The following is a 240,863-nucleotide window of genomic DNA, read 5'->3' on the forward strand; positions in this document are numbered from 1 at the left end:
ATGGAGAAGGCTGAAACGCTTGTTAATGTATTCCAACACGTTGGTAGTTCGAACAATTGGACAGATTCCTTTAAATGGCATTGGGTAGATTTTATGGATTGCCACAGGGCAGTTTTTGAGACGTCTGCTCCCTATTTAGAGAGTGAGCTTGATGCTTTCTTCTCTCTTTGGGAGCTCCAGAGAGCTGTGAGTTCGGGGGTAAGGTGTGCTCCTGGGGAGGATGGGATTAGTTATGAGATTCTTCAGCATTTGCCTGTGGAATCCTTGGTGCTTTTGCTTTGTTTTTATAATTTAATCTGGGAAATGGGTATTGTCCCTAACTCCTGGAAGGATGCTGTTGTAATTCCTGTGGGTAAGCCGGGTAAGAACTTGTATGATCCGATGTCTTACCGTCCCATTGCTTTGCTTTCTTGTTTATGCAAGCTCATGGAACGTATGTTAAATGATCGTTTAGTGGCTTATCTTGAGAAATACCATTTGTTTATGGACTTTCAGAGTGGATTTCGGAGAGGTCGTGGTACACTGGACCAAGTGGTCAGATTGGAGACTGACATCTGGAAGACCTTCTGTTTAAAAGGGTTCTTGACGGTGGTATTTTTGGATTTGGAAAAGGCTTATGATATGGTGTGGAGGGAGGGTTTGTTATATAAATTACATTGCTGTGGTGTTTGGGGGAGACTTTTCAATGGCTGATATCCTTTTTCGCGGGAAGGCGAATTAAGGTTCGGGTCCAGGACTCTGTTTCCGAGCCTCGAGACATTCAGAATGGAATTCCTCAGGGCAGCGTTTTGAGTCCAACACTGTTTAATATAATGGTAAATGATCTGCCTTCGGTTTTGCCACTAGGCGTGGTCTGCAGCATGTATGCGGATGATTGTGCAATCTGGTGTAGGAGTAGGAATCTGGGTGGAGCTGTCAATAAGTAGAATAAGGCCCTTCTTGCCTTGGAAACCTGGGGGAATGAGTGGGGCTTTAAATTTTCATCTTTAAAGTTGAAGGGAATGATCTTTACGCAGCGGAAGGTTCCGGTGGCTCCTTGTTTGTTTTTGTATGGCTCCCAAATTGAGGTTGTTTCCGAATTTAAGTTTTTGGGGGTTATTTTTGACTCTAAGTTGTCTTGGGTTCCTCATATTCGCTATCTTGAGGATCGGTGTAGACCGCGTCTAAATTTGTTGAGGAGTATCTCTGGTAACCATTGGGGAGCAGACCGAAGGTCTCTTTTGTTGATTTATCGTGCCATGGTTCGATCAGTCTTGGATTATGGTTGTCAGGTTTTTTCTTCCGCTCCCAAGTCTGTTCTGCACAGGTTAGACGTGATCCAGTCTACAGCTATTCGAACTATTTGTGGGGCTTTTGTTACCACACCATGTAGTGTGCTTCGGGGCGTAACTGGTGAAATGCCAGGGAGCTTGCGTCGGAAATATTTAGATATCATGCTTTGGAACCGACTGCGTGATTTGTCATTTGGGAATTGGGGTAATGTGTATGACTTAAGTTGGGAATTTAGTGACCCTGGGAAATTCTCTAGAGACCGCTATCCTCATGTAGCTAGACTTTCTTTGTGGCCAGGATCTTAATTTATTGAGGGTTCGCGGCAGGTGAGAATCGTGCCTTTAATATACCCAGTCTGTCTTTATCATCCTCCTGAGGTTCTGCTTGATGGTTTGGAGAGTGGCCTTTTTAATAGGTCTAATGCTGAAATGAAGTCTCTGACTTTAGAAAGATTGTCTGTTGATTCGGATTTTTGTAGAATTTTTACGGATGGTTCTAAATCTGCTCAGGGTGATAGGGTATCTGCTGCTTTTGTTATACCCAGTCTGGGAATAGAAAAGGGTTATAGGTTGACCGGAGGCGTCAGCATTATGACTGCTGAATTAACTGCGGTGCTCCTGGCTCTGAAATGGGTTCAGGACATGCGCCCTGGGAGATTTGTGATCCTATCGGACTCTTTGTCGGGTTTGCAAGCCATCCAAGGGGACAGTTTTTTGAACAAGTCCGCTGTTGTTGCTGACATCTGGAATTTGAATAATCTTCTTCATGTAAGGGGTTTTTGCATTAGGTTCCGCTGGGTTCATTCTCACATTGGGATTTCTGGGAATGAGCTCGCGGATACAATTGCAAAACGATCTCTGGACTGTCTGGCAGTGGATTGTACAATTCCCTTTAATGTAAAGGAAGTCAGATCTTGGGTTGGGTCGGGGATGAGGAAGCTTTGGCAAAAGGCATGGGATGTTGATCCTGTGGGTTGGAGGGTTTATGCTTTTTGTCCGAAACTGAATGATTTTCGACGCTTCAGTATTTCGGGTAGGACCTGACAAGTCTCTTTGTTCAGGACATTAACGGGTCATTGTTCGACTAGAGACAAGTTGTTTCTTCTTGGAAAATCTGAGAATGATTTATGCTTGTTCTGTGGAGTGTCTGGGACCATAGATAACCTTTTGTGGGACTGCATTTGGTTTTGTGATGATCGTGAGCGTTTTCTCTTGTCTCTTCAGTCTGCTAATCTTTGCGGCAGGTCTCTTCAGGCGTTATTTTCGGACTGTCAAAATTGGAAGGTTGCTACCTCTCTTTTGTGGAGATTCCTCAAGTCAACTCATCTTTTTGAATATTTATAAAACCATCTCTTTTTTTGGACATTTGTGTTCTTTTTTGGACTTCCAGTAGGTGGCGTTTGTGGGACCTTATGGTCCTGGTACGCCATTACCTTCCAGAAGAGGAAGAAGAAGAAGAAGAAGAAGAACAACAACAACAACAACTTTTCCAACACGCACAACCTATCCACACAGTGAAAATTATGTGAACAGGGCATCCATTTGCAGAGAGTCACCCTGATGCTGAAATTTCCATGTGATACACATGGAGGGGAACCATGCACATATCTCTTCACAGGGGCGTAGCAAGACCCCTGGGGGCCCAGGGGCAAAATCTTTGTAGGGCCCCCCAAGTGCATGTGCCCCAAGCCACACCCCCTGCATCAGACGTCAGAGTAGGGCAACAAACACCTCCCCACTGCCCTTGCCCTGCTGTTGCTTCTTATCTTTGCCCCCGTGCAGTGGCAAGGGGTGCTGTGGCTGGGCCGGGCCTCTCCAACTGGCCTGTGTGCCTGCCTCTCTCTCTCTCTCGCGCGCGCGCACGCACACGCGCGCCATGACATCTGTATGGCATGCAACTTCCATAGTCGAACTGCGCAGGTGCACAGTTCAGCCACCTGGCTGGTGAGAATGCAAGAGGCATGCAGGCTGTTCGGAGAGGGCAAAGATAAGAAGTGGGAAGTTCTTATCTTTGCACGAGGGGGGGGCAAAGATAAGAAGTGGCAGCAAGGCAGCGGTTGCGGTGGGGTGGTCTGCTTGGGGGGCCCTTTGGGGCCCCCAGACCCTCTGAGCCCAGGTACATTTGTCCCTGCTCATCCAATGAACGCTACACCCATGTCTCTCCAGATTATAGAGGCTGAATAATCTAGTGGTATACCCTTTGATTGAACATATTGAGGGAAAGTACATGTATACAGTTTTATTTAAAAACAGTTCTTCTTTCCTTGCTACATTTCTCAAGGTCAGGTTATTGTGGAGTGAGACAGATAACAATTTCAGGGCCAGATCACTTCATGTAAGTCTTTCTTACTTAAAATACATGTTTTAACATCTTCCCTGAATGCGGCTTGGATGAAAAAGAGCTCTTAATCATGCCATCCTTTCTGTGCCCAGATACAAAATATGAATATGTATGAACACTCTGAATAATTAACAACTTGAATTGATACCTCTTAGACCTGATTCATATGCTAAATATAATTAAGCAATTAATTAAGCAAGATCACTGGTGCTCAGATGACCAGTGAATGGTTTAAGAAAAATTATACCAACTTTTAGAAAAAGAGCCATCAGTATCTGAACTGAAAACTTATTACTTGTAAAACTGGTCCCTGTGGTGGTCAATTCTGTTTGCAGTCTCAGTTAACCAAGCATTTACATGAAACCTGCTATATTGCAGCCAACTCTCAAGGGCCGCCAAATATGTTAATGCTATCTGGAGACACTAGGCTGCTTCAGACTATTGAAGAAATTGTGGTTTGTTCAGTCATGAATGCAACTTCCAACACTTCTGAGCCCACATGCTCCCTCCTCCTCTCTTTACCACCTCCACTTATGGACTGAGGTGATCATGATTAGTTAAACCATAGCTCATCCAAACCTAGACCTGTTGTTTACAGTTTAACTGTAACATACAAACCATGTTTAAACCAGAAGGTCAGAATGAGATTCAGCCCTACTGTTGTTGTTACTTCTATTACTACTACTTCTTCATCATCATCAACAATATTCAACAAAATTTCTCAAAGCAGCTTAAAGGAGAAATTGTGCTGTCGAGTTGGTGTCGACTCCTGGCAACCACAGAGCCATGTGGTTTTCTTTGGTAGAATACAGAAGGGGTTTACCATTGCCATCTCCCATGCAGTATGATTGATTAAGTGCCGTCAAGTTGGTGTCGACTTTTAGAGACCACATAGACAGATTCTCTCCAGGATGATCTGTCTTCAACTTGGCCTTTAAGGTCTCTCAGTGGTGCATTCATTGCTGTCGTGATCCAGTCCATCCACCTTGCTGCTGGTCGTCCTCTTCTTCTCTTGCCTTCAACTTTTCCCAGCATTATGGACTTCTCGAGCAAACTGGGTTTTTGCATAATGTGTCCGAAGTATGAGAGTTTGAGCCTGATCATTTGTGCCTCATGTGAAACTACTGGTTTGATTAATTCTATGATCCATTTGTTTGTTTTCCTGGCTGTCCATGGTATTTTCAAAAGTCTTCTCCAGCACCAAAGTTCAAAAGCGTCAATGCTTTTTCTAACTTGCTTTTTCAAAGTCCAGCTTTTGCATCCATAGAGTGTCACGGGAAAACCATTGTCCCAACTATTCTAATCTTGGTAGGTATAGACAAGTCATGACATCTAAATATCCTTTCCAAGGCCTTCATTGCAACCCTGCCAAGTTCTAGTCTGCGGCATATTTCTTGACTGCTGGATCCTTTAATGTTGATGGTCGATCTTAAAAGGCAGAAGCTAGCCACCTCAGTGTCTTCATTATCAATTCTGAGGCTGGTTGCTGTACCTGTTGTCATCAGTTTAGTCTTCTTTACATTTAGTTGTAGTCTCATCTTTTCACAGTGCCTGTTGATTTTCATTGCTAGAGCTTGAGGATCATCTGCATTCTCAGAGTGGTGTCACCAGCGTAGCGCAGGTTACTGATGTTTCTTCCTCCAATTTTAAAACCATGCCCATCTTCTTCCAATCCAGCTTCTCTCAGTATAGGTTCAGCATATAAGTTGATTAAAGAAGGAGAAAGTATACAGCCTTGTCTTACTCCTTTGCCGATCTGGAAGCAGTCTTTTCCACCATGTTCTGTATAGACTATGGCTTCCTGTCCTGTGTATAGGTTTCTCATGAGAACCCTTTTCCTAAGGGTATTCCACAACTTGACATAGTCGATGCAATCAAAAGCTTTTCTGTGGTCAATAAAGCACATATTGACTTATTTCTGGTATTCTTCGGCTTTCAATTATCCAGCGTGCATCAGCAATGATGTCTCTTTGTTACATAAGAACAGCCCTGCTGGATCAGGCCCAAGGCCCATCTAGTCCAGCATGCCCTGTCTCCTGCTGTTGCTCCCCTGCAACTGGTACTCAGAGGCATCCTGCCTTTGAGGCTGGAGGTGGCCTATAGCCCCCCTACTTGTAGCCGATGATAGACCTCTCCTCCATGAAGTCATCCAAACCCCTCTTAAAGCCATCCAGGTTGTTGGCTGTCACCACACCTTGTGGCAGAGAATTCCACAAGTGGATTATGCGTTGTGTAAAAAAGTACCTCCGTTTGCTGGTCCTAAATTTCCCGGCAGTCAATTTCATGGGATGACCCCTGGTTCTAGTGTTATGGGAGAAGTAGAAGAATTTCTCTCCATCCACTTTCTCCACACCATGCATGATCTTATAGAACTCTATCATGTCTCCCCGCAGTCGTCTTTTTTCTAAACTAAATAGTCCCAGATGTTGTAGCCTTGCCTCATAAGAAAGGTGCTCTAGGCCCCTGATCATCTTGGTTGCCCTCTTCTGCACCTTTTCCAGTTCTACAATGTCCTTTTTTAGATGTAGTGACCAGAATTGTACGCAGTACTCCAGGTGTAGCCGCACCATAGTTTTGTATAAGGGCATTATAATATTAGCCGTTTTATTTTCAGTCCCCTTCCTAATTATCCTTAGCATGGAATTGGCCTTTTTCACAGCTGCCTCACATTGAGTCGACACTTTCAATGAGCAGTCCACCACGACCCCAAGGTCCCTCTCCTGGTCAGTAACCGACAGCTCAGATCCCATCAATGTATACTTGAAGTTGGGTTTTTTTGTCACAATGTGCATCACTTTTTACTTGCCAACATTGAACCGCATTTGCCATTTTGTTGCCTACTCACCCAGTTTGGAGAGATCCTTTTGGATGCAAATTTGGCTACCTTGCTGCTTATGCCTACTTCTAGGTCATTTATGAATAAATTAAAAAGCACCGGTCCTAGTACAGATCCCTAAGGGACCCCACTTCTTACTTCCCTCCATTGTGAAAACTCTCCATTTATTCCTACCCTCTGTTTCCTGTCCTTCAACCAGTTAGCAATCCACACATGTACTTGTCCCCTTATCCCATGACTACTAAGTTTTTTCAGGAGTCTTTCATGAGGAACTTTGTCAAAAGCTTTTTGGAAGTTCAGGTAGACTATGTCAACTGGACCACCTTGATCCGCACACTTGTTGACACTCTCAAAGAACTCCAAAAGTTTTGTGAGGCAAGATTTACCTTTGTTCTCGGCCTTTTCTGAAACCAGCTTGAACATCCAGCATTTCCCTTTCCACATAGGGCTCTAGTCTGCGTTGGATGATCCTGAGCATTATTTTGCTAGCATGTGAAATTAAGGATATTGTGCGATGGTTTGCGCAATCTGTTAAGTCTCCTTTCTTTGGTATGAGTATGTAGATTGACCTCTTCCATTCTGTTGGCCACTGTGTCGTTCTCCAAATTTGCTGGCATAATTTGGTTAGAGCCTTGACTGATTCTTCTTCTGTTGCCTGCCATATTTCTGTAGCTATTCCATCAATTCCTTTAGCCTTGGTAATGACTGGAGTGCTGATCTAACTTCATCTTTCCGTACTAGAGGTTCTTGCAAGTAGGGAATATCTTCTAGAGTAGCTTGGATGTTGATGTCCCTGCTGTACAGATTTTCAGTATACTCCTTTCATCTCTGTTCAATCTTCTCTAAATCAGTTACTATCTGTCCCTTGGCATCTCTTAACATACCAATTTGAGGTTGGAACCTCCCTCTGAGTTCAAAGATCTTTTGGAAAACTTGCCTTGTTTTTCCGTGTCTATTTCCATCCTCAAGGGCTTTACAGATATCATTATACTACTGTTCCTTGTCTCTTCTAACAGCTTTCTGAAATTCCCTATTAAGTTCCTTCATGAGATCTTTCTTGATTTTGGCTTCTCTCCTCTTCTTGGCAATTTCCACGGTCTGTTCTGACATCCATTTTTGCTTTCTTCTGTTTATTGGTCTTTAGCAGTCTCTTTTCACATTCGCCCTTAACTTATTTGATTTCATCTCACAGTTCCTCTGTTTCCCTATCAATGAGGCTCAGAACTTAGGAACATAGGAACATAGGAAGCTGCCATATACCGAGTCAGACTATTGGTCTATCTAGCTCAGTATTGTCTTCACAGACTGGCAGCGGCTTCTCCAAGGTTGCAGGCAGGAATCTCTCTCAGCCCTATCTTGGAGAAGCCAGGGAGGGAACTTGAAACCTTCTGCTCTTCCCAGAGCGGCTTCATCCCGAGGGGAATATCTTGCAGAGCTCACACATCAAGTTTCCCATTCAGATGCAACCAGGGTGGACCCTGCTTAGCTATGGGGACAAGTCATGCTTGCTACCAAAAGATCAGCTCTCCTCTCCAACTTCAAAGCAGTTCCTGATGTTCTCCTTGGAAATGGTGGGTACATTCTCAAGATCATATCGTGGAGGCTAGATAGCTTTGTTTTTCTGCTTTAGCTTGACTTGGAACTTGCAGAAGAGCAGTTTGTGATCTGTTCCACAAGCGCAGTATGAGATGACAGTAAATAAATAAAAATGGTTCCCTGTCCCAACTCTGATTTCATATCCTGGTTTAACTCTCATTTAGAAGCCATAGTTAATCAACACCTTTGTGTATGGGTATGCGGTAGAGCTGTGGTTTAACAAACCACTATATCCAGATTAGAGCTTAAGAGGTAAGGAAGAGAAAGCACATGGGTTCAGAAAGGTTAGAAGCTTGATTAACAGGCACCACCCCAGCGCTAGTCTGACTTAATTCTTCTTCCCTATGAGAGTGGGAGGAGCTTTTAAATCCTGCCTTAGAAAACAAAATGCAGAAAAAAGAGATGGGGAAGTATGGACAGGGGTGAAGGAGAAATTTACCGCTTTGGTCTGGAGGCAGAGTAGGGGACATGAATTAGCTAATAGCAGGAAACTAGCAACGTGTTTGTGTGTGAGACAAAGCTGCTGTAAGAAGGATAATTATAAAATGTTCTTCCAGTATTGATGGAGGGAAACTCTTTGGGGAAACATCCAAAGAAGTAAGGGGTTCTTTCATATCACCTTTATGCTCAGTATGTAGAGTTCAGATTAGATGCCCCAGCAGGCCAGAATGCTTCTTCAAGTGGCCTACAGTAATAAGTAGTTGTTAACCAGGGCTGGCAGGGGAGATCAGAACATATCATCTTTCCTCATGCCTTCTCTCTACTGAAACTAGTTTTTAAGGGCCAGACTGCATGTTACGTTAAGCACATATTTGGTCATGATGTGCTTGTTTTTATTCTTTGTCAGTAGTTTAGAGTGGGACTGTGGCATTTGTGGAGGGGAGGCGGGGATGGTTAGTCCTTTGCAGGGAGACCTATCTAGTGCGGGAACATAGCAGGGGCAATTTCTGTTTGCCCCAGAAGGGAAGCTCCCTGTGGTGCCAATAGGAGCTTTTCTCCCTATTTTCTCCTTAGCAGCCAAGGGGGCCTGATTTGATCCCATCTACACTGGGCACCTGTGGATGTGGTTTAGATTTTTTTTTAAAAAAAAGCACATTATGGCCAAGCATGTACTTAATGTAATGTATAGTTTGGTTCTCTGATATCTTTTAAACATTTTGCACAATGAGCTTTAGAGACAGAGCAGGATGGCTTGTCAGAATGTATGCAAACTCCCTCCACTTCTTTCCTTCTGCATTTAAACACCCCTACTATTGCCTTTTGTCAAAAAGGAATAACTGTTTCTTTCCACACATAATGCACACATCCTCTATTTCATAATTCAGTTTTGAGAGCTTGAACTCTGCCTTTGATGCCACTTGCCGCTCCCATTTCCCCCCTTTTTTTATTTAATTCTGAATTCTTGATCTGACTACTTCCTGTGCCAGTGGAATCTACTGGCTAAAATATGTTGAAAACACATTATTGGTTTTGACTGTGTAGGAGGATGAGTAATTGAGGCTCTACATTTAGTATGTTATGCAAGTTTCTCATGTCTCCTCCTATTTCATCCCTTAAGAAAGTAAGATCTTCTAGCATTCTACTCCAATTTTGTTTCTGAGATAGGACTACATTGAGCAGCACTTGTCACCCTCATAAAGCCAAATCTTAATATTATTTAATGTGCAGCATTATATTAAATAGCAGGATAATAAGCAACGAACTCATCTGCCTTGTTACATTGTAAATTACTTGCAAAGAGGGAAGGTTCTGCTGAAAAAAATAACTTCACTAAGCTGGTCTTTCATATTCAGGATGCAGAAATACTATACTAATACATAGCTGAGAGATTAGCAAACCAATAGAAAATTAATAATTCCAGCCATTTTTTTAGATTTAAAATGATAGGCAGCAGCACAATACAAATACGAATATTTATATACCGCTTTTCAACAGGAGTTCCCAAAGCGGTTTACATAGATATAGATTAATTAATTAAATTAAATGTCCTTTTAGCCTCCAATACAGTGTAGGTCTAGAACTGCCCTTCCCTGGGGTTGCAGCAAAACAATCTCAAGCACTTCCCAAAATATTAACACACACATCAGTTTGCATCATCTTGTAGCATGTCTGCAATATGGATAAAGAAAAGATTGTTCTCTGTAGGCAAGATGTGGAGGTTAGGTCAATATCTGCTGTGGTACAGGAGGGTCCCAGCTTGGGCCCTGGGTATTTAAGAGAATGTTGTCTTTGCTATGAATCATACCACCCATTGAGATCATCTGGAGAGGTTCATCTGCAGTTGCCACCGGCTCATTTGGTGGCTGCTCAGGGACGGGCCTTCTCCATTGCTGCCCCGAAGTTTGGAACACACTTCCTGCTGAAATAAGAGCCTCTCCATCTCTTACAACTTTTAAGAAGGCAATCAAGACCCAGGCTTTCTTCACCCAGGCTTTTAATTAGATATTGTTTTAATTGTGTGTTTAATTGTTTTAATGTTTTAAATTTTAACTGTTGTAATGTTTTAATCTTTTTATCTGTTTTTATTGTTTTGTTGTAAAATGCCCAGACTCTGGCGTTTTGGGTGGTATACAAATGTCTTAAACAAACAAACAACAATTTTTCATTACCTAATTCACATATCTCAGATGCATGTACCTGTAAAGGAACAGCCTACCATGCATATCCTGTATGTTCCTGGTAAATTCAGTTATTGCTCTGTTCCTATATTACTGACCTACTCCACAATATTTTCTCCAGCCTTCCTGCCTTGACCTGGGCTACCATTAGAGAGGGTAGAGTACAGTTAGAATATTTACTTTGTGCATTGCACACATGGAGAGCAACCATAGTGCTCTGGTGGAGCACATGCTGTACATGAAACAAGTCCCAGATTCAATCCTACAGCTTGCCTGTTAACAGAACTGCAGGTAGCAGGAAAGTATATGCTGAATTTGGCATGCCACTTCATCAAAGGTAGATGGTACTGGGCTAGATGGATCAATGGTCCAAATCAATAAATGGTAGTTTTATATATCCCTCAACCAGGGAGAATGTCATACTTTATTTACCTGAATCCATGACTAGTTTTCCCCCCCAAGATGTTTAATGTTTGAAATGGGGGCAGGGGGGTTATCTTAAATTCAAAGTTCACTTCCTTTCAGGTAAATACAGGTTGTATCTGTATTTAACCTGTATTTTTAAGAGGGTCATCTAAAATTTGGTGTTCTCTTCTATTTGGGTGAATATGGTCTTTTTAAAAGAATTTTTATGAGTTCAAACCATCTTCCATTTGTAATTATTTCATGATCAGGTAGAAAGAGAATTTCAGATCAAGGTGGGTAGCTATTCAGCTACTGCAAAAGAGTAAAGAGTAACACATGGAATAAGGAGCACAAAGTTTGGGGGGGGTATGTGCATTCCTTAAATAAAAATAAATTCAAAAGTAGGGTAAATGTGTATATCCAGAATCTCAAGGGAATATAGCCCTGTTACTGAAATGCTTGGTAGCTTACAAGAAACAATCATTCCTAGTGACAAAGGTCAATCAACCAACATCAGTTAATTAAGCCAACAAAAGCTATTAAGATTCTGAAGAAGCAGCTGGCAAATACTGCTATAATAATTCTATTCCCCAAGCCTCTCCATATGCTCTATGCTTTCTGGCCACCTCTTCCTCTAATCTGTGTCTCTCTCTTTTCCTTTCTTTTTACAAAACTGCAGCATAGCATAGGCAATAGAAAGCATTATGTAAAGGGAAATTTCCTAAAGCCAATAGGTAAAGAGGAGAGTATGCAAGGAAAAATTTGCTAAACCTGTCTGCAAGCAGAAGAGGTATTTGGTCAAAGAAGAGCATGTACATCCTGTATGCTGAATATTACAGTAATGACAAAATAGTTCCAGGATTTCCTGCATAGAAATTGTCATCTGCTGCTAATGAGACAAATTGCTTCCCCTTTCAAATAATATAAAAGTTTATTTAAAACTATTTTTGATCTAAGAGATTAATAGGACAGAACTGCAGTTTACATAAAGAACAACTAAAAGTAGGAAATGGGGTGGGTGGAGTGAGGAAATAAAGTCTGTTGTGTTATCCTTATAGCCTGAGAAATAGCAGGCAACAGGTTCCTATTAAAGTACAGCTACAGTCCAAAGACAGCATCAAATTGCACCACTCCCCAGTTAGAAGTAAACATTTTTTTTTACCAGCACAGAACTGTGGAAAAGAAATGTGCCTTACTCTGTGCTTGTGCAAAAGCAGTCTTCACATTTATTATTTTGTGAGAGGTTTACATGAAACAATAGAGTACCATTGAGGGTACTTGGAGTCTCAGTGTCTTACAGAATTATGTGCTAAATCATCTAACCAAATCCTGCCATGGCCTACACACAGGCAATTTCCAGAGAGGCCAGGCACGACAGGACTTTGCCTATTGTGCTTAAGACTTTCAAACAGCAAATTTAAGAGATCAACATGGTATGCAGCTATTGCTAATTATTAACAGTTTGAAAAAGTGTGTCCCATATAAGTCTGTACTGAGTATTTCCCAGTCCTTTCCTCAGCTGAGAATATAATCCGAACACTGTTTACATCATCACTGCTAGGCTGCTGAAAAGAGATGGTTTCATGATTTTTTAGTATAACAGGAGAAACTAAAGTATATCCTCAAACTGTCATGATTTCTGCCTCCCCCACCCTCAAATTTGGAATTATTTCTACAATCCCCTCTGCTATAACTAGAGCCAGAAAACCTGGCTCCTTTCACACACAAGAGGAGCCAATTCTAAATTAACACAGCCAGACCACAAGGTGTATTTTAAACCCCCAGTTACAGTTACGAGAGCAATACAATCTTATTTTATGCATTGTCTTCCCACGATAAAAGCTGTAAGAACGCTTAATAGTACAACACCTGAGAAAAACATTAATTCAATAAACCCCAATGTTAAAGAAATTCTATCATGAATTAGTGTTTCTCGTTGAAGATTAGCAGAATGCCCAACATTTCCAGAAATGCTAAGAAAGGATTTACCATTTGTGATGCCCAGGACTATGTTTCTTAGCTTTTTTGCCAAGAAATGCATTTTAATATAATTAGTATGATAAATATTTGAATTTTTCTTCTCAGGATATTTCGTTTTATATTTTAAAGAACATTAGTAGCTTATATAGTAATTCATAACACATGTAATCTAAATGCTTTCTAAAAGGTGCCTCTATTCAAGAGTGTATAAAAATTAGTAATGTGTCAAGGATAGTGTTAAAGAGCAGTATTCTACAACACAGTTTAAGATACTCTAGTATTGAGAGCTACATCTGTACATATTTATATGTCCTCAATCTCCTCAAGACTTATGGAAGATGAATTAACTAAAGTGTTTTTAAAGGACTGTATTTACTAACAGAAGCCCTACTGTTACAGGAACACTATTCAGTTAAAAAAAGATGTATCAGCTGGGGCTGAAGCATAAAAGTTAGGAGGAAAAAACCTGCGTCACAGCATATTATTGGGGTAGGTCATGTCATAGCAACTGAACTGTATTCTGGTTTTCTGATTTGTGTATCAAACATACAGCTGAAAGGGCCAATCTTGCATTGATAAGCAGAGCATCACTTCCCAGTGAATAATCGGACTGTGTTCAACTAAGGCTAATATACAAATATATTAGGGGGTTTAAAGACCTGTCTGATCACTGTACATTGTTCATCTGTTCTATACCTATTAATGAGATGAAATTGTTGAGGGTTGGAGGGACACAGTGGAAGAAGGAAAAGGTTAGCCCAATTAGCCACTTCCTTTCAAATGCTCTTTGATTAAATCCAAACGCTCTGGCATCTATAGTGAAAGACTCTTTGTTGGCTGGCCATATTCAGAGCAGAGGAGGGAGACAGGTATGAGTTTGGACCCAAGACTAAACTTAAACCCTGAACCATCACCCAGAGTGTGCAAAATTCATGAAACAATTATACTCAGTCTTCTAATTTCAATACAGAGCTGGCTCTAACATTCAGTTATTTTAGGGTCAATTCCAACACCACTGTTTTTAGGTTATATTTCAGTTCTGGTATGCCTGGATTGAACATGTCTGCAAGAGAAAGGTTGTGTGAATCTGTTATGTCACATGCCAGCATGTCAGTGATTATTTGTGCTGATTTTTTAAAGCAGCATGTCACAGGCCCATGGCAGTTTGCTATGAGTGGAAAGGCACACAATCTGCCATGGGTGCATTCAAATCCAGGCAGGCAAATATATCCAGCTGGATTGAAAAATAAACCCAGATGTTGTGTGAATGTGCCCTGAATTAGATTTAATTGTGGGCCCACTTCAGGTTAGCAGCTATTTTATATAAGCCATACCTTTGCAGGTAAATCCGAGTTGTCCTTGGTTTTTAACATGTAAAATCTTCTTTTGAACCCGTGAAACATTTTTCAGTTAGCCAGAGACCAATGGGAACTGATCAGCTGGCAATATAACAGTCCACCCAGCAAAGGATTTCAATTTAAGACTTGTTTGTTATCCTCTTGCTCTGGAAACAGGGTTATGATTAGCATGGGTGCATTGTGCTTATACTGGGAGATCCCCTCCCCTAGGTGCTCTGTAAGTGACCAAAAGAGTGATTGTGCTCACCAGACGTAATCTACTAATGTGTTTTGCAAGAGCATGGAAGGCTGAGTAATTATTCTGAAACCATTTTAAATGTGAAATTTGAAGGGCTACCTCCCAATTAGGGGTAATCTTTGCCAAAAAAGAAAAAAAGGTGTGCTCCTTACTGAAATCTGGCACATTCCGTAACTAAAGAGGTACAGAAATCTGTGACAACTTATAAAATCTAGGGCAGGCAATTGGTAGAATTAGGATCAAGCCACTAATTCAGATGGCTAAATACTGTCACTGCATTCCTCTGTGGGGTGTCAAGTGTACTGGGGGGAAAAGAACCTGTCAGAAAAATACCCCAGTATAAATGCTAGAAAATCAGTATTGTTTGTTTTAGGTATGTTTTAACTAACTCGGCATTTCATACTGTGGTTTCTATGGTCTCAATCACTTCTAGTTCACACTGTGAGGGTGATAGGAGGGGACACTCGTCTGGTTCCCAACTACTGTCTGGACTATAATCTTCTTCTGAACTTAGCTCTGCCCCTTCCTCTGTGTCCTCATCACATGACTCCATATAATGAGCCCCAACAGCATTGATCCCAGAGTCCTCAGAGCTGGAGGGGGAAGAGCAATGATCTATTTTTGGTGTATTATTCTCTCTCAAAATTAAGGCATTGCGTGTGGGGACCTCCTGAGGCTTCATTTTATGGGGGAGAGCAGGAGGTTGCCTCTGCACATAACACATCTTTCCATTGATGCATTTCACACGGTAATTGTCAATAAAGAGGTCCGAGATTGTGCAGAACCGTGGGGAGTCTGGGGGTAATGGTGGTTGAAAGACAGGTGCAAACTTCAAAAAGTGTTCTGTGAGCGAAACAGATATCTGAATGGTGTTTGTGGTTCCACGTGGCCGAACAGGTATTTCGGTGCTTGGAAGCTGTTCTACCGGAGTCATAGGCTGATAAACATATTTACCTGTGGAGAATATGAGAAGAAGAGTCAGAAGCCACATTCCACTGCATAGAAACTAATCTGTCACTAATTCCCCCTCTATCAATTAAAAGCAAACATTCCAGAAGTGCTGTTTTCTAGGAGAGCCTCTTTGAGAAAAGCAGTCAGAAGATGTTTCCACAGATATGAAAACATTTAGCTTCTTTCACCTGCTACCCAACCAAATCTTTGGAGAGGATGTTGCATTTTTCCGTTTATTAGTACTGGAGTTGGACACCTTTGTGGTTGCAGCTGCTAACAGAGGAAATTTTTAAAGCAGGAAATGAAAGGACTGCAAAGCTGTGAATGCCACTGGCACTCAGCGTAAATAGGATTACGCTGGCTGTAAAATGGACTCTTATGCCATACTGAACAGGAAGCTGAAAGCACTGCGAAAGGAAAGCATATGGAAGAGGGAAAAAGCAGAAAATCAGAACTTTGTTGCAAAGAATGAGAAATCTGAGGCCAATTCAAAAATCCAAAAGAACAGCATTTAGTGTAGATAAAAAAGCTTTCTAAAATGTGTCTTAGCAGCAGTCCATGAGCAGCTCTGTGAAAGACATGTTATAAATATGGAAGACTTAATTCTTGTGTTCTAATGCCACTATGGTAAACAGAGAACCCTCTATTGTCCTTGCCCACAACTAATGGGATCTATTTCATGAGGACACTTTTCATTCACTGACCTCTCCAAATTATCCACAGTATAGTAATTAATTGGAGAAGAAGTGAAGTTCTTGGGTAGACAGGCAAAGCCTCTGTTCCTTTTTTCGCATATTTCTCTCTCCCCCCCGCCCAACTTGCTGCCAGCATCTTGCATCTTTTCCATCATCCTTCCAAAGACTCTTAATGTCTAGCCAGAGGCATATGACCTTATAGAAACTAATGTAACGATGCATTAATTCATCCCTCTGATTTCAAGCCTGATCTTTCAGTTTGCATCAATACACAATTACTGACAAGTATTTATTTTCAGTGCTAACCAGTATCATTTAAATTAGACATTACAAACAGCAGACAGAATAATGGTGCTCCAATTGTGGAGGAAAATACAGGGGACCCTTTATGAAATCTACAACCCCTATCTCCTCACATTTCAGCCAAACCGTGACCCCCTGTGCCTGTTGAAAAACGGTAGCTAAGGGGGCCATCACAAATTATTATTATTATTAATTCAATTTCTATACCGCCCTTCCAAAAATGGCTCAGGGCAGTTTACAAAGAGAAATAAAACAAATAAGATGGCTCCCTGTCCCCAAAGGGCTCACATTCGAAAAAGAAACATAGGACACACACCAGCAACAGTCACTGGAAGTACTGTGCTGGGGTTGGATAGGGCCAGTTACTCTCCCCCTGCTAAATAAAGAGAATCACCACGGTAAAAGGTGCCTCTGCCCAGGGCAAAATGAAATGAGTCCCTCCCCCCCTGTAATTTTAGGTCTGCAGCATAAAATCAGGGCTGTCATTCATATGTTACTCCTCTTCCGTTCTTAATCATAGAGATTACCAGAGCTTCAGACTCAAGAGAAAAGGGCTGGAGGGAGGACCCTACAGTGTAGTAGGAGCTATTTTACCATCACAGACATTTTCCCAAAGGAATTCTGTAATTTCTGTCCTCTACTTTTGATAGTTTCTACTGGGCATGTCTTAAAAAGTATTTTGGCACAGGCATTATTTGTTCCCATGGAATCTGAGCAGAGATACTGGAATCGAATGAGATTAAATAATAAATAATGCTTTTTTAAAAAAGCATTCCCAAAGTGGTTTATATAGAAAAGAGGAAAAAATGGTTCTCTGTCCCCAAACGGCTCACAATCTAAAAAGAAACACAAGGTAGATACCAGTTAATAGCCACTGGAGGGATTCTGCGTTGGGGTTGGATAGGGACAGTGGCTCTCCTCTTGCTAAATATAAGAGAGTCACGGTTTTAAAATTAGCTAAGCTGAAGAAATTAAGCCATTAGCTAAGCTGAAGAAACTGGCAAGCTATGCAAAAAACCAGATTATTGACTAAATCTGGGGGTTCACTTCAGTTTAGAGTCTTGACAATTGGGAGCCCAGGTCCCTTCCAATATTAATCTGTATCGGGTTTTTGGACAGTGCCTAAAGTCATCTAAATCCTGATGCAAGGAAACTCTCATCACGTATCAAGTCATGCTGTGGCCCTTCATCACAGATGGGCCCTCCTCACTACCATGCAGTTTCTTTTATATACCAAGGATACCAAGAGCAATATCTACAGGCACATAATACCATACATGCACAATTTACCCAGGGAAGTTGGGAACCACAGAAAAGAACCGGTTCAGATTAGGCCTTTAGGCCCTGCTTCAGGTCAATGACATCATTGCATACTGGGACCTGGGGGCCTCAGACTGTGATGCAACCTTCTCATGGCAAATTGAGCCCTTCAAACCATCCCAACTGCCTCTGGAAACTAACGCAAAGTGATGTGGATAGAGAAGGACTTGTTCATGATATGAAGGCCACAGCAGTCAGGCCTCCCACATAGGCAGACCTAGGGCTCCAGTCGGAAGTTTGGATTAAATTCTGCATGCCCAGTGAACATTCAGGCGATTAATCTGTTTTCTTCAGATTACATCTGGATCAGTCTCAGGAATGGAATTTGCCCATCCTTATCAAAGTATCTGTATCAGAAGAACCACTGCCATTTCAGGAAAGAAGGAAGCTGCCTTTTACTGATTGTATAAGTATAATGGACCAGGCCATTGGTCCACTTAGCTCAGTATTGTCTACATGGACTGGTGGTGTCTCTCCAAGCTTTCAGGCAGGAGTCTTTCCCAGTCTATCTGGGGAGTGAACCTGGGACATTCTGTGTGCAAAGCAGGTGCTCTACCACTGAGCCACTGCCCCATCCCCAAAGGATGCCACATAACTTTTCCAGATAATGTTTAACAAAGGAAAATTAGAGGTAAGTAAGCGAGTATCTACTGGAATACCTGTGACAGGGCAGAATCAAAATCCCGGTATTTCAATTCAGAACACAGCAGAAGTGCTACAAAGCAAAGGCATCTATGAAAAGGGAACTACTCAAAGGTGCTTTCAAAGCAAAGATTTCAAACACACCTGATCTCTGGACAGCATCAGAAATGTGTCTGTGGACAGAGCCAGGGGTAGTTTTTGACTGGTCAAGGGGTAGAGCCTGTTGGAATAGGGTATGAGAGAAAATCCCCAACTCCCGTACCCAACTAAAAATATCTGGTTTATTCACAAAATATCTAATATCAAACTGAAGGGGAGGGGACTGAATGGGCAAGTAAAAACTAAACTGGTGATAACTTTATTCATACCTAGGGGCTTGCAATATGAATTAAAACATGCCTGAATTATTCAGGGTCCCAGGGCCATGGTCTGAAGGCACATGATACAGCCACTTTGCTGAGACTGGCCCTGGTCTGCTCAGTGCTTCTGGGGGACCCCAAACATGACACCTTGAGTTTCATGTTAGAAGAAAGACAGGAAATAAATGTTCAAGCAACTACTCTGCTGCACCACAGAGCACAGCAGAAAGACACTGGCTGACATCCTAACTGAATTACTCAGTGGAAATTCCATTGAAATCAATAGGACAAGTTAACCATGACTAACGTGTATTGTTACTGAATAGGACTTCCTTGAGTAATTTAATAAGGGTGTCAGCCACTATAAACTATTTCATGATACTTGTGGACCTTTCCAAGTTCAAGTGCACTTCCCTGGAAGTAAATTTCACTAAAAACAGTGAGTCATATTTCCAAATAAATAGGTTTAGAATTGAGGTAAAGGACAGGATTAATGCAGAATCCTCTAAAATAATGGCCAGCTCCTGCCACCCTGTAATGTTCAGCACTGTGGACCAACATGCTTTTATTAGAAACTGCAGACGGAAGATACAGGCTACATTCCTGACTGTTTCTGGTTCATGTTCACTACTCAAAGAAACCAACCCATCTATGCCCCTAGCACACCATCTGCAGAAGGCAGATAGTACCCATCCTCCTGTGAAGCACAAAGGAAGACTCAGTATAGAAAGGCTGTCTCTCCAAAGCCTGCTGTCTTTATGCAGGCAATGTGGTAGAAATGATACTGCACTAAGCTTTACTACAATCATATACAAAAAGTGATATATTTATTTGTTAGATACTGGACCTTACTGTGAGTGTATTTTACCCAATGTCCTTCTCTACTCATTATATCAATTACAGATAACTATATTAATTACAAGAAATGAGATTAATCAGGGTTTGAGTCACAGCTGTCATATGGCAGTTAAAAATCAAATCAAAACTATTGACTGACTTCTTGTTAGGCTAGAGTCTGCTAACATACAGTACAGAGGAACTGGGGATAACGTGTCTGGCATTCCAGATTCTGAGCTGGGCAAAATGACTGATTGTGGGCAAAATACATAGAGGGGATCAGGCTGTTTAAAAATCTTATCACCCATGTCAGACAAAATGCACAAGAAATGCTATTTAGCAAAGTTGCCTGAATTATTTGAGGAGCTCAGTAACATTCTGACGAACAAACAGTTCCAAGAAATTCCATCATTTAGATTTGTAGAAACATGGCTGGGAAACCATGTACATTAAAAAGTAGCACCCCTTTTGATAAAACAAGGTGCCTAAAAGGAAGTGATGTTAATAACGTCAGACACTCTCAGCACTGCTATCAAAATAGCAAAAATTCCCAGTTTTGTCTGGGAATGTATTAAATCCAACAAGCTGCTAAATGTGTGGGTAGCTTTACACAATGCTTGATTTCAAGGGTTAACATTCTCCCTGACAGGATTTTGTTTACTTATCATGCTCTTCCTGCAAGGAGCTCAGAATGGCTTACATATGGTCCCCAGGTGGTCATCCATCCAGGCAGCTTACAGGGTCAGACCTGCTAAGCGTTCAAACACAATCAGAGACATGGCACACAGGGCCCTTAAAACTCTTGAAGGTTACACAAAAACAACATTGGTTTGTCAACAGCCCCTTTTGCTATATTAAGGTTATTCAAATGGGAACTCTGTTCAACCAATATAAGCACAGAAAATCAAAGGGCTTCAGGAGAGATTAGGAACTTTGTTACTTGTATTACCTGCTGCTCTGGATCTACTGTATATCGTGTTAGCACCAAATTCAACGAAGGAAGCAGTCAATGCTCCGTTTCTAAAATGAGAGATATTGGGGCTCACTTTTACCTAGAAGTCACATCCAGAGCTTTAACCTAGAGACACTGTCTGCTAATTGCAGGTGTGTTGAGGCTGACTGGGGTCACTAAATAGCAAGGGAAATGCATTGTCCTTTATCATAGCCATGGCATTCAAAATATGTTCCAGGGCTGATCATGCACTCAAGTTAGCCCTGGAAACAATTCCTATACTGTCAACAGAAGATTACTCACAGAATGATTTTTCCCTTTACAGTAAATGAAGGTATCCCACACCACACGTGATCCAAAGAAAAGGCTTAACTAGGACAATGTAGAAAAGAATCCTTTAGTTCAAAAATGTTTGAAAGAACATTTCCCATTTGCACCATTTTCCTCCCATTTGCACCAATGTCCTCAGTAAGAAAAAAATGAGGGGGTTATTATATTAGCTGAACTGTTGCTAGGGTCAGCAATTCTCCAATGCTGCTTTGTATCAATGCTCTTTTTAAGATGCCAGGGCTTTAGACTTCTACATGATTGAACTTGACTGAGTAGAAGCAGAAACTCAATAGATGAGAGCTTTATAGATCAGCTCATTTTTCTTATTCATAATTGTCAGCATTATTTCTGAATCTGGCACTTTGCTGGATCTTAAGCCTCTTTTTCAAGAGGTTTTTTTTAAAAATAGCTGCAATAGTTTCATTCTTTAGGAATAGTTCACTCTTCTATTTTCTCAGTTGTTAAACAAATGTCGATCAAGGCATATGGGACTTCTTCATTTTTTGTAGTACATAATGGACTTCTATAAAAGTCCAAATTTCCTTTGGACCTAGTAGAATTCAGTGTGTGCACTGAATTCATGCCCTTGGTAAGGGTTAAATTACATGTCATGAGGTAAACACGTGTGCCCATACCAGTATTTGTCAAGATGATATGGGGCAGGATACTTGCCCACATGGCTGATCTGGGCAAATGTCCTTCCAATTCTTCCCTGAGAATCCCCACCCCACCCCCATAGCTGTTCTTAGCCTGCCCCCGCCCCCACCCAGCCAACTTCCAGTCATTCATACACCTGCCATCTTAAAACTAAGACTCCATCCAGACAGCAGTTTCGTGTTGAAAACAATACTAAACCTGATATGGGAAGAGGGCTACTGTAGGTAGATTACAAGCTAGTGCAAGAGTTTGGCACCACACTCACTTATATGGACTAGGTCACCTACACTGATCCTGCTAGTTTGTCTAACAGTGATCAGCATGGTCCCCAGTGGGGCCTGTGGGTGTCAGGTGCACCAGTTCAATGTGGCTGACTTGCTAAATCCTTCATCTGAAAGAGCTTAAGCAATGCTTGATCTCCAAAAAGAGAAAGGTGCTATCTCTCAAGCTTGCCTGGGATCCATGCCATTGACTCCAAAAGCTCTGCTTTTTAGTCCTAAATATATGAGACAATCAGTGGTTACTTAGCAGTGAGGGGCACCTGATCAGAAGGGTGTTTCTTCATTAACACTTCTTCACATAGATTAGCATTCCCATTGGGTACTGAAAACTGAAGAGAAAGCGGAGTACAAATTAAGCCAGTTCATCATCTTAAGCAACCTCTCATATGTATTGACCATTCATGTCATCCTTCCCTTTGATTTGACTACTAATCCAACGATCTGGTCAAACCACATGTTTTGTTTTATTTGTGGTGGGAATGTGTAGGAAGTCACTCTGATGGAGGGGTTTCTTTATATGAACTGGATCAGAATCTATTTGGGCAGGTTTTGCAATAAGATGCAAGGTGACATTTTGAGCACCCAATTTTGAGCGACTCTGTGTCTCCTGCAGGAGCCTGTGAGGCTGTGGAGGTGCCCACCTTTATAAACACAGAAAGCCATCAACACCACTAACTGCAAACACACGACTAGCAGTTAATTACTAGTCCTTGGTTATAACAAACAACATAAAATATGATTAAAGTTTTTCAGAATAATTTGTGAGTGAATGTGATCTGGAAAACCAACCCCTTCTACACACACAGTAGAAACTGTGAAGTTTGCTTACATTGGACATAAAAAATAATTTGTAATTAAAAATAGGATAGTAATTTACAAACACACACTCACCTGACCAGGTGAAAACTCTGACATTGTTTTATTCTTAAAAGGAATTGAAGCATTAATGATTACTAGCTTAACCTGCACAGAGCATCTGTGCGCTAGTACTTGATTGCTCCCTTCACCCCCTGCCACAGCCCCCCTCACCTCAGAAATCTCTCCACCCTCACCTGAGCCACAGTCGTCGTCCTCCTCCTCCTCCTCCATTCTGTTGCTGCTATCCCGCTCACCCCTCTTGGTCACTCCTCCATCCCTTTACTCCATCCTGTCACACCTCTTGGTTGCGGCTGCAGCACTGCTGGCACCTACTGGCCACATTGCAGCCCCCTATCTCCAGAGACCTCCCCACCCTCACCCGAGCCCCGCTCCAGCTCCTCACCACAGAAGCAGCAGCAGTGGTTGACCGAGCCCTTCCTCGCTGCTGCTGCTGCTGCTGCTGCTGCCGCCACCACCACCACGGCCGCTCATCCCCCTCAGGCCACTGACAGGCCCAGGCCCATCTCTTACTTGCATGCCTGCCTCCCGCTGCCAATGGCCTCAGTAGCCCCAAACTGCAGCAGTGGTTGACTGGGCCCTTCCTTGCTGCCAGCACTCACCACCATGGCTGCTCGTTCCCCTCAGGCCGCTGACAGGCTCAGGCCCATTCCTTGCCCTTCCTCCTTTCTTTCTTCCCCTCCCTGCTTTTTCTCTTTCTCTCTCCTCCATTCGCTCTTCCCCTCTGTGTTTCTTCCCCTCCCCTCTTCCCCTTCCTGAGTTAACAAATCTTGTTTATCTTATTTCCTCATCTAATTCATATAACAGCAGCCTCCTTCTCCTGTAGGGGCTCTTTCCTCCCTCACAACCCCTCTCTTCGCAGACCCCTGCCCACTATATACATTCTTCCGACCAGTAACAGTTGCATTCCAACTGTCCTTAACCATCACAGGCTCCTCTTCCCTATCTGCATATGGAATCCCCACTGCCCAATCACTGCCCAATCACCATGGTGCTTCTGCTCTCACAGGCTCCTCTTCCATCTACATATGGAATCCCCACTGCCCAATCACCGTGGTGCTTCTGCTCTCACAGGCTCCTCTCCCATCTGCATATGGAATCCCCACTGCCCAATCACCATGGTGCTTCTGCTCTCACAGGCTCTTCCCCCATCTGCATATGGAAGCTCCACTGCCCAATCACCCCGGTGCTTCTGCTCACGAACTCTCGCGAGAGGATTCTGCTCATGAACTCTCGCGAGAGGTTTAGCCACGGGTATGCCTTAGTATCTATATATAATATTCTCTAAGAGCACATATTTATTTCTAAAGTAAGTAATAAAGTGCTTCTTTCCAACACAAACACTACTTTCTTTCAGTGAAATGGATTTGCTCTATTTCCATTAGAAGCTGGCAATCCAATATTGCCACTGTGGACCATGCACAATTAAAAACATTATATGAGAACTTGCACTATATTGCCAGGTAAAATGGTACCATTTGTGGTGACTGAAAGAATGCAACACTACACTGCAAACAGCCATTTTAATTTCCAACACTACAGCACCATATGCTGGTACTTTTTAATAAGACTATCAATACGTTTATACAGCTTCCGTATGATCCCTTTTTATTTCTAACTCAGCTGTTTTTGAAAACCCAAATAAAATTAAAAATAATAATCTGGAGAGGACTTTGTCATTGTGTACCTACTGTAAAAATACTATGACAGACAGTATAAAAACTCATAGAGGAAAGTAAGGAGAGGACAGTAAGTTGGGAACCTTTTTACTATCTATTGTGGCACATAATACTGAAGAAACAATAGAAGTCTGGCATTGTAGTTTTTCTCCTTCAAGGTGGTCATATGCAAACACCACCCCAAAAGGTAGAACACATTGAAATACCCGCAGGGAAATGATGCAGACTAGGCCATAGGAAACTGCCTTCTACTGAGCCAGAACCATTGGTCCATCTAGCTCAGCATTGTCTACATCAACGGGCAGTGGCTCTCCAAGGTTCAGGTAGGAGTCTTTCCCAGCCCTGTGTGGAGATGCCAGAGTCTGATCCCGGGGCTTTCTGCATGCAAAGCAGATGCTCTGCCACCTAATTATGGCCCCATCTCAAAAAACGGTAGGGGAAATGGTAGATTCTCCTCTTCTCTCCCATGAGAACAACAGTGGAACCTTCATTGTTTGACCTCATTTTGAATGTTTCCTCAAATTCTAATGTAAGAATCAGAACAAAGTTTCATTTAATCCAGCACTCTTATTTCCAGCAGTGATCAGCAAGATGTCCCTGGGTAGCTCACAAGCAAGCTTTCAGGAGGCAGCCATCTCATGTTGTTAATTTGCCTCCACAAAACTGATCATCAGAGAGACACTGATTCTGAAGTCCTTAACAAAAAACATAGATAGCAGTGTGTGCCTGCAGAAGAGGAAAACCGCCCCCCCTCTGTCATACACAGGAGGAAATGCCTCTTCTAAGATGGTGCCTGCTGTCATGTCTGTACATCTTTTCTTCAGAACTATTTTATTCACATGCAGATTTAATAAATTAAGACGGATACAATTACAATTTATTTAAGTGGGTGCTAGCTAATAAGTATATGCAGATAGATACTTATATATCAGTAATTTGTTTTGATTTTATCCAAGTAATCTAAACAAGGATACTTTCCAATCACCCTGTTATTTTTAAGGAAAAATCTGTATTTTTAGATGTTAAAGTCATACCTACCACAAGTTATTATTATATGTTTAAAAAATACCCATCAAAATATATTTAAAACTAGTCAATAGATCAACTCTCTATGAGTTATTTGCTAATTGAGTAGTCTGTACGCATCCCTGCCTCACAGCATCAAATTCTGTTGCTAATTTGAAGGTATCTAACCATGAAATAAGAAGAGGATTTGTTTAAACATTCTTTTTTTCTGCTTGTTTTGGTCTCAGCATTCCAGTTTACCTTTGAACCTCTTTAATATGGCTCACATATGAAAAGCTCTTTCTTAGTTTCTGGGTTTCTCTACATTAACACCCTATTAACTCTGAGGTTCATGCATTCCAAAAAAGGATATTAACAATAAAGACAGCTACAAAGCAATGCAAGTTACATAACAATTTAGAAAATGTTTACTGAGAAGACTCAACTGAGGAGCTAACAAAATAACATGGGCAAAAATTAAAGACAGGCTCACATGCATTTGGTCATATAAACTCTTATGACAAAAAATAGTAGAAGTGCAGGCAAATCAAGAAAGGTTGTGAGTCCAAAGGAGATTTGGTTTTTCACAGATACATCCAGCTGCATTCACAGCAGCCTAGGGTTGGCCTAAAGAACTGTCATGGACACCCCCACTTGCAGCAGTGACTTTGAGTTGGACTCTGATGAGATGGGACCAGTGCTTGCACCAATCCTGGATTTCTGGATTAGAATCTAAAATGGTAGGACCAGCACTGGCCCCAATTCTGGAATGACACCAGACTGGATTCTGAGATAGCCTTGAGGCTGGGCTCCCCTGAGCCCTGCTCTCCCCCCGCCCCATCATGCACCCTGATAGCTGTACACCAGTGCCAACAACAAACTTGGTAGAAACAGGTAGAACAAAGGAGGAGTGCCAGACTCCAGAGGGCTGCATCGTTAAGGCTCGCTCTCTCAACAGTCTAAGCAGGGAGGCAGAGACAGGGAGGGGTAATCTGTGCTCAAGCGTACTAAAGGGTTCAATCTGCTGTCAAGCAGTATTGAGCCAACTTGTTTCCTTGGAGCTCTCCAAGATCCTGTGGACTTGCCTCTGCCTTGCAGGCAATCAGGACAGGACAAAAACTGAATGTTCCAAGTTGAGTAACTAACTACTGGTTAAAAGTGAATTTAAAAAGTGCAACCAATACTCTCATGCAAGCTGTGACTTGCTGACTGGGTAAGTAGATATTGTCAAGGGAAAGCCTCTTCCCTTCAGTGGCAGCCATTGTGAACTCACACCCAAAATATGTGAACAGAGCAGACCTGAAAGTGAGAGAGGCAATGAGTGCAGGAGCCAAGCAGATGGCTGCCATGGTTGGGCAAGGTGACTGAGAAGGTGGTGGCCTCCCAGCTCCAGGCGGTCTTGAAGGAAACTGATCATCTAGACCCATTTCAAACTGGTTTTCGGGTGGGCTATTGTGTGGAGACTGCCTTGGTCGACCTGATGGATTATCTCCAATTGGGAATTGACAGAGGAAGTGTGACTCTGTTGGTCCTTTTGGATCTCTCGGCGGCTTTCGATACTATTGACCATAGTATCCTTCTGGAACATCTGAGGGGATTGGGGGTGGGAGGCACTGCTTTGTAGTGGTTCCGCTCCTACCTCACGGGCAGATTCCAGATGGTGTCTCTTGGAGACTGTTGTTCTTCAAAATCTGAACTTTCCTATAGTGTCCCTCAGGGCTCCGTATTGTTTCCGATGTTGATTAACATCTACATGAAACCGCTGGGAGAGATCATCAGGGAATTTGGTGCAGGGTGTTATCAATGTGCTGATGACACCCAAATCTATTGCTCCATGTCAACATCATCAGAAGGAATAACCTCCCTAAATGCCTGCCTAGAGGCAGTAATGGGCTGGATGAGGGATAACAAACTGAGGCTGAATCCAGATAAGATGGAGGTACTTATTGTGCAGGGTTGAAACTCGGGAGACGAGTTTGATCTGCCAGTTCTGGATGGGGTCAGGCTCCCCCGGAAGGAACAGGTACGCAGTCTGGGGGTGCTTTTGGATCCAAGCCTCTCCATGATGTCCCAGGTTCCGGTGGTGGCCAGAGGTGCTTTTTATCTGCTTCAGCTGATACGCCAGCTGCATCCGTTTCTTGAGATGAACAACCTCAAAATGGTGGTACATCTGTTGGTAACCTCTAGGCTGGATTACTGCAATGCACTCTATGTGGGGCTGCCTTTGTACGTAGTCCAGAAACTGCAGTTGGTTCAGAACGCAGCAGCCAGGTTGGTCTCTGGGTCATCTAGGAGAGACCTTATTACTCCTGTGTTGAAGGAATTGCACTGGCTGCAGATGTATTTCTGGGCAAAATACAAGGTGCTGGTCATTACCTATAAAGCCCTAAACAGCTTAGGCCCTGGGTATTTATGAGAATGTCTTCTTCGCCATGAGCCCCACTGCCTGCCAAGATCATCTGGAGAGGTTGGCCTGCGGCTGCTGCCAACTCATCTAGCGGCTACTCGGGAACAGGCCTTCTCCGTTGCAGCCCCTGGACTTTGGAATGCACTCCCTGTTGAAATAAGAGCCTCCCCATCTCTGGCAACTTTTAAAAAGGCACTGAAGACACATTTATTCACCTAGGCTTTTAATTAGATTTATTGTTTTAAATAATTTTAATGCTGGGTTTTAAATGTTTTAATCTTTTAAATGATTTTAATTGTTAGTGATTTGATGTTTTAAATGATTTTAATTGTTAGTGATTTGATGTTTTAAATGATTTTAATTGTGAACCACCCAGAAACGCAAGTTTTGGGCGGTATAGAAATATTTCAAAAGAAAATAAAAACAAACAAACAAATAAATAAATTTCTGTTCTTCTCTCTCTCTCTCTCTCTCAGAGGATACATTTGAAAAGCCCAGCTATCATGCATATGCATGTCCCCCTCCTGGCACATGTCCTTCCTCCTTCTAATCACATGGGGGTTCACTTGAAACATGCCCTCAAACACAATCTAAATACCACATTAATGGGATATTTGGACATATCACCCTCCCACATGTGATAGGAGAAAGGGTGCAGGGTCGGGGACATGTCCATACACGTTCCTAACCGCATGATAGATGAGCGGCTCAGACTTATCTGAATCAGCCCTATGATCATATATGCTTGTCATGGGATGTACTATACAGATGGCACTTAAACAAGTCAAAAGGACTACAAAAAGTTACAGGGATGTTGTAAGCATCTAATTTGACAAATCATCCACTTATGTTAACAAAAGATATATAAAGTCTGAAACTGGAAAGCAACAGTGGAATATTTGCTTTTTTAAACTTGCTGTAGTCTTCCACTGAATCATTCAGTAAAAGTCATAAATACAAAATGTCTATTTACTTGCATAGTGTCATATAAACCCAGTTTATAGATGGCAACTCGTCTGAAGTGTGAATATAAAAACTGGTGATCTGGGAAGAGTAATTTGATTCTCTGTGTTTTATTTCATAGCTAAAAAATGTATATTGGTCAAGTACCAATTGATCAAATCTGAGAACTCCATTCAAACTGTACATTATAGCCAAATAAGATAAAGAAGTCCTCCATGAAGCTGTTTAATCCTTTGTTGAAGCCCACGATGCCAGTGGCCAACACAACGCCCTGTGGTAATTATTATTTTTTATAATTGTGATGAAGTCCACAAGTTAATTTTGAACTATATGCACAATTACTTCCTTTTGTCTGTGCTGAGCCTATCTTCAGGTTAATTATTAATTATCATCATCATCTTCTTCTTCTTCTTTTTTCTGGACCCATAGAGACCTCCAGCTCTGATCATGTACATGCTAAAGCATTTCTAAATGGTGGCATAACACTTACTACTTACTTTCTGATCAGTTGGAGTTTCCCCCTCTAGGTTTATGACTTGCCAACAACAAATAGGAATGTGACTCATCCACCTATGTTAGTAGTTCTTGGATCCAAGTTATCAAGGCTTACTAATGTAAACATTCATGCTTCATTATGCCCACTAGTTACAGCTAGACTAAGCAGCCATTAAATCATCCTAAAACATTGAGTTCATAAGGTTTTCTTGTCAGAACTCAACCCATGTCCCATTCCAGGATAAAGCATATGTGATGAACTTATTTTTGGAAAATCCTCAAGGAAAATGATTTTGCAGTCGCACTAAAAACCTGTTCCACCATTCAAGCTCTTCTATAGATAAAATATCTTTGTAATATTTAATGTCAGCCTATCAGGGGTGTAGCAAGGTTGGAGTGGGCCCAGAGACAAGATTTTAAAATGCTCCCCCCCTCACTGCAGCTCAGCTCATGAAGTAAAGAAATCTTAAATGAGGCTGAATAGTGGTAACAAAAAGCATAGTAAAATTTATAAAACCTATGTACCACAATAGAACATCATCCTAAATTATTTTTAAAAGGTTTTATAAATTGTGGACGATGCAAGTCATTTAATGGTACTAGAGAAAGACATGCAGTTCTGGTAGCTCAAGGTCTTAACACTCACATCAATTTTGGAGGATGAATACAACTGAAGGAAGCCTAGGCGGGTGCATGGCTGGGGGAGTCAGTCATGTGACTTGCCTCTGGGGGGCTCCCAAGGCAGTGGGCCGCCAGACAACCATCTTCCCTTGCCCTATTATAGTTACGCCCCTGCAGCCTATCATGATGGAATTTAAACTCCCTGCTTCCTTTCTGACCTCAGTAACATCCTTCTTTTTGGCATATTTATTTATTTATCACACCCCTCCTTCAAGGAACTCAGTGTCCTGTGTTCATCTCCTATGGGGGCCCACCGGGTTAGGCAGGGGTAGATTAAGTTTTTTGCTGCCTGTAGGCAAAGAAGATTTGCTGCCCTGGCTCAAGTGATTGGGGGGCAAGTTAAAAAAAAAATTAACCTTGAAAAATTGCCACTGTGTGGCAGAGATGGTGGCAGAGACAGGGGGCGGCCAGCAGCGCTGGCGGCAGTGAGGGGAGACCGAGGCAAGGGAGGCAGAGGCAGTGGCAAGAGCTCCTTCTGTGGGCCCACCTGCTGCCTAAATGGCAGGTCGGGCCGTTTTTGACCCATTTGGGGGCTCTCTGCACACGCAATGGTGGTGGAGAAGAAGGCAGCAAGAGCTCCTTCCCTGGGCCCGCCTGCCACTCAAATGACCGGTCAGGTCATTTTAAAACATTTTAAAAATATTTAAGTTGCCCTTTGCCCTTAATCTCCCGGAAATTTGCTGCCTCTCAAAATTTGCTGCTGTAGGCGAGTGCCTATCTTGCCTATGCATTAATCCGCCAGTGAGGCTAGGCCAGTCTGCAGGGCCTGTTGTAGAGAGCAGATCCTTAAAGGGACAGCTCCCAGGCCTGGAATCAAGCACTTCACCATCTCTTTGTCACCTCTTGCCTGATATGTTCCTTCCGGGTCTCACCTCTTGGTACGTCCAGGTCTAATCTCTTGAGTGAGTCTGGCTTAGGAGAGGACCCTTTCTGAGCCTCTGAGTTCCCAGGGCTCCACATTGCCTTGTTTCTTGCTACTGGAGCCTGGGTCCTGCATCTTGGTAGATGGTGTTGGTGATGGGAGTTTGCCTGGCTCTTTCCCCTTGGTATCTAAGTCCTGGCTGTCACTGAGGGCCTATTCGAATAACAAATGAAACTGCGGGTAAGCTTACCTGAGGTTAACCTCAGAAGCCAAGAATCATACTGCAGATGATCCAGCAGCTGTGGTTCCATTTCCTCTACCTGCAATCCCCCTCCCTCTTTCGCCAAGTGAGTTACTTGCCCAGCATCTATTGGCTCTGATATGAGAGGGATGTACATGCAAAAGGAGCTTCTGTGCAAACCCCAGGTTACTGCATTCTAACAACACAGTGGGGTCAGCAGAGCTCCAGTTCCAGCAACGTATCGAACTGCAAACTGAGGGTTCAACCTGCAGTTTGAAGGTGGCAACGCAACTGCGGTTGCAGCATTTTCCTGCATTTGGACTATGATAAGCACTGCCCTCAGGTAAGTGTAACTGAGGATTGGTGAGGATTTGAACCCAAGTCTCCCTGGTCCAAGTCCAACCCACTTAACTAATATACTACTATAGGCCTCTTCAGTAGAGATGTGAAGGCCTGGAAGAAACACAGGTTTTTTCTTTTTCAAAAAAACCCCTCCCCCCCCCCCGAAAAAGAAAGTGGGGGGGGGACTGCTCTGTGTGTGTGTGTGTGTGTGTGTGTGTGTGTGTGTGTGTGTGTTTTGAGGCCTTCACATCTCTACTCTTCAGACATGATTTTAAAGGACAGTGTACACTGTCCCAAGCAGGAACAGAGCCCCACCCCGCCAATCATTTTCCTCATCCACTGCTGCACTGCTCACACTTAGAGCTCATCTGAAGAGACGACTGCTGTAAGCATGATGGCAGGCGCTTCCATTATTGGGAGGCTCAGGTGCCCAAGCCTCTTGATCACAAAAGCACCCAAAAGCATGATAGCTTTCAGCATTAGCTTCTTCAGATGAATGCTGTAAGCATAAGCAGGTGTGTGTGTGTGTGTGTGTGTGTGTGTGTGTGTGTGTGTGTGTAGAAAATGAAATCCAGCGGAGTAGGACTTCCATTCCCAATTTGGTGGTTCTTTCAGAAAGATGCAGCAGAAAAACCAAAGCATCTTTGAGTGCACCCCTATTCACTTTGGAAAAAGGCATATAAACCAAGTATTCCTGCAAGCTAGGCACCAAGGACCCTTTTAATTTGGTGACTCTTTTATATTTACCAGGAGGAGAATAACTCCTGATATACCAGTATATTAGGGATGTGCATAAACCACAGTTTGAGTACAGTTCGGGAGCAGGGCTCAGGAGCTTTAAGAAGATCAGGTCCTTACCTGCTCTCTGCTGCCCAATGCAGCTTTCTGCTGGGGTGGTGTGCATCCCAAGAATCCCTGTGAGGTGCCAGCACGCATATGGTGTCCATGCATGTGTGGACACCATTTGCATGATCAGCATGATGTCGCTGACCATGAAAATGGCACCCCACACATGCTTGGACGCTGTGTGCGTGCTGGCACTGCGCAAGGATTCTTGGGATGCGAACCACCCCAGTAGGAAGCTGCATGGTGTGGCAGAGAGCAGGTAAGGACCTGCTCTCCATTTTCATAAAGCTCCTGGATCCTACTCTCAAACTGTGCTCAAACCGTGGTTCGTACACATCCCTACAGTATACCTATCCAGCCCCAGCACAGCATATCTCCAGTGACTGTTGCTGCTGGCTACCCTGTGTTTCTTTTAGAACGTGAGCCCCTGTGGAACAGGGAACCATCTTATTCCTTTTTGAGAGGTAGAACACTGAGGGGTTTGGGGGGGGGGTTGCTGAAAAGCAATATATAATTATTCTTAATAATAACAACAATTCTATACTATAATTTTGAACAGTGATGTATGAACCTGTCGAAGTATAATCTATGTCTTTCTGTTAATTCATATTTTCCCACTGGTTTATATTTACAATAAAGTTATCAGCTTCCATTTCACGAGTGATTCTACTAACAGCTTAAACAGGGTAGAATATGACCTCAATCTGTTTAGTTTAATCACAAGAGAAAAAGCAACTTGATTACAAAACTTTAAGTACCTATCCCGGGAGATGTTATCTGATTGTAGAGTGCTCAGTTAACATATCAAACAGAAAATCTAAATACATTCAAGGGGTTGAATGAGAAAGATTCAAGATGGAAATAAAATGTCACATTTTGACATTGAGGGTAATTAACTAGTTGAAGAGATTGAGGAGATATGCAGGTGGCACATTTTATTGTAGATTGAGTGAAGCATCACTGTAATTCATCTGCAAGTGATCGGGCTGGCACTTTTAAAAAGTAATAGTGATAAATTTCTTAATGTGCATAAATTACTAGCTCATGCTCTCCAAGCTGGTCTGTGTGGTCAGAGTCATCCCTGCTGACCTTAAAATGTATGCTCTTCAGACAGCTCAGTAAATTCTACAGAACATTGCCATCCTACAGAACATTGACTGGGATTACAACTATTCAATCATCAATCTTCAAAACACCCTTACCAGATAAGATGGTACCTCTATGTCACTCTTAGAAAATCACAAATACCATGAAAGACCCATGAAATGTCAAAGTATATTCTAGTTAGTCATGTTTTGAGAAAAATGGTACATAGCCATAAAGACTTTATTCTGCTTTGATATTTTATTTTCTTCATACAAATAAATAGATGCACTTCTAATATGAAAGGACTGCTCCCAACTTGGATAAATCCAGGCATAGTTTCAGAACCAGAAGTTTGCTGATTTTCCCAAGGTCATTCAGTAGTGGTAGGTCAATATCAGATAATATTTCAAAAAGCTATTTCAGGAGATGTATCATGTGTGTGATGTTTCATCCTGCTGCTTTGCATTTACAAAAAAGACCCTTAATTGAAAAAAACTAATACAGAGCTCTGAAGCAAAAATCAATGCACTGTACAAAATTAATCCTTTTGGATGGAAGCATGAAGTGAAGGTTTGATTTTAATCCTTGATATTGTTCCACATCTGTTCATACTTGCCACTTGAACAAGCCAGGCCTTGCTTTTCTCATCACGAACATAAAAGAAACAGGTGTCAGCTGTGAAACAGATTTCTCAGGGCCAATTCACACAACCAGCTGAAATTACAGTTAGCACTTGATAGTTATCTTGTCTAGTTTATTTCCCACTGACAATTTCTGGGTTCATGCTAATACCCTGCCCATAATAACTTAGCTGTAACAGCTTGGTGGTTTGAAATGACCATTACATAAACCTTTCAGTTATCACACGAAAAGCCTGGCTGTGAGAACTGATAGATATCAATTCTTGATAAATATCATTATCAAGAATATTTAGCTTTACAGAACACACCATTCTGTTTATGACTCTATGCAAATAATTATACTTTTAAGTTTAGTTTAAGAGATACTCCAACCTCTTAAACTAAAATGCACAACTTCTGCCCTAAATATTTGCCCAAACAGAGACATCTTACACTGTTCTATCTAGACAGCAATTTATTCCAACATGAAGATAAATCTATCTATCCAACATGAACACAAATTTTGTTGGGAGATTTTAGGAGCATCTACACAACATTTCAACACGTGGCATAATTTATTAGTGCCATCTGCTGACCATCTGTGACTTAAGGAATTTGTGTCCGTGTTGGAATAAATTGCTGTCTAGATAGAATTGCTGCCTACATAGGCCCATTGCCTGAGGAAGATGCTCAGACTTGGGCTTTGGAGACCTTCAAGAGGAAGAGACTTGTAGAGCTGGGGTAACAATAATTGAGATGCCTCTCTATGTGCCCTTGTTGTTCACTGAGAGAGATATTTGAGCAGTGAGAGACAAAAAAATGTCCAAAGAGGCAGAGGGGCATTCGGTATGCTTCATAATCATAGAGTCAATCAGACCTGAAGTCTGTCTAATTGAGCTACCTGCACCAAAGGGAAAAATTACAATATGCAAATGTTTCTAGTAGATTAGTCAGTGTGCCACAAGCAGAGAGGAGGGATCTTAGGAAACACAATGGACCATAGCACAGGACACAAATATATGGGGCATATAGAACTCAAGCTGTTTAGGATTTTGTAAGCAGCAGTTCCCACTTTGAACTTGCATCCAAAAGACTGCAAGAAGCCAACTAAAAATGCTTAAGTGCTGTGTCAGAGCAAGCCCTGAAATGAATGTTATTTTAATCATATGGAATGCTATGAAAGCTTTTCACAAGTATATGTTGCACTAAGAAAATTCAGAAAATCTGATATGCTCATCATAACAGTGCAGAGAGAATGTGTTATAGTCCTTCCATTAGATTAAAAAAAAACACATTGTTTCCAGGACTAAACAAATCGCAAACATCTGAGTCTAAGAGATTTGCTTCCTTGTATTCTGGGGACAAAAAGTTGACATAAAGGGGAAGAAGAGCATTCAAGAGCAAACCAGAGAGCCAATCTGGACTTGAAAGCTGTCTAGTTGAGCTACCTGCACTACAGACAGGATCTCCCTATACAGAGTCCTTACCTATTGTCAGTATTCTGCAGGAAGAATTAAGATGCAATAGGACTACAAATATTTTTCAGGTGACTTGACATCTTCATAGAGGAAACTGTCATGCACAAAGTGGATGAGCCCTCACAAACCCTCACTAAATTAACTTTAAGGTTTCAAGAAAGCAACCAACACTGATATGAGAAGAATGTAAAATCACAGTCACTCATTCCAAGGGGGAAAATCCCTACTGACCCTAACAAGACATTCTGTTAATTTATGTCAACTCACACCTTTGTCCACTACACACTCAAGATACAAGTTTTAAGCACTAAAATTATAGGAAACATTGCAAAGTGGCCACAGTAGTCATTTCCTAATCTCAAGTAGATAAATACAAATAAAAATTGAGAGGCCTTGCAATAATATGTTATTAAATTGCTTCAAGGCAGCAGTCATTAGGTAATCAAGAAGGATAGATGTAATGGGCTATATACATCACCTCACTCAGGCAGGACTAGGGGTGGGCTTTTGCTCAGGTCGCAATCAAGTCAAGATGGAACTGATGTACTACTTGCCACAAAATAAAATAAAGGGTGAAATTTCTTGAGCACTAAAATTGAGGTCTGTGAAAGCTGCAAAAATTGTTAGTTCTAGCTTTGTCAAAAATAATGGCTGCCCACATTGTATGTTGAAAATTGCTCTTATTTTTCACAATACTGTCCTACATCAATAACATGAATCTGAGACTGTAAGACTGTCAATTGCTTTTGCTCCAGTATACTAGATTCCATAATAGTGCACATCTATACTGATTACCTGCTTCTCACATCTGGAAGTTGCAAGTCATTTGTTAGCTAAAAATATCTTTAATTATGCCATATTCCTGAGGTGGAACAAAGATAGGATCTATGTTTACATACCAAATTAATGACGCATTCTAGAATGGTTGTATGTGATTTCTTAGTGGGGGGGAACATTCTGAAATCTAGAGCAGACCAGCTTCTTCATAAAAGTGCAGAAAGCAACAAAGAATAAGTGGCACCTTTCACTAAGCACTGTAATCAGGATCTGCCATTGCTAACTTAGGAACTAATTCACTGGGCAAGCAAAGCCAGAAAGGGCTGAGCACACACCAGTCCACAGGGCACCACATTCAAGCTCCTTCTTGCTGCTTTTGCTTCATGCTTGCTGCCATGCCACAGCCTTGCTTCTTCACAGACTGACGCATCTCATTCTAGGTATCTAAAGGTGAGGATGAAGGGATGGATTGTCCTTACTTACGCATTTAAGTGCCTAAACATTCTAGCTAACCTTTGTGCTGTTATTTATACCAATGATATTTATATCTTCAACCCTATCCCATTTTATCTTCTTAATGTCTTTGCTTCCCACTTCACCAACAGCTCTCTGTTTCTCCATTGGCAACATTCTCTAGCGACTCACAGCATGTCAACATAAAAGTGTCGTAAGTCATTGATTTAGCAACAACACTGAACTAAAAGAGGATTTTTTAAAAGATATACATGCACATACTGGCTTTCTTTCATCACAGAACTGAAGGTAGTGTACATAAAGCTCCCATGCAGCCTCTCATCCAGGCACTGACCAGACCCAGATATGCTAAGATCCAGCAGGTTGTTGTATCATGTGCCTTAGAGCCTTACCCCATTTTTGTGGGATTTTGCTAGGTGTGGCTTCTGTGGCCTGTACCAACTCCATCATTCCACATGTCTACTAGCAGGAGCAGATTGTGCAGTTGCCATGTGAATTGTAGGAACAAAACCCTCAACTAGCAGACATGCTTCCAGAGTGCAGTGCTGTATTTCCAAAGGCAAAAATCCAAATCCAGTTATGATATAAATTCTGCTGCATCCGCCACCCCCCAATACCCTATGAAACATGTATGTCAAAAAGCAAGCCCATGCATTATTTCCAATGGTATACACACATTTCCTTTGGAAGTTAACTGAATAGGAGCTGCAAGCTTGGTTACATATAGGAGCATTTTTACTGAAGACTTTTAACAAAATCTTAGTCCTACAGGATAGCAATCTGTATTTCAGAGAGAGGCATCTAATCATGCTGTGAGCATGATGGTGTCGAGGTGGGAGAATCAACTCAACCACTTGATTAGGAGCACTGATTCAAATAGGCTTAACAGTGTGTTTTATGGACAGGAAACAAAAAAAACCATTATAAGAGAGCACTTAGTGAACACAGATGACCATGACATCACTAGGGCTTTAGTGGAACACTGTTCTACTCAGCAGCAGCCTGACTTTGTAGATGGAAATGGCAAAAAATTAAAGTTGAGAGTCAATAATTTATCCTTGGACCTACAGCACTGGGGCAGAGGAAGGAAGAGAGTTGTGATACGAGTAAAATCTGATTATCCTAACCATGCCTAGAATCCCAGGAGAGTATGAGTTGTATTGCCATCTGCTAGAATGTTGATGCATCACCAAGTACCCAAGATAAAGGAAAAAACAATAAGATATATATGGACAGGAAGTACAGACAATTAGCCAAAAGCCTAACCATTTATTTTTGATCAGGCAGATTTCAAAAGGAGACATGTGGACCTTTTAGTTTTCAGTATGAGATACTGTTTAAAATAAGAAAATGAGAAATACAGTGAATCAATTCGTAGTAAATGCATTTCATCAAGTCACAAGAACTGAGACTTGAACCTAGAGCACATGATGCCTTGTGAGTGGGGAGAAAACCCATGGAGATTTGGATGGCAATAACAGTCCATGGAACCGGGAAACTGAGATGCCATTTCTGTGCTATAACAACTCATTGCATCTGTCTTGCAGTTTTCTGGATCTAGATAATGAAATGGCAACCACAAATTTCAGGTTTGTGAAATCCTTCAACAGCTTGGAAACTAGACTGAGCCAGAAATAACTTGCTTTATTAATAATGAATTTCCTCTATGAGAATTAATAACAAAGACTACTGATTTTTAAAATCACAGTGGATCAGCTAGCCCATCCTGCAGTACACAAGCTACAGATGGTATTTCTTGTGGCCATTTCTGCATATAATCCAACATCTTGCTTTAATTCTCATCAGTATTTATATTGGTATAAGACCTCATTCAAACCATGATAGCCATTATCGGTGTAAACAATCAAGTGAGAAAAATGTAGACATTCCTCTGCTTTATAAACCTGAATGATGGGTCCATTTCCTGTCTGAACATCTGTACTTATACAAGGAATCTACAACTCCAGCTGTTATAGTAGACTGAAACAGGAGAGGGAGCTCCTTCTTGTAGCAGAGGAGGAGGATGGAATTATATGGGAGGTTTACTGCCTCTCCCACCCCACCAAAGGAGGGCCTGGGGGGGGTAGGGGGTAGGTGGGTTCTGCCACCGTTTTAGCAAAGGAGGGAGTGCACCATTCTGCTTTCCTTCCACAGTGTACCCACTTCTTCAACTGGGTATCACACTGTATAGAGCCAGCCCAGCCCCTTCTTGGCTTGTCCTTGTCAGAAACAGGCAGCAGCAGGCGATCTCTCTTTCCCCGGAGGCTGCGAGATAGATAAATCTATCTAGCGTTCCGGGTGCCATGCGATCAGTCACAATCGACCTCGCCGTCAAATCCTGCCTCTGGGGACCACAGAGCCATCGAGGCGAGGGGAAGGAAGGAAGGGTGGGAAGAGCACGTCCTCTGGCGAAAGAGGCTTTTCGATAGAGGAAGGGCCAGGATCTGAATCCCCAAGGAGGCAAACAGGGTGTAACCCCGTCTGGGATGCTTGCTGGCTCAGCCCCGTTGCTAGCAAACCACCAGAAAACCGCACACACCACTCCCCGCCTGCTCGCTACCTGGCTTGACAGGAATCTGCAGCGCCCAGTCAGGGGACTCCCTACGCTTGGAGCGGGCGCGGAAACCCTCTCGCAGCCTAGCAGCTTGCAAAGGGGCCAAGCTGTCCCATGAGGCTGCCTGCTTCCGTCCTGCCCCGTTCCGTCCCATCCCATCCCATCCCATCCCATCCATCTTGTCCCCAATACTCACAGTGGCACCAACCCAGGTGGCAGCACCAGTGCAGGCGGAAGCAGCGGCCGTGGCTGTGCGTGGTACACAGCGACAGCCCGTCGCAAGGCTGGAAGTCGGGTCTCCCGGCGCAGCTGCGGGCCAACGCCTGAGCTTCGTCCAGTTTCTCGCTCTTCCCAGCCAGGAGAGACGCGGCAGCAGCACTGGCCGCCGCCCCAACCCCGCTCATGGCGCTGCTGCTGCTGTCTCTTCTACCGCCGCCGCCGCCTTCTCCGCCACCTGCAACCCGCTCGAAGCCCGCACCTCCGCCGAGTCACTCCCGCTTGCGCGCACACAAGGCGCAGCGGGGCGGAGAGCAGCGCTTCTCGCCAGGAGGGACAGCGCCACGGGCTAGCCCAGCCCCGCCTGGAGCCACACTGGCCTGCAGCCCAGCTCCGCCCCGGCCACAGCCCGCCCTCTCCAGCAAGTGAGTGGGCGCGCGTGGGGCGGGGGAGATGAATGAGGGAAGAGGGAAGTCTGCTGTGGGGACTCCGCCGCCAGACGCCTCGCGAGTGGGAGGAGGAGGTGGGGGGGTGGAGGAGAGGAGGTGTGATCGCTGCGCAGTCCACTCCCGCCTCCCCTCCTCGCAAGGGGCGATTAGGGGCCAGACACAGCCACCTTGGGCGAAGCGAGGGAAGGTGGGCGCCCAGCCCGCGCAGCGAGCAGGCAAGGCCAGGACTCCCTAATTCAGAGAGGCGGGTTACCAAGGAATCGCACCTCCTCGGGGGGACAAGAGCCCCCCACCAGGTTCCGGCAGACGCCTGCTGGAAGCCATGTCGAATACATTGCCGGCCGCTTCCAGAGACTGGATCCTCGCTGGGCGGTGTTGTGTTTTTTTGTTTTGTTGTTGTTTAGCTGGAGGCCACCATTTCTCTCTTGGCAACACCCAGCCTCCATCTGGTACTACGGAGCAGCAGTCCCACTTTCTTCTCCAACCTTCCCCTCCTGCTCAGATCTCCTCACCTCTCTAAATAGACCTTGCAGCTACAAATCCGCAACGTGGCGGAGTTGGTGGGAAAGGGCCGTGTAATGGCATTAAAGCAAGCTGTGTCCTGCTCTCTTTCTACTCCTCATTACTGGTTCATTGGCAGTTTGTTCTCTGATCTTAGGGCATCTCTGGTAGAATGATGCCCAGCTTTACCCCCCCAGAGTATTTACAGAGCAAAACCATCTCCAGTCTACACATCTCATTCAAACTTCTCTATGCCTCTTTTCATAGCTAAGCAAATCCCATTTGCCATTACCCCACATTACATCACAGGAATAAACAGTTTCCCTCGGGAACCCTCCATTCCGGTGCCTCTTTGCAGAGATTTACAGATCTCAGGTAAACCCAGGTACACACCCACAGCCTGCTACATAGCTAACTGCTCTCCCCATACCCCCACACTATTAAAACAGCTTTCTGCTCACACATTCAAGTAAACAACACTTGTACAGTACATGGTCTTGAGCATCCTCCTCCTTGGTGAAGCAGAAGAGCTTTATAAATAAATATCTGCCTTTCTTACCAACCAGTATATATATTGTCTGCTGATACCCATCAAGATGCAACAAAATCAGCAAGGCATTAAAACAGAATTTTTAAAATGCCATTAGAGTAAAACAGCAACTGCATGAGGAGAGAATAGAAGATTTTTATTCTTTCTCGGAGCCAGTGTGTAGTATTAAAATGATCTGTATAGCATTCCTTAGTGTATGACTGCTGAAAAGATGGTGCACGATGCTGGAATGTGGAAGACAAAACAAACAGCATAGCTTAGTGATATGTCTTGCAGACTCCTGTAAGACATGTTGCTGCTTGTACTTGTGTGCTCATCCTTGGTGATACCTATATTTCTTTCAGGCCAGGGAACTGCCATGTCACTGTATCACTTACCTGCCACTATCCTAAATCTTGAGACCTGATGTTCCTCAGTAGTACAGGAGCAGCTGGAAGTCCAAATTGTTTCTGGCCGTTTAGAGAAACAAACCTTGTACTCATAGTGTGCTGAACTCGATAGTGAATTTGTAGACAGAATATACTAAACCGTAGCATACGAACGATTGGGGGTATATAGTATACAATTGTAATTACCTGAATCGAAGACTAGCCCCCCCCCCCCAGTTCTTTGGTGAAGAAATGGGGGTCATCTTAAATTCAGAGTCCTTTTCCTTTTGGGCAATATAAATAATTTTTTAAAAGCACGGACTTAAATTCAGAGTTGTTTTTTATTTGGGTCAATATGGATAACTCTTGGGTAATGGATCCTCCTTGTGCTATCCTTATTTATTTATATTTATTTTTATACCCCCCTCTTCTGCCAAGGAGCCCAGAATTGTGTACACATGGTTATGTTTATCCCCTTAACAACTGTGAGGTAAGTTAGGCTGAGAGATAAGTGACCCCTGCTTAACTGAGCAGGGAGGCACCTGGTAATTCTCTTTATTGAGCAGGGGAAGAGCAATTGGCCCTATCTAGCACAGCATTCCTCCCAGGGGCGTAGCTAGGGGAGAGGGGCCCCGTGTTCATCCCTCTCTCTGGCGGTCCCCCAGAGTGAGGGAGACAATGAAGAAAATAGGGAGGGATGGACCTGGAGGGCCCTCAGGAGCTGGGGGCCTGTGTTCTTTGAACCCTTTCGCTCAATTATAGCTATGCCCGTGATTCCTCCATTGGCTGTTTCTGGTGTCTGTATTATGTTTCTTTTTAGATTGTGAGCCCTTTGGGGATAGGGATCCATCTTTATTTTTATTTATGTAAACCGCTTTGGGAACTTTTGTTGAAAAGCAGGATATAAATATCTGTTGTTGCTGACTGTCCCAAAGTCAACCAGTGCGTTCTATGGCTGATCAGGGATTTGGTTCCAGGTCCTGGTCCAAACGTTTAGTTCTAGGTCCTATTTCAACACTCTAACCACATCTCATATGCATCTTTTAGAAAATCAGAGCAGACCTGGAAAAACACTAAGGTTGCTAATCCTAAACACGAATCTTGAACACCCTTACTAGAGAGTAAGTCAAATTTATTTCAATGGGACTGATGTCCGAGTAACTGTGCACAAAATTGGCCTGCAAGGTTGCAACCCTATGCATGTTTATTTGGCAGTAAGCCCCACAGAATTGCATAGGATCAAGCTAACTGGCTATGAACCTATTACACAGCTACTTAGAAGTGAGTTCCATTTAACTCAGTGGAATTTACTTCTGAGTAAACAGGCATAGGATTTGGTTGCATGTTGGTGTGTTGCCGCATTTATGAGAAAGGTATTTATGAGAAAAGCAAATTCAGTTTTAGGACTTATTGGGGAAATGACATGATACAATACAGCAAGATGTGTCCACATGTAGAATATTACATGTAATTCTGGTCACCTCACTTCAAAAATATTATTATAAATATTTATATGCCACTTCTCAACAACAAAAAATTAACTGGATGATTTACATAGCAAAAGGAATAACATGATGGCTTTCTGTTCTAAAGAGGCTTATAGCAAAAAAGAAACACAAGAGAGACTCTAGCAACAGCCCCTGGAAGGGACAGTGTGTTGGGATGAATAGGGAAGTTGCCATCTAAATGGAACTGAAGAAGCTGAAGAAAGGGGAAACTGAGAGTTTGGTTCTGATAGTATTATACAAAGAACTGCTCACGTGACATGAGTGATGTGGAGAGAGCAGAAAGGTGGTTATACTTTTTTTCAAAGTCAAGAAGAGGGTAAAAGAGGAAGCCTAATTGTGAGTGAGTAGCAGCCAGTCACAAAGGCCTTGATTCTGGAACAAAGCTGTCTTCCTTCTGTAGGAGGTGAGCTGGGACTAGAAAAGCAAACGTAGATTATTTTCTTAGTTTCTTATATACCAGAAGCCCTTTGATAGCTCTACTGATAATAGCGAAGGGCCTGCTACTGTGTATTGTATATGACTTTCAAGAACAATCAGTTGTGCATGGCTGTTTGTCTTTAGTTTGTGTGCTGTGGAGCCCAGAGCACACTGCTTTGGTGCAATTTACTGTCTAATCCTATGCAGATACAGGCACATGCCTAATTCAGTCTAGAGAAGACTGAGTTGTAACTGATTGGCTGCAGCAGAAACTAGGGGTGTGCATGAACCATTCAAGCTGAACCAGTTTGCCTCAAACTGGGATGGTTTGGTGGCTCAAACATGAACCAAACCAGGGGCAGTTTGGTCTGTGATCGAACTGAACCAAGCCTGGTCTGAGCGGACCAGTTTGGCGTCAAACAGGTGGTGGGGTGGGTGGGTCACGGTATGCACTGGGGCTGTGGGCAGCACTGGGGGCGGGGTTGAGTGCCAGTACCGGCTGGGTAAGACCCTTTAAATACCTCTCTCGCTGCCTCCCTCAGACACCCCTTACCCCTTTCTCACTGGATTCCCCTTTACAAGTATTAGCTGCTTGACAGTTCAGTCAAACATACTGGATTGGCCAATCGGTACAACTAAACTGGTTCAGTAACACACGGTTCAAATTAGATTTGAATTTGAACCAAATCACAATTTTTGGTTTGTGCACATCCCTAGCAGATAGAGAATTTGGCTTTAGTGCTTGGAGTTTGTGTTGTGTCTTCCCATAAATGTACTTGAGAGCCTGATTCCCAAGTGACAGAATTGCCAGTATGCTAATGAATATTTTAATAAGTTGCATTGTATTTACACAGAAGTTTTGTTTGTGTCTTTCGTTATGTTATTGGCTTGCCTTCCTTAACTTTTAATGTTTATTTTACCTGTATTAAATTCTTAGTGGATGTATTATCAGAGACTGGTATGTAGCTCTTAAGGTAGGTATGTTCAATGCCTTTGCTCAGCAAGGGTGGCTCCAGAATGGTGGCAGTGAGGCAAGCGCCCCCCATACAAGTAGTTTGTCCTCCCACCAGCCCCACATTTCTGTTTCAGTAATCTAATACATGTGACACAATTCGTCCACCCATAAATGCACTTTGCCCCTTCTGTGCCCCACCTCAGTTTTTTTTTTTTTCTGGTGCCACTGCTCAGCAAATATTATTACTGTATTTACCTGAATTGAAGATTACTCTCTAATTGTGTTTGTAAGGGTTTAAATTTATGTTTTGAATTATTATTATAGCAAGGGTAAATTTTATACCTGATGTTTCACGAAGAGAGATGCGTGGGAAGTCCACTTCTGTTTATTATGAATGAATATTATTACTGTTAAAATCAATAAAAATTCAATTTGGGGAAAAAGAAAAAAAGAAAAAGAATTGAAGATTACTCTGAATTTAAGATGATGCCTTGAAAAACAGAGATTAAATATAGATTATACCTGTTTTTACCTAAATGGAAGAGGACTCTGAATTTAAGATGACCCTCCCCCACCACCAAATTTCTAACTCAAAGAACTTGGTCAAAACCTCATCTTGGATTCAGGTAAATATGGTATAAGTTAGGCTGGAACTTTTTCTTTTAAAAGCCACGATTTCAGCCATTTCTAGGGTAACTTTAGAAATCCATGTCTTGCAGTATATTTCAATAGCTGAAGGGATTAATAGAATTCTTAGATGCTTTAACAAAGAAGTCACAAGAGTCCCTAAATGATTTTATTACAAATGTTTCTCAGTTTGTTTTACACATTTAAAAATTGTATTGAAAAACTGAGGAGAGTGCATAGAAGAGCTGAAAAACCTATCTGAAGGCTGGAAAACAACTTAAACAAACTTATAGTGAGTGAGGCTATTCTAATAGTGAGGTACCTCTTGAGGTTACTGTGAGGGTGGTTATGGTACAGTTTGTGAAATACTTTAGCTCTTTTAATGTGCACATAGGTGATAATAAATATTAATGAGCAACACATGGCAATCCATAAAGGGAAACATTCACCATTAGCATGGTGCGGCTCAATCCATCCTAGAATGTAATATTTGGATGACCAATTTAGCAGGGATATTCAATATAGAGAATAGGGATGTGCATGTACCAGTTTGGTGGTCCTTTTATGGAACACTGAACCAGTTTGGAGGTCTGGCATTCGGACCAGTTTGGTGGTGGTGGGGGGGTTACCTTTAAGGAGTATTTACACCTTTAGTTTATTTGCCAGAAATCCCTGTTATATGTACATTGGTGCCCTGTTAAATTTTGCCACCTCATACATAGCAATTATGATGCCTGTTGGCTTTGTCACAAACCTAATGCCAGTCTGGGTCACATTTTTTAGAATGTATGCTTTGGGCAGGATGCCCACATTAGTTTTGCTAGGATCAACACTGTTTTGATTTCTTCACTGAATCTTAATTTTAATATTTTAATCCAAAATACATACCTATTATTTGAGTTTTTCCTATTAAATGTATTTATTTAATTATTGGGGGTGGGGTACGCTACCCCAAACTTCCATCTCTGGTGGTTTACAAAAACATAAAACAAATTAAAAGACATAAAAACCTTAAAATGATTTAAAACCACAAGTCTAATTAAAAAGCCTGGGTGAAAAAAATGTGTCTTTAAAAACTTCTTTAAAATTGTCAGAGATGGGGAGGCTCTTATTTCAGCAGGGAGTGCATGCCAGAGTCTCTTGGGGCAGCAGCAGAGAAGGCCCGTCCCTAACTGCAGAGGAACCTCTCCAAATGATCTCAATAGGTGATGGGGCTCATGGTGAAGAAGATGTACTCTTAAATACCCAGGGCCTAAGCTGGATATATCAGGCGCTTTGGTGATTAAAAAAAAAATCATCTTGCAGTATTGGAAGTCCCATATTTCCACTTCTTTGGTCCTCTGGATTAGCAATATGTTGGATCTCCTGAATCTACACATTTATATGGCAAGATTATTTCTATCTCTTTGGGCATAACATCCACTTTCCTCTGTTGTTGCACTGCTTTACCTCTTTTCATCATTTAAAAAAACCTTTTCATCTTTCTTGTCTCTTCCTATAGCTGGTTCTCTGTTCTGCTAACTTACTGTATTTTTAATTTGTTTATATCCTCCTCCTCCTTCTATTCTATTAGGTAGGCTAAGGAGAGGGAGGTGAGTGCTTTATTTGGACTTCTCTATTGTTATTTGATTGTTTCTATTATTATTTGATTCTATTATTATCAACCCCTGCTAACTTGGGAAAGAGGCACCTTTTAATGTGGTAATTCTTTTTATTTAGCAGGGGGAGAGTAACTGGCCCTTTCCACCCCCAGCACAGCACCTCCAGTGACTGTTGCTGGTGTCTATCTTACGTTTCTTTTTAGATTGTGAGCCCCTCGGGGACAGGGTTCTATCTTATTTATTTATTATTTCTCCGTGTAAACTGCCCTGAGCCATTTTTGGAAGGGCGGTATAGAAATCAAATAAATAAATAAATAAATAAATAAATAATAAGACTGATGCATATCTTAATAATTTTTCAATATTGCAAAAGAAAATCAGCATACAGTTCAAGCAGATTATATTTCTATTGCATCTGCTTTCCCCTCCAAGAAAAAATATTCTTTTTTTAAAAATTTAATTTTTATTAATTTTTAACAATAATCATCACATCCATAATAAACACAATTGGACTTCCCGCGCACCTCTTTTCATGAAATAAAAACTATAAGGTTTACCTTATAATATTAATTTAAAAACCACAAATCTAAAGCTTAAAGAAAAAGAACCTGCATTTCAAACTTCAGATCCAGCTGTAAGATCCATATTAGGAAAATAATTCTTTAAGTACAACAAAAAAGGTTTCCAATCTTCCCTGAAACGTTCTAAGCTTTGATCTTTTATCAGTGTTGTAAGTTTTGCCATCTCTGCATATTCCAAAGTTTTTATCAGCCAATCTTCTTTTGAAGGCAATTCATTAGTCAAGAAAAAATATTCAATATATCATAAAGGTTGCTTACAAAATGCATGAAATTGTACATTTAATAAAGGCTTTTGGAGAGTTTCTGTTCCTTGGAGTTCATATTTTTGTGAAAGGCATCTTTTGTAATGTTAGGATAATAAAAGTAATTACATTTCGATTTGGAGGTTTGTTTGGATTTTTTATTTTTGTTCGTTCCAAGATACACTGGGGAATAGGAAAATGTGATCTCAGCACTTTTTATCAGCTTTGGCTGATACATCAGCTACGTCCATTTCTGAAGGCAAATGACCTTAAAACAGTGGTGCATATGCTAGTAATCTCCAGGCTTGACTACTGTAATGCACTCTACATGGGGCTGCTTTTGTAAGTAGTCTAGAAACTACAACTGGTAAAGAAAGCAGCAGCCAGACTAGGCTCTGGGACAACCTGAAGGGACCTTATAATGCCAATTTTTAAAGAACTGCACTGGCTGCCAATGTTTCCGAACAGAATACAAAGTGCTGGTTATTACCTATAAAGACCTTAATGGCTTGGGTCCAGGGTACTTAAGAGAGTGCCTCCTTTGTCATGACCCTGCCACCTATTAAGATCATCTGGGGAGGATCTGAGCCTTCTCTGTGACTGCCCCAAGGCTTTGGAATATGCTCTCTGTCTAAATAAGAGCTCCCTCTCCAATTGCTTTTAAAAAGACTTTTAAGACACACCTGTTTTATCAGGCTTTTAATTAAAATTAGTTTTAAACTGTAATTGTTTTATACTGTGAAATTGTTTTTATTGTTTTTATTCTGTTTTATATTTGTTTCACTTTGGTTTTGTACACCAACTAGAGCGACATATATCAGGCGATATCAGAGGCACTATAACCTCCAGACCTTGGGGCCCTGGTGCGTGGCCTCCAAGGTCTGGGGGGCTTCCAAATGGCTGGTGGGGGGGGTGGCTCCTGCAGCCACCCCGTGCCCGCCCCACCGCGCCAAACCTCCATTGTTGCTTTTTATTTCAGCCACCACGCAGCCGAGGGATGGCTGCCAAGGGGTCAGTGTTTAATTTTTTTCATCTGTGCAGAATGAATTTTGTGCTGGGTGGCAGAATCAAGGAAGTGTGTGTGCATGTGCATTCAGAAAGGGGCCTTCCTGATTCAACCTGAGTAGGATCTAAAATTAACTGAGCAGACATCAAGAAACATGTGAGTGCGCGCACATGCGCATGCTTTAGAGGGAACACTGTGAGGGGTGGCTGCCGGCGGAGTTACTGTTGTAGTCCTCCCCCCACCCCCCGCCGCACTTGCGGCTGGAGTGATGCTGGGCCTGTCTGTTCGGACCAGTGTCTCTTGTTAACTATGAGGCATGCTGTCATGCCCTTGAGCTCCGACAGCGAGGAGGAAGGGGAGGCTGGCAGCTTTCTGGCCGAGTCAGGAGTGTCTGAGGGGCAGAGCCCGGCTGTCAGCGTTCCTGAGACAGCTGTGATAGATCCAGCTGATGGTTTAGAACAGGCACAGCAGCCTGAATCAGCAGAAAGTGTGAGAGACCAATCAGAAGAAGAACTAGGCATTGAAACACCGTTGACATCACAACAATGCAGGCGTTCTAAACGCAGGACGCAATTAGAAGCTGTTAGGAGGAGCAAACGCCTATCGCTGAGGGCTGACAAGCCGTAAATTCCTACTAGCTGGGAGCTCTCGGCTTGCTCCATAAATTACAGCACCAGACTCCTACTCATTGCTGAGATTCAACGCACGTCTTTCAGTCAGCAGCATCCAGCCAAGCCGTGAACTTCCCTGGCCGTGGGCCAGACCTTGACACACGCCTGCGCAGTTGAGAGAGATCATTACAAGCCTGTGATGTCATGGGCTTGCAACGATCTCTCTCAACTGCTCAGGCACGCCTCGCAGTTAGCAAGGGACGCTGGGCGGAATGGACAGGCCCAGTGTTGCTCTGGCCGCCACCGCCACTTGCGGGGGAAGGAATGCTCGGCTGACCCCTCGGCGGCCGCGTGGCAGCTGAAGAAGAAAACAACAGAAGAGGTTTGGAGGCCCCCCCCCCAAGTAGGTTTTGGGGGGCTCACACTGGGGGGGGGGCTCGTGGCGGGGGCAGTCCGGGTGCCAAAATGACCTAGTTGTGGCCCTTGGTGATATATAAATATGATAAATGAATAAAAAGAGAGAGAGAAACAGCACCATGGATAAGACTCACTGGTAGAAATCCCCAAACATTTACAATCTGCTAACTCCATGCCACTAATGAAAATAGTAAAGGAAACAGCAAGCATATATGAGATTCATGTATGAAGATGCAGTTGGTCAAATAAAATATTTTACCTTCTTTGGTGAAGAATACATAGGAACATAGAAAGCTGCCATATACTGAGTCAGACCATTGGTCCATCTAGCTCAGTATTGTCTTCACAGACTGGCAGCGGCTTTTCCAAGGTTGCAGGCAGGAATCTCTCTCAGCACTATCTTGGAGATGCCAGAGAGGGAACTTGAAACCTTCTGCTCTTCCCAGAGCGGCTCCATCCCCTGAGGGGAATATTTCCCAGTGCTCAGACTTCTAGTCTCCCTTTCATTTGCAACCAGGGCAGACCCTGCTTAGCTAAGGGGACAAGTCATGCTTGCTACCACAAGACCAGCTCTCCTCTCCACATAGGCCAAGCACTTTTAAAATAGACTAGAAAAAGAAGCAGGATTCAAACTGTGATGGTAGATTCTTCAAGAGCAGAGTGCTAAGAAAGATTCAAGGTTTCAGAGTGAGCTCATCATGTCCTGATAATCTCTGCATTATGGTGTAGATAGTATGCTGGACTTCCTTCCCTGGGAGTAGCTAGAAGAGGCATATGTCTGTGAACCGATTCAATATGTGAGCTCAGGTTTTTGCCTGATCAAGCTAATCGTAAATCACAGCATGAACATAAACAATCTTCAGTCATTCCCAAGCATATGGCATTCTAAGGCAGTTGTTTTCAAGGGCAAATTTCATGGGGGGATATAGAGATAATTAATTAGCTAGACCCAGTCACAGCTGGGGCAAAGATGTCAAAATATGAGCAATTCATTTTATGTTCCATCATTAAATATTTTGCAGTACAGGCATGATTTTAACCTTCCCTTTCAAGGCCAAAGAAAATAGCATGCCGTTTGCAATATGGTCAGAGTTAGATATGCAGCACAATCCTGCTGCGTGCAGAGGAAAGAGGTTCATGGAAACTGCTGTCTTCACTTGCTCCTTTGCAAGCACTGCTGTGGGGCTGCCAGGCTCTTTTCAGAGTTTAGAAATAAATAAATGCAGTAGATAAACATAGCATTATAGAAATTTATTAAAAACTCTTCTGACAGAACTTGAATGGCCGTGTCCAGTTCTCTCAAGTAGTGCAAGAGTATAAACTGCTCTGTGCGCCATTAAGCATGTAGCTTAGGTTCCCTCTGGAGGTTTGCTACTGCTGGGGACAGCAATAACAGTCAAGGCTTTTCTCTCTCCTGGCACACAGAATTTTTTTCCTTTTGCTCTTTGGAAAGATGCCTGCCGGCAAGACCATTAATGGAAGAAGAGTGCACTCTTGACTCTTTCTAAAAATTCCACAACAGCTTGCATAAATATTGGGCATCTGTGCGGAGAGAATCTAGGAGCTTCACTGCCAACAGCAAAAGTTCCCACTACTTGGAGAAATATGTCATTAAACAAATTATGGTATTAACAAATAAATGCCTCTGAGGTAACTTGGTGGAACCCAAGTGCCTTCCTGAAAACATCATGAAGATGTGCACTAGGTCCACAAAGATTTGCATCATTTTAACTTGCTGTAATGCAATTACTTTCAAACTGGATTTAGTGGGGTGGTTATTACAAGTAAAATATAAAAGCTAAAAATTGCATTTCATAATGTAATCTTCAATTTTTATTTTAAGATAGAAGCAGTGCTTTTAAATTGTAGGATTTGCACAGAGCTTCCCTTGAAAGTGGTTTGGAAGCTTTAGCTAGTGCAAAATGCTGCAGTTAACAACTGGCCCAATCAGGAGGTAGGGTAAAAAACCCTTATGTGTATATGTGACTAATTCCCCCATCCTTTGCCACTGCTTTCATCTGTACTGTTGCCTTCTTGCTCTTCATAGGCTGAGTAGGGAAGAGTCTATGGAGCCAGTATCTTCGAGAGGCTGGCACCATTTCAGTAGGCAGGATCATCCTGCACAAAATGGTGTCATCATTAAAAAAACACCTTATCACCCTCTTTAGAAGATTGGTACCATATGCTCTTCCACAGTTGGGCAGGCAGCAGCAGTTTGCTCACTCACACTCTTAAACTTTAAACTTAAAGCCTCTCCCCTCCTTGATCTTCCTGCTTGTTCTTCTCCTGCCTGACAAGCCTAGATAGCCTGTAGAGCAAAACACAGGGGAAAAAGCTGAAATGATATCTAGTTGTGTAGAGTGCATGTAGGAGTGCATGTAGCAAGCGTATAAGGATGGGAGAAACTTTCCATTGTTGACTAGAGGGTGCAGGAGGGTGGGAGAGAGAGAGAACAAGAACAAACAGAGTTTGGGCAGTGATAGGCACTGGCTGAAAGCCAGGATGGCTTTTTAAAAACAGGACCAATTGGGCACTGCAAGGAAAAGCAGGGACTTGAGGAAAGAATGGTGGTATGGATGGGGCTGCAGACAAAATGTGCAGGGCAAAGGAACAGGAATGGCTATGCGCTGTTGGGAGGGATGGAAGGAGCAAGGGTGGTCAGACAAGGATGGGCCAGAGGAAAGGCGACATGGTATACTAGGATAATTCTGTAATTTTGACAGATACATATTCTATGTCTTCTGTACCAGTGATACCAGCAATGACTGTCTTTAGGCTCTTTGTGTTTATGGTTTTAAAAATGTATGAGTGCAGCATAAAGCATGGACACGACAGCAAAACACACATGTGGTTAATCCAAATGATTTTATTAAGAAAATGACTGTTGGATCTCAGTGATCTTTTGATTTTCAACAAAGTAGAAGTATGAGAAAGTAGAAGTATAAGAATTCTGGATCTCCGCCCCCAACCAACAAAAAACTGGTCTGATGACCTGACCATCACAATTCCCAGTCAGAGACTGGGACAGCACCTCTCATTTTCTGCGTCAAATGTCAGGCAGATTAAAATAGTTCTTTCATTTCCTTATGGGAGCCTGTTTGTTAGCAACATGTCTATGGAATACCGGAGATGCATGTCCTAAAACCAGTATGCTTCCCAAGGCACTTCTATACTTTTCAGTTGAGCAACTGCATACCATGAAAAAGAAAAACACAGAAGCTGATGAGGAGATTTTACAGTTTTGGAAAGGCCATGAGACACTGATTTAGAAAAGGGAGGGAGCAGGAAGTGAGGCACTAGCTTCTGCTACAGACATTTTAGTAATTATTTGGTATAATTCACAAAGCATGAAAGATAGAGAAAACTGAATTCTCCAAAGCAAGAAATTATCTTCCTCAGCCAAATTTCTCTTCAGGGGTTCTGAGGTTTGATTAACTTCACCACATTTTATTTCTGAAGTAGTTTATGGCTCTCAAACATTGCCTTCACATCTTCCCCCTCAGCTTTGTCACCTATTCTGAGCTGCTTGGCCAGGGCCCAGGAAATTGCCAGTCTGTGTAGACAATACTGAGCTAGATGGACGAATGGTCTGACTCAGTATAAGGCAGCTTCCTATGTTCCTATGAAGAGATCAACCACAGGCTGGGTAGCTTCATCAGAAAGGAAAGTGTGTGTTTTCAAGCAAGACCCTCAGGCAGCATTTCAAGGAACAGACTCGGTATGATAAAAAGGCACATTTGGAGCAACAATCTATCATTCACAGAGACAGGGTACATGTCTGTGTACATTGTACTGAAATCAGAAGAGACAGTGACATTGTTCTGTAATGTGCTATGTTTCAGTTTGGATTGGAACAGTCGAAATATTTAAACTGGAAACACAGGCTGCAGTGCAATTACAACTTATTTTGCCGAGATCCCACAAGGGATGGCCATTCCTTCAGTGGTGGACTCTCCAAGGCCACAAGTTTCTGCAGAAAGGCACTGGGCTGTAGTCTGGGTACATCAGGATTAGCCTTAGCGTACTTCTGCAGCTTTGCTAGAACCTTAGGTAACCCGACCTCAGAAGCATAGAACATGGGACCACCCCTATGTCTGGGCCAGCCATAACCATTAATATAGATTGTATCAATGGCTTCTGGACAAGATGCTATTCCATCAGACAATATCCGGAAACCTTCGTTGGCAAGGGAATACAAACAACGCTCCAGGATCTCATCATGGGTTATGGTACGTGGTGCAATGTTATGAGCACTTCTATAGTCAGAGAGGAAATTATGAAGCCATGGATCTGACTTTGCTACCTTTCCCCCAGGTTTATCATATTGGTACCAACCCTTGCCAGTTTTCTGGCCATATCTCCCCTTCTCACACAGGATATCAGGGAGCGGGCTGTATCGATTGCCACCTCGTTGGCGAGCTGGAGTGCTAAGAGGTAGATTGGCTCCAGTCAGACCTTGTCCTTTCCTAGATCTCCAACCCACATCAAGCCCAGCAAGATCTGATACCCGAAAGGGACCCATTTTAAAACCAAATTCCTCTAGAACTTTGTCTACCTCCTCTGGAGTACTGCCCTCTTCTAATAAGAGATAAGTTTGTTCAGTATAAGAATTCAGCATCCTGTTTCCAACAAAACCAAAACAATTCCCTACTACAACTCCAGTTTTGCCCATAGCCCTAGCTAGGTTCATGGCTGTGGCAATGGCAGCGGGGGATGTATGCTGACCATAGACTATCTCTATCAGTTTCATCATATGAGCTGGTGAGAAGAAATGGGTGCCAATGACCCGGTGAGGGTGACTAGTGACAGAAGCAATCTCATCAATATCCAGACAAGAGGTGTTGGTGCACAGAAAAGTCTTAGGTTTGCAGACGGCTGACAACTTCTGGAAGATCTCTTTCTTCAGTGCCATATCCTCAAAGACAGCCTCAATAACCAGATCTACATCCCACAGTGTACCAAAATCCAGAGTGAACTGAAGCAGACCTGGTTTATATACATCAAATTTTTGACCATTCTTTTGCATTCTTAAAGCTTCACGTTCTAAATGGGCAATCACAGCTCCCCTTCCCAGCTCCAAGTGCGTCTTATCCTGCTCTAGAGCCACTACTGGAACCTTGGCCTTCACCAGAGAAGCCACGATGCCTCGGCCCATCGTCCCCAAACCTTGTGATAAAGAGGGAAGTAAAGAGAAGGAACTGTTAGAATCATTCTTCTAAAAATGTACAAAGGGCTTAGACATTTTTTTTAGCCTACAGCATGGGTGTCTTTTCCTATGTTCTTTGATACTGTTTTTCCATTCAAACACTCTTATTTATTCCTTTAAGCATAGAATGTTTGAATGGAAAAACAGTATCAAGGAACGTAAGAAAACACATTTGAAATAATTTTAGTGTTCCTAAAGATAAAGCAACTATTGCAAAGATTAAGATTGAAAGCAACCTTAGCATCTATACAAAGGACTCCTCAATAGCTTAAAAACCATTTGACATGTCTTGGATCTCACAGATATCGATTTAGCACATATACAGTGCTTTATAATATTCAGAGCACTTCACATGCATTGTCCTGTTGAAACTCTGACAGCAGCCATGAAAGGTGGGTCAGTGTTATTAACTCCATATACAGATGGGGTCTTAGAAAGAACAGCTTGCCTAAGGCTAGTCTAGTGAGTTCATGGCAGAGGGAAGGTTCAAGCCATAGATTTCCCTATTTGCTATTCAGTTTTTTAGCCAATATGCAGCTCTCACAGAGATGTTTACACATACACAGTACTCACTGTGGGATCAAAACACTGAATCTGTTTCCTAAAGTGGCTGAGCAAGCAAGAGAGAGGAAGAGACCTTTTGAGTCTCTTCCTCAAAGTTGTATTATTTCAACATTTGGGGAGGACTGGAGCTTCGTAGTGGCTCACGTTCTTTGTATGCAGAATATTTCAGGTTCAATCCCTGGCATTTCCAGATAGGGCTGGGAAAGACCCTAGCCTTAAAGCCTAGCCTTAGAGCTGCTACCAGCCAAAGATAGATTTAACACAAGGGCTAAATAAGGTGATGGCAGAATGAGGATTGAACACAATCTTCCATCTGGTGACATTTTGTTTGCTGATCCATCTCCATCTTGAGCAGAGTTAAATCTCCACGGTGTGGCACATGCTATCAATAATAATTGGCTTTCACTGATTCAAGAAAGATACCACCTAATTAACCTCCATAAGTCAATGTTGCCAAAGAACTTCCTGCTCTGGTTTTATAAGTGTTTAAGCCTACCTTTTCCGTCAGGCTTTTGCCCTTTAATTTTTTAAAAAAATATATATTGTTATTGTTCACCACTTAGAGTCTTTGGAGGAGGCAAATAAGTATACAATAAATAGTTAATTATTAAATAAAGTGTTCTGATACCACATGGTATGTCCTCAGTGAGAGAGCTATCAAAACTTACACTTCATTACACTGTACACTGAGTCTCTGATTCTTGATTCAGACTGAGTTTTTTTATCTATACCCTTGCTCCCTGACATGGATCAGTCTGTTAGAAACCAGATTTTGTTTGTACTGCAGAGGCAAAAGACCAGGATAAGCAAGGCTTTTCCTGCGATAAATAGTATTTAGGATCAGGGCCTAGTTAACACTGCCAGGGGTTTGCTAAAGGAGTTGGGAGTTATATGAGAGAAACATAAAAATATCCAAAGCACAGATGATCAGATTAATGAATGTGAGTTTTTCAGCAAGACAAATGAAATGCAAACCAAGTGGATTAAAGAATTAATGTAAAATCAGCCTTATGAAGAATAGCTGATATTACACCATCAGTAAAACAGGATCAGTTCCTATTATTGCAAGTCAAACAAAGTACCCAACCTCCCCCACAAGCAGTCTACATTAATTATTAGGCTCAGACCACATGTACAAGTACCTGCTATAATATTCCTTGAAGAGCAGCAAGTATGTGAAAATGTCAATGCATAGCTTAACAGCCATTTTGTTTTGGACTCATCTATTGCTGAACCTTGTTTTTTTACATCCAATTTGCTCAAGACAAAAAAATTGTTCAAAAGAATGCAATTCAGGATAAATTTACACAATCAAAAATACAATTATAAAAGCAGTTGGAGCTTCTTTAGTTATATTTCACATGGGAATTTTGATCATTTGTATAGAAACTCTTGTGGTTTAACTGCCTCCTACTACATGTTGGAGTGGTCCTTTCCCCTTCCAAGTCATCTCATATGGCTAATCTCTTTGGGCTTCCCTTCACAGTTACTTTCAGGTTGTGTATAATATGAGCAATCTGATCCCTCCAACCATAGACAGATGTAGTGGCATAACCATGGTTGAGAGGTGCAGTGCAACAGCACCAGGAGTGTGCGTCTCCAGGGGCCACCTGCCATCCCCGCCACTCACTCCTCATTGCTTGCTCCTAGCCTCAGTGCTCACCACGCTGGTGTGGGACTGTTCCATCCCAGCAAGAACAGGTAGCCCCTTTAAGGCAGGCCGGTTCTTGCGCTGGAATGGGGCAGGACAGTTGCGCCAGTGCTGATATGGAGTTGCTGTCCAGCAGAGGCAGACAGGCTGGCAGTGATGGGTAGGCAGTGAGCAGGGGCTGTGAAGGCAGGCAGTGGGAATGGGCCCCATCCTCGAATCTTGCTACAGCCCTGATGGTTACAGAAGCAGCTGCCTTACGATTCTCCTTCTGCAACTGATGTTTGTGGAACTGTCACCAGAGGCGCCACGATAGTTCTTTTTGCTCTCTCCATGTATGCAAGAAATAATTCTGTTGCCAAGAGTACTAAAGTGACAGTGTACGAGCATTACAGCAAAAGAAGGGAGGAAAATAGTACACACATGTTTTTATACCCATACAGGGCTGGTTCTCATGATTCCAGCTTACCAGAAAATCCCAGTCATCATGTTCTTCCATGGAGCCTGATGTGAGAATGCAGACATTATCATCAATCTCACATCTGTGCTGCAAACACCTAACATTTAACCAGGATCAACTAGCCAAGTTTTGATAGAAGATTGACAATCCCCACTGAACGTTGGTTGCAGTGCGGATCTGGGGGGAAAAACTGAATTCTCACGATACTGTCTACAGGAGTGTATGGGGCTCGGTGACTGAAAATTTCTAGTAAGCTGGGGGAGGGTTGATCATGGGAAGCCACCCACAGAAAGCATGTTTAAAAACAGCCATAGATTTTTGTTCCTAGACTCAGGTAACAATCATATATAATTCTGCTGTAGGCTCATTCTGAACACATTAATCTTGGAGGGTGTGTGTGTGATATATCCAGCAAACACAATTCTCATTGGATTCATTTAGATCTAGCTGTCTTTACAAATAAAAATCTGTTCTTTGCATTTCTGTGTACAGAAACAAAGGATGAACCAAATAAATTTGTTAGGTATCTGAATACCAGAAATGCTCAAGCAGCACTCAGTCATGCAAAATTCATTCTAGCAATGCCTCAAAAGCATTTCTGATTCAGTTAGCTTGAAGCAACTGAGCATGTTTGAAGCAATACATGGCAACCCATATATATATATATATATATATATATATATATATATATATATATATATAATTACAAAAGAATTGTTATAGAAAATTCAGGACACTTAATATACTAAAATATATTCTGACTGCAAATGTGCAATTAAAGTGCTAGCTTTTTTCAAACTTCTTTATAGCCTCTGAAGAATACGTAAATAAGGTTCCAATATGAGAAGGAACAGATGTTGGTAGATGCTAGTGCTTCTATTACATGTTCTCTAGGATTAGAATTAGCTTGGCGTAAGGCCCTCCTCTGGGTAAACTAGTCCTGCTCTTTTCCATTCCAATGATAATTCAGATTTCTAGCTTGACCTGCATTTACATTTCCATAACAGATAGTATTTTTGCATATTTGTCACTCATCTAGCAGCCAACCTGTCACTTATTTCCCATGAAACCTAAAATGGGAGACCCTTCACACCAAAGGCCTGTGCAGTAATGCAGATCAGGTCAACATGTATTTAGTCCGTATGCTGAACAACAAGCACATCCTTCCCACATGTGCTGAGCCTCACATTCCATGTTACTCTACATCAGGGCTGCTCAACTTTGGCCCTCCTGCAGATGTTGGCCTACAACTCCCATAAACCCTGGCTATTGGCCACTGTGGCTGGGGATTTTGGGAGCTGTAGTCCAAAAACAGCTGGGGGCCCAAAGTTGAGTAGGCCTGCTCTACATGAATGTCAGTTCTCTCCAGTGAAGGAGTTCATAGTAACTTAAGGGTTCAGACTTGTTGGCAGATTGAACGTACTACCCAAAGATTTATGTGCTAAAAGGGGTATGAATAATTCAGAGAACTATAATTAAGATTGCAAAGTGGAAGATGAAAAGGGCATTTTGAAGACACATTCCTCAAAGCTGCCTAGTGCTAAAGCGAGCTTGCAGAAGGCTCAGATTGCACTGCTGCAGCAAAGCATATCCTGTATCTAATAACCAAGGTGGGGTGGGGGGACAGTGGAGAAAAGAGATGTTTGGCACTCTCTTAAAATCAAAGGGGACATTGCTGAGGGCCGGACTACTTAGAGAACTGTCTCCCACTGTGTATGCCAATCAATATGCAGAACGGCAAAGGGCGACTGAGAAAACTGTGTAGTGCATCAGAGAGTTGCATTACAGCTGCTTTTATATAAAATTAATGAAGGTATTATCTTCTGGGGTGGGGAAAAAACAAGAGATTGCAAAATGGGAAGAAGGGATTCATAATGAGATGAAAGCTTCCTGAAGGCAGTTGGTAACAGAACATTTTAGCATTAATACATCCCTGAATGACTGGCTATGTTCCACATACAGCAAACAGCCTCTATAAATTAGAAGAGGAAGCAGCCTTTTAGACCTAAGCCTGACCACCTCTTGCTGAGTTTCTGCCTATGGTGTCCTGAGGCAAAGGTCCTGCTCCTGTAGCAGAGCTAAACTTATGGTAGCAATGATGAGTTGTCCCCTTTGCTAGGAAAGTTCCACCCTTGTTTGCATCTGAATGGGAGAGTACATATGAGCACTGTAAGATATTCTCCTTAGGAGAATATACATATTGCATGCAGAAGGTTCCAAATTCCCTCCCTGGCATCTCCAGATAGGGCTGGGAGAAACTTCTGCATGTTACCTTAGAGAAGCCGCTGCCAGTCCATGTAGACAATTCTGAGCTAGATGGACCAATGGTCTGACTCAGTATAAGGCAGCTTCCCATGTTCTCTTAACAGTTGTATGAGAGAGAATATTTCAGCAAAAATAACATTGGTGAAGGTTTCTTCTTGTTGGTGGGTCATCCACAGCAGGTTATCTCCACCCATTCACTCTCATGGCAGATAAAAACAAGGCTTTAAGAGCCTCGAGGGGACATACTGGCTAGAGGCACTGCAAAGAACAAGTCTTAGAAAGAAATCAACAAACATGCACAAATACATAACTATATAGCAATGACCTCATAAGCTGAGAAAAATATGCAAGCCCAAACAAGGAGAAGAACACCACCAAAAATACTCCTAGAATCTCACCTCAGAAAGGACACTTTATCTTGAATCACAAATGCCCTTCATTCTACTAACAAGAAAAATCTTCACAGTTGGTCAGTACCCATGTTTCTTTCTCTGTTGGTGGTGGAGGGCATCCATAGCAGCATATACTACAGCAGTCCAACCAAGGGTGGGACATGAAGATGTATTTGCTGAGATGGGAGGATATGCTGCAGAACTCTATGGCCAAAGGAGGCCTCTGCAGAAGCAAACATGTTGGCCTTGTAGTGGAGAGAGAAGGCAGAAGTTCATATGATCACCCGGCATAGCTCTTCTAGTTGATCTTCCGAATGAAGATGCACATCAAATGTCAGTGTAGAGGGTGTTGCAGACTAGGGATGTGCACGAACCAGCGTTCAGGCTGGTTCAGCACGGCGGGGGGGGGGGGGGGTTACCTTTAAGGGAGGGTTACTTTTAAGGAGCAGGGAGGATGCCCTCCCCCCGTGTTTCCCCCACCGCCATTGTGTGCCGGGGCAGCAGCATACTTCCTTGCCACCCAGGACAGCACCATACCGGAAGTGGCCGGTGCACGTGCGTGACGTGCACACGAGTACTGGCCACTTCTGCTATGATGCTGGCCAGGGCAGCAAGGAGGTACGCTGCCACACCGTGCCAGCAATTTTGGCAACAGCACTGGTGGGGGAAATGCGGTGGGGTGGTGGGTGGTAAGGGCACCATCCCTACTCCTTAAAGGTAATCCCCCTCACTGCCTAACCAGCCTGAACGCTGGACCCCCAAACCAGTTCGGCAGTCCGTAAAAGGACCGCCAAACTGGTTCATGCACATCCCTATTGCAGACATCCCACTTGTACCACCCCTTTCCTTTTGGGTGCATAAGATGCAGACAGAATGACAGAAGGACAAATTCCTGGGCTCAGTGGAATTAGGTATTCCCCCTTGGAATGCAGCAGTCTTACTGAAGCATGACAGTTTCTTTGGTGACAGCATAGAGGTGATTGCTGATAGAGAATGCATTGAATTCAGAGATCCACCTAGTGGACATGAGAGCAAACTAGAAAAACAACCCTCTGCGGGAGCAGAGACTCCAATAAAGTGTTTGAGAGTGCATCAGTAAAGTGCCTCAGACTTACTATCAATATGATCCTATAGAGAGTTTTCTCCAACATTGAAGACAATGGGGCCTAACAGGAGTACAGCTACAGGAACATTATTATATTATTATTATTTATTTACACAGTCAGACAGGTGTTATTGACTGGTTTGTTTTATCCAGACATCGAGTCCTTCCCAAGGACCTGGGATGGCTGAATTTTATTATCAATGTTGTTGCTGTTATTATAGATATCGTTGCAGAATATAGGCTGTTCCCAGTAAAGTGGCTTTTTGTAATTGGCTGATGGTGATTTCTGTGGCCCTTATGGTGTTGAGGTGCTCTTCAAGGTCTTTTGGAATTGCACCTAGGGCGCCAATTACCACTGGGATTATTTTGGTCTTACAGTGAAGAAGATGCACTTAAAATGGTCAATAACGAGAAACTATTCAACACCAATGAAACAAAGCAGGCCTACAAGAAAGAAAAAGTCAAGAACTGAGCAGAAAAATGGAAAAATAAGCCACTGCATGGTCAATATTTGCACAATATAACTGGAAAATCAGACATCACCAAGACCTGGCAATGGCTTAAAAATGGCAACTTGAAGAAAGAAACAGAGGGTCTAATATTGGCTGCACAAGAATAGGCACTAAGAACAAATGCAATAAGAGCAAAAGTAGAAAAATCAACAACAAACAGCAAGTGCCGCCTTTGTAAAGAAGCAGATGAAACCGTGGATCACTTAATCAGCTGTTGTAAAACGATCGCACAGACTGACTACAAACAAAGGCATGACTAGGTAGCAGGGATGATACACTGGAACATCTGCAAAAAATAAAAGCTACCTGTAGCCAAAAATTGGTGGGACCATAAAATTGAAAAAGTTGTAGAAAACGAAGATGCAAAAATATAATGGGACTTCCAACTACAAATTATTATTATTAATTTGTACACCGTCCCAAACTTTTGTCTCTGGGCGGTTAACAATAGCATAAAACAAGTTAAAAACATATACAAAAAACTTAAAACAATTTAACAATGTAAAAATAAACCAGAGATTAAAACCTAAAAAAATTTAGGAAGCTGAGAAAGCTTGGAAGAAAAGATGGGTTTTCAGGTGTTTTTTGAAAATTGCCAGAGATGGGGAGACTCATATCTCAGCAGGGAGCACATTCCACAATATCGGGGCAGCGACCGAGAAGGCCCGTCTCTGTGTAGCCACCAAACGAGTTGGCGGTAACTGCAGACAGACCTCCTCAGATGACCTCAATGGGCGGTGGAGCTCGTAGTGAAAAAGACGTTCTCTTAAATACCCAGGGCCTAAGCCATTTAACTAGCACTTTGTATTTTGTCCAGAAGCCTATTGGCAGCCAGTGTAGCTCCATCAGTAAAGGAGTAATATGGTCTCTCCGAAATGACCCAGAGACAAACCTGGTTGCCGCATTCTGAACCAACTGAAGTTTCTGGACTACGTACAAAGGCAGCCCCACATAGAGCACATTGTAGAAGTCAAGTCTGGAGGTTACCAACAGATGTACCACTGTTTTGAGGTCATTGATCTTGAGAAACGGGCGCAGCAGGCGTATCAGCCGGAGCTGATAGAAAGCACCCTGGCCACCGCCTTAACCTGAGAAACCAGGGAGAGGTGTGAATCCAGAAGTACTCCCAGACTGCGAACCTGTTCCTTTTGGGGAAGTGTGACCCCATCTAGAACAGGTAGATCAAAGCCATCTCTGGAGTTCTGACCCCGCACAATAAGTACCTCCGTCTTATCTGGATTCGGATTCAGTTTATTCTCCTTCATCCAGCCCATTACCACTTCCAGGCAGGCATTTAGGGAGGATATGCCAGCTCCTGAAGAAGCTGACATGGAGAAGTAGATCTGGGTGTCATCAGCATACTGGTAACACCCAACTGCAAATCCCCCGATGATCTCTCCCAGCGGTTTCATGTGATGTTAAAAAGCACTGGAGAAAGTATGGAGCCTTGAGGGACACTATTCTTAAACTCAGATTATGAAGAGCAACAATCTCCAATTGACATCATCTGGAATCTATCTGAGAGGTAGGAGCGGAACCACTGTAAAACAGTGCCTCCCACCCCAAACACCCTCAGACGTTCCAGAAGGATACTATAGTCGATAGTATCGAAAGCCGCCGAGAGATCCAAAAGGACCAACAGAGTCACACTTCCTCTGTCAATTCCCAATTGGAGATCATCCATCAGGCTGACCAAGGCAGTCTCTACCCCATAGCCCACCCGAAAGCCAGTTTGAAATGGGTCCAGATAATCAGTTTCCTCCAAGACCGACTGGAGCTGAGAGGCCACAATCCTCTCAGTTACAGTACCTTGCCCAGCCATGGGAGGTTGGAAACAGGCCTATAACTGCTCAGCTCTGAGGGATCTAATGCAGGCTTCTTTAGAAGATGTCTAATGATTGCCTCCTTAAGACAAGGAGGCATCCTTCCCTCCCTCAGAGAAGCATTTATGATTTCCACCAGGCCGTCTACAACAGCCTCCCTGCTAGATAGAACAAGCCATGTCGGACAAGAGTCAAGAGAACAAGTGGTAGGCCTCACCGCTCCAAGCAGCTTGTCCACATCCTCAGGAGTCACAAACTGAAATAGATCCAGTCGAATCACATAAGAGGAGTTGTTGGGTATCTCCAGTTCAGACATCAAATTAATTGTGGGGTCTCCATCTAGGTTGGCCCAAATCCGAGAGATTTTATCTGTGAAAAACTCTTTAAACACATCGCAGAGAGTAACTGATGACTCCAAATTCTGGTTCAAGGGAGGGGGAGCAGATACTAGTCCCCTCACAACCCTGAACAACTCACGATGGACATGAACTCGCAGAGGCAATATGGACAGAAAAGAACTGCCTTTTTACGGCACGTATTGCCTGAGCATAGATCTTTAGATATGCTCTATGTCGCAATCTGTCAGATTCGAGTCGAGTCTTTCTCCACTTGTGCTCCAGTCGCCTATCTTGCCGCTTCCGTATACCAAGGGGCCAGTTTTGAAGCGGGTCGGAGGGGACGCTTGGGAGCAATCATGTCTACTGCCCTGGTGAGCAAGTTGTTCCAATTCTTAACCAGGGCATCAACAGGATCACCGGCAAAGCCAACAATGACTCTCTCCAAGGCTTCTTGGAATCTTACCAGATCCAATAACCTCTTCAGACAGACCATTCTAATAGGCCCCTCACCCCTGAGGAAGTGGTAAGTGGTTGTAAGCCTAACCTTAACCAGATGGTGGTCCGTTCATGTCAATGGGGGAATCACAGGAGTCCCCACCCACGGAACACCACCCTGATCAGAGTAAAAGACCAAATCAAGCGTGTGACCTGCGATATGCATTGGTCTAGAGACCACTTGGGATAGGCCCATAGTTGTCATGGCTGCTATGAACTCCTGAGCTACCCCGGACAGATTGGTCCCAAAATGAACATTAAAGTCCCCCAGCACCAAGAGTCTGGGAGACTCCAACCAAGTCCATGAGCTGAGTAAGGGATTCAGCTGGGCAGCAGGCAATCGGTACAACAACAGAAATCCCAATCTATCCCTGTTCCCCGAACTCAAGTATACACATTCAATATGGTCCAATATCCTAACAGGGACCCCTGATAAGGGAGATGTTATCCTTATAGACCACAGCCACTCCACGTCCTCACCCACGTCCCCTCACCTGCTCCTCTACAGAATATCCTGGAGGAAGAAGATGGGACCAGACTGAACCACTAGCCTCCCCAACCAAGTCTCAGTGATACATACCAGGTCGGCCCCTTCATCCATGATCAAATCATGGATGAGTTCAGGTTTATTTTGGACCGACCTGGCATTACAGAGGAGCAGGGTAAGGTTATGTGGGTTGTTGGCAGTGCTCCCTGAGGTCAAAGAGCTGGCGGGACAGCCGGAAGGGGAGACAGCTATTAAATTTCTGACTACCCTTCCCCTGGAATGGCCTGTTGACCTGGTGAACATCCGCTAGGAGGACCCTGAACAGTTCCATAACCTTATCTGGTAGTAGTAGGAGCTTCATATTTAAATGTTATGGCTGCCTCAGGCATTCTGGGAGGGGAACGGTCTGCTGTGGAACTTTGGTCTTGGGGGAAAGTAGTGAACCCCTGAAGGAAGGCTGAGAGCCTTCCCTCAACAGAGATAACTGTCTGTGGGGCAGGGTGGCCAGAACCTCAGCGGTATACTCGTGAGTCAAATGGGCCATAACCCAAAATTTGGCTTTAAAAAAGCCAAATCTGGCAACAGAGAGGCTGAACCAGAGAACCGAGGCAGCTTTGTGAAACGAAGCACAAATTCATCTGAATGAAAAATGTCTGAGAGAGACGAAGTCAAGGAAAAGGTTTTCTTCATCTGACCATTTTCCTTTTTCGCTGGCAGAGGGAAGAAAACACAAATGCTCTAAAACCTGTGGACTCTGTGATAAATGGGAACTAGCAGCAGGCACATAGTGGGGATCTGGAGACTCCCAGCCAGACACTACTGATGAGTGGGAGAAGGACTATCATCCCTGATTCTTACGAGGAGATTGTATCTATGAAGCCCTGAACTCTTCCTTTTCCTCATGCGAAAGCAGCAAAGGTGGCGGCGGCAGAGGTAGATAATATAGAAAGTACATGCTTGCAGTGCTTAATTTTTTTTTTAACATACCATGCCCCATACCCTGATCAGCATGGAGATATTTAACAGTAATGGATTTGCTTGTCCCTAATCTGCCTCCAGGAGGTTGGGGAGGGGGTGGTGGCTGTTTCCTGTGGAGGCAATCCTGACTGTGCAGATCAGCAAATGTCAGAGAGCCATTAGGAATTCCTAACCCCCACCACAAGGAGGCAGTGCCTCAGTTCTGCAACTGCCCCAGGTAGGAAGGGGGTCATGGGGGCCCTTTAAAAGCCACCCAACCCTAGCACAGGGAAAGCTGGGTGGATGAGACACTGTTGCAGAGCATCTCCGCAGCATGTGGAGGAGCAAGAGAAGCAAGAAGTTAGAGTACAGCAGCATTTCTGGCCTTCCCATGGCTCTTGTGCTGAAGAAAAGACATTAGCAGTTAATGGGGCACACTGGCTGGGACTAAGCTGAGCATGGTGGAATTCCCTCAGGGCTCAAAGGCCACAAGTTTAATGCCACAGGCGTAGTGGTGTTTTCTTAGGGCCAAAAGCCATTTTCTTCTTTCCTTTGGATCATTTCTTATGGTCCTTAGGCAGCCAACTTGCCCCAGGGGAAGGAAGAAAGATGAAGTCTCCCCCCCGGCCCCCCCAAACAATAAGACAGATAAGAATAGAAGGTAAAGGGGAGAAAGAATAGTGTAGAAGAATCCACAAGAGTTCTCTCTCCCACTCACTCTAGCCTAGAGGCATTACTGTGTACACTAGTCTTCATTACTATGAAGACTAGTGAAAGGGAAGCCTGAAAAGTAATTGGTTCTAGAGCAGGCAGGACAATACGCCTGAGACCGTGGGGATCTCCCCCCACAAGGCTCTTAAAGCCTTGCTTATTTACATAATAATGTCTCTAGACTAGAGTGAGTGGGAGAGATCTTGTGGATGCCCACCAAGAGAATGCCAATTTTCTCACCTCTGCAAGACACACAACCAGTGTTCCCTTTAACAGGGATTCCCAGATGCTGTTGACTACAACGCCCATAATCCCCAAGCAAAAGCCGTTGCAGCTGGGGATTCTGGGAGTTGTAGTCAATAACATCTGGGAATCCCTGTTAGAGGGTACACTGCATACAACACCTGATAAAAATCCCTCTTCTACCTGAATATTTCTATTTTCATACAGTATATCACATTACAAACATTGCCATTTCATGCAGTGGACTGAAGGCTTTTGATGTGTTCAGTCAATAAGCCCCCTCTATAGGGGTTTATGTGGGCTCAGTGGGAAATCTACAAGGGTATGCCCTGGTTCTGGGAGAAGAGATGGCAACCTTAAGTGGAAGAGCAAGTAGATACATAGGAAGACAGGGTTCCAATATGTTTCATAGTTGGCTTTCTTTCTCAATAGCTGCATAAGAATGAATGGATGAGAACACTCCAAACAAGACCTTTTCTTTTGGAAAGAAAGAGATGGCCTTCCTTTCAGACTGTGGGTTCTCAGAAACACCCCAGAGATAAGAGACAGCAGAGGAATTGTGACTACAGAAAAATCTAGTTTTTTGGCTCTCCTCCATCCAAATTAAATAATGGTTAAGAATAAACAGGGTTCTTAAGAATCAATATAGGCACTTTAGACATTCTTGCATGTCTACTAAGAGTAGCAAAATCACCATAAGTAACTGAAGGGACTCGGGCTCCCATCATCTCACCTATCACAGCTGCTCTCTTGATCGGCTGAGGGGATGCATTTTTCCAGGATGCTCCATTGGGCAATGTCCACTTTCCCATAGCTCTTTGTGCAAAAAAGGCATATTGCAATGCTTTGGCCTGGCCTGAAGTCAGGAGGAAGAGAAAGAGCTCTCTCTCTTTGCGAATACCCTCTGCAAAGGGCAGGTACACGGAGGCTTGCACAGCTCTGAAGCATAGTTCTGGTGAGAGGCACCCTTGGGCCTGTTTCTTCACCTTCACAAATGCTTCATCAAGGATGGCTTCAGTGTTGGGTAGCCTTGGGGTTTGTTTCAGGCAGAGTCTGCGTGGCTCCAGTGGCTGATCTATTAGGGGGCAGAGTTATCAGTTAGTTATATTTTCATCTGGAAACTAAAAATCAGTTATCCCTTTTGTTTTCTGTACAGAGACAGCTAAAAGCTTTGCTACTCAATAGTACGATGCATGCTCACTTGGGATTAAATGTCATTGTACTCAGAAGAACTTACTTGTAAGAGTCTACCTAGACAGTAATTTATTCCAACACAATTTATTCCACACAATTTGAAGAGAGATATTACAGGAAGTATAAATGAGGTTTAAACATGTCATGTAATTTCTCAGCACTATCTGCTGGCAATTTGTGAAAAAGCCATACCTACTGCAAATCAGAATAAAAATACTGTTGGTAAGTAAGGCATAGCTTTTTCTCAGTAGTCAGTAGATGGTGCCCATAAGTTATACAACATGTTCAAATTTCATCTAGCATCTCCAATCAAAATTTTTGTTCAAGTTGGAATAAATTGCTATCTAGATAGTAACTAATTAAGACTCCACAGAACTGCAGTTATTCAGTTCAATCCTACACATGAATGTTTACTTGGAGATAAGTCTCACCGTATCTGTTTATAACAAGACTTACTCCTCGGTAGATATGTATAGGAGTGCAGTGTTACAGCCAAATCCTATACATGTTTATGTGGAAGCAGGTCACATGAGCAAGCAAGGTTTACATGGAAGCAAGTAATTCATGCACATTAACTTATTTCTACAGTTAAATTGGTAATCCAATTACACATCCATCCTTCTACAACCTATGCTTTGCTGCCAACAAAGTTTAGATAACTATTTATTTAGCCACAATCTTCCAAAGCTGCATTCCCAAAATCAGGTGTGTGTGAAATAGGTTTTTCTTGACAGAATCCAGAGAACTGTGCAGAGTGATCCTAAACATATTTAATTGTATGTCTACTTATGAAACACTGGGACTTATTCCTTAATAAGTGTGTTTAGGATTATCTAGCAGTGGCTTTTTTCCTCTTAATTAGAAAGGATATTTCTAATCCTCATGTTTGCCGAGAGGAATTTCACAACCTCATAGCAACAAACAGGGAAAGCAAATAACCACTCCTCCTAAATGTCTTGAAAACAATGAGGCAATGTAAGTGAAGCCCTATTTTATAAAGTATTACAACTGTCATTAAATCTAAGTCTAAGCTAATAGATACAAAGATTTTTTCCCCCACAGTTAAAATCCCACATAAGATTTATAGAAAGCTTTTGTGTTTTAGGCATCTTTAGAACAGGAGGCTGTGCAGCGTCTTTTATATGTTGCATTGGTTTTTTTGGTTGTGTTTAAGGGTTGGAGGAAAATCTGGGTCAGAAATTACCATTGATTTGCAAAATGAAAGCGGGGAGCTTTGTATAAAGTATTGTAACATCATATAATAATAATTATTATTAATAATAGTAATAATAATAATAATCAGCAGCAGCAATATCAATGCAGGCAAGCTAAGATCATATATAATGCACCAATAGGAGAGGTCCCATCACTTAATAGAATGAATGAATAAATAAATAAATAAATTGTTTATTTGATTTCTATACCGCCCTTCCAAAAAAGGCTCAGGGTGGTTTACATTAAAATAAAACTAAAATTAATTAACTTTTAAAATCAAAAACTGTAAAAACAACATAAAACCATTATTAAAACATTTAAAACACTTTTTAAAACCCTGGAAAACCAGGTGAAACCTTTACAGTTTAAAAACAGTTTAAAAACCCTAGAAGGCTAGGCCAAACAGATAGATATTAAGGGCTCTCCTGACAGCCAATAATGAATTCAGATTACGGATTTCTGCCAGGAGTGCATTCCACAGCCCAAGAGCAGCTACAGAGAAGGCCCACCTCTTAGTCGCCACTATACGTCTTGGTGACAACTGAAGACGGACCTCCTCAGACGACCTTAACGTGTGGTGGGGATTGTGCAGAAGAACTATCTATTTTGTATAGATTACACTGATAGATGAATTCAATAAATGTTATAGAATGTTTTCTTAATATGCTTACAAAAAGGAAGCAAAAGAACAGTTTGACATTTTTAGGATTTCAACTTCAAACATTATTCATTTAATTCAATAATTACCATATATGGTAAATTTGAATCTGAGAAAAATCTTCTGCTTCTCTTTGACATTATGTTGTTTTTGAATTACTGATCTGATTATTGAGTATTAAAAATCTGTTTAGAACAATAACAGTTAAAATATTATATTCAGAATTTCATCTTAAAAATAAAGATTATTTAAACCTTTCCCCAGCAAATTTGGGTGTAAAAAGTAGAACATTCAGCTAATTTAAGTGGCTGGATTGTTCAAGCAAAATTTGGTATCTTTACTAATTGGGTTGTATTATTATATTAAGAATTTCTTCTAAAAATACAAATTTTTAAAAAATGTTAACTGAGCATATTCTGGTGTAAGAAGTAGTGCATTCATCTAGTTTCAGTGGCAGGATTGTGTACGCAAAATTTGGTATCTGTAGGTCATCAGGAAGTATGACTTTATTTCACAAACAAGTTCTTCAAAATATATAATAGACTGCTTATAGGATATCACTTGCAAAACTCTTATTTAAAGGGGGAAAGGATATTTTAAAAATCTTTCCAGGAATTTCAGGGCTAGATAATCTTCCACATCATGGCGTAAGACCTCGGTCACATATACATCAAAAGGCTCAACCAGCAACATGTAGTCACCTAGATATATGGGATCCCCAATGAGGGCACTAATATACCCATGCAAACCATCCACGTTGGGAGGGCAGTCTAACCTAAAACTAAGGAACCACAGCACAGCCATCTTAATATGAAGTCTCATAATTCTCTTCCACACTGGAAACTAAGGGGTTAATTCCCCCAGCCCTCTCTGCATAGGGAAGTAGCCTTTGCCTCTTAAGGAGTAAATCTGCTGCAGCTGTTGGTATCTTACTCTTCCGCTGAGAGAAACATAGACAAGGGGCAAGGAATGGGGAAATAGAATAAGCTATAAATGGCGGATGTTGGGAAACTGATATGAGTTAAGGGATGGTCAGTTGTTTCAATCTGAGGTGGATCTGCGCTGATGATAGGCTTTGCATTCCTTCTAAGACTTTTGTTACACCATGATAGATGACTAAGCTACCTTCTATGTATAAATACTTACCTGTAACTGGGGTTCTTTGCTCTCGATTTGGGTGTGCCCCGAAAGCCTTACTTGCTAGCAGTAAAAATCCCATAAGCTTTTCCCTGTGTGTGTGTGTGTGTATTATTTGGCGTCGTGTACCACCCGGACAAGAACCGGCTTTCACGGTTATATCAGTATTAAAAAATATTGTGGAAAATGAGAACAAAATGTATCATTGGGAAAGGCCACATATTACCTGCTTGGGGCCTGTTCCTTTGGGGGAAAGTACATGTCTGGACTTGCCTAATTTGGTGCTGAGAGACTGTGGTTGCTAAGGTGATGGCAAAAAGGGAATTCAGTTAAATGTCTGTACTAGAGAGTTTCTGCTTCTGGTTTGACACTTTAGCATCAGACCAGAGATTCAGGAGAAGTCCCCTTCCAATGGAGGTGCATGACATGAGGGTGTACTATGTACCTTACATTATAAAGATATCACAACCCATGTGCTCATCTGCTATGTGGATGGACTATCATCACAGTATGGACTGTGGCAGTCAGATGTGTTGCACTGATACATCAAGTCCCACACAAACATGCCAACAATGTGGTTGTATTGGGTTGTGTGTTAATTTTTAATGGATAGACTGTGAACTGCCTTGAGCTAAATTAGTTATGAAAGGTGGAATACAAATTAAAAATACATACATAAAATAAATTACTGATCCTTCTCCAGAGAGAAGAGGAGATAGTTCTGTTATTCTGTTGGATGTCTGCCCATAGGGCTCAACATAAGCTTTAGATTCTTCCCATACTTAAAACACAGTTGGCAAATACTGGAAGAATGCCAGCAAGATCTGCTTTGTGTTTAAGCTTGCCTCAGACCCACAGATTACTGGCACAGCTGGGGACTATAAGACTTTGTCCTACAATGGCACTGTAGCTGCCACCATGAACACAGCCAGCCACAGAATGCTGATGAGCTGTCATCATTTGCTTCCATGCGCTGCCACTGTAAGCTAAAAGCAATATGCTTTTAGCAATATTTTTCAGGTGCTGGTGCCATCAGGTGGACACGCTGTGTAATTTTGTGATGTTTGTTAAAACAGCTAATGCAAAGATATTATGCACGTACTGTACAGAGTTTTGTTCCTTGCATATAAGGCAGTGTTCTTCATTGCAAGACCTGGGTGCTAGTAACAGCTGCCAACTCCGTGTGGCTCCTTTACTAATTGGGCCTGGATGAAGCTTCAGCCAAAGCTGAATATTGCACACAGTTTCCCTGGCAGCACATGGAGATGACTGTTCCCACTATGCAGTACTGCGTTTTCCCCAGCGGGTGGGCTACTTGAAGAGAAACAGAGCCCTTGTGGGCCCCAGCACCATCTTGAAAGGTGCACACAGAGTACTGGGAGGTGTAGTAGGAGGTGTAGTTCTTCCCAGTGCCTTTTTCTATGGGAAAGCACTGGTAAGGACTATACTTCTCAGCGCTCTATGAATGCCTTGCAAGATTGTGCTGGGGCTCACAGGGCTCTACTTCTTTTAAAGGTCCCACCCGCTGGGCACTAGGAACCGCCCAGAGACGTACGTTTGGGGCGGTATAAAAATATGTTAATATATATATATATTTTTAAGTGCATTGTGCGGAGGTCAGCAGTTCTCACAATGAAGGTTTTTGGCAAGAGTGGTCCCTGCTTGAAAAATAGCAAAGACCACTGTCATAAGGCATCTGGGATTAAAAGCATATTTGCTGATTGAAGTTAGATTGTTTCTTGCAAGTTAGAGATGAGAAAAAGAAAAAAACATTCAAGCAATTTATATGATTCTTCTAATATTGGGATGGATATATAACCAGCTCCAGAGTAAACCGTTGGGTTGAAGTTATGACTTTCTAAAGATGCTAAGAATTTTATGGAGATAGGAAAAAAACCTCAGAACAATGTGCTATGTATGGTAGGCTTTTTTTGTTTTAAAGTGAGCTGTCTTGTTAGGTGACTTTTCCTATTTTGTATTTTTCTAAATATCCCAATGTTTTAAAATAAACATTTTGTGGGGCTAGACGTTGCACAGTGCTTGAGGAATCTGTATAATCAAATCGAAAAATTGAATCAGTGGCTCAGTTGTCAGTGACAGATTGAAGCCATCTTACTTGAAGTATGGACCTTTGCGGCTAATAAATATATGTCACCAACTATTGTTTTCAAAGGAGAAATGAGTAGGGATGTGCACAAAGCATTTCATGCATCGCCGGGGTGGTGGAGAGCGGTAGCTTTAAAAAGAGGCACGCAGGTCCCTACCTGCTCCTTCGCCATGGTGCTGTCTGTTCCATTCATTCTAAAAGACCCCATGCCACACATCTGCTTCCTTGTTCCCAGCAGCGTGCACAGGGCATTGACATTCTTAATTATTTTTACATGATTAAATATTTAATTATTAGGTTTATTAATAGTTTATTGAATTCTTAATAGTTCAATTATTAATAGTTCATTGAAGCTTTTTCATATATAGCAAAATATACACATAATATGAGCAATGCATGCAAACAATAAATTATTTTCCCCTGCCCCACCATCAAGCCAATCCCCAAGAGGCACTGACAGAAGAGAAGAGTAGGAATGACACGAGCAGCAGGGAAGGAAGCGGGGGGGGAGGGGCCTCCAGATACAAATTGTGACCATTGTGCATCTCTCCAAGTGCAGTGGATAATTAAGCCAATTTTTTAAATCGCAAAGTGGCCCAGAAACTCTTTCCATATAATCTGAACTTTTTCCTCAAAACTTAATTTCAAAAATTCTTAGTTACTTGTTGGTCATTTAAAGCCTCACTTAAAAAAAAAAAAATCTTTATATATGTATACATTTTTATATCCCACTCTTCCTCCAAGGAGCCTAGAGTGGTATACATAATTATGTTTGTCAACAAAACAACCCTGTCAGGTGGGTTAGGCGGAGAGAGAAGTGACTGGTCCAGAGTCAGCCACTGAGTGTCTTGGCTGAACAGGGATTTGAACTCAGGTCTCCTCAATCCTAGTCCACTTTGCACTAATAGCAATTGCTCCACTCAGTTAAGAGTCTCTCTGCATCAAAATTCATAACCAGTTGTGTTTTTGTCATAACTGTGATAATGCTGCTTGGATGCCAAGTTATGTTCAGTCATTTGGTAAAGACTCCAGATATACTTTGCATGATGGAACTGCACCAAGAAACTCGCTGCTCTGTGATTCAGCCAGGCTTCCAGTGCTCCTGTGGGGTTTGACTAGCATTTGTTCTTCAAAGTCATTGCACAAATTGTCAACAGAGAAGAGTGAGCAAACAGGAAGATCTGGAAATGTATTTCGTTGCAGATGGTACAGAGAGAAAGCAGTTTTAGATAAAACAATAAGAAGGAAGTTCATAATTATAAGACTAGCTCAGCAATGTTAGTTTTTCTTGACAGGTTATAGAATCGCCTTTCTTGCAGGGTGTCAAGGAAACACTGGACAGGAATACTTGACTGCAGGCCTACACAACTGTGTGATCCTCCACACCATGGATTATGGCCTGCCAGATGCACAACAACCCCATGTTTTGCAAACTTGAATAGGCAGCAAAAGCTAAGAGGATTAAGCAGTTCCAGGTGGGCCACCATCCTTGAATAAGTGTGATGGATTTCTCTTAGTGAGCCACAAGCTATGTGAGTCTGATGGACAGAAGTTCATGTATGGAGCTGTGTTTAATATCAGCCAGTCTTGTCACAATATAAGATTGACCTATTGATCAATATAATGTTGAACTAAATAGGACTTTTGTTCAACATAATCTATAGCTGACTTCATGTCAATGAAAACCAGTTCCTTAATAGAAACCAAGGAACTTTGAATGTGTGAATTTAGCACTGAAGTCAGTGGGTTTGCATGTACTGTTGGACGGTTGCCCCAGGTGAAGAAGTATTATAATAAACTTTATGACCTATGGGACAAGAGACAGTTGTTACACGTTTTATGACCCATGAAACAAGCTGCTGTTTAACTTGAAGAACTGACTTGCATGTTTCTGCAATATCATGGGATATGACTGTATGAAATGGCTGATCTTTACTTCATTTCTGTTCTCCAAATTTAGCTCTCTAAATCAGTGTTTCTCAAACTTTTTGGAGTCAAGGACCGCTAAATTCTTCGTGCAGAGTTTCAAGGACCGCTACATTCTTCATGCGCAGTTTCCCGGACCAGCAGTTAGTAAAGGGGTTTCAAGTCTGTCTGTCTGTCTATCAGACTTCTATACTGCCCAAAACTTGCATCTCTGGGCAGTTTAGAATGAAAATAATATAAGCATTAAAATAATTAAATTTGGAATCTTTTGCAAACATGGAATATTAGGGGTTCTTAACCTTGGGTCCCTCAGTTAAACTCCCATAACCCCCAACAACAATGGCATTTGGCCATTATGGCTGGGGATTATGGGAGTAGAAGTCCACCAATGTCTGGGTACCCAAGGTTGAGAACCCCTGAATCTAAAAGCCTGGGTGAACAAATTTGTCTCCAGTATGTCTGGAGTGGAGGTGCTTGTGATTACTCAATGGAGAGGGGATGCTGGGCCATTGGAAAAATTCAAAAGCTACATGGGGCCAATGAAAACAACATACAAGCAAGCCCCACTGATGCAAGAGGGAAACAGCGTTCCCTCTCAAGGCGCCTCGACCACAACAGGCAGCTGGGTTTCAATCAACCAACCTTTGGCTGCAAACAATGAGCATGCAAGAACCAGCAGCCCTTCAAGTGGCGCCCACTGCCATACTTTTTCCTCCATGCCCCCGCATCGCATACAGTTTGAAGCTGTAAAGATAGGGAATAAGATAGCTGTAGGAAGATCTCAGCAGCACGTGGAGGCAAGGCACAAGAAGGGTCCCACACCTCCGTGATACTCTTCCTCTTCCGTGCCATGTGCAAAATTGAGTAAGTGAGTGCCTTGATTTCAGTTGTGGGGGGGGTTGACTCCCAGTCAGGGACCGGCACTCAACCCTTCGGGGACCGGCAGCGGTCCAGGGACCGGTGGTTGAGAAACACTGCTCTAAATAAAGTCAACTAAGCTTTTATTAATAACATCCAATGTTTTTGTCTCTCTGGGCTGGTACAGAGATCAGGTGGAACCAGGTAAGCTATGGTTCTGCACAATGTCCCCAAACCTTGGGCTCATCCCCCCACATTACACACCAGGGGAGGAAGGATCCTACTTCTAACCCTGTTTATAATGATGGGATTTGCCATGACATCTGAACTTTGCAAATCCTGGCTTGTTCTAGCCAGAAAAACAAGCCAGGATATGAATCTAATTCCACAATATCAGCTTGTTGTGTATTATAAACATTTTTACATTCTGTACCTGGTGTCCAATATGGGTAAGGATTCTTAAAGGTAAAAAAGGTAAAGTGTGCCGTTGAGTCCATTTCGACTCCTGGCGCCCACAGAGACCTGAGGTTTTCTTTGGTAGAATACAGGAGGTGTTTACCATTGCCTCCGCCTGCACAGTATGAGATGATGCCTTTCAGCATCTTCCTATATTTATTTATTTTATTTATTATTAAAACTTTTATACCGCACTTCCAAAAGGCTCAGGGCGGTTTACATTAAAACACCATTAAAATCAATTAATCATTAAAACAAAAATTATAAAACATAAAACAATAATTAACAATTAAAAACATCATAAAACAACAATTAAATATTGCTGCTGCCCGATATAGCAGTGGGGATTCGAACCAGCAACCTTCTACTTGTTAGTCAAGCATTTCCCCACTGCGCCACTTAAGGTGACTCAAGGATTCTTACCAGATACTTTTTCTGCAAAGCTCATTGCTGCTTCCACTGTATTTTCTTCCACGAGCTCATCTAGGATTCCCAGTTTTAATGCTTCTGCAGCTGGCACATGCTTTCCTGGCATAAAGAAGTAAGACCTTCTGAGTTCACTGTTCACTTAAATTCAACTTGCTTTTCAGCTGTTTTAAGGTGTTTCTTGTAGAATGCAGTAACCACTCCAGACAAAATTGATGTCAACCATTCCTCGACCGTGTTTTTGAGCAGCATAATAAGCAGATAAGAGAAGATTTGAGTAGATAAGTCAGACTAAAGGGAAGCCCCTAGTAACACAAGTGCAATGGGCTCAGCAGGGTGGAATACTAGCCTGTGGGACATCAAGGGTCTCAAAGCAGGAACTTTAGAAGCAGATCCCTTGCCTCTTCCTCTCCACACCACTGCAGCAGTTTGTCAGCAGATGGAACTGCTGACCCATGCTGTTGTGTTTACAATGTTACCACTAAGGATGGCCAGAAGTTGGTGTTGCAGTTGCTGACTCTGACCTGGCTCCTCAATCTGAACAAGTTGACTCTCAGGCACTAACCAAGCTGACTGATCTGGACTGTACATACCTGTTTGGCTACTTGGGTCAGTAGCCTGAAGGCCAGCGGATATGGGCAGTCAGCAAAGGAGATAAATAGCATAAGCAAACAGTGAATACTGAAAATTAGGCTTGTGCCCGAAACGTTCCAGAGGCCATTGTAAAGGCCTCCGAAACGTTTCGGCGCTGGGGCAGGATTCGGTGCTTCGGCACCGGTGGGGGTACTACTTTAAGGGCAGGGGAGGGTGTACTCACCACCATCCCCGCCGCGTTTCCCCCGCCGGCGCTCTACAAATTTCAAGCCCCTCGGGGCGGCAGCATTCCTCCCTGCCGTCCCATTCCCCCCATCGGCCGGAAGTGGCCGGAAGTCGTGCGTACACGACAGGCGCATGCACGACGGGTGCATGTGCGCTTGCCACTTCCAGCCACTTCCGGCCGACGGGGGGAATGGGGCGGCAGGGAGGAACGCTGCCGCCCCGAGGGGCTTGAAATTTGGAGAGCGCCGGTGGGGGAAACGCGGCCGGGGGGGTGAGTACACCCTCCCCTGCCCTTAAAGTAGTACCCCCGCTGGTGCCGAAGCCTATTCGGACACATCCCTACTGAAAATGCTCATTCCCCTCTTACATTTATATGGAGCAGTTTTATATTGGGTCAGAACAGTGGTTCATGTAACCAAGCTCAGCACAAGCCAAGCAAGTATTTCCTGTTCTGCTATCCAAGATTTTGTTACCTGGCTATACCAGGAATTGTACCTATAATTTTTTTAATATACAAATCATATGTTCATTGTGGCCGCTTTCTACTGCACTATTCGCAAAGATGTTCAATGCTTTGGAATATCTGTATCTACACACCCACGCACACATCGTCTGCTTTTCTGCATTCACATCTAAAAGGAGTTTACCTGTGGTGATGATGTCAAGTGCAGCAGGTACTCCAATCAGTCTGGGAAGTCGTTGAGTCCCACCAGCACCTGGAAGTAAACCTATGGAGACCTCAGGCAAACCTACCTTAGCCTGGAACAAAAAGAGACAAATTATTAAAGAGTTCTGCTCAAGCAACAAAGCAAGCTTGTTCAGCCACTTCTAGAACTAATCCATCAAACTTTGATCCCTGGACCTGTAAGTAAAACATAAATGTAAAGAATCCTAAGATTTTGGAAAGAGGAGCAGCCTTGCTTCTCTTTGGGCTTTTAAAAAAAGCTACTATGCTATTATGCTCAAGTGGAGCAAACCAAAACACTAGAATCCCTAATTTAAAAAGAACAGTTATTGTTTCTTGGCCTTTTAGCTAAGATCAAGTGTCAAAAAGAACAGTTCACAAAATGGCACAAAATGAGTTAAGGAATGGCCGGGGGCAGAGGGTAGCTAGCTGTACCATTCAAAGAAAAATACCTGAACTATCATCTTTTTCAAAAAGATGAAATTAGGGGGGAGAAAATTAATTCAGAGGGGGAAATCAATCAAATCAATAACAAAGGCAGTGCTATAACTTGCAGTGAAATAGAATCTCTAAGTGAACATATGCAATTTCTCAGATTTCTGCTTGTATATAGGGCAGGCTGGCCCAAGGGCACGAGCCTCTTGGCGCGAGCCAAAGGGCAGGAGCACAAAGGCTCTCGTCCTTGTGGCGAGCTGCCCGGGGCTCAGAAGACCTTTCTCCTTGCAGCCCAGAAGACCTTTCTTCCTGCAACCAAGAAGCCAGCAAGAGATTGCAAAAGTCTGGTTCTGGTTTTTATTAGGCCAAGAAGCTGTGGTGGGTTAGTCTGGGGAGATGTGTCTGGGAGAGCGAAAAAGTGGGTATGGAGTGGGGGCAGCAATATTACAGGTAGCGGGCAGAGGGAGGTATGGCGGTGGGAGTTGGGCAGGCCGTTACAGGGGAAAACGGTCCAGGCAATTGAGGCCTGTTCCTTTTTCCGGCCCTTCTCCCAATCCCCTGACCCCAGGGAGCTCTGAGAACACTCCCTCGAGGATTAGGGTGCTGCTGCTGAATGCCAGGTCAGTTAATGCAAAAACTTCTCTCATCCACGATTTGATTGTGGATGAGCGTGCTGACCTGGTATGTATGATGGAGACCTGGTTGGATGGGCTGGGCGGGGTTGGTCTCGCTCAGCTCTGTCCTCCAGGTTTCCAGATCGTGCAGCAGCCCCGCCTTGAGGCGTTGCAGTCATCTTTTGAGAGGCCCTCCCTTTTCCAGGTGTCTGGTCAGGCAATCTCAGAATTTTGAGTGTTTGTCCTTGAGGGTGGGCCTCCGAGATAGGCTGGGGATTCTGCTGGTGTACTGATCACCCCGCTGCACTTCAGTCTCCCTACCTGAGCTGGCAGGAGTGGTCTCGGAGGTGGCCTTGGGTTCCCCCAGGCTTATTGTTTTGGGGAATTTCAATGTCCATGCTGAGGCCCCCCTAGTGAGTGTGGCTCAGGATTTCATGGCCTCCATGGCAACCATGGGCCTGTCTCAATTGGTATCGGGCCCTACCCACGTGGCAGGACACACTCTGGATCTGGTTTTTGCCGACTGGGAAATAAATGATCTGGAGGTGGGGGAATTTGAGACGACTCCCTTGTCATGGACAGATCATCATCTGGTGGGGTTTAGTTTGACTGCTCCGTCTGCCCTCTGCAGGGGTGGTGGGCCAATTAGGATGGTCCGCCCCTGGAGGCTTATGGATCCGCTTGGATTCCAGACGGCCCTCGGGGAGTTTCCAGTGTCCAGAGCTGGTGACCTTGTCGAGGCCCTGGTTGATCTCTGGAATAGAGAGACGGCCCGGGCTGTTGACACGGTTGCTCCTAAACACCCTCTCCGGCTTGGTCAAGCCCATTCTGCTCCTTGGTTTTCCTCGGAGCTTAGGGCGATGAAGCAACTTGGACGACGGCTGGAACAATGCTGGAGGAAGAATCGTGACGAATCCGACCGAACATGAGCTAGAGCCCATTTTAGGGACTACTCCGTGGCGGTGGGGGCGGCGAAGAAATGCTTTTTCTCCGCCTCCATTGCGTCTGCTCAGTGCAGACAAACAGAGCTGTTTCGTGTGGTAAAAACCTTTCTCCACACATCCCCCCAGACAATGGGGGAGGAGTCATCTACAGCTCTTTGTGATCAGTTTGCCTGTCACTTGGCAGATAAAGTCGCTCGCATCCGTGCTGACCTGGACTCCAGAGTTTTGGCAGTTCCAGCAGACGTGCCTCTGGTCCCATCTGGTCCCGTTGTGTTGGATTCTTTTCAGTTGGTATGGCCTGAGGATGTGGACAAGATCCTGGGCAGTGTGTGGGTGACTTCGTGCGCTCTTGACCCTTGCCCTTCATGGCTAATAAAAGCTGCCAGGGAGGGGACAGGCAGATGGCTGGAGGTGATCATTAATGCAAGGAGGCGGTGGTAAGACCACTATTAAAAAAGCCCTCCCTTGATCCCTCCAACCTGGATAACTATAGACCTGTGTCTAACCTTCCCTTTTTGGGCAAGGTGATGGAGTGTGTGGTGGCGTCCCAGCTGCAGAGGGTCTTGGATGATACGGATTATCTGGACCCTTTTCAATCTGGCTTCTGCCCTGGGTATGGGACTGAGACTGCCTTGGTCACTCTAGTGGATGACCTACGCCAGGAACTAGACAGGGGGAGCGCGTCCCTGTTGGTTCTGCTGGACCTCTCGGCGGCGTTCGATACCATCGACCATGGTATCCTTCTGGGCCGCCTCTCGAGTATGGGAATCGGAGACGCTGCGTTGCAGTGGTTCCGGTACTTTCTTGGGGGGAGGGTCCAGAAGGTGATGGTGGGGAACTACTGCTCGGCCCCGTGGCCGTTGGCCTGTGGGGTCCCGCAGGGATCGGTCTTGTCCCCCATGCTGTTTCACATCTACATGAAGCCGCTGGGAGAGGTCATCCGGGGACTTGGACTGAGTTGTCAGCAATATGCGGATGACACTCAGCTCTATCTCTCCTTGTCATCTGATCCTAGGGAGGTGGTGGATGTCCTGAATCGGGGGCTGGAGGCCGTGATGGGTTGGATGTGGGCTAATAAACTGAAATTGAATCCGGATAAGACGGAGATACTTTTGGTCAGTAGGAGAGCCAATCAGGATGAGATTTTACCGGTTCTGGATGGGGTTGCACTCCCCTTGAAGGAGCAAGTACGCAGCTTGGGGGTACTACTGGACCCGGCTCTGCTTTTGGAAGCTCAGGTGGAGGTGGTGGCCAGGGGTGCCTTTGCATGGCTTCGGCTAGTGCGCCAGCTGCGTTCCTTTCTCGAGAAGGCAGATCTGGCCACGTACCCATGCTTTAGTCATGTCCGGCTAGATTACTGTAACACGCTCTAAGTGGGGCTGCCCTTGAAGAATATCCGGAAACTGCAGCTAGTGCAAAATGCAGCAGCTAGGGTTTTATCCGGAGCTGCCCATTGGGAGCACATCACCCCCATTCTGAAAGAGTTGCACTGGCTGCTGGTTCGTTTCCGGGTCCAATTCAAGGTGCTGGTTTTGATCTTTAAAGCCCTTAACGGTTTGGGCCCAGGGTATTTGAGGGACCGCCTGCTCCCAAGGGTTGCTGCCCGCTTGACGAGGACATCTGAGGGGGCCCTGCTCTGGGTGCCGACAATGAGAGAGGCCCGGCTGTTGTGCACTCGGGACAGGGCCTTCTCTGTTGCTGCCCCCAGACTTTGGAATGCTCTCCCAGTGGCCATTCGCTCCTCAGACTCCATCACGGCTTTTAGAAAGCTTGTTAAAACTTGGCTTTTTATCCAGGCTTTTACATAATCGTTTTTACTGCTGCTTCTGTGTGTTTTTACCTGTAGTATTGTTTTTATGCTTGTATTTTATAGATTTTGAATTTGGTTTGTTTTTATATTTTTTAGCTTAATATTTTTATTGTCTTTTTATTGTATGTTTTAACTTTTGTAAACCGCCTTGGGGTTGTCTTTTAACGAAAGGCGGTATATAAATGCAACAATAAATATATAAATAATTTCACAGGAGGGGAGTCGGGTGAGTTCATTTCTTCCAGTGCATGCTAACTTGGCAATAACTGACCACTGGCTATTACCTAAGTAGTTAAAGGTGCAAAGAATTCCGTACCTGCCATGCCTTGCCTTCAAGTTAAAATGACATGGGGATTCCATTGCACAGTGAGAAAAACCAAATGACATGAATCGACATACAGATATATAATCTAACCTGCTTTGTCTCATTTTATGGCACAGACACAATTACAATATCAATATTGTAATATGGTATAGCAGGAAAGAGGGGGAGAATGGCTTTGTGGATCAGTGAGAATTTTACTGTGTTAAAGCATGCCGCTATTTAATAAAAGTTGCTCTGAAAACTTGCCTCCTGCTACTGTTCAGGAGTTGAGTAAGGTGTGGCAAAACAAGCACTTCCTGCATTTCCAATCAGGTTAGTCCCACCTAACAGCACAGTGGGTAAGTAACTTGCCTAAGGAGCAAGAGGTTCCTGGTTGAATCTCTGCTGGTATGTTTCCTAGACTATGGGAAACACTTATATCAGGCAGTAGTGATATAGGAAGATGCTGAAAGGCATCATCTCATACTGCGCGGGAGATGGCCCTCCTGTATTCTACCAAAGAAAGCCACGTGGCTCCTGGTGCCAGGAGTCGACACCAACTCAACAGCACAACTTTACTTTATGTCCTATTATAGGGAATGCTCTTGGTACTTCATGCAGAGTTAGGTCTGTAAAAGGTCTACTGTTCTTGCACACCAATTCTTCTTCAGCTTCTTGGCTAGGCTACACTTCAGGTATCTTAGAATCAGCTTTTGCCTCACAGGTTTTGTGCATGTTTCACTGAAAGATAAGCAAGAAGTTCTGAATCATAAAAGAGGATCAGGTATTTTTGTCATCTTTTCTGCATCAAACCAAAAGTGACCTCCCTAAGGGATAACACTACAGTTGTCAATTTGATATATTATAATCTCACTTGCTCAAGATTGAATTTTAAGTAGTAATATTTTACTTGTGTTGTAACTAAAGTTAAGTTTGATTTTCTTTGCTATTTTCTTCATTATCTTGAACCATTGCTTTGCTTACCAATTGTTGATTTGTTGAGAGATCCTTTTGATTCAAACCTAGTTAATAACCTTCTGTTCGTCCATTTCTTTGTCTTTTGGGGTTAATATTCACTAATGAGAACTATATTTGTCATAACTTCATTTTCATTCTAATTAATATCCATAACATTTTAGTAAAGCATTTCATCATTCAAACTTCCCTGGTTTATGGCTCGGAAGGTTCAGGGTGGCTTGGGGTTGGAAGTAATACTTCAGATTCAAACGCATAGGAGGGGATTTACACTAAGACCTTTGGGGTATCTATAATAAAATACACATGCACACATTTTTACCTGCATGTGTGCAATCCTGTAATGACAGCCCAATGCCACCTCCAGGCCTCCTCCAAATGCCATGCCTTCAATAGCAGCCACCATTGGCTTTTCACTCTTCTCTATTAAAGAAATGATTGTCTCCAAACTGGGCATGTCTCCTCGGTCATTGTTGGAAAAGCCTTTGATATCAGCACCTGCGGAAATTGAATGAAGCTGGAGAATCTACTATTGCTAAAAATAACTAGCCAATTAAACCCTCATTGGCAGATGATGGCATGGCCAACACAGCCCTGATTCACATATTTTAATCAGAACAGACTTCAAAGGAGAGGGGCTGAAGCTCAGTGGCTTTGCATGTGGAAGGTCTCAGGTTCACTCCCAGACATCACCAGATATTTTTTTGAAACTTCAGTGAGCCGTTACCACTCAGTGCAAGTAATACTGAGAGAAATGGACTAATGATTGGACTCAGTAGAAGGCAGCTTTACATAGTGACTTTGAGGGGAAAGTAATCAAGTTGAGATATTAAAGAATCCATTTTGTGTACAGAAACTGTCTCATGGAAAACATGGCCTGTATTTTCTGTCTCAGGGACTCTTTATAGAACTTTGGAGGTAGGCAGTCATATGTAACAAATGCTGTAACTGAAATTCTTAGAATAAACATTTCATTATGAACAACTGATATCTGAAAACTAAAAATAAAAAAAGAATATCCTAACTGAATCACACATTCAAAAAATCTGTGCCTTTTGAATGAGTTTTTCATGATACAGAAGTTGACCAAGATAAATTTTGATATAAAACATCTAGTGGGTCATTCACTAAGCATAGAGTGTTGCACCATGGGAAATCATCTGTAGGTGGATGAATCTGCTTTGTGGAAGGGATTGGAAGAAATTACTCTTTGGTCACCTCCAATCAACCTTTGAAACTACCAAAGGTACTAATGAAAATGGACAGTGATCTGCCCTTGAGATGTTTTTAATGTGTTATATTTAAAAGTAATACTAGAAGTTGAACCAAGATCACTATGCAGAAATTTCTGTTATGAAATCTTTTATGTATGTGTTCTGCTGAATTACACATTCAACATTTCTACTGACAATTTAGGGAAAACAAAATTGTTGATAGTAAAATTAAAACAAGATTAAATGTTAGTCGTTATAGGGATAAGTTAATAGTTATATTCACATGGTCCAACAAACCATCATTTTTTAGATCAGAAAAAGAGCAGCAAGGAGTGTTGAGTCCATAGGTTCCCTCCTCTCCCTTTCTCTGCAGTTCCAGCACAGCACAGAACTGTGATTGAAGAATTCAGATTAGTTAAATCACAGTTTCAATTTTTGGTTTGTAAACCATAGTTAAATCAAAGTCCCTGGTATCACACAGAGTTGTGATTTAACTAACTAGGTTCCTGGGTGTGCAAGATGAGGAGGAAGAAAGAAGCATGCTGATTTATAACATCCATGTTCTAAATCCAAAAATTTATATTTTGTTGGATTATGTTAATCCAGCCAATGAAATCTGATACAAATAGATTTCAATTACAATAGATTGATCAGTGAAGAAAAGCCAGCCAGCAAACCACCTATGCTCTTTAGTATGGGCAAATGCAGGCATCTAGAAACAATTAATGAAGTTAGGAATGTTAGGAAATTAGTGGAAAGCAATAGTATAGAAAAGAGGTGTGATGTAAGATTCATGATTAGAGATAATAATTAATTATCTGAGTCTTCAGTTTAGGAACTCTGAGAAATAATTCCCCTATGTTTAGTTATCACTTTGCACTGTTGGCTACTGACCTGTTCAATGATGAAGAGACACTTAGCATGATATATGAGAAGGCATTCCAGGCTCTACTTTTGTTTAGTATATTTAAGGTAGTGCCACTTACATGCATCTCTCAACTTAACAATTTTTGGAATTTAATTAGATAGCTTAAAAAAAAAAAAGCAAATACCAAGAATGCAGTCAATTCCAATGGCAAAACCATAGCGGCAAAAAACAACAGTATTTAACAGGAACAGGTATTTAATTCAAAGGCTCTTACCTGCACTGAATTTTCCATTTGCTCCACATATCACAACAGCTTTCACAGTAGGATCGATATTTGCACGTTTTACTGCTTGCTCTAAAGCTCGCATTGTTACAGCACTAAAAGAAATATAATGGTCACTTAAAACAGTTACTATACTGGGGGAGATACAGTTATGAGATCAATGTAGAAATCCTCCGTGAAGACTCTATCCAAACTGTCTCCTACCTACCTCAGCACAGAACAGCCTACGTTCTAATAGACTAATTGGTTAAACCAATGTGCATATAATGGCTTATTTCAGACATAGTGTCAAACCATCCCATTGATACAATACCTGCTTCAGATCCTGGTTTATTTGCAAACTTAGAATAAGCCAATTGCCCAGTTTGGGCATTACAAAATATCCTTCTTTGTTCTAAGTCATGATTAAAAGTAGAATTCTTGCACTCCTCATGCATGGAGAGATGGATTGCACATGACCATGGTTAAGAGACAATAAGCAAAACAAGGATTCCATTTGGCTTCACATGACATCTGAACTGACCCACAACTTCTACACTTGCAAGAGCCCCTGGTGGCGCAGTGGTAAAACTGCCGCCCTGTAACCAGAAGGTTACAAGTTCGATCCTGACCAGGGGCTCAAGGTTGACTCAGCCTTCCATCCTTCCGAGGTCGGTAAAATGAGTACCCAGAATGTTGGGGGGCAATATGCTAAATCATTGTAAACCACTTAGAGAGCTTCCAGCTATAGAGCGGTATATAAATGTAAGTGCTATTGCTATTGCTAATGGAAATCCACAACAGCTTCTGAAACTGTCCACCTGAAAACAACCTGTTAATTACCACCAACTTGGAGGCACGCTGCCTGATCCACATATTTGTGGCATAAGAGACCTTTGTGCCACACATCACATAGGATTAACTTCTGGAAATGTGTCCAATAGTATATTAGAAGTACAATAGGTATGTTTTCAAGTGGATATCACACACACACACACACCCATCTTTTTTTTTTTAAAAGAGAAACTGTTGCTTCACATGCTGCTTGCAATATCTAGAAAAGCAGGTTTTCTCCAAGGCAATGTATTTAAAATAATAAGCTGAAATTTAAAGAAATTTTTTTTGTTTTGGAAGCCTTCCCAAAATGCTGAAATAAGCGTCTTTGTTAATGTCAACATAATCAGGAGAGGGCATAACCTTCCTAAATGCCTGCCTGGAGGCAGTGATGGGCTGGATGAGGGATAACAAACAGATTGAACCCAGATAAGACGGAGGTACTCATTGTGTGGGGTCGAAACTTGATAGACTTGTTTGATCTGCCTGTTCTGGATGGGGTCACACTTCCCCGGAAGGAACAGGTACGCAGTGTGGGGATGCTTCTGGGTCCAAGCCTCTCCCTGGTGTCCCAGGTTGAGGCAATGGCCAGAAGTGCCTTCTATCAGCTTCGGCTGATACGCCAGCTGTGTCCATTTCTTGAGATAAATGACCTCAGAACAGTGGTACATATCCTGGTAACCTCCAGACTGGATTACTGTAATGTGCTCTATGTGGGACTACCCTTGTATGTAGTCCAGAAACTACAGTTGGTCCAGAATACGGCAGCTAGGTTGGTCTCTGGGTCATTTTGGAGAGACCGTGTTATTCCCATATTGAAAGAGCTACAATGGCTGCTGATAAGTTTACAGGCAAAATACAAGGTGCTGGTTATAACTTATTAAGCCCTAAATGGCTTCGGCCCTGGGTATTTAAGATAACTTCTTCTTCGTCATGAACCCCAACGTCTATTGAGATCATCAGGAGAGGTCTGTCTGCAGTTGCCACTGGATTGTCTTGGAGACAGGTCTTCTCCGCTGCTGCCCCAAAGCTTTGGAATGTGCTAAATATGGATTTAGGTTATACTGTATTTACCTGAAACCAAGGCCAGGTTTTCCCCCAAGTTTTTTGATATCAGAAATCGGGAAGTTAAATTGTCTTAAATTTAGAGTCCCATTTCTTTTGAGTAAATGCAGGTATAATCTGCTATTTAACCTCTACTTTTTAAGGAGGTCATTCTTAAATTCAGAATAATCTTTGATTTGGGTAAATACATTATCATTTGAACACTTATTTAAAGTAAACCCCACTGAACACTCTGGGACTTCCAAGAAAATATGTATAGGGTTGGGTTGCTAGACTGAACACAAAGAATAACAACTCTTCAAAATGTGACACAGGTAGGAGAAGTTTTTTTTTTTTTTTTAAGTCCTATTGTATTCAAAAGAAACATTGGTAGACTTACAGTGAAGTGTTCTTTTTCGAGGTATGGGGAGGGCATCCTAACTTGACGGGTTGTCAATCCCTTCATGCTTCAAGACAGGACCAATCAGAGAACTTCTCTGATATACTATGCCGTGCCAGCCTCCATTATCCCAGTTCCGGGACTGCAAAAATACTTAAATAGAACACTAAGACAGCTCAAAAAGGTAAGACTCTGAAAAAAACAGGAATGAAAGGAACCACAGGGATAGCAGAAACTATAACCCAGGGAGTCGGCCGCCACCCGCAGACGAAGACAGCAACCCACAACATACAGAATCCGCGGGAGGGCCGGATGCCCTCCCCATACCTCGAAAAAGAACACTTCACGGTAAGTCTACCAATGTTTCTTTTTCCGAGGCATGGGGAGGGCATCCTAACTTGACGGGACGTAACCAAGCTAGAACTAGGCACAGGGAGGGACAAGCGGATGTTCAAACCACTTGCTGTAAAACCGTCCTCCCAACCGCCGCCTGTGACTCGTAGGTGGAAGGTATCTTGTAGTGCTTAACAAAAGGAGTAATGGAACTCCATGTGGCCACCCTACAGATCTCCTCTAACGGGACCCGAGCCGAAAAAGCTGCCTATGCAGCTGCACTTCTCGTGGAATGAGCAGTGAGACCTTTAGGAACAGAAAAACCGCCTGCTTCATAAGCCGAGGAAATGGCGGCTCTAATCCAATGTCCCAAGGACACCTTTGAAGCCTTGGAACCGAGAGAACGAGTCTGAAAAGAAACAAACAGATAATCAGTCTTCCTGAAGGACTTAGTCCTACTTATATAAACTCTCAAAACTCTTCGAACATCCAACTTATGCCAGACCCGCTCCTTCGGGTGAACCGGCTTTGGACAAAAGGATGGCAACACAACTTCCTGACTTCTGTGAAAAATAATACGATTTCTATACCGCCCTTCCAAAAATGGCTCAGGGCGGTTTACAAAGAGAAATAACTAACAAATAAGATGGCTCCCTGTCCCCAAAGGGCTCACATTCTAAAAAGAAACTTAAGACACACACCAGCAACAGTCACTGGAAGTACTGTGCTGGGGGTGAATAGGGCCAGTTACTCTCCCCCTGCTAAATAAAGAGAAGCACCACGGTAAAAGGTGCCTGTTTGCCCAGTTAGCAGGGGTTTACTTTAGGTAAAAAGGTGGGGTCCAACTTTAAAACAACCGCCTCTTTCTGGAAAACACATAACTCATCTCTAACTGAAAGAGCAGCTAACTCCGAAACCCTTCTCGAGGATGTTATGGCTACCAAAAATAAAACCTTAAAAGATAGCCAACGCAAAGCAATGGAATTGATAGGTTCAAAGGGAGATTTGGTCAAGGCGTTCAAAACAACATTCATATCCCAAGTGGGAAACCTGTTAATTGGAGGGGGAGCTAAGTTGTTTGCCTCCCGCAAAAACCTAGTGAGATGAGAATGCAAACCCTGAGGTAGGATCCCTCAAATCCAGAACCGAGGCAAGGGCAGACACCTGGCGTCTTAATGTATTTGGGCGGAGACCCTTATCCAAACCTGACTGGAGGAAATCTAAAACCTCTGGAACCCCCACCACCACCGGAGAGACCAGACGCACTGATGACCAAGCCACAAAAGCAGCCCAGGTAAGTTAGTATATGCGAGAAGTGGAAGATCTATGGGATGCCAGAATAGTATCTTGTACACCCTTGGAATAACCTTTTCGAAGTAGGCTCTCGCGCTCAACTGCCAGGCGTGAAGTCTCAGCCATTCGACATCTGGGTGGAATAGAGGACCCTGCAACAACAGGTCCCTCCTGGATGGGAGCGGCCACGGAGACCAGATCGACAAGGTCATCAGATCGGAGAACCAAGGTCTGCGCGGCCAATATGGAGCAATGAGTATGACTTCCGCCTTTTCTGACACGATCTTCCAAATCACCAAGCCCAGAATTAGAACTGGTGGAAAGGTGTAGAGCAACCCGGGAGGCCATGGCGAGACCAGAGCATCCACCTGCTCCGCTTGACTGCAGAGGTGCCTGGTGAAGAAACTTGGAAGTTTGGCATTGGTCGCGGAGGCAAATAGGTCCACCAGAGGATTCCTGAACCTGACTGATAGAAGATTGAACACCTCTGGAAGCAGAGACCACTCTGCCGGATCCATCCTCTGGTGGCTTAGCCAGTCTGCTTGGATGTTCTCCTGTCCGCTGAGATGCTCGGCCGTCAGAGAACACAAGTTCGCCTCCGCCCACGCCAAAAGCAGGTCCGCCTCCATCAGTGCCCGAGACCTGGTGCCACCCTGATGGTTTACATGAGCTTTGGCTGTGACATTGTCTGTTCTTATCAGAACGTGACGCCTCCACACAAGGTCCTGAAAATGTAGAAGAGCAAGACAAACGACCTTCAATTCCAGCCAATTTATGTTGAAACGAAGATCCCTCAGTTCCCACAACCCCTGTGTGTGGTTGCCTGAAGAGTGTGCCCCCCAGCCAGACAGACTGGCATCCGTCATAACTATGATCTTCCGAGGATCGTCCAAGGGAAGACCCGATTGCAGAGCCGGGGAGAGCTACCAATGGAAAGAGTCTCTGACCTTGCGCGGCAGGGATAAGGACACGTGGAGCTTCTCCATTATCGATGACTGGAAAGGAAGGAGAAACCACAGTAGGGGCCTTGAATGCCACCTGGCCCAGGGCGTGCAATCCAGGCATGCAATCATCTGACCCAGGATTTGCGCCAGCGACATAAGATCTCCCTTCCTCTTCACCATCCAAGGAGCAATGGCGGATTTGAGCTTGTTCTACCGCTCCAATGGAAGGGAGACCGAGGCCTCCTCCGTGTTGAAGAGCACTCCCAGATGTCGAAGCACACGGGAGGGCTGAAGGTGACTCTTGTTTTTGTTGATGACGAACCTGTGTGCCTCCAGGATCTGCACCGTGCGGGACACATTGTCGACGGCCTGTTGATGGGACTCTGATCTCACGAGAATGTCATCCAAATACGGATAGGTATGTATGCCCTGCTGGCGGGCATAAGTTATTACAGCGACCATCAGTTTCGTGAAGACGCGAGGGGCCAATGACAGACCGAAGGGAAGCACCCTGTACTGGTAGTGCTGCCGACAGTAGGCAAACCTCAGAAAACACCGACTGCTCGGATGAACGGGAACATGGAGGTAGGCCTCTGATAAGTCTATAGAAGAAAGCCAATCTTTTGGATGGACCGCCCGCTTGATAGACTTCAGAGACTCTGTTCGAAAGGTTCTTTTCCTCATGAACCTGTTCAGACGCTTTAAGTTCAAAATTGCCCGCCAGGAGCCGTCCTTCTTGGGAACCAAGAAAAGCAGAGAGTACACGCCCCGCCCAGACTCCGACTCTGGGACCATCTCTATAGCCCGAATCTCTAAGAGATGGTTGATCGCCTGATCTTTCAGGAGACGTTTGGAATTGTTTTTGGGAACAGGAGTCAAGAACAGAAAATCATGAGGAGTTTGGACAAAGTCTGTGAAATAACCGTGGGTGACTGTATGCATCACCCACCGATTGGAAGTGGAGAGCCCCCACCTGTTCAGAAGGCGGCCCCCCACCAGGAGAGAGTCATGTCTTACGGTTCTTGGCGTCATGTGCGCTGGAAAAGGCATTGGACCTGTTTCTGTTTGCCCCTCGGCCTCTGCCCGACCAAGGGGCCCTCCAGGAGCCACGGAAGGCGAAAGGCCTGTTGTCTCTATCTCTGTTGTTGTCTCTGAATCCAGGCAAACCCGATCGGTTGGAATTCCTGTAGGGACGAAAGGAAGCGTGAAAGGAGGAAGAACTGCCTCTGAACTCCCTATGAGAATCCCCACACCCAGTGGGCATCGCCTTCTTCTTATCACTGGTCTCCACTAACACGGGTTCTAGCGACTCGCCAAATAACTTTCCCCCTAAAAAAGGTGTTGCTGCCAGGGCTACTTTGGACTTATTATCGACCTTCCAATGTCGCAACCAGAGACCTCGCCTAACTGAAACCCCTGCTGCCATTGCCCAGGAGGCATGTTGTAGGCAATCGAGACTGGAATCAGCCATCAATGCCGCAGCCCTAGCCAGCTTGTAAAGACCCTGGCGAAGTCTCAGATTCTCAGATGGCACCAACTTTACCAACTCCTTGGCCCAGAGTATAGACGCTCTGGCAAAAATGGAATTTGTGGCGGCATTTCTGATGACGGTGGCTGAGGCTTCATGACCCTTCCTGAGCAGATGGTCTGCTTTCTTCTCTTCAGGAGCCTTCAAGAACTCGTCTCCCTCCTTGTTCAGCAAGGCTCCGGACACCAATTGAGCCACGGGCCCATCTATAATGGGAACAGCTAACAAAGACATGACATCTGCAGGTAAATTATACAACTACTTAGGTACAGATATGACGGACTTAGAAATAACTGGGGGGCCCCATTCCGCCAGCATTACTTCCTTAAATAAGCTAGGGAAAGGAACGGTTGCCGCAGCTGTGGAGGTAGAAGGAAACACCTCCTGATCTAAACCTGATGTGGAGGGTGCCCCTGGTTCAGGAATCACGTCCTTAATAGCCCTCTTGGCTTTAGCCAACAAAACCTCAAATTCAGCCACAGAGAACACAGTGTAGTAGAAGGTCTTTCTGAAGGGGGAGAATGTTCATCAGACAGTTCTCCTTCCTCTCTCCCCACTGCAGAGGAATCAGAATCACTTGGGGAGCCAGAAGGACGTTGGGGAATAGTGACAGGAGCTGCTGGCACTAAAGGGGTATGGGGAGGGGGGGGAACCACCCTGACTTTCTCTCCCGAGTCCGAAGAGGAAAACTTTCTCCTTTTACGTTGCCTACATCTGGAAGGGCAATGGGAGTGGATGAGCTCCCCGGGTGGAATGACCCCTCGCAAAGGACTGGAATCGGGAGAGGAAGAGAAGGATGGACGCCTAGGACGTCGCGAAAACACAGGCACCATAGCGATAGGCGCTACGGGCATCACAGGGGCCGGAAAAACGGGTGCCTCAGGCACCGATTGAGATGCACCAAACCGCTCCAACAAGGGAGAAACCACTGCCATGCAACGCTTAGAAACAAACTCCCCCAGCCATTTCAACTCACCGGAGGAAAGGAGCTCGCCGTTTGGCCCCTTAGTCACATCGGCCATAGAGTGACCACCGTGAGGTAAATTGCTGCTTGTTCCCTGGGAGGTATTTTCTGTGTGAGTAATAACGGACGGAACGGCAGCCGAGACTTCTAAAATGGCCGCCGAGGTTTGCACAGGAATATTGGCAACTGCCAATAAGGGCAATTGAGCCCTGACTGCTTGCAGCTGTAGCCTCTCGCTTAGCGGAACCCCGCCGGAGGCCAGCTTCCTTTTCTTTTTCTTTTTGCCTTCAACAGGTTCCTTAAGATGTTTGGATTTCTTGGCTGCTTTGCGTGGCGGAGCCAGCTCTAGGCGCGAAGCCGTCTCAGAGCTTTTGCAGCCGCGCCTTCAGCAAGAGCCTCCGGACCCGCGGCTGCAACGGAGCAAGTCGGAGGAGCAGAAAAAGCTGGGGACTCCAATAAGAGGCCCTCCGAAAGAGCTCCCTGCAGCATATCCCCGCAGTGTGAGGGATCCATGAGAGAAGAGAAAGGGATTTAGAGAGGTGTTTTGTTTTTTTTTAATGGAAAGACAAGAAGAGGAAAAGAACGACTCCCTTCCCTTGCACACAGAGAAAAAAGAGAGAGTAAGAAGGGAAGAATGAAGAATAATCTATCTGAGGAGGCTGGCAGAAAAAAGGACCGTCCAGAAGCAAAGACAGGACGGGAACTGGGATAATGGAGGCTGGCACGGCATAGTGATATCAGAGAAGTTCTCTGATTGGTCCTGTGTTGAAGCATGAAGGGATTGACAACCCGTCAAGTTAGGATGCCCTCCCCATGCCTCGGAAAATGAAGTCTGTACACCAAAATTCTATACTGTCAGTGTAGCATCCCTGAGATTTATCTGATTGATAGTTAAAAGAAAAAGACAATTAACATCTATGTGATTTTTCCTTATTATGAGTGGATTATTTGGTGTGTAGCAATTAGCAGGAAATCTTCACAGCAATGAAAAATCAAAGTCTGGGGCTGGGTTGCCCATTCAACATGTCTGTTCAACATGAGATAGAACAAGCACCCCGAAGAGTGTTCTAGTACTTAATAGTAGAATCATTACTTTGGCACAACTGGTAGTATCCAAAGTCCAGAAACATGAGGCTTTGTGATTGCATATTAACCAGTGGACTACTGTTAAAACATTAACCATCCCACACGAAAAGAGGGGACTAATCAGAAATGGGGGCTTTTAAAGCAACATCAAAACACTTAAGGACAGGAGGGGCTATATGCTATGGAACCTTTTAAGAGATGAATACTAGGAATGCTGGTCAAGAGATAGAGTAGCTACAAGAACAGAGACAATGCAGTGGCCTAAAAATATAGTAACCCTAGAAACAATAGCCTTGTTCATAAAGAACCCTCTACATCTACAGCTCTGTGTGCGTGGGAGCAGGAGATAGGGTTGCCCTCACCATCTGCAAGCCTGCCCTCCAACCTTTGCATATTAAGCTAAAGGTCTGAAGAGGGGCATGTACTGTATGCAGTACAGATGGTATGCAGATGGTCAGACATTCAATGTGATCGGGAACCCCAACTATGCAGGGTTCCTGATCCGCAGATGGTCAGAGCTGGGAGGCATACTGACATGGGGAGGGAGGATAGTATGTAAACCAAAACCCCAGTCTGATATTTCCCTCACCTAATGCCACTAAGCACTCTCATTAGAAAAAGTGGTATCAAGCATCAGCCACTGAAGCTGGGTGTGCTCTTTTTCGTGCACAGGTGAAATTGGATTTTACCACCATACATAAATTTTGGCAGAGTAAGTCTACATTAGGAACATAGGAAGCTGCCATATACAGAGTCAGACCATTGGTCCATCTAGCTCAGTATTGTCTCTACACAGACTGGCAGTGGCTTCTCCATGGTTGCAGGCAGGAGTCTCTCTCAGCCCTATCTTGCAGGTGCCAGGGAGGGAATTTGGAACATTAAGAGAGAAGATCACAAACTGAACACTGTCACTTTCCACACAAACAAGGCCAAGACTTGTTGCGGGGGAAAGTGGTTTGTTTGTTTTTTTAATTTGCAAAAGACCAAAATAACTTCAGAACTGGCAATAAGGGATTATGCTCAGTCTTTCCTAGTGTAGTCACTACCCTTACTCTGCCTATATTAGGGGTCAGAAATTGCTATAATCTCGTCAAAAGATGTACATTTAGGTCAGATTGCAGAAATACTTTATCAAGCAGAAAGTCAGTCAAGAACGGGTTTCAGGCCAAGTCAGGCAGACAAGCCAGAAATTTGCAATTAAGCAATAAGCCAAAGGTCAGAAAAGACAACAAAGGTAATAAAAGCACAATATTGTATTTACCTGAATCCAAGACTAGGCTTTTTTCAAGTTCTTTGATGTTAAAAATGGGGGGAGGTATCATCTTAAATTTAGAGTCCACTTCCTTTTGGTAAATACAGGTATAACCTATATTTAATCTGTACTTTTTAAAAGGGAATAGACTTAAATTCAGAGTCGTCTTCTGTTGGGTAAATATGATAGTCAAACCAAACAGTGCACCAGGAAAAAGAATATCTAGAAAAGAGACAATAATTTGCTACAGACAGGAAGCTACCGTACCTAACCCCTTCTGAAGAGAGGAAATAGTTGATTCCATGTGGGGTGCGGTGGTGGGATTGTCCAGGGCCTGGAAACAAAAAGGCCTGCTGGGGCAGCAACATGCAGGACACCGGCCAAGATCAAACATGAAACCTGGTTGCATGCAGCACTCAAAATGCATGCAGCACTATATCAGAGACTTAGCTGACGGGCGTGGGGCTGTTAGGAACATAAACTTGCTCAGGCATGAAGCCCTCTGCCAAAAAAGCCAGCCCCTATCTTTAAGACTAAGCTACCCGACAGGGCTGTTGGGAAGGAGTGGCTCAGAAGCCGCTAAAAGGCAGCCATCCTCTGTCATTAAGACTAAGTTGCCCCACAGATCTATCCAGGAGCAGGGTAAAGTGACTCAGGCAGGAAGCCCCTAAAAGCCAGCCAGCTCCTGTCTTTGACATAAAGCTGCCCCACAGGGATGGAAATGGATCAAGCATAAACCCCATAAAAGCTAGCCAGCCTCTATGTTTAAGACTAAGCTTCCCCATAGGGCTCTTTGGAAGAGAAACTGGCTCAGATATGAAGCCCCTAAAAGCCACCCTAACCTTATATTTTAGACTTCACTGTCACACAGGGCTGTCTGGGGAGTAAAAATGACTTGGGCCTGAAGCCCCTCAAAGCCAGCGAGACACTATTGCCCAGTAGGATGCCTCCAAAAAAAACCAGTTGCAGGAGAGCAACTGCAGGAGAGGGGCACAACTTCATACCCTGCTTGTGGACCTCCCCGAAGCATCTGGTGGGAGACTGTGGGAAACAGGACGATGGACCAGACAGGCCTTGGGCCAGATCCAACAAGGCTCTTCTTATACAAGGCTATCGGGGGGGGGGGGAGTAAAGCGACTCAGGCATGAAGCCCCTGAAAGCCAACATGGCTCTATGTTTAAAAACAAGCTGCCTCACAGGTCTCTTGGTAGGGCAAAGCAGCCTAGGCATGAAGACCTTAAGGCTAGCCAGCCCCTATCTTTGTTGCCAAAACTGTCTTACAGGGCTATCTGGGGCATGAAGCACTTAAAAGCCAACCACACCCTATCAGGCAAAGCTGTACCACAGGACTCTTGGGAGGGAAAATGGCTCAGGCATGAAACCCCTAAGAGTCAGCTATTCCTTATTTTGGAGACTAAGTTGCCACAACGGTCTGTAAGTGGCTCAGGGATGAAATCTCCAAAAAGCTAGTCAACTCCTGTCTTTGAGACTAAGTTGCCCAAGAAGGCTGCGGGGAGGAAGGAAAGCAACTTAGGCATGACACCATTAAAAGCCAGTGAGCTATTATATTTGGGGCTAAGCTCCCGCACAGGTCTGTTGGGAACTAAAGTGGCTCAGGCACTAGACCCTAAAAGCCAGCCCCCCCTTCTCTCTTTCTTTCTCTCTCTCTCTCTACACACACACACACACACACACACACACACACACTCTCTCTCTCTCTCTCTCTAAATAAGGCAGTCTCAAAAACACTCTGGACCTAAGCCATTGAGGACTTTATAGGTAATGATCAGCACTTTGTATTTCGCTTGGAAACATAGCAGCAGCCAGTGCAATTATTTCAGAATAGGTGTACCTTCATGTTGTCCCACAGACCAACCTGGCTGCTGCATTCTGTACCAGTTGTAGTTTCTGAACTATGTACAAAAGCAGCCCCATGTAGAGTGAATTACAGTAGTCAAGCCTGGAGGTCACCAGCATATGTACTACTTTTTAAAGGTCATTTATCTTTAGAAATGGGCATAGCTGACATATCAGCCAAAGCTGATAAAAAGCACTCCTGGACAATGCCTCAAGAGAGAGTTTTGAATTCAGGAATATATGATCTCTCAGGGGGAGTGTAAGCCCATCGAGAACAAGCAGATGTAAATCATCTCTCAGGTCTTGACCCCGCCGCCCCACCAGTACCTCTGTCTTTGTGTCTAAGCTGCCCCACAAGGCTCTTTGGAGGGAAAGTGGCACAGGCAGGAGGCCCCTAAAAGCCAGCTAACTACTAAATTTGAGACTAAGCTGCTCCACAGGTCTCTTCAGAGAGTAAAATGGCCTAGGCATGAAGTCTGTAAAATCTAGCCAGCCTGCCCCTATCATTGAGACTAAGCTCCCCCACAGGGCATGACCAGCTGAGAACAAGTGAAGGATAGCCCTAATCATGTTTTTTCTTTCTTCCTTCCTATGTAATAGGGACATATGGAACCACCTTTCTATATTTAAATCTGCATTTCATGCATCAGGTTAAATTCAGAGTTGTTTTGAGACCAGAACTCGGTCTGCACACTATTGGCTTGAAGAAAATGGTTAGGCCATGGAGATTTGGACTTTGGAAGTCTCGAGACTCTAGGCTAGGGAGCAAAGGTTTTCTACGTCTAACATCTAAACCCGAAAGGGAAATCTGCCAGCGGTGACTTCTACTGTCGCTGCAACATTATGACCAGGTGACCACAAGGGGGCAATGAACATCAAAAAAGAAAATAAAAAGTGGGGAGACTTAATTTCCTATACTGCAATGAACTAATTGCCCAGGCTTAGCACAAGGGTTCTTCCAGAGGGTGAGGGGTGGAGTTGTGTAGCCTGAATTAGAGATTAAGAAAAAACGTGGCATCTCCGTCTATTCCCCTTCCATCTCCCATTACAAAACCACTACAAGCGCCTTGCTAATCGCGTAAGCACAGTGAAACTGTCCTTGCACCATCAAACACCAGGGCTGTATCACGCTGGCTTGTGCTTTGCTAGAAACCTACGGAAAAATAGGAGGGAGGTGGCTATGGCTGCAATCCTACGCACATTTGCTTAGGAGTAAAAGCCACTACAATCAGTGGGGCTTGCTAACGAGTCAGCGCAGCGGTGCACAGGTTCAGTTGTTACAAGGCTTCCATGCTGTGCACACTCCAAGAATCAGCACCAGCGAAAACCGCACCGCAGGACTTATTTCCGAGTAAGATCGGGCAGCAGCAATAATCATTCTAGTTTATATTCACTCCCCCGCTCGTCTTTTAGGGGACATGAGCGGTTCACTGCTCAAAAGAGTAAGTTCTGTGGTTGAATTGTGCAGAGAAGTTCCCATCCCCCCGCACCCCGAGAACAAGGGCGGGCTGCAGAGTTACACAATCCAGCGGTTATTACCTGAGCGTGTTAAGCGGAGGATTGCAAAGCCGAATCACAGCCACGGCAGCTGCTCCCCGCACGTACTGAGCCATGATCTTACAGGGAACCCCGCCGGACGGACCACTAGTACAAAGAACACTGCAAGCTTCGGTTGGTAGAGAACGCGATGAAGAGGGTGGAGTCAGTGGGAACAAGAAAAACTGGGGCAGCTGGGGCTTTCGTCACTTCGGTTCTGCCTCGCCGGCCGAGAGAGATTCCATTTGGCGGCAGGCCCACGGATTCAGCGCCCACTCGGGCTAATTAAAAGTAACCAATCTATTCTCTGGAATCACACTTCAGAGTTTAATTTAAAGCCAGGGCTCGTGCCCTACTGTGGTCTGCTTTTAGGGCTCGGCGCCCCGCCCGAACTCACTGAGGTTTGTATTCTAAACACACAGCCTGATGCATGCGGACTGTGAAGTAAATTTCGCTAAATTGCATGGAAGCACTAAAGAGACCTGTTGCACCTTAAAGGCGAACCTATTTATTATAGCATAAGATCTCCTATTTTATTAGGTGCATGCATCTCAAGTTGGTTCTAGCCCACGAAAGCTTGCTAGCTATAATACAATGGTTAGTCTCTAAGATGCCACAGAATTCTTCGTTGATTTTGTTGCAACAGATTAACACTGCTGTTCCTCTATACATTTCCGTGCGACTCACCTACTCCCACGTATGGGATTGCAGTCTTGGTTGGGGAATGGGTTCGTAGGGCACAGTGAGTGGAACTAGCTTTCGAGTAAACATATTTTGGGCAGGGCAAATCTCAGGTTGCAATCTTGTACATGTTAACTGGTGAACCCCATACTTTGAAGTAAATATGGGTTGGATTGTACTGTTGATCTGAAACCTATTCTCTATGGAAAGTGTGCCATCAAGTCGATTTTGACTCCTGGAGCCCACAGAGCTCTGTAGTTTAGAGAGTTCATTTTACTTACCGCCAAGTAGCCTGGTAATAGAGACTAAAGCTTCTAGACAGTGATGCATGCAACTGTAGTGAACCAAGGTATCAAGTCTCATGGTGTTAACCTTTTGGGTACCATGCCAAGTTACCACGTTTTCCTGCCCACACACGGAAAAGGTACTGATTGATTGATTGATTGATTAAGTGCCATCAAGTCGGTGTCGACTCCTAGCGACCACATAGATCGATTCTCTCCAGGATGATCTGTCTTCAACTTGGCCTTTAAGGTATCTCAGTGGTGCTATTGTAATCGAGTCCATCCACCTTGCTGCTGGTCGTCCTCTTCTCTCTTGCCTTCAACTTTCCCCAGCATTACAGACTTCTCAAGGGAGCTGGGTCTTTGCATAATATGTCTGAAGTATGTGTCTGAAATCACTGGTTATTTGTGCCTTGAGTGCAAATTCTGGATTGATTTGTTCTAGGATCCATTTGTTTGTTTTCCTGGCTGCCCATGGTATCCTCAAAAGTCTTCTCCAGCACCAAAGCTCAAACGTGTCAATGCTTTTTCAAGGCCCTCTTCTTTCCTTTCCTTCAACTTTCCCCAACATTATGGACTTCTCATTATGGACCTGGGTTTTTGCATAATATGGTCAAAGTATGATAGTTTGAGCATGGCCATTTGTGCCTCGAGTGAAAATTCTGGATTGATTTGTTCTATGATCCATTTGTTTGTTTCCCTGGCTATCCATGGCATCCTCAAAAGTCTTCTCCAGCACCAGAGTTCAAAAGCATCAGTACTTTCCCCACCTTGCTTCTTCAGACTCCAGCGTTTGCATCCATAGAATGTTACCAGAATACCAAACGATTCTAACCTTTGTAGGTATAGACACTCATGACATCTAAATATCCTTTCCAAGGCCTTCATTGCAACCTTACCAAGTGCTAGTCTGCTTGTGCACTCACAGGTAAATGGGCAGGCTGTCGGTAATGAACTCTGAGTAAAACAGTGTGTAGAAAACAAAGGGTGGTGGGGAGGGGACACACATTTTAAAAAGCAAGAAAACAGGAGCTGTTATGACATCTGTTGCGATGTAATTTTAATGAGGGCCCTTTCACGTTACACTCCATGATATAGTTGCAGCTCCAATTAATTCAAACTCCTCTTACATGGAGTTTAAATAACCGTGCAGCCTCTCCCACTATAATGTTGGGAATCGTTATTGCTATAGAAAGTGAAGAGAGACTTTTGTAATTCGAATAAGCACTCTGGCCGAAGAGATTTTGCATGGGCATTAAAAGCGATGTAGACCATATAGGGCTCCAAGCTCCATCTCTACAGGCATCGCACCCCCACTTCTGGACGCCACAGCGCGACTTCCGACCGCAGGCGTCGTGGAGCCGGAAGTACCTGGGTGTGAAGTTGGGGGGAGACGAGAGAGTGTTTGCTTGTGTGTCAGGTGATGCCGGAAGTGACGTAGTGCTGACGGCCCGGCAGGTTGGGGGAGGAGGACCAATGGCCGATGATGACTGCAAGACGGCGGTAGGGCGGTAAGTAACGGGCTCCTTGAGGTGAGCTATTGGGGAACGCAAGCACTTTGCTGTAGCTCAGGTGAAACCGTTTCCTGCTGGGGTGGAAGTGCGGGGGGTTCCTCTTTTCCTTTTGCGGCAGGAGCATCCTCCAGGGGCGCTGTGCTGGGTAGGTGACTTCTTTGCCATCCAAAGACACCCTGTTGGTTAGGGGAGCTTTTTCACCCTTGACACGGATACCTGGCTACGTGGTATGGGCAGGGCCACGGCGGCACGGTGCGGTGTTCATTAGGCGCGCACACGCACAGCCTGCCGGGTCGTCGGCATCTCTTACTTGTCTAGTATTTCCCAGCAGAAAATAGGGATGTGATAAGCTTATGTAAATGCATCTATTCTGCAATAGTCTGCTCTCCCGATTTAAAAACAAGACTGATTGTTCTTTTGGCAAAGCTATACTAGCAGCACGTTCCTGCCCTACAATGTGCTATCAGTACTTCAGAATGCAGCTCAGCAGCTGCAGTGAAACCAGTGCAGCAGGGAACCTCAGTTAAATGTGCTCTTGTCACAAGTGCACATGCTAATTTATGTGTGCACATTATGAACACCAAAGCATCAGGTACTGTACACATTGGATCAGTTCAGATGTCATGTGGAATTGGGTTAAATCTTGGTTCTGCACAATGTCTTTGTGCTTCAGGTGTGTGCACTCCGCCTCTCCTGCTGCACACACTGACTGTTTTACTTCTGACTGTGGCTAGAAACAAATCGAGATAGACTGTGACATCTGAACTGACCAATCTTTGTTTCTAACCACAATTGGAAGTACTGAGGCACCTTTTAACGTGGTGATTCTCTTTATTTAGCAGGGGGAGAGTAACTGGCCCTATCCAACCCTAGCACAGTACCTCCAGTGATTGTTGCTGGTGTGTATCTTATGTTTCTTTTTAGATATTAAGCTCTTTGGGGACATGGATCCATCTTATTTATTTATTATTTCTCTGTGTAAACCGCCCTGAGCCATTTTTGGAAGGGCGGTATAGAAATTGAATGAATAAATAAAATAAGTAGAATTATTCTATGCACAGGTGGTGGGGAGGGGAGTGGGACTGTGCACTTCTGTGACTTGGAGATGATGCACAGAACCAAAACTTAAATTTGGTTCCACATGATGTGTTCAATAGCAGGTTATATACTGCATGATGCCTTAGTGTTCATTCACAGAGGGTGCCTCTTAAAATAGGGACAAAGTATATTATTATTTATTTATTTTTGACACCAGGACTCCCTGGTAAATAAGAACAGTTGAAGCATAATATTTCCTAGGCAGAATAGTTAGGATCTGTGCAAAAGGCTTTGTGGCATATGTAGCTTATATAGAGAGATCAATTTTGAGGGATGTTATTAGCCAGTTAACACATTACAAAATATGTATATGGAAGGCATTTGAAAATCCTCATACATGTATACACATTTAAGGATGTGCATGAGCCAGTTTGGTGCCTCCTTGGGGAATTCAAACCGAGCTGGCACGAGCTGGCATTCAAACCAGCTCAATGGGGCAGGGTGCAGTTCCCTTAAAAATCAGGTAAATTCTTACCTGCTCGTCCCCACCTTGCCTTTTTTGCAGATGGCGCTCACTCCAAACAGCTGTGTGGGCCTCTGGTGCTGTTGCCTGCAGCCTCTGCCTCCTGGTATCGGCATGCTCATGGCCGGAGTGCATGTGTGCCAGTCATATGCATGCCAACGAGGCACGGAGGCTGCAGAGAACAGCGCCGGAGCACTGTGTGGCTGTTTGGAGAACAGGTGCCGTGGGCAGAAAAGCGGTGGGGTGGGGATGATCAGGTAAGCAGCTCCTTACCTGCTCTTTAAGAGAACCGTGCCCTGCCTATGGGTGGACAAACTGCTCATACACATCCCTGTACACAGTGGCTAACATCCAAACTAAGGCATGCATGGGGAACATTTCCTTGGTGCATGGAAGGAGGAGTGGTTTTGAGTAATCCTCCTCACCTGGTGAAGCCTCCTTTGCCTCCCCAAAATGTGTCCCTGAGGATCCCATGACCCTCAGGGACAAGTTTTTGGAAGATGGAGGCAGCTGCAGAGGGAAGAGGAGGATCACAGAAAACCGCCCTTCTCTTCAGTGCAGACACAGAAGTGTTTCCCCCATGCAACTCTTTGGGAGCAGGCCTCTGATTATTTATTTATTTATTTAACATTTTTATACCACATCCCCTGCTAACTTGGGAAAGAGGCACCAGTTAATGTGGTGATTCTCTTTATTTAGCAGGGGGAGAGTAACTGGCCCTATCCACCCCCAGCACAGTACCTCCAGTGACTGTTGCTGGTGTCTATCTCATGTTTCTTTTTAGATTGTGAGCCCTTTGTGGACAGGGAGCCATCTTTATTTATTTATTTATCTATGTCAGGTCTGCTCAACTTTGGCCCTCCAGCTGTTTTTGGACTCCAACTCCCATAATCCCCAGCCACAGTGGCCAATAGCCAGGGATTATGGGAGTTGTAGGCCAACATCTGCAGGAGGGCCAAAGTTGAGCAGCCCTGATCTATGTAAACCACCCTGAGCCATTTTTGGAAGAGCGGTATAGAAATTGAATAAATAATAATAATAATATACTGAGGGAAATAAGTATTTGATCCCCTGCTGATTTTGTCCGTTTGCCCTCTGACACAGAAATGACCAGGCTATAATTGGAATGGTAGGTTTATTGTAGCTGTGAGAGACAGAATAACAACAAACCCTCAAAAGCCCAGTGCCCAAAAGTCAGCGATGGATTTGCATTGTAGTGAGGGAAATAAGTATTCGATCCCCTATCAACCAGCAAGATTTCAGGCTCCCAGGTGTCTTTTCACTATATGAAGGTAACGAGCTGAGATGAGGAACACCCTCTGTAAGGGAGTCCTCCTTATCCCAGCTTGTTACAGTACCTGTATAAAGGACATCTGTCCATAGAAGCAAGCAATCACTCAGCTTCCAAACTCACCACCATGCCCAAGACCAAAGAGCTGTCGAAGGATGTCAGGGACAAGGTTGTAGACCTGCACAAGGCTGGACTGGGCTACAAGACTATCGCCAAGCAGCTTGGTGAGAAGGTGACTACAGTTGGCACAATAACTCGCAAATGGAAGAAACACAAAATAACTGTCAATCTCCCTCGGTCTGGGGCTCCATGCAAGATCTCACCTTGTGGAGTTGCAATGATCATGAGAATGGTGACAAAGCAGCCCAGAACTACACGGGGGGAACTTGTCAATGATCTCAGGGCAGCTGGAACCATAGTCACCAAGAAAATAATTGGTAACACACTACGCCGTGAAGGACTGAAATCTTGCAGTGCCCGCAAGGTCCCCCTGCTCAAGGCAGCACATGTACAGGCCCGTCTGCAGTTTGCCAATGCACATCTGAATGATCCAGAGGAGAACTGGGCGAAAGTGTTGTGGTCAGATGAGACCAAAATCGAGCTCTTTGGCATCAACTCAACTCACCATGTGTGGAGGAGGAGGAATGCTGCCTATGAGCCCAAGAACACCATCCCCACCGTCAAACATGGAGGTGGACACATTATGCTTTGGGGGTGTTTTTCTGCTAAGGGGACAGGAAACCTTCACCGCATCGAAGGGATGATGGACGGGACCATGTACCGTCAGATCTTGGGTGAGCACCTCCTTCCCTCAGCCAGGGCATTGAGAATGGGTCGTGGATGGGTATTCCAGCATGACAATGACCCAAAACACACAGCCAAGGCAACAAAGGAGTGGCTCAAGAAGAAGCACATGAAGGTCCTGGAGTGGCCCAGCCAGTCTCCAGACCTTAATCCCATAGAAAATCTGTGGAGGGAGCTGAAGGTTCGGGTTGCCAAACATCAGCCTCGAAACCTTTCTGACTTGGAGAGGATCTGCAAAGAGGAGTGGGACAACATCCCTCCTGGGTTGTGTGCAAACCTGGTGGCCAACTACAAGAAACGTCTGACCTCTGTGATTGCCAACAAGGGTTTTGCCACCAAGTACTAAGACATCTTTTGTGAAGGGATCGAATACTTATTTCCCTCACTACAATGCAAATCCATCGCTGACTTTTGGGCACTGGGCTTTTGAGGGTTTGTTTGTTGTTATTCTGTCTCTCACAGCTACAATAAACCTACCATTCCAATTATAGCCTGGTCATTTCTGTGTCAGAGGGCAAACGGTCAAAATCAGCAGGGGATCAAATACTTATTTCCCTCACTGTAATACCGCCCAAAACATACGTCTCTGGGCAGTTTACAACACAGCAAACAACCAACAACAGAAAAAGTTAAAACATTAGTTAAAATAAATAACGTAAGTATTAAAACTTTAGTTAAAAATGAATGATAGAGAAAAAGTTAAAACATTACAACAATTTAAAACTTTACAACAATATTTTAAAACAATGTTAAAACTATTAAAACAATGTTTAATTAAAAGCCTGGGTGAATAGATGTGTCTTTAAAGACTTTTAAAAAGTTTTCAGAGATGGGGAGGCTCTTATTTCAGTAGGGAGCGTGTTCCAAAGCTTTGGGGCAGCAGCGGAGAAGGCCCATGCCTGAGTGGCCCGTCCCTGAGTGGCCACCAGATGAGCTGGTGGCAACTGCAGACGGACCTCTCCTGATTATCTCAATGGGCGGTGGGGTTCATGACGAAAAAGATGTTCTCTTAAATAATCAGGGCCTAAGCTATTTAGGGCTTTTTAGGTAATAACCAGCACCTTGTATATTGCCCGGAAACATATCGACAGCCAGTGCAATTCCTTCAACACAGGAGTAATATGGTCTCTCCTAGATGACCCAGAGACCAACCTGGCTGCCGCATTCTGAACCAACTGCAGTTTCAGGACTACATACAAAGGCAGCCCCACATAGAGCGCATTGCAGTAATTCAGCCTAAAGGTTACCAGCATATGTACCACCATTTTGATGTCGTTTATCTCAAGAAACAGACACACCTGGCATATCAGCTGAAGCTGATAAAAAGCACCTCTGGCTACTTCCTCAACCTGGGACACCAGGGAGAGGCTTGGATACAGAAGCACCCCCAGACTGCATACCTGTTCCTTCTGGGGAAGTGTGACCCCATCCAGAACAGGCAGATCAAACTCATCTCCCGAGTTCTGACCCCTCACAATGAGTACCTCTGTCTTATCTGGATTCAGTCTCAGTTTGTTATTCCTCATCCAGCCCATCACCATCTCCAGGCAGTTATTTAGGGAGGTTATGACCTCTCCCGATGATGTTGACATGGAGAAAAAGATTTGGATGTCATCAGCATACTGATAGCACCCTGCACTAAATCTCCTGATGATCTTTCCCAGCGGTTTCATGTACATGTTAAACAACAGCAGTGTCAGCAATCTGGCCACCCAGAAGGGAAGTCCAGGAAGATAGTCCACAATACAAACTGGGCTGCAGAAACGAAACACAGCTCAGAATAGTTCTTTATATCAGGCTCGAACTGAAAGCTGTCAACATGAGGGTTGACAAATGTTGTCTTCTAGCAGCTAACAGAAAGCTGCTGACGAGTTTTATAGTCCAATCTGATAACTCTCAGCTGGCAGGGATTCAAGGCTTATCAGCCCTCTGCAAGAGGCATTTACTCCTCCTGATAGTTTCCAGCTGTGCTCTCCACCTTGTGACACACCGTTGCTGTGGAGTCAGTGGAGGTTTCCTGCACAGCTCATCTTCTAGTCTGTCTGTCGCTGTCTCTGCTGCCTCAGACTGCTGTGCCTGCTCTGACTGCTGTGTCTGCTCTGAAACAGCAGCCGGACCTTCCTCAGCCATCTCTTGGGAACTGACAGCTGGACTCTGCCCCTCAGGCACCCCTGCATCGGCTGAAAGGCTGTCAGCTTCTCCTTCCTCCTTGCTATCTGAGATCGAGGATATGACACTCAGAGACAATATGGAGCCCTGAAGTACACCATACAGTAGTTCAGATTTTGAAGAACGGTAGTCTTGAAGGGACACCATCTGTGATCTGCCCAAGAGGTAGGAGTGGGACCACTGCAAAGTAGTGCCCCATGCTCCCAACCTCCTCAGACGCTCCAGAAAGATACTATGGTTGATAGTATCGAAAGCTGTGAAGAGGTGCAAAAGGACCAACAGACTCACACTCTCTCTGCCAATTCCCAATTGGAGATAATCCATCAGACTGACCAAGGCAATCTCCACGCCATAGCCCTCCCGAAAGCCAGTTTGAAATGGGTCTAGATAATCAGTTTCCTCCAAGACAGTCTGGAGCTGGGAGGCCACCACCCTCTCAATTACCTTGCCCAGCCACAGAAGATTGGAGAAAGGCCTGTAGTTGCTCAACTCTGAGGGATCCAAGGCAGGCTTCTTCAGAAGTGGTCTAATAATTGCCACCTTAAGACAAGGAGGCATCCTGCCTTCCCTCAGAGAAGCATTTATAATCTCTACCAGGCCTTCTACAACAACCCCTTCTAACTTGGCAGAGAGGCACCTTTTAACGTGGTGATTCTCTTTATTTAGCAGTAACTGGCTGTATCTACCCCCAACACAGTATTTCCCATGACTGTTACTGGTATCTATCTTACGTTTCTTTTTAGATTGTGAGCCCTTTGGGGACAGAGATCTATCTTATTTGTTTGTTGTTTCTCTTTGTAAACTGCCCTGAGCCATTTTTGGAAGGGTGGTATAGAAATTGAATTAATAATAATAATAATAATAATAATTAATAGTAACCCCCCTGTCAGAAAGTATAAGCTATGTCGGGCAAGGGTCAAGAGAACAGGTGGTAGGCTGCACTGTTCCAATCAGCTTGTCCACATCCTCAGGAGTCACAAAGTGGAACTGATCCAACCTAACCACACAAGAGGAGTTGCTGGACACCTCCACATCAGACACTGAAGTGATTGTGGAGACAGAGTCCAAGTCAGCCCATATACAAGAGATTTTCCCCACAAAAAACTCTTTAAACATGTCACAGTGGGTAATATGATATGATTTAGGTATGTGTTTCATAAAGATTTGTGAAGGTCTTTTCACAGTAATACTCAAATTTCTACACAGAATGCCTTCTATGAAGACCTTTTATTATATTTGGAGAAGCTCTTAGAATATGTTTGGATCCAAGACACAGTGTTTTGAATTTCATTGTTCTTCAAATTGCTTAATGTTGTTTCAAGATGTACTTTGATTTTTTAAAAGAACCCACTACAATATAAGTTTAAATATAAGATTACACAGGATCATTGTGGAAATACATTGCTGTATTTAGACTGCAGCCCTAAACACAGTTACTAGGGAGTAAAGCCCCATTGAACAAAGTAAGACTTACTTCTGAGTAAACATCCATAAAATTGTACTAATTGTTTAGCAGGTTATTTCTATCTATTTAGCAATATATTTGTTGTGCCTTTAAAGGGTGGATTGATTTTCATACTTTTTCCTAATGCATTTCTTGTTAAGGATTAGAAATGGATACAGAGATGTAGCATAAATACATTTAAGACTTTATGGGATGCTTTTCAGGGTATCTTATCACAATTGGTAATTGTCACTTTAAACTGCTATGACTATTTGAAAGGCTGTACATAAAAACAAAGTGCATGTATTAATAATGATTTTAACTTTCCTATCTGAAGGACAAATAACACATCATTTTTTAATGTAGACATTTTTTGTAAACTTAGGTTGGATATGTGAGCTGTTATTTTGGCTGAACAAGTGACTTAACAGATTCTTAAACTGGGGCTTGCCAATTTGAGAGATTTTTTCTTGATTTGTGATATTGTGTCTGGTTATGTGTAGCATCACTATTATGATGCTGTAGTATGATGCTGTTATTATGTAATATAGTAACTGCTTATTATTGTGCTATTGACGTATTGACTTCGGTTTTTTATATTTGTAAGCAGCATGAGACATTGTTAGTGGGGGTATAAATTTAAATAGTACATATTTGAAAGGGAAATTTAGAGCTGATTTTTAGTATTATGGAGAGCTTCTCAGTGTCTTTCTTTGCTATTCCAGTTCAGTGCACAGAGAATGCAAGAGGCTTGTAAACATGTAAAATTCTAGAATGGTTTTGTATTATATATGTTTTCGTTTTATTTATTTCCTGCTGTGTCTCAATGGCAGGTATATTTGAATCAGATTTCTGCTTCTCAACAATTCTGTGAGGTAGGTTAGGCTGAGAGAGAGTTACTTGCATAGGATCACCCAGGGATCTTCAAAACTGAGCGAAGAGGAAATCTCTATCCATATCCATCACTATCCACTAAATTATTTCATTTTATGATTAATTTATGCATTTACAGGTAGCGTTGTATGCTTTTATACCATAGTAGATGGGAAGGTTTCTTTTAATTGTTGTATAATGGTTCTTAACCTGATTCTTCAATCAGCAGCTTGCATGAGTTGCATTTGGAGAAAAGTCTATACGTGTTCCTTTGTATTTATTTAACTTATTTTTTACATTTCTATCCCGCTTTTCCTCCGAGGAGCCCAGAGCAGTGTACATAGTTATCTTTATTTTCGCAACAACCCTGTGAGGTAGGTTAGGATGAGACTGTACATGACTGGCCCAGAGTCACCCAGTGAGTTTCATGGTTAGATGGGGATTCGAACTTGGGTCTTCCCGGTCCTAGTCCAGCACTCTAACCACTACACTATGCTGGCTTTTTATGTACACCTGCTAACTCAAAAGAGTAAAGTAAAGTGTGCCGTCGAGTCGTGTCGACTCCTGGCAACCACAGAGCCCTGTGGTTGTCTTTGGTAGCATACAGGAGGGTTTTTACCATTGGTGATGCCTTTCAGCATAGAGGCACCTTTAAAAGTTGTGATTCTGTTATATTTAATGGGGGGAGAGCAAGCGTCTCTATCCAATCCCAGTACAGCATCCTGCAGTGGTGGTTGCTGGTGTCTGCATTTTGTTTATTTTTAGATTGTGAGCCTTTTTGTGACAACAAACAATCTTATTTATGTTTGCTGTGTAAACTGCCTTGAGAGTTTTTGTTGAAAAGTGGTATATAAATATTTGTAATAGTACGCAACATGGTGTCAGATGTGGTACCGAATCCCTACTAGACGCAATCCAGATGTGGTACCCAAAATCCTAATGATGGGAGCTGTAAATGTGCTTGAAGTTTGACTTGACTTATACTAGAACATGAAAAGGATTAACCAGTGACCCATATATGACTTCACCTTCTCTTTAAGTAGTGTAATGGTTACTTTTGCTTGATATATCTGGCTGTATCCAGACAATTAACTGTCTATTTTTATTGTGCATTGGTCCTTTCCCCTTTCTCCTCACATTTATTAATTTATTTAACATTTTATATCCCGCTCTTCCTCCAAGGAGCCCAGAGCATTGTACTACATACTTAAGTTTCTCCTCACAACAACCCTGTGAAGTAGGTTAGGCTGAGAGAGAAGTGACTGGCCCAGAGTCACCCAGCAAGTATCATGGCTGAATGGGGATTCGTGTCTCCCCGGTCCTAGTCCATCATTCCAACCACTACACCATGCTGGCTCTTCCATCTGGAATGCTATTGCAACTCTAATAGTGGCTTTTTTTTGGTCTCATTTAGGGTTTTATACAATAGTTGAAAATTCTGATTAGATGTCATCTTGTATGTAATGATCAGATTTAGAATTCTATAAAAACAAAATTGATGTTTTTGTTATTGGAATGTTACCTTTGTTTGGGGGGGACGAAAAGGGACGAAGTCTCTTTCCAGCAAGGTCTCCCTTTTGGGTTGTGATTAGCACCTTGCGATTTCAAATGGCCAAGCAATTAACAGAATAAATGTTTATATACCTAATAATCAGGCTTGGCATATTTACTTGCCTGGTCATATATAATGAGGTGAAATGAGGCTGTCTCCACAGGCAGCAACTGGGGCGGGGGCAATTTTGGAGGTGGCAGAATACACCCCTGTTGCTGCAGACTCAGCTGTGTTGCCAAAGACCCTGCTGGCTACTCTTCCTATGAGCTCTGGCTAGCACCAGCTCCTTCATTGTTCTTTCTTCTCCTGAGGGAGAAATTCAGCATGCACAACCTCTGTATTGAGGGTCGTGTGGCCAGCACCAGTGGCAGCAGTTGGGGAGGGGAGAATCGTAGCTTGTTTGCTGGTTTTAATCTGGTCTATGGTTGTTGTTTTCCCCCTGTACCTTTGCTTTCTTCTTATTGTTATTAACACATATACTACTTTCCAACAATAATAAAGTTTTCAGTGCATTTTACGTAGCAAAAGGTATGAGGAAATTATTTTCTGCTCTTGAATGTCTCCCCATAAAAGATGGTGTTTTAAAAAAAATTGTTCTATGTTTATAACAGCAGCTTATCCACACATTATTTACATATTGTCAGCTTGTAGTGGAAGAATATGCCCACCTTGTTTCACTCTTTGCAAGGGGGTTACAGCAGGCCTGCTCAACTTCAGCCCTCCTGCCGATGTTGGCCTACAACTCCCATAATCCCTAGCTATTGGCCACTGTGGCTGGGGATTATGGGAGTTGTAGTCCAAAAACAGCTGGGGGGGGAATTGAGCAGGCCTGGGTTACAGACTACAAAACTAATTAAGCATTCCTCCTTCCCCACCAAACATACATGATTTTGTGGTCTTATACTCTTGCATTATAATAATTTTCTTCTTTTCCTTTAAGCTGCCAGAAATTCACACTTGAATTTAGATGTGGTTTTGTTTAATAATTTGTGAACAATTGAAATGTTTGGAGTTAACTTTAGAGATCTTCCTTTGTATAAGACTTCAGCTCATAGTTAAGGCTACCGTACCTTAATAATTAGAGGCAGGAATTGCTGGATTTTACACTTTCTTGTCTTTTTTAATTGCCCAAATCTTTTACCGAGCTCAGCACTGAAAGGATCCCACCCCCCACCTTGAATGTATAGCTACAGTTCAAAATGCTGGCAAGAAAATTTCTTTGGACTTGACAGGAAGCAAGGATACTTATGTGATCTCTTGTGTAAATTTAGTCAGAAAATGAGCAAGTAACTGCAGATTTTTAACTGGTTGAAATTCTTCTTTAGTTTACTAAAATGCAGGTTCTGGGAGGATGTGTCAGACAGACTTGATCAGTAGGAATACATGGATAATTAAAACATTCAAAAATGAGCCATCATTACCCTTCTACTGGAATCCACAAAAGGAACGGTAAGTGCTCCTTCTGGTGGAAAAGTGTAAATCAGAAGTGTGTGTGTGTGTGTGTGTGTGAGAGAGAGAGAAAGAAAGAAAGAAAGAAAGAAAGAAAGAAAGAAAGAAAGAAAGAAAGAAAGAAAGAAAGAAAGAATATGAACTGTATGTGGAGTATAGGATGAAACATGAAGAGGATGTTAATTTTATTTTGCAAGGAAGTTCTTTGAAAATCCAGGATTATTAATACAGAGCAGGTTTCTCAGAATTTTCTTTGCCCCAGTTAAGTCAAGAGCCATTAAAGCTGTCAAGGGTGTCACTATATGTGGGTGTTGTCAGGCTCCTTTTTCAGTAATGCTGAAACTTGCTGAAACTTCACTAACAGGAAAATATACAGAAATAACACACTGAACAGTAATTTTTTAAGAAATAAATATAATATCTACAGTGACATGCCATATTTTTCCTGAAGGTCCTTCTAGTGTGTTGCCAGTGTCTGTTGCTTCAGGCTGTAGCCTGAAAGAATCTTCAGAAAGAAGATGAAATGATAAACTGAAGCTCTTTAGTAGTCTTATTTTCTTCTAGCTTTGTTAGGCTCATTATGGCACAGAGCTTGTGTCCTTTAATAGCTGCATGGAAGGAAGAATTTCATATTATTACCTTAGGCAACTGTAGCTCTAGCTGCCACAGTGTGCTCTAGCTATTGGTTCATAGTTATATAAATGGGTTATATAAACAGAGATTTATTGGGAATATACTTTAAAGTTGCAAAATAAAGCGCAGATCAAAACAGAGTTATATAGGCAATCTTAGTTATATTGCAATAAAGTTACTAGACTCCAAAAATGAAAGGATACCTGTGCCTTCAGTAATTGCCTGGAAAAGAGCTTTTGAAAATGCATTCTTCCTAGCTCTGTAATACTACGATAGGGAAAAGCTGCACATATCAGTATTGTACATTGTATGCAATGGCCCCTGGGCAACATCTACACTAAGAGTTGCACACAGGTAGCACCTGTGCATGGCGGGCCCCCCCGCCACTATTTATTTATTTATTTATCAAATTTGTACACTGCCCCAAACTTTCGTCTCTGGGTGGTTTACAGCGACATAAAGTTGTGCCGTCGAGTCAGTGTCGACTCCTGGCGACCACAGAGCCCTGTTATTTTCTTTGATAGAATACAGGAGGGGAATACCATTGCCATCTCTGCTCTGCTCATATTGCCACTTCAGCTCTGCTGCCTGACTGGACTCTCTCCCTTTCTGAGTGCCTGACCACTAACGCCTGTGGGCATTGATGCATTACAGTATGAGATGTTGTAATGATGATGTAATGATCGCAGTATGAGATGATGCCTCTTAGCATTTTCCTATATCGCTGCTGTCCAATATAGGTGTTTCCCATAGTCTGGGTAACATACCAGTGGGGATTCGAACCAGCAACCTCTTGCTCCCTAAGCAAGTTATTTCCCCACTGTGCTGACATAAAACAGGTTAAAACACAGGAAATAAAAACCATAAAACAATTTAAAATTGGAGCCAGATCAAAATGTTTGGGTAAAGAGGTAAGTCTTCAAGTACTTTTTAAAGGTTGTTAGACATGGGGAGCCTTGAATTTCAGTAGGGAGCACATTCCACAGTCTTGGGGCAGCAACAGAGAAGGCCCATTCCCGTGTGGTCACCAGACGAGCTGGTGGCAACTTGAGATGAACCTCTCCAGATGATCTCAATGGGCGATGGAGTTCATAATGAAGGAGACATAATCTTAAATACCCAGGGCCTAAGTTGTTTAGGGCTTTATAGGTTATAACCAGCACCTTGTATTTTGCCCTGAAACTTATCCGCAGCCAGTGTAGCTTTTTCAACACAGGAGTAATGTGGCCTCTCCAAGTTGACATGACAAGCATTCCAAGACTGCGTACCTGTTCCTTTTGGGGAAGTGTGACCCCATCTAGAACAGGCAGATCAAAATCGTCTCCTGAGTCCTGACCCTGCACAATCAATACCTCCGTCTTATCTGGATTCAGTCTCAGTTTATTATCCCTCATCCAGCCCATTACTGCCTCCAGGCAGGAGGTTAGGGAGGTTATGCCTTCTCCTGATGATGTTGACATGGAGAAATAGATCTCGGTGTCATCAGCATACTGATAACACCCCACATCAAATCTCCTGATGATCCCTCCTAGCAGTTTCATGTAGATGTTAAAAAGCAATGGAGACCATATAGAGTCCTGAGGGACACCATGCATCAGCTCACATTTCAAAGAGCAACATTCTCCAAGCGACACCATCTGGAATCTGTCTGAGAGGTAGGAGCGGAACCACTGTAAAACAGTGCCTCTCACCCCTAACACTCTGACATTCCAGAAGGATACTATGGTCAATAGTATCGAAAGCCTCCGAGAGATCCAAAAGGACCAACAGTCACACTTCCTCTGTCAATTCCCGATTGAAGATCATCCATCAGGACAACCAAGGCAGTCTCCACCCCATAGCTCGCCTGAAAGCTCATTTGAAATGGGTCTAAATAATGGGTCTAGAGTTTCCTCCAAGACTGTCTGGAGTTGGGAGGCAACCACGCTCTCAATTACCTTGATCAGCCATGGGAGGTTGGAGACAGGCCTGTAGTTGTTCAACTCTGTGGGATCTAATGCAGGCTTCTTCAGAAGTGGTCTAATGATTGCCTCCTTAAGACAAGGAGGCAGCCTGCCCTCCCTCAGAGAAGCATTTGTGGTTTCTACCAGGCCTCCTACAACAACCTCTCTGCCAGATAGAATAAGCCATGTTGGACAAGGGTCAAGAGAACAGGTGGTAGGTCTCACCACTCCAAGCAGCTTGTCCAAATCCTCAGGAGTCACAAACTGGAACTGATCCAGCCGAACCACACAAGAGGAGTTGCTGGACATCTCCGATTCAGACGCCACAATGATTGTGGAATCTCCATCTAAGTCGGCCCAAATACAAGATATTTTGTCTACAAATAACTCATTAAAAAGATCACAGTGGGTAATTGATGGTTCCAAATTGTGATTCAAGGAAGGAGGGGCTTGTACTAGTCCCCTCACAGCCCTGAATAACTCTGCTGGATGTGAGCTCGCAGATACAATACGGGCAGGGGGGAAAAAACCACTTCTTTGCTGCATGTATTTCTGAGCATAGATCTTCAAATGCACTCTATGTTGTAAGCTGTCAGATTCGAGTTGAGTCTTTCTCCACTTGCGCTCCAGTCATCTACCTTGCCACTTCAGCCCCCTTAGATCTTCTGTGTACCAAGGGGCCAGTTTTGAAGCGGGTCAGAGAGGACGCTTAGGAACGATCATGTCTACTGCCCAGGTGAGTTGGCTGTTCCAATTCTCCATCAGGGCTTCAACAGGATCACTGGCAGAGCCAACACTAAATCCTTCCAAGACTTCTTGGAATCCTATTGGATCCAATAACCTTTTTGGGTGGACAATTCTAATAGGCCTCTCACCCCTGTGGAGGTCAGCCATCCGAGACCATGTATAAGAGAATGTCAGTTTGTCAACTTGCATGTAGAAAAGCTGAGAAGTTGGGGGAAACTGCCTTAATGCATAAGTTTGCAAACACACTTCAAACCATGGTTTCACCTCCTTTTTGTGGTTGATTTTTAACCATGGTTTAGGTATTCAGATTGTAAACTTGACTATGGTTAATGACCCACGTAATGCACACGGCGGCAACAATATTCCTGATTGGTCATGCTCCTACACCTGTGAAAGCCAGCCCTACACTTGAGCAACTACTTAAAATATTGAGCCCATACTTGCGTAGTGCTAACTACATTACATTACTTGCAGCAGAACAATGTAAGTTCTACTGTGTAAGTGTAGGTACTGTTTTAAGTAATTGCACAACTGCACTCTTATGCAGCACCATTGAGGCTGGCTTCTACATGTGCACATTGCGCAGCAGTGCCAGCTGATTTGGAACACCAGTGTAGTCTATACATCATGTGGGCCATCGAAAATAAACCATGGTTAAGAATTCTGTTTACATAGGCCACAGAAACTACTGATGTGCATAATTGGTGAAACATTGATACAGCTGCCCAGATAATTAGAAGCTGAATATTTCGGTTGTGACAGATGTTTTGCCATGGAGCCCCCAAAGTCTGACCTGGTATATGCTGTGGCCCATGCATCTCATTATTAGTGTAAACTGTGAATATTATCATTTATCTGCATTTCTGATTTATCCAGATTATTTGGATGTTTTCCCCAACGCTTTTGCAGAAGTGAAGTTGCAGTTTTATATATTTTTTATTTGGACGTCTACAGCTCCTAAGACACATACAACTGATTCTCGCAAACAGCAGAGACCAAAATAAATCTCAAAGACTTACAAATGCTTCCGTAATAGGTTCAGATAATTGTCAAATTGAATCTTTAGTTATCTCTTATTTCTTTTAGGATTTAGCTTTCAGCTACTGGCTTGTGGCTCTCGCCTTAATCCTTGCTATTTTTAGTTTTTTGTGAGTTGTCTTTGGTTTTTAGTTTGGGCTTTTCATTTTAAGGATTTTAAGCTTGTTTTTTGCTCCATAGTTTATACTGCTATTGTAGGATTATATTGTTTTTGATGGCTGGTATTATTGATTTATCCTTGTAAACTGCCTTGGGATTTTCTAAAGCTGTTTTAGAAAGTTTAATACATTTCTGGTATTTAGGTGCTATGTATTAAAGGTAAAGTGTTCTGGCAAGTTGTGTTGACTCCTGGCAACCACAGAGTCCTGTGGTTGTCTTTTGGTAGGAGGGGTTTACCGTTGCCTCCTCTTGTGCAGTATGAGATGATGCATTTCAGCATCTTCCTATATTGCTGCTGCCCTATATAGGTGTTTCCCATAGTCTGGAAAACATACCACCGGGGGTTCGAACCAGCAATCTCTGGCTTGCAAATCAAGTCATTTCCCTGCTGCACCATTAGGTGGCCATGTATTAGCTACTCCTAAAATGTGTTTGTTTCTTTCAAATGCACCCTGCCTATTGGTGACTGTATTATCAGGAGATAATGTTACACTGGAGAGTCAATGTGGTATCATGGTTAAGGTGTCAGACTGGGAGCAAGGAGGAGACCCTGCTTAACCACAAAGTAGACCTCTAAGCCAGTCACTAATTCTCAGCCTAACCTACCTCACAGGGGTGTTGCGAGGATAAAATGGGTGATGAGGTGAACCTTTTATGCTATCTTGAGCTCTTTGGAGGAAGGATGGGATATAAATATAACTAATAATTGTAAATAGTTACCCCAGGGCTTGACAAATCCCAGGTACTATGGAGCCATGGCACCCCGAAATTTAACTGTGGTGCATAGTTTAGGATACTCGGAGGTAGAGTTATTTAGTACAATCTTTATTTGTCCCAGGAAGCCCTGTTTCTATTCTAAATATGTTACTTGTATAAAGTGAAGCCCATTTATCCTCCATAATAATGTCTGTCACTAAGTCCAGTAATTTTGTCAAGTGTCCATTGTCTGGCTCCTAAAACCAAAGAAAAATGGTCTAGCCCTGTGTTAACCTGACTTCCAAGGTGTGTGTGTGTGTGTGTGTGTGTGTGTGCAAGATGACAAACTTGCTAATCAACATTCTACTAGGACAGAAGTTCCACTGAACCCAGTGGGAATTCTTTCTTGCAGCTGGGTTGTTAGCTTCTATGGGTAGGATTTCCAATAGGCTACACAAGTTTAAAACAGGCTTAGAGCCTTTACTGATAGTAATTCAACAGATTAAGAACATCAGGATTGCCTTGCTGGATCAGAACAAAGTCCAGCATAGTTTTCAACAGTGCCCAAGTAGATTCCTTTGGAAGCTTACAAACAGGGCATGGAGGTGCTAGCCTTTTTTGCTTGTCTCCAGCATCTGGTACTCAGAATTGGTCTAGCCCTTAAACAAAAAACAAATAAAGACAAAATAAATAAAAGGAAATACAGCTGTGAAAGGAAGGTAAAATTATAGTTCCATGTTTTATATCCTGCTTTGTAGACCATAGTTAAACCACAGGTATGCAGAGCTGTACCAGAGGTGAGGAGCAAAGGGGATGGTGGTGTATGATGCCTGGGAGCTCTCTAGACTCATTATCACCGTTTGTTGGATCATCTGAACCAGCCCCGCCCCGCAAGTGGCGTTCTTACCCCTGGGCTTTGGGGCCGAAGTCCAGGGCCTCCAGACCCCCTGGGGGTCCCCAAATTCTCTTTAGTCTGTCCTGGGTGGTATGGTCGCGACTGGTCTGCACTGTGCCAGGTGGCCAAGTGTGATTGTGACCTGTGCCAGGTGCTATAGAGACAGAGCAGGGAGTGGAGAAAGAAATATGTGGGATGGGAGTTTGTTATATGTTGAAATGTTTCTGTTAATGCATATTTGCATAAATAGACCTGTTTTATATTCTTACATAGGGAGGTCCGGGGGGGAGGCAGTGGCTCCAAAGGCCTTTAGGTCCAGGCCCCAAAATTACCTAGGTGCACCTCTGCCCCTCACCCCCAATGATTTACTGCATAGTGGCATAGTGTAAAGGGAAAGTATGCCTGACCTATAATTAAGCACAAATGTAAAACTCTAGTAACTTTAGTTATAGCAGTTGATATTTACTAGTCTAACTATTTTTTTGTCTTATTGAGAGCTAGGAAAACACGATTGGTGTCAAATGCGATGCTTTTGTATGCTTCATGTAGTTCCCTTTTCCTGTCTGCATGTTTAGAGCCGCATTTTATTAAACTAAATTAAGTGAATAGAGCACAGATGGAGGAGCTGCTGTTTGGTTTGCCTCCAGTTTGATACTTTCCATTCCGAGACTGAGCTTTGTTTCTGCTAGTATTATGGGACTGAACTGTCTTGGTTCCTGCTGGCAAGTCTTTGACTGATTGATTAGTAGCTACAGTAAGGCTGATTGAACTACTAACAGATTTAATACCTCTGCTGGTTTTCTGATTCGCACATTCAAAAGCTTGTTGTGGGCAGAGTGTTCAGGCAGACTTCTTGTGGATTGTGATTCTGGCATGGCTCTCAAGCTGTGTTCCTTATAAGACGTGTGCGTGCACATGTTTTTTGATGTCTTCTCAGTTAATTTTTGATCCCGCTGAATGCATGTGTGCACACACTGCCTTGATACTGCCTCCCAGAACAAAATTAATTCTGCACACAGATGAAAAAGATTAGAGAGAACACTGCTCTCAAGCGTTTAGAATGGGGAATTATTGAAAAGTTTAATTTTGTGTTAGTTAGACATTGACTAGTAATAGATCATTGTTTAATTTTATGCATGCTTATCCTTTGCTTACATTGTTTTATGGATTGTTTGGAGATTATTCTTTTTTTTTTTTGCTAAGCCTTTGATTGAGTATGATTTGAATTGATTGTTCAACTAATCTGTTAATGCTTGGACCAATAATAATTTTAAATAATGTATTGATTTGTTTTTTGGTGTGTATTACTATGCTTCATTTTAATAGCGCAGGTCAAATGCTGCACTATAGGGTGTGCAGGGGGAAATGGTTGTAAAATTTCAACTTATTTTTCCAGTAAAATGACTACTTTAGTTGATCATATGCCTGATATAGATAATAGTGAGCTTATTACACATCAGAAAGATTCAAGGAAATATTTTCATCTGAAATTGGCAGATTAGATTTTCATATTTATTTTTAAAAAAAGAGATTGAAACTTTAGAAAAACAAGATGAGGAGTAAATTGAAATCCAAGTTGGATGCTGGGGAAAATAAAAATATTAATATACTTCCATAAAGAAAGTTATTAATTATTACAAGATTTAGAAGGAGTTACTGCAACAAAAAAATGGATAATACCTAAGCATGAGAAAGTATTAAAATTAACGTTGTGAATTGGAGGGATCTTTATGCTGAGAAGCAGTTGCTGTAGCTGTACTTCTTGAAAACGTTACAAGTTATCCAAGCCAAGGAGCCAGTAGGTCCTGCCTTGGCACTCTTGACCGTAGTAGGAAGGAAGCCCTGCTCAGAGTGGCCTGGATTTAAGCACAGCCCCCCCCACCCCATTGCTTGCCATTTTTAAAGATGACATTTTTAAAGATCTGTGCATGGGAATTAGACTGTTCGTGCAATAGAGATTATGCATTTATAAATGCATGTCTCGGAACATTACTATTTCACAGTGTAGCTTCATGGTGGGAACAGAATCTATCACTTTAAGCCAGACTGTCAGTAACTGAAATAGGCTAGAATAGTCATCCACCTGTGTAGTGACATCTAGGCCATGAATGTTATTGATAGTAAGGGGAGACTAACTACTGTAGAACAAGGTCCTTGAAAGGTGGGGTGGGGGGGGGCTGGAGGATTATGCAAAGAAATGGCATGAAGACTTACCTTGACTCACTAATAAGGAAACAAAATATATAGAGATTCCTTGGCTTCCCTTGTGTTCTTTGATCTCTCGCTGAGTGACCTTTGAGTACTTAGAGATAAGTCCTTATCAACCAACAGTTGAAATAACAAACCCTCCCACCTTGCTGAGTTGGACAGAAACTCCCCAAGGCTTCTGAGGCCAGAGTAATGTGTACAAATGTTATACCAGTCAGCTTTGGTATGGACAAAGTTTATTCTTTGAAGAGATCCATTGCAACAAAACATTTTGCATTGCTTTTTGTAGCCTGGTACTGTACAGTGAGTATTTCTGGATATAATTATTTGTTTTTAACTTGGTAGATTATGAATATAGAATGGATGCCCAGATTCTGTGAGCAAGTGAACAGAGTTAAGTGATTTCTAAACAGACACAAGGGTTTTTATTAAGGGATGGGTTTGATCCAGTGAGTTTTCTCATTGTCTCTGTGTGAAGAAAGTACCATACGTGCTTCAGAAATCAATCTGTCATAACTAGCAATAGGACCTCTGTGCCAGAGGAAGAAAAATGCACAGTTGTACACAGTTGAACATTTCTGTTCTCTTGAGAAACTTAGTATCTCGACTGGTGACGTGTTTGGCTATCTGACCCAGTAAAGAACCTCTCTTTGTTGGGGTACAACAGTAAGAACCCTTTGGGATTTTTTTTTCCTAGCAGTTGAAAAGCTGCTTCATAGAGCCTTCCATCTTATCATTATAAATATAATGGAATAGTTCCTTATAAAGGAACTATTTTGAAAGTCTCTTCATTGTGGCCAGTATACTCTCTGTTCAGAGTATTTGTGTATGGTATTCCTCAGTTATATTTACAAATTAATATTTCCTAACAGTTGGTCTTTCCTGTACAGTTGGTCTTTAAGTATGCACTCCTCTCTCCAACTAGAACACGTAGCAGCTTTCACTCTGAAAAATTAAAACCAGTTGATTCATGCTATACCTGATTTATACATAAGCCAAACGTTGATAAGTTGGGTGAAACAAAATTATTTTTAAAGGCACTGGTTTAATTTGATCTTCTTTCGGAGGAACTGGTTTGATTTGAAGCCGCTGTACAATATTGTAGTTAGGGGAAAGTGATTTTAAAAAATACACACACTAAAAAGCCTTATCTTTTGTTGAGTAATTCTCAAGGGTGTGTGTATTTGTTATGTGTGTGTGTGTGTGTGTGTGTGTGTGTGTGTAATTGATATCTCTCCTTTCTTCATCTTCACACACAAGATGCTTATTGTTTAATTATATATTACTTAATAAACAAAATTATAACAATACAACAATTTAAAATGCTAAAAACAGGAACAGCAGATAAAAGTTGCAGCAAGATTGACCTGATAAAATCAGTGGGGGCTGTGGTAGTGCTAGGCTGTTCTATAATCTAGGCATCATAGCTAAGAAGGCCAATTTATTTTGTCTAGTTACTATACTTCTGATGATGGGGAAGATGAAGAAGAGTGTCTGTAGACAAACGGAGTTCTCAAGCAGGCTCATATGGAGGAAGACAGTTTAAAAACTACTCTAATCTTGGACTCTGTATGGCTTTAAAGGTAACAACCAGCACCTAAAATTGTGCCCAAAAGCAAATTGGTAAGAAGTGCAATTTTAAAAGGATTGGCCTAATATATGATCCAATCTCCTGACCCCATATAAAAGTCTGAGGAATGTGTGGTGGGCCAGTTGGAGCTTCTGGACTGTCTTCAGGGGAAGCCTCATGTAAAGTTCATTACAGTAATCTAGTCTGGAGGTGACTAGGCTGTGAATGAGTGATGCCAGGCCCAGTTAAGGATGTGTAACCAAGAGAGAGAAGATTGCTTCAGGCCTGGAATGCATCTCATTGTTTCTGAGTTGCAGCATTCCTTTGTTGTCAAAGTTGCTATCTGTTTTGACTTTTGTCAGGGTAGTGGATAAATTCATGATGTAGCCTTGATTGGAAGTCATGCTTTCAAGAAACATTCTGGATTAGTGAGAGATTGAAAATAAAAATTAAAAGTGTAGCACACTGACCTATGCCTTAAGAAAGGTATTGGACTATTTCAGAACTGATATATGTCTTGGAATCTGAAAACCTGTTCTTAATGCGGTGGTGTTATTGCAGTCACAGAAATATTGGCTCGGAAGAGATGTAACAACAAACCATGATTTGAAGTTGCATGAACAAGCCTCAGACTTGTGTGTTCCTCCCTCTCCTCAGACACTCAGTTTTCCTGGATTTTGGTAAAACTTGGAGCAGGTCAAAGGAGGAAGGAGCATGTTAGCTCAAGGCTTGTCCATGTAATGCCAAACCATATTTTGATGTTACATCTGAATTGAGCTGAAAAGAGATTAAGAGATCATTCACATAATTAAAAAAACTGTGTTCTGCCTGGGTTTGGGAACAGTATGTGCTCCCAATTTCCGATTGTGTAGGAGGGAATTTCCGAAACAAGGTAGGAGGGAAACCTTTTGTGCACGCGCAAGTCACGCGCGCACACGCACACGTTGCGCGCGCACACGCACATCTCCCCGACGCGTGCACGCGTGCGGCCACACACACGCATGCATGTCGGGGAGACGTGAAACTCGCGTGCAATGTGTGCGTACGCAAAAGGCTCCGTGCAGCCTTTTGCACTCAAGTGGGAGAAGGGGCGGCAGGGAGGTATCCTGCCGCCCCAATTACTACATAGAATACGTGCGCTGGAGGGGGAAAAGCAGCAGGAGGAGTAAGTAAACCCTCCCCCGTCTTCCGGACCAGTCCGGGCCCATCCCTATAACATAGTCTCCATTTAGTATTACTATGTGAGGACAACAGTGAAAGGTTTTCTAAAGTTTATATTCTAGATAGTTTATACAAACTGATTAGAACACGAGCAGTGCATTCTGCTGGAATGATTCAACATTTTTGAGTTTAAGGAATCCCGTGGATTTTGTGAAATGTATGTGCAGAATCTTGTACAGTTCAAGCCAAGCTTTGCTTTAAAATTTCTCAGTCTTTTTCTTTGGCCAATTTCAGATAGAAGAATCCACTGCTAGAATGTCTTGCTCTTATTCCTTGAAGCTGCACTGAGTGTCAGTTTGGTTCATCTGACTTGAAGAGCAAGTCTATGCCCAGCCTGACAAGAGGACATGGGATATTGCTGTTCCTGGAACAATGAAGAGGTACTAGAATAGAAATAATATTAATAGGCAGAAAATTGCCTGCTTTTCTTCCTTAAAGTGTGAATTTTCACTTATGTATTTACACAAGGGTTTATGATTATTATTTTTCATATTAGGGTCTAGACATATTTGTATTTCTAACTTAACCAAACCAAACCACATGGTCAAACTCCCCCCCGCCCCATTTAAAGTGTGGATTCTCAAACTGTCAGAGCCTGTGCAGATATAATGCTCCCAAGTCCTCTGGCCACTTACATTACACTAGGTTAGGAGATATCCAGAAGCTGTGGAAAGTTCTCTTGATGCTTCCAAGTGCCTCCAAAGCACAGTGCAAAGTAAAATAAAAGCATTTACTTTTATTAATTTTCTCTGAGTCTCAGAGGACTTGGGAGAATTGTGGGATCATTTTCTCCCCATGCTGGACTTTGAAGGAGCTGTAAGGCCACGGCAGGCTTAAAGCAGGGAATCTGGCAGCAGGGTCCAAGCGCCTTGCTCCCTGTGCTACCGGGACAGCTTACAGGGGGAGGGACTAGTTGGCCTGAATCTTGCTGCTCCATAGCACCACCTTGACAGTGGACAGATATGTATGTTGAGAGGCTGAGCTAAGGATATATCTGGTTTCACTCTGTGAATGACTGAGATGTGTTTTAGGGTACAGCCAGAAAAGAACTGGGGTGGAATGCTTGGCAATGGGAATTTACTGTATTACGCCAGTGCTTTGTCTGCTGCACTGGCTCCCAGTCAATTTCCGGGCCCAATTCAGAGCGCTGGTTTTAACCTTCTAAAGCTCTAAATGGCTTGGAACAGGTTACCTGAGAGTGCCTTGCCCCAATGTCCCAACTCAGACCTTAAGATCTTATTTAGAGGCCCTGCTCTGAGTGCCCCTGCCAAATGAGGTGAGGTAGGTGGCTACTAGGGAGAAGGCCTTTTCAGTGGTCACACGCCATATATGGAACAAGCTTCCCATTGAGGTTCGCCTGGCACCATCACTTTGTTCTTTTAGAGGCCAGATAAAGATCTTTCTGTTCATTCAAGCTTTTTAAATTTTAAAGTTGATTTTTAAAACTGACTTTTAAAAAGGTTTTAAATTATTATTGTTCTTGTTGTAGTATTGTGATTTCATGTAGTGTGTATTTGTTCTTGATGTTTTAATGCTGTATTGTGAGCCACTCAGAGAACAATTTGTTATGGGGTGGCTAACAAATAGTTTATTATTTATTACTCTATATATTTCTCTAAGGTGTACCCATTGCTAATCCCATGTGTAGCAGCTCTTGCGAGAGTTTGCGAGCAAGCTGCTTGCAGGGGGAGAGGAAAGCAGCGGTGCCAGCAAGACAGGCTTGCGGGCAAGGTGGGAAAGATGGCCGGTGGGGGGGGGGTAAACGGTTGCGGGCGGGGGAAGAAAACAATAGCGACAAAAGTGGGCGGGCAGGCAAGAAAATGGCCGTGGCAGTCAGGGAGGGAAAGAAAACGGCGGTGGGGGTGGACAAGAAGGTAGCGGCAGGCTGGGAGGGAAAGAAAATGGCGACGGCAGGTGGGTGAGAAGGAGCGGGGAGAATTAAAGGTGCAGATGCTCTGGGCCTGGCCCAGCTGTTGCTAGTAGTAGTAGTAGTTGTTGTTATTTATTAGAGCCTATAGGGAAGAATCCATAAGATGGAGTGAGGGACCATGACTGATAAAGCCAGTGGTCTGGGGACACTTTATATTCTTAAAACCTCAGGACTTAGTAAATGTTGGAGACTGATAAAAGAAGGCCCTATGAGTAATAAATATGCTAGGAAGTTGCTTTATTTTAGCTGACATTTGCTGCTTGCCCTGTTTTGTGTAATTGTTTTTTCTGATAAAATGTCGTGGCTTAAGGAAATGAGGTGAACCGGGGTATTTCGCTCTCTGTTGATGTAGTGTTCCCCCATATCCTGAAACAGCTGCTGTTGTTTCCCTGGGAAGTAAAGACCTGAAAGGAGTTGGTTTGTTCCTTGGAGCATTTCATGTCGAGGTCAAGAGGAGGGCAAGTGGAAACTCACTCATATTTAGTTGGGTGGCAGCAGGACTCATCTGGACTTGAGTGCCCCAAGGGCATGTGACTATCATATTTGAGAGGTTAGAAATATATGGCTTGTCCACGTGAATATAATGTAATTGTAATGACCAGGTAGGTCATGATATTTATCAAGATGCCATCAACACAATGCAACAGTTTCATTTCTAGTATTACTTGGTTTTAGTTATTTTCTTCCCTTGTCTTCAAAGAAGGGGCCAAATGGGCTTGCCAGAGAGTAAAGAGAGCTGTCAACTTTATATGTAGGGGCTGTTGTATTGAAAGTTTGGTACCCGGTTGTAATATACACTGCAAAATTTCTTTTGCAGATCTCTAAGTATCTCTGTGTATTATGAGTTTTGCTCATCCATTATATATTGTTGTACTATGGTTTTGGGAAATGTTGTCTTAAAATAAAAGGTCTAGATTTTGCAACATTTACCTAGTTTCTTTGTATGGATGTACAATCAGTCTAGCATATATATTCTCTTCAGAGAGAGAGAGAGAGAGAGAGAGAGAGAGAGAGAGAGTCTTCAGATATAGATACAGATATAGATATATTCATTGCAAATTTAGAGGTGTGGATTATGTACACTAAAACTTCAAAAATAAAATAAGCTGGTCTCTGGTTAATGCATATACTAGTTTTTTTTACAGCAGATGACGAACGTTTGTTAGTGTGTCACACAAGACTGACTCAGGAAAGTGAAATTTCTGTTTATGCACACCATATGTAAAAAGGCAGAGGTGGGGTTTTTTGCAGCTATGTGGCATCAGTGATGCTTCTTCTACACTTTGTTCTAATATTCACCTCATGCATGAGCATTGTTTTCATTATCATCTATTCCCACTTGCCCACACCTCTCCCAGCTGGCACGGTCCGTGTCCTAACCCTTTGAGGCTGTGTCGCAGAGGTTTGATTGATGGCGTCTGCTAGTTCTGTGATGAGGTTCTTCTGAAGAAAGGCAAGCCATACTTGCTTGCTTCTGATTGGCTGCCCCATCTGACTCTCTCTCTCTCTCTCTCTCTCTCTCTTCCTCCCTCCATCCTTTCAGAGCACACACCACAGCAGGCTCTGTTCTGAAACCTAAAACAGCCCCATTTATATCCATCCATTCATGAATCTGTGACGTCAGCAAGCTTCTGTGTTCTCCTTTGCAGCTGGGTTGCAGGATTGTGTGGGTGGAATTTCCTTGCTGTATTTTACGCAGCAGGTTTAGTTTGGGGGCTTTATTGGGTTTTTTTTTGCCGTTCCTCTCATGACACAAGAAAATGGAGCAGGATTGCCAAAATTATCTCTCACTGTAAGTATCTTGACAAATCTGTCTTCCTTCAAGGAGCTGTATTTTCAGCTGTGTTTACCTTCTTGGCATTTATTTCAGAGGAACAAATGGATGATGTATTTGGGGTGTGAGTGGACTGGCAGCAGGGGCCGGGAGGAGGGGCAATAGCTGAAAGCCAAGAATATTTCTGTCTCTGACAGCAATTTGTCCATTTACTTGCTTATAGAGAGAACGTAGACAGATTTCATTTGCAGTTCTGGAGGTTGTGTAATGGTCCTTGCCACTGTTTAAAACAGGAGAGAATGAATTTCAGTGAGCAGTGCCTGTCTGAAAAGGCTGAGATTGAGGATATCAAGGCGGAAAATTACCATAGGCAGAATAGAATAATTGCAACTGATTTCAAAAGAGCAGCCTCCTCCCCCACCAGAACATGTAATCCTGTTGTCTGCAGCTTTGGTGCACATTTGAAAATTTAAAATGTATGTCAATATGTTTGGTGTGGATGATGAACTAATTTTAACCATTTTACCTGATAGTTAAATCAATTCATAGAAAACAGCTACTTTTTGAAAGAAAAACTTCATATTAATAGCTACAGTATTAACTATGAAAAATGTACTAGCCATTATGTATATCCCGATCCTGCTACTCTTCAAAAATAGTCACATTCAAATTGTTCTCTGTTTACTGAGGACCAGTGTGTATCCTTGCTGGCGTTTGATTGTTCTGTTTGATTTGCTACTGAAATCATTGGGGTTTCATAGGGAATAACCTAAAGGGAAGAAGGGCAAAGCATTTTAGCCCTTTAAGAAATGTATTAGAAAATATAACTACCTTAAGTGAATAAAGCAATGTCAGACAAATGCCCTGGAGGTAATAATTTTGGCTGCAAGTCATCCTTAATAACCCATGCCAAGTCAAAGTATAGTGTTTTCCTTAATTTATGGCTGAAAATTGGAAATACTTTTAATGCTGTATTTTTTGCATTGTGTTCAGAATAAAAGCTGATAGTATAAAACTGGTTATTTGATTTGCAGTGTTTTGGAAGAACACATTGTGCCCTTTCTTGCTACTGGGACCTTCTTGTTCAAATCTGCACGTGCTCGCTCTCTCTCCCTCCCTCTCTCCCCCTCCCCTTTCACCTAAAAGGTTCCCTTAATTCTACTATTCAAAGTTGTGAAAAGTGCACATAAAGCTTTTATTGTTTTGAAATTAATTTAAAGTTATTTTTACATTATAAAACATTCCTTTTTGCTTATTTGTGGGCCTTTAGGTCAAGACAGCTTGTAATATCACCTTGGAGCTGTGGCTAGTTTCTCAAACTACGACATGGGTAACCAGGTAGGAGTGTGCACGGTTCGGTCCGGGCACAATGTAAAAGACCGCCGGACCGGTTCGGGAGGGCGGGGGCATGTAGCTTTAATTGGGGGTGGTAGTACCTACCCCACTGCCGCTCTTCCCCCTCCGGCGCTGGTGTGTTTTAAAATCTTCCTGGGTCGGTAGAGTTCCTCCCTGCCGCTCCTGCCCCTGTCGTTGTCATCCAAAGCCTTCAAAGGAGTACAGCTAGCGGCGCACATGCGCCCTGCGCGGCGCACGCACTTGTGTCTGACGCTGGCGCGCGCGTGCCATGACATATGTGGCGTGTGTGTGCCAGCGTCGGAGATGAGCATGCGCGCTGTGCAGGGCGCATGCGCGCCGCTAGCTGTACTCCTTTGAAGGCTTTGGATGACAATGACAGGGGCAGGGGCGGCAGGGAGGAACTCTGCCGCCCCAGGAAGATTTTAAAACGCACCAGCGGGGGGAGGGGAAGTACTACCACCCCCCCTTAAAGCTACATGCCCCCCAGTGCTGGACCACGCCTCCGTGGTTCCGTGCACATCCCTATAACAAGGCTTTGGTTCATAGTCAGTACATTCATTACTTCCGAAGTGCTAAACTTGGCATTTTCTTAATCTCTAAAGTCAGAGATTCTTGATAAAGAACATTGCATCTGTTGTGATCCGCAGAGGTCAGGATTTCTTTTTTCTTTCTTTCTTTCTTTTTGTGGTGGTGATGGGTACTTGCTGTTGGATGGATTTATTTCCCATGTAGTGAGAGGTATTGCATGAACTTTCAGAACATAAGAACAGCCCTGCTGTATCAGGCCCAAGGCCCATCTAATCCAGCATCCTGTTTTGTACAGTGGCCCACCAGATGCTGCTGGAACCCACAGGCAGGAGTTGAGGGCGTGTCCTCTCTCCTGCTGTTACTCCCCCTCAATTGGTACTCAGAGGCATCCTGCCTTTGAGGCTGGAGGTGGCCTGTAGCCCTCTGACTAGTAGCCATTGATAGACCTCTCCTCCATGAAGTTATCCTACCCCTCTTAAAGCCATCCAGGTTGTTGGCTGTCACCACATCCTGTGGTAGAGAGTTGCACAAGTGGATCATGTGTTGTGTGAAAAAGTACTTCCGTTTGCTGGTCCTAGACATCCTGGCAATCAATTTCATGGAGTGACCCCTGGTTCTAGTGTTGTGTGAGAGGGAAAAGAATTTCTCTCTCCCCACTTTCTCCACACCATGCATGATTTTATAGACCTCTATCAGGTCTCCCTGCAGTCGTCTTTCTTCTAAACTAAAAAGCCCCAGGTGTTGTAGTTGTGCCTCATAAGAAAGGTGCTCTAGTCCCTTGATCATCTTGGTTGCCCTCTTCTGCACCTTTTCCAGTTCTACAATGTCCTTTTTTAGATGTGGTGACCAGAATTGTACGCAGTACTCCAAGTGTGGTTGCACCATAGTTTTGTATAAGGGCATTATAATATTAGCCGTTTTATTTTCAATCCCCTTCCTAATTATCCCTAGCATGGAATTGGCCTTTTTCACAACTGTCGCACATTGAGTTGACACTTTCAACAAGCTGTCCACCATGACCCCAAGATCCTTCTCCTGGTCAGTCACCGACAGCTCAGATCCCATCAGCATATACTTAAAGTTGGGGTTTTTCGTCCCAATGTGCATCAACTTACACTTGCTAACATTGAACCGCATTTGCCATTTTGTCGCCTATTCCCCCAGTTTGGAGAGATCCTTTTGGAGCGCCTCACAATCCGTTTTGGATTTCACTACTTGGAAGAGTTTGGTGTCATCTGCAAATTTGGCCACTTCGCTGCTTACCCCTGCTTCTAGATCATTTATGAATAAATTAAAAAGCACCGGTCCCAGTACAGATCCCTGGGGGACCCCACTTCTTACTTCCCTCATTGTGAAAACTCTCCATTTATACCTACCCTCTGTTTCCTGTCTTTCCACCAGTTAGCAATCCACACATGGACTTGTCCCCTTATCCCATGACCACTAAGTTTCCTCAGGAGTCTTTGATGAGGAACTTTGTCAAAAGCTTTTTGGAAGTCCAGGTATACTATGTCAACTGGATCACCTTGATCCACACACTTGTTGACACTCAAAGAACTCCAAAAGGTTGATTAGGCAAGAGTTACCTTTGCGGAAGCCATGCTGGCTCACTCCCAGCAGGGCCTGTTCTTCTATGTGCTTTACAATTTTATCCTTGAGGATGCTTTCCATCAATTTGCCTGGAACGGACGTTAGGCTAACCAGCCTGTAATTTCCCAGATCACCCCTGGACCCCTTTTTGAAAATCAGTGTTACATTTGCTACTCTCCAGTCCTCCGGTACAGAGCCTGATTTCAGGGATAAGTTATATATTTTAGCAAGGAGGTCAGCAATTTCACATTGGAGTTCTTTGAGGACTCTTGGATGGATGCCATCTGGCCCTGGTGACTTGTTAGCTTTCAGTTTTCCCAGACAGTTTAGAACATCATCTCTTTCACTTGTATCTGACTCAACTCTCTAGCCTCCATCCCTAAAGAGCCTGGTTCAGGAACAGGTATATACTCGGTATCCTCTGCCATGAAGACAGACGCAAAGAACTCATTCAGCTTCTCTGCAACCTCCATATCCTTCTTAATAATCCCTTTCACTTCTTCATTGTCTAATGGTCCAACTGCCTCCCTGGCAGGTCTCCTCCTTCTGATGTAGTTAAAGAAGTTTTTGTTATCCCCCTTGATACTTTTGGCTAAATGTTCCTCAAACTCTTTTTGCCACCCTTATTGTCCCCTTGCGTTTCTTTTGCCAGAGTTTGTGTTCCTTTCTGTTCTCTTCATTTGGACAAGCCTTCCAATTTCGGAAGGAAGTCTTCTTCCCTTTTATGGCTTCCTTGATGGTACCCGTTAGCCATGCTTGCATCCTCCTGGACTTAGTGGTACCTTTCCTCCTTTGGGGTATACAATCTAACTGGGCTTCTAGTATTGTGGTTTTGAGTAAACTCCATGCACTCTGGAGTGAAGTGACTCTCCTGATTTTCCATTTCTGCTTTCTTTTCACCATACTTCTCATTTTGGAGAAGTTTCCTCTTCTGAAATTCAAAATGTCCGTGTTAGACGTCCTTGGTGATTCTCTCCCCGCATGTATGCTGAATTTGTCACTTTGTACAAAAAAGTAGAGTAAATCTGAAGGGACTTGCTAGAGTAGCTGAGACTTAAGTGTTAACTTCCATCCTTTAAGCTAACACTTAAGTCTCAGCTACTCTAGAGCAAGTCTCTTCAGATTTACTCTACTTTTTCTTACAAAGTTCATGCTTCTCACTAGAGCAGGCGGGGAAACCCCAACATATTTAATTCATACAAGGTAGAACAGAATTGTTAGCCACAAGGTAGTAATTAAAATGAATTCTGCAGTTCAAGCTATGGTTCTTGCCGAAGTGATAATGCAAGCAAGCAATAAATAAATAAAGAAAGAAAATTAAATAAATAAATAAATAAATAAATAAATATAGTGTTTTTACAGTCCTTAAAGATTAAAGAAATAGTGTTCAGTGCTCTGTTCAGGAATATTCAAAATGTAGGGAATGGCTTTCAGAAGAATGCTTTTTTAAAAATCTCTTTTAAAATTTAAGCAATAATAAGGTTGTGGCCTTTCTAGTTATTATAAGTGAGATCTAAAAGACAAACTTCAAAAGCAAACAGTTGTGCATTATTTCTTAAAGCAAGATTCTGCAGGTACTCATTGCTTTCAGGAAGCTTGAAGAAATGTGGCAATTTGTGTGCTTAAGGAGCCACTTACCTTGGCTAACAGTTAAAAGGTGATAAGAATGAATTCATAAGCAAATGTCTAAACAGTGGTACAAAGAGCTTCCTGAGAGAGGAGAAGGGTGCCAGACAGTCTTTTTTACTCTGGCATGACTCTTCCTCTTCCTACACTGTGAGATGAGTGGGTAATATCTTGATGGTCCCACTTTGGCAGGAAAGGGTCGGACTATTTTCCTCTACTCCTCTAAGATGCTATTAACTTTCATATGGCCATGGGTTGAGGGGGGCTATCTATCTATCTATCTGATATACTGCCTGACTCAGAGGCTCTAGGCAGTATAGATCAAATGGTGCTGTGCACACAGGAGTTACATCATCAGTGGAATGTCAGTGTTATAATTGTTTGCAGTTTTACTCTTACGATTTATAAGCATGCACAGGAAAGCTAAAGAAAATAGGAGAATGGAAAGTCCCTGCATTTCTAGGATACAACCTTTATGTGGGAGGGAGGGAGTGTTTGTGGATGGGATGGGATGTGATGTGATGTGAAAAGAATTACACTGATAGCATACCACCAGTACAGTATAGTGAACCAATGTTGCCTGAGTGTGTGTGCACAACCACATAATGTCTATTCAACATTAGTAGTTATTTATAGAACTATCAAGCAATCACCTGCTTTTAAACCAAGTAATCCATTAATCCAGATGTTGCCGAACTACAACTATCATTATCCCCAGCTACAGTGTATTGTGGCTGAGAATTATGAGAGTTGTAGTTCAGCAACGTCTGGAGTACCACAGGTTGTGAACCTCTGGATTAAGCCATTGTATTGTACATATTTTGGCTATTGCAAAAAATTCAACATAACTTTTGAGAAGTTGAAAGAAATGTAATTTAATATATGATTTAACAAAGACATCAATTCAGAAGGAAAATATCTTTAATACATTTGGATTTCTTATTGCTGTATTTCACAGAACCAAAGTAACTTCAAAAAGAAATTGACAAGTGTTGCCTTAAGTTATAGCCCTACCTATGAAAATTTGCTTCCTATCCATTAATCAGCCAAAGGTTTATTTGATTAGATTAAAGTTTATGATTGTTAGATTAAACTTTATATAGCTCTAGTTATTTGTTCAGATGTATGAAGCCTTGACTTCAACAATTAAAATACAGTGCATACACTAATGGTCTAAGCACTGCATATGGACCCTCATTAGAATTCTCAGTAGAGGAATAGTTATTACATTCTGGAAAAGTTATCATTTTTAGGTGTTGGTGGGTAACTTTATATCACTGACTATCACTCACACTTCTGTTAGTATCTAATCTTAAACATAACAGTAAAGTATTGCTATTTTCTGTGTAATAATTTCACTTCAATAATCTTTGTATTTTATGTAAACAATAGTTGCTCCAAAACTGCAAGCACATGTGTATGGTCTTGCTATAGCCTCGTTTTTCATGATATTCTGTATCTGTATGGCCTCATCTCTGCCTTGTTATCTTCCAAGCTCCAGCCTTTCCCCTTGAACTGTGTTTCAGGGTATCTGAGCACAGAAGAGCAGAGTACAGTACAGTGTTTGAGAGAATGACAGCTTTACCCTGCTACTGCTTTATGTTTCCAGTTGAGCATCCCATCTTGAAGAATTGGAATAGGTTTGTTAGCTGTTTTAAAGAAACATCTGTTCCCTCCTTTCTCCCAGTTAGTTTCTTGTGCTAGGACTACAAGCTATTTCTGAAAAGCTCTAGGACAAAATAAGGCACAATGGGCATGTTGGTGAATTTTTTGCAAAAGGTTTTCATCTCATTTAGAAGTAAATAGGTGACTGAATTACACTGCATTTGAGGAAATCAAGTCCAGATGGTATGACAACAGTGCCACCCAAAATCTTGTAAAAATATGAGTCAGCTTTGAGTTAGAAATAAACGTTACATTTTAGGTCCTTATGGTTGCAGAAAGAGAGGGAGTAGAAAATTAAAAATGGATCTCTTATAACCCTATATAAGTATATGAAGAATCGTTACAAGCTGATTCTTGCTATCAAACTGAAAATTGTTGGACAGACATGTCTGCCAGCTGTCATACGGCATTAAGCATATTGATGAAAATAACATGGAAACTATTAGTTGCATGCAACTACAATATGCAAACTATGCAAAGTTTGTGTTATGCCCTTCTGCCAAACATAGGAGACATCGGTCATGACCATCCGTAGAGGGTATCTTCCCCTACATTGGGTACACCTCTTGAAGGCAGTCTTTTCTTTAGGTGTTGGGCTTGAAAACAAAATTCCAAAATAAAAAACTGCTCCAGTCTATAATCATACACTTTAAATCACTTTGCTGAGGTACCATTACATTGTACTGGGACCGGTGCTTTTTAATTTATTCATAAATGATCTAGAAGTAGGTGTAAGCAGCGAGGTGGCCAGATTTGCAGATGACACCAAACTCTTTCGGGTAGTAAAATCCATAACTGATTGTGAAGAGCTCCAAAAGGATCTCTCCAAACAGGGTGAGTGGGCGACAAAGTGGCAAATGTGGTTCAGTGTTGGCAAGTGTAAAGTGATGCACATTGGGATGAAGAACCCCAACTTCAAGTATATGCTGATGGGATCTGAGCTGTTGGTGACGGACCAGGAGAGGGATCTTGGGGTTGTGGTGGACAGCTCGTTGAAAGTGTCAACTCAATGTGCAGCAGCTGTGAAAAAGGCCAATTCCATGCTAGGGATCATTAGGAATGGGATTGAAAATAAAACAGCTAATATTATAATGCCCTTATACAAAACTATGGTGCACCCACACTTGGAGTACTGCGTACAATTCTGGTCACCACATCTAAAAAAGGACATTGTAGAACTGGAAAAGGTGCAGAAGAGGGCAACCAAGATGATCAAGGGACTAGAGCACCTTTCTGATGAGGCAAGACTACAACACCTGGGGCTATTTAGTTTAGAAAAAAGACGACTGCGGGGAGACATGATAGAGGTCTATAAAATCATGCATGGTGTGGAGAAAGTGGATAGAGGGAAATTCTTCTCCCTCTCACATAATACTAGAACCAGGGGTCATCCCATGAAACTGATTGCAGGGAAATCTAGGACCAGGAAACGGAGGTACTTTTTCACACAACGCATAATCAACTTGTGGAATTCTCTGCCATGAGATGTGGTGACAGCCAACAACCTGGATGGCTTTAAGAGGGGTTTGGATAACTTTATGGAGGAGAGGTTTATCAACAGCTACTAGTCAAAGGACTGTGGGCCACCTCCAGCCTTGGGGGCGGGGTGCCTCTGGGTACCAGTTGCGGGGGAGTAACAGCAGGAGAGAGGGCATGCCCTCAACTCCTGCCTGTGGCTTCCAGCGGCATCTAGTGGGCCACTGTGCGAAATGGGATGCTGGACTAGATGGGCCTTGGGCCTGATCCAGCAGGGCTGTTCTTATGTTCTTATTACATTACGTCCATTACACGAAGCATAACTTTTTTCAATCCGAGTCATACACAAGAAGTTACAAACAATCCAAAGCATAGTCCGAAAACAAGTCCAGTCACAGTCCGAGTCAAAACCATGCAAAATAGGATTTTGGTCATAAACCTTTAAATTTAGCCACAAAAATATTTCTGAGGAGCTAAGAAATAACGAAGAACCAAATGCATTGGCAGTCAGAAAGAAACTGAACTATAAGGCACCAAACCGCCGATGTGACCAAGTGCGCAGTGGCGGTTGGTTGGCACCGCAAGGAGCTAACAAATTTTGCCCGAAGTATTCCGCGCAGGCACAGAACCCATTTTTAATGGATGTTCACGAACCAGATTATTTCATTCATTCATTCATTCATTCATTCATTCATTCAATTTCTATACCGCCCTTCCAAAAATGGCTCAGGGCAGTTTACATAGAGAAATATTTACTTACATTAAATGTGTGCTCATACAGTTTAAAGCATGTCTGGAAGATGCTCAGGCTTAAACTGGTCTTGTTTTAACAAACCTGAATTGTTCACTTTGCTAAGCAGGGTCCACCCCAGTTTGCTTTTGAATGCGAGATCACATGTGAGCAGTGTAAGATATTCCCCTTAGGGGATGGGGCCACTCTAGGAAGAGAATCTGTGTGCTTGCACGCAGAAGGTTCCTTCCAACTTAAGTTCCCTCCCTGGCATCTTGGGGTAGGTCTGAGAGAGATTCCTGACTGTAACCTTGGAGAAACCGCTGCCAGTCTGTGCAGACGATACTGAGCTTGATGGGCCAATGGTTAGACTTGCTATATGGCAGCTTTCTATGTTCCTAAACTTTGGAAGGAAGGAAGAGCTCCAGAATTGGGGAAATGAATAAAGAATGACCTTCTGTTTGCCTTTTCTGTTCTAACTTGTCATGTTATATAGAGCCACGGTCTTGCTGTGAGTCCTGTTATACCGATACAACTTTGATTTGGTAAATCTGTCAATTTAGAGGAATAATCTAGTTTGTAGCTTTGTTCTGGCACTGCAGAAGTTCAAAGCTGATGACATCTCTGTATAATAACTGCCAGAATTTGACTCCCATAGTATGAGAAAAGGAGTTTTAACTGTGCAGCTCATTACAGAGTAATTAGCTCATACAGCTTTGTTTGGGAAAATCCAAGGAACTGTACCCCTTATTCTGCAAACAGTACATATATTGAGGTCGTTCCCACATAATACGCAATATATTTTTAGCACTGTTCCTATTCAGAGCATATTTATGCTCATAATCCTAAAATTACATAATCTTATGTCAGACAAAATAAGGTTATATAATGATTCTGTGCAGTGTAACACACAGAATTCTTTAAAGTTATGTTAGAAAATGAAATACGTATTCATTAGTATCACAGAAGTATCACTTAAGTAATACTTAGGCTCTGAAATCTCTTACAGAAAAGGAATAGTATGAACAATACAAGAATCTGCTATCATCCTACTACGTATTTCATTATCCATCAAAATTCACAGATGATGGTCTACTTTGGATCCTTTATACAATGTAACACATATAAATTGAAGTTAAGGCAGTTGTCATATTGCAACAGAGATGTGCAACCACAAAACCTGGGGCAAACAAAAGTATAGCCATCATCTTACCCTGGTGCTGTCACATTAGAATATGGACCAATGAGGAGTTTCCAGCACAAGGCAAGCCACACACCATTTCACATGTCTCTCTTTTATAATTTTACTGCACTTGCCTAAGTGAGACAGTGTAAGAGATATGCACCAGGAATAACAGCATTGACGGAGGAAGTGGAGTCACTGCTAGAGAAAGGTGCAATCTCTCCAGTACAGTGGGCAAACAGACACAAGTGTTTGTTTATTTTTACTCCCGGTACTTTCAAATCTCCAAATGGGATGGGGGCATTTGCCCTATACTGGACCTGAGGTGCCTGAATCTATATGTCGATGTGAGAAAATTCTGGATGATTACATTGCAAGCTATCCTGCCTCTTCTACACGGGGAATACTTCAGTGGGGCGAAAGGCTCCATCTGTCCATGGGCTTCCGAATTGGTGGGTACAGATTGTTCACCCCCTTTAAAAACCACTTACTGTTGGGGTGACTGAACACAGATGTCCCATCACACCCACCATGGAAGGAGGAGTTGGCAGCCGAATGTACCCTCAGCAAGGTATTTGCTAGGCCATTTGCCTTTAAGGTCATCAGGTAACGTAAGATGTCCCTTATGGAGGCATCCTCGGCCTTGAAGCTGTGCACATTAGCATGCGTTCTGACTCGTTTCCATTTCATACTGTAGCTTTTTCTCATGGATACCTTTTTATCATTCAGCAAAATGTTGTCTACAAATTTATCCTCCATGCCATTAGTCTTCGCGTTTGCAGATTTGGATGTAGCAGACATCCACCAATTTGGAGGCCCATGGATAGATGGAGCCTTTCTCTGGTTTTATCAGCTCCAAAAGAAGGGCCATTTGAACCCCTGGTGATGGCTAAACTTAAAATGGTTATGCTTAAGACAGTGTTTTTTATTCCCATTACCACGGCAAAAAGATTGAGTGAGCTCGCTACTTTGCGTATTGATGAGCCATACACAAAGTTTCATGATGACAAAGTAGTTATGCGATTGGACCAGGAATTCAGGACAAAGATAGTTTCTGACTTCCACATGAATCAAGATATTGTTCTATCTACCTTTTCCCGCAATTCGGAATCACCACTGGACAGAGTAATGCATAGCCTAGATGTACGACATGCTCTTCTGTTCTATTTGTGGAGGACATCTGCAATTAGAAAACCACACAGCTGTTAGTTACTTATAAACTGAAAGATGGAGGAAATCCAGTCTCTAGGCAAAGGATCTCTCATTGGTTAATGGAGGCTATCTACCTGGCCTACAAGATACAGAAGGTAGATCCGCCTAAAGCAGTAAAAGCCCACTCTACGAGGGCGTATGTGCCCTCGGCAGCACACTCATGAGGAATGAAGTTCAAAAATATTTGCAGGGCTGCTTTGTGGGCTTCGGTAGATACATTTGTAAAGCACTATCCCACTTTTAATGGATGTTACCGGATCACGAACTAGATAAACAGGTTGCTTACCTGTAACAGGTGATCTGTTAGTGATCTGGTAACATTCATAAAACCTTCCCATCCATCCCTTGCAACAGATACTTCAAGCAATATGTTCCAAGACCACACACTTAAAAAGAAAGGCTGCATTGGGGCGGCCATCAAGAAACTGAACTATAAGGCGCCAAACCACCGATATGAGGAAGCACACGCAGTGGTGGTTGGTTGGCGCTGTGAGGAGCTAACACATTGTGCCCGAAGTGTTCTGCACAGGCACAGAACCCACTTTTTATTAATGTTACCAGATCACTACCAGATCACCTGTTACAGGTCAGCAACCTGTTTTTACTAGTCTTTTTAAAAGGTCATTTATGGAGCTGTGGTTTAACTAACCAGGATTCTGTGGTCACAGCTCTGCACCAGAGGTAAGGAGAAAAGGGAAGGGGAAAGCATATGGGCTCAGACCTCATTCCTACATTCATAATCTAACAAACCACAGTTGTTGGCTTGTCTACATCAGCCCTGTTTAAGAGTCTAATCCAGAACCCAGTCATAGTGGAATAATTTTTTTTACAGTAAAAGTCATTCCTAAGTTAAAGTTCAAAACTTTTAACTCATTTTTACCTTTTTAAATGCACTGCTCTGCTGTCTGTTTGAGAATACCAACGTAAGTCCAAACACTGGACATGACATCTAGAAAGCATACATATAAAGTGACACAACCCAAGTTAACATGGTTCTCCTCCTTTGTGAAAACTTTGCATGAAAGTTAGGCATAACTTATTCTGAATGCTTATAATATAGAAGGCCCTCGTTATCTGTGGAGGTTCCATTCTGGCCTACAACTGTGGATAATGAAACAGTAGATAAGACCTTGAGTCAATGGTAAGGCGGGGGGGGGAGTTCCTTAAGGTTGAAAAATGGCTTATAGGTTTAAAAAGAGGCAGAAATAAGTGCAATAAAGCACTGCACCATGCTCTCCAAGTCTCCGGCTGTCCAGCAGTGCCCCCCAAACCCCCAATTCCTTTTATTTTTTCATGAAAAATCACAGAGATTTTTTTTTTTTTTTTAAAGAAAGAGCCACAAAATGGCTCCATCCTGCAAAATGTTAGCTGGTAGCAAAATCAGAAGACATTTCCAGCCACCTAGGAACAGCGCATAGGTGAATTTTGCCTATTTTTAGAACCACGGAAAATGAGGTTGGGTCTCCATTGCCCAACTGCAGATACCCAAAACTACAGGTGCTGGGACTGCAGATAACAAGGGCCACCTGTCACGCTAAATTTCTTTAAAGATGTAGATCAACCGTATCTAACTCAAAACATCTATAGAATGGGCATCATGTCATTTTGATTATTTTTCATAGGAAGCTGTGTAAATACTTTGTGGTAGTGTTTGTTACATGCCTGAGAGCTAGTTTGGTTTCGGTATCAGGTGATTTAATGTGACAAATGTGCAAAGTCCAGCGTGAAATGTATTGCTGAGAGGTATTACAGCTGTGGGAGAACAAGTAGAAGTATTTTTGCATTGGATACTGTTTTCATCAGGAAACCATAATTTCCATAATTAGCTGAAAGGTTTGGGACAGGATGATTACATTTTCGTGGGAGGAATGGTACTGGGTTTAAGCAGGACAGATAGACAATTTAGATAAAAGATTCTGAAACCTTATTGTACAGTTAAAATGTTTGTCTCTGAGTATGATCTTAATTGTATATCATGCCATCTGTTTTTCAGATATTGTGGCCACTTTCTACAGTGTGTGTGTGTGTCATTTTTTGTTTAAGCAATATCTCGGACTGTCTGCTCCATGCACACTCACAGTACAATGACCAGTTCTCAGGAGCCCCTGAGCTGGTCTTCCTCTACAACCATGATCACCAAGACTCTCAGTGAAGACAAAGATTTCAGTGGGCTGCATGGAGAACATATATCTGCTGGTCTCCACCCTTCACCCGAGATAATAGAGGATGTACAAGACAAGGGCTTTCTTCAGAGTAATGTACTGGAGAACATGAGTAGCCCAGTTGCCACAACAGTATTGACCAGTGTAAGTGAGGATTCCAGGGAACAGTTTGAAAACAGTGTGCTACAGTTAACAGAACATGAGGAATCGGAAATGACTGTTCATCAGGGCAACGGTGACAGTATGGGTGGAGAGACCAACAATGGAACAGATGATATCAAGATCCAGTTTAACAGATCCAGCAGTGGAAATGGTGGATTTCTTGAAGGACTCTTTGGCTGTTTGAAGCCAGTGTGGAATATTATAGGGAAAGCTTACTCCACTGACTACAAGCTGCAGCAACAAGGTAAACCCAAGGGGCAAAAGCATGTCCCTTTTGTGGATTAAAAAAAATATTTTGAAAGATAGAAACAGCTTTGTGACAGAGGAAGGCATTTGTCTCCAGAGTACTGTTAAAATAAGCTCATTTTGCGGGGGGATAAATATATATTCTATCTCTTCACTTTTCAACATCTCTAAATATGAGACACGCTCTTCCATTCAGCAATCCCGAAACCAAGTAACCATTCCTTCAGGGTTACTGCTTCTTTATGGCCATTTTGATTATGATTTTTTTACTTACTTTGTCTTAATTGAAATGGGGGGAGACTAAATGCAAAGAGTCTTTAAATGCTCTTCTAGATTTGGGAGGAACCTATTTCCAGTTGCTTTAACTCTTTTGAGTAGAGGAATAACTCAAACCTCCTGAGATCATGAAGCAAATAGTTTGAGCTTGTTAAAAAGTAATTAAGACAAAATAAATATGAATCACTGGCATGCAAATAAACTGCAAGTAGGGATGACCCATTCTTTTGACGACAACTGCAACAAATTTGATGGCTGGGTAATGCTCTGTATTCATTGAGAATGAATATTCAAAGCTTCTTTGATGATGAATTGAATGGGATAGGTCTTGTTTGCATTGAGTCTTCCTGTGTGCACTGTTGAATCCTCTGTATCTTGGATCTTGGACAGTCGGATTTTCTGTATCTTTAAAATCAAGTCAGTGTAAAGAGGCAAGGTTAGGACACTGACTTACCCAGGCTACAGATATTTGATTCAATTTTTATCGAACATTGCATACTCAGTAAATATGCATAAAATAATTCCTGGTGGCAACTTATCCCAGTGTCTAAGGAAAAATATCCCTATAAATATTAGTTGATGCTGATGTCTGATTGGTGTGCTCCATAACTCCACCCCTGAGCCTGTATTAGTGTTGTTTCCTCCTCCTAAATTGATGCAATGTTTCATCTGTTGACCTATCTCATGACAGCTAATATGTGCTGTCAAAATGGCTTCATAGACTGAAGAGCCTGGGTATTCCTGCACTATTTAGGAAAAGAGGGGAGAAGGCACTTGGAAGTCTGAGAAAGTGCTCTGATAGCTCTCATTAAACTTTTGGTTTGCCAGTTGCGGGATGGTTGCACACCCAGGCCTCAATAATGACAGGACACATAAGACTGGAAGAACTAGGGCCACTTGTATTAATTAATTTTACCAGTAACCTGCAATGAGGAACATACTAAATAGAGTGTGTGTACTACCCATGTGGGTCAGCCTCACAAGGAGAACTGCCCACAGCAGGGCCGAAGGACTGGATGTTGATTCGGCCCGGCTCTAGATCTGGACATCCTCACCACTGCGAGGTTTTATCCCCGCTGAGGGGAGTTCAGGCGGCAAAACACTGAGTGGTGGGCCTAGCCAGCCTCCGAGTAGGGGCAGATACCAGCCCAGGGGCTGCAAAACCTGCAAGGGCTGTTCCTTGGCTTCCTACTCACCTTAATTGGTCCTCCAGTCAAACACCTATACAAGACAACCTACCCCAACCTGCGCTCACCTGCAATGTGACCAAACATCCTAAACAATGAAACCCTACCAGGAGAATCAGTGAGAAGTAGGCAAAAAAAGTCCACCCCCAAAGCCAATCGGGTGTGACCCAAAAAATTTCTGCTTGGTCCCCAAAAGGCGACTGGATAACCCTCACTGTAACAGGATGGCCGGGTAGGTGCCTTGCCCCAGAGCAACTGGGCTTGAGCAAAGGGAGCTGGCCACTCCCCTGCTCCCATTGGCTGGCCACCATCATGTGCCAGGGGAAACAAAATGGTACTTCCAGTGCCTGTTGATGGAGCTGGGCGCACAACTCTGACCACCCCCCACACACTTTACCACAAAGTGTGGCAGCAGGGAGTGGTCAAATGTGAGAAAAACCTGAGCTCCAAAGGCAAAACTAGGCTTCAGAAATCAGATTTCCCTTGCTCTCCTGTTCTTGCCTGCCAAACCTAATTGGTGAAGAGACAGCTCTTCTTTAGAATTAACATTTTTTCTTTCTCTCTAGAGACAACCATTTTGTATTTTATTCACAGGGCAGCAAACTACAAATATGCTGAGTGATCAGTTGCTTGTCAAAAGACTGCTGTTGCAATCATAATAATGGATTGGGCTTGTTTATTATCAGATACATGGGAAGTTCCTTTTGAGGAGATTTCTGAACTGCAGTGGCTGGGCAGTGGAGCACAGGGAGCTGTTTTCTTGGGTAAATTTCGAGCAGAGGAGGTGGCCATCAAGAAAGTGAGAGAACAAAGTGAAACCGATATCAAGCACTTGAGGAAGCTGAAGCATCCAAACATCATTGCTTTCAAGTAGGTCACACTTTGATTATCAAGGGTCTTTCTAGAATGTTGTTTTTTATCTCAGACTCAGATGCTTTATTCCTTCATGGCTAGCTAAATTTGTGCTCAGAGTGTAGCAGCTTCTTTCTAAACTTTAGTAGTAGTTATTATTATTATTATTACTATTATTATTATTAATTCAGTTTCTATACTGCCCTTCCAAAAATGGCTCAGGGCAGTTTACATAGAGAAATAATAAATAAATAAATGAGAGTTCCAAATGGAAGATATTTTATATAAGATAAAATACTCTCTCTTTATGCTTGCTGCTGGCATAATAGTGTTCTCAAACTCTTTTTTGCATGAGTGCCAAGAGGGAAGAAAAGTAGGTAGTATGAACAAATTTGTTTTTAATTTGATCTTCTATTACTGGAGATTATGGACAGGATGAATGAACTCTTTCAGAGAGCACTGTAGTTGCTTATCCATCATGTACATCAGGGTTTCTCAAACTTGGGTCAACAGATGTTGTATGACTACAGCTCCCATCATTCCCACCCACAGTGGCCTTTGGCTGTTGTGGCTGGGGATGATGAGAGTTATAGTCCAACAACATTTAGAGATCCAAGTTTGAGAACCCCTGATGTACATTATAATTCATACTGATGTACATTATACGTCATACTGTCTTCAACAGTATGACATGTGTCATACAGTCATGACTTGTGCTCAGTGTGTTGCTCCATGTAATTGTTTGGGTACTTCCCATTCCTTTATTACAGCAAACCTTGTATTTTCTTTCTCTCTCTTCCATTCCTTGCTTCTTGAAAGCTTAATTGCTGAGAACTGAAAGATTTTTGATATGAGGTGTTCCTCTGTTTCATCCCCTCTATTCTGCCCATGTTTATACACTATACAGAATCCCCTGTATTTTGCCCATGTGGCCCTTAAGCCTCATCACTTCATGTAGTTCAAGGATGCATGTTTACAATAGAGCCCTCACCTCCAGGGAAATGTTTCATTACTTAATTTAATGTTGAGGTGTATGTCTGACCAATGAATTGGCAAATAAGGGATCATGACCTGACCTCATTGGTAACAGGTGCCTTGTAACATTTGTTAGTGACCAGGAGAATTGTAAGTGGGTTATCCCTTTCTACCAGATTCTAGCTAATAAGCCCCCATTGCGAGTTTGGCTGTATTAATCTATAGTTTTTCTTCTTCTTTTAATCTTAGGGGAGTGTGCACTCAGGCTCCCTGCTACTGTATAATCATGGAGTACTGTGCTCATGGACAGCTGTATGAAGTGTTGCGAGCAGGCCGGAAGGTCACCCCTCGCATGCTTGTGGATTGGTCTACAGGGATTGCGAGTGGAATGAACTATTTACATCTTCATAAAATCATCCACCGAGACCTCAAGTCCCCCAAGTGAGTTGTAGAGTGTGTGAAGTGTAATAAATTAAACTGGACCCAAATTAAAACTTCAGTTGTTATAGTGGTGCAAAACATTATAGAGTCTTTGTAGGAGACAGTATATAATAATTTTATAATAAATAAATAAATATTCTCACAGTTCATAGGAACATAGGAAGCTGCCATATACTGAGTCAGACCATAGGTCCCTCTTGCTCAGTATTGTCTACACAGACTGGCTGTGGCTTCTCCAAGGTTGCAAGCAGGAATATCTCTCAGCCCTATCTTGGAGATGCCAGGGAAGGAACTTGGAGCTTAGATGCTCTTCCCAGAGTGGCTCTATCCTCTAAGAGGGATATCTTACAGTGCTCACATTTCTAGTCTCCTTTTCATATACAACCAGGGCAGACCCTGCTTAGCTTAAGGGGACAAGTCATGCTTGCTACCACAAGACCAGCTCTCTTCCCTTCATTCCCCATGTGTTTTCTCTTTCCAGTGTATTAGTCACTCACAACGATGCAGTAAAGATTTCAGACTTTGGTACTTCTAAAGAACTCAGCGATAAGAGTACGAAAATGTCCTTTGCAGGGACTGTAGCCTGGATGGCTCCTGAAGTGATTCGCAATGAACCTGTCTCTGAAAAAGTGGATATATGGTGAGCAACACTTTCATAAGGACAGAGCGTCATTTCTCACTCTGCAAAACCATATCTTTTTGTGAGCTTGTATCATAAGCAACCTTCCTACTTCATATGTAGCAATAGCAATATTGTCCGCCACCTTGATATATGTCCTTTTGGTAAGGTGGTAAATAAAATAAAGACTTTTCTTTTCATAGTTTTCTTGGCAAAGATTAAAAACAAACAAACACCCTCTGAGGTATAACTTGATTAACTGAATACAGCTTTTCTTCTCTTTCTCTCACTTTGGATCAGGTCATTTGGGGTGGTTTTGTGGGAGCTTCTCACTGGAGAGATTCCATATAAGGATGTGGACTCCTCAGCCATAATCTGGGGTGTAGGCAGCAACAGCCTACACCTTCCTGTTCCCTCTACTTGCCCAGATGGATTCAAGATCCTTATGAAACAAACATGGTAAGAGTTGCTGTTTCCGTAGTGTGCCCAAATGGCATCGCACTTACTGTTTGTCTTCTGTCTTAGTAAAAAGTCTACACTATGTCCATAAAGAATCAGGGGTGAGATTTCTTTCTGCAAACTCTAACAAGATGGTGACTTTAAGATTATACTATCATAGCCTGTTGTGGAAATGAGTAAGGCATAATTTAAGCTGTGCATTGGCTTGATACAACTGCTTCAGATTCAAAATTGTGAATTGATTGATATGGACACATTATTTCCACAAACAGTAGGGAATTATTATCCCTACTGTACTATTGTACAGTCTGTTTTATCACTTGGATTAATTTCTACTTTAATTGAATTCTACTTTAATCTACTTGGAGCCACCGCAAACACTAGGAGTGCTGAGTTACTGGAGTCGCATGGGCAATGAACAATGTTGCTAGACATACCAAGCCAAATACTGAATGGGAGAAGGGACAAAAGAGTATAGGGGAGTTGGCCTACACTGTGTCAGGGAATGGAATAAGAATAAGTGGTGCAGAAGCTTCTGAAGTAGATGCATGGAAGAGACTAATAGAGGGGAGGGGATAGAGTGTGTGTGTGTGTGTGTGTGTGTGTGTGTGTGTGTGTGTGTGTGTTTAATAATCTTGCTCGATTATTCTGTAGAGGAATTCTGTTTCTCTTTTGAAAGTACTGGAAGAACATTCTGTTATACTATTTGTTGAACTTAAAAGAAATGTTGCACTTAAAGAAATGGTGGTGAGGCAGAACACATGCTTTGAATGCAGAAGGTACCTGACATCTCCAGGTAGAGCTGAAGACCACCATTGAAATTCTGAAGATTCACTGCCAGTTAGTGTAGATCAGGGGTTCCCAACCTGTGGTACTCCAGATGTTTATTGTAGCTGGGGATACTGGGAGTTGTAGTTCAGCAACATGTGGAGTACCATAGGTTGGGAACCCCTGGTATAGATAATACTGAGCTCAGTGGGCCAATGACCTGACTCAGTATATGGCACCTCCATACGTTCATGTTCAGTTGTTAAAACCCATAATTGCTCCCTTGCATTTCCTTCTTGGTATTCTGTTCCTTGTCCTAGATTACTCTTCTCCATACTTTTACTTTCTCTCAGCTAGCCCATAGTTTTCTTTTTTTATCTCATGGGCTAGCATCCACAGTTGTTTTTTGTCTGGAACAGGACTCCTTTCTAAGGAGCAAGCACAGACTTTACAGCAGAGAAAACACTCGTGTTCCAGAGTAAGGACAACTGCAGATGCTGCTCATAGTTTTTAGACTGTGAGCCTGTAAGCAGGAACTTGTTCTTCCTATTTTTGTGCAGTGCCTGGTACGTATTAGATGTTCTTATAAATAATATATGTTATTGGTGTGTTACTGACTGCAGTGCCCCATGTTTGCTTTTTGAGGTATTCTAATAGATTATACAAAATCATAGGTAAATGTTGGTCTGTTTGAAAAAAATCCACAATGCAAAGTAGAATACTTCTATTGGAACTAAATTTAGGGTCACAAAACAAGTATCACAAAGGAAGAAAAACTTGAGTTTTCCAGAACTCTTCATCAGACTTGATGTTAAAGGGGGGAAAGGGTGGAGGTAGGGATGTGCTGGAAATTTTCCAATGCTCTGTAGTTTGCAGAATCTAAATGCAGAGTTTGGGGAGTGCCTTGGAAGGAGCCTGTGTGTTTTGATGAAGTGTTGAGGACTAGACTGAGTAGCTCTGTGATATTTCCAAAATAAGGGGTATAGCCATATATCTTGGTCTTAGTAATCCACTGCATTTGACAAAACTGAAGGGATAACAAACTGAAGTTGAATCCAGATAAGACTGAGGTACTGACTCTGGCGGGTTGGGACCCAAGGGCTGGTTTAGATCTGCCTGTTCTAGATGTGGTTACACTCCCCCTGAAAGATCAGATACATAGCTTGGGAGTGCTCCTGGATCCAAAACTCTCTCGGGTTTCTCAGTTTTAGGCAGTGGCCAGGAGCACTTTTTATCAACTTTGGCTGATACATCAGCCACGCCCATTTCTGGAGGTAAATGACCTTAAAACAGTGGTGCATATGCTGGTGACCTCCAGGTTTGACTGCTGTAGTGCACTCTGCATGGGGCTGCCTTTGTACATAGGCCGGAAACTACAATTGGTACACAATGTAATCGCCAGACTGATCTCTGGGACAACCTGAAGGGACCATTGGCTGCCAATATGTTTCTGAATGAAAAGTGCTGGTTTTTACCTATAAAGCTCTAAATGGCTTGGGTCTAGGGTACTTAAGAGAGCCCCTTCTCTGCCGTGAACCCTGTCACCTATAAAAATAATCAGGAGAGGTATGGTTATGGTTGTCGCCAGCTTGTTTCGTGGCAACTCAGGACCGGGCCTTCTCTATGGCTGCCCCGGGGCTTTGGAATGCACTCCCTGTCAAAATAAGAGCTTCTCCATCTCTGATTGCTTTTAAAAAGACCCTCAAGATGCACCTGTTTCCTCAAGCTTTTAACTGAAATTAATTTAAACTGTTTCATTTTATCTCATGAGATTGTTTTAACTTTTTTATTCTATAAACTTGTTTTAACAGTGTTTACTCTGTTTTGTACTTGTTGTGTGTTAAATTGTGTACACCACCTAGAGATGCACATATCAGGTGGTATATAAATGTAATTTTTTTAAAAACTCATCTCACGCTTACTAGCAGCTGATCCAAGATTGCATAAACCCCCTTAAACTCCATCTTTAGATCCTACAGACCATTGTGGCAGTTCTGACATGCCCCCACTTTCTCCCTACCCTCCTTTTGCTCAATATCTAGTGTAATGGGTTCTGGAGAACTCAAAAGCTTGTTACTTACTGTTTTCTGACTCATATGTTGGTCCCAAGAAAAGTATTACCCTACTTTGGATTGTGGATTTTTTTTCCTATTAGACACTGGGCAAGATCCAGACTGGATAGTCATGACTAAACACTATTGAAAACAGAGACAAGTTAGTCATGACTAACTTTACTGGGACTTACTTATGACTGACTCAATCTGGATGCTGCCCTATGGAGTTAAAACCTAATTGAAATTCAGCCATGAACTAAAATACTCCACTAACCAAAACATTTCATTTAACTAGTTAGGTAGGTTCCTTTTTCTCACTTTTTTCCAATTTTTTTTCAGGCAAAGCAAGCCCCGAAATCGGCCCTCTTTTCGACAGACACTAATGCACCTTGACATTGCATCTGCTGATGTGCTGGCCACCCCTCAGGAGACATATTTCAAGTCTCAGGTAAATTGAGAATTTTTACTAGCAGAAGACTCTCACTGGCGTTTGCACCTTGCCAAATATTCTACAGTAGGATTTGTATGTTTAGAACAGAAAATTGACTCTTCTGATTTGCTATTAGTGTGTTGGACCCCAGGCCCAGATCAGCAATTTTCAGAAGAGTTCCTATTCTAAAATGTTAGAGTACTTAGGTCTAGTGACCAAACTGTCAGCATGATCCAGCAAGGAAGAGCCCCATGTATAAGTGTATCGGAGTGCACATCCCTGTCCCCATTTTGCATCTGGGCCACAGTTAATGTGCAACTGGGCCACAGTTAATGTTTGGATGTGTCTTTTTGATGTAGATATCCCTATTCAGAAACCACAACTGTTCGCAACTAATTGATTACAATTTATGATTGATCTTGATTATACAATTAATTCACAATTAACTGACCTCAATTACAGTAGAGGGCTGTATAGCCATGTCAGCCTTTGGCATTATCAGGTCACCTTTCATAAGCTGGACATTTTTAGCCTTATAAATTGTCTCTAGCATTTTCTTTAATGCTGTTCCATATCATTCCTTTCCTTTTGAACCGGGTTTGCCAAAACTTTGAACCTCCAATGATAAAGGAATCTCAAAGAATCCTAGGAATAGCAAAGGGGTCTCCCTTTTCTCGTGTATTCCCCCTTGGATATAGTTCAGGGTTTGTAGAAAACATATTAGTTTTCTTTATCAAAAGACTTCTCTTCATGAATATTACCATCAATACTGTGTTTCTTTTGCTGGTGTTAGACCCATAGTATCAGGAGCTAATTTACTGTAGCAGGGGTTCCCAACCTATGATGCTGAAGATGTTGCTGATCTACAACTCCCATCACCCCCAGCTACAATATATTGTGGCTGTGGATGATGGAAGATGTAGTTCAGTAACAACTGGAGTACCGCAAGTTGGGAACCCCTGTACTATAGTAATCAAGAAGTGTACAGTATATTTTAGTACAAAACCATGGCATTGCAGGTGTGAAGTCTGGAGCCAAGCAACATTTGTTCCCTTTTTTGTTGTGCATTTGATTACTCTCTGAACGGCTCTAGAAGGGGAAAACTGTTGTTGAGCTGCAGATAGTTCTGGCATGACAAGCAATTTTTATAGGCTAGAATTGCAGTATATGTCTGTGCATAGTGCTGGAGTTTGTGCTAGAGCAAGAAAACTGATTAGAGTTGCAGATCAAGCCTGGGAATTACGTCGCCTCTGGCCCACTGCAGACCTTTCAGGTACCACAACAGTGCTCAGTATAAAGATACTGAGAAGCCTGCCAGTACTTGCTCAGGTTTCTCTTCTAATATCCTGGAGTAGTGCATCCCTTTTAGTGGCGGTTGTCACTGCTGTGAGCTATGCTGTGTAACAACTGCATGTCAAATTGCCCTGGCAGGCTGAATGGAGAGAAGAAGTGAAGAAACACTTTGAAAAGATTAAAAGTGAAGGAACTTGTATACACCGGTTAGATGAAGAACTTATTCGTCGGAGAAGAGAAGAACTCAGGTCTGTAGACATTATTAAGGTCATAAGAACAACACTGTTGGTTCGGAGCAGTGGTCCAGCTAATCCAATATCCTGCTTTCAGCAGTGGTCAGTCAGATGCTTCTTGAAAGCCTGCAAACAGGACATGAAAGCAATAACTTTCACTGGTTGTTTGCTCCCTCAGTAACTGGTATTCAGAGGCATACTGCCTCTGAACATGGAGGTTCCATTTTGCTGTCCTGGCTAGTTGCTATTGATAGCCATATTCTCCCATGAATTCATCTAATCTTTTAAGAATATCTTGGCCGTCACTGCATTTTGTTGCAGGGAATTCCACGTTAATTATGTGTTTTGTGATTATCCCAAATTCTAGTATTATGAGAGAGAGGCCATACACTTCACTTATCTGTATCGAGTACTTTGATCATAGCTAAATCCTTTTCTTTGGTTTTGTTTCTACAACATCTGTTTTCATTGCTCTTTCTTCTCTTAGAAGTTGCAGGTGGCATATTTAATTCAGAAAGTTTCTGCATAAAATACACTTTAGTCTCCCTTTTACAGGCACACAGGACCATGTTGTTGAAAGTGGTTTTCTTCCGTTTCCACAGGCATGCATTGGACATTCGTGAGCATTATGAAAGGAAACTGGAGAGAGCTAATAATTTGTATATGGAGCTCAGTGCCATCATGTTACAGCTGGAGGTTCGGGAAAAGGAGCTCATCAAGTATGTGCATCCACATACATGCCCATGGCCATTTACAGGAGATCATTATGAACAGGACTAAAATAGGCTTATTTTTCAGTCTATCCAGTAGGTTAATAAAAAAAAAAAAAAAAAGGTTCCAGATCTGGGTAAAGGACAGAGTAGCTGACTTCAAACCTGGGGAGAAAGTGCTCTCTTTGGGTTTCCCTTGTAAAGTATAATGATTGTTCCTTGGAAGGTGGTCTGCTCAGTATCTCTTCTCTAATCAAGGTAGGGGGAAAGTCTCCCTGTTTTAGACCATCACAGCCCATTGTCGCATCCTTCTATTTGAAAATTATCTGAGTCATGGTCAGGGCTCCCGTTCACTTTTGTAGTTGCTTGGAGAATAACTAGTCTTCCAAAATGATATGAATATTTAGCATGGTATGCTGACAAAAGTTTGTGGTACTGACTTGGAGAAAGCTGCTATCTTTGTATTATTAAAACAACTCTTGTTCTGTGGTGAGAAAATTAGAGATTTGATGTTTGTTCTGTATGGCAGGCGAGAACAAGCTGTGGAAAAGAAATATCCTGGGACTTACAAACGCCACCCAGTCCGACCAATAATCCATGCCAATGCAATGGAAAAACTGATGAAGAGGAGAGGCGTCTCTCACAAGCCTGGAGGCCAGACTAAACGGTGAGTCAAGTAATGGGGTGAGGGGAGGGAGAGAAGAGAAAAAGAAGAAATCCACTAGATGCATGTGCACCTTTTGGTTGCACCTGAAGTAGCTTGTGTGATCTTTGATCTCTGTACTTTCTTTGCTACGTGGTAATTCATTAAAGCATTTGTATCGTGCTTTCAAGTGTTCAAAGCACTTCACATCTATTACCTTGCAATCTTTACAATACAGCAACAGTGAGGATTATAACCATTTTGTAGCTGGGGAGCTGAGGGTGAGAAGGGGTGGCTTGCCTGAGGCCACCTATCGAGCCCATGGCAGAGATGAGATTTGAACTGGGGAGTTCCTGATCCATAGCTTGGTCTCTTAGCCTCTATGCTACACCAGCTCTCAAATAATTCTTAATTTATTTTTAACTAAATGTATACCACATATAATAGATCCTATATTACTTCAGAACCATCTATTAATAGGCATGTTGACAATAAATGAGAGAGGAAATGTGAAAACGGCTCCACACAACTGAGTATAGCATATGTTAATTCTAACAGAGAGCACACTTTGTTTTGCATCATTTTTCCAGGCCTGATCTGCTAAGGTCTGATGGCATTCCCAGCACTGAGGTGGCGCCCAGTGGCTCTCCTCTCTCAGGGAGTCCCAAGATGTCGACACTCAACAGCAAAGGGCGGTACCGAAGCAAACCACGCCACCGGCGAGGAAACAGCAAAGGCAGCTACAATGACTTTGCAGGGATCTTGAAACACCAGCCAACACAGGATGACTCAGCTCAGCCATCTAACCACCACCACCAGCAGCAGCACCATCTCCATCATCATGGACATCACCCTCGGCTAAACATACATGGGCAGGACATTGCCAACTGTGCTAACAACCTCCGTTATTTTGGCCCTGCTGCAGCCCTGCGTAGCCCTCTTAGTAATCATGCCCAACAGAGGATATCTGGTTCTAGCCCTGATCTTATCTCTGCTGCCATGGAGGCTGATTCACGGAGAAATCTGGAGGAGGAGGAGGGGGGCAAGGCTACTAATTGGGAATGTCGCACAGAAGAGTCGTGCAACTTCTGCCCAGAGTGCAGACTTGGGACAAATGATGCAAATCAAGGACAATCACTTGAGCCAGGACAGGAGCAGCCTGAAGCGCCATCATATGATCCATTGTATGCAAATGTACAATTTCCTGGGAAGAGTGGGGAAGGAGAATTTAACTGCCACAGGTCAGTGTCATCTCTTGGCTCTTCTCATCCTGTGAGCACTCCAGGACTGCTGTGCAAAACACGACCCATCCCAAAGGTAAGGTCCTTCTAACAATCCTGGCACCAATGTGCTGCTTTAAATGTCGATGTATTGTCATGTACACTGAATTTACTAGATGTGTCCAGGATTCATTGTTCTTGCTATATGGGACTGACTGTATCTGATATTTTACTTCACATGAAAGATGCTACCTTGAAAGACTTGCTTTTGTATCAGAGTACTTGTTGCAATAACTAGCAAGTAACATTGTCTTTTTGCCTCCCTGCCAGAGTGGCGATGACTCCTCAGAAGAAGAAGAAGGAGAAGTAGACAGTGAAGTGGAATTTCCTCGGAGACAGAGGTAGAAATCCAAACCTCTCCAATTTTATTGCTGTACTAAATTTTGAGTTAACAGAAGGGTTTGAAGTACTTTTTTTCCAGGTAAGGGTCACATCCGTATCTGCATAGTGGAAGAAATGCAGTGGGAGAAGTTCTCCATGGATCTCTCTCATGATCAGATCTGTATGTTATTAACATCTGGGACATATATTGAGAGAATTAGCTGTTACCCTTCTAAATGCTACATTATTTCTAGGGATACAGGTTAATTTTTTCTAGAGTGCTGGACTAGGACCGGGAAGATCCGAGTTCAAATCCCCATTCAGCCATGAAACTAGCTGGGTGACTCTGGGCCAGTCACTTCTCTCTCAGCCGAACCTACTTCACAGGGTTGTTGTGAAAGAGAAACTCAAGTATGTAGTACACCGCTCTGGGCTCCTTGGAGGAAGAGTGGGATATAAATGTAATAATAATAATAATAGTCGAGAAGAAAGAAAAACAAGTTAAAATACTCAACATAGCAATACCAGGGGATAGCAGAATAGAAGAAAAAGAAATAGAAAAAAATCACCAAATACAAAGATCTACAAATTGAAATTGAAAGGCTGTGGCAGAAAAAGACCAAAATAATCCCAGTGGTAATTGGTGCCCTGGGTGCAGTTCCAAAAGACCTTGAAGATCACCTCAACACCATAGGGGCCACAGAAATCACTATTAGCCAATTACAAAAAGCAACTTTACTGGGAACAGCCTATATTCTGTGACAATATCTATAACAACAGCAACAACATTGACGATAAAATTCAGCCATCCCAGGTCCTTGGGAAGGACTCAATGTCTGGATAAAACAAACCAGTCAATAACACCTGTCTGACTGTGTAAATAAATAAATAAATAAATAAAAAGCCATTCTCTTATCTTTATTATTATTATTATTATTTATTTGATTTCTATACCGTCCTTCCAAAAATGGCTCAGGGCGGTTTACACAGAGAAATAATAAATAAATAAGATGGATCCCTGTCCCCAAAGGGCTCACAGTCTAAAAGAAACATAAGATAGACACCAGCAACAGTCACTGGAGGTACTGTGCTGGGGGTGGATAGGGCCAGTTATTCTCCCCATGCTAAATAAAGAGAATCACCACATTAAAAGGTGCCTCTTTAGAACCTGGCAAACAAGTAATCAGAAAATGCACTAATGATTCTTATCTACAAAATTCAGAAAAAAGTACTACTTAGATTAGCCCTAATTTCTCCCTATGTAAAGCATATACATATTTTGCTGAGGACAGAGGGCAGGCTTGTTAAACAACAGGTTCAAGTTCATTTCTTAATTATTCTCCGGATTGCCAGCGCCTGGAAATGCTCTGACAATAGTTGGGATAATCCCTCCATTAATTGCTTAATCTAAATCTAATTGTTAAGTATAGGGTAGGCCATTTATCCTTTGGATGATAGGATTTACTGTTGATGGTAAAGACAAAGGGATACATGTTTTATAAGGTGAAGATCTGGATTGTGATCCATTGCATTCATAATGAATGAATGGGTTCTGCGCTTGCTCAGAGACCCCGTGGGAAGATTGACTAGCTCCTTGTGATGTCCACTCTGCCCTGCACATGCTCTGTGCTTCCGCTGAAATTGGAAGTTGGGAGCAACATTTTCTCAGTTTCTACTTGACCGCCAAAGTGTCAACACTTCGTTGCTGACTCCTCGGTTCATCTAGATTAGTTTAACTAAAAGAAAAGAGAAATTTGTGACTTTGGACTGTATTCGACTATTCTTATGTGTAATGGAATGGTTTAGGTCTCTGATGAAGCTTTTGGCGAATGAAGCTTTTTGGTCTCTGATGAAGCTTTTTCCTTATCCCGGGGTGGCTGTCTGGTTTGTCCCTGGTGTGATTTGTCTTCCATCATCAGTCATTACCAGTCATCACAGAGTATGTTGCTTGCTTTCTTTGAATGAAGTCTTCATGATTTGAACTATATGCATTTGCAACATCTCCCTGAGTACATTGTCTCCTCCTTTTGGATTTGAGAATTCATCACCTGCATTGTATGTACTCTTTACAGTCTCATTTTGAAACATCTCGGACTTTATTTGGATACCTGCGTATATTGGTTTTTTACTTTTCAATTGCATGTTGTAATTCTACTTGGTATTATGTTATTGTATGTCTATATGTGCTATACAGATGTGTTTGATTGTTTTCATGAGTGTTGAGAGCTGGTTATTTATTCATTCATGTTGCAATTCTATATACAGATGTGTTTGATTGTTTTCATATGTGTTGAGAGCTGGTTATTTATTCATTTAGCACTTATTTATTTCCTTTTATCATTCATTATCATTCTTTGTCCACGGGTTTCTGCATCCCCCCCCCCATTCCATGGACCCCGTTTTTTTCTTTGTTTCTGTTTTGTTTAGGATTTAGTCATGGCGTATCTTACCAGCTCCTTTGCTTTTTCTGCTGATGAAATCAATGAGATTTTAGGTAGTTGCATGACTGACTCGCATGACACTCAGCAGGTTTCTCTTACTCCCAGTTGGTCTGAATTTGTTGATCTGAAAAAGAAGTTTGTTAGAACTCAGCTCCATGCCCTATATTTGAAAAAATATTATGAGAGTTCTTTCATTCCGAGGGGTTTATGGTTGTTTAAACCTCCTACTTTATTTCAACAGGACACAGAATTTTGTGAGAAATGGATTTCGATCCTAAACAAATGCAGTTTGGACCTTATGCCTCAATGTTATGTCAATATCAGCTTCGATATCGACATGACGTAGAACCATCAACCTCGATTCCATCAACATCGAGGGAGCATCCCTTGAGGTTGACATCGACACTGATGGTGCGAATATAAGAAATATCGGAATCCAGGTCACATTCTACACTGGCGGCTTCCATTACAGCAATTCTAACAACAACAGCAATTTCAACATCAACATCCATGTCAAAAGACTTACTGCACATGCCTGTTCATGCTGCACAGCCCAAGTGAGTCCTTCTGTTGTTCCCGGCTCATACACCAGTACAATCTCCATCAACTCCCATGTGGCAGCAACCAAGAGATAGAGGGGACTTCATTGATTACACCACAGAGGATGCTCCTTGGATCCGAACACTGCTACCACTTTACTTGCTATGTTTGATTCGTCAAATAGTACCCCTTCGGGATCAACTTTCCAGGGATATTTGAGTGGTGGTCTCGACATCAACCAGGATGTGGAGGAGGTTCCAGTGTCGGTGTCGTGGACACCATCAATGCTGCCTTTGCGGATTACAGCAGCTGCACCAACAGTGCCTATACGACTAACCGCCCAGAGATGCAGGTTTGGGGCAGTATATAAATATTTTAAATAATAATAAAAATAATGTCACCTTTGTGTGCTCCAGATCCTGCAGTGACAAGATCTTATGAGCTCTACCCTCAAACATTGCCACCACCGCCAATGTCAACGTTTTCAACAATGCCATGGAAATCACCGATGCAGTACATGAAAACTCAGGGGCTCCTTCAGCAGAGCACGTTAAGCCAGCAGGGTCACAGACCAGTCACACATTCCTGCAGGTTTCGACACATCCAATGACTATAATGCCTGAAGTGTATGTCGAATTTCAGATATGGAAGTTGCAAAGTATTTTGCAATGCCTGTTATTAGTGGCTGCAGATGGACAAATGGGCTTACAACAAATGAATGTTGGCAGTGTTCCTCCATCAAAGACTACCACTACTGTGTCCACCACTTGCCAAACAGCAGCGGAAGTGGCTCCTTACCCAATACAACCAACACAGCCACCTACACCAAGCTGCAGCCACCAACAGTGCCTAAAAAGAGGCTACCACTGATCGCGCGCCCAATAGAGGATGATGATGGTGATGGCTATTCATCTGTAACTTCAAACCCAGATTCAGACAGAGCTAGTCATACCTCTGATCCTGATCCACCGTCAGAAGTGCCACAAAATTCTTCTACTTTGCCCTCTGAGGAACTAAAGGCCTATCATGCCCAAATCAAGGAAATGGCAGAGGCACTGGGATTAGATTTAAAGCGACCAGTAGCAGATTTGAAGGACCCAGTCTGCAACATGATTGCAGCAGCCTCCAAAACTGCTCATCCAGTAGTGCTCCCAGTGCTGCCTGTGATTACAAAGGCAGCGCAGTCAGCATGGGAGGTGGTACAAACCTCCATACCGACATCAAAGTGCCTAGAAGGTTTATACAGAATACAGGATGAAGAGAACTCACATCTCTTGTGACACCCAGTGCCAAACCCGATGGTAGGGATGTGCACGGAACCACAGAAGTGTGGTCCGGCACTGGGGGGAGTGTGTCTTTAAGTGGGGGGGGGGGCCGTAGTACTCCCCCCCCCACCGCTCTTCCCCCTCCGGCGCTGGAATTTCCAAAAACGTTCTTGGGGCGGCAGAGTTCCTCCCTGCCACCCCTGCCCCCGTCGTTGTCTGTAAAGGGTAAAGGTAGAAAGAGCTGGCGGCGCGCATGCGCCCTTCATGGTGCGCGCGCTTGTTTCCGCTGCTGGCGCGCGCCACAGCACACACACACCAGCAGCAGAGACGAGTGCGCGCGCTGTGGAGGGCACATGCGCACTGCCAGCTCTTTCTACCTTAGCCCCTTACAGACAACGATGGGGGCAGGGGCGGCAGGGAGGAACTCTGCCACCCCAAGAACGTTTTTGGAAACTCCAGCGCCGGAGGGGGAAGAGCGGCGGGGGGGGGGGGAAATACTACCGCCCCCCCCCAAGACACACTCCCCCGCCCTGCCGGACCGCCGGAATTCTGTACTGGTCTGGAGGCCTTTTCTATGGCCCCGGACCGGTCCGTGCACACCACTACCCGATGGTTATTCATTGTGCATCCACAATTAAGTCAGGTTGCTGCCATATTACAGCTTCTGATAGGGAAGGAAGGAAAATGGATGTAAGGGAAGTAAAATCTATTCCACCTCTAGTCTAGCTATAAGGATAGCTAACTATGCTGCTTGCTTAACCAGGTATAATCATTACTTGTGGGATGTGCTGCTACAGTACTCTACTGCAATGAACTCAGAGGAACACCACTACTGCCATGACCTTCATGAACACATGCAGGGCTGTTGACAGGCCAAAGGGGAGCAGTGCATCTCCCACTGTAAACCACAGGTATTTGCAGTGATTCTCTTCTATTCCTATATGGAAGTATGCATCCTTCAAGTCTGATATTGCCACCCACTCCTCCTTGCACAGAAGAGGTAGTATTTCTTGCAACATCGTCGTTCTGAACTTGCATGTCCACATAAACCAATTAAGACCTTGTAGGTCCATTATTGCCTGAATTTCCCCCATCCCTCTTTGGGATTTGAAAACAACGGGAATAAAAACCAGACATCTTCTCCTTCCACTGCACTGGAATAATCGCTTCTTTCTCTAACAGCACCTGTACCTCTTCCAGTAACACCGAGGTTGCTCTTGTGTATCTCATTCCCGAAAACGGAGGCATACGCTTGAACTCTATAGCGTAACCAGCCTTGATAATTCTGAGCACTCACTGGTCTGATGTTATGTGGTGCCATGCTTGGGCATGGATTGCCATCTTGATGGTAACTATGGCAGCTACAAAGAAGATGTTGTGTGCTTTGGCTGATGGTTGTTAGTGTTGTTTTGATTGCGGTGGACGGTTGTGCAGATCAAAGAGTCTGCTTGCTTTGGCCTTTAGCGGGCCTAGTGTGTTGGTCTTCTGGCCGTTGTCCAAAGTCCTTGTTTCTTTGGTATGGCCTGTATTGCTGCCGGAAATCTTTCCGGTCCTGCTGTCTATAATTGGCTTGTTTTCTCCCATATGGGCGGTAGCGTGATGTTGTATATAGGCTGAGGAAGGTGCAGTCATAAAGGTTTTAGCCATGTCTTTTGATTTAAGTGACTCCATTGTGGAGTCTGTGATCTCACTAAACAAGGCTTTTCCATCATAGGCCAAATTTTCTATACGGGTGCGCATATCCTGTTGTAGGCTCGTAGATCTTAGCCACACATGATGGTGCATTGTTACTGCCATTACCATAGTTTGCTATTCAGTCTCGGCTAAATGCTTAAAAGTGCTCAGCTGCTGTCTCGTGACGGCAGTAGTCTTTTCATACACCTCCGTAAACTTGTCCATAAACTCACGGACACAAGGCATTGTGGTTTTCCCTAGATAACTGGCTTCCGGTGAGTGGCAACTACAGGTTACATTTGCAGATCTGCTCTATACTATAGTTGCTGAGCGATCTGGGCATCAACATAAACTGGAAGAAGTCGAACCTGGAACCACAAAGGTGCATAAGTTACATCGGAGCAATACTGGATGTGCACATAAAAAGGACATTTTTACCAATAGAGTGATATCAACAAATCAGAGATCTAGTTCACCAGTTCAGTGCAGTACCTAAGCAACCCTGCACTATTCAGAGGCTGATGGGATTGATGGCGTCCTGCAATACATCGGTGCTATATACGCATCTACGTCTGTGGCTACTGCAAATGTGGTACCTCTAACATTTCCGCCCCAATGTGGACAGCCAAGAAAAGTTGCTGACACTCCCACAAGAGGTCCTGCGGTCTTTACGTTGGTGGACTCTGGAGACCAATCTGCAGAGCGGAGTCCCTTTTCATACCCAACCCCCCACTCAATGACAACAAATGCATCCCTACAGGGGTGGGGAGCACATTGTGCCAAACATCAGGTACAGGGCCTGTGGACGGCACAGCAGCAGAGGCAACACATAAATTACTTAGAATTGGTTGTGTTTATAGTGATGAGAGCATTCGAACCCCTGCTACACAACAGAGTGGTGCAGATCCATCTCGACAACACCACTGCCATAGCGTATCTCACTCGGCAGTGGGGGACAGTCCCCTACTCCATATATACCTTGAGCCAACAAATATGGGAATGGAGCATCAGCCACAGAGTATACCCTTTGGCCATACACATCCGGGATGTGTATGGCAGATTACCTCAGCCATGCCAGCCAGTGCAGCCAACACCACGAATGGTAGATCAACAGTGTCTATCTGAGGCCTCTGAGTACCAGTTGCAGGGGAGTAACAGCAGGAGAGAGGGCATGCCCTCAACTCCTGCCTGTGACTTCCAGCGGCATCTGGTGGGCCACTGTGTGAAACAGGATGCTGGACTAGATGGGCCTTGGGCCTGATCCAGCAGGGCTGTTCTTATGTTCTTATGAGATGGGTGCTCGACCTGTGGGGACATCCAGCCATGGACTTGTTTGCAACTGCTGCCAACAAAAAATGTCTAAAATATTGCTTGTGTGCCGGAGTAGGGAGAAAGTCAATGGGAGATGTGTTCCAGCATGTGTGCAGGAAAGGCCTCCTTTACCTTTTCCCACCACAGCTGCTGATTAACCGTGTACTAGCACAGATCATGTGGGATGGAACGACTGGAATTCTGGTGACACCATGGTGGCCTTGCCAGCCTTGATTTGCACCACTTCTCAAACTCACAAAGAGGGTATACCACAGATTTCCACAACAACCAGATCTTCTGGTGTGGGACGGAGGGGCAGATCTTCATCCAGATGTAAAGGCTCCGCAGATTACAGCTTGGAGAGTTGGCTTCTAAAGAAAATTCTAATTAACAATAAAAAACCATCACCCTGAAGAAACTATGCTTCCACGTGGAAGAGATTTAAGGAATATGCACACAGGCAAGGTTTCCTACCTTGCAAGGCTACACTGAGATAAATATTACTATATATGACCACATTAAAACTCACAGGCTTAGCAAATGTCTCTCTTAAACTACATCTGGCTGCTATATTGTCAGACCAGAGGGGATGAGATAGAGCAACTGTTTTCTCCCATCCAGACTGTAAGAAGTTCCTGAAGGGTGTAAACAAATTATATCATCCGATAAGAAAACCAAGGGAACAATGGAGTTTGCCCTTGGTTTTGACTACACTCACTGAGAGCCCATTTGAACCTTTGAGTGAGGGTTCACTCAGGTGGATAACCTTGAAAATGATGTTCCTCAAAGCAATCACTACTGCAAGACACCTAAGTAAACTACAGCATTATGCATATTTTTATTTATTTATTTAAAATATTTCTATACCACCAAAAACTTGCATCTCTGGGTGGCTTACAATTAAAATCATTTAAAACATTAAATCAGTTAACAATCAAAATCATTTAAAAGCATAAAATCATTTAAAATCCAGCATTAAAATTATTTAAAACTATACATCTAATTAAAAGCCTGGGTGAATAAATGTGTCTTCAGTGCCTTTTAAAAAGTTGCCAGAGATGGGGAGGTTCTTATTTCAACAGGGAGCGCATTCCAAAGTCCAGGGGCTGCAACAGAGATGGCCCATTGCTGAGTAGCCGCCAGATGAGTTGGAGGCAGCCACAGGCGAACCTCTCCAGATGATCTTAGCAGCTGGTGGGGCTCATGGCGAAGAAGATGTTATTTTAAATAACCAGGGCCTAAGCTGTTTAGGGCTTTATAGGTAATAACCAGCACCTTGTATATTGCCCAGAAACGTATTGACAGCCAGTGCAATTCCTTCAACACAGGACTAATATGGTCTCTCCTAGATGACCCAGAGACCAACCTGGCTGCTGCATTCTGAACCAACTGCACTTTCAGGCCTATGTACAAAGGCAGCCCCACATAGAGCGCATTGCAGTAATCCAGCCTAGAGGTTACCAGCATATGTGCCACATGTCAGCTTGCCTTGTATCTGAATACATCCCATTAGTACAATGTGGATGGCCGAGAGAATTGCATTTTTCACCCCATCCTTTAGGAAAAATAACTTTATTTTGGACAAGCAACAGCAAAGGGCAGTGTATAGATTCAGAAGTTGAGTGGGAAAAGTGATCAGAGAACTTTCTATTTCCCCTTAATTTTTTTAAATTAGTGGGTTTTGATTTTATAAATGGGAATAATTAACTTCCCATTTTTAGGTGTTGTGAAGTACAATGGTATGACTGGGTTCAGAAAGCTTACACTATTATTGTAAATGATTAATGAGCCCAACTAATGGCTGTTCAACAGGCTGATCAGTGAATACACTCTTCCCAGAGTAACCCTGAAGTTTTTAAGCACCAGGAGGAGAATCCTTTCCTACTCTGAGACACAAGACAGCATTACTTTTTCATGCAGTACCAAAAACAGGAATTTGGTCATTACATCAGCTCCTGTTGTGATAAACAAGCACTGGCTGCTCATGCTGGTGCATTGACTCTTCTCATTTTACAGTCATGTTGCATACAAATGGATGTGACCCAACTCCAATGCCTCCCTTTTTCCATTAAGAGCTACGTCAGGAGGGGGTGATCTGGAGTGAAGCAGCAGCAGGGGTAGTGTGTGTTTAATCCTTTCCTTGCCCACTGCTTCTTGGGGGAAATGTGGAGAGGAGACTGCTGAAGTTCTGTTTTACATGCTTGTATGAAACTTGTAGTTAGGCTCTTGATCAAGACATTTGTGCTGTGAATCAAAACAAGAGTTCCTATCCCATTGTTGCTGAAGTAGTACTCATGCCTGCTGTTTTGCTGCATTGAGTTGTTGCTGTAAGGCAAAGTTCTCTTCCTCTTGGGTTTGAATGATTAGGAGTCTTTGTCTTCTTGGCTAGTGTGAAGCACAACACTACTTACCCATATCTCTGAAGGTATCTTTCACAGGCTGCCACAGTTGGCATGGTGTTGCTAATGAGGAGCTAAACTAGATGTAATGAGGAATACCTGGCTGCTGCCAAAAATGTCCGCAGCATGTTTAGCTCCCAATTCCTGCTTCACAATGTCTAGAAGAACTGATCTGTGGCCTGACCTCATGACTTTCTGCATTTGCCCACCTCTGTTTGACATAATGGGATGGGTAGACTAGCAAGACAGAGGTTGCCTATTCAAATCCCCACTGGTATGTTTCCCGGACTACGGGAAACACCTATATCGAGCAGCAGTAATATAGGAAAATGCTGAAAGGCATCATCCCTTACTGTCTGGGAGATGGCAATGGTAAACCCTTCTTGTATTCTACCAAAGACAACCACAGGGCTCTGTGGTCACAAGGAGTTGACATCGACTCGATGGCACACTTTACCTTTTAAAATGAGAAATGTCATGTGATTATGACATGAATAAGTTCTACTAAAAGTTACTGGGAGGAAAGGAAGCTAGATACATGGCTGCCACATGTCTAGCATAATGTCTATTTTGGCCCTGAGGTTGCACATTCTTGATGACAGAAGCATCCATTCTCTTGAAGCAGGTATTAGCTTGGGTCACTCTTTTGGAAGGGTAGTCAGCTTGGGAGGTTCTGAACACTTCAGAGCTCCATCTTGTCTCCTTTCTCCCATGAGTCTCTTAAGCTAGATCTCTGACTCCTACTTTGCTTTTATGGATATGCGATCACTCTGCAGTGATTCCTAAGGGATCCTCCCCCAGGATGGTTCCCTAAACGTCAAAAGTGTTCTCTTGTTAACACTCTGTAGGTTTTTCAAATCTCTGTTTCTCTAAGTAGTATTTTCAGGCCTCGGCAGGAATTACAGGCAGCATTTCATACCACAAAGAAATGTGGAGTGTTTTTCCCATGGAGGATGTGGCAGAGAGCAGTGCTAGTAGAAAAAGCAAATTTTGCTTAGGTTACTTTCAGTTTAGCAGCCACCAAGAACCATCATAACTACGATGCACATCCCCTCTTGGTAATATATGGATATTGTTTGGAGCCTGGAAAAGGAAATAACTGAAAAGCACAAGGAAAGCTAACCTGTCTTTCCTTTTAGTGTGGTGTATTTTCCAACAGCAAAGGAACTTGGGAGAAAATGGATACCCAGCATAATTCAGACAGGCAGTGGTTTCTTTTGGTGGGCCAATATACTTCTAGAACAAAAAGGATCATCAGCTAAGTAAAGCTGGCCATTCAAATCCCAGTGTCAATCTAAAACTCAGAGCACAAGTGATCATGAAGAGGCCACATCCATATTAATCTCTCAGAGCAAGAGTAATCATGAAGGGGCTCCATCTATGATTTATTTATTTTATTTGTTTGTCTTTCAATTTATATACCAACTTTCATAATGCATTTCAAGGTGGTATACAAAAGTTGAAATATAATAAAATTCCATAAAAGTTACATTTTTAAAACCTTAAAATCAGTGAAACATTAAAAACTATAACACAACAAAAAATACATAGTCTCTACATATTAAATAGAAAATCTCCAGATCATGAACAGGTACTTTGTAGAATATTTCACACGTGTCTTGAACCAATTAAACTGTAAAAAATGGTGAGTGGTATAATTGACTGGGCTTATAGATGAGTGAAAAATCCCACAATATCGCTGTCTGTGTCATAGTGAGCTATACTAGGCAGCATCCAGACTAAGACTTATACCCATTTATACATGGGTGGAGGAATGAGTTTTGCCAGTCATGCCCTTCTCTCTGTGCCAACTGAAAATATGTTCCCAAGGGTCTGCAAATCCTCGGGGACATATCACTGTACTGTACAACTAGCTTTATATTTGCAGGCCACATCGCTGCATCAGTAGCTGCCAGTCATATTCAACCTTCAGCTCTGAGAACCTTTCTGTGTCTGATGGAGAAGAGGGGAATACCAGTGATCATTCAAACAGCCCAGATGAGCTGGCCAACAGGCGGGAAGACCAGCTAGCTGAGAAGCTGGATGACATGCTGTCGCAGACTCCAGAAATCCCCATTGAGATCTCTACCCAATCTGATGGGCTTTCAGACAAGGAGAGTGCTGTACGCAGGGTGAAAACACAGATGTCATTGGGCAAGTTGTGTCCAGAGGAACATGGCTATGAGGTCAGTAATGCTTTCGTTGTTATGTAGTTGAACCAAAATATAGCTATCAACCAATGAAAGAGTTTTTCGTTTATTAATCATCTACCTTTTAACTAAGTAACCTATTGTATATAAATATATTTTCATATTACTAAAACCTAAATACTACTACTAAATATTACTATTTAGGGATAGTAATATTTCCATATTACTAAAACCAAGGTTTTTGAAAGGCCAAAGGAAAGGCCATTCCTAAATTATTTTTTAGGGCTACTGTGTTTCAAGTGTGGTAATAGGGGATAAAAATAAGTATGTGCCCCCTTGATTCAGAGCAGCACTGATTAAATTTGCTTTCTCCAGATTCAAATCAAGTTCCATTTGATTAAATCAATTAAAGCTTTACAGCCATACTAAATAAAAATATGAAATTAAAAAAACTTAACACATTGGTTAATTGATGGGAGCTCTACCATAGTAGGGATATAATGCAAAAGACTTAAGGTCCCAGAAGCCTTTTTGGGCTGGTTCATAGACTTTCCACATCAAGGAAGCCAGGTTAAAACACTCTCTTTGACATACTTATTTTTCATTGGCAGAAAAATGCTGATGTGGGGAATTTTAATACCCATGATTTTGAACCAACTGTATAGAAACTATGTACTCTATGATGTATCCAAAGGTTCAGTTTCTTGGGAATTTGTATATACTGTCGACCCCCACACAGAGCATCTGTGCGCTCTTTGGGGCCGGCTACCTCTCCCTCCACACCTGCCCCAGTCTCTGGCTGGGCCCAGGCTGCTGGGCCGAGTGCTGCCGCCTTGCCTCTGCGGCTGGGCCCTCCGCCACCTCGCATCCACCGCCTCACCTCTGTGGCCGGGCCTGCTGCCACCATGTCTCCCTGGCTGGACTCACTGCAACCGCTGCGGCAGCCCGCCGCCTCGCCTCCGTGGCTGCCTGGTCAGCCAGTTCTCCTGGGTGCGCCTCAGCCAGTCAGGTGCCTCTGTCGCCCAGCCAATCAACTGAGCGCGGGGACGCACATTCCAAGGCACACCCAGGATAATTAATATAATAGAGAGTAGATTACTGTGCTGGAAGCCAGTTTCTACTATGCAGAGTAATCATGGCCATGCAGTAAACTTGTATCCTAGTTGGTGGGACTAAAAACAAAACTCCATAAAACTACTAAAAACAAAACTCCATTGTTGGGTCACCTTAATAAAAGATTTAGGAGACTCGAGCATCTTCAGATAAAGCACCTGGTTTAGACCATTGTTGAAACTGATGTTTTAGTTTGCTGAGAAACACTGTATCATTTATATGTCCATAGTGACAGGAATGCCCAAATGTTGACTACAACTCGCATCATTCCCAGGTGCAGTGACCTTTGGTTGGGGATGATGATGGGTGTTGTAGTCAACAACATCAGGGAATCTTTGTTACAGAGAACATTGTCCTTTCTATGATTTCAAGAAAGTTTTTTTGCCTTCTGCTCTAGGAAAAATGGGATGGCATGTTTATCCTTTTGACAAAGCCATTGTGCATATTCTTTCACTTTAAAAGTGACCCCTTTATCTGATACCAATGAAAATGCTGTAACTCTAAAGTGCCAAGAAATTAATTTAAAAGTTCTTCCCTTTGTTATATGATGCAGAATTTGGGGGAGTTTGGAGAATCAGCTTGTGACTCTTCAGATGCGGAATGCTCTGATGCAACTGTGAGGACCAGTAAAGCCTGCAGCTCTGCAACCTGGTAATGATGAATGGATGTGAACCTCCTTCAATCATTTTTTCAACTGGCATTTTGATTCCCCCAAGAACCCTCTCTTCATTCCTTCTCTGAGAAGCTGCTTCTCCGCCCCATCACCCAAATGATCTGCAATAACTTGAATCTTTGGAGAAATATTCTTATGAATTAGTTTCTCAGTGAGCATTTCAATCAAGAATGGCAGGGATGTATTTTATTGAAAAAAATGAGCTATTGTGTATCATATTTTTTGGCATTTTAAGACTTTTTACTCTGAAGAGTGGACTGTATCCATAGAAAAAATAATTTGTTGCAAAAAAAAAAAAAAGTTTGGAAGACAAGCCTATGAAAGAGAATAATCTTTTTGAGTCTTAGACAGTGTGAATGGACAAGCTACGATCCAGTGCTGCTACTTTGATCTGGGACCAGGCCACATGGCCCTGAAGGACAGGAAATAAAGAAAGTGAACTCAATGATTTGATCACATCCAGTGAAGCAGTGGATGGGGAACAAATAGCATTGTGTAACCAGCATAACTTTTTTGATGGGAAGGTGTTCCTACACCTGGAAATACTTGGTAGCAAGGTGTATTGAATCACTGCACCCCTGGCATGTGAGAGTGGGGGCTAATCATGTTTGTTTTTTAATCAGCATTTGGTTGGTTGTGACATCCTGCAGCTGTATTCTAGCCTTGGCCTCTCTTCAGCACTTTTCGCCTTCACTCTGCCACTGTGAAATCGAGAGATGGCATGGAGCGGCTAGTGAATAGAAAGAAATAGAGATGCTGTTTTGCTCACAGTTACCCTCCTCTCCTTTCCAACTTGCCTTTTGTTTGCTACCTTCAATTAAAAACAAATCGATCAAATTAGTGTTGAAGATCAAGAACTTGCAATCCATGGAAAGCACACACTGCACGAAATTGGAGCTGTTCCTACCATAGCTGACATTCTGCTAGCACACAGTAAGAGAAGATTGCACATGTACTTGGATGAAACCAGGGGAACATCCTGGCCTAGGCAACACTGCTGGCCTCCCTGTTTGTCTAGGTTGTTCTGGTAGGGGAGCACTGGCAAATTGTCGGGCTGGATGCAAACTAACATTTGAAAGACGGTGATGATGAGTGGAGAATTCCCTTCATTTTGGATGTGAGGAAATTTAAACCATATGTCTAGTGGTGTGTTTTGGAGTGGAGAAGGCCCAAGCTTATTTATTCCACTTTCTCTCTGCAATACTTTATTCTTCCTGACAAATTCACTGGGGTTTAAAATCATGACTTCTGTAACTGAAATGTCCATGCAGAGCAAAATAAGAACAGAATTTAATTTAGTTTGTACCCAAAGAGCTGCCAATGCTCTTGGCTGTGTCCTCATAATTTGTCCAGTTAATTATATTCAGGGAAGAAATATCCTTTATGTGGAGTGTAAAGTTGTATCCTTGCAGGGCCCATATTTAAAGCATTGGGTACACCCCCCACCACCCTCATCCTCACCCAAAATGAAGGGCAAGGATGGGTTGCATGTTGTGCTTTTTGTTTACATTTGATTTAATTTTTTTAATGACTAGCCTATGGGCAAAATGAAGGGAAATTCTTTTACTTATACAGAGAGCAGTATTGTATGAGTTAAATTATTCCATATGTTTAAAATTATGTAGCTGGACTACATGGATCTTAAGTTATGTCATTACATTATTATTTATTATAATTTCTATAGATTGAAGGCAGGGTTTATTGTAGCACAACATTCTGGTCCCTGTTCAGTTGCTCCATGGCTCCGTATCCCAAGAGGAGCAGGAGCCAAGGTGTTCCTTGCTGTTGTGACCTATTAATCTCTTATTTGCAATGCTTGCCTTTTAAGGCCCCAGAAATGTACATGCTACAAGACATGAAACAGGCCAGTACGAACAGCTTGAAACAGTGCTTGGCTGCACATACATTGGCTATAAATGGGGTAGGATGCAAATCTGTGACATCTTGGCATGCTTTAGTAGCCTCCTTGCTACAGTCCAGACCATTAGATTGTATCGGAGAGAAACAAGACAAATCAGTCCTGTTCACCTGAATGGCATCCCTCTCCCTTCAAGGCAGGAATCTCACAAGCTCAGCATACTTATGTCAGATTGATTTTCTGCCCACCCTAAAGGAAGTTGTCTTTGGCAACTCATGCTTTCTCTGCCTAAGCCTGTCACTTAAAGGCGATCTGTTTTATTTGAGTCCCATAGATACTCTGTTCCACACTCCAATAAATACCATTCCACTGGTAGCTGTGCCAAGTTTTGAGAGAACAGCGCATTACTGTACCTGTTGTGTCCCATCACAGACATCTAAGGACCACACTACTTGGTCATTCCTTTGGGGAGACTGATCTAAACTATGAGCAACAACTATCATGTTACTGTATGCTTGCTGATAAAATTAGCAAGCATTTGCAGATGATTTTTGGCAATAAGCTACAGATAGATTTTCCCCTTTGCCCCACCCCTTGGCAAGAAGAGTCCATTTTTACAGCCCATAGTTGAGTGTGGTTTCTTGGAAGGGTTATTTCTGGAAATGCAGCAAATTAAGTGGTGATGTAAAAAATGAGAAGAGCTGCATGTTGCTTTTTCCATGGCAAGAACCAGCATGCCCTTGGCATTGTTAGCTTAGTGCTACCTTCTCCTAACTGTCTCCTCTCAAAGAGGAGTTTCATGCCGGTGCTTCCTGCCTCAGATATAAGGAATTGCACATCAAATGTAATGTATCAGCTCTTGCAGTAATTCTCCAGGGTCTTGAGTAAAGGAATTTCCTGTGATCATTTAAATGGAGAGGCTAGGTATTGAACCTGGAACCTTATGCACGCAAAGCATGTGTTCTGCCACTGAAATACAGACTCTGTTCAGAGGAAGTCTCTGCATTACTGGAGAATGTGATTTAATGGTTTCCACTGTGTCTGCTATAAGGTTGTTTCCTTATAGCATCCATATACACCTTGTATCTGGAGGTGTCATGATGCGCAGTGTAATAATTGGGAGGGAATACTTAAGGAGAATCCTTCATTAAGATGCATCTTTGACAGCCAAGTTCTCCAGAGAGGCACTCCTCCCTCACTTAGTGTCCTGCATTTCCCTTAAAAAACAAAAACAAAAAACTATTCCAGTTTCTCACTTTGGCCATCACCAGAAAGGTCTGGGGAATAAAGGGGCATTAATTTTAAGAATGTGTTGTCCTAATGAATTGGTTGCCCTCAGGATGAGGTGCTATAGTTATCAATTTGTTCTTGAATCTCTCTAATATTCCAAACCTAAATTCAACTGCAGAACATTCCAAATAGTTAGATATTTGTGATTGTTACGACTGAGTTCGAGGATTCCAAATTTCTGCCCACTATGATAACCCCTGCTAACTTGGCAAAGAGGCACCTTTTAATGTGGTGATTTTCTTTATTTAGTAGAGGGAGAGTAACTGGCCCTATTCACCCCCAGCACAGTACCTCCCGTGACTATTGCTGGTGTCTATCTTATGTTTCTTTTTAGATTGTGAGCCCTTTGTGGACAGGGATCCATATTATTTATTATTTCTCTGTATAAACTGCCCTGAGCCATTTTTGGAAGGGTAGTATAGAAATTGAAATAAATAAATAAATCTAACAAAAAGGCACTCTGGCCTCTCTAGCTTGGAACTGGGGTGGCACTGGGGTTGTCCCATAACCTTGTCTTGAGTTTGAGGACACAGTGCCAACCATAAGGAAGGGAGGAGAGCTGGTCTTGTGGTAGCAAGCATGAATTGCCCCCTTTGCTAAGCAGGGTCCACCCTGGCTTGCACTTGAATGGGACACTACATGTATGAGCACTGTAAGATATTCTCCTTAGGGGACAGGTCTGCTCTAAGAAGAGCACTTGCTTGCAGAAGGTTCCATTTTCCCTCCCTGGCATCTTCGGATAGGGCTGAGAGAGATTCCTGCTTGCAACCTTGGAGAAGTCACTGTCAGTCTGAGCTAGATGGACCAAAGGTCTGACTCAGCAGAAGGCAGCTCCCTTGGCAAGTTCCAGGCTGAGGTTGGCTGCTTCAGTCCTGGATGGCTGAGATACCCCAAGCACGTCACCCACTTAGTGCCAAAACAGTCTTCTGCTCCCCTCCCAGCTCCACATTTGGAGCTAGGGAAAGAGGGGCTGGTTCCAGCAGTTGCTGTGGTCAACTTGAGTAATTGCAGATACCATCCCCAGCCACCCCCTCAACTCTACACTTGGAGTTGGCAGGAGAGCAAAAGATTGTCCCTGACATTACACAGAGTGAGGTCAGGGACTAAGGCTGCAATCCTGTGTGCACTTACCTGGGAATAAACCCCTCTGGACATTTAGCCCTAACTTGTCTTATTTATTTATTAGTGGTCTTGACTAATTTAGTGGGAATTACTTCTAAGTGAACATGTATAGGATTGGGCTGAAGGAAGAGGGTGAGAGTCCAGGCAAGCTGAGTTTTTGTGACTTGACTATCAAGGCCAGCCAAAATTTGTAGTCTCTTGACAGGGAGAGAATTATTCTGGAAAAGTTTCTTCTCTTTTCCTAATTATGCTGAGCAGGTTCCCATCAGTTATAAGCAAGTATAGACATTTGAAGCAGAACTGGGACTAATCAACAGCCATCTTCACTCATCCTATTATCTTTTTTTAAAATCAGCTCTAAACTTTGGTGCACTCCTAAAGTGCACAAAGCACGGTATTGAGCTGTTTTTCAAATTAAGATTCTATCTTAATTTGGTTGCATGGTTGCAGTGGGGTCCAAGTGAGAAGCAAACCAAACATAGCCAGTATGGTTTTCCAAGCCAGAAAAAAGTAACAGTATTTTTGATCTAGTTAAACTGAGAGCTGAGCTAGATGCTACACACACCATGGAGATGCAGCTGAAAATAGCAGCTCTGCAATTTCTCCCTCTTTGTGTTATGCTGAAGAGCACTCACCATGTGATGCAGTATCCTACTGTGAGTTTCTTAGCCCCCACTTCACATCATTGGCTACTACTACTTGGGGCAGATCAAATCATGTGGTGATGCTGTGTCATAGAGTACGTGTTCCTAGATGTTAAGGCAGGGAAGTAGAGAACTTGTCATTGTAGGGATGCCATTTTCAGTGACCTAGCATGAAGCCTGCCTCTAAGTAGAGATGTGATATTATTGTATTCCAAAAATGCTGAACATCTTTAGCTTCAAATAGATAAAAGTACTAATTCTAGAAGTTGAAGGATGATATACTGGGCTTCAAAATCATATTGGGTTAGCAGACACGACATTCTAAATGGTAATTGTTCTTTTGGCCTAGAATATGCAAGTTATGTGTTGAGTTTTTTCTAAGTGTGAGGGCTAAAAACCTTTAAATGTGGAAACAGATTCTCAGGTATTTGTGTGACTTTGGGCTCTTTAAAAAAAGCCTGCTCTATTCTGCAGGTCCAAAAAAGATACTGACTGTACCTACTTTCTTATTCTCTGGGAACAATACTCAAAGCACTAAATATTAAGAGACATGGTCAAAACCTATGGGAACTGGCAATATTTTACTGAGAAACACACACAGTATTGCTCCTCTCCTTCCCTAGAAAATGTGTCAATATGCTGGCAGAAAATGATAGGCACCATGCTGCTTCTGCACATTACATCGTGTTTGTGTTCAAGGAGCCAGTTAGCACAAGAAATGCTTTCTTAGCACCTCCCCCCAAAAGGTGCATTCTTGTTGTAGGGTAGGAAAGTAGTTCAGTCTTTGTGTTAACAGTCTGATAGCATTTTAGAGTCTTCAGAGGAAGAGATGACTTTGCATTGCAGAGTGTAGATTTAGTTCTTGGAACGAATCTCATGCTTTTTAATGAAAAGCCATAAGCCAAACAAATCTTCTCCCTCAGATATGAGACAGTATTGCCCAAGTGTGTAGTTCTCGACAATGAATCTTCTTTGTGTAAGGACCTTACAATGTTATAGTTAGCTGATTAAAGGTCTGCCAATAATGGCACAACGATCTGGAGCCTGCATAGAACCAGCAATGCAAACTAGAGACTGCAGCTCTGGAGGCAAGTGTCTTCTTTGGGAAACTTTCATCACTCATATAATGCACTCAGTATTGGGACCAGCCATGACACAATCAATGTGGTGGTTAATGGGAGTTACTGGTTTTGTGTATGTCATTTGAAACAGTCATTTCACCCTCTATGCTGTCTTTTCTCTTCTCCCTACTCTATGGTTTCCTGAGGCAAACTTGATTTTTTGTTTTTGTATGAACAGTGTATAACAATTGGGGACAAGACTGACTGTCAAACAGATGCATGGAATAAAAGCCAGTGTACCTCATCTGTCTAGTCTCATGTCATTATGTCTTTATGTCGCATATACTGCCAAGAAGGAAGATTTTATAGGAATTTATGTACTCATAGATCCAGCTCTAATCCAGAGAAGATCCTTTCTGGAACCTTTGTGGGGAAAACAGTGGTATAAAAAACTTCTGTCGAGGTAGGTATATGTCACTAGTACTAGCAGAATGCTGAAAAGGACTTAACAAAGCACGTAAGTTAAAGCCCATCCCATCTCACTGAATTGGGGTATATACTCTGACCCAGTTGCTGGTAGCTGCTCTTCCAAACAATTTGTGATTGCAGTGAAATCAGCTGGAGTAGGTAATCACTTGCCATTTTAGCTGCCTGTTTTTTTATTTCAAGTTCTATCCCATGTTAATCAGAAGAGAATGTTTTCTCTTCAACTAGAACTCAAAACTTGTGGGGAGCAAATTTAGTCATCACTTAAGTCTTTCAATACTTGCTGTGTACTTAAGCTTAGATTACTGCATAATAGGACTAGCACCTTGATGACCCACAGCTATACCTGGTTATTGCTGACACAGAGAAAGAAAAATATATGTCAAAATATCTGTGCTTTGTTGCAATTCCCTCTTTCTATGTTTTAATTTACGCAATTAAAAAAGGTCTGGAGAGAAGTATTGTAGCAGATCCTTCATGCATATTGCGTTGCCATTATATCAACGAATTCAGCTAGTATTTGGGAATCTGGGATTATTATTATTTTTTAATCAGCAAGTGGGAAAGAGAAGAGAATGGTTCTAGCAAGTTCCAGTGGGTGCCACTCAAGCATTTCCAGAGACCATAACATGTTGCAGGATAGCTAAAGAGCTGCCTTCTGGTTTCCTGAATATTGCTGAAAGAGAAAAGCAAGTTACTATGAATACCCACAGAGGAGCAGAACTTTCCTCATCACTCCATTTGCAGACCTTAAAGGGGAGAGTTCTTAAATGCTACGTTACTCGTCATGCTGTTGTACACATTATGCTCCTTGAACAAACATTTTCACAATCTTTATCTGGTAAAAATACAATTCCCATAGAAACACACAGAGTTGGTAAGGCACTTCATTAGGACATAATTGCTGCTCAAATTAATTCATGCCACAGGCAGTTTTCCATTTCTCATACCAAAATACCTCAATCGAACTGTCAGACTAGTCTCTCTTCTTGGTTGACAGTACATACATGGGCCCAGCAATTAACATCCTGAGATGCTTATCATTGACAAGTTTAACATAACTCCATCACTTGGCTGGAGGGTAGTAAAGAGCTTTATTCCAAAGCAGCCACATGTTCTAGGGAAGAGGAATTAATTAGTTAACCAGAGGGAACTTGACAACCTACACTGGAGCTCCTATGATGTTGGATTAGTTCTCAGGGAGGTGGTAAACCAACATCTGGATCATATCACTTCAGATGGCAGGAAAAGGTGTTCTAGCATAGCCTTTTTACTGACATCTAGCACATAGGATTTCTTTTGTGGGCTGTAGGTACCGATGCATGACCCCTCACCTGCATCCTGAAGTGGGGGTAAGGGCATGGGTACAAGTTATATCACCTTAATGAGAGCTAGGCTATTGTCATACAGGAACATCCAGTTACAGCAGGATTTTGGGGAGATAACACTGTGTGTTGACCACTGCTAACTATGACTGAGGAAAGAGCTTGATCTGAGGTACCAAGTTCAGATGTTCTGCTCTGTTAAGAGCATAGGGAAAGAAATGATAGTCTTATTCAAAGTATTTCCACCTCTAAAGCAGTAGATTATTTCACTGCTGCAGCAGCAGCATAAATTCTCAGCTCCACTATTAACTTCTTCAAGGAATATAAAACTTAAGTACAAGGATTTGAGTTCCCTTCAGCATAAACAGAGAAACTGATTTTGCAGAGACCAGTAAAACCTTCCACACAGTTCATGTTCAGATGCTTCTGGCTGAATTTCTTCCCTTTGGCCACCAACAACATTGTCAAATGAGTTTCCTAGGCAGTTACATTGCCACAGAGAAATGATGAAAGAGGGTGACCTCGTAAGTCATACAGCTCGAATCCTTCCAGGCAGTATCCCAGAGCCACCACCCATTAGCCTCCTAGTGATATTATAATTTCCTCTCCCACTATTTGAGAATCCTAAAGAAAGGAGGAGACTTTCTTCCAACTACAGCCAGAAGAGGATGTAGAGGCAGTGCTACCACATACCTCTCATCTTTAATAGCATCTAGCATCAACAAAAACAATCCAGCATTAAGACGATGACTCTGGCAGCAACTGCCCCACCCCCTTTACAATAAGCATGTTATTGATGCTGCTCAGAGGACATTACTGCTACCATAAGCATACAGAGAAAAGCAAGGGATACGGCCATCCTGCAAGTCCCCTCTGCCTACGCTGATATCTGGCCCCCTTCTTTGGGATTCCCAAATAGGCAGAGGGAGGACTCCAATGCACTCCCTCAGCCCTCAGTATGGCAATTAAGCCAGTCAACTACCTTGTGATACAGAATGTGCTGTGACAACCAGCATATAGGGCAGCTCAACATGGCACCTGTTTCTAAATATCTCTCCCTGTAGAAAGCAGCCTTAAGGTGCAAGATCAAGCTTACTGTGCTAGCATTTAGAATTCCCCTACAACTTCAGAATGATTCAAGTGGGTAGTAGCAAAACTTGATGGCACAAGAAACCCGGTCCCACTGACACTTCTCTAGTCACTGAATACACGGCAACAGTCACAAGCACCATTTAAAAATGAGACATGCAAGTCTCAGTTCTTTTTAAAACAGTAAGAACAGACTGAGCTTGCTCTCTATATTATCAAGCTGAGATGCCTGAGCCAGTGATATGGGTTTTAGAGACTTGGTTTTAAAAAGAGCTGTTTGAATTGCACCTTTCCCATAAATAATTTCCATAATATCTGGTCCCAATCTATTTAGATAGTCTTCTTCCCATTGAGTAGGTGAACACACTGGTTAGTTTTGTCCATGTTCAGATGGTTCTGGCTGAATTTCTTAATACAAGTCCCAGGAATTAATGCTACCAGGGCTATAGCCAGCATCTTGAGTAAAGTACTCCAGGAGAAAATGGCATCTAGGGAGGTGATCTGCGAAAGGATCGAACCTGTCTGGACACAGATGAAGTTATACGGGATGAGGCCTGCAAGATTAAGAAGAAAATCCTAGTATTAAGAAAGCTTTCACACCTCAGAAATTCACTATCAACCAGTGTTCTCTCTAATTTTTTTCATCTGTGTGTGGAATGAGTTTTGTTCTGGGCAGCAGTATCAAGGCAGTGTGTTCGCACATGCATTCAGACTGGGGCCTTCCTGATTCAACCTGAGCTGGATCTAAAATTGACTGAGCGGAAATAAAAAAATGTGTGAGCACACAGATGTGCACACACCTTCGAGGGAACACTGCTATCAACGTCTGTGCTTGAAGTCAACTTGCACAGAGATTGTCCTGTGTACAGAGTACTAGAACTCATTTGTAACTAAGCATCACACTATAACTGTTAGCAAGGGTCTGAATTTGCAAATGCTGCACAAACACATTTGGAAGTCAAAGGTGCAACACATACATTAAATTTAGGCTCAATGAGAAGAAGGGAACTGTGATTTGGACATAGCAATCTGAAGAATTATTTCAGCATAAGAGTGTTTTTGTGCAACAGAACTGGACTACTGCCACAGGACTTAACAGCCCAGCCCTAACTTGAATTACATAAGAACAGCCTGTTTAACACAGTGGCCCACCAGATGCTCTGAAAAGCCCACAGACAAGAGGTGAGGGCATGCCCCCTCTCTCGCTGTTGCTCCCCTGCAACTAGTATTTAGAGACATCTTGCCTCTGAGGTTGGAGGTGGCCTATAGCCACCAACATTGATAGACCTGCTCTCCATTAATTTGTCTAAGCCCCTTTTAAAGCCATCCAAGCTAGTGGCCATCACCACATCCCATGGCAGAGAATTCCATAGATTAATTATGTGCTGTATGAAAGAGTACTTCCTTTTGTCGGTCCTAAATTTCCTGGCCTTCATTTTCCCCTGGTTCTAGTGTTGTGAGAGAGTGAGAAAAATTTCTCTCTGTCCACTCTCTTTGCTCCATCCATAATTTTATACACCTCTATCATGTCTCCCCATAGTAACCTATTTTCCAAACTAAAAAGCCTATGATATATCCTTGCTTGTATAATTAAGAAAGCTTGCAGTTTTCGCAAGCAAGTTTGTACGATTAAAAATATCTTAACTCCTTTTTTGCTATGAAGAATGTCTTTTACAGAGTAGATTAAGTGTTTTAAGGCAAACTAACAGGCTGTTAAGATTACTTAGGGACAAAGTTCAATTTTTACAATATGCGAACTGCCAGTCTTCTCACTGGCTGTGTGTGAGAGTTACCTGTCACAATAGTAAGGGAGTACTCCTTTCTTTGCAACTTGGAGAGTATATATTTCATGCTATACTTTGTCACTGTTTCATGGACATTCATTTTTTAACCAAACATTTAAGGAGACCCCAGATTCTGGGTATACCTCCGATTATAAATCACACTGCAGTTTTCACTCTATGGCCCAAAAGTAATCATGTTTGTGCAGTACACAGTGGATAATGTACTAAAAGTGAGGAGATGTGGGCAGCAGTACACAACCAGGTCACAAGAAAAGAAGGAGGAAAAAGGTATATTAGCTTTTACAGTAGAGTGCTAATGTAAATGTGTGTGCAGTTTTACAATTGGTTTCCTCCTGCCACTTTTGTCCTTACCTATGAGAACTGAGAAGAAGAACTGAGTCACAGGGATGTTCAGGATTGGCGATGTGAGATTCAGAAACCAATTCGGGGTCATGGGAAATAACCTCAGGAACAACAAGAAAAAAAATAAGGAACTTCTGTTCTCTTCCACCTGCCACAAACAAGAAAATCAGATCTGATCAAAGTGCTTACTTGTTTGCTTTTAAAAACTTTTGAAATGAATGTCTACAAAGCTTTCAATAGGAATGATCCTCTGTATTTTTATACAAGACACTTATAAAAGTGACAACTGATATTATAAGCTATATAAGCATGCTGCCTTCATAATAAATACATTAAAAAGGAAATTATGAGTAGGGTTTTAAACGTAGATGGAGGAAAAAGAAATTATGAGTAGGGTCTTAAATGTACATGGAGGAAACTTCTCTCCACAGCAGCCTCCTGAACTCCCCCCAAAGCCTCTCCTAAGGGTCAGGAAACCCTATGGCAATGTGAGTGGGTTGGGGTGATTCCCAGGAACCCCATTTGCACCAATGCCTGGGAATTTTCCATTTCCCTTCCCTTGCAAAACCCCGCATTCTGTCCTCTCTAAGATCCCCACAAACTAGGAGAGGCTTTTGGGGGATGCAGGGACCAGGGGCGTATCTAGGGTGGGGCAGGCAGGGCACGTGCCCCAGGCGCCACTTGAAGGGGGGGCGCCATTTAAAAAAATAAAAAAATAATAATAATAAATGGCCACCAAAACAAAATGGCCACCACGCATGCTCTAATGGCCTCTGTGAGGCCCTAGGCCGTGCCAGGCCTCACAGAGGCCATTTGAGCATGCACAGTGGCCATTTTGTTTTCAGCAGCCATTTAAAAAATATATTTTTAAAAATGGCCACTGCACATGCTCAAATGGTCCCTGCGAGGCTCTAGAGGCCAGCAGGGGGAGGGGGAACCTTTGCAGACACCCCCCACAGCCTTTAGGAAGCCCCCTGAAGGGGCTACAGATAATAAAAAAATTAAATTAATATAAGATAAGTCACTGTTCACATATTTAGTTTGGCACGATGTACAGAGAATCAGGGTTTGTGAATACTGAGCTGAAGCTTATGAGCTAGGATTGTATTCATTTGCTCTACTTTGCTTCTTGTGATAAGTGAGTTAAAAGTGTTGTCTTAATAATATGACTATTAATGGTGAGTTTGTCTTTGAATCAGTGTGAAATCCTTAGTATTAAGACCCACTGGGAGTTTCTTGCTCTCTTTCTCTCATTTTAACTGTCTTTCTGAAATACTAGAATATATTCCAAGCAGTGACACAGTTTACTCTGCATATCCTTTAATCATTTTCAGAGTATCTGGGAAAAGTCAAATTCTCCATTTATTTTTAAAACTTATGTAATAGTGATGCTACAATGCATAGTAGAGCATTAGACAGGCACTTCTGTTTAGTTTTCCAAGTACACCTCCACATAGTATTTGGGTATTTCATGAGCCCCTGCATACTGAAATTTGTCATTTTCTGGCATTTTTTTGTCTGGCTACGTCCACTGCTAAATATTTTTTTTAATATTAAAAGATTAAAGAGCTTGACTTGTATTTTTCAGCTGATATTATGGTAAAGTTATCTGAAAGATGGGTGTCAGATGTTTGGATAGGGGGCACCATTTCAGTGCTTGCCCTAGGCACTATTTTCCCTAGATACGCCTCTGGCAGGGACTGTTGCGAAGAGAGAGGCAGGGAAGCTCCCAAGGAAGGAAGCTTCTCGGCATGCTTTTTTGGATCTAACCATATGAAAGAACTAAAAGACAAACACACACACACACACACACCAAACCAAACTAAAAGAGTTAAATGCTATAAATGCTCTTCCAGTACAACAAGAATCTCTGTGTCATGTGAATATGGTCAATAGTCTAAAAGAAACATGGGCAGCAAGTATCAACTTGCCAGTGACAGATTGAAACCGCTGTGTCTTTGTTTCCGTTACAAAAATGAGGGAGCCAATGCAGCCTTAGACCCTTTTGCAACATACTTAAAGATCTGACAAGGTCCTTAATTATCTACATTAAAAGATTCCTAATTTTAGCTTGCAGAGTTTAACATGCTGGCTGCAGGCTCTAACAGCCAGGGGCTGATGCTCCATTTCCCTATCACAAAGTGTTTCCCTTGTATATTGACTGAAAGCCAATGGTCACAGGGGCTTTCTTACCTTCCTTTGAAGCATGGCTACTTTATCAGGAAAATAGTAGAGGACAAATTTTTTCCCAAACACGTTGGACAGCCCATAGCAACAAGTGGCACCCACAGAAGTCAAGGCAGAACACAACAGGAGTCCCGTCCATGGTCCAAAGAGAGCCCCAGCAAGGATGTTCTGTTAGAGCAAAACTAGACAGTGATCCAGTCCATAATAAACTGTGGGGAAAGCACGAAGGACTCTATGAACCAGAAGAATGTAAGAAGAGCCCTGCTAAATCAAACCAAAAGTCCATCTAGTCCAACATCCGTTTACGGCAATGGTGAAACATCTCTGGGAAGCCCATAAGCTGGGCAGAAAGGCAAGAGCCCCTGGCTACCACTTGCCCACCCTCAACTGGAATGTAAAGGCAAAGTGCCTCCGAAGCTGAATGTTCCATTTAGCCATTCTGGCTAATCAGCCACTAATCAGGCACATGCTCTATACATTTGTCTAACCCCCTTTTAAATCCATCTAAGTCAGTGGCCTTCACCACACCTTGTGGCAAAGAAGTCAGCAAGTTAATTATGCATAGTGAGAAGAACATTCTTTGTCTGCCTTGCATCTATCGGCAATCAATCTCATTGGATCACCCTGAATTCTAGCTTTGCCCAAGAGAGAGCACAACTTCTCAGTCAACTTTCTCCACACCATACATACATTTATAAATCTCTATTTTGGCTCCCCATACTCCAGCTGTCCTTTTCTAAACTAAAGATGTCCTAACACTTAGCCTCTCTTCTCAGGGAAACGGCTTCAACTACTTGATCATTTTGGTTGATCTTTTCTGCACCTTTTTGAGATGAGGAGACCAGAACTGTACACACTGTTCCAAATGTGGATGTGTCATGAATTTATATAAAAGCATTACAATACTGGCCATTTTCACTTTTTTCTTTCTTTTTATTAAGATAAACATTTTAAAACACCAGTCAAACATTAATTACATCAATGAATACACAGAAGAAACAGAAATTCAAAGAAAAATACAAAGACAACAATATTACTACAAAACTGAAAAACAAACTGTCAATCATTTGTCAATACTGCATTATATTTTGCTTCCAAGATTCGGTAAAAGGATACCATAAGTTTACAACATCCTCTGTATTCCACTTCTTAACCATTTTGCTTAATTTAACCCCCATGAAATGCTTCAACTTTGCCCCTTCTGTGACCTTCCTATGTGTTTTCTGGTGCCACCACAGAGCAGAACTATTTTTACACTAGTAAGAACTGAGAAATTATGTGTTCACTATTAGTGGATCCAACAGGACATCCTGTGTGTTCAGTCATTGATCCTAATTCAACAGGGTTGTGTTACCTGACAAGACCACACTTTTGTTTGAAATATGCAGACATATGGCTATATCTCCAACACCTACCAGGCAGAAATATTTTCAAAACCATTTTCTTTTATTAGTAACACTTTCTAACTGGGCAAAGAGGCACCTTTTTAAAAAAATGGTGTCTTATGTTTAGAGGGGGCAGAACAAATGTCTCTGTTCAGCCCTGCTTAGCAGATTTCTAGTGGTGGTTCCTGGTATTTCTTTGGGGTAAGCGTGCATGTGCGTATATGTGTTGAGCCCTTTTGGTATAGGGAACTATTTCCATACCTTTTACTATGTTAACCACTGTGACAACTTTTGTTGAAAAGTGGTATTAAAATATTTTAATAATAGTAAAACTGATGGGATGCCAGAGATTCCAGCCTTCATAATATACTGCAATATTATCTGGTTCGTATTAGAAAAGCATATGCTTACAAAGTTCTTCTCTTTTCTATAAGAAATCCTAGAACTACTGCGAAGGATCTTAGATAACTGTCTTCTTTTCAGAATTCCAAATTGTACACGAATGGAGTACATCAGTTCCTAGGAGGAATTCTGTTGAGCTAGTGGCACAAACACACTATAATAATTTATGGATAGGGGGTTAACCCAGGTCAAGGAATTACCAGGCACATCTTCATAGCCACTGAAAGCAGGGGAGAGAGGCGATGGGCTTTTAAAGCATCATGCTACAAAGCCAGTATTTTGGAACTGTATGGATTTTATACATACCAGAAAGCTGGAGCCAGGGATGGCAAAGCACTGCTTGTACAGGTAGGCACTGCAGAACAGCAGCAGCACATAGGTATGGTGTTCTCTGTTATAGTATCGTAGAAATTCTGTAAGCTCTTGCAGCTCCTGTAGGTCTGAAGGGAACTTTAACGATCTGAGACAAAGAGGGTCAGCCATGAAAACACAAACAGTTCATATGCTGCCAATGTCATTCTGCAGATGGACCAATAGATAATTGAAAGGTAAGTAAAGAAAAACCAGCAGATTTATTGCAATATGGGCTTTCATAGGACAGTAAGGCAATTAATCTCAGAATTGCAACAGCACTTTTATCTTCTTGCTGCTACTAATTTATCATGACTAGTCTTCTAGATTGGGGATAGAGGGAATTGCCACATCAAGAGTTAGTTTGCCTGTTATTCTGGAAACTGAAGATTAACTGTTACTGTATTACTTAAATCCAAGCCAGACTCTGAATCTTTATATAAATATAAATAAATATATTTTTAAAACCTCCCTTCATCCTAAGATCTCAGGATAGTAAAAATAAATCATCATAATTTTATTTATTTATTTAACATATTTGTATACCGCCCAAAATGCAAGTCTCTGTAAAACAAGAACACCTATGGGATAATTGTGGGATATGGAATTATGAAGAAGCAATTACCAGGGTGGACTGCTACAGAACAAAGTGATTCAAATCACCAAGAAAATAATTTGTCACTTAGATACTGCCTAAATAAAAGTGCATATAAATTAGTTATAACCATAAATATACATTGATTTAATGTTGCTTTGTTAAACTGTTTACATTTGCCACATTTTACTATTGGCTTTTTAAAATTAAAATATTTTTCAGAATATTCCTAAATGGGATTCCTCTTTATAACCTGTAGCCATGATAGGTCTTGTAGAGGCATGGTAGCTGGAATCCACACTAGAAGGTGCTTCTTCATTCCAGGATTCCTTTCCTCCCCTCCCCTATACATTAATCACTGGGCAAATCAGTGTTCTCCATGAGTTGGAAGGTAAATGTCCATGATGTTTAATTGCTAGGTAGAGTCATAAATATTTATAACTAGTAGGTAAGGCCTGTAATTGACTCAGCAAAGTCATTTTACATAGATTATACTTATAGGATAGTTTAAGAAATTAAATATATGTAACAGATGTTTTAATCATGTGCTTACAAATGAGAAATAAAAGAACAATTTGAAATTGGTAGGATTTTAACTTCAAACATTATTTATTTTATTGAATAATTACCTGGTATATTTGAATCATAGTAAATTTGCATCTGAGAAAGATCTTCTGCTTCTCTTGGGCATGATGTTATTTTTGAATTATTGAACTGACTATTGAATATTAAAGATCTGCTGAGAACAGTTGTCTGCTAGATTTAATTCGCAACCTGCATGCAGACACATCACTTAAGGTAAGGTGCAAACCCCAAGGCCACCTTTCAAGACCAGTCTCAACCCAGAAGGGCATCAAGCAAGGATGCATACTAGCCCCACACCTATTCAGTTTCTACATTATTGATGCAGTAATCCTTTCAAGGATCCCCATCAACCTTAGAAGAGCGCTGAGGGCCCTAACACAGTATTGTGAGGAAGACCTCCTGGAAATTAATTATCATAAAATTAAAATCATGTTCTTCGTCAAATAGCCCAACATTCACTCTTGGCAGCTAGATGGACATATGATTGAGCAGGTTTCATGCTTTAAATAGTTGGGGGTAGTATTTCACTCTGGCAGCTCTAGGAAAGCACACAGGGAACATGTGGTTCAAAATGCCCAGAGGAGCTCCACTGCCATCATCAAATTCCTGCATACAAGTGGAGGACATTATGTGCCCACAGCCCTCGACCTGCTCTGCTCATTGTCAAACCACTAGCCCAACTTCTTTATGGCGCACAATTGGGTCCCTTGCACAGCTTCACCTCACTGGAATGCATGCAATCCAAATTCCTGCAGGCAGTCCTTCAAGTTCCAAGTTGTGTCTCTAACGCTACTCTGCGCTTGGAGACAGGCCTGATCAAAATGGAAGCCAGGGTGTGGGTGGCCATTCTCAGCTATTTGCTCAGACTATCCTTGCGCCCCACTGATCTTGCTCTCTTAACCTTAGGTGAAGATTACCAATCTAAATGGAAATGGTCAGTTGAGACAAAAATGATTCCTTGATTCTACTTAATATGAGCTATGATCAGGCCAAAGCTTCTATCAAACTGTGTATAATGGATATACAGCACCAAACTGATTTAAGCAGGGTCTCAAATTTTTTCATCAATGAAAATCTTACATATTTACCCTCTCCAGCATATTCTCTTACTCAACTGGAAGTCCCAAAACATAGGAAAGCAATTCACCTTGGCACATTGCCACGCCCTCCCTTCAGCTGTGCTAGAAGGCCATTCCAGAAAGATCCCACTTGCAGAGTAGCAATACCCCTGCGGCTCCGGGCAGATTGAAACAACTGAGCATGTCCTACTTCACTGTTATAATGGGTTCATCCAACACAGCACATCATCTGAAAGATTTATGCTCCTCCCACTTTTTAAAGCTACAGCTTTACACTCTTTATATATAGTTATATAGTCTCGCTGTATTTATCACTTAGACTTTTATGCAATTATGCTTTTTTATGCCTTTTATTCTTTTTATGCCCTTTATACCTTTATGTCTTGTATGCCTTTTGGTGTTATTTTATGCCCTTTTATGTGTTTAAATGCTTTTTAATGTTTCCTTAGGCCTTTTAACGTATCATTATGCATTATACTTTGTACTGTGTAATCACCACCTGCATTTTATGCTGGTCTATGACCATAATAAAGATGATTGGTTGATATAAATACATGAACTATTGTGCTGTATGACCACAGGCAAAGATGCTGGGAAGAGCATCTAGGCTCTAAGTTCCCTTCTTGGCTTCTCCAAGATAGGGCTGAGAGAGATTCCTGCCTGCAACCTTGGAGAAGCCGCTGACAGTCTGTGAAGACAATACTGAGCTAGATAGACCAATGGTCTGACTCAGTATATGGCAGTTTCCTATGTTTTCCCCACATTTCTTTCTTCACAAAGGAAAGCTACCTTTTGTAAGGCGGTCTTAAATTCAGTTTTAAGAAATTATGTGTCTTAATTCAAGTTCAGATCTCATTTTGAATCAGATCATTTAAAATAGAGAAATTTATAACTAAACTTAAATCTGATTTAATTTGTTTTAAGTGAGGGTGTTTTTTTTAAATTTACCCTGGCAATTACAGCATAGCTTAGTTTACAATACAATGTTATGCCAGCCATGGAAAGGCCCCAAAGCCATAGCTGGAATTGTCTGAGAGGAGACATTCAAGGAAAATTGTAGCATTGATTGCCATTCATCAAAACACATGCACAGCATGAATATGACTGTACGGACAATACAATTCAGCTACACTCTTCCTATACTGGGCGAAAAGAACGTCCACTAGATTTTTCACAAGAGGGAGTGTAAGAAGGAGGCCCAGGAAATTTTAGCTTTAGTTTACAAGAAAAATTTAAAGACTTCTTTCCCAAAGGAAGATAGAGATGGCAATAACAACATGCTAGATTCTTTCACTCAGAGAGAGCCAGTTTTACAGCTCTGCAAGCTAGACAGCCAATGGGGTCAGATCATGTTGGCTCCCAAGTACACCTCCCTTCTGCTGGAAAGGTGGTGAGGGGGTCTCAATAATCTTCCAGAAAGAAAGAAAGAAAGAAAGAAAGAAAGAAAGAAAGAAAGAAAGAAAGAGGAGTTTGTGCTGGGGGGAAAAGAGTAGTAAACATACTAAAAGTATGTAATCATTTGGCACATATGCTTATGCTCTGGAAAACCAGAAGAGAGAGAGAGATAACATTAAATTAGGCAAACGTTTTTAACCTGAATTCTAACTGAAACCAGTCTGTAAATATCAATAACATTTGGTATGTTGTTAATAAACAGCAATCTTTTCAGCTGTTCACCTTAAATAACAAATTGCCTCTCCTGTCTGTTTCCCCCCTCTAAAGGAACTGAAGTCTGTCATGATTAAACAGTTTATCCTTCCTTTTACAGTGGCCACGCAGTTATTCAAATCATTCATTCATTGCTTGATTTCAACAAGCCTCAGCTAGATAATTTATGAACAGAATAGTACCTTTACAATGTGGCTCAACACTAATGCAATCATTTGGGTGCAATGTATCAGCAGAGCAAAGAAAATACCATTTAGTGAAATCTTGGTCAATAAGATTAAGAAAGCAAGCTAATTATTAGTGTGGTAAACATTAGTGAAATTAATCACAAGCAGCAAATATAAATTAGGTTTTCTTAAAGAGAGATTATAATGCAGGAAGAGTGTAAGTGATTCAGGCTTTATTCTGCCCCCAATGCTCAGAGTCTTCAAAATCCATCAGTTCTGCATAACAGCAGTTGCTCATGAACATTTCACATTCATGAATTGGCTCATGAACAGTTCAAAGAATCAATTCACATTTAGCTCTCAACATCTTCTGTACAGTTTTTTCACATGCAGTTTTAAAAAAATTGATACAGACTTAATTACTTCTACACTTGCTGAATTAGGATAGGAATAGCAGTGAATTCTGTACCTGTGGAGCGTGATGGGCTACTGCTTAACTTCGATTCTGCCATAAAGACAGGCTGCTGGTTTTATAACTGTCTAAAACTTATCAGGACTTTGAACAGTTGTTTGGGTATGTATGTAAAAATAAAATAAAAAAATAGAGCAAAAGCAAATTGTTCGCTGACACCCAGGCTAATACTGTGTGCACCAAAACAGTTTGCACACACAGTGGGAAGGGTTGATTTTAGCTGATCTTCCCGTCCTTCCGGAGCCCACTGTGCCTCCTGAAAATATGTCCCTGGGACTCCTATGATGACCCTTAGGGCCATATTATCAGAAGGCACAGTGGGCTGCACTATCAGATTCTCTATACTAAGAAAAAAAGGTCTTTAAGAACTACTGATTGAAGTCAACCATGAGAAACATTCAATTCTCTACGCTATATTCATTACTCTGGAAAGATCCAAATGTGTCTGTTTCAAAAACTCTACAGCTCTCTCTTTTACACGGCTTTTAGTGATCGAGGCTGCCTGAAACAGGCATTTCAGAAGTGTGAGGTGCTCAAAGCAGTTGGGACAGCTGAGTTCAACAGTGTTGGTTCACAAATGTGTGAAACAGCAGCAAGCTGTCATCTGAAATAAGCAAAGAATCTACAATTGAAAACAGGCACTATACATTACACAATAAATTAAAGTTTTCTGTGACACCTTAGATACCTAACTTCTTTATTATGGCATGAGCATTTTGGATTCAGCATCAGACTACGTAGGCCTACCAAAAACAAAAAAATCTTCTTCATGTTGCAGTTAACCATATGACTTCTTGCTGCCACAGCAACAGCAGAATAAATCAAAAGCGCCATCAAACCCAGACGAGTCAGGTTACTCTTCGGGTATTCTACAGGAACACCAAATCGCTTAAGCTAAATGGGCACCTGATGCCGCTTATTTCCAAAGCATCTTGCAATTAGGTTTCATAACAACTTCCTACATCTAAACTTAGTTCAGAGCATGCAACAGCATATTTTTGTGCAATGCACATGCGAAGGGTAGCATCGGATTTCGGCAGCAATGTATTTTTAGGCTCACTCAGCAGAAACCCAGGACCTTCGGCTTTCGGGACATGCAAATGCAATTCAACCGTGAACTGAGAAAACTCCACTCAGCCCATCCAAGCGCTGCTCAGGCTTGAGGCTTGCTCTATCTATCACTTTTAGGCAGTCTTATACATGCAGCAGACTAAGGTGGTAGAAGAACAGACTCCAGGTAAAGAGATACGACTTCCAAATGCTCCCTCATGTTCTTGTACTTAAACAACAAACCCTCCCTGCAACCAGAAATGTAGCTCACCAGGAAGAACTCTAGCTTAACCCTTGGTTGCATGCCCAGGGAAGTTTGCTTTTCAGGGAACCTTTGGACGCAAGGGGGGCATTCAAAAATGTGATCTTCTCCACCTGCCGCCTGAAGCGGTCTAGTAGTTGAGTGTATAATGTGCACTGGTACACAGTGCATTGTGTTTCCGGTACACTGTGCACCAGGAACCCTCAAGCACCACGAAAAGAGCTCAGCGTCCCAATTCCGAGGCTGCCAGTGCCGATCCAGCACTGCTCCATTACCGGGGTCCACGTCAAGCCACCGAAACAGAAAAGGAAGAGAAGACTCACTCACCCGCTCCCCGCGCGCGGTTCTCCGGGTAGCCGTACCGACAGCAGATAAAGGCCCGCCGTGGCCGTCCCCAGAACCAACATGAACCCACTGAGCGAACGCATGGCTGCACATTCAGAATGGCTACCGCGGGAACTGACGAAAACGAGGAACTAAGAGCGCTAGGCGGAGAACTCGGGAACCGACAGAGTACCTGCACTCACGTGACAGACCTCCCGTCTCTGCTTCTCTCTATGATTCGCCCGAGACAGCGGGGAACTGTCTAGTGACGCACAGCCCAAACTCCCAATAAAAACAGAAATCCGGCATTGGGTCCCAAATTCTTATTAGGCACAGACTGGTGCTTACTCTAGTACCTTTTAACTCTGTGATGAAAACTCTCTACACTGAATATTGGAAAGCTAGAGGGGAAAACCAGTTCAATTGTAGCCTGGAAGTAACCAGAGATGATACGCGAGTCTATAATTTTTCTAGCTCTATGGCTCCCCGCCCCAAGCGCACACGATTCATTCTGCTCCCAGAATTTGCTGTCATTTCTTTCTCTTCTGTCTGTCAGTGCTTCCTTTCAAGAAAAAAGAGGACAGTCTTTCAGCAGCCCCCGAAAAAAGGGGGCAGCCAGGCTGAGGGGTGGGGAGGAGAAAAGAGAAAAGGCATATCTTGGAAGTTATGAACCTGTAGTCCCACTCGTATGTTAAAGTGGGAATTCAAGTCCCACTGTGTTCAGTGCCGGCCAATTCTAGCAGGGTAGCCGTGTTAGTCGGGTGTAACAAGGAAAAGATGTCTTGCAGCACCTTAAAGACGGGCAGACATAATAGCACCATAAAACATTAATCCTGAACACAGTGCTTTGGGAATAAGTTCCGTTGAAATCAAAGGGACTTACTTTTGAGTAAACCGCATAGGATTGTAGTGTGCATTCTCTTAGGTTGCAATTCTACACAGTTAGGTGGGTCTAAACCCCTTTGAATTCAATGGGCCTTAACATGCATAAAATTGTGTTTAAGGTATCGTAAGGCTCTCTCGGGTTAGTGGGCGCACACTCAAGTAAGCCTGCATAGCTATATGTCAATGGTTTTGTTAGTTTTACGTATTGCATATTAATTGCCTGTTGTTATTCACTGCAGCAGGTCTCAAGTATCTGGTTTTGTTAGTTTTACGTATTGCATATTAACTGCCTGTTGTTATTCACTGCAGCAGGTCTCAAGTATCTGGAACAGTCTGGATGTTAGAAAATAATAACAATTCAACATTACTTAACGTACTGTCTGAGCGGTGGTCAGGTCAGGAGGGGGGGTAAGAGCGTGTGGCCCCTTTCAGGATGAACATGGCTGGTTGGATATGCGTCATTTTGAAGGCTCTCTAGCTGGCTTCTAACCCCCTCACGTCAGTCAACCGGAATACGGATCCGAAGGTAATCGCTACTCCGGATTAATTACCCCGCGGTGCTTCTCTAATCATGTCTCCACGGCACTCTTGAAGTAAAAGAAGCAACTTCCTCGGCGTGGCCATCGGAGGAGGAACCGCCGCCTGCGGATCAATCCGGATTCAGGGACAGGGGGAACCCGGAGATAAGCCGAGGGCGGGTCCAGCCCGGGCAGGCCTCTGTGGTGTGTCGGACTCTGGAGCGAAAGGGAAGCTTCACCGCTGGTGGTTACGCGCGTGGCGCAGCTGACTGACGCCATTCCGGCGCTGCTGCTGTTGTGGCTGAGGCCTATGTACAAATGGCTTCCCGAGGCGCTGCGCTCCTGGCTGCTTCCCTCTGCCTCTTGCCGGCGGGACGCGGAGCCTTCGCTCTCTCGGCCGCAGAAGAGGCGGTATCACAGGTCAGGCCTGGTCGAAAGGGAAGCGGGAACAGCGGCCTCGGCTGGAGCCAGGGAAGTGGGGAGGGACCTTCAGTCCAGACCGGGACTTTCTCCGAGCCTCAGTCAGGGTAGTAGCGCCTTCCTCAGAGGGGCGTGGATCGGAGCCCCACCAGGCCCACGCCAGGAGCGTGGGGGAGTCCAGGCGGGCCTTTCCCCGTCCCCATTGCGCCGCGGGGCTGGAGGGCTGCTGCTGTTGCAGTCGGCTGGAGCTGCGCTCCTAGTCTGGCAGCTGCGCGCAGAGATGTCCCCCCACTGCCGGCGGCCAGTAGCTCAGCTCCCGCCTGTGGCAGCGGCTGTGCCCTCCAACTCGTCCCGCAGTGCGCTCTGCTCGTGCTCGGCAAAGCAGAGGGTATGGGGGGCCCGCAGGAGCTGCACTCTGCCAGCGGGGCACATATTTGCCTGCGGCAACCTGGAGCTCGGCTTCCCCCCACCCCCGTCGCAGCAGCTGTCCCCCAACTTGGCAGGCCCTGCAGTGAGTGTGCTCTGCTTGGCGTGGATGGCTGAGTTAGAGGATGGCTTCGGGCGGGAGCTGTGCCCCAGCCGCCGCAGCGTGGAGGCTTCCCACCGCTGCCGGCCAAACGGAACTCTCTGTGTTCCCAGCTCCAGTGCAGCAGCAGCTGCCCTCCAGCCAACTCCAGCCTGCCCCTGCGGCGCACTCTGCTTGGCAAACCAGTGGGGGCTGGCTGAGTTGGAGGGCGGCTGCAGCGGATGGGAGCTGTGCGTTCCAGTGGCAGTAGTGTGGAGACTATCCATCTATCTATCTAGCTACACAGTCAGACAGGTGTTATTGACTGGTTTGTTTTATCCAGACATTGAGTCCTTCCCAAGGACCTGGGATGGCTGAATTTTATTGTCAATGTTGTTGCTGCTGTTGTAGATATCGTCGCAGAATATAGGCTGTTCCCAGTAAAGTTGCTTTTTAAATTGGCTGATAGTGATTTCTGTGGCCCCTATGGTGTTGAGGTGCTCTTCAAGGTCTTTTGGGACTGCACCCAGGGCGCCAATTACCACTGGGATTATTTGGGTCTTTTTCTGCTACAGCCTTTCAATTTCAATTTGTAGATCTTTGTATTTTGTGATTTTTTCTATTTCTTTTTCTTCTATTCTGCTATCCCCTGGTACTGCTATGTCGATTATTTTAACTTGTTTTTTCTTTCTTCTCGACTACAGTTATATCTGGTGTGTTGTGTGGCAGATATTTGTCTGTTTGTAGTCAGAAGTCCCATAATATTTTTGCATCTTCATTTTCTACCACTTTTTCAGTTTTATGGTCCCACCAATTTTTGGCTACAGGTAGCTTGTATTTTTGGCAGATGTTCCAGTGTATCATCCCTGCTACCTTGTCATCCCTTTGGTTGTTGTTGTTGTTGATGTTGTTGTTGTGTTTTCACTTATATCCCGCTCTTCCTCTAAGGAGCCCAGAGCGGTGGACTACATACTTGAGTTTCTCTTCACAACAACCCTGTGATGTAGGTTAGGCTGAGAGAGAAGTGACTGGCCCAGAGTCACCCAGCAAGTCTCATGGCTGAATGGGGATTTGAACTCTGGTCTCCCCAGTTCTAGTCCAGCACTCTAACCACTACATCACGCTGGCTCTCACTCTCTCAGTGCAGTGCTGCCGGACCAGAGTGAAGCTCCTGTCTGTCACAGCAGCTGCCCTACAGCGTGGCCAGGCATCCTCTTCTTGGCAAACTAGGGCACACCACAGGGTTAGTCTAGTTGGAGGGTGGGTAAGAACCATCCTCCTCCTGGCAGCAGTGGGAGAGAGGAGATTCCAGGCAGAAATCTCCCTGCTACTGGCCCTGCATCTCTGTGCCACTGTTGCCCTTCTCCAGGGCCTCACGCCTCTTTCCCATTGCCCTGAGTTCTGAACCCCCTTTTCTCAGTGCTGGAAGAGCCCTTTAAGAGAGATGAAGTCCTTTCTTAAGAGCTCTAGGAGGAAAGCGCTGGGAAGGGCATTATACATAAACTTCCAGAGATGGAAGTTTGGGGCGGTGTTCAAATATAATATATATGTTTCATATATATAATAAATACATATAAGGGGCTACACTTTACAGCACTCTGTGTACTATGTGCATGGAACAGGGTGGGGGAAGTTTGAAGGCTGGGGGGATTGACTTCAAGGGTGGGGGAGAGTGTGCTTTCCCTCCATCGGTGCTCTATTTTAAACCAGTCCAGCAGGGCGGCAGCATACCTCCCTGCCGCCCTGTCCCCCTGTCGGACCAGAAGTAAGCGGAAGTACCCAGCATGTATGTACGGCAGGCATGTGCTCATCAGGCGCGTGCGCAATGCCCGACGTGCGCTGAGTACTTCTACTTCCGGTCCGACGAGGAGACAGGGCCGCCCCGCTGGACCAATTTACAACGGCGCGCTAGTGGGGGAAAAGCAGAGGGAGGGGTAAGTGCACCCTCCCCCTGCCCTCGAACTGGCGGTTGTTCCATGCACATCCTTAGTGTACGCCTTCCAAGATGGTGCAGGGGCTCAAGAGGACTCCATTATCCTTAGAGGAGCCCTCCCCCCGCCCTGTGCTGGACAAAAATGCAGCATTGCACGGTGAGAATAGTCATCTCTGCGTAGTGCCAGGGATTGTGCAGATTGTTCAGCTTGGACTAAAGCATCACACATGCCCAATAAACATTTGGAGAGCTGCACTTAGGGTTGCTGGGTGGCCAGAACATGGTACTAAACAGTGCAGAGCCCTGCAGCATTGCCATCTTTGTAGCACTGGAACAACCCAGAAAGTCACCAAGTCCAAGCTCTGTCAGTCTTCTCCAGTCATGTGTTCGAGCTCATTAGTTGTTCTCTCTGTAGCTTGAGAGAGTTATTTATTTATTTGTCACATTTATAAAACGCCTGACATATAGAGTTCCAGTTAGTGTACAACTATTTAAAAATACAGCAAAACTATAACTGTTAAAATTACAGTATAGTTAAAATTTAATTAAACAATTAAAAAAACCATTAGCAGTTTAAAAATATGTTTAGGAAAAAGTCTGAGAATACAGGTGCCTCTTGAGGGTTTCAGCCAGTGGCAACTGTAACCGAACCTCCCTACGTGATTTCAGTAGGCACCAGGGTTCATGACAGAAGGCCCTCTCCTCAGTACCCTTACCCAAGCTGTTAAGAGCTTTTTAAATACCAGCACTTTGTATTTTGTTCAGAAAGATACTGGCAGCCAGTGAAGTTCTTTTAAGATTGTTATTATATGGTTTCTTCAGGTTATCCCAGAGACCAGTCTGGCAGCTACATTCTGCAACAATTGTAGTTTCTGGACTGTGTACAAAGGCGCCCATGTGAAGCGCATTGCAGAAGTCTAACCTGAGGGTTAACAGCATATGTGAAGTGAAGTTTTACTGCTGGGTCGGTGTCGACTCCTGGCGACCACAGAGCCCTGTGGTTTTCTTTGGTAGCATACAGGAGGAGTTTACCATTGCCATCTCTCGCACAGTATGAGATGATGCCTTTCAGCATCTTCCTACATTGCTGCTGCCCAATATAGGTGTTCCCCATAGTCTGGGAAACATACCAGCGGGGATTCGAACCAGCAACCTCTTGCTCCCTAGGCAAGATACTTCCCAGCTGTGCCGTGTTTTAAGCTCGTTTAGAAATTGGCATAGCTGACGTTTCAGCTGAAGCTCATAAAAAGCACTCATTGCCATTGCCTCAACCTGAGAAACAGGGAGAGCTTTGGATCCAGGAGTATTCCCAAGCAACGACTTTCTGGGGGAGTGTAACTCCATCCGGAACAGGCAAATCTAAATTTTCTCTTGAGTCCCGACACCCCACAATCAGCACCTGTCTTATTTGGATTAAATGACATTTCTTATTTGGTGTTGTGGCTCATTTGGCTTGGGATAGCTGAGCTACTGACAGCGTGAATTTGGGGAACTTATGTGGCCCTTGATAGGGTCATTGTCTGCTTGTAGGTGCATACTTTTGGTCGAGCTACTTTGCAGCTTGAAGTGTGCTAGGTTTATTGCTAGAAATTAAATTGCTTGGTGCCTTTTCTACTGGTTGCTTTTTTGTGCATCTTTTAAAACAAGGTTGGGACCTGTGCTCATATTAAAGTAAAGTATTATCTCATATTTTTACCGTGTGTCAAATTGAAACGAGTTGTGAGGACAAACAAGATAAAGTCATTGTTTTGCTGGTCAGAGACCGAAATAAAGTTTTATTAAGTCATTGGTACACTGATGCAACAGTCCTAGACACACTTATTTGAGAGTAAGCCCATCAATGTTGGGCTGTAGTCCTGTGTACATTTACGTGGGAGTGTCATTGAATTTGAACTTCTGAGTAGGCCTGCATAAGATTTTGCTGTAAGAGCTTGTTATATCCAAGCAAGCATACATAGCTTTGGCTGCACAAGTGACATATAAGAAACAATTTCCTATGAGTATGGAAAAGGAGCTTTCATTTAATGCTAGTATGTTGTTTATATTTTCTCTCTCTAGTACAGCTGGAAGCATGGTGCATTGTAGTAAGGCAGTAGCTCACTTTGTGTAGTATAGCTGAAAACGTCAGAGTTCTTCCCAGCTGATTCCAGGAACATCTTTCCTTGGGGCACTCCTACGATGACATCAAGGAGCCATGAATGCAGATTATGTCGCTTGTGCTGGTCATGTAGTTGTCTTTTCCAGCTCTATGTATACAGATAGGAGCAGTGTAGGTTGAAGCCTTTTTGTGTGTGGACTGTGGAGAATGTGATGCAAGTGATTGAGAAATAAGTACTATGTGACTATCTACAGTTTTTGGGATGTGGTAGTAGCAGTGCTGTGGAGTAATATAAAGGGGGCTCTTTAGGCCAGCCTTAGTGATGGACGTTGTGACGGGGGAAGGTAAACGGGCTTCTCTTTATCCCTTTTACAAATAACATTCTTGGAACAAAAACAGGGCTGCCTGAGATAAACATTTTATCATATAACTCTTCCTCCGAATATCCTAGTCCAGGCGCCATGGTTCCCTGGCACCGGGGATTTATCAGGCCCTGCTGTAAACTATTATGTCCTTCAGCAGGTGCAACTGTGATGGCAGTCCTTATTTTGAGAGCAGAACACCAAATAAAAGATTAGATTTCAACTTTTTAAAAAACAAAAAACACCTCACTACAGTGTACCATTAATGCACTTAACTGAGGCAGTTCTCCAAACATGCAGTTACATATTTAAATAGTGTGTCTCAGTACACACAACAGGGTGACAAAAATAAGGTGTATATATAAACTTAAATGTTGGATTTTCTAACTCTAAGCACACTTTTTTCTATGCTGTAATGAGAGAAAAAAGCAGCCTGTAAACTACAGTAGAAATAATCTCTTGTATGAAGGAGGCTAATCCTAACCCTCCACACTGGTGGGATGCTGCAGAATTATGCTCAGACTGGTGTGGGAAGGTGTTCCTTACTTTTCCTTCATGAGGACCAAAAGCTCTACCCTAGAAGATAAGGATGTGCACGGAATGGGATATGTGTTCCATTCTGAGCCTGGAACAGACTGCCAATGCCCGGAATGTTCCGTCAGAACAATTGTTTGAGCTAGTTGCTCCGATGGAACAAGTTCAGGTTTTGAGTGTTCCGAGCGGCAGTGGGGCGGGCAGCAAGGGGTGGTGGTGGGTACTTTAAAAATATAATTACTTCAGTACTGCTTGCACCTGTGAGACCCTGCGAGCAGCAGTGCCCCACCTGGCATCATGTGCCAAGGCTGCCCCGTCTGTGGCACTCTTCGGCCCTCTATGCACGTGAAGCAGCCATTTGCATGGTCAGCACCACCATGCAAATGGCGGCTGCGCAAGTACAGAGGCCCGAAGAGCACCGGAAATGGGGAAGCTTCAGCACGAGATGCCTGACAGGGCACTGCTTCTCGCGCAGGCTGGCTGGTGTGAGTGGTAACCAGATAATGCTTGCTAAAGGTAACTCTCATGACCCACCCCCACCCTGGCGCCACTCAGAACACTCGAAACGTTCTGACTCGGAACAGAACGTCCCCGTTCCAACTCGGAACTTTTTGAGTGTTCTGAGCGGTTTATACGGAGGGCGTACTGTTTCAAAGCACTCAAAACAGTCCAAGCTCAGAATGTTCTACACATCCCTACTAGAAGACTTTGCCACTGAAATTTGCTTTCTAAAGGAGTAATTGGCCTCTGTGTGGCACTCTGGGGAAAGGAGGATTCCAATCCAATCCGGTACTGGGTGGGGGTGGGGGTGGGGTGAGTCCCACCCCCACTCATCTCATTGAAAATGGAGGAGATCTAAACCACATGAAATATGTTAATGATGTCTAAACCTTTCCTAAAGTGGCCAACTTCATTTTCTTTTTAAAAATCTCTACATTTGCGTAGTTGAGAAATGTCATAAGGTGTTCAAGGTAGTGCTACTAAACTATGCAAGTTGTGAAAGTCTAGGGGAGTATTTGAGAACATAAAAGTACTGCATGGGTACTTATGGGTAAGTACTGCAGACATGCAGTATCTAGGTCTTTGCAATTAAAAAGTGACAATTTGACTTTTCTTTCAGCATTGTTATATGCCCCCAACCAACTGGCCTCCACACAAATTGGAAAAAGGGGTATGAAAAGAACAGGGCTCAGTCCTACGTACGTATAAGCAAGGTTTATTTATTAAATTTATACCCTGCTTTCCCACAAAATACCTAAAGTGTCTAACAGGCAATAGATAGTCATAAAATAACACAAGCCTAAACTTTGAAATACTAAAACAGCTAGTTCAGAAAATATCGCTGAGTAGTCTAAGCTGGTCCCTTACTCAGTCTGTTCGATTGTTAAGGTGGAATGTACATAAAACTAGTCCTAAAGCAAACTCCTCATGTTGGAATAGTAAATACTGACCAGTCCTATCTTAAATGTATTACGCTAACTGTTGTCCATCTTGAGTGCTCAGGTTTCTGCATTTAGAAGCATCCATGCTTGGCCGGTTTTTACTATTTTTTTGTGATTCTGCTCTCTCCTGCCACCCAGCAGTGAAGCTTAAATGGTGATGATGATGTCTAACTAGTGTCTTGACATGTCTTTGTGTGGGTGGGTGGATTTCATCTTCACACAGTGACAGTCTCAGCCAATGAGGTTAAACAGATGTGCAATTATTGCTAATTGAACACTTTTCTCCCTTTCTGGTCTGCAGGCTAGATTGATTAGCTGCCATTCTTTTGAGAATTTGTAACTTTTTGAATATCCTAACAAGTATATCTGAAAATTTTTCATGCTGTTTATGTGCTCTTGTCAATGCTACTTAATCGGACTTCTCACACTGCTTCTTTAAAGTAGGGGGAAAGAGATGAATTCTGCATAGACTTCAGTATGAGGTTAAAGTGTTATTAGATATGAGGCTGTGATTGGCTTTTGAGGCTGTGATTGGCTTTTAATCGAGCAGTTACAGGTGTACATGTGGTTATCACTCTTGTCGCAAGATAGAGAATTGGCATGACTGTTATAGATTGTGAAATGTTCTGTTTATTAGTATATAAGTGCTGCATGGTGGAAACTATGCATGCATACACCAACTGTTTATGATCAGCAGTACCAGCTAGGGAATGGGGGATGTGTCCAAACTGTGGTTCAAACCGTGGTTTGAGTACCTCCTGGGAGCGGCATAGAGCTTTGAGAATGAGGAGAGCAGGTCCTTTTCTGCTCTTCTCCACCCCATGTAGCTTCCATGGGGCAGCAGAGAGCAGGTAAGGACCTGCTCGCCTCTTTCTGAAAGTGTCGCCCTGTGCTGCTCTCAAGAGGTGCTCGAACCATGGTTCAGCGGTTCGACATGATCCCTGTCATCCCTTGCCAACTGCAGGTTTCCCAATCACAGATTTGAGTATCCACGGCCGGGAAATTGTGTCGGGTCTCGCCAATCACAACCTGAGTACCCACAGTTTGGCGAGATTTCTTTTCAATTTAGGGAGGGCTTTCACAATTTTGGGGGGTCATTTTCAGGGATCAGGGGTCATTTTCGTGGGTCCTCTTCATTTTTCTTATTCCTGGTGATCTGGGGGGATTTCCCCCCTATTTTTTACTGTATTTTGTTGTCCTTTCGTGACTGCAGTCCCCTAACCCCCTGTTTGCCATTGATTTCAATGTCTCGTCTACTGTGAATCCGCCAACTGTGAGGTTTTCCTAGAATGGAACCCTCATGGTTGGCGAAGGGTGACTGTACAGTGGTGTTTGTTGTGGTTAAGAGGTGCTTTTGGGGACAGGTAAATCAAGTTGGGGAAGAGAGGGGAGGGTTTGTTCCTTCTCTAAGTATATTGAATATCTTGTTTCTTAAGACTGCTTATCCTTTTCTTTCCACAGTACTCAGTCACTTGTGGACAACCCTGACCAGGAGCAAGCAAAAAAGCAAAAACTTGGTAATGCCTGTTCAATAACTTTATCATTAAATTAAGTGTTTTGACTTTGTGATAATTGGCTGTATGTCTTGAAAATTCTTTGAGACATGTCTTCACTGCAGTATGCACATTGCAGTCTTCATGGCAAATGTAGTTCTCTCCCATCCCTGAACTCCCACTGAAACTTCACATCTGTCTCAGTAGGTGGCCACAACATATTTGTTGATAAAAACCTACTGATATGGGGAACTCCCTTGCAAGCAAAAATGAAAGTTATACAAATATGAAAAAAACAATTTCTGCAAGTTCACTTTGATCAGAACATGAAACATTTGTTCAAATATTGCTTAAAAAGAAGTTAATGCAGTAGAAAGAGAGAGTTTGCTTATCGTACACATGGAAGGTTTGCCCTGCTCTTAGACTGAAACGGGATCTTTAGTTTGATTAGTCCAAAATGATATCGAACTTACAATACAGTGCTTACAGTATTTAGAAACCCCAAATTGGAAGGAGTGGGGCAAAATGTTCTGCTGATTAAAAAGGTAAGATGAAATCTCCCCATCTCTGAATGTGAACAGAGGGACATTCTGGAAATGGTACTTACAGATGCTGGAGTTCTAGGGAAAGTGTCAATCCAGTTCTGAAAACACACAAGGACCTTCGGGTCAAAAACCTGAAGAACTCTGTACATAGACAGCATCTAACCTGACTAAGAGTCAGTGTTATAGTGCCTAGTGAATGTGCAAGGTTTCACCCAGTGTGCTGTTCTGCAAATATTTTCTATGAGGAAACAACCCCAGAAGGCTTTTGTGACACTTAATGGGCAGTAATCACTTAAGGAACTCCCTTGTCAGATGCTTGGCGAGCCGAGCCAAACCAATAGCACTCTTTAATTACTGAGACAGATTGGCCTTGGAAACTTTGACTCCAAAGTTTTCTCTCATGTTTTCTCTCTTCTTATAGAAACCAAAGTGCCCAGATTTCGAAGCCTTGATTCTGTTGATATCGGCTTTCAAATATGTTCTTGAATCTAACCTGTGCCACTACCCTTTCCAGTTCATGTAAGGAGTTAGGGCACAAGGAGGGTGATTTGTTTTCATGGAAACAAATTCTCTTCCACAACTCTTGTGAGTGGTGGAAGAAAATTTGTTTCCATAAAAATAAGTGTGTTATAGTATTCTCTATATGGCTAAGGCCAAAAGATGACTAAGTATGTTATAACCCTGAGCCATTTTGGAAGGGCGGTATATAAATCAAATAAATAAATAATAAATAAATACTAGTATTCTCTGATGCCTTTTAGGTTTAAAATCTGCCAAATTTTAGTGCTGCATGATAATGTCTTTACCAAGCCTATATATTTAGTGGGGTGAAGGATTGTGCAGAAATCTTAATTGGCTGTGAATGCTGTGTATAATTACAGGACTAAGCTACTGCAAGGTATCTTATATTACATGATATTCAGAACATTGGTTTTTCTTTGGACTGCCAAATTTCCCAATTCATGTAATATCTTCATACATTTATTTCCCCCCAGGTATTTTCAGTACATTGACACAGGGGATTGTCAATCTAATTAAACTACCATCGCTCCGGACGGCTAAATATCTTCAGACTGGACATCAGCATGCAGAAGCTACAGATGAGGTTTGTGGTTTTGATTCAAAACTTGTGGTTTTAATTAGTACATTCAAGCCCAATTTTAGGACCACTGTCCTGTATTCTGCAGAATGGAAGCACCATTGGATTCAGCAGGGTAGATAAATGCTTAGGAGTAGGTTTTCTCATGTTTTCTCTCACAGATCTTTTTTCCTATGCAGTTGTTCTTTACTTTTTGGCCTAAGCAGCAGCTCTTCATGCAGGTCCTTAAGAGTGACTATAGTGCTGCATGGATGAAAGGCCATGAGAAATGCCCAGTCAGTACTGGATGGGGGAAAAGAGATTATTTGCAGTTTACTGCTACGGAATTGCATTCCCACCCATATGGTGCAAGGCTACCTTGGAGCCTTTTGATGGCAAATGAGGGGGATGCTAGTGTATGCACTTAGGTAAGCAGATCTGCAGCCTTTCTGATGAGATTGCAACTAGACAGAAAGAAGTAACTCATTAATTACCCTGTTAATGAGGCACACATCCTTTATCTTGTAAGGACAGAGGTTGTGGCCCATTAGGATTTTGAACCGGCACTTGCATTGCTTGAATGAAAGTATTTCTCTTCCTGGTGAGTTTCTTTTAGACAGGATGAAAGTAATCTCTGGAGATGTAATCCATTATAGTCCAATCATTAACATACATTTTATGTCACCAAACAAAAAGCCACAACAAAACCAATCTAGCCCTCTCTAGGCTTTAGAAAAATTCTGGTATGGGTGAATAGAAGTGTTGATCCAGGTGCTGAAGTTATTTCACAGTACTGTAAAATGCCTGTTCTGTTACTGCTTGTGTATGTGTGGCACATTTTACATCACTGAACTATACATATGCAAATACAAATGCTTTCTTAAAGATTTTTTCAAATGCTTCTGATACTCTGGATGACGAGCAGATGGAATCTACCTCTGGAATGCAGATGCTTGAGTTTGGTAAGTCTTACACGTACCTTGACTGAATTTCTGATCCAGTACACAATCTTATTTCATCTATCTGTATATATCTAATGGTAATTGAGGCAAGAGAGTAAAAATATTTAAAATATTTAAATTATGGAAGTGTGTACCCTGTCTTCCTCTCACATGGTAGTTATATTTTCTCTACATAGGTAATATTCTTCATATGTAGTAACCATTCCTCCACATGGTTTGAAGTAGTATCTTATGCAGTATAATGTTATATAATATAGGATAAACCTCAAGGTTGTGTCTTCGTGTGTGTGTGCTCTCCCCTGCTAACTGAGCAAAGAGGCACTTTTTAAAAGTGGTGATTCTCTATTTAGCAGGGGGAGAGCAGCTTATTCTATCCATCCCCAGAAATTCATCCCTCCAGTGTCTGTTGCTGGTGTCTATCTTGTGAGCTCTTTGGGGACAGGGAGCCATTTTCATTCATTCATTCTCTATGTAAACCTCTTTGGCTATTCTTGTTGAAAAGCGGTATATAAATATTTGTTGTGGTAGTAGTAGGGGTATGTGTTCACACACACACACACACACACACACACACACACACTCCTGTAGATTTTCTAATTTTTCCTCCTGTCATTGTGTCATGATTTACCTGTAAGTCGACCTGTTGTGGAAAAGTTCCAGGCTTCCCTTGCAAGTCGATCATTAGCAAAGAAGTCTCCAGGCTGCTGTTCCATATAACAGACTTCAGCCCTTTCTTGCCGGTGGATTTGCTCACAAGGAGGACTTTATCTTGGTCTTGATAGGACAGACTGGAGCTGCCTTCTCCTGAGCAGACTTGGCTATGGATTGGTACACCAACTTGCCCCTTCAAGCAGCAAGCTGGGACATTGGCCTGCAAACAAATCTCCTTTAGTGAGGAGATGCTTACAGGGGTCAAGTGTAACTGACAGAAGGAAGTCCAGTAATCCTCTGAGACCAAAACAACAACATAGACAGAATTATTTGAAATATTTATCTGTTTTTCCTGTTATCTATTTCCATAGACAAGGAAGCTACTTGTGGAACCAATACACATGCACATGAAGAGATGGTACCTAACTATAGCAAAGTTATGTCCTGTCTGAGGTAAAGCCTGCCTTTTTTGCCTCTTTAAAGTTAGAAATTTAGTGTTACAAAAATATGCTGTGTGACTTTCATATTCGAAGTTAATGCTGCAGCATCAGCCATGTGAATTATTACTGCAGGGATAATCTCATCTCATGCTGCATTTCTACACTTACTGCAATTTGTAGTATCTTCTACTGCTTAAAGAACTGACTTCTCTAACCATAGTGAGGAGAGAGCTACAGCATCCAGTGTCCAGCCTTCATGATTCTGTTCTGTGCTTGACACTTAAAGTTAGTTGAGAAGAATGGAAAGAACGGAACAGGGCATCCATTGTTAGTACTGGACTTCAAGAGTCTGGGAAAAGAAATGTGTTGAAAGAGCCAAAGAATGAGTTGAGGATAATATATTAATGTCCAAACAAACCACCTTGTACACTTCTCTTGTTTGATACATACAACTCTTTCTATGCAGCCAAACTAAATGAGTAACTGCAAGGAATTCGCTCATTATTATTGCAGAGATCAGTATCAACTTTAAGAAACCTTAGACTTTGCCTTTGGTTATAGGAATTCAGGGGAGCCAAAGGAATGGAAGTATGTAAGATCTGAGGGAGGTTTAAAATGGCATGTAGTAAATTGGGCTCTCTGACATTATATATGCACACTGCTTGTCTGGATTATTGTGTCTTGGCTCATGTAAAGAAGAAATGTGCTGACAACCCTCTGCTTTTGCCCTAGGACTTACTGTCACGCAATTGAGAGGGGTTTAGTTATGGGATGCAAAGGCAGCTACTGGGAGGAGGAGAGATAACTGAAGATCATCTCTTGCGCAACAGAAAAACCTGGTGCATCGTCAGAGGCTTAGTCTGGATGATGGCCAGTGACTGCTTAAGAATCCTCAAATGCTCAGTTTCTAGAATAGTCTTTTGTTGCCAAACTGAGAATTTGAAAGCTTTAGTAGTATCTTTAATTCTGAAGTCCCCTTTACCCCCTCTTACCAGGCATGACTGCAGTGCCAGGAAGAACAGCAAGACAAATCACAATTCTCTTCCAGATGACTTGCCACCATGGAGGCTTGCTACTCACCGACACTTGTTAGACGTTCCCACTTTAGATACTGGACGGTATCTAAAGAAGCCTCACCGTACAGTGGAAGAGGCAAGTCCAGTTTCATGTAGCATTTATATTCTGAAGTATCTTTATGAATTGTGTTGTGACTACAAAATTATGTTGCTTGATTCAAAGGCGTTGTAGTATTGGCAAACACAATTCATTTTGGTATTGGCTAAACAGTATTGAGGATTATGGCCTTTTGGGGCTACATAACCCAATATCTCCAACTTTAAAACACGGTACATTCCCCATATTATTATTGATTCAGGTTGAGCTCTGTTACCTAGAAGTAACAGTCCTATAAATAAATGGAGCCAACTCCTAGCTCTCTGCAGCAGGGACATCTATTTATAGTCCCATGAAACCTTCCTTGGAGTTTGTCTTAGTCTTGCAATGAACTAGTTGCTGCAATGAATAATCATTTGTTCCTGGCAAGTGGTTTTACTATTCAAGCCACCCTTTGACATGCAGGTATGTGAAGGTGGGTAGGTAGGCCATTGTTTTTAATTGATGGACAAAATGAGGGGATGTTATCAACCTGCATGCTTGCATGCAGAAGGTTCCAGGTCTCAACCAAACCTCCTATTGCCAGTTCGAGCAGTCACAAAAATGATAGAGCGATTGCCAATTTTAGGACTGCCCCTTAGTCGAATGATAAAACATGGTTTGGGATTTATGTAGAACATATGACTTTGCTTCCCATTAAAATTATAACATAGGAAGCTGCCATATACCGAGTCAGACCATTGGTCCATCTAGCTCAGTATTGTCTACACAGACTGGCAGCAGTTTCTCCAAGGTTGCAAGCAGGAGTCTCTCTCAGCCCTATCTGGAGCTGCCAGAGAGGGAACTTAGGACCTTCCACATGCAAGTGCTCTTTCCAGAGCAGCCCCATTTTCTAAAGGGAATATCTTACAGTGCTCACTAGGGATGTGCACGAACCAGTGCTTCCCCCTCCGGCACTCTGTGTAAAAATAGTCTAGTGGGGCGACAGTGTACCTCCTTGCCACCCCGTTGCTCCCCCGACTGGAAGTGCCCATTGTGCATCGTGAGCCCCAGCACCACCTTCTGAGTATGACCCTCAGAACTAAAGGTAGGAGCGGAGCCACCATATAACTGTTCCCCCAAGTCCTAACCCGGAGAGATGACCTAGAAGGATACCATGTTCAATGGTACTGAAAGCCGCAGAGAGGTTCAGGAGAATCAACAGAGCCACTCCCTCTGTGTATCTCCCAGTGCAGTTTCAACCAGCTCCAGTCTCATTTCCAGGCCAGAAGCCAGACTAGAAAGGATCTAACTAATCGGATTCATCCAGGGCTGCCTGGAATTGAGACACCACCATGCTCTCCAACTCCTTGCCCAAGCAAGGGAGGTTAGAAACTGGTTGAAAGTTATTTAAATCATCTTGGTCCAATGAGGGCTTTTTAAAGAGGGGCCTACTGGCTGCCTCCTTCAGCTGTGGGGCACTGCCCCCTGCCTCAGAGAGACATTTATCACCCACGGACCTAGTCCCTCTATAATCCTCATGATGCACTGATGTGTGTTGAATTTATAAAGTAGGAGTTAATACTTTAGCTTATCTAATGCATTAGTTTTGCCTTAAATTTTTGATTCCAGTTCTACAGATCAAGGTCTACTTGATCAGTGTTCTTTGCAGGAATCCCAGCAGACACTCAGGTGATCCACCTAGAAGTGGTCAGTGGACACCGATCTGTCATCTGCTCACCATTGTTCTATATTTGCTTACTGTAATGTGTTAAATGTCCTTTCTACTGCTTTAAACACGAACCTATGATCTTATTTCTCACCTTGGCTACTGTACTCTTGGTTCATCTTTGATTACATACATTGGCTAGTGATTTCTCCTGTGCTCTCTAAAACAACACACAATCTCAGTTTGAGCCAGTGGTGTGGAAGGGATCATCATTTGGATGCCAACTTTAGTTCTCTACAGTCTGTAGACCAGTCCCTTGTTATACTGTGACAGTTCTTTATGAATTAGGATAAATCACTTGCAGCCTGATCTATGCATATTTATACAGAAGCAAGTATTTCAGAGGGACTTGCTCCAAAATAAGTGTGCATGAGATTGTAGTCCTAGGCTCATTGTGCGGCAGTCTGTAGACTGGTACAGTAAGACAGTTTCATAATGACTGGCATTTGCATAGTGGAGGATGTCACAGGTATATGTTTAGACTGGTTTAAGCATGCAGGAAGTAGGAATTTCACGACCCTTTTAATGGTAAATAACTTCATTACATTCATCCTTTAGGGAGTTCAGAAAGAGGAGAGAGAGAAATACAAACAGCTGCTGGAGCAAGAAAAAGAAAAGAGTCCTAAAAATCACTCCACAATAGCAAAGCACTCAAAGTAAGTCCCTGTAAATAAATAATAAAAGTCCTGGAATGAAGTTACTGATCAATGTATTTCAAGTGGGTGTGGAGAATGTTCTTGAGTGATCTTGTTTTCCAGAATGAAATGAAACAGACTAAGATAAATTTAGCTTGGTGATGTTGTGACTTAGAAACGTCCTAATTCATGTGCAACAAGAACATATCAAGCATCAAAGAACTAATAAGTGTTTGCATCTGTGTAGAGCTTTTTAGCCTCTATAAGTAGGAACACACAACTTGATCACCACCAGCTATAGCAAGATACCTGGCAAAGGATGAAAAAAGAAAAGGCAATATGCATAGGCAGCCAGTACCCCATCTTTTTCACTGTTGGGGTGCTATTGATTTCTTTTAACCACTGTCCAGCTAATGTGCTGCATCTTCCCTTCAAGCTCATTTTGTGTTTATGTAATTGTCAATCTAAGCTATATTCAATGCGTGATGTTGCTGTGTAGCTGAAATGTCTGGGAATTCTTTTTTCTCTCTCAGAGTAGGAGGTCATTGCTTACAAAGGATTAACTTCCACTCATTGCTCCTGGTCAATAGGAAATTTCAGGAAGTTTTCAGGTAGCTGGAAGTCTGTCCCTTCTCCCAGCATGGTCTGGGAGTCAGATCCCCAGTTCCTTCCTGTCTTTGCTCCTATATGACAGGTTTGCTGGGGCTCCTGTCCTTTTCCTTAGAACTTCTCCTTCTCTTAATATTCGAGTGAACTATTTTCATTCAGTTTTTCCTGGTTGAAGTACTTCCCCTTTTCTTAAAAAAAAAAAAGAGAGAGAGAGAGAGAGAGAGAAGAAAAAATATTTTAATTGCAGAGCTACAATTGGCATGGAACCCACACAGGCCAAGGGAAACCTTGAAGGGCTCCCTCTCTGAGGACCTCAGCATGGAGGAAAGAGGCAGGGCCAGGTACAAGACCAAGGCCCCTAAGTGGCACCACAATCTTCCCCCTCCTCACCGCATTGGCCAGAGCTGCAGAAGAGAAAGGAATCCACCACTGAAGAGGCACGAACTAAGCACAAGCCCATTATTATTATTATTATTATTTCTTGTTTACACAGTCAGACAGGTGATATCGACTGGTTTGTTTTATCCAGACATCGAGTCCTTCCCAAGGACCTAGGATGGCTGAATTTTATTGTCAGTTGTTATAGATATCGTCGCAGAATATAGGCTGTTTCCAGTAAAGCTGCTTTTTGTAATTGGCTGATGGTGATTTCTGTGGCCCCTATGGTGTTGAGGTGCTCTGCAAGGTCTTCTGGAACTGTACCCAGGGCGCCAATTACCACTGGGACTATCCCCTGCTATTGCTATGTCGATTATTTTAACTTGTTTTTCTTTCTTCTCGACTACAGTTATATCTGGTGTATTGTGTGGCAGATGTTTGTCTGTTTGTGGTTGGAAGTCCCATAATATTTTTACATCTTCATTTTCTACCACTTTTTCAATTTTATGGTCCCACCAATCTTTGGCTACAGGTAGCTTGTATTTTTTGCAGATGTTCCAGTGTATCATCCCTGCTACCTTGTCATGCCTTTGTTTGTAGTCAGTCTGTGCGATCTTTTTACAACAGCTGATTCGGTGGTCCACTGTTTCATCTGCTTCTTTACAAAGGCGGCACTTGCTGTTTGTTGTGGATTTTTCGACTTTGGCTCTTATTGCATTTGTTCTTAGTGCCTGTTCTTGCGCAGCTAGTATTAAGCCCTCTGTTTCTTTCTTCAAGTTGCCATTCTTAAGCCATTGCCAGGTCTTGGTGATGTCTGATTTTCCACTTATATTGTGCAAATATTGACCATGCAGGGGCTTATTTCTCCATTTTTCTGCTCAGTTCTTGACTTGTTCTTTCTTGTAGGCCTGCTTTCTTTCATTGGTGTTGAATAGTTTTACGTTATTGACCATTTGAAGTGCATCTTCTTCACTGTCCTTTTATATATTCTTCAAGGCCTCTTTCTCCTCCTCTACTGTTTGATGGACTTGCAGCATTCCTCTTCCACCTGAGCTGCGAGGGAGGTAGAGCCTATCTACATCACTGCGGGGGTGCAGAGCATGACTGATGGTCATGATTTTCCTGGTCTTGCGATCTAACGTCTCTAGCTCTGCCTGGGTCAAGTCTATTATTCCTGCAGTGTATCTGATAATAGGTATAGTCCAGGTGTTTATTGCTTGTATGGTGTTCCCGCCATTGAGTTTGGACTTGAGGATTTTTCTAACTCTCCTGATGTATTCACTTCCTATTTTTCTTTTAACTTCAGTGTGTGCGATGTTATCAGCCTGGAGAATGCCCAAGTATTTGTAATGTTCTTTCTCTTCCAGGTTCTTGATCTTGCTTCCATTGGGCAGTTCTATTCCTTCTGTTTTTGTTATTTTTCCTCTGTTCATTATTAATGCAGCACACTTGTCTAGTCCAAACTCCATTGCTATATCGCTACTGAATATACGGACGGTGTTTAGCAGTGATTCGATTTCTGACTGGGACTTTCCATACAACTTCAGATCGTCCATGTACAGCAGATGGTTGATTTTACTTGATGTTTTAGTTGTTTTGTATCCGAGGCCTGTTTTGTTTAGTATTTGTGAAAGTGGGGTCATGGCGATTACAAACAACAGAGGGGATAGTGAGTCCCCTTGGAAAATGCCTCTTCTAATGCTAACCTGTCCAAGTGTCTTGCCATTGATTGTTAACTGTGTACTCCACATGCTCATTGCTTTTTTTATAAATATCTGAATGTTTTTGCTAACACCAGTTGTTTCTAAACATTTTAGTATCCATGTGTGAGGCAATGAATCGAAGGCTCTCTTGTAGTCAATCCATGCAGCACTTAGATTGGTTTTTCTTCTCTTGCAATTTTCTAAAATCACTTTGTCAATCAGCAGCTGGTCTTTTGTGCCTCTGGTGTTCGGGCAATTTCCTTTTTGTTCAACTGGAAGCTGTTTGTTAGTTAATAAGTGTTGCATCACTTCATCTGCTATTATTCCAGTTAATAATTTGAACATGGTTGGCAGGCAGGTGATCGGTCTATAATTACTTGGAAGTGCACCTTTTGCTGGGTCTTTCATGATGAGATGAGTTTTCCCAGTTGTTAGCCATTGTTCAATATCACCTCCTTGCAAAATGTGATTGAACTGTTTTGATAGTTGTTTATGAAGGCTTGTTAGGTGTTTAAGCCAAAAGCCATGCAGTTCATCGTCGCCTGGCGCAGTCCAATTTTTAATTTTCTTTGCTCTTTCACTTATTAATTCTGGTGTTATTATTAGATCTTGCACTTGTTGGTTACATTTTTTGACCTCTTTCATCCAGCCTGCTTTTTTATTGTAATCTATTGGGTTGTCCCATAATTTCCCCCAGAATTGCACTGTTTCTTCTTTATTTGGTGTTTCTACGTTTCTTGCAGTTTCTCCTTCTATGCTTTGGTAGAAACGTCTTTGATTCGACTGGAATTGGATATTCTGCCTGTGTTGTTTGATTCTGGCTTCATATCTGCTAATCTTCTTTGACACTGCTGTTATTTGCTGCTTCATTATTTCCAGGACTTCTCTAATTTTCCTTGAATCTAGGTGGTATTTTTGGATCAGATACTGTTTGGTGTTTTCATTCTTCAGCTTCTTGTCTTTCATATCTTTCAATTTACTAGCATCTGATCTGAGCCTGGAGATTTTATTTTCCATTCTAATCTTCCTTTTAGGTGATGTACTGCTTTCTTTTTTTACAGGTCCACTGATCTTATATCCGAGCTCTTGTGTTGTTGTTGTTGCTGCACTGTACATTAGTTGGTTTGTTTCTTGCAAATTATTGGTTGTTATTTCTGCAAGTGCAGCATTTATATCTTTTAATGCCTGAGCAAGTTGTTTTTTGGCAACTGTTTTTAGAACTGGTAGTCGAACCCTGGTGGTTGTTTGGTTCATGTGCTTAGTTATTTTTTGCTTTAGTTCTTGTTGCTTTTCTGTTAAAACGGCATTTGGGTTTTTGAGGTGAAGGCAAAGGGGAGGTTGCCTGGTTTTGATTTTGAAACAGTTCAGCAACAGTGGCATCCTCTATGTCCAACACCTCCTCCACCTGCGCCTGAGCAACTTCTTCAGTTGGTGGTAATTCGTCTTCCATATCTTGAGCCTGTTTTGCTTTTGCAGTTCTTCCAGTTCAACTTCTGTGAATACTTTATTTCTTATTATGAATCTTCTCTGGTCTGCTAGCCTTTGTTCTGTGATTTCTGTATCTGGATGCTTCTCTTTCCAAATCTGGTACATTCTTTTTAAATAACCTCTTCTAGTTGGACTAGACTTGTAATAGCAGATCATTATTTCCTTGTTGGCATTTTTCATATATTTTTTCCGCTTAAGCGACATTTCTTCCAGTAACCTTGCAGTCTCCAGCCCTGGTTGCTCAACTGAAGATCCTGAGTCCTGTTGCCCACTTTCCACCAGATGTCCAGGGACTCCAGAACCTGGCGCGGTCCTTGTTGACCCGGGCGACGACAGATCCGGTATAGATTTATTAAAGTTATGTCTCACCGTATTGTTGATGGGAGAGGCACTCTTTGTCTGGCTCCTCTGGTGAGACCTGTTCAGTATGGTTGGACCTCTGGCATAGCTCTCACCTTCCTCAGAGCACGCAAGCCCCACAACCCCCCTCACTGGGGGTTGTTGTTGTTTACATTTATATCCCGCTCTTCCTCCAAAGAGCCCAGAGCAGTGTACTGCATACTTAGGTTTCTTCTCACAACAACCCTGTGAAGTAGGTTAGGCTGAGAGAGAAGTGACTGGCCCAGAGTCACCCAGCTAGTTTCATGGCTGAATGGGGATTTGAACTCGGGTCTCCCCGGTCCTAATCCAGCACTCTAACCACTACATCACGCTGGATCTTATGCAAATTGCTCACTGGCAAAGCCAGTGAATTTTACTGCAGGTAGCCTGCAACAACTTGCTTGCATTGCAGCAGCAAGGGGAGCCTCTTGGTGCCTGAGACCAGTGTGACACCATTGGTGTCTGGTGCCACAGTTGCCGCGACACCACATCCTGCCATGCCAGCTGCCCTGTCAGGCATACAGGTGGCCATCCCACCCACGCTTCTGTCAGGCCGGCGCATGTGCTTGCCACCATCCATTGCCCTCATCACAGCTCTTAAAAAATGTCTTATCACCGCTTAGTCTGCCACCAAGCAGGGCACAAACCATGGACTACTGTCATTGCCAAGGCACCACAGCTTGGGTGAAGCCTCTGTCAGTCTCACCCTCAGTGGTGACCCTCCAGTGCGCGTGTTCACGAAGGGACGGTGCATAAAGCAGCTCTTTTCCAGTGCCTACTCATCTGATGGCTGGATGCGCTGTTATGTTCCGCCAGCAACGAAGAACCACGTGATTCACGCCTTAGCACTGTCACCAGGAATGGCTGGAGCAGTACAACTGGTCAAATGAGATAAGGGCAGAGTGCTACAGTTCTGATTCATCTGATCAGTGGCAGCAACTGACGGCAGAAACCTCTGGCTACCACCCAGTGAGTAGCTTGCACTGGGATCAGGAACTCCCACAGGATATTTCAGAGTGGTTTAGGGAAATGGTGGCGAGAGAACTGAGAGTAAAACTGCAGAACCGTTCCCAATCAATTGAGGTGGTGGCACGGGAACAGAGTTTTGCCCTGGTGGCACAGGCACAAATGCCACAGCAGGTACCCATGAGCCAACCCTTAGAGGTTATCAGGTCATCACTCCCACTCCCACCCCCTCCTAGGGCAGCATCTCTCTCCCTCCTCCTCCTCCCTCACCACCCTGAACAGAAGGGGAGGTAGAAGGCACTGCTGGTCATCCTCAAACTCTGGCCCAGAATCCTTGGAGCCCAGGCACTTCTGCCACCGCCGTGGGAGTGATGGTAATTTGACTGGTTCCATGTCTAGGGCAGGGGACCTTGTAGAGACTGGGCCCCCGGACTGAGACTCTAGCACTGAGGACCCGAGTAATAACAATTTTATTTTATTATTTATTTGTCTGTCTGATTTTTATACTGCCCTTCCGAAAAGGCTCAGGGTGGTTTACAATTAAAACAGAAGCCATTAAAACCAACAACAATTAAAACAGATATATAAATATAAACACCAATTAACAATTAAAACATCTTAAACAATTAAACAATAAGAACAATTAAAACCCTGAAAACAATAGTACAGATAGAGAGGAAGGTGAGTTCTGAGGAAGAGCTCACAGCCCACAAACCCAATTTTGCAGCTCTTTTCACAGGATTCGTTCATATAAGATAATTTTCGCTACGGCCAAGAGGGCTCTTAATGCTGCCTCCTTGCTAACCAAGGCACCAGTTACCATGAGGCAATCACCCTTGTCACAGGATGTCTTCCCATAGGCTAGTCATCAGCAACCAGTGATGCCCTTCCCCCACTTTTCCACAAAAATATGCTCGCCCAGTGGAGTAACCTCACATCTACAAAGCAGGTGGGCTCCTTCCCTCCCAAATTCTATGTTTTACCCAGCAAGGTTATGGCAGAGATTGCCGTGCCCATAATAGATGCACAATCATGAATAAGTACGTAGATGAGCAACTTGGGGGCTCAAGAACTGGCAGGTGGACCCTAGGTCCAAAATCAATTTGGCATCCACACAATTCAAAGGGGGACAAGCTATTTGGGGAATCACTGGAACCCATCCTGGTGGAAACACAGGACAAGAAGAAGGGGATGCCTTCGGGTCGCAGGGACATGCATAAGCCATTCCGCAATAATCATCATTCCTTTCGCCCCTCCAAACAGAGCCCCAGGTTTTGGGATCACAGAGCATTCTGAACTCAGGGCCAGCCCCAGTGGGGGACCATTAACCAGTAGGGACCCAGAAACAGGATGGGCTTCCGGCATAGCTGACTTCCTACTGGTATGGGGCAGGTTGCAGCATTTTGTTTCAAGGTAGGCTCTATGCACACAGGACAAATGGGTACTCTGCACCTTAACAGCAGGCTATTGACTAGAGTTTACTGCCTTACCGTGCAACGACTCCATTGTCTCCCCAGGGTCCACAAAACCATCCAAACATCAGCAGATGAAGCAGATGATTTGTCACCTGATTCAGATCCAGGCCATAGAAGCAGTGCTGCCATTGACAGAATTATGTCAAGGCGTTTTACTCCATATTGTTCTTGGTACCCAAACTTCAGCACAGTTTTCAGTACTTAAGCTTAAAAGAGCTGATGGCGCCTCACTGCACCCCCACACATCTCGGTTTCTGCGAGAAGAAACAATATTGCCCCATCAACAGTCCATCAGTTCACTTTTTGGGACCTCAGTAAGGTCCTGAACGCTTTGACCTGGGCTCCATTTGAGCCGCTCTCCTAAGTACCTTTCATACAAGGTCCTGTTCCTTGTCATGGTCACTTCAGCCCGAAGGGTGTTGGAATTTGGGAGTGCTTTTGGTATGATGGGATCTCTGCTGGTTTCAGCCAGACGCAGTGGTCCTGAAGACAGATCCTACCTTCATTTGAAAGGTGAACTCCACCTTTCATCATGCCCAGGCAATTATACTGTCTTCATTTTGCCTGTGTCCTAAGCACCCGAAGGAACGCTTGTGGCACAACCTGGATGTGCACAGGGCCCTGCACATTTACAGGAGGAGAACGAGAGAGCTAAGAATGTCTGAGTCACTCTCTTCTCCTTCCATGCTGGATCCTTGGGATCAAAGGTCACCAAAGCATGCTGGATAGGGCGTGCATCGTATTGCGTTAAGGCATGCGTCTCCACTGCCTATCAGCCTTCTGGTCCCAAAGAGTATTACTGCACATACTACCCACAGTGCCTCCACCACAGAAGCCTTTGCAGCACAGGCCCCTTGAAGGAGATTTGCCAGGCTGCTGCTTGGTCCTCCATCTCCCCTTTCATCAAACACTGTAAGATAAACTCCTTTGTCACTGAGCAGGCAGCGTTTGGGCGGACCATGCTGCAGCAGGTAGTTAAGACCTGATTCACTCCTGCCCTTCACTGCTTTGGTATATCCCTTTGTAAACAATGACCATCTATTCTGAGGGAGAAAGGAATGTTGGACTATGTAAGTTTCTTTCTCTTCAGAAGTAGGAGGTCATACAGCCCACCCATGAATCAGTCACTGGGTCCATTGGAGTACTGAGGTTTTTCCTCTGTGTATTCTACCTATCTAACACTTTGGTCAACCTTAGGCACTCTGATCTTTTAATGCTCCAGCTGTCCTTTGGCATCCTGGCCTAATTCTGTCCTACATAATATCTCTATGCTGTCCCTATACGGATCTCCACAACAGTCAGAACTGGGGATCTGACTCCTGGAGCATGCTGGGAGAGGGGACGGACTTCCAGCTACCTGAAATTTCCTGTCTACCAGAAGCAAGGAGTTGAAGTTAACCCTTTTAAAACAATGACCTTGTACTTATGAGAAAGAACTTTTCACAGCAAGTCCATTCCTTTGTAAATTGAAAAACTTAACTCTATCTATGTATGTTCTTTTTAAATGTGCTGAACTAAGTGTCCAAGGTTATGGATCACAAAAGACTGGTCACTGTCTGGAAACAGATGCTCCTTTATTTGAGATGCTGAGGAATAGTAAGTATTAATAGTATTTTACATTTGAGCAAGTGTACATAGCAGTTAGACAAGTGCTGCTGCTGCTGCATGTATTATGGGAAAGATGGAGGACAAACAGAAGTTCTTGTGTCTCTGCAGTGAACACCATAATGTGTGGAGTAGGGATGTTCATGAACCAGAGTCCCTTTTATGGGCCTCTGAACAGGTTCGAACGACTGGTGGTTCGGCCGGTTCGAAGGCAGCAAGAGGGGGACACCTTTTAAGGATGGGTGTATATGTCCTCTTATTCCTCCTGCTACTGTTCCCCTGCCGGCGTTGCACTTGAAAAGGGTCCGGCAGGGCAGCAGCATATCTTCCTGCCCCCCTGTTCCCTCATTAGACCGGAAGTACACTGCGCACGTTGTGCTCACTCGCATGTTGGGCATGCGCAAGACGTGCATGTGCCGGCATGTGCATGCATGTGGGGTACTTCCGGTCCGACGAGGGAACAGGGCAGCAGGGAGGTATGCTGCTGCCCCACCAGACCCTTTTCAAGTGCACCATTGGTGGTAGAAATGCAGCGGGAGGGATAAGAGCACCCTCCCCCGCCTTTAAAGATGCCCTCCTGCCTTCAAACTGGCCCCTGCCATGTTCCGTGCACATCCCTAGTGTGGAGGGGAGATGCATGTCTGAAACATGTGATTAGCATGTACCAAAAGAACTTTCCAATCTCTGCTCCTTGGTGCCCATCCTTTCCTTGTGTTCAGATGCACGTCTCTCTTTTGATGATTGTCATGGAGACATGCAGTGGAGAAATGGAAAATCCTCTTTTCTGTAACCTGTGAAATGACCATAAAAGGAAGAATCTGTACTATTAATCTGTACCGGATTGTAGGAAGCTTTATTGATGTGCACTGCCTTTCTTGCACAGGTGGCGAAAGAAATAATTGTGAGGCCAGTTGGTAGTAAATCTAAATTTTTGTGAAAAGATGTGTAAATGCATAAAGATGCATTACAGCCACCCACCATGTTTGGCTACAACATACTTCATCCTTGCTAAGGAAGAAATTGAAAACCTTGTTTCCTGTGTAACAAAAATTGATTCAGATCAAATTTAAAATTTAAGAATTCCAACAGTGCATGTTAGATTTAATCCTATTAAGTCCAGTAGTAGGTGGTGAAGGCCACGCTGTGGGGGTGGCGAGAGGCACCTTTAAGGATTAAGCAGGTGCTTACCAGCATTTAGGCAGCACCTGCAAGCTGCCATGCTCTGCCCACTGTCCCGGGTAGGGCAGTGGCAGGGCCCTAGTCTCTGCTCGTGTGTGGAGCCTTTTAGTTATAAGACTATCAAAAAGAACTCTATAATGGCCACCAGTGTCAATGGACACTGTAGCTGGTTTGCTAGAATGTTGGAAGAAGTAATAGTTATTCCCAGTATTATTTATCTCTGAGAAGAAAACACTACATTTATTAGAAATTGGATTTTATGTGTAGCAGTTTGGAATGCCAGATATGTTAATACAGGCGCAAACAATTGTTCTCTGGTAAATCTTTATATTTTTGGCATTAATTTAATACATATTTTTGTTGTATTGGCATGTAACTGGCCAACCATATGCAGTAATGTCCCCATCATTATTACTGTCGTCGTCGTCGTCTGAATAACTATTGTTTGATCCACAGAGTTATTTGAGATTACTTTCCAGCCGTATAGGAGTAAAAATAGCTCAGATATTCAAGTAAAGAAGCTAGGGTTTTCAGGGTGAATTGTTAAAAAGTGAAAGAATTTACATGTGAAATGGGTGTGGCAGCCAGCATTTCTTAATTTTTCTGCTGAAGGTGTCATTTACTGCTTAGTTGATCTGTCAGTAGTTAAATTATTAATACCTTTTTTAAAATCCCCACAAAGGTATTGGAAACTTTGATCCCTTTTGCTCCAGAGGAGATATAAACAGGTAGGCAAAATACTCTTGTGACATGCAATCTCCAACTTTTGGGTAGGTTGACTGATACTAGAACACAAAAATTTGAGTGCCAGCTGTGAATGAATTTGTGTCCAGATTTTGCTTTTACATTCATATTATAGACTCGTGGAATATTAAGGTTCAAAGGTCCCTTAGAGATCATCTAGTCCAACCCCGCTAAACCTGCCACAGCACTCCTGACAAATAGCTGCCCAGCCTGTTTGTAAACCTCTAGAGAGGGAGAGCTCACCTCTGCGTGTGGCAGACTGTGCCACTGTCAGCTTTGACTGTTAGGAAATTATTCCTAATGTCAAGTCTAAATCTCCTTCCCTGCAACATCAACCAATTGGCCCTGCCCTCAGGAGTAAGTGTGACAGCCTTCAGGTATTTAAAGACTCTCTTAACTCTCCTTAGCTTCTCTTCTCCATTAAACATACCTGGCTCCCTGCACAGTTTCTCATAGGACTTCCAGACTCCTCATTATTTTTGTTGCTCTCCTTGGAACCTTTCTAGTTTATCAATGTCTTCCCTAAAGTGTTGTGCCCAGAACTGGACACATTGTTCCAAATCAGGTCACATCCGTGTATGATAGAGTGGGACTATTACTACTTGTGATCTGGACACTATTCCTCTGTTAATATAGCCTATGACTGCATTTGTTTATTAAGCTGCTGCATCACATTGCTTGCTCATGTTCGATTTGTGGTCTAGAAAGACACCTAGATCCTTTTCACGTATACTGTTTCTGAGCTAGCCTCCCCCATCTATACTTGTGCATTTGACTTTCCTTACCTAAATGCAGAATCTTATATTTGTCTCAGTTGAACTTCATCTTCTTGGTTTTGGTCCAATGTTCGAGTCATCCAGACCAGTTTGAATCTATATTGTTAGCTATCTCCCTCTTCACCATCTCAGCTTACTGTTGCCTGCAAATTTGATAAGTATCCCCTCTACTCCCTCTTCCAAGGCGTGTTGAACAGCAAAGGGCCCAGATAAAACCCTGTGGCACTCCACTTAGTTCCTCCCTGAAAGTTGCCATGGAGCCATTAATGAGCACCTGTTGGGTACAATTCTTCAACCAGCTGTGAATCCACTTAATAGTAGTATCATTACTTTTCACATGAGTAGTACCTAATGGAGTCATTAAATTCCTCGAGGGGAGTGATGCCCAAGTGCTATGAGTAATGCAGTAGCCCCATATCCCTATAATTCTTTCATCTCTTGCCAAAGACAGGGGTTCAAGAGTGTGAGGAGGAAGACTGCTTATTGAGGGAGAAGCAGAACTGAAAATGGGCTGTGGCACTAGTTTGCTTCTAGGATACCAAATAATCGCCTGCCAAATAGGCTACCATATAATAATTCCTGTTATGGTCTTGTTTCTATAGACTAACTAGATCAGAAGGTTGGTTAGTGAGTACTTCTGTATCTTGCTGTGTGTATATATTGGATATATTTCTAATTCTCGGTTGCTGTTGCCAGGGACATCTCATGGGTTATCCCCTCCCCAGGTCCGAGACAGGACAGATCTAATTGGAAGAAGAAGAAAGACACGCCCACTCGGGGCTGAGAGGGATAACCCCACCCCAGTTCTTTCTGTCCTCACCTAGCTCCAGGCAGCAGTTTTTCCTTCTCCGACATATCTTTGTCAATATTTCCTTACTCTTTGTTTTTTCGTCTACTTTTCACTTCTTTCTTCATCTCTCTCTCTCTCTCTCTCTGGTTTTTTTGTTTTTTGTTTTAAATCCTCTGTCAGCTATTCTCTTCGTTCCCCCGCTGCGCGTCTCCCTCCCCTTCCCTCTGTTGCATGGAGTGCAGGCATAGGGGGAGAGCAGTATTAGTACCTGGGGAAAGCGCCAAGTGTTTTTCGGGCCGGGGTTTTCCAAAGCCCTCAGAGCTCCCACGCCAACGCGAGCTGCTTCTCCAGAAGCAGGCCCCACCACCAACGCGATGCTTGCCAATGCTCCGCTTGATCTAGCAGCCCCCGAGCAGCCGCCCACTGCTGCATCAGCAACAGCCGCCTTGGAGCCGCTTGCACCGTTCGCCACCGGTTCTGTGCCGAGTCTCCTGCCTTCAGGCCGCGAGACTTGCTTGTCAGCGGCCCAGCGAGCAGCCAACCGGAGTGCTGAGTCTTCGCACCACCGAGAGGTAGTTTTCTTGCGGCTGCTGTGCACCAATCTTCCTCCCTGCTGAGCTGAAATTTGGGCAATAACGGAGGCCCAGGAGCGCAGTAGGCACAAGATGGCAGCTGAGGTGGCAAAAATGGCGCAAAAAGAGGGCGAAATGGCCATTTTAGAGGACCCCAAGCAGCTTTTGGCAGGCCCTTTGTCCAGGGAGACATCATCCAGGGAGGTAACAGGAGAGTCTCGAATGGTGGTTGCGGACTGGGGTTCCTCCTTACCTGGAACTTCCATGTCTGTTCCCAGAACTGTTCCGCCCGAATGGCAGGCGTGATTCAAAAATGCAATTATTGACACGATCTACCAGATCAGGCCCATTAAAAAGGATAAGAAATCTTATCGTAGGAGAAAAAGGGACCCATCTCCCTCTGATAGTGGCTCCTCTGGTGATTCCGCTAGTCCTCCTCCTAAAAAGGCCAAGGCCAAACAAAAGCATCTTAAAAAGTAAGAAGCTCCCTCAGCATAGGAGTGGGCCACATTCTTCCGATATATCTGACCATGACTCTGGGGACCTGAAATCGCTAAACCCCAGGCCTATGGGGAAACCCAGGACACTCCCCTCTCACCCTTTGATTTCTGATGTGGAGGATGGAGTTACCAGAACTGGGGCCTCACCCCGTGACCCAGAACTTCCTGACAGGGAAGAAGGGAAATGGTCGGGGGGGAAGACAACGACAATGCTTCTGTGTCCTAAAGGCTCTTTGTAGCGGAAGATTTCAATCCTTTTATGTCAAGAATCATAAAGGCCATAGGGCTTCAACACGAACCCTGAAACTACCGCTACTGAAAAAGGGGAATGGTTTTTTCCAAGGGCAAAACCAAAGGACATCCTTTTGCCTTTACCAGAATTATTTGCTGAAGTAGTGAAACAGGAGTGGCGGCTGCCCGCAGCAAATAGAAAGCCTTTGTCTATATCTAACTTCGGGGTTAGATATAACCCCGCTTTTGTTCATTTCAGAAAGAAGCCTCTGATGTACTTAAAACGCCTTGCACGGACGTGCCCATCGCGCAATTGGTGTCAAATTCCCTTGTCCCATGGGACGGTGAGGTAACTTTGAAAGATCCAGCTGACAAAAAAGCAGAGTCAGCATTTAAGCGCACGCATGATAACTCTGCCCAGTCTACCAGAGCAGCAGTAGCAGCGTCTATGGCCGCAAGGGCCTCTTTGCTGTGGTTAGACAATTTGCTAAACGATCCACCTTCAGACTCCATTAAATTGAGGCAACAACTGGTCAAGCTTCAAAAAGCACAGGCTTTTATAGCAGATGCCACATTGGACTCTATCAGGTACTCTTCGCGAGTGGCTGCAGCATCGGTCCTAGGGAGGCAGCAGTTGTGCTTAAAGAATTGGGCAGTGGACAGCACTTCCAAGAGTAACCTCACAGCAGTGCCTTATGACGCCACAAAACTTTTTGGGGAGGAAGCCCTAAAAGATGTACTAGTTGAGTCAAGCAATACACGCAAGACCGTGCCCTCAGCAGTATGTACATCAGATCGGCCTCCCTTTAAGAAAATTTTTCAGCAATTCCAGACCTTTCGAGGCTTCCGGCCTTTTAGGGGCCGGAACAGAGACAATAGGCAACAAAGGGACTCTTGGGGTCACTACCGATTCTCTTACAAGGGTTCAGGTGGTTTCAGACAGCAGTCCACCCAGGCCAAGCCAAAAACCCAGCAATGACTCACACCCAGTTCAGCTAGGAGGCCACTTAACAAAATTTCTCTCTGCCTGGGAATCTTCTGTGACAGACACTTGGGTGCTAAGAGTGATACAAGCCGGCTACAGAATAGAATTGGATGCCCCTCCCCCCCAGCTCCTCCCCAACTCAAGATCCCGGTCTTGGCAGAAACATTCCAAGATGCTACAAGCCTTCCATCATCTTCTAGCGATCGGGGCGGTGGAGCCAGTTCCGACTTCTCAGGAGTGAGGGGGCGTTTATTATATTCTATGCACCGTCCCCATAAAGGACGGGTCCAAAAGGGCGGTGCTGGACTTAAAGTTCTTAAACAAGTCGGTCAGGCGGGAATGCTTCCATATGGAGACATTAAGATCGGTCTCGGAGGCCTTGCACCACCTAGACTTCTTAACATTTATCTACCTGAAGTAGACGTACCTACATGTACCAATCCATCCAGAGAGCAGAAAACTGCTTCGTTTAAAGTATGCAGGACGTCACTTTCAGTACGCAGCACTTCCTTTTGGGTTGTCCGTCACGCCCCAGGTTTTTACCAAGGTGCTTGCACCCCTAGTGGTACATCTTCGACTACTTGGGGTTCATCTTTTTGCATATTTAGACGATTTGCTCGTGCAATCACACTCCCTACAGGAAGCACAGCGAGACCTGGCTCTTACTGTCTCAGAATTAGAATGTCACGGCTTCATTATAAATAATCAGAAAAGCCAGCTGACCCCAAGCCACCATCTTCATCATCTGGGCGTAGTGATCAATACAGTTGAGGACCGTCTCTTCCTTCCATGGGATCAATTCACGACAATCACACAGGAGATAAGAACTGTTCTAACACCTCCGTCAGTACCCCTGACGTCCCTAGCAAGAGAGTTAGGCCTCATGGGGGCAACGATAGAAGTGGTTCCTTGGACGCAACTACATCTGCGCCTGCTACAGTGGTTTCTGCTTCCCCATCAGCAAGCCATAGCATGAAAGAAAAGGCTGTGGCTATCCATTCCTACTCGGCTTCAGAAATCCCTCCGTTGGTGGTTGAAACCAGGCAACCTGTTCCAAGGGAGGGAATTCTTGGATCATCCGAAACATTTAGTGACTACGGACGCAAGCGACAGGGACTGGGGGGCACACTGCCTCCATCTGTCTGCACAAGGTCGGTGGGATGAACAGGAATGACAACACAGTATAAATTGGTGAGAGCTCTGGGCCATCCGCTTGGCCCTGGAAGCCTTTCAGTCCATGGTGAGGGGCCGTCACGTGCTGATAAGAACGGACAATGTCACGGCAAAGGCCTATGTGAATCGTCAGGGGGGCACTTGATCCAGGTCCCTCCATCAGGAGGCAATTCTGCTTCTCTCCTGGGCAGAGATAAACATCAACTCTCTAACAGCACATCATCTCAAAGGGGAACTGAATCTGGTGGCAGATTGGCTCAGCAGAGAAGACCTCCATCCCAGAGAATGGTCTCTGAATCCTCCAGTGTTCCAGCAAATCACAAGTTGGATGGGTGTCCCTGTAATCGACTTATTCGCAACTCCAAAGAACACACAACTGAGGAAATACATAACCAGATTTCCTTGCAGGGAGGCGGTGGCAGTGGACGCTCTGTCAAGTCCGTGGCCAAAAGGCCTGTTATACGCCTATCCTCCAACACCCTTGCTGGCCAGAATCCTGAGGAGGGTACGCTTGTTGCAGGCGCAGGTGATTCTCATAGCGCCGTTCTGGCCCAGAAGGCTGTGGTTCTCGGAGCTTTTACACCTGGCTTCGGAACCACTGTGGGAACTACCAGTCAGCCTCGATCTCCTATCTCAAGGGCCCATGTTACACTCCAACCTGAGCTGGTTAAGGCTGACCACATGGAAACTGAGAGGCGATTTCTGAACCAGTTTGGGTACTCGGATGGGGTTCTCTGAACTATGCTAGCATCTCACAGCCCATTTCCACTATTCCAATCAAAAGTTTGTCTTTTAAATTGGCCTTTTTGGTGGCTATAACTTCAGCCAGACGAATATCAGAGTTGAGAGCATTATCTATTGGCAAGTCCTGCGTTTTCCAAAAAGAGGCAGTTCGACTTATTCCAGATCCCTTTGTACGCCCAAAGGTGTCATCAGTTTTCCATCAGTCACAAGATGTTTTCTTACCATCTTTTTGTCCTCATCCACTCCATGAGAGGGAGAAGCTGTGGCACAAATTGGATGTGCGTAGGTGCCTAAGGAAATACATTGACAGGACTGCATCTTTTCGTAACACAGACGCAATGTTCATGTCCCTCCATCCGTGCTCAATGGGATCAGCTGTTACCTCTTCGACAATTGCCCGGTGGATACAAGCATGCATTGTGATGGCTTACGACACCCAGCACATGACACCGCTGTCGCACTTCATGGCTCCACCAGAGCAGCAGCCACCACGGCAGCTTTCTCCTCTAATGCACCAGTGCAGGACATTTGCAGGGCTGCTACCTGGTCTGCCCCTTCAACTTTCAGGGGGCATTACAAAATAGATCCCCACGCCACCATCCAGGCGGCTTTTGGCAGAAGGGTCCTCCAGCAGGTCCTTCCTCAGGAATAGGCAAGGGCGCTCCCGCCTGTGTTTTGGCCAAGCTGTGGTATGTCCCATGAGATGTCCCTGGCGACAGCAACCGAGAAAGGAGCATTGGTTTCACTTACCGTGAAGGCTTCTTCTGGTTGTTGTTGCCAGGGACTTCTCGACCCACCCAGTTTGGCGCATCTTGCCTCTTCCTGATCAAGGGTTTTTTCCTCTGTGTTTCAGGGGGTTCTGAAACTTGTTAGGGAGCAATGTTTGCTCGCTTAGTTATTAATGACATTGGTTACTTATTGGAGGCCGTTACTCTGTTATCTATTTGTTCCATTCTCACTTGTCATACGGCTCGGCTGAAAGAACTGGGGCGGGGTTATTTTATTTTCATTTTATTTATTTTTTTACATTTATATCCCGCTCTTCCTCCAAGGAGCCCAGAGCGGTGTACTACATACTTGAGTTTCTCTTTCACAACAACCCTGTGAAGTAGGTTAGGCTGAGAGAGAAGTGACCGGCCCAGAGTCACCCAGCTAGTTTTTATGGCTGAATGGGGATTTGAACTCAGGTCTCCCCGGTCCTAGTCCAGCATTCTAACCAATACACCACGCTGGTTATCCCCCTCAGCCCCGAGTGGGCGTGTCTTTCTTCTTCTTCCAATCAGATCTGTCATGTCTCAGAGCTAGTGGGGGGGGCGGGCGTGGATAACCCATGAGATGCCCTTGGCAACAACAACCAGAAGAAGCCTTCATGGTAAGTGAAACCAATGCTCCTTTCCCTTGTTCTGGAGCTCTTAAATATTAGTATTTGCATTCCTCCCATACTTACAGGAATGTAACTGTCTTTCTTCCTTCCTTCCTAAAAGGCAATATTTGTGTTTGCTGGCAATATTTCTGTAGTCATTCACCATAAAGCGCGCGTGTGTGTGTGTGTGTGTGTGTGTGTGTGTGTGTGTGTGAGAGAGAGAGAGAGAGAGAGAGAGAGAGAGAGAGAGAGAGAGAGTGTGTTTGCTGTGATGGATGACCCATTGATCTTGTTCTGCATATTATTTGGTTGGCTTGTATAATTAATTGCTTTGGCTTCATTGTTCCCTTTCTACCCCCAAACATCGGTACTGTTCACAGTGAAGTGGCAGCCCTGGAAACAGCAAGAATAAAATGCCAGTGAGATTCCTTCTTAATTGGGAAGGGGGAGGAGAGAGAGAGAAAAAGTGCTTCCACCTCTGCCTCAGCAGCATGCGTCTTTTCCCACTATAAATTGTGTCCATCTTTGTTTCTCTCAGCTCAATGACAGTAGAAGAAAGATCTTTAGAAGCTGAAAAGCTAGTAGTACAGAAAAAAGAGGTGAGTTGTTACAGAGAAATAAGTGTTCCTGAAGTGACGTTTTTGTACTTCCCTGTATAAAATGCTTGCCTTTGACCACTTTATACTAGGGCTGTGCTTTGGAATGTCCACAGCTGAATAATGTGCGCCACCCCTTTGGAACCTCATGGAGGCGGCTGCTTGCAGCGCATCAATCTTTATGCATTACTGCAGACTTTCAGTGTGGCAGGGGCCCAGGCTAGTGCAATATGGGAAAGAACAGCCCCATACTATGCTGGGAAGGTGCAGAGGGAGGTGTTTGTTGAGATTGCCGGAAGGTGATGTCCTTTCCCCATAGAGTTCTTTGGGAACTTGAAAGGAGTATACCTCCCAGTGCTTCCCAGCCATTGCTGGGGCAGTACATGGCTTTGCTTCGTGTAAAGGAGTGCCCAGCCCCACCCCAAGCTAGAAGTGCACAATACTGTGTGGCGTTGGGCATGCTATGAGTGGCTGCCTCTTTAGGTTTCCGAAAGGGTGATGTATACTATTCACATAATTCAGCTTCTGGATATTCTGAAGCACAGCCTTACTTCATATCCCACCCTTCAGTCAACATTAGTTGATATTAGTCGACATTAGTTCTTGAAGTGGTTTACATAATTAAAATTTATTGCAAAGATAAAATTTCAAACGAAGGTCCACAGATGGCAGACCTGTAGTTGAGCCTCTTTCAGTGAAAGTTGGGTTAGTTTTTTTGGAATACATGTAAAAGTGTAGTCTTTTGGATTCTCATTTCTCTGGCAGTTGGGAACAAAAGTACTCATCAGTTGCTTACAGCAGCTTGTTTCATTAGGGAGTAGGCATGTCCACGATCCGAGGTTCATGCAGAGGTTCGGCACTGAACTGGTTCAGGTGAGGGCCAACCTGGTTCAACCCTCCAAGGTGCTGCCGGTGGGGGTGGGAGCAGCACCTTCTAAAGGGGAGTACAACAGGTCCTTACTTGCTCTCTGCCGCTCCATGAAGCTTCTTGCTGCAGCAGAGCTTCCCCTCAACAGCTTATGCGTGGCGGAGGCACCCACATGGCCTCCGCTCATGCACGGAGGCCATGTATGCATAGGCTGTTGCGGGGTGCACTGCTGCAGCAGGAAGCTGCATGGAGCAGCAGAGCAGTTACTTTTAAAGGTAGTGCTCACCATTCAGTGGCGCCACCCCAGTGGTGCCTCGGAACACCAAACTGGTTTGGCACCAAACCTGTGCACATGCCTATTTGGGAGTGGCAGCTAACACCAAACTATATAGGTATCTTGTCCGTACTGCTCTTCCAAGAGGGTCTTTCACCTGCCTCATAAGCATGCCAGTGATCTCAGTCATTGGGTTTGTGCTGTGCTGTCTCCTATAGAATGGATGACTGGCCCAAATCATTTTTATAGCTCTTCTAATTGGAAGTGGACACCTTGCTTGCTTCCAAAATAAAATTGGGTGGCATTAGGATTTTAACTCCATTTGAATGCTTCTGTCTGAAAAAGTTGGTCACAGACTGAACTCTAGCCTTCAAGATGCTTTTTACAAAGTTTTTTGTTTTTGTTTTTTTTTTGTAACAGAGGGCTAAGCAGCCTTTGACAAACGACCTGTCAGAGGAAGTGTCACTCAAGTTAAGTCTGAGTCCTGAAGTATCTTCATGCAGAAGGCACTCTCTAATTAAAACAGAAAACCAGAACTGTTGGAGCTTGGAGAAGACCACAGAGTGCCTTCCTGCCCTTACAAAGGTACAGCTTTTCTGATAAGAAATCGAATTAGAAAAAACAACTTTACTGGGAACAGCCTATATTCTGCGACGATATCTATAATAACAGCAACGACATTGATAATAAAATTCAGCCATCCCAGGTCCTTGGGAAGGACTCGATGTCTGAATAAAACAAACCAGTCAATAACACCTCTTTGACTGTGTAAACAACAACAACAATAATAAGGTTGCTTGGGGGTGGGATGCAAATTTGAGGGACTAGCTGGTGTAAAAAAAGTATCTGTCTCTTCTGTCTTGGTACAGTACTGTATAATGGCTAACCATTTACATTTCAAAATAAGCTTTTTAGTTCTTGAATTGTCGCAGAAACTCCTACATTCAGTATGCAGCATGGTTATAAACGTAAGGTTTTGAACAATATAGAGACGCTGTGATTTTTCTTCCTCCCCATTCCCCCCCCCTTCCATGGAGAAGTTTTAGTTCCTGCTTTTGAAACTTTAAAAAACTTGCTCATTTCAGGATATGGAGAGAGAGATAGCAAGTGCGCTGAGCTGCGGCCAGGAGGACGAGCTTTTGAGTAGTGCCTTCAAGCTGAAGATCACACGTGGAGACATTCGGACACTAAGAAACCAGCAGTGGCTCAATGATGTGGTAAAATAGAGGTTCTCGACACTGGCTGAAGACTTTTGAGTATTTTGGTTATGGAAATAGCTGTCAGGTCCTATAAGTGGGGATTACATTTGGGCACAAAACGTTTGGACTCTGATATGATTGGGTAGAGACCTCTGTATTCCTAAAACATGCCCCTTCCTTTATTATAGTCTTTTCTAAGAACTTGCAGCTAGAAGTTATGGATTGTTGCCTTGTTACTAGTCTGCTTGCAGTAGCTGAGGCCAGGCCTCAGCTGTTATGGTGCAATCTTGTGAACAAGAATTCCATTCTGGAGTTGAGAAATAACAGCAAAAGCTACACCTAGCTGTGTGGGTAAGACCAGGGGCATGATATGAAGAAATGGTAGTAGTTACAGATAAAGGTTGAGACTCCCAAGCTATAACACACAGAGAACCTGGGCAGGTTGTGAAGCCTTTTTTTCAATATAATGATTAGTTGCTGTCACAGTGAGAAGATCCAAGGGATGATGACTGTACTACTTAAGTTGTATTAGTTTAGTGAGATTGTTTCTTCATCTGATGTTGCTCCCTCCCCCTCTTTGCTGTGCCAAATGGAAAAGATTTACTTTGATACAAGCATCACTGCAAGTCTTCTTCAACTAGCAATATGTAATTACATATCTGGATTGTGATCATTTGCACTCATAAGAATGGGTTCTGTGACTGCACGGGACCATTTGAGCAGAACTGACTAGCTCCTTGAAGCGCTTAGCCCTGTCCCTTGCACATGGTGCGTTTTCTCAGTTTGGGCGGGCTTGCATTTTCTCCTCAGTTCCTTTCTGACCGCCATTGTGTTGGCACCTCGGACAGTGAGCTCCTCGGACCGGAACAGTTTTCTGTTTTTAAAAGTACAGAAATAGTTTCGTTTTTTCACGTGTTACAACTCAGACTGGACCAGACTATTCTTATTCTAAATAATCTCAACTTAGTCGAAATGGACGGTTGGTTTATTCAGTTATGACTTGGAACTGACTTTACTACACACACACACTCTCTCTCTCTCTCTCTCTCTCTCTCTCTCTCTCTCTCTCTCTCTCTCTCTCTCTCTCTCTCGTATATTTCCCCTTTATTTCTCTATCCCATTATGGAAAAGAAAAATACTTTCAAGTGCTGTGTTCACTGCAACTCTAAACTCCCATCAGCGGACGTCTATGATTTCTGCTTACTTTGTTTGGGGGAAGAACACAACACCTCCACCTGTAAAATTTGTTTAACTTTCTCTCATCAAACAAGAAAAAATAGACCAATATGGCTAAGAGCTGCCCTTTACGGTGAAGCGCTCTGCCCAGCACTCTGATGCCTAGATCTCCGATTGACACTCCCGTGCCCTTGACATCAGGTATGGTGTCGAAGTCGAGATCCGGCAAGATACTGAAGCCAAAGTTGGGGACTGCTGCCAAGCAGTCTTAACTCCTTGATCCAAGCTTTCACGGCATCCACATTAAAACACCAAATCCACCTTCTGATTCTTCTCATCGTAAAAGGCATAAGTCCCAGTATCGGGGCTCTGATACCAAAGAAGTGCCAGTGCACAAAAAACATCGGGAGAAGAGTACATGGGCTGCCACCGAAGAGGCTTCCACTACATTCTGAGCTACTCCTTCCCCGACAACGCTCCAGTCAGCACCTACGATGCCTTGTTCACATCCTGCGACCCCGGAAGTCATGGCTCTGAATCTTCCATCGCCTACACTTCAACATCGAGCCTCAATATCCACCTTGACATAGAGGATGGTACCAACCATGGCTTTATTGACATGGTGTTGAGCGTTTTCTCTCGCCAGCTATGACACCGCTACCATCGCCTTCTCTGGCAGCTCACCCAGCGCTGCAAGCTTTGCATCCTTCACCAGTTTCCTTTAGTATCGACGTCTAAGACGACGACATGGAAACCAGTTTGGGACCGAGCAGTGCCCAGCATCTTCTAAACTTGCTAGACTCTAGTGACAGTACACCTTTGAGCTTGACTTTTTACAGCTTTTTGAGCCATGGTCTCAACACCAAGGAGGACGGCATGACCTTCTCTGTACCGAAGATGCCAAGCACTTCGACTTCTTTAGCCTTTCAGCCCTTCCATTCTGTGGCAAGCTGGCTTTCGACACCACAGCCTTCTAGTCCACATGACTGGAGGGCTGTCAGAGATTATGTTGCCACACAAGGTTTGATTCATGAGGGGGGTTGCGGAGATGCAGCGCAAGTGCACCAACATTCCCCTGGACTTGCATCAGATTACCAAGACTAGAAGCTTTGGAAAGCTCAGCGTCAACTGTCGACATCATTGATTCCTATGGCTATCCAAGTCACTCCTCCTCTGGACCTGCCTGCTCTGACCGTGATGTTAGTCTTAACATAGTCTCAGGTCACCCCATTGCTGCCACCAGCTCCCTCTGTGACTTTGACATCAACACAGGTTACCCCTCCAATTTTAGAGGCTGTCAGGGTACCAGAACATCCTATTTTACTCTCTTGCATCTCCACTCAGACCATGGAGGTGCCTCGACCTCTACCTCAAAAGAGCAAATCTACTCAAACTGTAGTCCTTGACACAACTTCCTCCACCACTCAGACAGTGTCTAAGAAGAAGGTCCCTGTGCCTTCTGGACCTCGTACCGTGATACTCACAGAAGACTTACTCTGATTCGTCTACATCTTCTACCTCAAGTTCATCCAAACATCCTGATGAACCGCCTCTCAAAGTGGTTCCCTCCGATAACACTTCTTCAAATAAAGAGAAGCATTCATACCATCGAAAAATCTTTGAAATGGCTTCGACACTCTGATTAGAACGGAAAAAGCAGACTCAAGACTTGGAAGGTCCCATCTACAAATTCTTCAGTTCCACGGCTTCAACCCAGCCTGTTCATCTTCCCATGCTGCCAGTTATATCCAAGGCGGCTAAATTGGCTTGGCAAAACCGTACAAACTTCTGCTCTGACCTCCAAGCACCTGGACAATTTACATTGAATTCAAGAAGAGGAAGATGATCCTCCCCCAGTTTAGTGATAGTGGATTGTGCATCCTCCTCCAAATCTGGGAGATGACACACTACTCCAGGGGACAAAGAGAGGCACAAGTTGGATGTCTTAGGATGTAAAATTTACTCCACTAATTATACCCATTCTCTCTGGGATGATCTCTTCCAAGAGCAAGCCTACCTCTTGCTGGAAGAGTTCCTAGCAAAAGTTAATGATATCCATTCCAAAGTCCTCACTCAACAGTTATCCAGTGCCAAACACTTGGCAGAGACCAAGTCTCGGACCCTAGCTGGTGCTATTGCATTGAGGAGGCACACCTGGCTATGCTCCACTGTGCTACAGCCCAGCATGAGAGACAGAGTGGAAAATCTGCCCTTCAGTGGGAAGGGTCTTTTCTGTGAAATGACTGACTCCACTATGGAATCCATCAAGAAATCAAAATCCACAGCAAAACCATTTTTGGCACCTGCCCAATCATATACTTCTAAGTACCACCAATATGGCCGACGGCAGTACTCTTATAAGCAGATGGACAAGAGAGACTTCTGCAAGCCTTACCAACGTTTTGAAAGGAAGCCTTTTAACCAAAAGTCTAGAGCCTCGCAAGGCCAATGTCCTAAACTTGCTGATTCTAACAAATGGCACCTTTTGATCAGGTCAGTCAGTCCACTGATTCACCTCACCCAGGAATCAGTCCACTGATTCACCTCACCACCATCAACTTCTCTTCAACCTACCATCTTAGCCACCATCCACATCAGGCTGGCAAGTCATGCCTTCGCATGGTGCAACATAACATCAGACCGTTAGGTCCTTCGCATAGTCCAAATGGGCTGTACCATAGAGTTCAAGACCCTACCAGCATTCAATTTGATCAAGTACACGCCTGCATCCCCATTGCTGATGGAGGAAGTTCAGACTCTTTTGGACAAGGCAATATCACCTGTTTGGGGGACAGATCAGTGGTGAGGGTTTTACTCCCGCTACTTCCCCAAACAAGACTCCTGCCTGTGGCTTCCAGCGGCATCTGATGGGCCACTGTGTGAAACAGGATGCTGGACTAGATGGGCCTTGGGCCTTATCCAGCAGGGCTGTTCTTATGTTCTTAAGAGATGGGGGGCTAAGACCAATCAAGGACCTATGGTGGTTGAACCATCATGTGGACATGTGCAGGTTTTGCATGGTGACATTGCAGAGCATCCTCCCTCGCCTTCACAGGGAGGAATGGTTCGCAGCATTGGATCTCCGAGACGCGTACTTCCACATCGGAATCCAACTCAACCACAGATATTTTCTAAGGCTTACAATGGGTCATCACGTCTACCAGTACAATGTCCTGCCTTTTGGACTGGCGATGGCACCCTTTGTATTTACAAAATGTATGGCCATCATCATGGCTCACCACAGGGCCTAACAATTTTTCTGTACCTCAATGACTGGCTCCTGGCAGGAAGACAAAAAACAAATTTAGCTTTGCAAGTCTCGACAGTCCTGAATTTACTCGAGGATCTGGGCATTCAGGTCAGCTGGTCAAAGTCCAGACTAGAGTCTGTCAAGCACATAGACTACATAGGAGCAGTCCTCGATGCACAGGTGCAGTGTGCATTTCCACCCGAGGAATGTTTCCTCTGCATCAAGGCAGTAGTAACTTCCTTCATGATGCAACCCAGACAAAAAGCCCACTAAGTTCAGAAACTACTGGGCCTGATGGTGTTGTACAACTTCATTGTGCACTTTACCAAGCTACGTCTCCGGCATCTTCAACTTTGGTTTCTTTCTGTATTTCCTCTGAATGTGGACAAACCACAGATGCTCTTAACAATTCCACTGCCAATCCTTGTGTCCTTTCAATGGTGGACAAAACGGGTCAACCTGCTGTCCGGAGTCCCCTTTTGGGTACCCCAACCTTCTGCCTGGCTGGCATCGGATGCATCCTTACAGGGCTGGAGAGCCCATTGCAAGGATCTTCAAGCTCAAGATGGTCACCAATACAACGCCAGATGCACATCAGCTTCTTAGAGCTCCTGGCGGTGTTTCAGGCTCTCAGATCCTTCCAGCCATCCCCGATAGGTAAGCTCATCCATATCAGCCTTGACAATACTACGGCGATCAATTACTTAAACTGTCAGGGAGGGACAGTCTCTCTTTCTCTCCCTTTGCATGCTCAGTCTGCAAATTTGGAATTGGGCCATAACACAACAAATAGGCCTGGTCGCAATCCACATCAAAGGAGTGGACAACACCTTGGCGGTCCATCTGAGCAGGTCCTCACTTTATCTGCAGCAACACAAATGGGAGGTCAACGTTCAATACCTCCATCCATCATTCCAGGCCTAGGGTACACCTGAGATCAGTGTGCAACACTTACAAAGTGCCCTCTATACTGCTCGAAGGCTGGCATCGGCTGTGGCTCCAAAGGGGATGCTTTGCAATTCAAATGGGGTTGAAGGTTTCTATACATTTTCCCACCTTACCCTCTGTTGAACAGAGTTCTAGCAAAATTCCTTCAGGAATCTGCAAACTGCATTTCGATTGCTACGTGGTGGCCCAGGCAGCCATGATTTCAACAAGCACTCAGACTGTCAAAAGGTTGCCACAGCTGTCTGCCTCAATGCGAGGATCTTCTCCTGCAAGAAAACAGAAGGTTCCACCATCCTGACCTAAAGACTCTGAACTTGACCGCGTGGACGATAGGCTCCTGAATGACATCCTCCTCAATGACATAAAGAAATCTACTCATGTCAACTACAACATCAAGTGGAAGCAGTTAGGACTTTATGCTCAGGAACAGTTTCCTGCCTTGTTCTGCTACCTCCCAGGAGGTCTTGCTTTACTTCACATCTCCGAAGCACTGTAACCTGGCCAATGTTTCCATCTAAGTTCACTTGGCCGTCATTTCTGCTCACCATCCGGGAAAACCATCGTCTCTCATCCGTACTGTAAGAGATTCCTTAAGGGGTTAAACAATCTTTACCCAGCTATCCAGCGGCCCACTGATCAATGGAGACTATCCCTTGTCCTATCAGCCATGATGGAGCCTCAATTTGAGCCCATGGCTACGGTACCTCCTAAATTAGTAACTGTAGCCTTTGTCTCAGAGCAAGCTCACGTGAGGGAAAGAAATGCTGAATCATCCCTGCTGAGCTGCATGACTAGGCTCCTCCTAAAACTTCTGTATTTTTGGTAGGTTCAAAAATGGCTGCCATTACCACTCCTCTTTATTTATTTAACATATTTTTATACTGCCCAAAACCTACGTCTCTGGCCGGTTTATTACAGAGCTTGAACCTCCCAGGGCTTGGGATGGAATTCCCAGGGAAAATGCTTTCTTTTGTTATTGGAAAAATACCAAAATATTCTATGTTCAAGCTTACGAAAACTGATATGCTGATTTCTCAGAAAACTGATCTGCAAAATTTCATGAGGAAAAGTGGTGCTTTGCTTGGACCCTGAATTCAGGCCTAAAATGGTCACTGACTTCCATATTAATAGTGATATTGTCTTAAATAACTTCTTCTGGAATCCCACAATGCTTCTCGAGCACTCATTGCATTCCCTGGATGTGAGACCTGCTCTCCTCTTCTACTTGAAACTGACCAAGCCCTATAGAAAGACAACACAGCTTTTTGTAAGTTACAAGGGTAACATGAAATATTACCAAATATTAATACAGAGTCTCTCCCACTGAATCGTGGAGTTGATTTTTCTGGCTTACAAGCACCAAAAAGTGGACCCTCCTAAAACCATTCAGGCCCATTCTACTAGGGTTTATGCTACTTCTGCAGCCCATATGGCAGGAATAAAGCTCAGAGACATCTGTACTGTAGCAACCTGGTCCTCTGTGCATACCTTTGTCAAGCATTACACTTTGGACCTTCACTCTGCGGCTCAGGCCAATTTCAGGAGAGGTGTGCTGAAAAGGGTCTTACCTTGGCTTACTACACCTGTCTCCAGACTGACAGCTCATTAGTCACCCACTCTTATGAGTTCAACGGGTTATGATCCAGATAAACAGCTTGCTTATCTGTAACTATTGATCTGGAAGTGATCTGTTGCAGTCATTAGACCCTCCCACCAGCCCCGCTGCATTATGCAAAGTGACAATATGTATATTTGCAGAGTGAAAAAGACACTACCTACCTTGTGGAAATGTACACTAATTCCATATAACATTTGAATTCCAATGTCGGTCCTCCAGGTACTGAGGAGAAAACGCTAGCCCGCCCAAACTGAGAAAACGCACAACATGCAAGGGGCGGGGCTAAGTGCTTCAAGGAGCTGGTCAGTTCTGCCCAAATGGTCCTACGCAGGTGCAGAACCCACTCTTATGAGTGCAACGGATCACGATCCAGATCAATAGTTAAAGGTGAGCGAGATTGTGGACCCTTTGGGGACAGAGAGCCTTCTCTCCCTCCCCCCCCCCCAAACTGCTTTGGGAACTTTTGTTGAAAAGCGGTATATAAGTATTTGTAATAATAATAACAACCTGTTTTTGTGTGCGTTTAATAACACCACCCTCATTCCACCCCTTCATTTTAGAAGTTTCTTGCTAACTGGATATAGCAGCTACTTTGTCAATGAGTTTGTATTATATCTCTGAAGAAACAGTTGGGTTTAGTTGGCTTCAAGTAGAGGCAAAGGTCATAGCAGCTCTTTAGGGACTCACTGTAAATTCTAGAATCTAACAATCCTATGCTTACTCAGAACTAAGCCACAAAACGTTCAATAGGACTTGCACTTTGGTAGCCATTTTTAAGATTGCAGCCTAAGTCTCTTAAAGTTGTGACATCTCCCTCCCACTTACCTAGGTGTCTAATCTACATTCGTTTCCTCTTTTCATTTTTGTGTTTAGGTAATTAACTTCTATATGAATCTTCTGGTGGAGAGAAATAAACGCTCAGAACTGCCAGTTTTGTATGCATTCAGTACTTTCTTCTATCCAAAGCTAAATTCTGAAGGCTATAATGCAGTCAGAAGGTGGACCAAGGAAGTGGACTTGTTCCAGTATGATATAGTCTTGGTGCCCATTCATGTCAGGGTACATTGGGGATTGGTGGTGAGTCCATTTTTACCTTTTTCATGATTTTCTTTTAGAAGGGGGAAAGGGTGTAAGATTCTAGTAGGCTGAGTGTTCCATTAACATCTTTCTTTAACAGGTGGTAGATGTGCGAAGAAAGACCATCAAATATTTTGACTCAATGGGACAAAATGGCTATATGATCTGTAAGAGATTGCTGTAAGTAGGCAATTACTGACAGCTCTTTATATGAGAATGGTATTCTGTCTCTGCCCACCATATCTGCTAGTAGAGTTATTCTGATTTCTATATAAAGCTTCTTGCTAAAGCTGAAGAGTTGTCTTTGGTTACCATCAAATAATGAAACACAAGCAACTGTCTTCACATTCCAACTCGTAATTTTCTCGTTAATATAATTTAGAGGGGTGTCTACTTCTTACAGTGCTCTCCTTGAGTGGATTGTATCCCGCCATTTGTTCTGGAAGACAGGGCCATGCAAACTCACATTTTCCATCATGCAGTGGGAGGTAGCCATGCCCCAGTTCTGGTCCAGTCCTGTCCTGCTCTGAGGACCAAGGCTTTGGCAGAGCTCCATTACCATTTTTAGCAAATCAAGCTTTTTGTCCTCCTCCCCCTGCTTCCCACACCCTCCCCAGGTTAGTTAGGACGGGAAGGAAGTTGAAGAACCAATCGGTTAAAATGAGATGGGGATTTTCCTCATTGAAATGTACCACAAGTGATTCAGTGGTGGCAGTGGATTGCAGCAGAGGACAACCAGGCTTACTTGCAACAGGCTCCATGTCTGAGGACACGGCCTCAGTGTCTGGACAGGAGCTCTGTAAGACTGCAGCATCTTGCACTAAAGTCCATGAATGGTTGCAAGGAGGGCTGCTGGAGAGAGCAGAGTTCACCGTACCAGGCAGGATTGTGCCTGTTCACCTGTAGACCATGGCACCAGCTCTTCCATGCTCCATTTGGCTCTTGGGCCAACTGTTTGCCAAGGCAGAGATCCAGCTACTGCTAGAAGCCTGAGTGAGGAGGGAGGCAGCCCAGAAATGCATGTGACTGGAGCTGACCAGTGACATGGGAGAGACACAGAGGCAGCTGAGGGAGTAAGTACATCTCCTATGCAGCCCAGCTGATCACAGTCTGTAGACGGGGTTGATGTCTGCAGAATTCTGCTGGTGGATCAAAAGGGTAACCCAAAGAGTGAGTTACTAAATCCCTGGTGGGAGAAATTGATTCTTAACTGTTGCCACATAGTTGATATCTGTACAGACTAATAGAAAAGTTATCTGAAACTGGTCACTATTTTTTAAAAACTTCTTGGACAACTTTAACATTTCAATTTTAAATCAATAATTATTATATAAAATTGATCTTTTCTACAGGTGCATTCTAATTTTTTTGCAGAGCTTGTATTTAAAGTTTCTTGCAGTAATGACATTGGAGTGGTCAAATCTGACACCAGCCAAGGGCCAGTGGCTGACCCCTGAAACTCTAGGGCCACCTGGAGCGGGGGGGGGGGGCGGCAGAGGCAGTGGTGAAATCAAAGACTAATGGCACCACTGCTACTTCCTGATCTCCTCCCCCCACCCCCAATGAAGTTGACTTCCTTCTGGTGCCCCCTGTGAGTGATGTAGGGGTGTCTGGGAGGAGAGCTCATTTCTTGAGGGGGAGCAGCCATCTCTGAGAGAACTGGTGGTGGCTCTTTCCCCTTGGCGAATGTGGGAGGGTAGTGGTGGTGACAGCTCCTTTGCACCTTTGGAGAGTGGGTGGAGGAGGGAGAGCTGCTGCCACAACTCCCCCCCTCCCTTTGTTAAAGGGAAAGGGTGGGGAGAGTGCTGCCTGCCACTGCTGGGCCCCCTCCATACCATTTGCTGATAAGTTGGGGGAGATCTGAGGGTGGAGGGCCTTCTGGGCCCAGAGTTCCCCACAACCTGACACCAGCATTGCTGTATTGGAATAGCTTGGTTGTATGAAGTAGACCCCTCATTACCTCTTTTGAGGTGTGTACATTGTAATGATGTTGTATTTTGAAAAATATCACTACAGTGATGTAAACTGTATTGTATTTTCTCCATCTGTTTGGTCTTGAAAAGATGTTTGTCATGCACTGTTTCACTAATTCTACAAAGCATGAAAAAAGGGTGCTCTAGGATTGAAAAAAATCAGCTTGATATATTTTATGGTTTTATTGTACAGGCAGTATCTACAGGAGGAAAGCAAAGCCAAGAAAAACCTGGACATTGATGCTTCATCATGGACACTTTACAGTGTGAAACCACATGTGTGTATGACCAGCTTCTGGATTTTTTCAGTTTTGTTCCCATGTACTTAGATGCACATGGTTTATAAAGTGTAAACCTTTGAAGCATATGTGTTAGATTTGTTGAAGGCTTTCTGTAGTGCCACTGAAATTGGCACACAAATCAGCGTAGCGTTGGAGTCTTTTCAGCATAAACTTGTTTTTTATTTAAAGGAAAATGAAAATGTATCTTGTATTGGTATATGGCAGAAAGTCTCAAAAACCTGAAATGTTGTAGATTTCTTAGATTGTCCGCATCCTGAAATTTTCCTTACCTTGAGTGAAGTATTGTAGTGCAAAGTTTCTGTAAAGCAAAAATGCTAAATCTAGTAGAAGAATGGCAAATGTTCCAAGCCCTTCTGAATTGTTTGGGTTGGTGATAAACTCTGAGATGAGTATATTAGATCCTGCTTGGTTTAGTGATTTCATGTTTTTCCCCCTAAATAAACCAACAATCTTTGTTTCCTTCTCCCCTTCAGGAAATTCCACAACAATTGAATGGCAGTGACTGCGGAATGTTTGCTTGTAGATATGCTGACTATATCTCCAGGGATAAACCCATTACATTTACACAGGTGAGTTACCTGGAACATTTAAGGGCAGTCCCTTCCTTTTTTATCATGGCTGGTGTTGTGGTGGACTTTCTCTGTGACTGTTATAACTTCTATCAGAGTGCATCTAGGACTTGTATTCTTTTGTTAGGAAGCATTTTGAAGACCCCTATCCATGATAGATAGCTGCCAAATAGATGACTACAAAGAAATAATATCTGCGGGTATGAGAGGAAGAGAGAACAATACCAGCAAAGTGGCAGGACTTTGAGCATTAATACTTGCACAAAGGGGAAGTTTGCCTAAACAAAAGCATAGAATGTTTCAAAGCATTTTTCTCTTTACAGCATCACATGCCTTACTTCCGCAAGAGGATGGTTTGGGAGATCCTTCATCAACAGCTGCTTTGACAACAAACCTCTGACATGGTTGTATTGTGTACAGTATCTTCATTGGATGACAGAAGCGAACTCAGAGCTGCTGCTATCTCGTTCTTGTATCTCCTGAAGGCAGACTGAATGTGCCCTCTTATGATCTCCATTTCAGAGATGAGAAGGGTTCAGAAGGCGTAGCTGGTGCTGCTCCTGAGCTGAAGTTCTCTCCAAAGGGATAAAGCATGAGTTATTCAGCAGAATAAATCCATGGTATCAGATTAAGAGTCTCAGTGATTAAGAACATTGGCATGACATTTAGTATTGGATGAACAATCTCAATGGAGATTGAAAGTATATACAGCTGCCTTTACAAGGACTATACGCTATCTCTGGCTTCAAGACATTAGCTCCATTTGGGAACATGCCACATGCCAATTCTCTCTCCTCCATTCTTGGCTGCTCCCAACTATTATTTTGCTGTGGCATCTGAACTGGGCAAACTATGGTTAGAGCAACCTAACTGGAAGAGGGAATTGTTGCATAAGGCTGGAGAAGGGAGTGCTTCAGGCTCTGCCATGTTTCCCGTCCTCCAAGCAGGCAGTTTTCTGTTACTGGAAGACTTTTCTAAAACGGGATTTGTCGTGCTTTTGAAAAGATGGACACTTGATTTGTAACAAATCCATAGTAGAAGTCCTAGAATGGGAGATTAGTCTTTATTTAAATGATTATATATTGTATGCGACTATTTATTTAAATTCCTGTATTTAAGTGGGACTATGTTTATAATTCTTTAATGAACTAAAAATAGAAATATATATTTATCTAGTAAATATGGTTTCAATTTATGTGAATTGCACTGTAGCTCAGTTTGGAAAGTTTGATATGGTGCAAGAATTTAGAAAAGAATAAAATATCAGTGAAAGTGTAAAATTCAAATATTTTTGCAAATAATTATCAAATAAGATGGGTGAAGGAAAGCAGCTTCAGTAACTGCATGGCTTTTGGAACAAAGCAAAGATTGTGTTCTGGTAAGGAGAAAGAAGTGTACTCCTGAGTTTTGCAGGCAGAGTATTAGTGGATCATGGTCTGTCTACAGAACCTAGGGGTGGTTTTTGTTTTGTGTATGTAAACCATTATCTGACTGGTACTAATGCTCCTTACTGACTTGTTGATCAGTACAGAAAGAGAAACTAAAAATTTTTAAGGAGTGGTCTTAACAAAGTGGGATTAACTTGGGATGGGTAGTGGAGCTACTACCAGTGCTGATATTCTGAGAGGTGAGGCAACTGTGGGATGTTGGTTTATACCTGGACTTGCTTTAGGGGGAAGCCTTTTCTCCCCTCCCGCAGCACTCAATGTTATCTTTTTACTGCATTTATAAACATAACACCCTTAAGCTTTTTGCTGATTGATGCAGATTTTTAAAAAGTAGATGAAAAACTTGCTCCTCTTCTAGAACAGATTTATAGAGTTGTTTTATATCAGGTAGGCCTTGTAGAAACAATGAGGTGCACTGAGACCTAGAGGAGTGAGGCTACTCATGCCTGGGAAAACAAACTGGAACTAGAAACAATGAGGAGAAAACTATGTATTTCTGTTCTACAGAAAACCACAAGTGCGGGCCTTATAATGATAAAAAGACCTGTGACGCACACAAATTGACAACATTTGTTCTGGTGATTTGAGCAGTCCTCAGAGCCCAACCATATTCAATACTCTGCAAATAGCAGTGCAGTAATTGCTGTGGTCATGCAGGGCACTGCAATTGCCACCTATACTAACCACTGTAGTTGGACAGTACTGAAACATCATACACTTGTGTAAGATTATTATGTTAGGAAGCTACATTTGTTCATGGCTTCCCAGTGTATATGTGAAGTTGCATATGATATAAGACAGTATAAATCCTTCTGTGATGGGTGTAGAATGTAGTGGGAAATGCAGGTTGATTGTGTTTCATGCTACAGATCTAGCTTCTCAGAACCAGAGACTTAGCCTAAATTGGAGTATATTTTGAAACAGATAATTTGGTAACACACAGAAGGTAAAGCAGCAGCATCAGGCAAGGTTGCTGCTTTACTGGTTGTTCTTCTGTTCCTTCTCCTGGAATGTGGCTAAAGTGGAATTAGTAGTGGCTTGTGTTCAAGGACATTGTAGAGAAGATATGTAAACACAAGGTATAAGATGAGCTGTGTGTGTTCTTGCTGGATTTTGATATGCTAATCAAATTTCACAACCTCAACTCGCACTTAAAAATACTTAGTATTTATATAGCACTTTAAAGTGCTCAATGTGCTTTACATACATTCTCAGTAATCCTTACAACACCCCTGTAAGGTAGGTCAGTATTGTCTCCATATTGTAGCTAGATCAGTTTTTATCTTTTGGCCCCCTAAAGCCACTTAGTGAGTTCATGCCTGAGGCTGTTAGCCATCACACCAGTTCTTTAAAAATATAAGCATTTAATACTGTGAATTAAACATGTAAAGTACTACTTGTCTAAGAACCACTGCCTGAAGACACTACCCATTGGCCATTGTGTGTGTGCAAATTTCATCAATGGGTTTTTTCATTCACTTCAATAGGGCAACTTTATTATTGGAGCTTCTACCCCTGCAAGAAGCTGCTAGTCGAGAGCAGCTATTTGAATGTGCAAAGTTAAGCTCACCTTGAAAGCTGGCATTGTAGAATTCAAGTCCTGTCTATAGCAGCATGGTCTACAGTTAGTTTGCATATAAACATGTAGCTAGTATGCTACAAGTCTGTTAATCCAGTAAGAGGTTAGGCTGTCTGTAAAATGTTTATTTTAGACTGTTAACGCCTTCGAGAGATGCCTACAATCCCTGCCACCCCCACCCCCCCGAAGTATGACAACAGAAGACTGTGCATATGTTTGGATACTAGATCTTCTTGATTCAGTGCTACTTCCCAGTTTTTGGTTCATAGCTGCTTTGTTAAAGGATGTCTATGTGGAATACAGAGTCAAAAACTGGGCTGGACTTTCTCTTATTGTTGGGGGCAATTGCCCCAACTGATGTTTAAAATGCCACTATAATGCAAGT

At 43.2% G+C, this 240,863-nt stretch overlaps 5 protein-coding genes across 26 annotated transcripts; 2 read left to right on the top strand and 3 right to left on the bottom strand.

The window, feature by feature from the left end:
• Window positions 1–9,679: 9,679 nt before the first annotated feature.
• On the bottom strand, window positions 9,680–39,760 carry C3H3orf70 (chromosome 3 C3orf70 homolog). Of its 2 annotated transcripts, none has more exons than XM_053311972.1 (2): window positions 39,553–39,760; window positions 9,680–15,597 (listed from the first exon to the last, which is right to left on the bottom strand). In XM_053311972.1, the coding sequence occupies exons 1-2, from the start codon at window positions 39,758–39,760 to the stop codon at window positions 15,041–15,043; spliced, it is 765 nt and encodes a 254-aa protein (XP_053167947.1). In that variant the 3' UTR covers window positions 9,680–15,040. The 2 variants fall into 2 exon arrangements, with proteins under 2 accessions (XP_053167947.1, XP_053167948.1); XM_053311973.1 differs by lacking the exon at window positions 39,553–39,760 and adding an exon at window positions 23,023–23,954.
• A 45-nt stretch (window positions 39,761–39,805) lies between these two features.
• On the top strand, window positions 39,806–173,347 carry MAP3K13 (mitogen-activated protein kinase kinase kinase 13). 13 transcript variants are annotated; one of them, XM_053311946.1, is made up of 19 exons: window positions 100,950–101,065; window positions 112,088–112,211; window positions 121,985–122,113; window positions 123,556–123,701; window positions 125,604–127,043; window positions 128,296–128,363; window positions 140,385–140,959; window positions 143,111–143,294; window positions 144,501–144,692; window positions 145,174–145,332; window positions 145,612–145,770; window positions 148,932–149,040; window positions 150,454–150,563; window positions 151,151–151,267; window positions 151,788–151,925; window positions 152,492–153,218; window positions 153,452–153,522; window positions 165,021–165,318; window positions 166,949–173,347. In XM_053311946.1, exons 7-19 carry the CDS (start codon window positions 140,458–140,460, stop codon window positions 167,048–167,050), a joined length of 2,868 nt encoding a protein of 955 aa, XP_053167921.1. In that variant the 5' UTR covers window positions 100,950–101,065; window positions 112,088–112,211; window positions 121,985–122,113; window positions 123,556–123,701; window positions 125,604–127,043; window positions 128,296–128,363; window positions 140,385–140,457; the 3' UTR covers window positions 167,051–173,347. The 13 variants fall into 13 exon arrangements, with proteins under 13 accessions (XP_053167919.1, XP_053167927.1, XP_053167921.1 ...); XM_053311941.1 differs by lacking the exon at window positions 128,296–128,363; XM_053311945.1 differs by lacking the exon at window positions 128,296–128,363 and having other exon boundaries at window positions 125,627–127,043.
• On the bottom strand, window positions 52,252–98,775 carry EHHADH (enoyl-CoA hydratase and 3-hydroxyacyl CoA dehydrogenase). Of its 4 annotated transcripts, none has more exons than XM_053311953.1 (8): window positions 98,593–98,775; window positions 85,531–85,634; window positions 83,497–83,672; window positions 78,055–78,166; window positions 76,586–76,690; window positions 75,491–75,592; window positions 67,345–67,686; window positions 52,252–54,571 (listed from the first exon to the last, which is right to left on the bottom strand). In XM_053311953.1, the coding sequence occupies exons 1-8, from the start codon at window positions 98,664–98,666 to the stop codon at window positions 53,301–53,303; spliced, it is 2,286 nt and encodes a 761-aa protein (XP_053167928.1). In that variant the 5' UTR covers window positions 98,667–98,775; the 3' UTR covers window positions 52,252–53,300. The 4 variants fall into 4 exon arrangements, with proteins under 4 accessions (XP_053167928.1, XP_053167929.1, XP_053167930.1 ...); XM_053311954.1 differs by lacking the exon at window positions 98,593–98,775 and adding an exon at window positions 87,797–88,085; XM_053311955.1 differs by lacking the exon at window positions 75,491–75,592 and having other exon boundaries at window positions 98,593–98,766.
• Window positions 173,348–174,056: 709 nt separating the features above from the next.
• TMEM41A (transmembrane protein 41A) lies at window positions 174,057–188,802 on the bottom strand. 2 transcript variants are annotated; one of them, XM_053311971.1, is made up of 6 exons: window positions 188,621–188,802; window positions 182,371–182,524; window positions 180,284–180,445; window positions 178,100–178,238; window positions 176,462–176,497; window positions 174,057–174,205 (listed from the first exon to the last, which is right to left on the bottom strand). In XM_053311971.1, the coding sequence occupies exons 1-6, from the start codon at window positions 188,719–188,721 to the stop codon at window positions 174,135–174,137; spliced, it is 663 nt and encodes a 220-aa protein (XP_053167946.1). In that variant the 5' UTR covers window positions 188,722–188,802; the 3' UTR covers window positions 174,057–174,134. The 2 variants fall into 2 exon arrangements, with proteins under 2 accessions (XP_053167946.1, XP_053167945.1); XM_053311970.1 differs by lacking the exon at window positions 174,057–174,205 and having other exon boundaries at window positions 174,348–176,497; window positions 188,621–188,796.
• Window positions 188,803–189,871: 1,069 nt separating this feature from the next.
• Window positions 189,872–238,731, top strand: SENP2 (SUMO specific peptidase 2). 5 transcript variants are annotated; one of them, XM_053311965.1, is made up of 18 exons: window positions 196,539–196,843; window positions 196,993–197,071; window positions 198,776–198,831; window positions 200,348–200,457; window positions 201,317–201,392; window positions 202,415–202,496; window positions 203,479–203,639; window positions 205,867–205,960; window positions 214,459–214,535; window positions 216,406–216,451; window positions 224,140–224,200; window positions 225,760–225,924; window positions 226,425–226,556; window positions 234,404–234,607; window positions 234,708–234,787; window positions 236,774–236,858; window positions 237,356–237,451; window positions 237,775–238,731. In XM_053311965.1, the coding sequence occupies exons 2-18, from the start codon at window positions 197,046–197,048 to the stop codon at window positions 237,835–237,837; spliced, it is 1,614 nt and encodes a 537-aa protein (XP_053167940.1). In that variant the 5' UTR covers window positions 196,539–196,843; window positions 196,993–197,045; the 3' UTR covers window positions 237,838–238,731. The 5 variants fall into 5 exon arrangements, with proteins under 5 accessions (XP_053167942.1, XP_053167939.1, XP_053167943.1 ...); XM_053311966.1 differs by having other exon boundaries at window positions 196,539–196,661; XM_053311964.1 differs by lacking the exons at window positions 196,539–196,843; window positions 196,993–197,071 and adding an exon at window positions 189,885–190,440.
• Window positions 238,732–240,863: the final 2,132 nt, after the last annotated feature.

Source organism: Hemicordylus capensis, chromosome 3 (assembly GCF_027244095.1).
Source record: "Hemicordylus capensis ecotype Gifberg chromosome 3, rHemCap1.1.pri, whole genome shotgun sequence".
In the NCBI taxonomy this organism is placed as follows: domain Eukaryota; kingdom Metazoa; phylum Chordata; class Lepidosauria; order Squamata; family Cordylidae; genus Hemicordylus; species Hemicordylus capensis.

Bases quoted from the DNA above. Each gene is read 5' to 3' on its own strand.
- C3H3orf70 (XM_053311972.1), bottom strand. From the start codon at position 39,760: ATGAGCGGGGTTGGGGCGGCGGCCAGTGCTGCTGCCGCGTCTCTCCTG. The intron at 15,598-39,552 runs GTGAGTATTGGG...TATTCTCCACAG, and splicing joins CCACCTGGGTTGGTGCCACT to GTAAATATGTTTATCAGCCT.
- EHHADH (XM_053311953.1), bottom strand. From the start codon at position 98,666: ATGGCTCAGTACGTGCGGGGAGCAGCTGCCGTGGCTGTGATTCGGCTT. The intron at 76,691-78,054 runs GTAAACTCCTTT...TCTTTATGCCAG, and splicing joins ACTTGACATCATCACCACAG to GAAAGCATGTGCCAGCTGCA. The intron at 75,593-76,585 runs GTAAGAATCCTT...CTATCTTTACAG, and splicing joins CTTTGCAGAAAAAGTATCTG to CTTCAAACTGTATGCGATGC.
- MAP3K13 (XM_053311944.1), top strand. From the start codon at position 140,458: ATGCACACTCACAGTACAATGACCAGTTCTCAGGAGCCCCTGAGCTGG. The intron at 143,295-144,500 runs GTAGGTCACACT...TTTTAATCTTAG, and splicing joins CCAAACATCATTGCTTTCAA to GGGAGTGTGCACTCAGGCTC. The intron at 145,771-148,931 runs GTAAGAGTTGCT...ATTTTTTTTCAG, and splicing joins ATCCTTATGAAACAAACATG to GCAAAGCAAGCCCCGAAATC.
- TMEM41A (XM_053311970.1), bottom strand. From the start codon at position 188,721: ATGCGTTCGCTCAGTGGGTTCATGTTGGTTCTGGGGACGGCCACGGCG. The intron at 178,239-180,283 runs GTAAGAAAGCCC...TGTTTGTGGCAG, and splicing joins TAGCCATGCTTCAAAGGAAG to GTGGAAGAGAACAGAAGTTC. The intron at 176,498-178,099 runs GTAAGGACAAAA...TTAATCTTGCAG, and splicing joins CTTCTTCTCAGTTCTCATAG to GCCTCATCCCGTATAACTTC.
- SENP2 (XM_053311964.1), top strand. From the start codon at position 190,331: ATGTACAAATGGCTTCCCGAGGCGCTGCGCTCCTGGCTGCTTCCCTCT. The intron at 224,201-225,759 runs GTGAGTTGTTAC...TTTTTGTAACAG, and splicing joins TAGTAGTACAGAAAAAAGAG to AGGGCTAAGCAGCCTTTGAC. The intron at 237,452-237,774 runs GTGAGTTACCTG...TTCTCTTTACAG, and splicing joins AACCCATTACATTTACACAG to CATCACATGCCTTACTTCCG.